Here is a 288,358-nt window from a genome sequence, read left to right as displayed (position 1 = left end):
GGAAAAATTTTATGTTAGTTTGAATTTTAAATTTTTACGAAATAGCGTAACGATAACGATTTATCCTCAAACCAGGTATATGTATATCATCTATGATATAATATAACTATATAAGGTATCTTGAATTATGATAACTACATGCAATGTTTTTGGAAAAATTGATTAACCATGCCTTATTGTCTTATACAAAATGCGTCCTAATTGAAAAATAAAATATTTGTTTCAAAATAGAATATATAATAATATTTTATATAATACCTATATCCTAGACTGACAAATCATCTCCGTTAAGAATCGTTTTTCGTATACAATGATATCTATCACCCTAGTCAGAGGTCCACCCCCCCCCCTTAATGTACAGCAGAGCGATACCCTTTTTATCCGCTTTTTTTTATTTATATAATTTTTCAAAACCGATGCACAACTAGTGCAAAAATGTAATTTACTAAATTAAATTAGTATTAGATTAAATAATAGGAATACAATTTAGCAACATTATATCGGTAGGTACTAGGTATAACAAAAGTATAAGGGTTAGATCATCTAAAATTATTTGAGCAACACCAATTTTTTTTTTGGATACACGCCACTGTTTACATAATAATACATTAAATTACGAACCATACGATATTGTGATCATAATATACATATATATGCTATATACAACTTAAAATATTAGGCTTGTACATAGGTACATTAGTAATTAGTATATATAAACTATATTCACAACACACATACTATAATTATATAAAAGTTATAACTATAATACAATATATGTCGTTAGTACATTTTTTTTTTGTACCTAACTTACTAGGTACGTCAAGATCTACGACTTATACTTTTTGAATAATAAAAAATATTTAAAATCGATTGAGCACAAATCGTAGCATCAAATCGCTCATAACATTTTTCCTATAATGACGATTCGAGTTTTCTCTATAGCTACTTGAAGGAAAACTAATGGAAAAAACTTAATGTTTTTTTATTTTTTATCCTTAGATATAGACACAAAAAAATTTATGATTTTTCAACTTCAAAATTACTATCAAATTTTGGCGATTTTGAAATATTTCGTAAAAATTTTAACTATTAACGCTTATAAAAAAAAATGTGACTAACGATTTTTGATTTTTTTTTAACTACAATAAGAACAACTCATAAGGAACCTTATATTAAATTTTCAAGTTATTTTGGCAATCCAAAATTTTCCTATTCACATTCCAAAAAAAAATTCTCAGAAAAATCAAAAATTTCAGTGGTCTATAAATAGCTCAAAAAAAATCGAGCTCAAATAAAAAAGATAATTATATGACACTTAAAGATTGCTTGGATGGGAAAAGTTTATCGATAAGACTGACAGTATACCTACGTACTTTATATGTTGGAAATTAGTATCATTAAAGTCTAAAAATAGTAATCTAGCATATATATTGCTATTTTTGGGGGACCTGTGCTAGTGCACCATAGACATAATAATATATTATTATGTCTATGTAGTGCACCGCCTGCACATGCGTAAATCAGAGCCTGGATACAATGTACATTATATTATTATAAATACATAGTTCGATAGTATTATATATAACAATATTGTATGGTTCGTAATTTAATGTATTATTATGTAAATATAATTAATATAGGTACAAAACTATGCTTTTACACGAATATTTAATAGTGCGCCCTAAATCAGTTAGGGAACGTAGTGAAGACGCGCACTACGGAGTCTAACCGGATTCGTGCACTAGTGCCCCCAGCTCAGTTAGGGTTCGGATATATGCTCCCGGGTATATTTGAAATGTACGTAAATTGCGGCCTGGGATATTCCGATTTCCTATTGAATACGAGTCAACAGCAGGCGATGCATTCAGCTAGTACCATGGTCTACATGTGTTTTTATTTTTGAAGACATAAAGTCTGTCCAGCCAATCTGCACAAATATATGTGATGTATATATTACTGACATTATAGGTATCCCATCATTATGTTTCAGCTATTTAGTAGGTACGAACTTCAATTAAACTATAAATCACAATAAAATATTTTGAACGCATGCAGTGTAACGTGCTTATTATGTTTCTACAACATATATAGGGGATCGTGAGGATCGATCCTCTGCATGGGCAGTTGGACAGTGTTTCTATGTACGAATATCATATGTACATATTCAATACACGTGTAACAAATTATACAACCGTAATGACCAATAAAATTAAAACGTTTATATTTTATTGATGTTCAATAAAATTCCACCCTCTTCTATGTAGTAAAATCGTAAATATGCCACTGCTATAGAAGCGTGTTATTATCATAATAATAGTATACAACCCTCGAAGAATATTAATTTCTGGTTATCGGTCCGAAAAGCAAACGTATATCCTGTTAAAGATGCTGCGATCGATCATCGACGAAACCATTTAATTATATACATTAGTTTGGTTTGATCATTGTATGTATGCTGGCCAGCCTGGTCCTACGGTAGAGTAAAGTATACCTAAGTAGAATATTATGGTTTATAATTAATATTTCATACTACTGCAGCTATGTAGGTACTTATAATAAACGACTGCATTTAAATAATATGCAATTATTGGCTCCCAAATAAGCGATAAGTGACATACCTACGAGTTGCGAATACAGGTTTTTCTATTCGACTATCCACAAATTGCGTCCCTATTATATCTAATTATAAAATTACATTTTCATAAATCCGTAATTGATATTACTGTACGAGTTTTAGACTAGGTATTATTTATCAAACAGGACTTTGAAACTTCTGAAATAAATTTATGTACTAAAAAACGTAAAAAGACACATATTAACAATACGAAGTCGAAGTCAAATAAATAGTAAAAAAATTTAAAATATGTGAAAATGAAGAATTTTTGAATACACAAATGATTAAATATAAAAATAATTAAAATTATGTTTCATAATTGTAAAGCAATTTTATTTAAATTTTTTCCAGTCCATAAATAATAATTTAATAGGTATAACAACCAAACCTTACCTATATTTATATAAGTTTTGTTGTTTAAACATGAAAATTTTGCATAGCGAACATTTATTTTGTTTCTGTTACCACTTATGAGCAATGAAACATGTTTTCAATAAATATATCCTAGTTTTTGATATGTCAAAAATCACTAAAAACATATTAAGAAAAATTAAATATACAAAAAGATTTGAAAAATAATAATTGTGTTAATAAAATTGTGTTGCTTGTGTGTGAATTATGACAAAATACCACATACAATATTTAGTTTTAACTGATTTTATATGAATTTATAATACATAAAAATGTTGTTAAGTATAATTTGTTTCAATTGTAATTTTATCCTCAAATCATTAATATTTTATTTTTGGTTTACTTACCGGGGGAGTTAAGTATTAAAACTATGCAAATGTAATAGTCAATTTTAAAATACTCTTATTTTTTTGATTGTTTGCAAAAAATGTGTTTAGTAAAAATGTAATGAATATAATGATACTGTAAATAAATCACAGTATTGTATAGATTAATTATTGATATCTAAAAACACAAATCATTACATTTAAAATTATTTTATAAGTATTCCATGATTAATTTATGAGAATATATGAGAATAGCCAATTATTAAATAGTAATATTTATTATTAAAATCAAAACAATATTATTGTATTGTTACATTTATTAAAATCTTAAAAATTATTTTTTGTTAAATTTATTAAAATCTAAATAATTGTTGTACTATACCATATACATAATACAATGCACAATGCTCTCATGCATACCTTCACTAATTCTTAGTTTAATAAACTTAGTTAAATTAAATAATAAAAACATATTATTAAATCATTAATAATATATTATTTAGGTAATGACTAGTAATTTAATACTAGAAAAAGTGGGTGTTTAGGATATCAGGTAAAATTGTATTTTTTCAGTATTTATCTTCAAAAACAATCATAATTAAAAATGTCTCAAATAACAATTCAATAAAAAAAAATAATTATATTCTACCCGCAATGCTTTTCACATGTTTAATAACATTATGTACAACATCAGTACTTTTGGCAGTACCATTTAAATCAGCTGTATGTACCATGTCTTCATTAAGAGTCTTAGATATGGCTGTTCTGATCATTTCACAATGTCTTTTGTGACCCAAGTGTTCTAACATATCAGCAGATGCACTTAACATTGCCACTGGATTTGCAGTGTTGGTTCCTGCAATAGATGAACCAGTGTTTCTGGTACCTGGCTCAAAAACTGCATAATGATCACCATAGTTTCTTCCCGATATTAGGCCAGCACCACCAACAAGACCGCATATTACATTTGACACAATTGAACCATACAAGTTAGGCATAACCATCACATCAAACTGATGAGGATTAGACACCAACTGCATGCAACAGTTGTCAATAATCATGTGTTCAAACTTAATATCTGGGTAATTTAATGACATATTTTTGCAAGTTTCCAAAAATAGTCCATCTGATAATTTCATAATATTGGCTTTGTGAATTGCTGTAACTTTACGGCGACCATTGTTTTTTGCTAATTCAAATGCGTAACGAGCCAACCTTGTAGAATTTTCTATAGTAATAACTTTCATGGATTCGACCACACCTTCGACACTTTCATGTTCTAACATTGCATATTCACCTTCAGTATTTTGACGTATAACAATAACATTAACATTTTTGTGGCGACTCGGTATGTTATTGTATGACTGAACATTTATGACATTCACAAATAAATCAAGTTCGTTACGTATGGCAACATTACGTGAAATGATTGCAGTATCGAGACTGCGTGTTTCAATGTTACCTTTAATACACACGCCGTTTCTACGGATAGACATAATGGCATATTGCAGATCATCATTATTATCACTTTGTGGATCAATTTGAATTGTTTCGAAATCGACAGGTACACCACCGTGTAAAAAGACTTCTTTTACATAACTCATCAGCTCTGGCCCAATGCCTCCACCTGGCAACATAGTGACTGCATTTCTTCCTCCATATCTATAATTAATAAATACTATAAAAACTGACTGAAAACAACAAAAACTCTAAGTATTGGATTTCAATTCAACAGTTTTAGGTTCCCCCAATCCAACAATGTCATACAATAATGATTACTGACAATAAAAGATTAAACCGAAGCATTCAGTTATCATACTACGATTGTTAATATATTGATCGTACACGACTTGAACTGGAAATTACCTGGCTCTGGGCAATCCAACTTGTCTTCGAGCCTGGGGATGCTTATGTTGGATATCGAAATTGACCGACGACAGCTGGCGAACGGTATGCGAACCTGCTTTTTTAGGCAAAGTACACTTTGAAAAAATAGCCAACATATTGGATAACCTTACACGGTCGACTTGAAAAAAAAAGTAATAGTCTACAGCTAGTATAAATTGTCTTTGAACACTCAAAAAAATAAAGTAAAATGAAACTTTTAGAGGTTTAAAAAATGTTCGCACTTCGTACGAGGATCCAGCTGTTTAGTCGTTTAATGTTTTTATAATTTTTTAATGATAACAGTAGTCAACAACCTGTAATAATCAATACTATAAGATAATACTATCACAGATAGTGAGTTATTATATTGCAACTTGCAAGTATATTATTATATAATTTATTTTCGGTATTTATTATCTTGTAGATACTCGGTAAAACAATTTAACTGTTGCATTAAGCATTTCTAAATAAATTTGAATTTCGATTATATTAATGAGATTCGAAATAAATTATGTGTATATTTAAATTGAATACCTATCATACTTATTAATTATAACCTACTTAATATCTTAAAATTCATTTGACACATAATTTAGATTTTAAAATTCAAATATGTTCGATTTTTGTTGAATAGCTTTTTATGTTATTTACACAAACATTATTTAGTATTTACCAATATAATTATCATGTTTATAAATGGAATTTATTTTATTTGTCTATATATTTTGTCTATCTCTCAGAAACTCGGTTAGTTTATTTTTCCTTAAACAATTGATAATTATATTAAGAGATCATACTGTTAGCCAAAATAATGTTGTTACAGAAACTTCGGAAATAGTTATTACAATTTTGAGTCAAAAAAACGACTACAACATAGAACAAGCACTCAGATTAAAAAATAATATTTTGAAGCAAACAAAATCAATTGAAGTCAGTACAATATGTATAATTTATTGCATAACTAATTAATTGTTTAAATTACCTGATTAAATATCTTAAATATTTTGAATTTGGTACGAAACCTTGATGAAATTGTTAACCATTTAGGAGCCACGGTTAGGTCGAGTATATATGCTTCATGAACAATTTCCAGGACCTGGAAGTTGGACTATTATCCCAATTATAAAAATGTAAGAAACTAAGAAATTTGTGCCAAATTATTTATATTTTTTGATTTGTATTTTTTGTTTTAATATTTAGATTATACAAAAATAATAAACATGCAAAGTGGTTTTTATTTTGTGAAGAAAACGCTTATGTGAATTATGACAATTTACAATTGTTTTTGAAAAACAAGAACTCTAATGAAGTAAGTATAAATAACTGTAGCATTCATTCTAATTAACTCAAAACCAATATAGCTAACTAATAATTGTTTTCCGTTATTTTATTCTTATTAAATTAATTTACTTCATATAAATATACTGTTTTAATATTAGTTAAAGATGACAATCCAGCTAGATTTCTCTTATCCAACTAATTGTCTTGATGTTAACATCAATCATTATTAAATTATGAATAGGTATTTACATAGTTTTTTGCAGTATATTATATAATTTATCTATTTTTATGACATTCTATAGTCTGTATGGATGGGATATGGTGTTAAAGATAAACATCCTACAATAATTCATCATTATGCATTTGAAGAAAATGAAGATAAAAGGGTTTCTTACCCGTTGTTTGCTGCAGGATTTGTAATGTCTGCTGAACTATTAAAAAAGTTTGTTTAAATTTGCTTTGTATAAATTTTTGATGTACAATTTACTTTTTATGAAATGTTTATAGTATTGCAAATTCAAATGTAGACACTTTGAGTTCAGATTTTTCAATTGATGCATCTTATGAGTTATCATTAGCAATTAATCAAAAAATGCAGCATCTACCTTTGAAGTTTTGTTTGAAACTTTCACCAGATTGCATTGTTCATCCTTTGTCTGATAGGAGTGAATGTGTAAGTATATATAATGTACATGTATTTGAATACCTATCATAAAAACAATTATTTTGATTGAAAGACACGTTATGGAAAAGTGACAAAAGATTCGATATATTTTGCTGTGAAAACTTGCAGTAAATTTCATTCAGACAGAGTTCCAGTGTTACAATCTACTTGGGGCCGAGATGCTGTGCACATTGAATATTTTAGTGATAAACTTGGTATTTAATAAGCTGTTAATTATGCATTTTTTTTTTTAATTTTTAATATTTCAGATGATACTATACCAACTACTGTATTAGATGTACCAAATACTGAAAGAGGACATTGTCTTAAGACCATCACAATTTTCAAATACTTATCTAAAAAGCTTTTGTCAAATAAAGCTGTGAAATGGATTGCATTAACAGACGATGATACGCTTTTAAGGTGGTACAATTGCACAATAAATTATACAAAAATTTATCCAACATTCCAATTTAAACATTTAGTGTTCCTCGGTTAGCATCAATACTGAGTTGCTGGAATGGTCAGCAAATTGCACTTGGTCAAAGATACGGTTATAATATTCGAGGAGATCAGTCTTTAGGATACAATTATCTAACAGGTGGAGGAGGTATTATATTTCATGTTGCATTAGTGCATAAATTGACCACTTGTCAATGTTATGCACTTGATGCACCCGATGATATGGTATTAGGCATGTGTTTGAAAGCTTTAAATGCTACAGTGGTCCATTCTCCAGTATTCCATCAAGTTCAGTAATTATGAACCATAGATATACTGTTGTTTCATACCTTTAACTTTTTTATAGGCTAGACCACAAGATTATGCTGACGAGTATTTGGAATCTTATCCAATGGTTTCTTTCCATAAACATTGGATGATAGATCCGATAGAAGTTTATCGTCATTGGCTTTATCAAGATTCTTCTTTTGGGCACAATGAGCTTTAGGGTAATACATTTATAAACACAAATAAATATAAAACCAGTTTTTTTTTAAACAAAAATACAGATAAAAATAATAATACTTAATAGTTATTTAAATGAAAAGAACCTTTGACATAAAATAAAAAAAAAAAAACTTAAACAAAACTAGGCAAATTCACAAGTCCAATAGTTTAATTCTGCATCCATATATCTTTAAAAAGTTATTATTTAAAATTTAAAATTTATAATTTTGATCGTACTGCTATCTCTGTCCACCAAGTAGGTCTTTCAAATGTAAATTTATCTTCAAATAATACATTTTTCAAATTATCATAAACCTAAATAGTACAATAATTTTTAATTTATGTTTTAAAAAATCGAAAATTAGTGAATAAATCAATCATATATTATAAACAATTTTAAGTTAATATTTGTGTTGCAACAAAAATAGGTCGCAATCCACAAGTTTAACCCTTAGCAAGGCCATATATGGGGTTCATCCCCCCCCCCCACCGAAATATTTTGCAACTTTTAAATTTACTCTAAAATAATTATAAAGCATTAACATAGTAAAATATGATATTTTTTTTTAAATAAGTGTTTTTTTAATTACTTAAAATGAAAATATTATTTGATTTAACCCCCCCCCCCCCCCCCCATCAGCACAGAAAATTTGTTCCAGCTACGGCCCTGACCCTTTGGAATCACTGATCTAAATTATAAAATCCATTAAAAGGTTGTATTAATAAACAATTAAAGCATAACAATATTAATACAATTTTAAATTACTATCAGTAATAAGTAATAACTAATAACAAAAATTTGTTCAACACTTATCACATTTCCTAATCCTCTCATTATTGCTAATATGTCATATCAAATCAAGAAATGTTATAGGAGGATACTTGAAGAGCACAGAACTGCATTTATGGAATGGAGTTTATTAAAATTATATATAAAGTATTATTTACTAGTAGGTGTTAAACTATTAACTTCAACATTGTATACATCTTAATATTGATATTAATTTTTAATTTGTAGTTTACCTGTCCATTTGAAGCGCCCAATACTGAATTAAGTATAAAATCTGGAGGCACTATAGCATCAGCAAGTGAAACTGCTTCATTCTTAAGACTTGAACATAAATCTATTATGGATCCTTTAACTATTACAGATGCTAATGGCCCATTAGCATAGCCACCTATTAATTAAAATAAGTAATAATCGTTAATATTTTAAATATTTAATGTTTTTAATCATAATATACCTTCATACATAATTGACAAATGTTTTTCAACTAGCCAAAATCCATAAAGTGAAGCAAGTTTATGTAATACTACTTTATGTGCATAATCTAAATTTGGAGATGATGTTGTTTCAATAAACTTTTTTAAAATTAAGTACTGAAAATAGATTTTAATATTTATAAGACACACAATTTAAGTAGTTTAAATATAACAAATTTACTTCTGCAAATACTATTGACAGATCCCTAGCAAAGAACATCTGGGAATCATTTTTTGCTGTAAATAAATCTTTTTTATTATCTTTTAATAGTTGCAATTGTGCATAAGTCTGTCGTAATAGATAGCATATCATCCATTGGAAACAGGATAGTAAATCTAAGTGGACCAGTAAAATCACTTATAATATTAAATAAAAAATTATTTAAAATAATAAACTCACGCATATGTGTGAATACTTCATCTACTCTAGATAGTTTGAATTTTTCATTAAGTATAGTTTTGGCATCTTTAAGAAACTCTATAGTACCCAATGGAGTATCACAACAACTTTTATTTCCATTCAGCAATTTTTTCCAGATATTTAATAGCCAATTACTTGTTTGTTGTATTAATACATTATTATCACCTTCGTAAGTGCAATTAGCATCATTTGCATTACGTAGTTCACTAAGCCCAGCAGCTAATAATACAATTTTATACAATTAAGGATTTATAAAAAATAAATTACATTGAATATTTCAAAAGACTGTATCATCTGCATGTGATGGTTTATCTTAGCGTGCATCATTCCATACTAAATATACCCCACGTTTCGCTTTGTTAGTCTTGATGTACTTTTAATCTATTACCTTTATTAAACTAAAAGGTTAGAATATTTTCTGTCTTCTGTTGTGGATGTTTTTCTTTTAAATATTTTAATTTTAAAGCTGTTTACAGTAAAAATTTAAATTTAAAAATGCTAATAAAATTAAAATATCAAGAAAAAACATCTTACTAAACAGAATGTTTAATTTAATCATAGGTTAATTTATATATTATAAAAACTAGCAAAGTTTAAGAAGATGCCACACCTGCATTTGTTATCTCAGTCTTACAAACACATAACAACAAATTTATGCTCATCAGTTCACGTCTCATTCAGTTAGCTTAAAAATTAGAGTGAATAAACCTATTATAACTTGATGGTAAGAACATTATCTGTGTTTTGTTGGAAGTTTTATTTACAATAATTCAGTTTTTAAGTGAATTATGCGTGTACAGTGGCGTAGTTACCGTGGGGGGGGGGGAGTGTAAGGGGTTTCCACCCACACCCCCCAACCACCCCAAAAAAACTTTTTATATTGGTATTTTATCTTCTGTGATACTTATATAATACTAATATGTTTAGTTTAACTTATAACTTGTAATTTGTGTCATAAATATATTTTAAACCCCCCCCCCCCCAGAAAAAAATCGTATCTACACCACTGTGCGTGTATAATAAATTGTAAAAATAAAAATGATCATAACTCACTTAAAAAATGAATTATTGTAAAAAACTTCCAACAAATCACAAATAATGTTTTTACCATCAAGTTTTATAAAAGCTCTAATTTTTAAGCTAACGAAATAAATTTGCTATGTCACGCGTTTGTAAGACTGAAATAATAAATGTGGGTATGGTGTCCTCTTAACATTAATTTTATTAATTACGCAATCGTAAGATGGAGACAACACATAAATGTGGGTTGTAATACCTTTTAAATAACCGTGACCACCGCATGCTTCTCTACATTCTTGTATTGCATCTCGACATGTCCACGCAGCAATAGGTTTAGTACAACTAGATATTGCATGTATTTCTATGCCAAGCAATCTCTAAACATAAATAACATATACATTAAAATATTTTAAATTGTTTGAATAATATATTTTTATTACAATTTTTTCTGAACCACTGTTAGTAAACATCTCAATTAGAAATGATTCATACACATTAGCCACATAATCGCCATAGATTTTTAAGGCATATGCAGCAGCCAAATTGGGGATCAATCTACATTGCTAAAATTAAACAGTTTAAATAATTTACAGATTTAAAAATAATTAATAAATTATAATTTACATCAGTACAGAGTATCAAAAGATAGTAAATATAAATTGTAATGTGAAAAAAAATTAAATAAGTTTATAATTTACACTTACTACTAATTGATACTCTAAGACTGGCAATTCATCACCATTAGGAGGTCCAAACTGTTTCCTAACCCCTGTATATCGTATAGCTATTGGAACAGCTTTTGTGATGTATGCTACACATATATTAACAATACTTAATCGTCCAACTGATAAGCTGCCTAAAGAAGCTCCTGTAAATATAATTAGATAACTTTAATAATGACATAGACATAATTCAGATTATATAATATTATATTGTTAAAAACAATTTCAAATATATACAAAGTTATAGAATGTTTTTTAAAAATTTCAAAAATAAATATTAGAATAAATTTATTATTAGAGGAAAATCATGTCATGCTTATGATTGGTGAATAACCCTGTATACCTCAATGTTTAATAATGATAGTTTATAAAACTATAGGCTATGATTGTTATAAATAAATTATTATTAAAGTGTATACTACATATAATACATATTACATTACCTAATCGTTTTGATTTATCCTTGAATGGTGAAACATATTTCCCATCTTCATTTATGTCTCCAGTTTTACTCAGTAAATTTTCTTTTGGTATACAAAACTTGTTAAACATTATAAACCTATCAAAACAATTTGTTATTATTACAATATATGTATTATAAAAACAGTATTAAGAGGATGTCAGTGCACTATTTGTTTTCTCTCTCTGGCCCACACACAACATAAACAAAACACTTTTAAGCAGAATCGTTTTTTCTGTGTTTTTAAGTATCAAAGAGTAAAATTAACCATTACAAAAAAGATAGAGAATAATATTTTTGAGGGCATGGCATATCAATATTATACTTAATTTTGTATTCAACTTTCGAAATAAACAAATGATGTTTAAATTGTTTTGAGACAATATTTAGACATATTGATGTCATTCCATCAAAAATATTTATATTTATTATATTTATATTCTCTAGGTATCTTTTTTGTTATAGGTGATTTTAATCTAAGATGACTTAAAAACATAGAAAAATGATTCAGCACAATGAGTTTGGTTATGTTGAGCATGGGTCAGAGAGATAAAAAAAAATAGTGTGCTGACATCCTCTTAACTTATTTAGTTAAATGCAGGGATTCTCAACCATATTATAACATTAAGAATTTCCCAACAAAAGTATACCATATAATTTTTTTCTTATTATGTCCCTACCCTAACCTGCATGTCTTGTCTCTGTCTTACAAGTACATAACATAACAAGTTTTACGCTCAGCAGATCACATTTAGCTCCCCACTAGTTTAAAATGTAGAGTGAGTTGACCTCATAAAAATTAAAGCTAATATTATTATGGAGGGCTTCTCATAGGCTTTATTATTTTAAAGCGAGCAATGAATATTTTAAAATTATAAATTTTTTATATATCTAAAATACTCAAAACTCACTTTAAGATTAAAATATAATAAAAAGCCTATGAGAAGCTCTCCGTAATAATATTACCTTTAATTTTTATAAGAGGTCAACTCATTCTAAATTTTAAACAACCGAGTTATGCGTGATCTGCTGAGCGTAAAATTTGTTATGTTACGCACTTATAAGACGGAGACAACACATGCGGGTATAGCGTCCTCTTAAATATATTTATCTTTATTGAAATTTACTATCAAGATTTTAATGCCCTAAAAAACCCAAAAAAATGTCAAGGAGAGTAATAAAACGGTGTTACGACGACAAAACTCATACTGAAAGTCGAACAATATCATAGTACGTTGATTTTACTGATTTAAGATTATTTAACAGGAAATGTAGGTAGTGGTTACTCAAACTTTGTCCAATAATATAACACGAATTATGAGTACCTACCTACTTATAATCTGTTATATTTATATAAAAACCATGTTGGTGTAAAAATTTCAAGATAAAATTTTAAATTCATACTTGGTTTCCAAAAACTCAAAAAATGCTACAAAAACTCTAAAATGCCATAAAAAATTAAGAAAATTGCCTTAAAACTAAAAAATCCAAAATAAACTTTCTTATTTTCAATCATAAGTACATAAAATAAATTTGTGACCAGACGATCATCGCACAGTCAGCTTTAGAAGACAATGCAAAGTACATCTGAACCCAGTCCTACTTATGAAATAAATCATATTAAATTTGTAGTTATTAAAATATATTATATTCTTTTTTATTTCGTATTTTGATTGTTTATTTTATTTAAATTATTCAGATAAACGTAACCTTTTAATAAATTAAATGGTCAAAAGACCAAGTATGCCATCAAGTAAAAATGATTGGGAATCCTTGTAATAATGTATGGTTATAAAATAAATCAAATTACCCATTATCAACACCATTTAAACTGGCTTTTTCTCCTAAGTCACCAACTATGATTCCAGAATATGGTAACATTGTTTTTGGATCTCGAATATTAACTACAAATGCATGTAATCCATGATCATCGCCATTACTCATGATTAATTTTGCCCATATTATTGCATGTGTACTTGATTTACCTAAATTACATTTTTTAATTTTCATTCATAGAAATTATTTTATTGTTTAAATTAAATTATTATGTTCTTTAATTTTTATTTTTTTTAAACTCATATGTGAGAAAGAAGTTTTCAAATATTTTATATAATTATAGATATAGTAAAGAACTAACAAGATAATGCAAATTTAATGATGTTTGTCTTTAAGTTCTATAGTTTGTCAATCATCAATGTACTTTTACATTAAATTTAATATAGCTGAATTGTTTTCAATACTTTAAATGTATTGAATGTCAAAACAAAACCATTTTTAAATTGGTAATAAAAAATAAATAAAATATATTTCTATTGAAAGCTTAGTAATATAGCATACCTAAACTACCAACCCAACATTTTGCTGCTTCAAAATCAGGAGTATGTAAAATAAATTGTTTTAATTTGTCGTCATAAAAAGCTGTAGTTCTCATTTCTTTAGTATTAGTACCATGTGAAATTTCTGTAAGTGCAAAACAACCAGGAATCTGAAACACCAAGTCAATTACTTTTGTAAAAATGTTACATAACACTATAATATTGTTTGGTTAAATCTTACTTTTCCTTCCTGAGCGTTTTCATACAGACTCGAATTTCTTCCATTGTCCATACTAAATATTACATTAGAAAACATGTCAAAAGTCAATCCAACTTTTATTGCAACAGACGGACAATACTGAAACATTGCAACTATTTTTGCCAATGCCTATAACATCATATTTTATTTTAAACAAAAAATATATAATATTATTTTTAGCTGTATTTACCAGTCTAGGACTAGACATTATTTCCTCAAATGGAAATACTTTTGATTCTACAATTTTATACATTCTTAATAATGCTAATCTTCGTTGTTCGTCTAATGGTAAAGTTTCATTAGAATGTTTAAATAATGGATCACATTCAAACGTTTTCCAAGCTCTCATCTAAAATGAGTACAACATTATAGCATCAAAAAATATATTTAAATTAAATTAATAAATTATATACTTTATATCGTAAAACCTCTTCAGATTCTATGAAAACCCGCATTTTTTTCCAGTTGATTGTAGCCTGTTTTCTATAAACATCTAGTGGTCCAGATTCAAAGTCTTTTAATATATCAGAGCACGTATTCATTGTGATCTATTATGATTTTGAATTATTAAAAAATACTTAGTGACAAGAAAAAAACTTATTTTAAATTTTAAATTAGTTTTTAATAGAAACATGTTAGTTTGTATCACTATTAATTAAGTAATAGGTATTAGATAATATAGTATCTAAATTCTAAAGTGAGTTATGTATATTTAGTCATGGACATGATGATTAACTTATGGATATAGACACATGAATCTAGGAAAAATATTCCAAATATAAATTTTTTTTAAATAACCTGTTTTGAATAAGAATATAAAAAATATATATATTTAATAAATCAGTTAAAATTAATTAAAACAATAAAATTAATCATAAAAATAATAAGCTAATTTCAAGATTTTTTTGGCACTACAGCCCATTTTGGAAAATTTTAAAAATTTTAGTAACATACAAAAGACATTTTTTTTTTTTTTGTTTTATTCATGATTGCTATATTTGAGGTAACAGGTAACTTAAAGTAAAAGTGTTGTAGTCATGTACAATCATAATTATTATCATGGATAATGATAAAACAATTCAATAATGACCTGAGAACTGTACTAAATTTTACATAAATACAAAAATACCAAAGTAATAATTGTACAATATAGTAGATAACACAAAATAAAATAAACTGTATCATATACTTCTGTTTTATAGAAATCTAATATTAAATATTATAAAATATAAATACAGTGTTCCATGAAGATATACCATTTAGCCATAGAGGGGGACTCACCGCTGGATAAAAACCAGTTTTATTGTAATTTTATCAATTAACTGAAAAAATTATTAAAAACCTTGTAATTAATAAAAATAAAATGTTGAAAGGTCAAAATTTTCAGCAAAATAAACTCTATAAAATAGGTATCTTTATTTTTTTCAAAAATTAAAAAATAGGCTAAGTTAGGTTATGCAGCATTAGTCTATGTAAGTCTAATAAAAAAAAACAGATGTATGATATATTTTTTTATCTCAATAGATGCAATGGTTAAATCTTCGCGAGACATCTTGTATATATTTCAAAATTTTCCAACATTTGGTAACTTCTGAACCAATATATTACAACTATTACGTTCACTACTGTATTTATTTGATAATATATTAAATGTATTTAAATGTATTAGGTATTAATTAATTTTTATTAATATTCTTTTTTTTAAACATATCATTCAAAACTATTTATTTATAAAATTTTTGTTCTAACACCTGGCTTTGTTTACTAAAAATGTAATCTGAACTCGATTGGCAGTAAATTTGAAAAGATTTTGGGTTTTAAACCCAAAACGATTAATTGAAACTAAAAGATCCGAGGTTTTGGGTGAAGTAAGCGGCTAGAGAAAAGTATCACTGAAAAACTAAAAATAATAAAATAGGTAGGTAAGATTCACTCATAAGAAAAAACACTACGTATATTTGTTGATATTAAAGGATAATCCTAGTCTAAATTTTTTTTTTATGTACCTTGCGATGCAGCAATAGGAACCTAAATATTCCTCCCTGGCTTTGATTCCAACAGGAAAAAAAATCCTAGACCCAGAACTAAATAGAATAAATATTAAGTTTGCTTTGAAGAAAAAAAATTTGTTGGGGAGTTAATTCTTATAAATATCTTGATGTTGTTGGTCAATAGGAAGATATTTAATCTCTGTAATCTAATTAAACTAAGTTTAGTTTATTGTACCTAATACTTTAATAATGTTTACTTTCTAAGCACTTATTCAAAAAATATTTGTTATTCATTGATCCAGAAACTAAAACAAAATATTTATTTCCTTGACTTTATCATGAGAATACAATTTATATTTATCTATACTGATTATACTTAAACAAAATATATAGTTTAATTGTATACTAAACAAGTGTCTACATTATGCAAAGTTCATTTGCATAATTTATGCAGAGGTTACTAGATTAGAATAGTTCAAATTGTCTGTAAAGCAAAATAAATGTTTTAATTGAAGATGGCCATATTTGTAATGGAGTTTATTTGAATAAGTATATAAAAGTGGTATATCTCCAGTATATTATGATCAGGGTTCATAAGTTCATGCATTTGAATATCAGCCTTGCTAAGTTGTATTCAGTGCTTATTTTGCATGTTTATGCCTATTTGGCATATTTCTATTTTATCGGGCATATTATACATAATTTTGATATCCCTATTTATATTTATTTAATATCAATATGTATTTTTATTATGGAAATACTATGAAAGAATTAACATTTGTTGAAAAAAAACATGATCGTCAATAATTTTTCAATTTAACTGCAAAAAAAAAAAATATATATATATATATATAATTATGAAAAATGAATGGATAATTCATGTCATTTCAAAAATAGTTCATGATCTTTTTTAATAAGCATTTTTTAAGTGCGTAATTTTAGATATTTAGTGCATATAAATGCATATTTTTCCAATTTTGAGTGCATAAATGCATGCTCATTTAGATATCTTTTAGGGCATGAACTTACGGCCCTGATTATGTTAAATGAGGTGACATAAAATATTTTTCAGATTAATATTTGATTTGACAAACTACTTTACTACCTAACAATTAGATAGATTGTTTTTCAACATTTAATACACCTACTACCTAGTGTCCTACTGCCCTAGTACTCACCAACAATTGCAAATGAGTTATAAGCTTAATCCATATGTCATTGTTCTATTAAATTGACAAATACAAATTTAACTACTAATATATAAAACCTAATACAAATAATTTGATGTTGTATTCCATGTAGCAAATTTTTTACATACTTATAATTAGGGATGAGCTGATACCGCTTTTTACCAATATCCGATACTCCAATATATGCTGCCAATATAAAATCAATACCCGATAATATATGGAAATATAAGAACAACATTTTTGGCAAAAAAAAGCATGAACGGATACCATTAACCAATACCTATATAATAAAACTGGTAACATAAATATTAGCTAGAAAAGTGAAAACATTGATTATTAATGGTAATAAATAATAGGGAAGAGGACTTGAAGTATTTGCATATTTGTTTTACATCACAGTCACAAAAATAGCAGAGTACGATACAAATACATTTCACGCTTTTACAAAGCTAGTTTTGAAATTTTATTGTGCATATAAATTATAAATGCATATTTTGCATTTTTTTTGGTTTAAAAGGCATATTTTACACTTTTATATGCTATTTTAACTTTTTGAGACATATTTAACTTAAATCGATTTTTCCACTGTGACATTTTTATTTCAAACAATACAGTCAAAATGTTTGGATAAAAATGTATTTATTTTAATTTTTTGTAGTATAATATGGTATTTGATTATTCACAGGCACACGCTTTTCGTAAAAGTGATAACGATCTAATGTTGTACACTATACATATGACATCACCATCACAGCTTTGTGCGAACCACACAGGCTTTTATTCGATTAGGATTTATATATAAAACGTTTCTAGACATGACAACAATCACTATTTTAGTATTTAGTCTCAGTCAGTTCTGCGGAATATACATTTGAGTAAAAAAATTTTAAGTGCATAAGTACTTGCAAAATTAGAGCTTTTTTAGAGCTACAAGTCCTCTGCCCTAGTAATAAATGATTATTTAATATTGGTAACTTAACCTGAGCATTTGTAAATTGTGATATACCATACAGTTCAATAACTATGTTTTGGGGTATCGGCTCATCTCTACTTATAATATATATAAATAAATAAACCTAAATATATTTTTTTCCTAACTATTATTTGGTTACCAGACAGGTTTTTAAATCCAACGATTAACCAATTATATAAGCTATTTCATACTTCAAACATTTAGTTGTTAGGTAGGTACTTCTTAATTAGTTGTAATAGGGTTAAAAATGTTTTTAATATTTCATGAAACAGAATTATATTAAATATTAATCTGCAATGATGATTGTTAAGTAGATATATGTAGAATGTTGTTTTGACAAATTACCTCATTATTATTCATAATTGAATACTTCAATTTTTGTTGATAATTTAGTCTTATTCTACGCTTCAATAAAAACATTTTGACACTAAAACAAATATTAAAGTAGGTATTTATACTTAATATTAAGTACTAACTGCAAATCTCTAAAACCTAAAAGATCAATATTTAAAAATAAAATAACTTTTTGTTTTGTTTAGATAGGTAATAGGTAGTACCTATACTATATATTTAACATTTGAAAAATAAAGATTTAACTAATAGATAGTATCGAGGATAGTATATTCATAATTGTAGAAAAACCAACAATTAACATTGACCTAAAAATTCTTAGTTTTACTCAAATGTAATCAATGATTACTGTAGTTAATACTAGGTATACCTACGTATTTCATTTTATACACAAATCATAAATACAAAAAATTAAAACTTAATTATTTAATTACAAAAATTAAAATAAGTAATACTGGGAGTATGAAACACTGTAACTAGTTTTAATAATTTAATTTCAATTCTTTTAGAATTTAACGGGAAATATGTAAACAGTCTTATAGATTTTGTAATAAATTTTATTTTGTACATACCTTGTTTAAGTAAATTTTTAGTTAAACTAAAATTTGTTTATTACAATAGATTATTTTTATTACGACCCCCCCCCCCCCCCCCAAATAATAAAACATAAATATATTTTGTATGAATTATTACAAAATTACCAAGATTTTTTGACGGGAACACAATAAGAATTAAGAACTTTCACGTAGGTTCGATTGACTCCGGTCGTTGCTCGTTCTCGTTGTCTAATTATCGTCTCATTTTAAAAAATGTCGATTACGAATTTACATAACACATCTGACAAATACCGCTGTACTGGTCATATTTAGCAATAAGGAATACGAATAAACATGCACCGTACTGTCTGTACTACAACTACTGCTTACTCTAAAGAGTAAAGACTCGATTATAGAATTGACTATTATATATTTATATAATCAATGCTTTTACTATTGATAAAATATATAGGACAAGGTATGTTCAAATCTCACAAGGATACAGGTAGACGTATAGCATAATATTATAAATGGTCACTATAATCTAGACTCTAGAGTATGTACAGAATACATACTTATAAGTCTGTCGTCTTAAATCTCAACTTCAACTCATTTCTGAACTTCCTTGGTACTTCAGACAATAGGCACAAGTACAATAATTGCATGACAATATATTTTGTAATGTAATAATCATAAATTATTTAATCTATTATTCTATTTAATAACTTGATTTTTCTGTTAATATAATTACATAATAATAATATTGGAAAGTTACTGATATATTGTTTTGCGTCGTTTTGTGCTGATACTACACTGATAGCAGTTTCACCTTTCACATAAATATTTTGTGCTTTTAAGTTCAATGATAATACAGAAATAATTGTGATAAGTAAAATCAACAAACAACAAACGTTGCAAATAATGATAATTGCAAATTGCTGTACGGTATGATGTCGGTATACCCTATTTTATAATATTCAATACTAAATACGTTAATTACGTTTATAATACTTAATACACGTTACAATTACACATATTTTCAGTGATCTGACTGTTTTAGTTTTGATATTATAGTCGATAAAGAATAGAAGAAATTATGCTATTTCTATAATTAGTGATAATTACTATTTCATGTTACGGTTGTGTCTTGTGTGTGATTCTACGAGGTTTAACAATACAAAGTTTATAAAAAAACTACCTTTTCAACCAAACTAAATACGGAAAAGGTAATTTTACTATTCTAAAATCTCAACAGTCTTCCTAAACGCCTTGAATATCTGAAAAAATCCAATATCATTGTTTAACCTTTCATGTAATACAGTTTATACGGACATTTGTATTTATGAGGACGTTCCATTTTCCAGCCATGTCCATATCACTGTGGTCAATATTGAATAGATTCAACAGCGAGTGAGTAAAATAAAATGTTACAATGTCAAAAATCATACTACATTTAATATCGTCAACATTTTGCATTTTACCCTCAGTAAAGCTGCAACATACAGCCGCCTTTCTACCGGCACTGGACACTTTCGTATCACTGTTTGGGATCCTGCATTGATTGTCGCTCAAATAGTATCTGTCCAATGTCTTTACTACTTCACCATGTGTGTTTGGATCACTATTATCAGCTATATAGTTGGCACTTCAAGATCGTTGGACATCATATTTGAATTCAAAGTACTTAATAACAACAATAAAATAATATTTAACACACTTAAAAATCAGTGACATACACAGGATTTTTCAATAGGGGAGCCAGGGCTCAGAAGTTATAGCACTATTATAGTAATTTTTTAGCGCTTTAATATGCACTTAAAAACACCACAATAAGCGCTATAAATAGCACTTAAAATTGGAAAATATACAAATTAAAATTTTGTTAACAAAAATTTTTTTATAAACTAATTTTTAGACTTTTTTAAATTATACAAGTTTTATATAAAATATCAATATGATATAGTAAATATTTGAGAAGTGTGCACTTTTACGGCTCTGGAACATTTTCTATCTAACCTTCGAACGAATTCACAATAACTGCAGTACATTTGATAAAATTTTAAAAATAACTAAATTATTGGAAACGAACGGAATAACCTGTGCGATCGGCAATAGTAACTAAAATGTACTGTTTTTTTTTTGTTAGCATAATATTCATTATTCAATACAATTTAGTTTATTTTCTTTTTATATAAAATATGCTTTTTAATAGCACTTAAAACTCAAAATTTGCAAAATATCACTAAAAATCACAAATATGCAAAAATTAGCAAAATAAAATTTTGTTTATGACATTAGATAAGTTTGAAACAATTTTGTATCTTACTCTGAATGTCCTAAGACCAACCAATAAAAATATGCATTTGCTAGAACTTCCAAGCCTTGCTCATAACATAGTTGTAAAACAAGTCTAGGTTTGAAAAATAAAGAAGGTGCTTTCTTAGTTCTTCCAGATACAAAACATAAAATACATTTTTAAGAAAACTGTTTATATTATCATAAAAATAATGGGCAATAAAAAATAATTTTTTTTTTTTCATCCAATCTCATAATCTCAAGTGGTTGTGTGGGTTGCAACTTCAATTTTTATCAATTCTTTTTTCTTTATGTTTGCTATACCTATATAATTGTTAATCCATCGAGAAGTATATGAATATAATATGCCCCAGTGTTTATTAGTGTTATATATGTAAATGAAACTTGATAAATATATAATTATTATTATTGTTATATGGACATAATTATTCTTTGCGAAAAGCTTAGCCCATCCCCCTACATACACCGCTTCTTACCTACTATTATCTGCCTATGACACTGCTTAATATAATCTGCCTATTATTACAGGAGTTGAACAAAGTGAACAGTGAAAAGTTTGTTATCGCCGTGTTTGCTTTGAATGCACTTAGTGGGTGAGTATGAAATTGAGAATAATCCAGCAAAACAATCTACCTTAAAATTGTCACTGTTTAGGGCTACATTCATTTGGCGCATTGTTGAACGATATCGATTGTGTTTAGATTTTTCTTGTACCATACACACCTTACACTTGGCAGCTTGTGTGTGGTATAACAGATCATTGCCTACTCCATTTTGGTGGTTATTAAATGCTTCATGTGCAGCAATTACATGTATATGCGCTGAATTTTTGTGTATGCGGACAGAGTTAAACTCTATACCTGTAAATAGTGGACAAACGCCAAAAGTTGATTTGTAAATGTACACAGTTTAAATATTGATTTTTATATTAAAACTAAGTATTAATTTTTAAAGTAATAACATGTTATTTGTTGTAAAGTCAGCCATAATTTGTTTTATTTTTAATCATATAATATATATTAACAGAAAATATAAAATTATATAACATTTATAAATGTATCTTTAATATTGGCTGTGAAAATACAATATATTATATTATAATTTCATTTAAATAATCATTTTGTATAAAAAGTAGTTTAATAATACAATTTAAGTTGTGAAAAATTAAAAATTATTATTAAAACTATTTATATAGTAACATTACATCCAATATAGTTATCATTTTTGATTGCTTGTAATAGTACAAACTTCCAATTGGAATTCATTTTCATTGTACATGGATCTCCAATTATAATGAGCAATGATTTTGCCCTGGACAATGCAACATTGGTTCGTTCATTGGCAACAAGAAAGCCGAGTCTAAATTTCTTATCTTTTTCGCGTCCTGCTGTGGATTTGCTTCGAACTATGGATATGATAATAACCATCCTCTCTTGTCCTTGGAACATTTCTACTGAGCCTACTTTTGGTAATTTAATATCTGGATGGTACATTTTCAATAACTCATTAATTTTAGAAACCTGTATCATATACAAAATAAAAAGATAAAATCATAAAAGTGTGTATGGAATATAATATTATTCTTTACTTGAGAAGAGTATGGGGTGATAATTCCAATGTCATCAGCAGATATACCAGATTTCATTAATCTTGTAAAGTACAATAAGACTTGAAAGGCTTCATGGGGATTAAACCATGAAGGACTATTGGGATCTTGGCTATCTTCACCAATGATACCATGCACAATAACTGGCCCTTTACAACCAATGTCCCAATGAGTATTTTCATTCAAGTTTTTTAATAATATTCTTTCCCGTGCATTATCATTCAATATCTATAATAATCGACATTTGAAATGTTTACACTCTATAAATATCATTTTGTTATACATAAAGTGTTATCATTACTTACAGTTGGCACTAATAATGATTTATAAAATAATTTATTGAAATTCAACATAATTTCTGGCAAAGATCGATAATTCTGTATTAAATGTGTAATAAGCTTTGGGTTATAACCATTATATTCAGGAAAACTATCAATATCTCTCAGATATGAAGGGTAATTAATAAAACGAGATAACATAGACAGTTCAAGACCACCATAATATTTTGCTAATAATGACATAACTACAGGCCCCAACTGCTTGGGATCTCCAGCCAATACAACTTGTCCATCTCGCTGTGGATCCAAAAATGCTAAAAAATCAGTTGTAACAATAAAAACATGTTTTTTTAAAAAACTTAAGTCACAAGACACCTACAAAGTGGTAATAATATATCCGGTTCTGTTGATTGTCCAGCTTCATCTATAAATATATGAGTAAAAGTTCCACTCTTTAAGCCCATCATATACATTAATCCAGCTGTACCTTCAGTGGCAAGAACTATTCGTAATTTAAGAATATCCTGTTTTTTAATTAACCTAGCATCTAAAAAAATATAAATTAATACATTATTCTTACAATTTAGACCAATTTAATTTCTGGAGTTATTAGTCTAATATAAATACAAGTGATTTCTTGTTACCTGATTCACCGGTATGATATGTACTATCAAGTTCAGGCAAAGCACAATATTCATCATAATCCATATCATAAGACAAACCGATAAAATGATTATAGCCAACTAAACGCTTCATAATAGTGTTGTTGAATAAACCAGAATTCACAAGTTTAGACAGTAATATATCAACGGCAGAATTGGTTGGAGCACAAATCAACAGTCTAAAAACAGTAAAATATCAAAAAATTAATGAAAATCATAAAAAATTTACTGACCAATATCCCAGAAGACAGGTGAGTTACAGAAATGTTTGTTCAGCAGTAGTAGGACAGCCAGAAAATTTCCAGATAACCCATAATGTATATTTTTATTTAGTATATATTATGAAATTGATATATTTTATTACTATAAATTACATCAATACTTGAACACAATTAGATATAAATACTAAAATATAGCTCTACAGGACAGAGATACTTCACCCCGATTGAGTCACTATTCAGCAGTATTTCATGTTTGTAATAAGTTGAGCAACAGAGAATTTAAAATACTAACCTGCTTTTGGGGAATTCTTTGTATACTTGAATGATGGTTTCCGTTAAAGTTATTGTTTTACCAGTTCCGGGTGGTCCATAAATAATATAAGGCATTGGTCTCCCTTCACCTTTTAGAATGTTAATGACAGCATTTCTTTGTTCTGAGTTCAATTTATTATTAAACCATCTGATCTTTTGCACAACCTTTGGTTGTAGTAACAGAGTATTGCTATCTTTTTTTAAATTTTCCTCTAAACTGTCGTTAGAGCTTATGTTATCATGGCTTAGAATCTTCAATTTTGATGGCTGGTATTCTAAAGAATCCCTATATGGAAACAAGAATGATTCACCTAATCTGTTCTTTTTCCACATTTCATTAACTACTTCGTGTAGTTTACGATACATCATTCTGGCGTTAAAAAAATTAACGCTATAATCCCAATGGCCACATATATTATGAAATTCTGGATCAAATTTTAACCATATTTCGTCCGCCAAGACTTTATGAATTATGCCTTCATAGAGTCCACATTCACCTATTTGCAATTTTTATCACCTTAAGTAATGCGTTTAAAACATGAAATTTTTAGTAAAATACAATCACTCCTACTGACTTCTAAATTCATAAGATAATGGTATAGTATAATAAAAATTGATTGATTTTAGAAGTTATTTTAAATAGTCAAGTCACTTAGTACATTAAATATAAAATTACATTATATTTAAGTATGTATTTTAATCAATAGTACTACTCTCAACTAATACTAGAAAACAAAGTTCATGATATTATGTTTATAATAGTTACAACAATGGTGTAATATATACAATTTTGAGTCAATAGTTATTAATTTGATTAAAAAAACATTTACCTAGTCTTTTAGTACAGTTTGGTGGATCTGTAACTGTAGCTCTATCACCAGTAATTAAAGAAGGCCGTTGCTCAGAAAGATCAGGTATTTTAAGAATTAGATATTCACCTGCATGCTCAAAATGTATTCTTTCTTGTGCATATTTTTGAAGACTTGCAGTTATCTAGAATTTATATAAAATTATATAATTTGAAGAATATAGTAAGTAGTAAGTATCATTACGATTACAATTTGAATAAATATAATGAAAATGGAAATGATTATATAATGCTTCATGAGCAATCCAGATTAAATGTAGAAGTAGATGTAAGAGGTTCAATATTAATCCCAAGTCTCTCATTAAATTATCAATACCTAATAATATGTTACTAATTTATATTTATTTTATGTAATAACTTATTAAATCATTTATTGTTTTTAATTTTTTTATGTTTGTATTAAGTAAATAATTTTTATATATGAATACAAATTACAATTGCAATTAATCAATTTTGGAGTATAGTAGAACAATCATAGGAGTGTCTAGACTAGTGATGGGCAGAAACGACTATTTGATACTACCGACTATTAGTCGGTTTTCATCACGTACTACCGACTATTATTCGACTAATAATTTGCACGACCAGCTGTATACAAATCATAGAAATTAGTCGAATAATTAGTCGACTACTTTTTTTCAACCAACTAATATGAATAAATGAAATTAGTCGACTAATTATTCGACTACTTTTTACCAACCAACTAATATGAATAAATGAAATTAGTCGACTAATTATTCGATTAAAATAACTGATAAATCGGTAATTCTAAGAAATTTAAATTTTAGTCGTAATTCTATTTAAAACTAGTCAAAACAAAAATACCGATAATGACACGCACGGCGCACGTCGCACACACTACAAAGGTTTACATAGGAGACCATAATATTGTGTTAGCCGCTAGGTTTTTACAAATGGGTAATTCTAAGAAATTGTAAGGTCTATTGTTCTGCATTGATTTTATTTAGATAAATATTTTTAATACCCAAAGTACCTTAGTAGTTAGTTATCATTCGACAGTCATACGCGGTATAGACTATAGAGATAGACTATAGGCTGTAACGTCTTCTCTTCAGCTATTAAGTTTAAACTGTTATACATAAACTCCTATAAAATGTTGAGTAAAAAAAATTCATCAAACGTGTGGTGCTATTTCACTAAAAATATTCAACTTAGCATTGAAGTATTTAGTGATCCCTGCTACCTCAGTACCTTCAGAGAGAATTTTTTCAAAAGCAGGTGAAATCATGTCAGCAAAAAGAAATAGAACACATCCAAAAAATTTAGATATGTTAATATTTTTAAACAAAAATTTAAAACAGTTGTAAATTTGTATTTATTTTTCCTGTAAGGTTTATGTTTTTTGTTATATTATTATTATTTTTGTTATATTGTTGAATTAAAGTAATTCATATTTCATGCTAGTTTGCAATCAGTCCAATAAAAATCAGTTGAATAATAAAAATAAGTCGAATTAAATAATGATAATAAGTTAAATAATAAAAATTAATCAAATAATAATAATTAGTCGAGTAATAAAAATAAGTCGAATAATAATAATTAGTCGAATAATAAAAATAAGTCGAATAATAATAATTAGTCGAATAATAAAAATAAGTCGAATAATAATAATTAGTCGAATAATAAAAATAAGTCGAATAATAATAATTAGTCGAATATTAAAAATGTTCGAGTAACTAAATTAGTCATATGGTACTACCGACTAAGTCGGTAGTAATTAGTCACTTTTGCCCATCACTAGTCTAGACCTTTGAAGCAGAGGGTGCAACCTGGTACCCAAGGGGCTAATGGGCACTAGGCCCCTTTTTTTAATAATTTTTCTTAATAATTCATGGTGCCACTTGATATTGCACAGGGTGCAGGTGCATACCCTGCACCCCCCGTGGACACGCCTATAAGAACAATGAGTTATAAACACCTAAAAAACTTATAAAGCCTTATAATACCTTAAATACATATAAAGTATACTTACTTCTATTTCTTCCATGAATAAAAGAGTATGATATTTTGCTTTATAATTTTGGTAGACAAGAGTTTCAAAAGCAGCTGGATATAATTTTTGAATATTACTTTTAACTTCATTCAAGTTTCTAAATTACAAATAAAAATAATAAATTGCAAATACTTCTTTGTTAAACTAATTTCAAATAATGGTTGATTTAAATTTAAATTTCAAGAATTTATAAGCTGAAAAATTACATGTATTTATGTTTGAGTATGTGCATTGTTCACAAATGTATGATTAATCAAAAATTTCATTGGTTAATTAAGTTATTACCATTAGATCTATGTGAAGAGAACTATATTTCAAGTGGACACATAGCATTTTAGTATCTTTTTTAGAAAAATAACTAGTCTGAAGAAAAATTATAATTATTTAGAAATATATACAATTTTGCAATCAAATATATTAGAAACATTACAATGTATCATTTGCTAGTTTTTCAAAATATGAGATAATTTCATATTATTACATTAAAAAAAAAATAATAAGTATTTTGACCTAGAGGCTAACTTTGAGACTACCAAACTTAAACTTGCTAGGTTAGGCTAACTCATTTCAACAATGAACATTTTTTAAATCAAATTAAGTAATTTTTTAATGGTCAATTGACACACGGTACGCAGCAGCAATTAGTACAAAGTACAGGTACCGTTGCGACCTATTTACATCTTAATTAACCACCTTCATTGATGATAACGAATATCCTTCCATGCCGAAAAAGCTAGGCGGGACGGGAAGACAAGACGTGTTGGATGACTGGATGAGTACCGTCTAGTATATTTATATATATATACACACATTTTTTTATCATTGAACTGTACTGCAATTGTGAAATATATATGTAAATAAAATTTATATTACTGATTAAATTTCCCATCTTCAGACCAATAACATTTTGTCAATTGATGTGGAATACTCCAATTTGATAAACGGACTGATGGAAACTGTGGTCCAGCATAATTACGAACACCGCGAACTATAGGATCATTTTGCAGTTCAAATAATCTCCTATGTAGTTAAATTATTATAGTGAATTACAAACTTGTGGTAAATAGATTTTTTTGGTAATATTAATACATACTGCATATCAATTTCTCGCTTAGAATAAAAACCTGGATTACTTGGAAGAATCATTCTTGAATCAGTGACATCAATGTTTATGCCTACTTTGTAAGTAATATTTTCAAAAATAAATTCAACTTTTTCAGTAGATTTTCCTAAATGCCTTGAAAAAGAAATTAACAGTTAATGCTTAACATGAGAACATATTTAGAAAGTTTTTTACGATTTTTGTTTGATGGTTATTAGTTATTATTTATCATAATAGTAACAAACACACAGATAATAACATACTTTCCTTTAAGATTAATGTCAAAAATATATTCTGACTGCACTCCAATTACTATAGGCAATTTATTTTTATTAACAATTGACAATTGTACATTATTTCCTTGCATAGTTTGATAATCGTTTAATTTTTTCTCCTCAACATAGCTGTTATTTCTAAATAATATCTAAAGCGTGAAGTGTAATATAAATGTTAACGATTTATCTTGGATAAAATAAACATTTTTTTTAACTTAAGGCCTGTTTCACATAGGCGCCCTATGTGAAATGGGCCTAAGAGGACACTACACAATCACTTGTTATCTCCATCCTACAAGTTCATAACATAATAAAAATTATGAAATTTACGCTTAGCAGATCTCGTTTAGCTCTGTTAGTTTAAAAATTAGAATGAATCAGCCTATTTCAAAACTTGATGTTAAAAAAATTATCTGAGTTTGTAGGTGGGTTTTTTTATGACAGTTCAATTTTGTAGCAAGTTAGGTGTATATAAAAAGGGTAAATTAAAACTGTTCATAATTCACTTAAAAATTAAGTTATCAAAAAAAACCCACATACAAACACATATAACGTTCTGAACATCAAGTTTCATAATAGGTCAATTTTCTCTAATTTTTTAATTAACAGAATTAAACATAAGTTGCTTAACGTAAATTTTCTATGTAACACATTTGAAAGACGAAGACAGCAAATTAGTGTGTAGCGTCCTCTTAAATATAAGAAAAATAATAAGATTTTTATTTAATAATAACCGGTTCATTAAATAGAAGTTAAATCTTAATACCTGTATATTTGTTTCCTCTTCAAAACCAATTACTCTAGGCATATCACCCAACACTTCAATAGTCATTTCATTTTCATCATCATCATTTTCAACAATATCTCCATCTTGGGGTGTTGGTTCAATGTCATCAAGGAGAACACGGACAGATTCATTAGATCTAATTCTAAAGAAATTAAATTTATGCATTATTAACAAAATACATTATATGTAATTGATTATTTATTTATCTATTAAAACGTGCTGTTACAGAACATACACATCAGGCTGATGACGAGGGCCGTTTTTGGATAGAAAACAACTTGCAACCTTCCATTCTGCATTGTCAGAGTTCTTTTCCCTGTAGACAGATATTCTGACGGGACTGTTTAATTCTATGAATGGGAAGTTCCGAATTTCTTTCTCAGTTTTTGGCTGATAGTGGTATTTGTTGTTAATAATACATTTGTCAGTGTCTAATATCTTTGTCACTATACCATTCACATATCTAACATCCAATGACGGGTTCAAAATGCAAGATATCTAAACATTAAGCATTAACGTATTGGCATGAGTGTGATTTAATACCAATAATAACTATTTAATAGAGCGAAGGATCTTACCCAAAAATCATTATCTGCCGTCACATCTTTTTCAAAAAAAATATTTTTGGGTACATCGGGCACATCGGGTTTCCCGACTATCCAACTCCAGACGTTATTCAACATAGACGTCATGATCACTATTTAAAACGCTGTTTTGAGCAACCAGAAGGTATGTATTTCTTTATATGAGCAACACGGTAAAATAAAAAAATGTAAAACGATATTCGCTGACTAGGAGAGTTGTAAGACGAAGCACAGACGCACAGTACACAGTGTACAACTAACTACACACTACACAATAACCATATTTGTTTCTAATCGGGCATACAACATTAGTTGACACAACTATAATCTATTGTTTGCGCGACGAGCCACAGGAAATCGGAAAAATTTATTGTGCACCTATATAAATATATAATAATATAGGTACCTAATAATATTATCAAGATCAACAGCACTGGAATAAAATGCAGCAATTATTAGATCGTTCACATCGCTGACTGCCGACATAAATAACCCCACATTCCAATATCCAATTGAAGTCGATGATCCTAAGGTGTTATAGAAATAGAACACCAAAACAAACTATGAAAATTACATATTATATACTAAAATAACAAATAATTATTAATTAACGATTATATAACAAGCAACAAGCCATGTGCGTCGCGCTGTCACCAAAATAAATCGCCATGTGCGATGTACTATCACAGAAATACAGAACATATGCTAAGATAGCGACCCAAATCTGAATGGTCTCATCACAAAAATTACATTTTTCTTACGGAAAACTGATAAGAAAGTCCACAATACATATTAAATGCATACGTTAGTGTTGCTCTAAACAAAATCTTAAATTTACCTTTTACAATATAGTTCAGCTAAACATTTCATTTATTTAGGTCGGTTCCTAATGTCCCTATATAGTATATATAGTGGTTCTTACAATGTCCAGTTAGTTAACGCCGTTAACGGACACTTTACCAGACATTGTGAGAACCATAATTTATATTTGTATTAAAGAATACTGTTTTTGTATAGTAAACCAAATGTAACAATTTATTTTAATAAATTAAAAAAATATATACTTTTCATATTTTTTTTTTTTATAAAGTTAAAGAATATAAATGACACTTTTACGATACAAATAAAACACACAATTGATCATTGAGTAATTCTTTATTTTATAAACGAGCAATACAAAGAGTAACTAACAAATTTTTATTTCAAAATTGGATATAGGTTATAAAGAAAATAATATATTTTAAAAATACAATTGTTTGTCTTCTTTACATATAAAATATATTATCATGCATTTATTGTTAAAAAAAAAAATTCACTATAAATATAGAATGATACAGTTATTATTATAGTGTCCACTGTCCACACTCATTACTCATTATTATTGAAAGTTCTTTAAAAGTTCCTAAATTCCTTTTTACAATTTTATATCATTCTAAGTATTTTACTCTTTTACAAGTCGACAAACCTTTTTAATACCCATCGGCCATCATATTCTGAAACATAAAATGTAGTATTTCGTCATTTCGATATAAAACATATTGAATTTTGTTACTATTTTATCGTCATTAGTTATAAACCATTAACTTTTTTGAATGATACCATATGTTTTTAAATCTATATTCTCCGAGTATATATATATATATATATTTAAATCCATATTCCATAAGTATTTCATTTTTGCGGAATAGAGTGTGGTACAGGGGTACTCCTGCATAATCTGTACAAACCTGACAAGTATGTTTTACAACTTCAAGAAGTCCCATCGCCGAATGGACTCTTCGCTCAAGTCATCAGTCCCTCTTATTTTATCTTTATTTTATTCTTATAATATTTCTATCCTTACAGCACTTATACTTATTGTAAAATATTATATAAATATAAAAATTTCATGCTTAACTTTGTCGACACCAAAATATTGTGGGCCAGCTTAAGCGATCGACCAGTTGCTAAATAAATTAAAGATAGATTGAAAATGAGTGAAAAATCTACAACACAATATCATCAGACACGAGTTACGTAAGACATCCACACAAGCGAGAAATCAAATATTATCAAATTTAAAAAGATTTGTCTGTCATTCCACGGAGTCGACGCCACCGATACTGACCGCTGAAAGTTGATGGAAATTAATGGAAGGAAACAAAGAAAACCTTACTGGTTTAGCATCAGTTAAACCAGCGAGGACGGATAAAAATTGTCTGAAGAAGATGAAAGGGTCAAAATAGAGCAAAACATTTAAAAATCATACAATGGGTGCATAGGCGCAACTATAGAGGCCAAACACTGGGGGTGCTAAAATTATGTAGATGAAACAGACCCGTGGGGGCTACGCCCCCACACTCCAAGTTCCTACTTCAATTTTATAATTACTATAACCAATCTTAAATGCATTATAAAAACATAAGCACACAAATATTTACCTCATAAATACATTAGGTATATTACCTATATTATTATTTAGGTGATTCAAATAATGACCTAGTATAAACAGATAAATAATATTATTTTATTTAATAACTGATATCAAAATAATTATACAATTTACATTTTTAGCAGTCACTTACATGAGGCACAATCATCTCAAAGATTAGGTAATAAATAATAATACTATGTTTACATAATATAGTATATTATACATAATATACTATACTATACATAATATATAATATACTATATTACACTAATACTATTTTTCTTTTATTAGTGGAATTGGAATATATTTCCAATATTTCTGAAGAAGTAATTTTATTAACAACATCTCTTTCAATATTTAAACAACCTTACGTAAAACAAAAGAAACTTTTTCATATAATTTTTCCGTTTTTGATCTGGGGGTGCTTCAGCTAATATAAACACCTAATATAACTTGTGATTTATTTAAGATACTTATTTTTTTTTTTGCTATAAATTGCTACGTCATTTAATTTTTTTTAACATAAATTCGTTTTTGTGTTGTATAGTGGATACATGATTTTTTTTATTTCCAACTGATTTTTTATAAAAAATTTTATAGAAATAAAATAAATAATATGCATTTAAGCATTATAAGAACAACAATTGTCAGTATTATTTTAATCTTTTATCATTTTGAGTTATTTTAATTAGATGGATATTCTGTATAGGTATGATATTATTTAATATATAAACCAAGTACATAAAACCTTTGATGAGTAAACGATACGAAAACGGTATTGTGATAAACATATAAACAGTTCCCACCTGTTTTTGGTTTTTGAACTTGAAAAAAAGTTACATAAAAATTATTAATCACAAAATATATTTAATAGTGAACATAAACCATAATAATACACATAATTCTCATTTATTAACATTATTTTATTTAATTTTTCCTAATTATAATGAAATTTATTGTTCTATTATTTTCTATATTTCATTAGTACATAAACAAAAACAATAAATATTTTATTTTATAGTTTTGAATTTGCCGCCATTTAAATATTGACCAATCATAACCACTCTAATAAGTGTAGAAATCATGCCGCCCATCCATTCGTAGTTCATACATTGATTATCTTGCATAACACAAGGTTATTACCAACTTTATGCTTAACCCAATCCACAGATATAATTTGATAAAAATTAATTTGGAAAAAATTTAGTTTTTATAAAAATTTGTTCTAGATTTATGTTGTAATTTGTATCCCGAACGGGCTTGAAATACCAAAATGAAATACGATACAATTCTAAAGCCTGAAAAATATGGAGCGGGAAGTAAGTATTGAAACTAAAAAAAAAAAACTGCCCAACATTAACTTAATTTTTTCTTGCAGTCAAGGGCATTTTCCGACAAGCTCTGCATGAAATGCCATTGATTACAATATGTTCTCCATTCTGCATTGTAGGCGTAGGGCTAATTATGTACCATACTTATAGATACCAAGAAAATGATGGAAACAATAAAAAATATAAATTGAAATATACCCGTAAGTATTATAAATACTTATCTGTATGCATGGTATAATTGTTTTTAATAAATTCAATATAAGATTATATAAATAATATTAACTATTATCCTTCTCAATAGTTCTCAATGCCTATTTACCTTGACTACATCTTTGTCCAGTATGTTCTAACCCCTAAGTAATATAACAATTATTTTTTTCCTCTAAGAGTTCTAAAGCCTTAAGCCCTTAACACTTCCTCTTTTGGTTACACCATTGATATGATATCCATACCCAGTTTCTAATTTAAATTCCACAAAACTAATTTATTATTAAGTAAGCTTCATATACTTTTTATTTGAATACAAACTTATTTATGATTTGTAATACAATTACGAATGTTTCCTAATTATACATCAGTGTTCTGTTACTGAACAATTTAGTGAAATATGAAAATATTAATAACATCAAAAATTAAAAAAAAAACCATTTCATTCTACCTTTATTAAGTGTATACTACTAGTTATTAATTTTTTTTTTTCAGTTTACCGACCAGATGACCCTAGAGTTCCACACATCAAGAATTGAAAATTTATAATTGAATTCTTAAGATTGTATGTTGTTGAATTAATAGTTGTTAGAAATAATAACAAATAAAATAAAAAACAAATCCTTCTAATATTTATGAAAAAAAAAACTATGTATAATTATAAATACAAGACATATTAATTATTAACTACTTTGTTGATTTTTGAAAAAACTCGGACTGTATGATGCAACTTTTGTTATATCTGATTGAGCAACATTATCTCGTCCACCTCTTATTTTTAATTGCAATTTAATATTAGAATCTTTATTGTCTCGTTCTAATATCAACTAAAAAACAAAATTTACAATGTTATTGATTAAATTAATGCCAGACATAGGTAGTAAAGAATTTAAACTAACTTTCATAAGAGGCGGTAGCTCAATAGATCCAGGCACAATCTTCTCTCGTGGTTTGCAATTGGCCAATCGATCCCACCACAACTGTTCTTCGTCTTTGGGTATTAGTCGATAATCAGGTTTGTATGATACACTGTATATTTCAACAGGTTCTTTGTAAACTTTACCTCTAAATATTTTCTCTGCGTGAACAATTATTTTCCTTGCTTTATCTTCCTATAAAAAAGTGCTTGTCAAGTAATTTTCAACTAAAAGTTGTTATGATCACTTACTATTTGTGCAGTGGGTTCGACTGACAAGATTTTGAAAAAGCAAGGTTCTTCGTATCGATCATAGGAGTTCCTAGTTACTAGACGACCAACTCCAGTGGTTCTCAGATTGCCTAAAATTTCCCAGAGTGTCTTACCATACAAATTTGTAGCTCTACCAATTAATTTGACAGACATCTTGGCACAATTCTTTTTTTAAAAATGAGGTGTATACGAATGTTGTATACCCGTGTTCTTAAGAAGTTTTGATATAGTATTAGTTGATGTCTTAGCTGTAAAATAGCAAGAATTACTCAGTCCACAGATAAGTCTTTAGATCATGCTTTATGGTACTCTACGCACTACACTCAAGAGTTTTAAAAGAATCACAGAATTAGTTCAGAGATCAGCAGAATATAAAGTTAAGTACCACAAAACAGAATAATATTAGTAATATTACTGATAATACATGTAAGCCGAACGATATTGATAACTAGCGGGAGTTTAACATATTCTCCTGTAGCCGCACTGTTGGGCCGTCTGTTATCATTCCTACCCGTATTAGTAATAAGTAGTTACTGTCTAGCCACAGCGTTTTACTTAATTACGTGTTTTTATTTCCTTCCTCAAGTTGATTTCGTCGCTAAGTACCTAAAGCTTGCTGCCTACTGCCTAGTAAGTAGCAGTAGCTACCCATCTCTATTGATATTGTCTCATTTGAGTGATATTTCATATTGATACATCTTTTTTTTCGCCCTGAAGTGGGCTAGTAATGCAATTGTGCAACAGGTGTATTTGAACCTTCAAGCTGTTTTAAACGGCCCATGAGTTCATCATCGCGGAGATGGTGATATAATGACACCGTCATTTAGCAGTTGACACTTAGATGGAACTAGATCGTCCAATGATGACAAAGTTGGAAATAAAAAGCAAAGTATGTGGTATAAATAACAATCAGTTTATTTACAATAACTACACAGTTTCATGTTTTCAACAGTTTGACGCCGAGTTCCGTCGTATCTCGTTACCCAAAACAGACGTTGGCACTTATGAACAATTCAGAATTCTTATTGAACGTTTACATAAGTTAATTGAAGTGCCATTTGTATTGTCATATACGGATCCAAAGGATGGAGATCTATTACCAATCAACAATGATGATAATCTCGGACGAGCAGTTTTAACTGCCAAACCATTGTTAAGGATAATTGTACAGCGTAAAGGTAAGATTTCATGGATTAAGTTAAAAATGTTATCATTTGCTTATTTCAGCTTAATATTTTTTAGTATGAAACTAATGTTTAGTAGGTTAGGCTATAGATTTAAGGCCTCCAATAAAATTGTATCCAGGAGCTTATTAAAACTTAATTTACGCTACTGTAATCTTATGTACCTATTATCATTTCCAACGGCATAATATACATACTAAAAAATATTAAGTCTTAGTATGTATCATGGAAAATAATTATGTGAGATTACAATGGCTTAGCTAAGTTTTATAAAGCCCTTAGATACAGTTTTATTGGAGGGCCTATATCTATTTTAACTTTTTAAACATTTTTGAATATGGATTTGTGTTCTTTGTCCTTATTACACTCATTAATTGTAATATTATTTAACATTTTCATAAACTGGCTCATTCCACAACAACAATTATCAATATTAATATCATTATTTTTAAATTCTTAAATTGTCTATTTTTCCATTACTTCTCCCGTATTTTTTCCGCTGTATAAAATCCAGTAAAATATTTTATTTTAATATTTATAGGAATTCCAAGTTGGTTAACCTTGCCTTACATCTTGTATTGAATCTATAGTTATGGAAAAAATAGTGCGGAAGTAATAATTGTAATAAAATCTTATTTTTCATATTTTCTCATTCTACCAATACAATTATATGATTTTTAACTGAGTAGCTAACACCTCTTATGCTTTATTTGGGTTTCTCTAGTAATGTTGGAAACATTGAATCATAATTGGCTTAAAAGCTTGATTATAGATATTTCCGGGTTTAAGTTTACGTCTTCTGTATGGTGCTTGATGAAAAAATGTTGCTCACATTGTGTGATAGACTAAAGACACATTTATTATGCTTTATAATTGACATCCAATATTCAACTTCAGAATTGTTATGCTTATTTATTTGACTATAATATATTATACTACTAATATTATACTACTATTTTTAAAACTCATATTATGCGCTTTAAATGGCACAATATAAAATTCAGACTTAATACTGCATTTTATAAAAAATGAATGAAGTTTTTTGTAATGTTAAACATTATTAAATCCAATTGCGATATCATTAATTAGTATTAATTAATTTGTTATAATAAAAATAAATGTGCACTACCTGTGCCTACTGTAATCCTGTATAATTATGAAAATTGAAGTGCTGAGTTAATATTCACTCTAGTTGAAAATTTTTGAGTAATTGTTAGAGTTAAGGAAATTGTATTAAAATGTTTATTAATTTTTTCAATAGTCTTAAAAAACATTATCGCTAAGTTTATAGGTAGTAGTTTTCAATAGATTTGGTATATGTAATTAATTTACTTGAAAAATTTCACTAATCTTTTTCTAAGTTTAAATTTATTGATAAATATTAATTGGTAATTATTTTTATTACTTAATTTTAATATAAGAACCTTATATCATTTAAAAATTAACATTATAATACACGCTTAAAAAAAAAAATTTGACCGTCTTTTATAATCTATAGATCTACATACTCAGGGGTATTCTATTTCAATAACCACAACACTTCATCTAAAGGTACCCCTATAATATACGCTCTTTAATCTCCATTGTCTTAGGATAAACAATCATTTTTAAACAAGTGACTCCATTGTTCTGAGAATCATTGAAACTAGTTGGCAGTTGTTGGGGGGAGTTTCTGTGAGTTTCCAGTAAAAAAATCTAAACATAATATTTTTAATTTAGTCTAAAATACAATATATTAAGTAGGTAGAATGTATTATGGTTTTTATTTTTTATTAATCTTATATGGTTACCCATATAGATTGTGAATTTGTTACATAAATTTATTGGTAACAACCTTCAGTCCTGTTGGAACTATTTTCATCTTTAAATTTAAACCAAATTTTATTAACAACATTTTATTGATTTTTGAAGTTTTCAATTATATTATATAATATTTTTTAATAAATATATACTATTTAATAATATGGTTCTTTAGATCTAAATTATCTGTGTCTTCTATAAAAATTATGTCTACTTCATTGTTTTTGGAATTTCTCTCAAAATATTTAACATGCTAATCAAAAGTTTATAAATTATAATACTTAAAATGATAATATTTCTAGTAATAGTCGAGATTATAGTGGAAATTTTCCAATTTCTAATGTAAGTATTTTTTATAATTAGATCCAACTCCCTATTTAAGCATTTTATTTTTAAATTTTTATAAAATTTCAAAGTAACTTAATTCTTAACTTTATTTTTAATTCCAGTGAGAAAAACTTAATAGAAATTATAGAAATTACGTTTTCAGGGGGCTATTTTCTAGTTAATTTATTTGTACACCAGACTTCCTTATACTTCCTTTGAATTCCAGGTTTAAACTAATGTCTGAATTCTCTATATTTGTTTTAACTTTCCTATGTTTTTCCTCAGTTTATGCATACTTTCATGTACTTTTATTTTTAATTTTTTTCCCTGTTTTCTCTTATATTTTGTAATACTATTTGCTTATGCCAATATTCTCAATTCAATAGTCACGACCATCAATTATATAATATTTATTTTGCTTAACGAGTTGACATAAATAATGTTAAAATAATCAAAGTATTTACTATACTAATAATTTGATAATACAATTTTTATTTGTAATCTAAAGTATAACATAAATTAAAATATAGGAATTGAAATTATTTACTTAACTTTCAAATATTATAATATATTTAAGTTAAGATAAATGATTTTTGCAAATTATATATTAGTATATATAATAATAAACATTGCATTCTTAATTTAATTGTTGACTAATGAGATTTAAATTATTAAAAACTGAAATAAAATTTTGTGAATTAAGATATGTAATATTTTATTCATGAAAATAGATCTAAATAGTTTTTACTTTATTGTTTTTGCAAGTAAAATACCCAGTTATCAACAGATAAACATTTAATTTAATGTATATTTTTATATAGGTATACTTAATATCATCTTAGTGTTAGACTCTAATTTATGTTCAATTAAGCTGTTTTTAAATTTGTATTTTTGGTTGTATTGTATTTGATACTAAAAACATTTTTAAAGTTGCAATTTTAACAAGCCTCAATCAAATATTTAGATTTAATTTTATATTAAATTCAAAATTTGAACAATTTCAGAACTAGGAATTTCCCTCTTTTATCCATCTAGTTAACTTAAGACTCAATTTTTTACCACCAACGATTCTCAACATTGAATCATTTTTTATATTCTAAAAAGTAATGATAGGAAAAAAATACTTCTCTGGAGAGCTCAGAATCTAATATAACTTTTTTGTAGAATTAAAATCTACCTTCTTCCCTCAAAATTATAATAAAACTAGTTATCAATATTATGAATTAACCTATGTAATTATTTTGTTAGAACATACAAATAATGCAATTTTAGGTGTGTTAAGTATTTAATTTGAAGATATGAGAATTAATAAAATATTTTATCATTATTTAAATGAAACTTAATTTCATTGAAGATTACTTTCAAAATTTTTAATTGTGTTATGTTATTTTATTTGGAACCGGTATATTGTAATATTTCTTTTATGGTTTAAAGCTCTTCAAGAAAAGTTAAGTGAAAATAATGTGTCTTTTATATTATTATCAGTCTATTTTATCTGAGGTGAATATTGAATAGTATAATTATGAACCTTTCATATATTACATTATATACAAGTTTGTTCCTAGTAAGCGTTTTCTTCAGAGTTCAAACAAATGTGTGGGTTTGGCATCTGAATAAAAAAAGGGTGTTTTTTTATTTTTTATGATTAATACAAACAATTATTTTGATTGTATTCATAATCTCTGTATATGTATTGTTTATTCATTTATTGTATAATATTATAATTATGTAAACATTATAATAAATACTAAAACAAAAATTTGTATTTTGTTTATTATTATTTTGAGTTAAAACTTAAATTTAGTTATCACTTATCAGTAGGGCTTGCATCTTTTCCTGGAATGATCAATACTATGCTTTCCAAAATATAAATATGTTTCATAGACCATAGTACACAATAAACTAACTATTTTCTATTTATCTATTTTGGAGTATTTTTTGACGTTTTTTTTTTAAATTTAAATTTTGTAGATAAATGTATTTTTTGAAAGGGCGTTTTTCGATATTTTAGCACTGGTTATCAGCTATGTACAATATACTTTTTGATTATTTCCATATAGTTTATTTAATAACTAGATAATCTATATTACTATATTAGTTATTAGTATAATTATATTTCTTTTAAAAAACGTTATTCGACATTCGTAGTCATTGGTAATATATGCCTACAAAACACGAGTAGCTTATTTTATTTCTCTCTTTCATGACTCTTCAAGGAGCTAACGACAGTACTTGTGTATGGCAGTGGCCAGTAATGTGTAATTATTTAGTTGTTGGTAAAGAATTTTAATTGATGCGGAACTACGGATCGTAGGTAGGAAGAAGGGAAACTAACATTTGACAGTTCAAATCCAAGGGAATTTCTCACGTAAACGAGTTTTGTTTTCTAAATATTATAGTCATTATTCGATGGTTTTTTCTCTTATACGCGCGTCGTCAGAAAATATTGACCGTTGAAAAATGCAACGGAACTTGCCATTACGATAAATTTTATATTCGGCGACGGAAAATGTCTGGGTGTTTGGTCTTAATGAACTGTGATGATCACTGATTATTGATTAGTGAGTCATGTCTCAAAATATACCGATTGGCGATTGCCGAGTACCTTCACTATGAACAGCCTATATTAGTTATTGCGTTATTGCTTATTAGTTATTACTACCTATTTTATTTGATACCTATTATATTGCTTTACAAATTACACCTTATTTCTCACCATTTAAACAAGGACGCGAGGATAGGATGTTTTTTTAATTTCAAGTAAAAAATCACTGGTTTTCTATTATTTTTATTATATTGTCGATTGTTTTTATACAACACTTCGAAATACAGTCGAAAGTCTCTTGCAGTCCGGATATATAAGACTCGCAACCTTTTTAGTATTTTCGATTAGTTAAACGTTGACGATTGTCGATTGACTACTGTCTTGTAAACGGCTATCGTATGATAATAATATATTAGATAAATGCAAAACGTGTATATACATGCCCATAAAAATATATAATTAATATTATTTTGCGGCGCAATAAAAAAAACTTGTTTGTCTTATATTTATATCTATCAGTATGTACACAACTTAACACCGGCTATTTTAAAGTACTTATTGGATGCTCTGGAGCGCTATAATTTTTATAATTTTCAAGCATTATGTGGAAAAACATTTTAAAACAGTAATATATAAACAAGAATACAATATATTACTTAAACTCTTATATTATATGTCATTATATTTTTTAATATGTGGAATTCATCTTTGCAGCCATGGCCTTCATAGGAATTTTATTTTCTCGTAGAACTATAGCATAGTTAATACGATCTTAGCCGTTGGGTATATCAATATTTTTCGTATTTTCCTCATTTTGTATATTGCATTTGATAATTTATTATGGAAGGTTCGTAAACTCTCCAAGAATTCTTTCGCATAGGAACCTGATGAGTTTCTTGCTTGACTATTTTAATAAACCGTTAATATATAACAAAGGTTGATATCGGTATTTTATTATTTTTGGTAGTTATCAGTCATTACGATTATAGTAATAAACATATTTTCTACCATCTCTCTCTGTCACTATCTAAAATTTACCAATTTTTTCCAATGTACGATCATTATTTGATTTTCCTACCTCAGCTGGGGAGTCCAAACGGTATTTTACCAGTTGCAGGAGTGTTGAATTTTTGCATAGCCCGGTAGTTTTTTTTTTATTTCACTAGTAGGAAGTGTTCTTTATAATCTCCTTATTGTTTCTAATTCCCCACTCTCTAGTATTACTGTCTATAGGTATGGACCATTTATTTTTCCTATTTTTTTCTTTCGTAGATTAGTGGTTATATTTTGTATTTTATCTAGCGGCCATGTTTCACACCCGTACACTAAATATAGGCCGCATAATAAGGATACGGTAGAGCACTTGAATCTTTTGACTTTTTGAAGTCATTCTTGAATTAACACTTAAATATAGTTTAAACTATAATACTACCATATTATATTTCCCGCTTCTATCCATGGTCGTTTTCAGTTTAAATCTTCAATTTACACTCGCTCTCTAGTGTCTTCTATAGATGAATGTGCAGAATGATAAATCATCATATAATAACAATACATATATTGTTTGTTCTATGAGTTCTTTCCGTTTTATAATTACGATCCAAGTATGAAATTACTCATTTTGACATATATATATATAATATATATACATTGTTGATGCTGCTCAGATATGTGGTACATATAATTTATATATTATATATTTATATGTAATATATATGTATATACTATATACCACACAGTAAAATACGTTTATTATAATACGGCATGTTTCATAATTTACGAACACATATAAATAAGATTCAAAAATATTTAAAAAAAGCTCCAGAATAAATTTTCAGTGCAGTTTTTCATAGAGAACTCTGTCCCATCAGTAGCATTTGATTCGCTCTTGACGTTGTCGACTCAATTCGTATTCTCGTCAACTTTTCCGCTTCAATTACAGAATGCTTCGGAGTCAATATTAATCTATTTTGGGTCTCACCAAATGGCGCTAAGTTAATTCATATCTAATACCTACTTCTGATAACTTCTATTTAATATTAAGTATACCCATGTCTCTAATTTTGATTAGTCCTTTCGGCTTTCAGTTTTCTTCTTAATTGTTTTTACGTTGAATTCTTCGGTCACATTGATTCTTTAGTTTCGTTTCATATTCACAGCTTCTTAATCTCCTCGCACCTTTATTATCGCTCCTCCATTTTTCAATTGTCTCATACTTGTGATCCTATCGTCTATGACGATCTGTTCAGCTCTGGGTTTTATTCTTTTTACCAGTTCTGAGAATGGCTGAGCCTAGGTTAATGCGCTCAACACACCAGTGTGGTTCAATTTGCGTGGTTTTTGGATTCCTTCACTTGAATCTCCTTGTCATCTTGTTGTAACAAGACTATGTGTTACAGAGCGTTTTCTTACCCGTAACCTGGGTAAACGTCTCTTGCATGTTCATAAGCGCAACGGGGGGAGGGGAACTCGAGAGGGTTAGACCCCCAAAATCGTTAGGTATAACTTCCCCTCCCAAAAAAAATTAATTTAATACTTCAATCGTTACTTAAAATATTGTTAAGCCTTTTATAAATGAACTGTAATTCTTATAAGTTATTTTATTTTTATTTTTAAGTTTCATCTGTGAGGAGGACAAACACATATTGACACTTCACCGTAAACCAAGATCGGGTTTTTTTTGTATAAATTTTAATATTTTCAATAAAAGATGATGTGGGGGGGGGTAATGCCTCTATGGGTTACTTTTTGGATAATATCAAGAGGGACTTAAGTCCCCTCCCCAACATTTTAGCCCTAGTTGCGCTACTGTACATGATGCTCATACCGACGGGTAATCTATGGCAATGATTAAGAGACCTTCACAGATGTGAGGCAACTCACAATAAAAATTATTTTCATATTTGAAACTTGTGAAAAACAAATAATTAGCAAATTCTGATATTAAGAATCTATTACAAGATAATTTTTTGGTAAACATTTTCAGGTTTATTTTATAACCAATTATTTTTTTTCTGATATAGAGCTAGAGAAGAATAATCTTTTATATATGTCTAAATATTGTATTTCTGGATAAAACTACAAAACACATAACCGACCACACAATTTTTAGTGTGCTATAATTCAGAAAATCAGATCCTGCCAACATATAATTTGTTAAATAACTTAACTGGATATTTGTACACCCTTTAAATTAATGATTTGTGTTCATATTTCACAATAGATTTCATATTAATTTGAAATTTCTTTATCTTATTCAAGAATTATATTTGATAGTTTTCTATGTTATTTTTTGGCTTATGTTTAGTAAAACTACAAAATATTATACATTTGCCATTTTATTTTCATCTATTGTTATTGAGCATATTAAGATAGGTAGATATAATAAGTTTGTTTGTCAATTGTAAAAAACGGAGAAATTGTTCTGCTATTTGATGGAATAGGTATCGAGAGTACCTCTTAACTGAGTAGGTCGCTGTAATTGTTGTTAAATTTGTAATCAATGATAAATCATTTTACCTATACAATGAAAAACAAATGAGCAGAGTAGGTCTGTTAGCATTATATATTTTTTCTAAAAGTGGTTTATTATTTATGTCTATTTATTTTGCTTTTCATTTTTCTATGAAGTATGTTGAACTAATTTTTGCTTGAAAATAATTACATACATTACATAATTATAATTATTATATTATTAGCCATTATTCACTAATAGGTTAATAGTAATATGTTGTATGACAATGTGAATAAGTTCTTGATATAAATAACTTAAAATTCTATTGTGAATAATAAATAAACATACGTATTTGCAAAAAAATTCAACACATATCATTGTAGAACTAATTCAATCACTCCGCTAGGAAACTAATATAAAAATTACATATCTGTATTTTACTTTAAAGAAATGTATCTAAAATTTATAAATAGCAATTCAAATAATATCTAAGTGTCTAGCAGCAATTATGTCATATAATTTTATTTGTGTTGATATTAAATTTATTTATGTATAATAATAATATGTTTAAAACATATTTTACATTTATTTGCAATTACCTACCTAACTCTTAATTATTATAGATTACCTATATTATTATTATTATTATTATTATTTTTTTTTTTTTGAGAAAAGTTAATTATTTGGCTAATAGCAATAAATAGTAATAATAAATAATTTAAACTCATTAGTAAAATTACAAATGAATTTGTCATGACACTAATAAATGTATTAATAATTATGACACATAAAAATGTTATTGTATCTGTTACTATAATTATAAAGCTTAAAATATTTTGTATTTAGGTATATGATAATAACTATATAATAGATGTAGTATAATAATTAAGTAAATAAATAAATAGTATTCCTTATACTGTGATAAGTATAGAATATTTTTAATATGCTCTTTTTATATACCATTGATTATAAATTAAAACTTCATAATGAACCATTGTATTATATCTTAAATGATAATATTATGAAAACAATGTTCTAAATTAAGCTTGGTTTAAGATTGTGTCTTAAAAAAAATATTGTATATAAAATTAATTATTATGTGTACAGTGAAGGTATCTCTTTTTTTAATTTATCCTATCCTAAATCTTAATACAATGTAATTGTCTCAATAGAATATTTATGTATTAATAAATAAAGTTTTATCAGGAGATATAATTATAGATTTATATAAAAATTTAAATCATTTTATATAGAAAAAAAATAGGTATATTAAAAGTCTATTGAATATTTTTGTCCAAAAATTGTACAGTTACCTGATCTATCGTGACATAGGATTTTAGACTTGTTTTTTGTTAAATTTACTGGTTGAACAAATTAAGCAATAAGAATTTAAAAAAAATTAATTTGAATTTTTCTTCAAGACTAGTTGAGAAAAATGTTGATAACTTTTTGATATTATTTTCTAAATTCCTAAAAATGTTTTACTAAAAAATATCAACTAAAAAATAGTTATATATCATGTCATATAGAATGAAAATCAAAAATTCAAATCTTTTTTTCAAAATTCTTATCGCTTCACTATATTAATCAATGCATTTTACAAAGAACACATCTTAAATCCTATATGTATAGTACACATGTGTTAGAGAGATAGAAAATCACAGTATTAAATCTTCTTAAAGTAACTAAGTTTATTTAGTTTACATAATCATTTAAAAGTTGCTCAAAAGTCAACAATATGGTCATCATTGACTGACAAGATGGTATAGAAGAAAATAAGGTAGTGCCAGAAAAAAAAAAACAATAAAAAGAAAAGTGGAATCAACAAATCCAAATATAAGTTTTTTAAGAAATGTTATGCTAACTGTTAGTGCCGATCTGATGACAACTGCTCATACCATATTGATTTTTAAATACTTTAATTTATATTAAACTAATTGCACCTTAATCTTAAATCATTTTATTCTAATTTCAGGTGAAAGTCTTGAAGAATTGAATGGGTATGGTACATACAGGCCTCGCAATATCATATCATCAATTTTGGGTGGTACACCTAGCAAAGCAAAACATCTTTGGATATCAAACCCTCAGGATTTTCGACAGGTAAAATAAATTATTTGTCATGTTAAGAATTTTCAAATTTGTATGTAATAATTTTGATTTTAGGTGTCCGCAATTATAGATGTAGACGTAGTTCCAGATACATGTCGCCGAGTTCGACTACTTAAACATGGTTCAGAACGACCATTAGGTTTCTATATTAGAGATGGCACTAGTGTGCGAGTTAGTCCTTCTGGTGTGGAAAAGGTTCCTGGTATTTTTATTTCCAGATTAGTTCCAGGAGGCTTGGCAGAAAGTACTGGGCTTTTAGCTGTCAATGATGAGGTCTTAGAAGTTAATGGTATTGAAGTGGCCGGCAAAACTTTGGACCAGGTATATTCAAACATTTTAAACATCAATAAAGGAGATAAATTCAAAATAAAAATTATACTTAAAATCCATTCCAAAAATAGTTGCTAGCTTACATGTTTAGAATGTTCTTTGTTTTTTCCTTAAAAAATAATTAAAAGCTTAGAAACAATGTATTAAAACATTATTATTTGTGCCATATTATCAATGCCGCTTAAAACTTGCTAAGCTTTTTTACTGTGCCTAAAAGTGTTTTTTAGAGAGAAAAAATACTACCAATAAATCCTGATATATTCTATAGTATTATTAATATTCTTTGTTTATCATTAATCTAGGTAACAGATATGATGGTAGCTAATAGTCATAACTTGATTGTTACTGTAAAACCAGCTAATCAACGAACCACAATGTCAGCACCCCGGCGAGGTTCTTTATCAAGAACATCACAGTTATCTAGTGGATCACAACAATCAGCGCATAGTGCCGCTACCACAGTTAACACCTCTGAAGAAGATGACCAAGATGAAGTGGTAGATTTGACTGCAGGTTTAGCTTTACAAGTAGCAAATGAGTCTACTAGTACTGCAGACCCATAGGAATAAAAGGTACTTGTCACTTTTTCTCAAGAAATTAACCAAGTGTCTAAAAAATAAATGAGCTTATGATGAGCTTGTTAAATTAATAGGACAATAGCATTCCAAATAAATTAAATAATAAAGAGTTAGTTTTATTTATGATGTTAGATCATTTGTCTTCCACTTCATGTTTTAAAATGTTTAATAGTCATAGTGTAGTATATGTGTTTTATAAAATAGTTAAACTCAAACAATTAATACTAACAAATTATTACAGGGTGACATTCAATTTAATACTGCTCTAAGCTAGATAGATTCTATTAACTGAAATATTTCATAGCTCAAATTATACATTAAAAAAAATCTTTGTGGATGTTTGTTTTATGCTAACAATTTAAAATTAACATTTGAACCAATTTTTTTCTGGTAAAAACCATTTTATTAAATAAAGTTACTACATTTCTGTTGTTAATAATATAAAAATCCCCTAGTTCAACAATTTTTTCTTTTCCTTCTGATCTCAAAAACAAATTTCATAACACTCACTTTTATGAAATGATACGTATTCAAAAAAAAAAATCAGTTTATAACCTTATCATTCCAATATTTCATAATAAATATTACATAGACTGAAAATAGACAAATTTCCTCTTAGTAAATATTTTTTTTTATCTCCTAAATCTGAGCTAATATAATTATTTCTTCATTAAAAAAAATAGTCAATTTTTGTCAATATATGTACATTTAGTGACTGGTTTTGTGATATTATTACACACTATTTTATAACTTACATGTACTCAACATATTAGTATATTTAATATACTTGTAGTTTACCACTATAGGTCAAATACTGACTAAAAAAATTTAAATAATTTTTGATAAAATTGATTTGTATTATTTCTTACAATCTAAACTAATTAAAGTTTGCAAACAGATATCCGTCCATTATAGATAAATATTCAGTTCAACTTAATAAACATGTAAGGCGATGACCAATTTTTATCAGAGGTTGGTCAAGCCATAAGGGTTTGTACTCATACTGATACAACCATTTGTGGAGCTATCGTGTAAGTTTTGATGTTGGTGAGCACAATTGGCTGCCGAGCATGTTTCTTAAGTTGAACAGAGTATAGATATATTTTTTTTAAATGTTAAATGTACTTCCTGTATACGTCATTTTGTGTTGATCATCATTATTACATAGTATTATTATTGTCATTATCATTATTATTGTCATTATTATTATTATTATTATTATTATTATTATTACTTTTATTATTATTATTATTATTATTATTATTATTATTATTATTGGAATTATAAATATTACATGTTAGGGCCAGTTGTACCATCTCCGATTAAACCGGAGCTTAATTAGCTGAATTTGCCCGGTTAAATATCTGCTATCAGCTGATTAAGCATAATTGAAGTTTAACCGTAGATGGTACAACTGGCCCTTAGTGTCCAAAAAAACTGATAAACTATCACACACATAAAAACTACCAAATAATTTTATATTTTTAATCATTGTTAATGTTTTATTCTTTGTAATAAATATTAATAATATAGTTTAATATTTTTATATTAACTAAAAATCTAAACAAATGAACATAAATATTTGTTTAGTAAAACATTTTTGAAAAATAAATATACTGTATTGATAAAATATATTTTGAATGTGAACATACCAAATTTACAAATATATTATGTTTGTATAAAAATAACTATTCTATTAATAATGTCCATTAAAAATAAATAGTTGTGCAGAATTAAATATAATACAATTTGTTTATAAATCATAAACCTGTTTTAAATAATTTATTTTAATTATTATATTAATTTCAATTAGTATCATAGATAAGCAAAACATTTAATTCATTAGTAATGACTAAGTAAAATCAATATTGTTAAATTATTATTTCTTGATAGACTATTAACAAATTTTGTAAATAGTTGTTGATAAGGTTTTTATAATTAAAGTTCCTTAAAACAGTATAACAAAAATTATTTCAATATTAATCACATATTATTTTTATTAATTTTACTGATTTAATAAGATTAGTAGCAAATGCATTTAAAACATTTTGTTTAAAACTAAATTAATAATATTATAGATTAGTTAAATAAAAACTCATAATAGACATTTTATTATTATTACATTTTGTAGCTTAACAATTTCATTTTGTTACTGTATGTACTAATGAAAATTATGTTTCTTAATTCACATATTGAAGTGCAAATTAATTTTATTATCCCTACAACTATGTAACAAATAAAATAATATTAATATATCATACATCATTATTATTGTATAATATTGTTTGTTATACCTAGTCTGTATTTAAATTATAATAGAAAGTAAAAAATTATTTTATCATACACATTTAAACAATATAAAATTTAAGAAAAATATTAGGTTTGTAATATTTGTCTTAAATATTTTATTTATAATAATTAATAGTTATATTGTGTGCAATAGTTATATTTTTCCATCTTAACTTTTATTAAAATTACATAAGGAATATCATTATGTATTTAATTGGTATCAATAAATCTGTATAAAACATTATTTTATATTTAAGGTATACAAAAATCTATTTTTCTAAGTGTAATAAGTAATTCATTTTTATTACCGATTTTATGTATTATGTGTATTATTGTTTATTTTTATTAATTAATTAATAATTGAATATTTTCAATGTTCTTATTATTGTATTTGATTTTTGATTTATTATTATTTTTGGAGCGTTTATTGCCCAATATTCTTATATTTGTATTTTGTATTCAATTATTTAAAAATAAATCCACTTAGACTGCAACTTATATGAGCTTCTCACAACTGAAACAAAAAATTCTCCCTAAACAATGGATTTATTTTAACTTTAATTCCTTATTACAAACTTTTCTCAAGACATCTAAATCTTAATTACAATATATTAAGGTAACCGTATTAATTAAGACGTTTCTCAAACCCATATAACCCTACATAATCCAGCTCTGAAGTTCAGTCAAATCATCCAACATGAACTGTATCCAAATCTTCCAGACCAACGGTTTTCATTAAATTCCCATATGTTATATATCTAACCATGCATTTCTATTCTTTTTGTCCAAAAAATGGCCAACCTTCTTTAATAAAATATTTAATTTCTGTCAACAAAACCTACACAATTTACTTGTGTACTGGACTATTAACTCCCTACATTCCTGATGACCCTGTAAGGCACTTAAACATATATGGTGCTTTGATTACTAGTTGAATAAATCAACTGGATTTCAATCTCTGTTACATTAATACAACAAAAATTTACAAGGAAAGTTTAAAATTTGTAAGTCATTATTTTCTTAGGTAGAGAGAAAAAATAGTAGACCAACCTTAAGTAACCCACCTCTTCATACCCATATGTTCAGAAATGATATTTGTTTGCTCATAATTGGCAAGTAATTTATTGCTAGACCATTAAAAAAATATCATCTATCAGGTGGATAGCACTTTATAAATTATAACTAATAATCAATGTACACCTATATTATATTGTAAGTATTTACAAATAAGTAAGTAGAACTGTATTTTATATTTATATATGATGATGTTGTTTGGCTGACACAGCTGTTTTTCATATTTAATGATTTTGTCTCATTAGATTACAGTGATCTTCATTTTTTTTTCATTTATAACAACCACATCTATCTTTGCAATTTAATCCACGGCTACCAAAAGTTGTTTTTCTTGAAACTCACGAAGAGGATTATCCAGACTCATAATCATGCTAAAATGTATCCGTAAACATTAATTAATTAACTTTATAATATTGTAAAAGCATTGTAAAAATACTTTGTTGTATTGAAACAATTATATTAATAAATTTTAAAAAAATCTTTGCTATTTTCAAATAGTAAATACCTAACTTGCAAATTGTTGATTAAGGTTAACTCAAGTTATTAAATTATAAATGATCCATCAAGCTTAAAAAACTCACACTGGTTGACTTGCAGGTATTTAATGGACTTTCAGTACCCATTGCCAACTATAACTTGCAATAAGAATTTCTTATAGTATGGTAACTTGCATAGGCGGAACTAGAACATTTTATTAGGATAGGGCAAATGATAAAATATTTGAAAAAAAAATTGAATCATAAAATATGCGTTTGATTTAAATTGTATTAAGTCAGTATGTTATCCAGTGAGTCTTAGCCTTTTAAGGCCTAGCCCTGACCCTGACTGACCTAACCTGTAGTAACGATTTTAAATTGTACCTAGTCTCTTAAATCGTGCCCATAGTTTCAACAATGGTAACTACTAACTTTTAAGGATTAAGGAATCGATATCGAATGACGACAGTAACCAATCTTTATGATAGATTTTGATAAGCAGAACGGTAATTTTAGATATATATAAAATCTCAATGCAAACTATGCAGATGTCTTAAAAAATACGAACCAAAATGACACCCCCAAATATAATAATTATACTGCTACTAACATCAATGATTTAATAAAACATTATTCACTCTTCATATCAGATCTTAAATCAGTTATCAACCCCCTAATATCACTACTAACTACAGTTATTAACAAAATCATCCTAAAAAATTACTAACAATCAACCAAATGAATCTTCTCCGCTAAAAATCTTACTATGGAATGCAAATGGTCTTCCAAAACACAAAAATGAACTTCAAACCGTATTTAATGATTTAAAAATAGATATTGCACTAATAACAGAAACCCATTTCACTGAAACAACCAAATTTAGTATCTTCAATTACACCCTTTATAAAACAAATCATCCCGATGGAACAGCACATGCAGGTTCCTGTATTTTAGTATCCAACTCCATCCAACATAATATATTAACTTCTTTCCAAGAGTCCTCTATTCAAGCAACTAGTATTTTAATAAAAATAAATAGTATTCCAATAACCGTATCTTCTATATATTGCACACCTCGTCATGCCATCCAACGCGACACATTCCTCCGTCTCTTCAATACTCAAGGCCATCATTTCATAGCAAGGGGTGACTTCAATGCTAAGCACTCCCAATGGGGCTATATCTCCGATAACCAAAGAGGAAAAACACTCCTCTCTGTCTTTAATAATTGTAATCTGTCGTTTTTGTTCCCACTTGGATCCACCTACTGGCCCTCACATTCAAATTGTAACCCAGATATACTCGACTTCTTCATTACAAATATCCCAAACCATCTTAATACAGATATCAGTAATATCTGCCATATCTCCAATGACCCACCCCCGTAATTCTTTCAATTGGTGGATCACCTAAACAAAATGATCGGCCCTCACTCACCAAAGGACCCATCGCCTGAGATTTATTCAAAACAAATCTTGACAATTTAATAGATCTTAGAGTTTCACTTAAAACACAAGATCAAGTCGAAAATGCAAAACAAAACTTGGTTGAAATTATAAAAAAACAGCTATTTCATCAAATAAACCTACCCCGTTAATTCACAACCCAAAAACACTCTCCCATTCAACTTACGACTCCTTTTAAACAAAAAAAGAAATGCGAGACCTACATGACAAAATTCTTGTCTCCCCAGCGACAAAAAAATATTCAATCACCTATCAAATCTTCTAAAAAAAGAACTTATCAAGCACAAAGCCATACAGTACGAGAGTTATATCAACTCTTTAGAACCCACTCCCAAATCTTTATGGAGAGCCACAAAAAAATTAACTAAAATCCGAGAAATCATTCCACTTCTCCTCACAAGTAATAATTTGCTAGTGACAACAGACGAAGAAAAATCCTTTATTTTTTCCGAACATCTAGCTAATACATTCAAGCCCCACCAAGACATTTTTCCGAATCCTGAACACTTGAGCCAAGTTAATCAGTTTATCTCTTCCCCCCTACCAATGTCTCCTCCTACAAAACCAATTTCACCCAATGAAATTTTTTGTCTTATCAAGAAATTACCTGCACGTAAAGCACCTGGGCATGATCTAATCACAAACGAAGTTTTAAAAAATCTGTCAAAAAAATGTATCCTCTCATTAACACATATTTACAACTCAATGCTGCGGCTTTCCTATTTTCCCACCATCTGGAAACATGCGGTCGTAATCGTTATACCAAAAGCAGGGAAACCAAAAAACTTAGCCTCACCATATAGACCTATCAGTCTCTTACCAACGCTTGGCAAATTGTTCGAAAAATTGATTCTTCTCCGAATCCGACCTATCCTACACGAGCATCAAATCATACCTACCACCCAGTTTGGTTTTCGGCCAGGACATTCCACTATACACCAAGTCCATCGGCTTACTGACTCAATTGCCTCTGCCTCAGAAAGAAGGCAATATTGTGCTGGACTCCTGGATGTTTCCCAGGCCTTTGATAAGGTCTTGCACGACGGGCTACTATTTAAATTGAAAAAATGCATGCCAACTCAATTATTCTTAGTTATAAAATCTTTTCTAGAAAATCGAAGTTTCACTGTTAGACAAGGAAACTTCTTTTCGCCCCGATTCAACATCACTGCAGGAGTGCCCCAAGGTAGCAATCTAGCGCCTGACCTTTATAATATTTACACTGCCGATATTCCACAAACTCCCAACACACTATTAGCCACCTTTGCCGACGACACAGCCTTATTGTCCACAAGCTATGATATTTCTATAGCTGCACACAATCTACAACATCATACTAGCCTAATTGAAGCCTGGTGTAAAAGCTGGTTGATTAAAATAAATGAAAGCAAGTCAACTTTTACCCTTCGCCGTTGCAACTGTCCCTTAATTAAATTAAACAACGTGAATATTCCTGTCAGTAATGAAACCAAATATCTCGGCATAATACTTGACAAACGCCTAACTTGGGGCCCTCAACTAAAAAATAAAATAAAAATAGCGAATAGCAGACTCCACCTTTTTCGGCCTCTCCTAAAATCCAAACTAAAACTTATAATACTATTATACAAAACCGTTATCAGACCACTATGGTCCTATGGTATTCAAGTTTGGGGGCCAGCCAAACCTTCAAACATCCGCCCTATCCAGTCATTTCAAAATATAACCCTTCGAATCATCACTGGTGCTCCCTGGTACGTAACGAATGAATCTATTCATAATGACTTACAAATCGAAACTGTAAGTAAACTTTCAAAACGTCACTATATATCTTTTTACATAAAACGATAAAACTGCCATCGAACATTAGTCACCTAATTCGAAAAATGTCCTCAAAATCTTATCCCTGACCAACCTCCACGTAGACTGAAAAGAAAATGGAATCGTGACCTACTACTCAGAAAAAAAAAAACAACATCAACGATATAATCATCCTTGTTACACCTAGATAATATATAATATAATATAATAAAACCTAAATATTTGTGTGAGAGGTATTACCAGTGGGTGACTTCCCCTATCATGTGAATCATGTTATGTTCATTTCTAATTGTTATCATTATAGGCGCAATTTCAATAAAAAAAAAACTAAGGGTGCTTATGCTATGCATTTTCATATTAGTTTTTTTGAAAGAAGTTTTTGATACATAAGCACGATCATTATTTGAGGGTGCTAATTTTAAAATTGGGGATGCTAATACCTTCTAAGCCCCCCCTATTTGCGCCTATGGTTATCATGACTTATTGAACAGATTATATTGTGTATAGATTGTCTTTTTAAAAAATAAAAAGCAAAAAAAATATATATATATATAAAGGCGCAACTAAAGGGAGGGGGTGCTCTGGGTCTTTACTGTCGCCTTAGTTGAAATTAACACCTAAAACTTGTTTAAAAAATTAGGTCCTATAAAGCCACAAGAAATCCGGAGGTTAAGCAACCCCTCCACCATAATTGAAATGTCTAGTTGCCCCGATGGATATGGGTAAAATAGGTTTATCGTGGTTGGAGATGAACAATAATAAATTGGTTGTGGGATTAAAATTTCTCAGAACAAATGTAGGTATATTTTGAATAATAATCCAATTTGGAAAAATTGATTAACGCATGCCAACTATAGTCAGCAATGCTACTTACTACTTTAGTAGTTACCTTACTAGTTACTAGTTAGTAGCAAATACAATAGATTAATCTATAGTATTTGTTAGTAGTTACTATAGCCATTAATTATAGGATATTCTTTAATCAATGCTTTAGCTCGTGTCAGCAGTCAGCCTCAGCACCTATCTATTTTGCATTTTTATGGCATAAAATTGTATTAAATTCTAATTGGCCAATGGCCACTATCAGCTGAGTGATATCTTATCTATAAACTTTGTGCTTAAAATTGGACTACTGGAGCATTAATTGGAATTCGTGAAATACTGAACCGTGAGTTACGACCGTTATGTCTACTGTCTAGGCAATTTTAAGTCTTTATAGAATATTTACTTATTACTCGGCAGGTACTGACTACTGAGTAATCGTTTATTGATCAATTGTGATTTGTGACGAATCACGAGTTTTATGCATTTCAGTGGTTGTAAATACCGTAGTCTAATATCGATTAAACGAATATTTTGTCGTTTCTTTAAAATGCCAATTTACGCTGTAATTTTCAAGACTTCGAAAACCGGTGCAATAGCCGAAAACTGGTAAATTAAACTTAATACTTGAATATGCACATTTCATTGAAGAAATGCGTTTGTCTAAAAATATATGATAGATTGTATTTGTCATAACGAATTGCTTACCTTTTCAATTTACATTTTGTTTTGTTACAGTTCAATATTAATTAGTAATTATTGTAATATTGATTTTTAGGGAGAGGGCTCGTGGTTTGAGAGATGCTACTCCTAATTCATATGCCAAAAAATTTGATATTAAAATAGAGGCTGAAAAATATATTAAAGATTTAAAATTCCAGATTGTGCAAAAAACACATAACACTAATGATCATTTCAAAGGTGTGAAAAGAAAAAGATCCGAGAATTCATATACTCCTATGAATTTAGTGAAAGATCACATAAGAAAAGTATTTTCCGCATTTTACTTAAATACCTATATTAATAAAAAATAGTTGCTAAGTTTTGGCTTTTTCTTTAGATTAAGATGGCATTTAATGATTTGCAAGTTGCTGTATCATCAATTTCAGGATTTTCTGTGACCTGTATTGACCAATTGAAGATTTTAGACGGTGAAGTTATTGGTAAACTTCATGAGATATTGCATGTGAATAAAACTGAATTCGAAGAAGATTTTTCCTTAAATGGAACAAAAAGGTATGTTTTCTGTTTGGTATCTTATAGAAGAAAAAATTTATATTTTATAAGAATGATTTATATTCTGAGCAGAGCAATGAATGTATTGATTGTACAATGATGTAGTTTTTTTTGTATATGCGTGTACACGATAAGTAGTAAATAATACTTCAGTAGCTTTTTCAATATTTTCAAGTGCCATGAAAAGCAAAAAAAAAAAAAAAAATAAGAAAAACTGGGAACTTTTACACTAAATCAGTTTTGAATTTAGGTGTAATTGTAATTTTCAAACAAACAACCGTAAATACATGAAATTTTCAAAATATTATAAGCTGTTAAAGGACACTCAGTTTTCATTTTTTTAGTTTTTTTTTCTATAAATGTCAAAAAAAAAATATATTTGTTTTTTCTTCATAATTTATATATTGTCTTATACACTAACTGAAGTACTATTCTCTTTCCTAAATTGTTAAAATTCATAAAATTTTTGTATTTTTTTAATATTTCCTTAGTATGTTGTTAAATAGCAACCTGACATTTTCTGATGAAAAAGAACTGTGTTCTTCAAATATTGATTCTATTGATGATACCGACCTACTCCTATCCGATCTAGAATCAGCAAGTAATTATGACTGTTTTTAATAAATGCAACATAATATAAATAAATAGTTGTTCGCTTATTTTAAAACATGTATGTTAAATTTTATTACAGTAAATAAATAAATAATTATCAAAACTTAATAAATTATTTTATGTATAGGTGGTTTAAAAGACTACATATAAATACTATTTATATTTTAGAAAAATCTTTCACATTTAATGAAAAAAATGAAGTTGTTGTTTATACGGATGGCGCTTGTTCAAACAATGGCTATAAAGGAGCATCTGCTGGGGCTGGAGTATGGTTTGGAAATCATCATCCTCTGTTAGTATTTTTTTATGATAAATCATCTTTTAGTTTGGAATTGATATTTATACTTATATTAGGAATTTATCAATAAAAGTACCTGGAACACAAACTAACAACAACGCAGAGATATTTTCTACTATTAAAGCAATTGAACGTGTTAATTCTACTGGTAATTTCTGTGTATGTTGTTTAATTTAAACATTATTTTTGCAAATTTCTCAACAGTATTAATGCATGTTTAGGTCTCACTAGAATAAGTATACATACAGATTCAGATTTTGTCATTAAAAGTGTAAATGAATGGATGCCACGTTGGCTGGCTAAAGGATGGAAAACCAGTGCAGGGGCCGATGTAAAAAACAAAGAAATGTTTATGTTATTAAATAAAAGAATCCAATCAATGGATTCTGTTAGCTGGGTAATATAATTTCAATTTTCTTTAAATTTTGTTTTAAGTTAATTAAAGTTTTTTTTTAGATATATGTTCCTGGCCATAAAGGCATTACTGGTAATGAAGAAGCCGATAAGTTAGCCAGGATAGGGGCCAAGATGTAAGGGGGATATTTTTAAAACTTCACGTTTGTTATTTACTGATTAAATTTATATGCGTTTCTTATTTCAAATTAACGAGGAAAAAATGTGATATTATATCTTATGTAAATTTTTTAATCCATTTATTCATTTAACAGCAATTACGTCAGAAACGCAAGATTTAGTTGATGTATGTATATTTTAAACAATAAAGCCAACATTTTATACTTAAAAGAATGAGAATGTATCATTTCTAATATCAGAACAAAATACATTTCTATACCCAAACATTTTTTAATACGTAATTTGAATTGGTATTATTAATTTGAGTTTTGTGTGAATAAATCAATAAAATAAATCTAAATGATACATTTTTAAATGTATGTATAAATATTAAAATTAAGTTACCAATGTTATAAAATTTAATAGTTAACATTTATTTTTATAATGTAATTTTAATGATTAAATTATAACGTCACAAAAGTCTATAAAGTACCCATCTCTATTGAAGTCCATAAGCATTTGTATTTTTAAATACTTAGACTTTGCAAGATTCAAATAAACTTGGAAACAATTTCTAAGTATATTTCATGACTAAGGCCTAGACTTATATACACTAAAAATGTACAAAATATGCATGCATATATGCATTGATTTTCCTTAAAATATGCATTAACACTTTCAAGGCAGACCGTCATAATCTAAAAGTTATGTTTTCACTATTATTATCATTTAACAATCTATCGATAGGAGATGTTGTATTGATTATTTACATTAAATAATTAAATAATTTGCATCATGAGGAGCGTAACTGGAATTTGATTCTACTGCCTATTGGCTGTTAATAATAGATAGATTTAAAAACTGCTCGTCTCCAAGGGGAAAAATAAGCGGAAATGTTCCTTCTTAATTGTACATAGTTGTACAACGTGTCTCGCTCATGGTTCGTCTCCAATGTGTGAACAAAAATTTATTTTAATTAAATTTATTTAGTTTAAAAATGTATATAATTCATTTAATAATTAATATGAAACAAAAAAAATGTATTAAATGCCTATTTGATATAATTTAATTGTATTTTGTATGATGTGTTCAATTGAATGTTGCATTTTGAACAATCACTCATCTAAATTAAAATTCATGAGCAAAAATCAATTTAAAAAAAATTAGTTTATTATTATAGTACAATATTTCAAAGTTATCTGGAGAGTTACAGTTAATTATTAAAGACTTGGATACATTTTTAAATAAAAATGCACGTGATTTTTAGCAAATCTAGGTTTTCAGGTTCACAGGTTTTACATAGGACATATCATTAAGCATTAGTATTAATAACAATACTTCTTTTTTATAAATATAGATTTTATTGAGAAAATGCTAAAATATACATAAAAATTAAAAATGTTCCAAATATGCAACAATTAATTTTGCACATTATGTTAAGATCCAAATTTGTGTCTTATCTAGCTACTTTTTAATTTAATAAATAGGTATGATCAAAACTTTGTGTTATGCTTACCACTCTAACATCATCTATCATGAGGCTCTCTCCGTTTCTATTAACATTGATATATGTGCAAACTGGACGAAAACTGCTTTTTTGTTATCTATTATTTAGTCATGGTATATTTTATATCCTTCTTTTAAGATGTGGAAGTTGACACTTTCAGGCTTAGGTGCCAGTGTTGATACACTATTGTGGTTTTTAGTATATTCACAGTTTATGAACTAACATCATATGTTTTAAATTCTGAACAGCAGAGTGGTATGAATGTATTATTTACAATGGCATTTGTTTTGCAAATTATTTTTTTGTTAGACAGTCATCACTTTTTGAGACAATAAAAATGCTTTGTTTCAACACATTTTCTGACAGTAAAGTAAATCGAGTTGGTACTTAGGGGTACATAAATTAAAATTTCTTAGTAGTTTTCAAAAGTAACTAGTTGAGCTATTTATAGGCATAAGAAAATTTTGATTTTAAACAGTTTCCAATTTCTTGAACGGATTTTAAACTGTTCAAGTTAAATTTAATCATGATATAAACAACACGGACACACGGTATGATCACAACTTATTGACAGTCAGAGCATTCGGTAGGGGCATAGTAGCATATAGTAATAATTTAATAACTATGACAATATGGGTAAGCAAGTGACGTGCACTTGAACTGAATAATTATGAATTTTGCGATCATACTAAATTGTTTATATCACGATTCAAGAGTTACCAATATAATACTCGTATTAATTAATACATAATGACATCATATTTTTATTTATTAATTAAATTGTATTTATTATCACAAGTGTTCAAAATAGAGGGAGAGCTTAATTAATTTTTTATTCTTTGTGATCAAACCTACTAGTTAATTTTTTTTAAAACAAGAGGATTCATACTTTCTATTTAGCATAAATTGTTTTTATAATACATTTTTACTACACAAAATTGTATCAAATACCATTGTGATTAAATCTGATAAGTGATAATTGTACAAAATTATTTTTATTGATTTAGTTGTGTAAAAAAATATCAATAACTAGCACTAACAAATAAGTGACAACCAAAGTTTTGAAATATATTTGAATTGAATTTAAAATAAATGAATAATGTTTTTATACTTGACATTCATTTTTTCATCAGCAGAAAATATAATATTACATGCTATTAACAGACTATTTTAAATGTAAGAATCATCAGTACAAACATTTATCTACCCAACATAAATCTTAGTATTATTGAGTACTATTTTAAACAAGATTTATTGAACAATTTAATTTTAAAGTTGTATCAAAATAATAAATAATAAAAATTTAGGTATATATATAATATATATATATAATATAAATTCATAATTTAATTTATCAATAATTTACTAAAGGTAATATTACACAGGTATAATTTTTTTATTATTCTTTAATTTTTCTAAACACACCATTGTTATCTAATTAAATTGGGTTTGGAAATAAAGTGCTTAATAATTATTACATAAATAAAAGAAAAAATCAAAGTCATAAATTAAAAACCTCCTCTAAAGTTACTATTAGGTTGAGGCGCTTGGAATCCGTAACTACCCGCATAACCAGGAGGTGGATTGCTCATATTAGGTATTTGAACAGGCGGTTGAGACACAAATGCTGGTTGATGCTGACTAGTTGGCTGGTGCTGCGTTACTTGACTATTATTGCTATCTCCCCATCTACTTGCTCTTTCACGACCCGGAGCAGTTCCATTGTTATTATTACTCATAATGCTATTAACAGGGTTAGCTCCTGTATACCCACTACGACCTCCCTGATTTCCACTTGAATAGTTATCGCGACTAGAACTATGACTTCCTCCAACATAACTACCTCGACTACCACCTCTATATGAACCTCGACCACCACTACCATAGTTTCCACGACTACCACGGTCATGATAACCACGGCCTCGATTATTTTGTCCACCACGGTCACGGCTACGATTTGAACGGTCCACTAAAACAATTAGAACATATTATTTAATGAATCAAAGACTTCTAACTATTTAAAAGAACATACTTTTTCCAAACACTCCAGCAGCAGCCATTTCTGCAAGTTCAAAAAGCTTTGGATTGACAACTTGTTTAGCTTCTTGTAAGACAGATATGAGATCTTTGGCTTGGCGAGCATTGCTTGGGGTAACAAATGTGAATGCTGTTCCAGTACGACTAGAACGACCAGTTCTACCGATACGATGCACATAATCCTCAGATGAATTTGGGTAATCGAAATTTATCACATATTTGACATCATCCACATCTAATTAAAATTAAATATTCAACAATTAATACTTAACAAATCAAAATTATACAACAAAAGTTGTGTAATTCATTAATATAAATAGTAAATCGAAATAAATTAAATAAGCAATAATAATAAATCTAAATAAATTAAATTCTAAGAAAATTTAAAGTTTATAAAATCATTCACTATTCACATACATTTTAATGAACATTTAGATCAATAAAATTGAGTATTAAGAGATAATATATTAAGATAGAGTATGCATTAGTATTCATATGCTTCACATAATTAATAAGTAAGTATTTAAAACTAATTATATCATTATGCATATTAAATGCTTTAAACTTTAAAAGTAATTTGTGTAGATAAATTATTAAAAGGAAAACTCAAGTCTAAATAATCAATGCAGTTAATGAATTCAAAACGATAAATTTAGAATCAATATAGATAACCTATGGAAATATACATACATGTTAAGTTTAACATTTTCACAAACAATTAATTAAATAAATAAATAAACAAATAATTACACTTTAAATTTGTTTAAAAATAAAAATATACTAGTGTCCTTAACCTACCCTTTGACAAGTACATTAAAATTCTACTATAAGTGACTTTAATGCCAAAAAAAAAAAATTAACTCATTAGAAACAATTTTTTTTGATTTGAGATTTCCTTTCTGTGTGCTGTTATTAAGAAGTGTATACAATTTAAATGACAGAAGGATGGTCAGTGGTGTTTGGGGCACACTTCTGAATAAACAGCAGTAATCAAAAGTAGAACAGTACTCATAAGAATCATTAATTATATACTATACAAATAAAAAAGAAAAACATATATTGCAACCCTAATTTTATATTGAAAGCTTGTATTAAAAATTGTAATATTTATAGTATACATTTTTTAATTAATCACATCAATAAAAGAAACATCATCTTTCTAGTGAGTGATGGACTTGATTTGACTTTTATATATACTCTTGTTTTTAAGTAGAATACAATAAATAAATTTGTTCTGTGCACTTTTTTCTCCTTTCATAGATTCTAACCTAATTTCCATTATGTGGGAGATATATGCCACCAAACAAAAACAGGTTGTCTCCCATGTATTCTATTGTAAGAAAGCAGGTAAGTGAATGTCGCTCTGCTGTACATTAGGTGGTGGGGTGGACCTCTGACTAGGGTAGGTTAGATTTGAATGCAATGTAGGTATCATTGTATAAGAAAAACGATTCTGAACGGAGATGATTTGTCAGTCTATGATATATATTATAGATAATTAAAAATTCTTAAATCTTTGATTTAAAAAGAAAATTTTGTATAAATTTATAGCTTAAAATAATTTGCGAATTTTCGTAATTATTACGTATTTAATCAATATTTGAACTTCAAATGCTAATAAAAAAAAATGTTGACTACGTATTTTTATAATTTTTTAATCACTATATGAATAACTTATGAGGAACTTTGTATTAAATTTTCAAGTATTTTGATAGGGCCAAAAAAATTTTATCAACACTTCAAAAAAAAATTTTCAGAAAAATTGAAAATTTCAGTAGTCTATAAATACCTCAAAAAAAGTCAAAATATTTTTAAAATTAAATCATGTAAAGAAAATGCCAATCTAAATAACTGGTAAAATTTTCAAGTATCTACGACTTATACTTTTTGAATAATAACAAATGTTTAAAATCGTTTGAGGATATATCGTTATCGTTACGCTATTTCGAAAAAATTTAAAATTCAAACGCACTTAAAATTTTTCCTATAACGACGCTTCGAGTTTTCTCTATAGCTATCTGAAGGAAAACTTAGTGTTATATATTTTTTAATCCTTAGTTATAAACAGAAAAAATTTTATGATTTTTAAACTTCAAAATTACTTGCAAATATTCGCGTTTTTGACATATTTCGTAAAAATTTGAACTATAAACGCTTATAAAAAAAAATTGTGACTAACGATTTTTAATGTTTTTAGCTACAATAAGAACAACTTATAAGGAACCTTGTATTAAATTTTCATGTTTTTTTTGGTCGTCCAACATTTTTTTACAGACACTTCAAAAAAAAATCGAAAATTTCAGTGGTCTATAAATAACTCAAAAAAAGTCAAAACTTTTTGAAAATTAAACTGTATATATAATACTAACATAAACATTTGGTGAAAATTTCAAGTATTTACTGTGATTAGTTTTTGAATTACAACCATATAAAAAAATAAATTTGGTCGAAAACTGGTTTTGCGTAAAAATTCCAGTTTTTCTGTCATTTTTTATTTGTTTTTCTCGATTTTTTTGAAAACTGTTGGAAAATGTTTACTTTTGACCACTATAATGCATCAAGGAACTTCAATTTTACATCGGAAACCACCCCCAAAGTTTGAAATCGAAGCATTATTTCGTCTAGTTATGCTGTACACAGACACACAAAAAAAAAAAACACATCATTGTAAAATCAATACATTCATAACTTCGTTCAGAATCTAAAAGAGTATAGTTTTAAATGATAATAAAAAGAATTTATAAGTAAAATAATTAAATTGTACTAATTATAGTCAATTTATTAAAACTCAGTTGCTTGTTTCAGACAAATACTCAAGACTTGAAGCAACATGATGGAACAAGTCTCAAGAATACAATGTTTTGTTTTAATCTAATACATGGAGCATTTCAGAAGTTTAGTTTTATTTTATTTTCAAAAAATTTGTTTAAGTGATTAATTATTAATTGGTTGAACAAAAAAATTATTAAACCAAGAACTAAAAGAATTAAAATACCTAAAATGAATACAAATTGAAAATTTATACTTCTATAAATGTTTCAAATTTTAAGTTGTATAAATTTAAATTCCTGAATTATTGTATGAATATCCAAAATTTAAATCCAACAACTAAAATTTCATCCATTGCTCATCTCAGAATCTAAAATATGTCATCAATTAAGAAGCATTATTTTTATAAACATAAATAATGTTCTATGTAAAAGTTAAAAATTCTTCATTGTAATTTTTTTAACTTAACCTTAAAATAAGATTCATTATAAATGTGCTTAAACAATATACTTACAAAAAAAGTATACATAAATAGGATACACAATTAAAATATATAATCTACTGCTTAAAAATGAAATAATATGCTTAAATATTATTCAACTGTGGAAGTATAAACAATAATTGTTAAAAGTATATTAGAACAAAATCACATCATTTAATAAGCATAATATTTTCCTGTAATACATTTGTAAATAATATAATAAAATTACCAGACTGATTGACATAATATTAAATATTTCAGATGCCTTTATTTAACATGAAGGAGCATTAATATTATGCTGCATAATATTATACAACATCAAAACATAAACTTGTATAATCATTATTAATAAGTGTTATGTCATGTTTTATCTTCTAACTTCTTATGATGAGTCTTAACCGTTTCTGAAGGCCAAAATATACTTTCTTTTATAATTAAATAATATTATTAAGGAATATTAGCACATAACATTGCATAAACATATCTTTAATACTTAAAAAAATAATACTGTAAATATTTAAATTTTGTTCACTAAATTTAATTTAATTTATTCAGAAATACATAGTGGATATTGAACTCTACTAGTTATACAAAAAAACATAACATGATGCACTTTACTAATGTAATTTACTTTAATAATATCTACATATTTTTAAAACTATCTCTAACTATCATATTATTATTTGTTGTTGCCATAACAAATAGTCAATTTGTACATAATATGTACAATTGGTAAATAAAGAACAACTTTAGTAAATTGTATTAAAATAATAAATAATACATAAATAATGTAGTATTGAAGAGATTTTAATTATTAAAAAAAAATATATATAACAATATATTAATAACAGTTTTCATCAGATATAACAATGTTAACTATGTAATATGTTTATTTATTTGAAATGATATACTATTAATTTACATATTATTTCCTATGGGTTAAACGTTGGAACTCTCTCTCTCCAAACTTGGCCATCTAGTACAGAAATATTTCCCTAACCATCTCAATACTGATCTGGTTTCATAACTTCAATTTCTTCAGAAAAAACATGGTATAGTTTATCTATCTTCTTTATATATATATAAATATATTATATCATAATTAGTATATAATCTTTTTGAATAAAACGAGTGTTGTGGTTTTTTGTTTCATTCTGCTCTGGAGGACCAGAACCAAATATTGAAATCAACTGTTTGTACTTGACAACCATAGTCAGGTTCAGTACCAGCTTATATCACTCAACCACATCGTTCCACTAAATGTTGATTTTTAATTTAAATGTTTCTACAATTATTAGTATCCCATAACTATAAAACATTATAATGATATATATATATATATATTTTTTGAACATACACTAACATAACTAATACAAATATTGTTATACATTTGTCCAAGAATTGATTAAGCTCATCAATATTAAAAGCTAAGAATAAAACTTTAAAAAAATTCCTAAAAAATAAATATACATAATATAAAAAATATATTGCTCCTTCACATTTATAATTGAATTACTCCTCTATGCCTATCGAGAATGTCTCTTTCAACAGATAAATATTTGCAGTAGACTTTAGGTATTCGATTAGTGAGTGATCTACTTAATCGGGCAATTTAGTGTTTAGTGTGTTAACTACCGGGAATATATATGGTTCAAGTAGGTAACAAAAAAATTGATACTCCCGTACTATGCTACCTAGTTACTAAAAAACTTCAAAAATGTTCCCACTTTTCCATATTTTACAAGCTGATTATTGATTAATAAAGATTTATTTAATTAAAATTTACTTAAGAGGACACCACATTAGCATTTGTTTTCTCCATTTTACAAACATACAAAGCAATTTTATGTTCACAATAATACGTTTCCTCTAGAATTTCTAAAATTAAAATGAATTGTTCTCTTGTAAAATGTAGAGGCAAGAATATTATCTAAGGTTTATTGGAAGAATTTATTGATATTATTTTTAAGTAAGTTATGACTGTTTTTTTTTTTTTTTTAACATTTTAAAATGATCATCAACAAAATCCTCTGAGATGCCCTAGATAATATTATAATCTATAAATTTTATTAGATGTTATTTCAATCTAATTTTTAAAATTACAGAGTAAAATGTATTGCTGTAAACATAAAATTGGCCATATTGTAAATTTATAAAATGGAGAAAACAAATACCCGTGCGACATCCTCTTAATGTATTGATGATTGATCAAGTATTTTAATACATTATAAATGTTATATTGTTTAATTATCCCATAAAACTTCAAATTAATTGAGATGTTGTGTTTAAAATTGAATATGAACTATCATCACTTCTATTTTAGTTGACAATCTAACTAAATCTGTTGCTTAACATAGCAAGATGGAAGAACACAACATAGACTAAAATAATATAATATATAAAAGTAAGTTATGGTGGGACTTAGTGGATATTTACAAGTTATCAATATAGTTATTATGTTATTAAAGAAATGTATCAGAAACACTGTTATTATAATAACTCAACTCACAGGTAGATACATTACAGTAATAAAATGAAATAAAAATATAACGTAACATATAAGAGTTAGTCTAAGTGGTAGATAGCATAGTACATGAGTGCCCTAAAATGTAATCCAAATGAATAATATTAAAAAAAGAAATTATTATTAAAAATTAAAATATATATATTTAATATTTAATTATAGTAATTGTTAAGGAATCTTTTGAAGTGCTGTAATATATCTTAAATAATTTAGTACAATTTTACTAAAATACTGAATTTTAACATTAACCATAAACATTAATTTAGTTTTGTATTAGCTTCATTATAATGAATTAAATAAATTTCCCAAATGATTATCAGTTAAAACTTAAAAAAGTTAATAGCTAAATTAATTTAAATAGAAAAAAATGGCCAATATTCTCCCCACTGGGCTATGGGTTTTATTCACAAATTTTATACTAAAATAGTCCCTCAAAACTTTTTAATAAAATAATTGGAATTAATAAATTTTCATCTCAATTTCACCCAAATATCATAGTAGATTATTTTTAACAAGTAGATTACACACTTAACGATTACCCAAACTTAATTATCTGAAAAAATGTTTAGCTAGGTATCTTATGTTTAATATATGATTTACCAATAATTATAAAAATGTAATTCACTTTTAAAGGTAGACAATAAACATTAAAATCCATTAAGTTTCAGACAATTAAGATTCTACTGCACTAATATTAGCCTAATTAAGGTCAATTGGTATAACATAGCCTCCTTATTAAGTTTTGGGCTGATGTATTTACTGATCAAATGATTGAGAATTTAAGCGGATCAGAATTTATCAATTTTCAAAGTTTTAAATTATTATAGAATAACCTGAATCCGCTTACATACTCACATTTCATTTTTTACCAGAATTATATAACCACACACAAAGCATGATTAAAACACCAGCCCTACACATTATATGTGTATAGTTTTTTCTTGATTCAATTATCAAGAAATAAAAAAAAAGACAAATAGGCTATATTATATTACGTGCCTTGAAAATCATCCGACGTGCTCTGTTTTCTTTGACATTAACCCGACCGGCTGAGCGAGTAGATACAAGACCATCGAAGGCATCGATACAATAACAACCAGTCTGGAATCTGGGTTCCACGATCTGATTTGCTTTCTTTACCGCAACTTACCCAAACCACGAGCAGCTACATCAGTTGCCACCAGAATATTTGCTTGGCCAGAACGAAATTGATTCAATGTGTGATCACGTTCATTTTGAGACTTATTACCATGTATTCCAATGGATCTCCATCTTGAGATTTTAAAATGATAAACATAAGTAATATAATATTTTTAATTAAAAATAATATAATTTATCCAAGATTATTTAAAACATAACACACTCATTATTAAATTTGATCGTTATTATTTTTGTCAAAATTATCAAATATTTTAATTAGTAATAACAATAAATTTATCTTTTTAAAATAACAAAAATCTATTGTTGAATATTCATACATTTTCAATTAAAATGCAAAGTAAAATACACCAGTTGTAATAAAAGTACTATTTCTTATAATACTGACAGTGAAAAATGAGCCTCAATTCTAGTTACAGCCTCATTACCACATTCATAGGATTTATATTTAATAATAGATAATATTATGCTACATATTAGGATTTGCTAGTGTGTTAGATATGAGTCGATTGTGCTTCCTGGCAAAGAAATGCACGCACTACAGATCAATGGCAACAAGTGGAATAAATCTTTCTAAAGAGCTTGGATGAAAAGATATGTCATCTTCAAAACATCAAAAAATTATAGCAATCTTTCAACATTAGCATCCATCTGTTACAGGTGTTACCTAGAAACTGGTGCTTCCAGCACCATCTTCATCCAATGGGAAAGCCTAGGAACCAACGCAGTTAAAACCCTACAAGCATTAATTACTAAAATAAAAAATGATGAATGTAATTTGTCCGTTTGTATGGCTTAAATGAAGATCTCATTGAAGACATTAGCGAAGCAACTATTTAGCAGAGTTCAAATTCAGGTATTGAGATAGCCTTCATCAACAATGCATATATTGAAAAGAGAATCAAACAAGTAATCAAAAGTGGATATGAATGCCAGCTTTAAAAATAGGACAGTAGATGCCAATACAAATATTTTCAACTAACCCTTTTTAGGGGATATAAAAATAAAAATAATTAATAATTTTATATTAGTGGATCTTATAGAAATGGATATATATTTAATATATTATTGTCTAATAAATGTACGGAACATTAAAAATCTTGGTTTAACACAGTTTGAAAAAAGGAGTATTCATGCAATTAGTGCAGATATTATTTAATAATTATTCAACAAATGTTGAGAATATATTTTTATTTTTTAATTATGATATTACCTTCCCCGTCATATATAGGGAAATTAGAATAATACTGGTTGCAGTGGTGCCGAACTCAATTTAAAATAGGGTGACCAACTAGTAAAAAATTAACAAGTACCCACCCACCCAGAACCGTTAAATTAAACCTATGCGGCTATTCCTCAATGTTATCATCAAACAGCGGTCACGTATAATATTTTAGTATTTGTACAATTATTATCAAATTTTTTCTGTTAGATATTTACTCATCAGCATAACAAGACCTACCACCCACCCATTTAAAAGGGATGGCGACCACTACTATATAGATTTGGCGCCACTGACTGATTTTCTCATTTTTGGTTGGCTGTATTCAAGCGCTAGGAATCATCATTATGGTATTTACATTTTTAGAATTAGTTACAACTATCAATTTTTGAGTGTAATAAGTTAGCAAAATTACCGAGTAGATATATTAGAAAGTAAAAATATTTTACCCATTCCTGTTAACTAATTTCACAATATTATCAACTGAACGTTTAGTTTCTACAAAAATGATAGTTTTGTTATCTGGTTGTGAAAAGATGTCTGTTAGCAAAGCATATAATCTGAAAAAAAAAAACAATAAAATCATTTTAAAAAAACTATTTAAAAACTCTTATAAAACTGAACTTACTTTTGTTCTTTTTCATAATCATCACACACGTCAACTACTTGGGAAATATTATGATTAGCTGACAAATTTAAAGATCCTACGTTCACTTGTATGTAATCATCCAAAAACTCTTCAGCTAAATTTTTTACTTCAGGGGGCCATGTTGCTGACCACATCAAAACTTGACGATCCGGCTGTAAAAAATATATTGGATTAAAACTTTATGTAATTGTATTATAAGATGTAAATACAAATTAAAATTAAATTTTATTTACCCGGATCTGTTCAATAATTTTACGTATTTGAGGCTCAAAACCCATATCCAACATACGATCAGCTTCATCTAGTACTAAATATGTGCATCGTTTTAAATTAGTTGTATTCCTTTCCAAGAAGTCAATAAGTCTCCCAGGAGTTGCAATTACAATTTCTACACCCCTTTCTAAATCATCAACTTGAGGACCTTTGGGAGCACCACCAAATACACAAGTGTTTCTAACAAATGTCGAGGTGCCAAATGAAACAGCTACTTGTTGAATTTGCTGAGCAAGTTCACGAGTAGGTGCCAATACTAAAACAATGGGACCATCATAACGTAGGAGACGAGGCTGATGATTGATGTGTAATATTGCCGGCAACATATACTAAATACATAAATATAAAAAATAATTACAATATATTAATTTAAACTATCTTTTAACTTTATTATTTTTTTTAATTAATGTCACTATTTTAAATGTTTAATATAAGAAGAGAATAAATAGTTTGATATCATTACTAACAGTAATCAATGGTTATTAACCAACTTTGCTTATTTTAAATTGTAATTCATTCAATTAAATCAATATGTTTTAGAGAAGTTTAAAATAAAATAACTAATTTTTTTCTAAAGAATAAACACAAAACTATAAAAATATTTTATTTAATAAAGAAATATTTAAAAAAATATTTCTCAACTTACGGCAAGAGTTTTTCCAGAACCTGTTTGAGCTATTCCAACCATGTTTCTTCCACTCAATGCAATTGGCCAACTAACTGCTTGAATGGGAGTTGGATTGTTAAATCCTTGTTTTCTAATAGTTTTATAAATATATATAATTCACAATAATCTTAATAGCTTAATACCTAAGTACTTACTTAACTTCGTTGAAAACATAGTCTGGAAGAATGACTTCGTTGAAATTCATTATAGGATCTGGGATATTACTACCAACATATGAAATTTCTTTTTCTTTAACATAATTTTCCACTTCTAACCTTGGACTAAATATAAATAAATTATAGAAATAGATTAAACTATTTATTTTTGAATTTGAAATAATGAATACATACCGGTTTAAAACTAATGAATGAGGTGTATAAAAATTTTTCTGGAAAGGTTGAAGAGTTTCATTTTCCCATTTAGGTTTACGAAGAGCCTCGCCGGGTTGCTTGCTCTTTAAACTATTAAAACTATTTCCTCCACCACCTCCTGGCCCACCTCGTCTGTATCCATCACTATCTCCACCGCCACGGCTACCAAAACTTGAGCCACGGCTGCTATAACTTTCACTTCTGCCACCTCTTGGTGCTCCTCGACTACCACCACCATAACTTGCTCGTCTCATTGAACTGTAAATAAATTACGTATCTGCTATATGTGACGATATTTCTTGATCTTGGATACCACAATTTTCTATGCCTATAACATAAAATTAATATTTATATATTTAAGGAAACATTTTATAAACAAATTTGGTAGAACTTATTACAGTTACAATTATCACATCATGAATTAGAACTAAATACTAGAACATCCATATAAAATAGTATTTACAGTTATAAACTATAGACTTTAAAGTATGTAAAATAAAAACTAAAATATCAATAAAACAATTAAGTTTAATTAATTCAGTAATCAAATAAGTATCATCTATTATAATTTATCATTTTTGAAAAATATTAAATGCAAATATTTGCCTTTTGCTGTACATTAGTCACTGGATAATTTTAATTTAAGGGGCCTGAACGAAAAATTTTATTTATAGAGGTTTTTGATTTACAGTGTTTGAATAATTAAGAGAAAAGAAATTAATTTAAATCAAAAAAAGGTAAAATATTGTATGTTATTTTTCACCAGCTTCAACTGCAGCAATCACTTTTATTTGTCAGCGATCGATAAATAGTGTTTATTAAACACTTTTACTTTAAGGAACCCATATTCCAACTGACTACATTTTAATCAATTTAAAAAACTCTTTACCCATTGTAGAGGTTTATTTTGGTGAAATGATACGATTAAAGTCTAGATTAGGTAGGTAAGGTACGATAATATTTAATTGCCGTCATTATTAATTTCATTACGAGTATGTCGAACAGATTATACATAATCTTTATACATAATATAAACATACATAACATATAATCACGTTTAAAGAAATTCAAATTGTAGTGTGTCTCACCGACAAACATTTTGAATTATCAAGAGAAATACATGTATTTTCTTCAAATTAAAGAGGTTTTCTCAGGGGACTAAGCATTTAATTTGATTTATGAAGTTTCTCGAATTATCAAATGATTACTATATCATATATTTTATTTACTATACTATGTTTTAAATTGTCAACTAATCATTAAAAAATTTATATTTTATTAACATATTATTATTAACAAAAAACTAGATAAATATTTTTACTTGAAAAATGAACATTGTATGCAATTTTAATATGTGTAATAACGTCTAAAATATTGGCTCATATGGAAGTAGTAACTATAATACCTTCCTAAATATTTGGGCGTTTTATACTAAATGTAAGTACAGTAAACTCTTGATTAAATTAGTGTAAATTGATCCATGACAGTGTAAGGTACTATAAACAGCACTAAAACTAGTGTTTACACATAATATATGTTTTTGTGAAAAACTAAATGTAAATATTATAAGAATTTTATGAATTTTTAAACAAAAATACAGCATATACTTATATAATTGTCTTTAAATACTATTTATTACTACATAATACATTTATAATAGGTACAACGGATAATCTAAAGTTGACACTAAACATGATCATATGTCCTCGGATATGAGATAACCTAAACAACACAAAAATGTTCCACTTTGAAAAAATACACAGTGGCATTATTTCCTATCAAAAAAAATGTTGACTATAAATCTCCATTGGTAAAAATCATATAATAATAATTAAAGATGTTAACGCAGATGCTGCATTGATCAATATTATATATATATATATATATAATACACTATTTAAGTCAGAGGTTCCCAACTAGAGTGCCGCGAACTTTATTTAGGATTCCGTGAAATTATTTGAAATATATTTTTAATAAAAATAATAAAATAATTTATATTCAAGTTAATGTTCAATGTAATAATTTGTTTTATAAAATATAATATGTGTATATTATATATTATATCCTATATGCCTACTTCTTACTAATTTCTTTATACTTATGGCAATGGCACTTATAACTTCTAAATAAAACCGAAGTAGGCTATAGGATACCTCCGGGTTTTTAGAAAATGAGTAAGGGCCGTAAGTCAAAAAATGGTGGGAACCTCTGATTTAGGTCTACAATCACCAAGAATATAGTACTAACAATTGCTAGGTTTTACAAATCATAATGCTAAGGAGCATATTCGAGCTATTTTATGTATAATTGCAGAGTAGGTACAAGTCGGCCTGTTACCTGATATTCTAAAGCAGTTTAATATTACAAAACATATGGAAAACCAAATGACTAAACTTTGTTCTAGTTTTTTATAAATAAACATTAATAATAATGAACTCATCTTGAATAATTTGTTTTATCAAGTACATTATTTTTGCTATTATAACTGTTCACTTTTACACAAAAAACAAAAAAAAATCAATCTTTTTCAGATTGAAATTTACAGACATCATGCTCCAAGATAAAAAAAAATTATGGTCTCATAATGTATACATCATACAATTTTTGGACGCCATTATCTTCACGAGGAATGAATAAAAATTAAAATTAAAAATATATAATAAGCAGAAAATAATAAATACAGAGTTTATTAATTAATGGATGAGCAAGAAATGCCAAATTGCAAATTTATATTTAAATCAAAATAAATTTATTTGTACATTATCTTCACATAAAAATAGGTATGTTAGTTTTCTTAATGAATTCACATGTTTTGCTGTTAAAAAAGCAACATTTTATAGAATTATAAATGATAATATATAAAATATATTATGCTGAAGAATGAAGATATTATAGTTGCTAATTAAATATCTATTAACTTTGATTTTGGCCCCACCCTAAATAGTGGTAGGTATATCATTTATAAATAATATTTTTAAAATAATTATAAAACAATTGAATCAAAGATCCAATTTTATTTTAAAAAGTATTAAAATGCTTATATTTAATTAAAAATGATTGTTAGATTTTGTTAATTACAAATAGTAAAATGTCCATTTGTACTCAATTTGTTCACTATGTTAGCCTTAACACTAGGTATTTATATATTCATACAGTCTTTAAATATTTCTATACACACAAATACCGTAGGCAATTACTTATTTAACTAGATACATTAACAGAAGAATCCGATCATGACATCAACCACAGACATTAATTAAATGGTGGACTGACGAATCACGGATAAAAACGTAAATTTATACTTACGTGCAGAAACTTTAAGTGCAAAACTATTTTAACGAATATGTAATAAATAACTACGCGTAGATAAATTAAATATTTTATATGATACACTTTAAAATTGTCAAAAGCACAACGATAATGGATGCCACTTCAAGCTTCTAAACTTGAAACAGTTGAAACACAACAAAAACTGTAGATTTTTTACGTTCGGCGTTCGTTGCTGTGTTGCTGTTGCACTAAAAAAAAAAAATTATCAATTATTTCGACGAATGGAAAAACAAATTTTCGAACAACGCCAACTACAGAATATATTACATGTATATATTATTTGGTTACACTGTTGACGTAAATATTGTCTAGAAACTCCCTGGAGTATAAGACGCGTGACCAACATAAACGTAACATTCTGGTGACCAATTGTTACATTCCCGCTATTTTTGCCTTAAACTTGCGACCACGAACTTACTATTACTATATGATCTACCTTAGACCTTAGTAAGTTGGCTATAACAAAATATATTTTGTCATGAGTTGGCTAAGTTCGTGGCTTCGTGCTTAGGTCGCTTAAGGGCTAGGGCTATTTTCTGTATCACACACAACAGAGTTCGAACTAACATAATAATGGATATGATTTTTAATTCATGCTACCTACTGAACAAATAAACTGTATAATAAAGAATTGTACATACTCGGTGGCGAATTTAATTATTTAAAGGAACAAATGTGGACATTCACAGGCTGTGGGGGAGAGGGCAAAAAGTACAGATTACAGGTAATTGAGATAATACACCATATACGTGTGAATGTGTGATTGTGTTTTGTGAAGGAAAAAGAACATAATAATATAATATTGTGGTACGTACGAAGGTACGATGTTATGTACAGAACTACAACAACAATAATTAATATCATAATCCAATAAAGTTATATTTCTAAAATATAAAATTAATACAAATTCTAAAAACAGTAATCGATTGTTACTCTTATTTATCACCGATTTTAGACTTCAAATAGTTAAATAATTTATTAGTTAGATTTCAGTCAACTTTGTGACAGTCGTGTACTCATGTACAATTTTTATTACCTATTGTGTTGAATTTAGTTTAGCATATTTAAACTTAATTTTTATGGCGTTTTTCCATAAAATTTGTAATACGGACAATATTGTCTTTAAAAAACAGGTGATGCAACCAATAACAGATATACCAAAATAATTATAAGTTATTGAAAATCGCTCAAGAATCGCAAATAATATCATTCATATAATAATCATATCTAATATGTTTAAAAAATTAACAAAACTTAAACCAAACCAATAAACAAGCAATAAAAAAACATTTTATTATAAATAAGTTTAACAGTTTTAATTTCTATGCACAATTGTTATTTGTTTTTTAAAAATATCTGTATCCTTATACTTGCAAATGATGTTACCTAATCAATAAAGAGGATTGCAACGAGTTAAAATATTTTAATTATAAAATATGTAGGTTGGGAATGGTAATTTGATAAAAAATGTAAGTACATATTATTTGCTAAAAAGGAGGGGTAAATCACGATTGAGTATATTATACTTTTTAAACAAAAATTTTGAGCATAGATTATTTTTTGCAACGGTGTCACATTCATTCACATTGCCGAAATTTTGTAATTTATTATTTTTTTTTCACTTATTATTACACTAATTATTATGATACCAAACTTTAACACTCCGCGAGGAGTTATCCAAGCCCAGCTTCATCAACAATGTTACTAATTAGTAAATTATAGGTAGGTGTATATTTTTGATCATTATTGTCACTATAAACAACAAAATTTGTTATTAAATTAATAAAATATAATAATAATTAATAAGTAATGTTTAAAACAGTTATTATTATAATACAAAATGTCTAGCATTTAGATCTTAGGTATATCTATATATCTGTATTTGTCATTATAAAAATTAATATTTAAAAAAAATTAAGGGACCTATTCATTTAGTAAATACTAAATAATATAATAATTAATAATAATTTTATTGGGGACTTTTAACTCTTACTAGTTCAAAATTGAAAATTACAATCCAGCAGAATTTTTATACTTAATCGTTTAGGTTTTCTTTGTATTTCTACATCCTTTGATAACCCGACAAATTGGCTCAATTATTGTGACGTAAAAAAGTGTTTTATGCTCAATATTGTTATAGGCGAGAAGCGATCTGTTTTTAATCTAAGCTATAGCAATTCTTATTTAGGCGGGTCAAAACTTTTGTCCCCTTTTGAAAATGGAAATTACGCCACTGGACTGGGTTCTTACTATAACGTGAATACGTGATGCGCCCTTTTACATTTTTTTTTTAACTTTCTAAAACAGAACGATAATCGGAAAAAATCCCCAAAACTATACGTGACTTGTATACAAGCTAATACAGCTGCCAAAAATAATAATGAATAATAATAAAATATATAAAATTTGAATGATAATTATTATAATATTATCTTGATCAGACCTTAATTCTGCTTAAAATAAAAATAACTATGCAGATAATGTTTTTACCTAAAAGTTTTAATGGGTCAATTCACTCTAATCTAATATAAAAACTAACAGCTGCACACTATTGAAACTAGTGAACGAAAATCTGCTATGTAGTACCTACGTTTGTTCTTTGGTAGTACGTATGTAAGACAGAGACAACACATGCAGGTGCAACGTCCTCCTAAGATATAAGTAAACTTTGCAAACTTGACAAAGCAAACTTTGGTGATTCTTTTCTGGCGGTTGTTTTTCCTAGATTCGACAGAAGGAAATTTATTCAATCAAATTGATCTCAGAAATGATAATGCATTATATTATGTACAATGTACATCGATTGTGAATTATCACAAACAAAACAAAAAAAAACAACTTACATATATCTAAACTTATTCGAGTAGAGTATACCTATTTAATTTATACTAGCTGTATTACCAGACTTCGACAGTGTACAGTTTTGAAAGAAATTGTATCAAATATTTTATTAAATTAATTATATTTATGTGTTAAATAATTATAAATGTATATGTTTTAATTAGGTCCATATGAGTTCAGTTCGTAGTTTGCGTATCATTTTTTATTTTATTCGAAATAAAAATCGTATTTTTAGAACGATGCTTAAATTCAATATACGTAATTTACTACAAAACATAAATTTTTGTCTTATATATATTTTTTTTTATACGCCATATTTTTCTGATGGTTTATTTTAATAGCAGTGATATTCCTAGGTAATATAATGTGTTAGCAAAGACATTAAAGTTTAAACCAATACACATTTAGAATTAGAACTCTGTAGGTAGGTACCTACCCAAATGGCAAATATTTCACACAAAACATAACTGTTCGATAACTTTAACTAAGTTATTATACATTAAACGTTATTTAACTAAAATCAACTTCTTTAATTTTTAATCAAGAAACTTTATTCGAATTAAATTCAGACCATTTACCAGTTCAAATTTCACAATGGATCAATGGGGGCATCATTATAACAGCCAACAAATTTATAAACGAAAAATCAGTCTGGTATAATTTTCAGAAACATGTTGCAGAAAATATTAAAATTCCTAAAAATATTTCCAATAAATTAATGACCGGTGAAGGTATATCTCAACTTTGTGAATCAATCTGCAAAGTTGTAAAACTGTAACCAATGTTCCCAAAATGCTCACCTGACCCTATAATTACAAATTTAACATCACTCCATATTTAAAAAAATTAATTAGGAATTAACTTCACATAAGAAAACAATGATAATATTTAACAAAAGATTCAAAGATCACCAGAAGCTAAATTTTCTTAGCAAAAAGTTAAAAAACTACTTGAAAAACTTAGAATAGACTCGTACTAAAAATACTTATCTTCGATACGCCATGCAGATTTTCATCTTTCTGGCAACCAAAACATTAATCAAACCAAATAACAACAAAATTCCCACTCTAAAGTCTGCAAATAATTTTATTAAGAAACTTTTTAGAAAAATGTAATTTATTGTTGTCTATCTCCTTCGAAAACACCTCCACACTTACCACTCTAAAAGATAATGCAACCAACAATTTGGTGTTCCAGAAACTTTTGCACACTTGGTGAATTAGAAATTCTACCTCAAAATATTTTTATTCATACACAAGCCCAAATTTCAGAAAAAAAAATAAAACAAAAAATTATTGAACATTAAATTGAAGCTGTTACAGGATCAGAGCCGTAGCAAGAATTGGGATAAGTAAATTGAGTCCGAGATAAGATTGGTATATTTTGAAAACGGTAAATTGAGTCCCGGGAAAAACGGGTAGTAGGTAAGTTGAATCCCGGGAAAAAATTAGTAGTAAGTAAATATTTTGACTTATGTTAAGCTATTTATATAAGGATATAATATTTAGATTTATATTGATTAAAAATATTAAAAATATAAATTAATAAAAAAAATAAATGTCATTATTATTATATACATTACATTATATTATTATACACTCCATTTATTTAAAAATTAATCAAAAAAAATTGTTATTATCATATTATATATTATATATACCTATATTATGCACTTGGTACAAACTTCATTGATATTGATTTAATAAACTCAAATCGGATAATAACGTTACTGGTGTATTTGGTCATTTGGTCCCTTAGGTTTTGTTCCTTATCGAGCGTGCTTTTCTTTTTTCGATTACAGCTTTTTAATTTTATTTGTGTCCCTGACTGAACTTCAAGTAATTCACCAATAAAGTTAAAAATATTCGGATGTGGACTGTAAAAGAGTCTGTTTAATCGCGAATGATACGATTCACAACTATTGGTTGTACTCACGGTTGTAGCAGCAAATTCCGACCAAATATTCGGGCGAAATGTAGCATTTCAATTATATAATTAATAAAAAATTTATGCAATAAAAATACATGTTGCTATTTTCAAAATCATATACATGCAGTCAATGAATGCCCACAAATCATAAATAAAAATTGTATAGTGCATATTTTTAAATGCATATAAATCGTTTTTCCCTGGGACTCAAATTACCTACTACCTTATTTTTTCCGGGACTCAACTTACCTACTACCTATTTTTCCTCGGGACTCAGTTTACCGAGTTAGGTAGGGTCATTTGGGACTCAAATTACCAACCCCGGCAAGAATCAGGCCTCAACAAAGAAATAGAAGCATTAATGCAACACTCTTTTATAAAAAACATCATAAATGATAATTCTTGCACAGGTGATTAATTAATTTTATTTTGACATTTTGAAAATTTACCTATATTGTAACATAATATTGAATTACATTAGATATTATAAATAATTAATAAAAAATCATTGAGGTATAACCTATCTACCTTTATTAAATGTTTTAAATATTATTAGCTCTTCAACAATAAGATGACTTACAAGTTCAATCTGGAGAAAATTTAACAGTTTTAAATACTTTAGGTAAGAATGATAATAGATACCATAATAAATATGAATATAAATTGGTTGTGTAATATTTTTTAATAATCATTAATTTATTAGATGTTGAAGAAAGAACAAATGATGAAACAAGTTTCTTTGGCATGATGTTTCATGGGTCATAATGGTCATAATGTTCATCAGTTCATCTATTATACGTAACATTTTGTATAAAACAAGTCTTAGTGAATATTAACCGTTTCAAACATTAAATTTTTAGGAGAAGGGGAAGTGGAACAAGAAATTTGAAATTTTTATTAGAACAAGCATATTATGAGCCAAAAACCAATATTAAAAGAAAAGAAAAAAGACTTAATAGATCTTCTTCCCCTAATACTTGATAATGATCATGATTTCTATAAAAATTTAAAAAGCAACCAAAATGAAGACTCGACATATTATGACCCAGATCTCAGCGAATGTGATAAAATGTAATTTTTTTCTTTTGTGAAACAAAACTAAAAATAACTAATTATTAATTTTATTTTTGTGTTACAAAAGTTATAATCTATTTTAAATTATATTATTATTAATTATGTTGTATGACTTATAATTTATAAGACTAATTTTTTATAAACTTTAATTCTTCTATCAAAATAATATTATATTATGTAAGTACTATTAAGTAAATTAATCTACAGTAAACATTAATTTGTTATTAATTATTAAACTCCTATTAGATTTAGATATTATAATGAGTTAATTTTTAAGAAAGGTAAAATAATATCAGAGTTTTGATCAAAATCACATAACTCATAATTTATTTGGTTAAAAAGGTTTATGTCATAAAAAAAAAAGACTAGTCAGAAAATGTGAAATCCAAATGGAATAACTACAGTTAAATTTGTACATAATGATAAATTCAAAAATTTTTAAATCATAAATGTAATAAGAACATAGGCGTGCACAGACCTCATTCGCAGGTCATGTACTACAGTGGCATATCTAGGGGATGAGGAAACTGCCAATCCTCCCCCTCAAAAAAAAAATAAAAATTTCCGTTAGGGTTTGGGGATATGACGTTGAATTATACACATGATGAAAAACAAAAAATTTAGTATGAAAATAGAAATTGAGAAAAAAAGGTTCATATTATGCATCAAAATGTACTATGTAAGTTTGATCAAATTTCATGACAGGCATGACTCGCGGACACGTCTATGAATAAGAATATGATTTATACATAATGGTTTCTATAATATTCGTGGTTGTAAATTGTAAGTTGTAACACTAAAATGTGTAGGCATTTTCAAACTTTCAAACGACTGCCTTGAAAAGTCGATTAAATTGACATAAGCCCTTTCTACCTGGGACCGAAGAAATAATGGTCGGAATAATGGCACTCCTGGAAAATGCCCTTTAGCTACGGCCTACGGCCTTCACAGGATTACTGCAGTTATATTATATTTATTGAATAAACTCAAAAATAAGATAAGTATTAGATAGTAAATGTCAAAAGACAATAGCTGGTAGTGAGGTAGGTAATAAAACATTAAATTGATTAGTGTCCGATATCAGTAAGTTATTAATATATATTATATTTTGCCATTTTGGTATTGGAATTGGAAATGACAAAATCTGTTTTCATCATATTATTTTGTTTGTGTATGAATCTATTTTAACTGTGTATACGATTAAAGGTTGTTTTTTAAATATCCGTTGAATGTGAAATGTGTAAAAAGGATTATTCTTCAATGTCTAATTTAAATATACATAAGAAGAAAAAACATTGATTTGTATTTTTGTGTACCAACAATATTTATTTATTATTAGCAAAATACAAACGTCGAAAATTGAATCATCTTGTGTGATTATGTATTATTTACATTTATTATTTATTAATTATTAGTTAGAATGATATTATGAAATCATGTTGTCAAAAGCAAAAATTAGCACATGCGTAATAAGGACTTGGAACGTTAGAAATTGTACCGACGGCCGGCGTAGATCCAAACGTGTGTTGTGCGGAACACTATAAAAAAATAGTTAAAAAGATAGGTACTCCATTAATGATTAACGTGATAATTCTTATCAGTATATTTGTATTTTGTTTATAACTTTATATTATATTTCAATCGAAAATACTGTAGTTAATTTAATGTTATTTTAATTAATATATCTTAATCCTAAGTTCTATAATCGTCCATTACAAATTTCAATCATGGGGAGGCGTTCGATAAACACCACTAAAAGTGGTAAATATATGAATCCTACGGATCAAGCGAGTAAGTATTGTGTATTCTCTTAAACATGATTAATTGTAAAGTATATAAAATATATTAAAATATATTGTGAATAATTTAACAGGAAAAGAAGCCAGGAAAAAAGAATTGAAAAAGAATAAAAAACAGCGTATGATTGTTAGAACTGCTGTACTGAAAGGAAAAGATCCATTACAAATACTTGCTGAAATGGAAAAAATTGATCAAATGGGTAATGTAAAATTTAGATATATTAATACATATATAAATGGGAATAAATACATAATACAACCAAACTATTATTGAAATAATGTATAATATTATTATAGTATTAAGTTATACAATTTTTATTCGATTTTGATTAATGTTTCATTTTTCATTCATAAAAATATTATTGAATAAGCAAACATTTTTCTGGAAAAGTTAAATTTTTAATTGATAATCGCCAATAAAAGAGTATTCAGATTTATTTGATTACAACATATTTTGAATAAATGTTATTCTTTTGAGTTATTTTACCAAGTGTTTTAGTTTACAGGCCAAACTGATAATTAACTTATAAAGTTATAAATATAAAATCTTTCAAATTATTTGATGTATATATTACAGAATAATTCATAAAAAAATGCTAATTGTTTCTGAAATAATAAATATGATATATATTATGTTATATATTATTAATTTTTTTTCTATTGATTATTTTAATTACTTTGTATTAACCTTAAGAAAAATTGTTTAATTAAGTTAGCCATTAAAGAAAACAAATTTCTAAGAAAACATTTTATTTTGTATATAGAATACAATGTTGTTCAGCCATCTCCTCTTAATGAAAAAGTGTTAAGAGAAAAAAGAAGAAAACTTAAAGAAACATTTGATCGTGTTATGAAAATGTATGTAAGTACCATGCTCAATCTATCCTAATGGAATATTTTTGTTATTAAGGTTTTTAGTATTTTGATTTAAATTTATATTTATTAAATAATATTTTAAAATGCTAAATTTTAACTAAAAATTACTTTAGAAGATAAACTTAACTATTTGTAGGTAAAAGACGAGCTTGATAAATATCATGAAGTCAAGCGCGCAGAATCGGAGTATGAGAAACGTCGTTTTAAGCTAATATCATATTTTGATGCAGTAAAAACAGCTCAACAAGTATCAGTTGATGAAATTCCATTACCTGTTATGACATCAAATATTCCACTACCTGCATCTGATACAGGATATAATTCTAATGAGTTACCATTAGGAATATTGAAAAAGCCCCCATTATACACGTTAGTAATTATTTATATTGTTCTATTAAAATTTTATTTTTAATTGAATTTTACAAGAACATTATTGTTATTTTTAGAAGTCCACCAATGTCACCAATATCAGGTACTAAAAAACGACCACCGGGCGTACCTCCTGGTGTACCACCTACATTAACAGATGAAGAAAAGGATGATGATGATTATGAAAATGATTCAAGTGATGAAGAAACTGGTTAGTTAATGATTCAATCTAAAATATTTTTATTTTTAGTATCATATTTTCATAGTTTTTTTCTACTTAGCTCCAAAACGTTCTCGCACATTAAGATTTGCTGAACCAGAAGATTCTGGTAAAGAAAATAAAACCACCGATGATATAGAGATGTTCATGAGAGAGGTAATGAGTAGATAAATACTTAATCAATTTTATGTAACCTTTACTAGTTCAAAAAATTTAACTTATTTTTAGATTGATGAAGTTCAAAAGAAGAGTTCAACAGGTAAACCTGAAGATTCCAATGAAATTCCTTTACCATTACCAGCTCCATCTGGACATTTACCACCAGGATTACCACCAAGTATGATAATAATCTAATATTAAATTTTAATTATATAAATATATAATTAATTATTTTTAAAGGTTTACCAGTGGGTGTTCCTCCTCCTATGCCATATCGTGGACCTGCTGGTAGAATGCCTCCAGGTCCACCTCCTGGACGACCACCAATGTTACCTCCTGGACCTCCCCCTGGTTTACCACCACGTATGCATGTAAGATTACCCCCGGGACCCCCTCCTGGAATGCCACCTAGAATGATGAGGTATAACTCTGGTATGCATAACAATATGAATACAGCTGCAGCAGCTGCTGCCGCTGCTGCTGTAACACCAAATATTGTAAGTGCCGAACCACAACTTATTAATCGTGACGAAGCTCAACATAATACTGGGTCTACGATCGAAGCAAAACCAAAAATGAGGTATATTAAAAATTGTGCATTTATATTAGATAATGACGATAATGTATTTTCAACTATCTAATTTATTACATTTTTCATATTATTTGTAATAGAAATCTCGCAGCTGATATCACACGATTCTTGCCTACATCCATTCGAGTGAAAAGAGATGATGGTAGACCAAACAAGCGAGATAATGCATGGGAACAACATAAAGCTGCAGAATATAAATCTAATATTGCTGCCAGTAATCAACAAGCTGGGCAACAGACTAAAGATGACGCATACATGCAATTTATGCAAGAAATGGAAGGGCTTCTTTGAAATTGTTCATATTATGTATTTTTTTTCTCATTATTCACAGAATTATAAAACTAGTACATTTTTATACACAGAAATTCATTTATTCCAATACAATACTTTTCCGATTAATCTCTTTAAAATAAAAATATATATTACTGTTACTTAGAAGATGACCAAGTATATGAATCCATAATTAACTCTTTGCTATTCTAAGCATAACTAGTCTTCTATTTTTTATACGAAATAAATTTACATAGTCATCATAATAAAATTGAATAATTAACTATACTACTATATTATGAAGATGTAGGGGCACTATTTGTTTTTTCACTCTGGCCCTCGCTCAACATAGCCAAAACGCAATTATGCATAATCATTTTTTCTATGTTTTTAAGTAGTCTTAGAGTATTAAAAAAAATATAGAGATTAATATTTTTGAGGGAATGAAATATTGATATTATATTTTATTATTATTTGATTTTGTATTTGACAAAATAAACAAAAAAATGTAAATTTAAATGATTTTTGAACTATTTTGAGACAATATTTAGACAAACCGAAATGTCTTTCCCTTCAAAAATATAATTCTTTATCTATTTTGTAATGGATGGTTTTATTATTTTTACTCTAAGATTACTTAAAAACATAGAAAAAATAATTTTGCGTAAATGCATTTTGTCTATGTTGAGTGTGGGCCAAAGAGTGTTCTGACACTTAATGATATTTATCTTATTATTTACTTTAATGAAATGTATAATAAGGTTAGTCTTTCATAGTTTTGTGTTTTCACTATTTATAAAATAAGTCACATTTAAAAAAAAAAAAATTAATGAAATGTGTTTAAAAAAATATTATTTAATTGCGTCAGTATGTATAATCTGTAATTTTTCAAATTAATACGGGTAACATAATATTATGATAAATATTTAATAAACTTTTAAGATCTCAAAAGGACAAATGAAAAAATTGTATTTAAAAAACAATTTTTGCTATTTAATATTTGTAAAAATATTCAAAAGCAAATATTATTTTAGTGATTTTTTAAATTGTAATTAGAATAATATATGCAATATATGCATATAATTAACTATTTAAACTATTTCAAATTATAGAAATAATAAAATTGTCAAATTTTTAAATAAAACAATGTACTTTCCTCATAAACGATTTAACAATTTTCATAACCATACAATTTAAAAAGAATAAATTGTTATGTTTAAACTCAATTTTTATATAAAAGCAAAATTAAATAATTCCAGCCTTAAATAATGTATTAAAAAATGATTTCTTTTAAAAAATACTGAGGAGGAAAATTTTAATGAATTGATAAGATCAAGTCATTAATAGCAAATTTGACCAATTTGAAAAAATTAGACCAATCCAAACGTCCCAAACTAACAGCAAAATAAATACACTGAGTAGCCTTGAATTTAGTATTATAATAGTTCATTAAAAGTAGGATACAATCTTTTAATTTTTTTTTTTTTTTTAATTGGCTATGGCATCATTATTTAAACGACTAAAAGTCTTTATAAATATAATACAGATCTTTTAATTGAATACTTAAGTAAATATTGTTTATTTCATACTAAAATAATATAACAAACAATATTATACAGGAGTGAATTACCAAGCATGATTGCTTAATTTTTTCGTTTAATAAGAATTTATTAAATAACTCATAATTTTCATTTGAACAACAAAAGTTGTTACACAGGATACTTTTAAAGTTCTAAAAATTAAATTTTGAATAACTGTATTATTGAAGAAAAAAAGGAAGAGAGCATGCTAGGTGAATCATCATAAGTATAGTATGTAATAATATAATAGTATACAATTTCTTAAAAATGGACATATTTTTATAGAAAATTTCCATTGGAAATGGCGATTGTAAGGATTTAAAGTCTGCTTTTCTTTATCATATTTTGATAGTTGGAAATTTATCAATTTCTAAAAAAATAAAAAATAAAAATATTTGGTTAATTTAAAGTTTTAAGAGAACGCTACACTCACATGTGTTTTCTTCATCTTACACACGAACAACATAGAGTACAATGTAACATGTGTCTATGCAGCTTTAATTAAACTTGCTTAATTTTGGTTATAGAGTAAAATTACCTATTACAAATTGAACTGTAATAATATTTTTGCAAGACGGAGCGTTTTTTATATAAAATATAAAATTAAAAGTTAATTCATTTAAAAATGTTTAAATTTTTGCTATTTCTAAACAATATAATGAATGATATATTGGCAATCATGAAAAAAAGCACTGCCTTGCCCTCGGAAACATTAACATAATTCAATTTTGTGATAGGTATTTTTCCTATAAAATCAAAATTAAACGAGTCCTACACAAACTGTATAAACGTATTAAGTCAATATCGTACATGTGTAAAATGGAGAAAATACATGCGGATATAGCACCCTCTTAATACATAACATAGACTATTGATAAACTATTTACCTGCTTTTAACACTAACTGGAAAAATGTATCAGTTGCATACTCATTTAATTAGAATTTTCAAAAACTTCCTTACAATGTTTCTACATTGATCAAATATAAAAATCTCCAACACCAATATCTGTAAAAAATTTAAATAAACAAATTAATACAAAATCGCCTATGTCTTACATAAAATAAATATTAATTGTAAAATTAATTTTCATGCATTATGAAGTTTTTAAGTCTTTTCAAAGATGACCTCGGATTTGTGTATCCAAACTCTTAACTAAGAATGTAAAAGTAAAATTTATAATTATCATATTGATCTATATAAATAGGATATGATAAGTAATATTTACTATTACTTGAATCCATAAATTATAATTTTTTTTTTTTTGATAGAGATATTTTGGATCTCGTTAACATATATTATCAATATTTTAAATCTTTAAATTAAATTCTAATACTAATACGATTGTCTTATAAATATTATTAGAACTTAAAATACTAACTTTAAACCAACAACTAATAACCCATGCAACTTAGTGCTTTTTGAAATTTTATAACAATAAAAAAGCGGTTAAGTCGTGGATGTCGCTTTGAGTTACAGTAGGTAACAAGTGGGTAACTGGTTACTTGTAATGGATGAAATTAAATTTGAATCCAATGATATTATATCATTGCATACGAAAAACGATTCTGAGCGGAGACGGTTTATCTATTTAGGACATATTATAAATTATTAAAAATTTACAAATTTTAGATTTAAAAAGAACATTTTTATGAATTTCTAGCATAAAATAATTTACGGACTTTTCTACCCAACAATTTTGTTGCAAACTAATGATGCTTAAAATTTACCGTTTTTCCCTTAATTTTTAGTTTGTTTATCCCAACAATTTTTTACTTTTGACCCCCCAAGTACCAACCAGATTCACTTTCTAATCGAACGAGGTACTGAAGTCGAAAATCGAAGCACTTTTACTGCCCCAAAATGTGATGACAGACACAAAAAAAACACACACATGGTAAAATCAATAAAATATTGATTTTAAAATTCTAAAACATTGAGTTTAATTTAGTTTACTTTAACAGTTATAAAAAAGTATGGCTTTATGTAATTGTCTGATATTATAATATTAGCATCACGTTTAGTCACTAACTGACACATATATTTATTATTCTTTAAGTCTACAAAAACTATGTAGATCTTAATATTTCAAATCAAAAAAGTTAAATATATATATTTCAGTTTCTTAGTAGCTAGTAATTACTATACAATATACTATAATATTATACTTTGTCCAGTCTAAGTTAGCCCCCCTTTTGTGTATCATGTCTAATGTTTGCATACTGAGAAACTGAAACAGTCAGACCCCCTCAGTAAATTACAGATTCTTGGTGATTGACCAATCTATTGCATTCTATGTAATTCCTTGGTTACAAAGGGTAACACAGTTTATTGAGAGTTAAAGGGGAAGCCTTCTTCACTTTGAACCATATTAGTTTGGTCGACTGGATAAACTTAAACTGAACTGAGATGAAAGCAATAAAATATTGAATAGCTTCTAATGGACTAAGTAGCATTAAATTGTAAAATAAATATTAAATCAATTGAAATTTACCTTAATAGTCCTCACTTAATACGATGAATGTATATTGGTTCCATAATTATTCATAACATCAAATTCATTATTTTTACTTGGTGCGCCTAAAGGTGTTATATTTGGTTCCTAAAGATGAAATTATATTAATTATAAGCATATAACATAATAAGCATTAGCGTGCAAGAATACAAATACTCATGTTTAAATTTAAATTCTGATTCAACAGTTATTCAAAATTTCAGAAGTCAAAGGAGAACATTAACTATTATTTATAAATTTAAACTTATAAATTGTGATACTACATAATACTAGTAACTAGTAGTATTACTGTAATCACTAGTTATACTCCTGTACCTAAGAATAAGGATATTATACAAGATAAACTAAAATTTATAACTGTTACACATATAGCACTTTTATTGATATTATACTATGTATTAACACCTGATATATTTACTATCCATATTAATGATAATTGTTTGCATAACAAGAAAAAATCACTGCTGCAGACTGCAGAGAAGTCAAGAGAACCTATTTAACTACCTTATACACACGCTTATGCTTTTAAATAATAACATTAATAACTAATAACTAAAATTTACCTTATCAATCATTTCTGGAAATATAGTACTTAAATTGAAGTTTGTTAAAGTATTCACATTACTACTGCTGTTATAATAGTTATTTGTGTTCTGGGTAAAATGTTGAAGTGGCTTATCGTAACTTGAACTAGTCATGCTAAATGTTGTAGGTAGAGGTATATAACTTGAAATATTATGCTTTGTAGTTGTCGGAGGAGTATAGAAATTAGTTGGTATTTGATATGAAGATGGTTGTTTGTCTAAATCATTTCTATTCTCATAAAGATAATTACTATTGGGTTGATTATAATGAATGTCAAAATTTTCATTGTTATTATAACTTGGTTTTTGGCTTGTTCTATAACAAGAAGTTTGTTTATTATTTAAATTTTGGTTCTTTGAACTTGTTTTTATCATAGAACCATGCTTTTGTTGATGCCTAATTAGAGATTCAGCACTGTGATTTGTTGATCTACTAGAATCGTGTGAATATTTTGATCGTACCCAAGATTGATCTTGTTCAAATGTATTAATCTCGGGATAATATTGTTTGGTTTGATTTTGATAGTAATCTTTATCTGTTTTCTGATTTTGGTACACACAGCAATAATCCTTAGCACAACTTCTTCCTTTTCGTTTATCATTTGACTTGGGTTGTTCTACTAACTGACTGACAGATAAGAAATTTGAATTAACAGAACGAGATTTATAATTGAGCATATTTTGCTCACTACTTGTAACAGGGATTATATTGTCACTTTTTTTGTTGCATTCATAAACTCTTTGATCAAACGGAGTATTAGAGCCTGTATTAATATTCAAAGCTAAATCTCCTACTAGAGTTGGTAATGTTGAAGGCATATTAGTATCCAAATGAGGTAATAAAGGGATAGTTTTTGATGGTGACCATGAATATGGCTGTTTAGGTTCAGACTGTAAATCAAAAGACATATCAAAGTTGTTTTTCTTTTGATAGCTATAGTCATCCTTTTTTGCATATGAGTTTTGACAGCCTTTATCTGTCATCCAGTTAACTGGAACACTTTTTTCATTTTGCTTCTTTTTCTGCTTTGGTTTGTGTGGCCATATTTCTTGATAATTTTCAGTATCAATATATGTAGTTGTATTAGTTGAACTTACTGTATTTAAGTCATATGGTACTACATAAGGAACATTGTTTGCAAATGCTGTAGATGTAGATTTATCAGTCTTTTTAATATTTCTATTGATATTTTTATCAAATGAATTATAACTAGTATACCTCCAAAGATCAGAATTTGATTGAGTAGTTTTATAATAAGAAGAAATATCATTATATGATGTCTTATGATAAGTGGAAGCAGTTGGTTGAGGTGGAGGTATTGCCTTTAATTTTTTAACTTCTTTATAACCATAATGTTGATTATTCTTTTTATTGATGTCTATATATCCATCATTATAGTATGGCTTGTCATTAAAACCAAATTGATCTTTCATTTTATCTTTATTTTGATCCTTTTCACAATCATCGTCATTTTTTTGGAATAATTCTGTAGCTGGAGATTCTAAGTTACCAATTTGCAATATTGTTGTGGGTGTAGCTGAATTTATCTCAGTTTGTTCAGATTCATTTATCATATTAGTGTTTTTTGAAGTTGAAACAAGAGGAAATGAAAGAAGAAAAGCTTCTGTGGGAGACATGGAATCTGCGTGATGTCCTCCAACTGGCCCCTGAAGAGAACTAAACAAATCTGTAGAAAAATCTGTATTTGGTATTGGTAAACGTATGTCATCAAAACAAGAGATAATGTTTTTGGCTGTTTCTATTGATTTTCTTTGATTTTCTTCCGTTAATATACTTAATGGATTAACTACAGTTGATGTAGTCTGAGCTGTTGGTAAACACTCTGGAGAATTAGTGGTTATTTTATTATTATCTGTTTCAATGCATTTCAATGTGTTTTTATTTCCATCACAAATTGTCATACTTGTTACAATTTCTTCTGTTTCAATAGATTTTTTGTTTTTATCTTGATTGATATCCTTAACTATGGCTTCAATTGTGTGACTTTTAGTACCTCTATTGTCATTTGATTTTACTGGTTCTGTACAACTAAGTTTATCACTTTCTTCTATTTTATTTTTATTTATGTTTTTTTCAACTTTTTGGATATTATTTGATTCATTTTTATTTTCCGATTTACTATTTAGTTTTTTATTGTTAGCTAGTTCAACTTTACTATCCTTTAAAAAATTAGTTTCTTTTAATAACCTGTTGTATGTTACTAATGATGGTATAGGCCTCTTGTTCATAGATGTAGTAACAGTTGCATCATTTTTTTTTGGAGCAATTAATATTTCTGAATTTTTATAATCAGGTAACAAAAGTATTTTGGGTATATCAAAAATTATTTGTGACTGAGGTATAATAGGTGCAGTATCAATTTTGATCAAATGCCCATTGGGTAAAATAAATGTAGGTTTAGTTGAAGTTAAAACCGGTATATTAACAGGTTTAGAAGCTAAAGTAATAGGCCTTACTTTTTGAGGTAATTTTGGTTTGCTCTTAAACTTTTTTATACTACTATTTCTGACACCAGAGTCTTTTTTATGTTTGGTCTTTGATCTATTTTGTACAAACGTTTTTTTAACAGACCTATCTTTTGGTATTTTAATTTTTGATTCTTTTAAAATGGATATTAGGTGTTTGATTCTTGAGCATAAATGGGATACTTTATTTTGTAAGCGAATTAATTCCTTTCCTAAGATAAGAAAATATAATTAGATTTAAAATTAATTAAAGATTCACAAGTATAATTTCAGAGAAAATCTTACTTACTGTGTATACTTGATGTCTTCAGTTTTTCATTTTGTAAGACTCGAATTAAATCAATTGCATGGTTAATAATGTCAGCTTTACCTAATGAAGCATTAGAGTCTGATGGTGGAAGAACAGTTCGTAATTCTTCAAAACTAACATTTAAACGATCTCTGCGTTCTTTTTCATAAATTCGATTTTTTCTATAAAGAAAAAAACACTAAATAATTATTCTAATAAAAGATGAATAGTAAATACATACGATGGTGCTTTTTTGCCACCCATTATAAAAAATTCCTTGAAACTGAAATTAAATTAATTTAACAAATAGATAATAACATTAAATAACAATTAATACTCAAACACTTAAGACTTGACAGGGTATGCATAAAACGAAAATAAACAATTTTGTAACTTCGATAAATAACTAGCATTTATAATTATTTAAAACTTAAAAATTAATAAAACTTAAAACATAAACATACTAACTACTAAGATTGCTGAATAGTACAGAGTAATAACTACCTACAACCCTACAACTACTAATAATTATTGAATGACGAAAGTGATAAGTACAATCTACAATATTGTAAAGTTGTAGGATAGTTCTTATCACTCCTGTTTATGATTAAATTATGCCACTTTTTACGAAATCTTATCATCTCATTTTCTCAACATTGTTAAAATATAGAAGCAACTTTAGATGTTAGATCACTTATTCATTATTCATATACAAATATGATCTAATGAAGCAATGCTCACTCCTCCATTTTAATTTTCTTAAATTTGTGGAGAAATGATTGAATCCTATATAAAATACATTTGTGTTGATTACGAGCATCACTGCATCAGGCCTTTTTCTAAAATGTCATGAAAGAATACCACGGTGTTTAACGTGAACCCATAGTATAGTAAATTCGCTAGGCTAAACTGTAGCAATTTTTTTTTTACAAGCTAGTAGTATATAAATACACACTTTCAGAAAAATTTTAAATTTTTAACCCTCTCGGTACGCGTATGCGCAATGCAACTTATTATTTTTAAATAGTAACCGGTATTTTTGATACCAAATTCGAATAGACTGAATTTTTTTAATTTATTTTTACAAATCAATTAACCATGGCTCTAAAACCAAAATTGACTGAATGAGAGCCATTCAAATTTTAATAAATAATTCATTTTTACAATCTATTATAGAATGCATAAAACTATTTATAATTATTTACTATTGGTTACTTTTTGATTATTTTTACGTTTTTTTTTTTCATACGTGTTATAAATAAGATTAACATAATATGGACATAAAATTATTTAATTTAAATTGATTACAACTGTATACGTAAAAATATTCAAAAAGTTACCAATAATAAATAATTATAAATAGTTTTATGCATTTTATAATGAATCGTAAAACTCTATTATTTATTAAAATTTGAATGGCTCTCATTCAGTCAATTTTGGTATAATATAATAGTTATATATTATATTAATCATATTTTTGGTGATTAGATATATATTTCACAGATTAGTGATATTTTTATTGAATTTTATCTAAATTATGATATTATTATATCATTTTAGAGAAAATATGATATTTTTAGTTATTTTTATTAAAATAATACACTACCGTTTCTTGATATATTCATATTTCCTAGCTTATTAGGGTTATATATTATAAGTGATTTCAAAATTATTTTACAAAGTATAGTACAGAATAATGATATTATTTTACTAATTTATATGAAAAATATCAGTTATACATATTATCAAGTATAAAACTGAATAAGTAATAAATTCATACTATTTTGTATCAAAATAATGTTAAGTGATACGTATGAGAAATTGACTGCGAGTGATTGTACTATAAATAGTTTCCTATAGGAGATCAATAAGTTAAAGATCACTTCCTCACGTATATTAATTTTTTACTATGAAGAATTAACTCATCTATAATATTTAAATTAAAGATTTATATATAATTATAATGATTATCTCTTAAATTATATCAGGAGTGGTATGTTAACGAGTTGAACTATTAGAGATTAACATGTCATTATGGTTGAGGATGTTGTGGTATATTTTATCTACTATGAATACAATGTTAAATAAATGATTAAGAATTTAGGTATTTAATCAATTAATTCTAATAAATTATATACTAGAAATATTTACTGAAAATTATTATTTGAAAGAATCAACCTAGTCTAATTGTATGTAAGTATATATTTTAGTACCTATAATACAATTACGTCTATATGTGGGTGTGTAACTATGTTTGTTGGTATATACGTATATATATATATATATGTATGTAATATCTGTATAAGTGTGGGTGTAATAATATATATTTCTGAAATAAATAATGAAAAATTGAATAATTGAAATAATCAATCAGGTCCAGAGTTTCTAGAGGAAATGTGTGATAGAAATGTTGAAAATATGTTTTTAAAATGTAATAAACATTTATTTAATAAATTAATTAAGTAAAAATGATAATAAACCTACTTTAAAAAACCAAAAGTATTTGAAAAGTATTCCAAATACTTTAGGTAAAAAATAAAAACTTAAGGTATACATTTTAAACTACATAATAAATTACATATTTTGATGAATTTCATGAAAATTTGAACTGCTTGAAATGCTTATAAAAAATTATTTGGACTATGCACTTTTAATATATTTTAATTGACATAACTTATGAAAATTTTTACTGAATTTTAAAGCATTTTTACATCAAAAACAAAAATTGTATCTAACATAAAAAAGTTAAAAATTTAAAATGCCTATTAGGAAAATTATTTCATATCTATTAAATGCTCACTTAGTATATTCGATGAAAATTAAAGTTTTTAAGAGGACGTGTACCCGCATGTGTTGTCTCCGTCTTACAAATGCGTAACATGGTACATTTTTCACTCAGCAGAACACGTGTAGCTTCGTTAATTTAAAAATTAAAGTGAACTGACCTCTTATAAAATTTAAAGGCAAGACTATTATCTAGACAACCTCATATGCTTTTTATTTTATATCAAATTTAAAGCGAGTTATGAGTATTTTAAAATTGTACATTTTTTGTCCATCTTAAAATACTCATAACTTCCTTTAAAATTTAAATATAATAAAAAGCATATGAGGTTGAATAGATCACAATCATACCTTTAAATTTTATGAGAGGTCAATTCACTCTAATTTTTAAGCAAACGGAGCTACATGTTTTCTGCTGAACGTACAATTTACTATATAATGCACTTGTAAGACAGAGACAACACATGCGGGTATCACGTCCTCTTAATATTATTTATTTTTAGGTTATGACAAAATAGGCTTTGCTGAAATTGGTTAGAGTATAAAATCTCGTTTTACCTTCATTTTTTTTCCAGGTTATTTTGGATTTTGACTATTTTATTATTTTCACTTTTAACCCTTTAATATATCATTTAGATTCAATTTTCTACTAGCAACCATCCTCAAATCTAAACATTTTTAATACTCCTAAAGGTGGAGACACACTAAAAAAAAACATACATTATTTTAATATCATAACATTCATGGCTTCAATAAAAATCTAAATTCTAAATTAACCGTGAAAATTTGTTATTTAAGTAATACCTAACAAAATGTTTCAAGGTTTTACATAGAGGTTTTCTTCTACCTCTTCCTCAGATATATGAAGATTCTGACAATTTAAAAAAAGAATAATATATTGTTTTTAAATGAATAAAAATATATTAAAATTTTAATGTTATATAATCTACTCAATTATTTTTATTTAATTGTATATACCATTTTTTGGTAAGGTTCTTCAACTTTATTAGACTCAATTGACTCTATTCTTAACTTTTGTTTTATACCACCACGGTCTAGGACAACACGAACCCTCAAAGATGCTGGTGTTAATTCTTCCTTACATTTTTCACTAATATTAAATGCAATTTGTCTCCAGACATCAGTTTGAATACCTAATATCTCTAATTTAATCATTCAAAATAATTAACATTCAAAATTTGAATGAAAAAATTACTATGCTTATAATAATAAAAATACTTCTAAAATAATATGGAATACAATAAAGGTTATAATATAATAAAATCTAACAACATAATCAAATCTAATAAGGTGTAAAGAAGAAATATAAACTATTTATGGAAAACATTGTATTCAATTTTCAAGGTTTTTGACTGAGAGAAACATTGTTTATCGACAATAATTTATTAGAACAATTAAATGAGTTACATTTATTGAATATTCTTTTTATATTTTGAAACGTTTATTGAAAATGTATTTTTTAAATTGTATTTTAGAACAATTAAGTGATTCAATATACAATCTACTGTACTGATATTTAATGTTTACAATTTTTGTATTTCATAGTTGAAAATGTAATAAATACTAATGGATAGGCTGCAGTCTTGTTAAGTATTTGAATACTTACCTACTTGTATTAAAATACTTTTTGAAGTATTCTGAATACTTTTTAAAAGAATTTTTGACATAATATAAATACTAGTACTTAAATACCACAATATTAGATTTATTAATTATTTTTTACAACAATTTGACATATATAAAAATAATATTGTATTCGTTGAAATAATATTAAATTGGCTTAATATGTAAGTCTTAACTCCAAAACTATAATTTCATATTTATTAATATCATGAGTATAGGAATTAAAGATTAATTTTTATCTTATTGTCAAGGCTATATAATTACATAAAAATAAAACAATATATTAATGAGATTGAATTTATAAAAACAGAAAACATTTTGTATAGAAAAAGTAGGTAATTTAAAGGTTTAAAGTTTAAACAATGCTGCATCTAATTTTATATGGATTTTGTATTTGTATTTTTTTTTAAATAATTTCATATTAATAGTTAATACCACTTTTTATTTTTTGTAATCTAATTGTATCAATATGAATGAAATATCTGAACATGTATTTACTTCTAAATAGTTGGATAGTTATATATTTTTTTTAATTTTTAAAATCTATGGTAAGTAGTAACACAATATAGGTACTTATACTGATTACTGATATAAAATAAATATACACATAATTATTATAAATAAGTTCCAAAGAACGTGAATACAAGGAAAACAGAAAAATATATTTTATTATCTACAACAAGACAAGTGAATACTTGAGATATTCACATATATACTGCAGTATACCTAATTAATTTAAATGATATAGTTTACAATCATTTTTATATTAAACGCAAGCGTTATTGTATTGCAAGTTTTATTCAATTTAGTTTTAAATTTATAATTTATAAAAGATATTGTAAAAAGCATGCTCCAAAAGTTGATCATATACCTACATTGAGTAGATTGGAATGCAAACTAACCAACCTATACCTATTGATTATTATAGAAGGCATTTTTAATATTATCTATTAAAATAATATAAATATCATCAATTATCATACTACAATGTTGACAATGCTTAAATTCATAATAGGTATGTTGATCATTATTAAATAAAGTTTAATAATTATTTGAATAAATATTTAAATTAGAAATACCTATCATAACCTGCTACCTATGATACCTAGCTATCATATACCTGCATCCTGCATTATATATTATTTTTGTATGAAAAATATAAAAATTAAAATAAATATTTGTAATTTTATAATTTTTAGTTTGAATATTTGTTATTAAATATTTTAAGCATGATTCATTAGATATCACATAATTTGATTTTCGCATGTTTAATATTTTCTTATTATATTTTTTTTTCATTTTTAACCAATTTATTTTAAATAATGTTACATTTTGTTCAGTTCAATAAAATCTCAAACGCCAGTCGGTAACGCGCCATATTTTTATCTATAAGAGTTTTAAATAATAATACTATTTTTAAATATATGTTTTTAGATTTTTTTGTCGTGAATATTAATAAATAATCAGGTCTATGTTTATGATTATGGTTATATATATAGTTATATATATATATATATATATATATATATATATATATATATATATCCTATGTATATAATTCAATACACACTCGATATGAGTAGATAGAATAATAATGTAAAAACTTTGATTATTAACTTTAGGATTGTGATCGAGACTGAAGAAGTGTTTCCAGTATCGGCAGTATCTAGGTACTTTAGCATATTGTTTAATATTAAATGATTAAATTAGGTATTACTATAATATAATATAAATATAATCCATTTTTAATGATAAATTAAGAACATTGAAAATATTGATTATAAAACTTTATATGACATATTGATAACAGTTTGAGACTGTTTGTAATAATATGATCATCACGTACATTTTTAATAAATGAAGTCATTTCTCCACTCATTCTTGGTGGTGATTTCACTTTGATAAGTTCTCTATCAAGATATTCAGTAAATGTTTCAAATTGATTTAAGATAATTGGTTGCATGATAGTAGATTTTCTAGTAATTGCCTCGACAATATACCACTCTAAATATTGAAGTCCTAAGAGTTCTGTATGATTTAAAAGAATTCGACATCCATCACGCGTATCTTAGATTCTACTACTAAGGCGTTTTTACCGCTATACATCATGCTAGATAATTTAAATTTCTATAATAAGTATTGATGTACAGTTGGACATGCTTGGGCATGCACTTGAAAGAAGTAGTGAATAGAGGGGGGGGGGCTTCAGTCTACAATTAACATATTAGAAAACTTGGTCTATCATGTTAATATAAAAATAATTGTGTAATTGTTCTAACGAGTTTGGTTTGAATGTTAAATTTTTAAGGTAATAAAAAAATACTAGTCATTTATATAGTTGTTGTTGATAATGTTATATAAACATCACTCTACATATTTATCATTAAAACTATAGTATGATTTAATGACTTTGTTTATTAAAAAAAAAACTATTAAAACTATACATTTACACTCTCTCATTAGTTAATACTTTTATTTACTATATGAAGATCATTAAACAGTAAACCTACTTATTAATTTACAGTTTAATTTAAAATAATTAGGTTTGGTATATACCTATTATGTACGTATTCACATATTATCTATAAAATATTGAAAAATACCTATTTATATTTAAAAGTATGTATCCTTAGCTATTTATATAGAGGTATAGTAGTTCAGAATATAATTGTATGGTATGGTAGGGGGAAGGTCTGGTATGTGCGGTAACTATGGTAAGGGTGGGCTGGTGATAGATGAAGATGGGAGTGCGGTAAGACTGGTGACGTTCGTGAAATGAATGGTTGGGAGGGGGATATGTGATAGGTATAGATGGGGGGAGGGCCAGCCAGGTAAGTGATAGACATGGATGGGAGGGGAGAGGGCACGGTATAGCATAGTCATGATAGCATAGAGCTATAGACCGGGCGGGGAAATGGAATTTATGGGATTTACGGGGGGTACAGAACATACCAAAACATACTACTGATGCGAATAAAAAAAATTTTCAATGAATTTTTATTATATTTAACTGCAATAAGAAACACTGATGAGTAATCTTGCATTAAATTTCCATGAACTAAATTCTACGTGAAGCAATGAATGTATTTTTATTTACAATGATGTGGTTTTTTTTTTGGCTATCAATCTATCATGGCATTTAAAGAAATTTCAATATAAATGTATTTTGAAAAATTCAAGTCTCTACAGTAAGGCTATAGATTTTTGAATTACAAAAAAAAATTAATTTCATCAGCGTGAAAATTTCAGTTTTTGCATAATATATTTTTGTTTTTACCAATAATTTTTATGAGTCCTAGAATTTTTAACTAACTCTCTCCAGCCTTTAACCAGATCCAATTTAATACCATAAACTACCCCTAAAGTTGAATATCAAAAAGTTTTTTCTATAAAAGAGTTTACAGACACATACAAATGAGCTGAACAATTAAAAAGTCTAGAAAACCTTCACTAATTTAGAGGTGTGGCTCTAAAAGTTTATTATCTATATTTGAAGACCTGCCGTTGTTAGTTATTAGTTTATTACCATGAAAATAAGGTATTATAATATTATAATGAATTAATGACGCCATATTGCCTACACAATACGCCGTCTGTAAACATTAAACCCTAAGATTTGACGTAGAACAGTTTTTTATTGTATATCTAAAATCTATTGGTACATACAGTGGCATGGTGAACTAAAAATATTCCAGAGACAACCCCCATATAGATGACCCACCCCACATGTATTTGCATGTAAATAAGTACAATCCTTGATACCCACCCCCCAATATTTGAAAAATCCCAGAGGCAATTGCCTCTGAAATTACTCTTTGCCACGCCACTGGGTACATATACAATATTATACAATCATCTGTAAAAAACAGATTTAAAAAACTTATTCTAACGTGGCAACAGCTTATTTAGAAGTACACGAACTGCAACCTTCTATAGTGATTTAATAGAAAATTTGTGTGTACATAAATCCGTACGTCCTACACTGCCATCCGTAGAATATAGGTATAGATTATATTTCAAATTAAAATGTGTATCTGTGTATTTTATGGACAGTACGTTTAATTTATATATATTGTTATATTGATTTAAGTAATATTCAAACATTTTATATATTATTATTTACTGTAATATTAGATGGTATATACATAATTGATAACTATTATATTTATTTTTATTACCAACTATAGTTATATTACCCAACGCTGGCAACGCTGCCCGGAGATGATTGAATTTAAGACGGGCAATCCACCAGCGGCGAATAGTAATAACTAATAAGTAACTGTTCTCTCTAACTAACCAATAATTGCAAGCAAATATACATTTAAATAAATAAATTAAAATAATCAATATAAATAAAATATAAATAATCAATTATATTGATGTACAGTTATGATTTTAATATTATTAACAGTGGGTAAAATAACTTGTTTAATCTATCATTTAAACTTTTCTTGAGTCGTCACAATTGCAGGCTGATTACTTATTGATTCTGTAAACTTCGTCCTTTGCCCCATATATACTTTGACTTTATTATTAAACAGTCATTATGCGTAGCTTCTATTCTAGGTAATACTTTTCCCAAATAATAATATGTGTGAATAATTTGGCACCAATTAGTTCAAAAATATGGTTTTGGATATGCGCCATTTGAATATTGGTATCCCTACTAATAATGTCTGTATTATATAACCGACTATTTATTAAAAACTAAATGTGTGCATTTATCGTTTACGTTAATTTAGCTAAAATATTCTCAATGGTTTATATATAATATTATATATATTATATATAAACCTCAACCATACACTTCATCTCAATTACATATATTAATTATGGTTGGTGAATCACCCTCTATTCACCAACCATGCTTAACTTCTTTTTTCTTCAATAATTAAGTTCCCTGTGTGCAAAAATCATTCTCAGAGATGTTATATAGCAGTTATTTTGTGTCACGTGAAGTTTTAATGCCTATGGTTATCGCGGAGATGTCTTAGGCACCGTTAATATCCCTACCTGTGAAGTTACTGAATGAGATGTCGCAAAACAATGTTCTATGTTTCATCACAATGTTACTTCCATAAGAAATCAGATTGAGAGACATGAGATTTCCCAATACCAGCACAGTGACTTCGCATAGACTTCACAAAGTGTCCAGAAAAAATGCAAAAAAATTTTTCACACGCATTAACTCGGAGGGAGATCTGGACGGATTTGAATCCTCTACCCCTAACCTATTTGACCTACGCCTAACCTACTGGGACACACTAATGAGATAGTCTTGTGACAATAACATAGTGTATTTAGACTTGTATAATAGTCGGTCGTTATTGGTACGTAATATACTGTATAGTCCCTGAGTCATTTGCCACCCTTGGCTTTTCGGAAAAATCAAATTACAATTTTAAAATTCTCATAACTTGCTAAAAAATTTAAATATCTATAAAATGCTAATATGGTGCTATACTGATCACTTTAATATTAAACAACATTCTTTAGAACATAATAATTAATAATTACAACCTAACAACTATAATATTACAATTAATTATATATATATATATATATAAAGTTTTTAATGCATATTTGGACATTTTTTGGTTTAAGGGGCATATTTTTGATTATAAGAGCATATTTTAAGCTTTTAGTGCATATTTTGATGGTTTATCAAAAATCAAGCTCTTTGGTGAACATTTTTCATGAACTAAGGTCAACAATTTTTATAAACTCGTAAAGACGATAAATGATAAATAATTATTTAAAATTAGATTTTTTGAATTTTTAAATACATTTAAAGACCAAATTCTCAAATTCTTGTGTTTTCTTACTATACTTAAGTACTGTCCCGTGGAGTAACAAAGTCTATTTTTTGAATAAGACCCCTCTTTAACTGTATATTTATCGTTGAATAATTTTTCTGAAAATTTTACGATTAAGAATCAAAATTCGTTCCTAAGAGTAGTTTTTGAATATATTTAACTTCGTAATTTGTATTTTATGGCTATGATGATTTGAACATTTTAGACATTAATATAATGAATCCATCTACAACAATAATTTGTAAAAATGGCCTAAGTATAATAAACACTAGTTCAAATATTACATCTATTTTATATTTTTGTAAAACAATTTTCAAGGACTAAAAAATCTTTATACAATCATTTTAATAACTGATAAACTAACTAACATTTAAATGTTGAATGAAGTACATCATAACTTTCAAAAAAAATTACCTACACTAAATAATTTGTAGTAAAAAAGAGGTTCTCATTTTAAAAACAGAAGATCGTATCACCACAAGACACTCATTGAGTCATACAAAATAATTCAAGAAATTGAAATAGTTGTCTGAGTATATGTTTAAAAACTCCAAAAGTCAGAATTTAATTAAATTCATTAATAAAGAAAATAATGTGGATGAGCATATATGATGAATCATACTATATATTTTGTACTTAGTTTTACGTGTATAATGTATATGTCGTAGGCATATAGTCAAATCAGGCATTTTATTAAATGCCTAGGCATATAGTCAAAGAATTTAATGTTTATGCAATTTCACTATCCGCCTAGACATTTAGTAAAATGCCTAGTCATTTAATTAAGTGACTAGGCATTTGACTAAATGCCTATTTCATGCCAGGCAAATAATAAAAGAACATTTTGTATTATTTTAAAAATTTAAATATATTTTCTATCAGTTATTTATTGCTATTTTATACATAAAAAAAGCTGTGTATTATTTATTAATATGAAAAACACGTATAGATACTCGTATATGAAATAATATGTTTAATTTTGTGTCATTATGTCAACTATTACTATTGTTTTAAAAATGAAATAATAAAAAATAAATATATTCAGGTAATAACTAATTAGGTGTGATAGACATAAATGATGGTACGAGTATATTGTATAGCATATATGTATAGTCAGTAAAGTCTATAGTACGAGTAGTGAGTACTATATATTCTTATTAAATAAAAATAAAAGTTCCATTGGTTTTTACCTTGGAAAATTAACGTTGGTACTAGGTTGTATGAGAACCTTATCTATAGATATTGAGTACTGTGGGACAAATTATAATCTTATCGATTATAACGATAAAAATATGACGTTACGGAAAAAGATACAGAACATGCGATTGAATTGTACAATAATTTAGTTTAGTACGTCTATTACGTTTACGTAAATCGTATGTAGTGTGATCGCGATTGCATGTAATATTGTAACATAGGTATACCTATTGACATTTTTTGTATATTTAAAATTTTGATTGTTTTTATTTGTATTTTAAAATATAATATAATGTCACACAGTGTATTGTTTTATGAAAAATTAAAATCAATTTACGACAACCAAGATAAAAAAAAGGCATGGAGTCAGGAAGACTACGACAAAGCACTAAATGAAATCAATGATGCGAAATTGAATCCAGGTAAAACTAAAACTCAAAACCAATATTATTTATGTCGTAAATATGATCTGATTGAAGTAGGAAATGTTAAACATATTATTTTAAAACCAAAAACTAAAACCGAAAATATTATTTATGTTGTACCATATGAAAACTATTTTGAAAAAATCGAAGAAAGTCATAAAGCGACTGGTCATGGTGGAAGGGATAAAGTTGAGCAGAGTTTAAAAAATAAATACAATATTCCTCGAATAGCAATCCAAATATTTATAAATTTGTGTACAACTTGTAACAAAAAAAAATCAAAACCTTGTAAAGGCGTCGTTATAAAACCAATATTATCGGCAGATTTTAATTCAAGAGGGCAAATTGACCTTATTGATTTCCAATCAACACCCGATGGAAATTTTAAATGGGTTATGAACTATCAGGATCACGCAACCAAATATTTATATCTTCGACCACTTACTTCAAAACGAGCCACCGAAGTTGCACACGAACTTTTAAAAATTTTTTTGGAACAAGGAGCACCTCAAATACTTCAATCTGATAATGGGCGAGAATTTACAGCGAAAATAATTGAAGAATTAGCAGAATTGTGGCCTGAGTGTAAAATAGTACACGGGCGGCCGCGGCACCCTCAGAGTCAGGGATCTGTAGAAAGATCAAATCAAGATGTTGAAAACATGTTACGAGCTTGGGTCGTAGACAATAAAAGTACCAAGTGGTCAATCGGAGTTTATTTTGTACAATGGCAAAAAAACATTTCACATCATCGAATTTTAGGTCGTTCGCCATATCGAGCCTTGTTTGGCACTGAACCGAAGGTAGGTCTTAGTTCTACAAACTTACCTGCCGAAATTATTCAAAAATTATCAAGTGAAGAAGATTTTGAAAATATTTTACAATATTGTGACATAAATAATATCTGCAGTGTTTGTGAAAAATCAGGTAGTGAACTCCAATGTACTATATGTAAAAGAAATATTCATTATGATAATTGCAGCTATTCTATAAATAATAGTAACGATATTGAAAATATTTGTCTGCTATGTAATAATGAAAAACAGATAAAAGTTAACCGCATTGAATCTTACAAACGACAAACTATAGCAGCTAAAAAAATGGCAGAAAATAGTGAAAAACTATTTAAAGAACTAGAGGTTGGTGATCAAATAGTATTAAGTGTTCCAAAAGTAGACCGAGGACCTCTCGATAGTCAAAATATAAATGGGTTAGTGATAGACATTCGGAACGGCGTTTACCAAATTGGCACAGAAGTTGGTATAATAAAAAATTGGTGTTCAAGAGAAGAACTTCAACTAGTGTCAAATAATGGTTTAGAAGACAGCAAAATACAAAAAGACAAATACGTGTCCATACGTGAAGCAGTAGCAAACTTATCAATTTTCAACGGTCAAGGTTTTGTTAAATGTCAATGTCAATCAGGAAAGCGGCAATGTCAAACCAATAGGTGCTTGTGTTTTAAGAAAAATCTTAAATGTTCCAGCAAATGCCACCAAATTACAACATGTGACAACAAGTAATAGGTAACAAAAACTTGTAATTATAATATAACTTTTTATTTATTTTTTATTATTTCATTTTTAAAACAATAGTAATAGTTGACATAATGACACAAAATTAAACATATTATTTCATATACGAGTATCTATACGTGTTTTTCATATTAATAAATAATACACAGCTTTTTTTATGTATAAAATAGCAATAAATAACTGATAGAAAATATATTTAAATTTTTAAAATAATACAAAATGTTCTTTTATTATTTGCCTGGCATGAAATAGGCATTTAGTCAAATGCCTAGTCACTTAATTAAATGACTAGGCATTTTACTAAATGTCTAGGCGGATAGTGAAATTGCATAAACATTAAATTCTTTGACTATATGCCTAGGCATTTAATAAAATGCCTGATTTGACTATATGCCTACGACATATATATAGAATATATTGATTATCCCAGATGACATATTTTAAATTATAAATATAAAATAAAATACTGATAATAGTATCGCGGATTGCTTCTTTTTTCACGCCTTTCATGTCAAAATTAATGTATATCAGCATACATGCTAATTGTGAATTAAAATTATAGATTTTTTGTTTAGAAATAATTTTAAAAAAATATAAAAACATATATAGGTATATATATATTATCATTCAGATTGCAATAGAATGATATTTTTAAAATTGTGATACAATTAGAGATATCTTATTCAAAAAATTCATGAGAAATAATATGTTATTGCTAATTTTATTAAAACATTTATTTAAGCTTAAAATGCTTAAAAAGTTACATTAACGATAAAATAACCCCCCGTTATTTAATGGCATTATAATTTTTAACATTTTGATAAAAGTACGTAATCCATTATTATTTTTCTACCATGGTTTTTTGTTCCTATATGTGGATATTTTTATTTGGGTCATTTTTGTGTCTCGAAAGTTTTTACCTTGGCTTTTCTTCTTTGTGTTCATTTTTTCATAGATTCATATACAGCGAAACCTCTAAATACCGGACACTCTCGGTCGCTTAAATGTCACCCGCTATTTGGAGGGGAAATACAGTGAGTACACATTTCACCATTCCCAAAATTCCGTCCGTTAAAGGAGGTTTCACTGTATATAGAATATGTTTTATATATTATAACATAATATTATTTACACATTTTAAAGCCTAAAAAGTAAAAATGTTATAACCCAATCTAAGTTTGTAAGAAAAGTAAGGTTTCGAGATTCATTGTAATTTATAACTATCTAATACAAATTCTCATGATTTACCTTGGAGGTCCCTATCTAGTAAATAAATTTAAGATAAAAATTATAACTTATACCTCATATTTATTTTAAATATGATTTTTGTTACTTATATAAGTAAATTGTAAATACATATAATAGGTACCTATAACGTATATTATTAAAGGCACAAGAGTGTTAAACTAGCTTATATTTAAAATGTTGAAATAAGTGTTTTGGGTTATTTTTAAATGTTTATATGTAATCAATTTTTTTTTTAATAGTATAATCTAATACTTGTTTTATTTCATGGCCATATTTTCATATTTAAAGTATAATAAATAGTAAACAAGAAAATTACTATTTATTATATTATGATTATTATTATACCTACGTTCTACATATATTTATCATTAATCGTGACTTTTTACTATCCAAAACTTTTGTTTTCTATAGAACGCCTGTGTTGCCTAAATAGGATATTGGTCTTTTTTGGAAAAAAATCTCCCAGATTAATGTATCTCAAACGGAAGCCAGTAGGATTAAGCAGTGCCGTTTAATAAAGTCAATATAATAGTTGTAGCCCGTATGGTTCCCCACCCTATTCGTATTTAGACAGCTTGTTCATTTATTATTATGTTTAAACGCATGTGTTCACCATAGCCTCCATGAGAGTTAGTTAGTATAAAAGTACTATCGCTGTATAGTATATGTACCTCGCTTTTCAACGTATTTTTTCTTATTTGGTTATTGTTTATTATTTGTCTACCAATTGAAGTCCTGAAATGCTGGTATTTTATTTAAATTGGCGATTAGTATAATATATAATAAAGTGATGTCTGCAGACAGCAGTGTTGTGAATATTTATATAAAAGGGTTGTTATTAATAATACAATAGGGATCATCAATTTAGTTTATCATGCAGTGTTCTTCAAAAATAATTTCTAATTAATCTATTAGATTTACGTATTGTATTATTTTAAACGTTATTTGGCTGGTTGGTACATTTGGACCAACCTACATTAGGAAACTAGTTTTTATCTGATTTAAAATTCAGTATATAACTTATACCTAGGTATATTATTATTTATCCAACTTTACACAGACAAGTGTTGCTGACGATTTACTAACTTCTTCTCCGCAATATTTCGATACACAAGTCAAAATGAATAGTCAAAAAAAAAAAAAATCCTTGTTATAAAATAAATATAGATTGTTTCAGCAAAAAAAAAAAAAATGATCCATAATTTTTAGTTTGCTATGACTGCTATGAGTGTTATGACATTAACATATTATTGTTTTTGTAACTAGCTTAATAGTTAATAACCTTAGCATTTGAAACTGCAACATAAATAGAAAAAAATTACATCAAAAATGTATTTATTATACTCATAAATAGTATAAGAATGGATAGACTATGGACTAAAGATAATAGATATAATAATTATCTTAGTCCGTGGGATAGGCTATACAACCTTAACAAACGGGTTTTATTTGAACAATTATTTAAGATTACAATACACCCATATATAATATACAACATGCCATAACAAACAACCTCCTAGGCCCTTGCGGAAGTTAGGACCGCCTTTCTCTCTTATACGTATAAGACCGCTACCCATCACTGCATTGCATATTATATTAACATTGCCTATCCATTCTTGAATGATTTATCATTATTTAACATAAAAGTAGCTGGTCAATATCATTTTTTTTTATTAAATCTATGTAGATCATATTTTTTCAAGTATCTAGAATATCGTACCATTTTATTTTCAATAATTAAAACAACTATAACGAATTTGTCACGTAGGTATGACATGTAAAATAATTTACATAAATGTTCATACGCTATTTAACAATAAAATATGAATAAAAATAATTTTTATTGTATTTACAATATGTACTAGTATATAATACGTAATTTTTTTAATATTAAATAAAATATAAAATATTGATAAATGTATTAATTAATTTAACTATTATTATGGTATTATTAGTATTAATTTAATTTTTACAATAGAATCTCAATAATTCGAAGCCCAAGAGATTTCACGTGGAATGATTTTCTCCGAGTTATCGAGAATTTCAACTTATCGAGATTCTACTATATATTATTTAAAATATAAGTAAACATATGGTGTTAGCCAATTTCAGCCTAATAATATTTAATGAATTTGTGTACTTTTGAAAAAAAAAAAAAAATATTACCTTCTATGAATAGCCATGCATTTAAACTGCAGAAGTGCAAAAAAGTAAAAAAAAAAAAATAATAATAATAATGCAGTAACAATAGAATAAAATGTTTCTTTTCATAAACTCGCAGATTTTCAAAATTGTAATCAATTACCTATATTAGCTGATTACATAACTGCAGTTATTAATAAATTATATAATATTGAATATTGAATAGTTACAAAAAATCATTAGGTACATTTTAAATAAAACACTTTAGAGTTTAAACTCAAAGAAATCATCATAATATAATATATATTTATAATAATTTTGATAGTAATTAGTAGTTAAAACAACTACTTAATAAATTGGATAAAGCATATTTAAAATTTGAGAAGGTACATGAGGCTAATTAATTTGAATTCTGACTAAATTATATATATTAACGATAAGCTAATATGAATTATTTCATCAAATGACATATAGATTTATCACTAGCTAATATCATATATATATAACAGTCTTACAAACTATACAGTATTCGATTTATTTTTGTTATATTTATGTTAATTTTTATATTCAAATTGTAAATCATAAAACTATACCGTACCTAATAGTGATGCACCGATAAGAAATACATATACAACGGTAACGTATAATATTTAATATTTGTATATTTATAAGCACTATACATGTTATGCGTAACGTCTGTATTATTATTATAAATTATAATTCATATTATTCTACTAAGTTTAACAAGCCGTTGACATTTTACTGGTTGATCAGTTGATAATATTGTGTAAGCTATATAATTTGTACAATATAACTACCGACATTATAAATAATGTTCAGTAGATTTGTTTTTAATATGCAATTTAAGTTTAGGAATTATATCATATATTACGTAAGTAGCTAGGTACATGTTTTAAATTCGATATAATATGTAATATTGTACAAAATATTTTCATACATAATTTTATTTTATTTAACTAAGTATAAATTTAACATATTAATAAGTTAAATTATTATTTTAATTAATTCATTAATTCGTAAAAACTGTTTATAGATTATTGCTAGAGTGAAAACATTTGGAAAATGAAAACTTAACAAACAATGTTAATAGGATAGTTTAAATATTTTGTCCATAAGTCATTAATTTCATTAAATAAACAATAACCTGCACATTTTACTACAATCGAACTATTTAATCTAAGATCTAGGTACATATTATGGTGGTTAGGCTATTTATTAAATATTATATTTATTAATTTGTTACATTATGCTTAGTTACTTATATTTGATGATGTTTCAAATTTGTCTGGCCAGGAGGTAGGTATATTTCGAAGTCATTCATAAATCTTTCGATGACACTAAATATCTGGCTCGCACATGTTTCCATCAGCCGCCTCTTGATTTTAGCCTACTAAACAAAACATTCCTAAACATAATTTTGTGTCAGACGTTTCACCAACACTGATGTCTGCATAGTGCATACCATAAGCATTTGAAAAAAAATATAAAATATGATACATAACATGTTAATACTAAAAAAGGTATAAATATATAATAATATACAATTGGCTTTATAATGAATAATTATAAAAAAAAGAAAAGTTAGTTAGGTATATAACATCTAAATAAAAATGTATAATTATTTATGAAATCGTAAAATTATTCCTAGTATGACTGTTAATTAATTTTACTAACATCTGTAAATCCTAAATAAAATAAAATTTGTTGTAAATTAATAAGAAAACTGTATACAGTGTGGACAGAGGACCGGCCGGATTATTTGATGACTCAAAATACTCCATTTTATAACAAACGTACAAGTACAACGAACAAATTTACGTTTAGAAGAACCAATTGTGTGTTCTTAATTTTAATATTATAATTAATTATCCAACTTAAAGGACGGTAAAAATGACGGTAAATACTATATTTTAATTTTTAATTGAGCTATGAAAATTAAAAAAATTAAGCAAAATTTCGTAAAAAACGAAATTGAAAATTTATATTCTTACCTTCAAGTTTGATGATACTCTCTCAATTCACTCTAATATTAAAACAATTAGAACACAAAATTGGTTTGGCTAAACTCAAATCTCATAAATTGTATGACTGTAAAACGGATTCAATAATACACGTGGACGCGGGTGTGACGTGTTCTCTTAAAAATAATATAGTTATTAGACATGTATTAAAAATATATTTTATAAACATATTATGTAATATTCTAAAGAAAAAAAAATGTTTTTAAGATATAAGTACATAGTTCAATCCCTTATAAGTTTATTATTATAAATATAAAATAAACGCTGGATCGTCATGTTATAATGTTATACACATAATAATTCAAGTTTGAGTACATTTTTCTATTAGATATTGTATAATAACTTTAAAAACTAAATTATTTAACAGATTACATGTATAAATCTAAACTTTTTCATTAATATCTAGCTAATATATACTGCTATGCCTTAATTAATATTTACAACATACATTTTATGAAATAGATTTACTTAAAAGATTTTCTTCATAAATTACTTTTATGTTTAATAGGTATTGGATTCTGCGTTAGGTTAGGTTTCGATGATTTGTGGGTAACTGAGGACATCATTACCTGACAGTATTAGACATATAAATTGTCACTCTAATCCTGCCCAAGTAAGACGTTAACAGATCCAAAGTAAATTCTGCAGGAAATACGGTAACTAAGCATAATATTAAAGTTATTAATATAAACAATCAAATATTAATTTATAACATCAAACTACAAAAATGAATAAACTATTACAAATTAAAATTACTTATAAAAAATAATTAAAAACAATTACAATGTTAAGTATGCATAAGTATGGGAATCGTCATTTAAAAATAAATTAAAAAAACATCAAAAAATAATTTTCAATACATTATAAAATATAGTTTTATACCTGTTAGAAGTTTGTTTAAAATAATTTATGATACCATTCTAAAAACACTTTAAAATCAATCTGTAGTAATAAAATATAAAAACTGATGAGAACAGCGAATAAGGAATTAAAATTAAACAGACTACATTAGCAATATGGTTTAAAATATTTTAATTTAAAATAAATAAAAATGTAGGTATATAACTTACAAATATAATAATTTATTTCAATAATTTATACGAGGATTGGATAAATTATATAACTATATTGAAAAATAAAAATTAAAAATTAATGTACCTAACATCACATAAGTAATTATTTATTATACTTCAAATAATATGATTTTTTACGGTGTATAATAAACCAACTAACCTGTGATGAATTGTAGTTGTAAAATATAAATCGTATAATATTCTGAGCAATTGTCGTCGTATTTTGTGTTCACCGAGGGATGCCTCCTACGAGTAAAAATGTATATTAAAATACGTAGTAATAATATTAACAAAAGTCATAAACCATCTAGCTACTTTACAGATATAATTTAAAATAAAAATTGTACACGAATAAAAATTATTACAGAAAGCAAAATAATGGTGAGCACAGTCTGCCCTAGATCGTCCGGCTATCTGTCCGACGTAGAACTGGCGCGCTGAGTACGTCGGCTCTTACATAAATATATTGGTTGCGCGCGCAAAGGTCGACGAGCGCTAACGGATGACCTAAGCTGTACCGAGATAACGCGCAAACATGATCTTTGGCCTTTTAGTTAGGGCAAACATTCTTATCTAATATGATAAAAACAATGTGAGGTTTCATCGACGTTTAAGTCAATATAACGAGAAACACATAATATGTGTGCATATTTTCGTTGGTAATAATATTTCAAATCATCTTTAATGTATGAGATTAAAAACGTACGACATGGGTCCAAACATTTTGTTACTTCATTTATAGGCGCTCTTTGTACATCGATTACCAGTTGATTTGTATAAACAAAATTGATGGAAAATATTTAAATAAAATTAATTTTAAAATCATTAAGTACATAGTATTAAAGTACACGTTTGTTTAGTAAAAATATATTGTTATTAATACAAATCAACATAATTTATTTTAATAACTAACCGTAGCTATATAATCATTTTTATTTCTTAAAATATATCTGAATCTTACATAAAAAATGTATATATTGCAATGCAATGAAATTTTTCTGGATACAAATAACTATAAATTATTTTATTTTTACTGATAATTCTTTATAAAAAAATATCTAAAACGTTTCAATTATGTCATAAAGTTAATAAAAAAATTCTGGTGCAAAGATGGATTAATGTAATATATTAAATGTTGAGAAATTAATTTGATATGAATTTACTGAGAATTTAATAACTAAACATAAATCTTCTGAGAAATATTTATCGAGTGCTTCAAATGTATAATTGAACAAGACACAAATATGGTACAATAATATATAATTTATGGTGAAATAAAAAGTTGAAATTAATTGTATTGATTTAAAAAAAGTAACTTAACTATATTAGTATAAAATCTGTTTTATTGGTATTATTTATATACTTATTCTAGAGCGCTACCTTATTGTTCAGCAGAATAATGAAAAACGTTTATAAGTATTTCAACATTTTAATGAATTGTTCTGTAAACTAGGTATATACATACAAGCACGGAATAAAATTAATTAATACATGCACGTGGAAAATACAGAATATTATAGTGTTGTAACAAATATTTAAAATCGAACTTGGATCCCGAGCAACTCATTAGTAACGTTGCCACTTGATGATATCCTTTGACCTTTAAGTTGAATATTTACGCAACAGGAAACACCATGGTGCGGGGCCGATACTGCCATGTATGAAACCGTTTCGACTCGTGAACCATTTAAATAACATTATAATTTTTATAAACGAAAACTGCATTATTATTTTTCGTCATGAATATTATAATAATGAAAAAACAAAAATCGTTTGATATACAATAGCAACAAACATGTATATTAGGTATACCTATAGGTATAAGTGTAATATTATAAACCATATACGAAATGATTAATTGTAAATAAATTCGGATTGAGTAAACGATACAATCATATACGTTGTATACGCTAGAAAAAAATTACAACAACGTGTAGTATATGTATATATATATATATATTATGAATTACATATATATATATATATATATATTACATTTTTTTACAACAATAAATTATTGTGCGGCAAACTCGTAATAATAACGTACACTTAAAAAAAAAACCGAATAAACGCACGTCGATAATATTTGACACAGAAAACCAAAACCAGAACGTGCGGTTGACAGACGCGAACTGAAAAAGGCGTGGCCGTCGTCAAAAGTGCCTTTGCATCGCGCAAACGGTTCAAATTTAATACGCATACATACATATAGCGTTGCGTATATCTACAAAAGCTTTACCCGTAATACTATATTATACACCACGCTCCCCGCCACAATATATTATATTATTATTATTATTATGTATTTTACTCATCGCATTTTCGTTACACACGTCTGGGAATGCGGTTTCAGCGTTATTTATTATTAATATTGTAATTTTTTTTAGCGGGCCTTCTAATCTTATCAACTGCTAACGGAGATAAGATGTGAGCTCTATATTATATTACTCTACACGACCACGATAGTATACAATATTCTGTTTTATACGGTTGACATTATTTTATTATTATAAATTATAATATAAATATATATAATATATACTTACGACCGATTTGCGGAAGTAATTGATAAAATGAGGAATCGTTATTATTATTATGATAGCCGTTTTATTTTATTTATTTGTTTTTAGCGTATAATATTATAAGGCAACTGGTTAATTTTTTTGTTACATTAATGTATGTATAGTTTCAGTATAATGAAGTATCAGAAATTTATTTTTCTTGTACGAAAAATATTTTATTTAAACAAACAATAAAAAAATGGAATTCATTAAAAGATTACCTATATTATTATGTACCAACTCACCAATAGTATCTACAATTCGACTTTTAGTTATAGTATATTAAAAAATATAATATTAGAAACTTTTTATTTATTTCAAAACACGTCAGTAGTCGCATGGATATTATTGAAAAAAATTGTTTGCATATAATCAATGTGTATATAAGGTCAAAGACCAAAGAAAAAATCCATCAAATCGCGTGTTAAATGAATTACGTGTGCTCATGGTTTTTACTTAAGGTTTTAGTGTTATATTATTTAAATAGGATTTAATTTTGTTCACTCACGAGCACTTTAACCTATATAGAAAAGTATTTTATAAGCTTGAGTACGATAATTATTAGTTTTTAAATAACTAATTAATCGTATAGGTATAAAAATATAAGAACTATATTATTATTATATTATTTAAAACTAGCAAATTTAAGTTAAAAGTTGGAATATTATGGTGAAAAAATATTCAGTTATTGAATTAAGTAACTATGATTTTACTTTATAAAATATAAATATATATGTGTGTATAATAGAATGTACGTCTTACACTCCGATTTAATGTATATTTAATAGATATTAATTGATTCATAAAATATGCCATTGGAAATTGACAACAACGTTAGAACTGAACAAACATTTGTAAATAAAGTAAAACAAGGTTATAGTTTTTTTTTTAATTTTTTAAAATAAACTATAATTTATTTCTTAAAAAAATATTTCTTTCGGTTAAAATCACATTTTACACAAATATTTAAAGCACCACTCTGTATACAATGTACATACTTTAATATTCGTTTTAATAATCTAAGAGTTAAAGCAATAATACATATTACTAGTTCAATTTGATTTGTAATTAGGCGCGTCCTTATCGTTTTGCATACTTCTTTCTAGTGTTATCTACGTCAATTATATACTGTATAAAGTGTCTCTCGAAGAGAAATTTCGATTACTACCATTTTTTCTTCAAATTTTAGAAAGTTTCATTACTTAATTTTGTTTGTTACTTAAGTATATTTAAAGATTATATATATATATATAATGTTTATATTTAGCATATAAAATTCGTACTTAAAGAAAATAACTGCCTACTAAGTACTTCAACAATTCTTGAAATTCCTATATATAGTAGGTACCTATTATAGTTTGTGTTATATACAATGCATAATAGGTTTTTGGCCTTTTTGGCCTTGTCAATATTATAATTGTTTTTAAATATGCACACAGCACAGCCTGTACCTAGGCGATTTGCCCTATACTTAAACATTCAATACTAAACACCAAATGTTAGAATATAACAGGTAGCTATAATATATACACAAAAATAATTATTAAATAGTGATATATAGTTGGTTGATAATTTATAATTATAATTTATAAAGTGGTTAAAACTGAATATTATATTATATACATAAACAAATTGAAATGTATTTATTTGTAATATTCAGTATTTTAGTTAAGTGTCGAACATTATTCATAGAAAATACATATAATAGGTGACAACCTATATCAAATATATCTACAAACGTGTTAAAATTTTGAAAGTACAAATTACATTTAATCAGCTTATAAGTATCAGCTGGTATGCCACATATACCTACAGTATATAATAATATGTATAGTGCAATCTTTATTTATTTCGTAGGTAATTAATTCCACTTGGTTAAGTAATCAGGTTTGGCTACGTTAAAATGCTATATCTATACTAATTTTTTTTTTTGTTATTCGTATAATATTTTCCATTTTAAGTTTGGCATTTTACGAATTCTTTCTCAGGCTTCTCATGTGCTTATACAGTTACAGCACATAATATTTTATAGTCAAGTATAAAAACTTTTGAACTACATGTCCTTTACCAGTTATAACGAATCTTATATTCGTAAAACGTTACAATTCAATTCACGAATATTTGTTGTTGAGTGCACAAATAATAATCTAAAATATATCAATTTTTTTAGGAGCATAGAAATGATAAATCAATGCTATAAAATTAATAATTGGAATTAAAAAAAATAATAATTAAATGTTAGTTTTGATAATTATGGATTATTATTATAATTAAAGCATATATATATATTCGTTGGTAAAAACTGAGAATGAAAGTACGTAATGTTTTTCGTATGTACCAGAGTTCACGCTTGTGTTTAATGTACCTATTTGTATTTCTATTGGATCATCGTTTTTTTTTAACTGATAAAATATTTTTCAACTAATGTAAAATCATCCAACGATGACGGCATATGATAAAGAAAAAAACCTGATAAATTGTGATCCAAATTAATGATTCTTTGTCAGGAAAAAAATAAATTCATATCGAAAATAGTTCACAATCGGTTGAAAACTATTACATAATAATATAATATAATATACTTTTATGATATTTAATATTATCATAGTGCTTTAAAACAATGTCGCTACGTATGCATTTATGCTTAATAACAGCTGTGAATAATCTAAACACAACCGATATATGTATAATGACTAATGACACGTGATGAACAATCTGAATTAACTAACATCTGACAGATATTTATTTTAAATTTTAATTGATATACAACCATATACTCGTAAAAAGGCAATAGCATTCTAGTCTACGGTGAACGCTGCCTGGCGCGTTACATTGGCGTGGGTCGTTCAGTCGTCAAGTCACAGAAGACTGTAAAATGAAACTAAGGGCTCACGTTCGTCCTTGCCCGATGCATCGTGCATATGCCTGAATGTATGTCTGATATTATACAAAATGTGTTTTAATAAAGTCCACATTGGGTGGGGTTGTATATGTTAGTCCGTTATGTAATAATAATATCTTCATTCTATGTGCAATGTATTATAAACGAATAGGTAACGTGTTTATCGTATTTTTCGTAGTTATATATCTAATTAAATCGTCAGACGTTCGCCACATTACGAATTTATATCGTCGGTATAAAAAAAATAATTTTATTCGTTTATAATTATTTTTAAATGTTCTATTAATATTTATGTTTAAAAAATAATCAAATATTAAAAAAGTAATTAGATACTGCTATATAAAAAAAATTACATTAATAACAATAATTACATCAAATACTGAAATATCTACGTGGCTATGTGTGATATAATATTTAAATTATCAGTTTTATAAACAATAATATATCATAAGTTAACTTTAAGTTTGAAAATGCACAAAAATCATACATGATAGGTGCCCAATCTTAAACCATAATGACGGATGGCCAACGAGTACAATTTATAAAATTGTTGTAAATTTTTTCAACGGTTTTTGGTTCTAGTGTCCAATACTTCTACGTATATAAATTATAAGTTATGTGTATATATTTATATTTATGTAGTAGATAGTACTTTAGTAGGTATACCTACTCAGATACCTACTGTCAGATAAATAAAATATTGTTTCTAACAGTGAAATAAACCCTTACTAAAATTACAATTTATTGTTTAGTAGTTGTTATTTAAAAATATACACAAAAACGATCGTAAAAAACTACTAGGTACATCAATTGTAAATTGAAGATAACTAAATTGCCTTCAATATTGCTGTAGTATCTACATGCAGTCCCTGTTATATGTTGTCAACCATTTTAATAGGACCGTTTATTCCAACTATGAATGTTGATGACCCTGATTTCGACCCCTATAAATATACTTGTCGAAACTAATTTGATATTTTTATATGGGCAATCTGCAGTGACTTCCTTTAAACAGACAATTGTTGGAATGGAATATCAAGAAGAAATATAAAAATTAAAAACCTTTATTCGAGCTTATTATGTTTCTAAAAATCTTAACGTCGATTAATTAAAGCAGTTTGAGTAGTAGCACATCATGTATAATAAATATATATACAGATACTGATAATAATACGCGTATTATGAAGTCGCATACAACAATGTTAAAAAAAAATAAGTGGTATCGTATTTAAGACTTGGTATTTATTAATTCAATTAATTTTGTAGCCATTTATCCAAGAATTAATTCAGTAATAAAATATTAAGTAAAACAGTAAATATATTCCTAATAATTGTGCACTACTATACAAAAAAAAAATCTAGCTGATAATACTCAGTATATATAATTATATAATATAGGTACTATATTAAAGTGATTCTCGGCATTGGTTTATAATATGAAAATAATATCGATGGCTATTTAGATTATGTTATACAAACAATAACGTATATTTTAATAAATAGTTTACGGTTTTTTTTTTCATTTGACACAGTAATTTTATACAAATTTATTCTCGGAAAAAATTGAAATTACCCGTTTATATCCAAATTATATGCGATCAAAAACGATCGAAAAATTTCCAGTCGCACGGGAAAATAATATACAGAATACCTTTATAAATTCCAGATGGTCGTATTTTCAAATAACGTCGATAACTATATACAAAGCGGATTAATTTCACCCGATTCGTGTCAACCGTTCAGCACCGTGATGATTCGGTTCGATTTTTTAGCGAATATTTACCTGCGAAATCGGACCGATTTTTACTTGCAGAGAAAGCGACGAACAACAACAAATACATGCGACATTCGGGAATGTTGAATAATATTTTCGCTATTAATACGATGCCAAGACAAACCTTCGCCCCCGCCTATGTCACAATAATAGATGACGGCACTCGGTGGCAATTATAGTATTCTATTAATACACAGCGTTTGAACGCTGTGCGCCCGCAATCCAAATGTTTTTCGAATTGAAATTAAATGTGATGAAAAAAAAAATCGAATTACTAAAATAAATCGCTCTTGTAGTGTTAGGGGTGTTCGTGGTTGAACTTTCACCTTTTATTGCATATAATTTAAGCGTACTTATTGTTGCAATTTTTAAACCACCTGATAGCTCATACATCATTGTTGAATCATGGGTTAAAAAAATAAAATAGGAACTCAAATACAATAGTATCTATCTCATATTACACTTGTCGTTAATGAAATTCTGTCCATGGCGGGAAAATGCTAAACCGACAACGATATAATACTGTATTGTTGTTTTTTTCTGACAAAACAGGTCAAAGATCGCAAACGGTCGATATTCTCTGTGAACACCGATGGTTGTAAGGAAAATTACTACCATTTAGATTGTTTTTTTTTACCTATGCACTATATCTATATGACTATATACATAAAATTGTATACCTATATTCAAAGTAGACACGTATATATGATAGGAATATAGAATAAATATCATAAAAATATATACTTGTACAAATGTACATAATAATATAATATACATATATTACATGGTGACCGATCGGTGACATTGTGTCATTTCCGTCGTCCCTGCAGGTCGCCGTGAAATGTGTATACCTACTGTATAGTGTGTGTGATAAAACCATGAAGAATAAAGATATCTTTATTCTTCATGGATAAAACATGGAAAATATTTGAACATTTTTCGAGTACACTGCCCGATGTCGAATCAGTGTTGAATCCAGGTATACTTCAGGGGGGGGGGGGCAAATGCCCCCCTGAAATTTCTTTCGCCCTCCCTGACATATACAACTTTCTGACTTTCAACAAAATGTAGGTACCTATTTATTAAATGCACAATACTAATTTAAAAATAAATAATTAATAGGTTTCTAATTTATTTTGTAATTTTTTCAATATTTATAATTTCTGAATTGTAATAAATTATAATGATACAATTTATAATATGTGACGACCTTAGATTGATTTAAAAATTTAAAAATTAATAATATGTTTTATAACTTTTTAAATGTTTATAATTTCTGAATTGCAATAAATAATAATAATAGGTAATACGATTAATAATGTGTGACAACCTTAGATTGATTTAAAAATTAAAAATTCGTTTTGTAGTTTTATAGAAATTTGAAATGTCTAAATTATAAATTGTAATAAGAATAACTACCTATTAATACCAATGGTATATAATTCATAATACTAAAATTACATATCACCATTCACCAATGAAACAAAAAGTGAGCCCCCCCCCAGAAAAATTTTCTGGATTCAACACTGTGTCGAATACAGTAATATACAGTACTACAGTCGGATACGCGATTAATACAATTTTACAATACAATAATACATTCAGCAAACAGTGTGTGTGGTGAGAGACGGTGGGTGACATTTTCCCAAGGCGGAGTCTGAAATCGTGGACCTGGTTCGAAGGGTTGCGAATGGCTTTCGTTCGAGATTGCGCGTTCGAGAAAAATATTCTACTGTAGAATAATATACCACCAATGGGAAATCTGATCATGCGCCGGAAAACGGCGTGGAGTGACGTTTGTGCGATATTTGTTGCATTCATATCGCACATTGCATATATTATAATATAACACTATAATAGTCTTATGTAGATCGTAGTAACAAACCTGATTTAATCATACAGTCTCATATAAATACATATAAATGAACATGCATACACAGTACACGTATACATGGGGACTTAATTAAAAATTAATAATCTTCATTTTCCTGTTATCTGCTAATGTGAAAAAAACATTAACCAAACACTTTTTATACTTGTAATTTATTTCCATACCTAATAAACAAATTATACCAGTAAAATGTATACATATATATAATATGATCATATGATTATCTATAAGTTATCATTTGTATTTAATGAAATATTGAAATAATTATTTTTAATGGTCCTCGTCATAGAATAAATAATATATATATAATCTATGTGAGTAGGTGCATAGTACGCGTATCAAACTACCTTTACACAAAGAGAAACAGACGAATTGAATCTGACCATCTTGGTTACCTAAAATAAACGTTTGTAATTGTTAGGATTGCATACGGTATTTCAGTTATCACTGGCATTAAGCCAAATGGCAGTTTTATACAATGTCTAAATTACACCAAATGTAATAAAATATACTGATATTTTTAGTATACGTCAGTTTATTACGTATAGTTATTGAGTAAAATGCAATACAATATTTAGGGATTTATGTTTTCCTGTTAATCCAATAGAAGAATAAAATAAACTTTACATAGACGTTTCAACTGTAATGAATAATAATTTCAAAAATATATAGATTAACATATAAAACCAAGAAATGCTGTAATTTATTGATTTTGCCGTTAACATTAAAAGAATGTCGTCGTTTGAAATTTGCTATTTGCAAATTAGTATCTGTCTTTTACAAATGTCCATCATATAGCAAATTTGCGTATAGCCGAATTGATTTTGTCTTTTGTGTTGTCAACTTTTATATCAGATTGAATTGACTTATTATCAAACTCAAAAGAAAGAATATAATCATTATAATCTGTATTTATATTTCAGTATTTAATGATTTTTAATTTTTGACTGAGTTTAAGCATTTTGAACTTTAATATCGTATAATATAATATCCAAAAAATTCTTAAAATAACGATATAGAGATTTTAAAGCTTAACAAAAGTTTAAACTAGATAATGCTCTTACCTTTAGTTTTATAATGGCTAAATTCGCTATAATATTAAAACATATAAAAATAATAACACAAGTTGATGCTACCCCAGATAAGCCTAACGAGTTACCGCGTACAATTTGGGTCGGCTTAGTAATGTAAGGCTAAACAATTTTGAATACCCCGAACTCTGAATAGTGTGAACAATGAAACATGAATAAAAATAAATAATAAATATTATGTCTTAATTAAAAATAGGACGTTAATTTTTTTTAGGGCTGGTTAAAATCCTAAAACACGGTGTACCGATACTTTTGCCTATCCGGTGCTATTTAACGTAGGAATTACGGCCTCTTAGTACACTAAACACTATATACCTATTTAATAATGATCGGTTGAATAGTTTTATCGCTCGTTCATTATTACTACTTGTACAAGAATTTCGTTCTTTGGGCTTCATAATAATTAATAATATTTTATACCTATTATTATTATATAAATATAAAAAAAAATGTAATTGTTTAATATATAATATAATGATTGTCAAATGGACAAAATATATGTGTCCATTTGACTATAAAATAGTGAATATATCCAATAATTCCAAAAAAAATCCTAGATAAGTATAAATAATTTTTCATACTAACAATTTTCTTCAAATATTAATATTTATTATTTAAATTTAAAAATTATTAGATGGTTAATTTGTTACATAAATATTTTATATTATATAAATGACATATAATAATATATTAAATAATATATTCTATGTACAATAGTAAAGTATAGTAGACATAATATAACATTAATATCTACACATTAAAATTCAAATAAAAGTAAATTCAAATGTATTTTATGTGAATACATATTATATTAATACATAAATATTTACATATTATTTTATATCTATACGCACATTATACCTACTACTCAATACTAGTCGTATTATTATTTATCTTATATTTTTTATTTATTGTTTCATTATTTGAATATTCTGTTAAAATCAAAGTCCTTCTTTACTCTTAACGCTTAAAAATTAAACATAAGTACATTACATGAATCTAACTTAATTTTAAACCAAATGTTCTGGAATTGATAATGAATCATATTACCATCGCTAATGATATATCTAAAATATATATCGACTGAAATATCAAACACATTTAGCCATTACGACATAGATAAGGTACATTTTAAATATATTTATAATAGACAACAGAGGATTAGTTTTGAAAATATCAGTAAAATGAAACGAAGAAGATAATTTTAATTAATACTAAATTGATAGTGAAAATTTAATAACTTTTTATGATTTTAATAATTTATTTTGTAATTATTAGTTTTAACGATAGGTACCTATATATTTTTGTACCAGTATTTTGATTTACATTCCAACTAAAATTACTATCAATAAATTTAAAACGCTAAATGATGTAGACACCTTAACAATATTTTTTGAACTCAGTTACGTTCGATTTTTTTTTACATGGAAAATAGATAAATGATAAATATTCCATTTTTTTTTTAAATCTATATTTTATGCATAATACACCAATTATAATATTTAATATGATATAATTATTATAAAAAATATTATACCAACGTATTTAATTTTTTTCATTCTTATTTCAAAACCAACTAAATTTATTAGAAATAATTCCTTACGAAAAGTTTAGTTGTTTAAAAGTAGCATAATATATTATATTAGATACCTATAATTTGTACTAAAACTTTAATTTTTTAAATTACTTTAAATTATATTTATATCTACTTTACCATAAATTTGGTTTTTATTTTGAAATATAGGTACTAGTATAACGGCATGAACCTTACATATTTTTATGTTACTGAGATAAAGCGTCGTATATTGATGTTAAAAGTGATAAATCACTTGCAATGGTATGTTATACATCTACACACACGGTGTATAACAAGAAATATGTCGTTTACTTTGTAATGATATTAAAATGAATTATGAATTCGTCAATAATGTTTTCAAAATGTACCTACTGAATTAATATTTGATTACTCTTATGACCGTTTATATAAATGAATTCATTTAGATTCAGTGTAACCGTCAGACTATTTTACACATATTTGCATAAATGTGTACATAGTGTTTTTAAATTTCAAAAACAATACTATCCATTATGAGAGCCGAGAGGTCAACATTTTCGTCAATTCGAATCATTATTATACATCAGGGGTCTCCAAACTACATTTTGAGGTCTACATGCGGCCGGCGAACAAGTTTTCACTGATCCCCTATGGGACAGTAATTAATTTAAAAATATGTGTAATATTCAAAATCATTATCGCTCAAACATGACAATATTATCACCTGTATCATAATTATAAAAATAAATATATTTAGTATATTATAAGAACTATTTTTTTAAATATTCATAAATATATAAATATTTCTATAAAATCAAAAATTGTATGTGTTTATGTACTTTTGGCACACTGAAAGATTTTGATATTTTATATGGCTCTTGAATAAAAAAATTTGGAGACCCCTGTTATATATAATCGATGAAATAAAAATATATATTATACGTACAGACCACCATACTTACAAACTTTTTGCGATAACACTATTATTGGTTCAGGTCAAAAAATTCGACCCCAAATGATAAAAATGGTACAAACTCCGAATTTCTCTTAGAATTTTATCTATATTAAACGTACAATAACAGATATCCCGTGGAGGGCAGATGAAAAAAAAATTAATTGATGGATAAAGTATATTATATTATATACGTTATAACGAGGAAAATAAAATATGGACCATATCGTCTATCGGATAACGATTGTACCTATATGGCTATAATATACTTAATAGTATTTTTATTTTAAATGGTTTGTATATTGTACGCATATAATATTATAATATGACCATGGGTTATGGGTTGTATAAAATTACTTTAAAAAAAAACACACACATTTATTATAAAGCCGTATTCATATTTCTTAAAGACTAATTTATTTTAATATATTATAGTAACAGTTTTAGTTTCAAATATATAGTTTTATAATCATAAGCATGTAAAAAAATTAAAAATAAATACTTTTAAATATTTCAAAATGATTACATTTTGTTCATTTGTCCATTACAAGTTATTTTATTAAATAAATTATTAAACATAAATGTAAAAAAAATTATTATATTTTCAAGCGTTTTTAAAAAAAATTGTAATTTAAAGGAAAAAAAATCAAATGATCTAAAGGTTATTGCTTTTGATATTTAAGCTATACGCATATTTCATAATATTATGGAAATTTCAAAGTGTATAGAAAATGATAATTTAAGTATTATTGGAATTCTTTTCTTATACTGTTTTCACAGTTAATATTTTTGAACTTCAAAACGACATAAGTGTAATAGCTTAATCGAAAATTGTTACCTAACTATTATCTTCATATATTATACATGAGTAGGCAATAGGCAAGTAGGCAGTACCTACAATACCTACATATTAATTTGTATTGAAACGTTCATTTATATTTAATGTAGTTTTATGGCGAACTTATAACTTACCTATTTTTAATTTCAGTCTTAAAAACTTGTGAGCAACTTTTTGAAATTTAAAAGTCTAGATAAATGTTTTTGAAAATTAAAGTTTGTATGGTTATTAATTTTTTAATTGAATGTTACAAGTAAAAACATAAAGTTAATTTTTTTAAAACCGGGTGTTCATAAATATTTCTATTTTTCATAATAGTATTAGCTCTTCCCAATTATTTTTAAAAGTATTGAAGTTTTTTTATGTTTAAGCCTTCTAAATTATACAAACTAGATTCAATTCAATTTTATAGGGTGGTCATTGAGGGTCAATAGTTTACTGTCAAAAAATACGATTGTAGACTCACAAAATGAAAATAATAAAAGCACACATTATTATTTTAAAACCAATACATTCATCATCGCTTCACTTCCCTCCGAATCAAAAAATATTTTAGCGATATTACATATAAATACCTGTATAGCATATTACTATTTGTCTATTTAAACTTCGTACAAATACAAAAAATAATTTCATAAATAGGCATTTATATTATTATTTTTCACACTTACACAAAAATTAAATGATAAATGTCCTTTTAAAATTAAACAAGTAAGAGCACCTACCTACCCTTATATTGAGACATTTTGTAAAACACTACATAAATAAATAAATATAATTTTTAAGTTCAAAATACATTTTAACAAAAAATAAATTTTTTACCTTTTATTTACATTATTACTCAATGGCATTTCGAAAATACTACCTAGATTTTTAAATCAATAATTATCGTATTACTTAGCACTAACTTTATGTTACATTAAAAAAGAACAAAATGTTCAATTCAATTATTGCTGTACAATGTTACATTATGTACATAATATGTACGTGGGGGGGGGGCGAACACTGGAGGGGGGGGTCAGGGGTGTCGACTGACACCCCTCAGAGAATTGGTGGGTGACTGGGTGAGTATGACTGGTTCTGGGTGATTTCGGATGTTATTTTGATAAATATTTGTTTAATTTATTATTAATTGTATAAAAAGTATAAACTCAGATTTTACTTGTGGGGTGGGTGGGTACCGCGAGATATATATTTTCGACACCCTTGTGAAAAATCTACTGTGCGCCACTGGCACTACATATACAAAAACAACAGCTTTGAATAAAATTAGATATTGTTTTTTTTTCATTTTAATATTTATACTGATATTTGAAAATTTTCATTTAATTTCGTATAATTCATAAATGTATGATACGACACATGTTTGTGTTATCCCTCAAACGAATAGAAAGGAAGTTGTAAGTAGGTATGAATAGTAGGTATCAGGTATGTATGATGTGCATTTATTTTGTGTTTGTATTTTTATTTATACTAAACATATGTGAGTTAAGCAAACAGTACAAGTAGGTAAATCAGGTACAGGGAAAAACCTCAAAAATAATGTTCATCAGACGTTCAAACCACGCCCAGACGAGGGTGTGACACAGAGTAGCTTGGTCGATACAATTATTATAACAATTTGACATGCAATACGCAACTCTCCAAAATTATTAAAAATCATTATTTCACTTTATCATAGTATCATACTATAATACTATTATCGTAAAATATTTCGTATACGCATCCCTGAAATACAATATACAATACATTTCTGGAAAAAAAAATTACTAGCTATTTAAATAATAGTATATGTATATTAAGTAGTGTCGTAGGGAATGTTCAAAAACAAATATCTACTCGTGTTTTTCTAATATATTTCACAAAAATATTAAACATTCCAGAGTACCTAACACGTTTTGATTTGGTAGGTATACGTAAATTTAAAATTTTAACATTAATACTTATTAATTACTATAAAATTATAGGTAACGAACCTCGGTATTCACGCACAAAATAACGATTTCTACACAAATAATATTTATTATTTTGTTATAATCAATTAAAAATATATTAAATTTAGACATTTAAAACATTCTACTATATAACTTAAAATATTATTTTCTTCTAGAATATAAATTTAATTCTTTACATGCATATTAATCAATGTACCGTGTATTATCTTGACTAAAATACAAAAAGATTGAACGCCATAATTGAGTTAAAACATTTATGCTAGATTAATTAACCACGTGGAATGTGGAAATGTTAAATTAAATTTACATTCATTAAAAAATTTAACAATACTGTAGGTATACTGAAAAATGGATACATATTATATTATATACGATGATGAACAAATTTAATAGGTACCTAATTAACACCAATTACGTAATCGTCACATAATTCATAATAATAATAATATATATCATCGGCCTATGAAGGAAAAACCAATACTATCCAACAAATATTGTTCGGAGATAATGATATTATGACGTATATACCTGATGTAAATAGTCACACATGAAACACGTATCCAATAAAGTTTAAAAAACTATTCTTTTGTATATAGCACGGTATATCGTTGACTACTCATGATCATGAATGTATATTGTATATAAATTGTAAATATCAATAGTAAGTACGTATCTATGATTTTTTTCTCTAGTTGCGGAATCTAAATTCTATTACACTATCAGAATTTTTTTAAATACTCCTATGTTAAAAACCTACCAATTTTATAATAATTCGATAATGTTTTCTGTTCTCATAAAAGTGGCTGCAGACTGCAGTATAGGTAAATACCCGAGTGTTATTTCAATCATTTTTATATTATTTCGGTATACTCTGCAACAGTGCAAAACAACGGCCTATTGGCTATTTTTAAAACAGCCAAGGAAAATTATAAAACTATACTACAGATTTACAGTGTAGTGCATAATTATATAATATTATCGTTTGTCACGTCATGCTGAAAACAAATCTTGAGATTATAATTCATAATAATTCCGTACTTTGGGTGGTAAACGCGCGCGAGCGATCTCGTTATCTATAAAGGTATACATATTAAAATATATTTACCGCTAAATTAATGTAATATGTTAGTTGAAGTACATTTGTTTTTTTTCTTTTGAACTTGGACCTCGGCGTACAGTTTCACGAGAAGCTTATCTACGGGACCACGTGCGCATTCCCGCAAGTCATGGTAGGTAATTAATAGGAATATATAAATAATATAATTGCTAAAAACCAGTACCGGTACACCCTAACCGAATATTATACTATTTTTTCGTAAATTTTATACCAGGTAGCATAAAAAATTGATGGCCTAATATTGTGATTCACTAAAATGTAATCAAATAATCATGGGCAACTAAACCATGTTTATGGACCTATTAGCTCATTGTTGATTCATTGATGCTAAGTGATTGTTTGTGCAGCACGACATTATACGTGTGTAAAGGTATGAAAAAAAACAACAAAAATTTGGTATAAGTGAGTATGTTTTGTATTTTATTTTTGTCTCCTGTCCATATATTTTATAGTGCCGATGCCCTGTCGGCTAAGGTTTGATCATTGCCTATGATCATAAATATAACACACGAGCACACAAATATAAATTGCCTTACACTCTTCATCAAAGATGTGTTACACACACTACTGTATTGTAATAATAATACTACTAATAATAATAATATTAACTATGTATAATAAATAACATTTTACACTTTGACGAAACATTATTGCTTACCTGCAGCACCGGCCGTCGACGAAGCTGCTGCACCTCGGCCTCCACGATTCGAAATAATGCATCGTTTGGGTCTCGGGTTGCGCTGCGCCGCCTCTGTCTCTGTGCCCGTTATCTTCGCGGCGGTGTCGAAACATGCTTCGCCGTCGTCATGTATAAGAATATGTAAAATGGATATATAATAATATACTAATTTATTATTATTTCCGAATTTCGTCGTATTGCATCGATGCATCATCGTACACTTCGTACGACATTGTACCGTCGAGCGCACGTAAAATATAAGTTTTAACGCCGTGCTCAATATAATATTATAGTGTATATTATAATGGTTGTATAGGGGTTATCAAAACGGCGTCGCACGCACGTCAGCTACTTTAGCGTGTGTTGCGCGCAAAGCACAGATGTTTGTTCCCCCTCGTCGAGCAGCCAACGCCGCCGCCGATGTAAGGTCGTAGGTAGTAGGTACGGTACGCCGCGGTTGTCACAGCATATGAATAATAATAATAATAATAATAATATTACGCATGTGTTTATCGAATGTCGGTTGAAATGGTTTCGGTTGGAGGCAAAGACCGCAACAAGCACGCCTGATGCACATATAATAGTTGTACAACCATACGAATACATTGTATATATGAATTTATACGACGTTATTATACTTTACACACGTTTTGGAAATTCGAAGTCTGGAGTTGGTAGGTGCATAACTACCGTACACTCACGGAACCAGATTTTTTTCTGCTTTGGTGAGAGGGGAAGGCAACATTTTACAACTATCTGAATCAAATTCTTAAATTATATACCCTCAACAAATATGGGTACATCAGAAAAATTGTATTATTATAATATTGACTTACTTTAACAAAGGTATTATTGCTTATGTATATATTATATAGATGAGCTGCTCAGCTAATTAATTTTGTTTTTAAATTATTATAATTAATTGTTTTAAATCTTGTATAATAATTGGTAAATAAAAAAGTCGGTTGATAATTCTTCGGAGACTTATAATCTAAAACATTAAATGTCATTAAATCATCATTACATACATTCCCCTTCCCCCCTAAAATCTAGATAACTGGATCCTAGATATAGTGTACCTACATTATTCCACGTAGTAAAAACAAAACAGGATACCTTTTAAACTGAATTCAAGATACTAAAAATATATTTAAAAGTTTTAACGAGTCGTCAAAATGATGGACCTTTATTAAAATGCAGATTTTTTCAAATACATCACGTTTAGGTATATGTTCACAACAGCGCACACTATCAAACATTCAAACATTTCAAATATCACTAAATCGATACATTATAATAGATAATTTTTGATAATCCTGTTTCGTTCGACTTATTCAACTTTCGCAAATCGCAATACACTTATATTACTTTAATTTAATATTTATGATAACCAACGGCAAACGTATTCGCTGTTTTTCTTATTACGTAAATAGTTTATGCATTAACATTACATATTTTTATTTTAAAGGTAAAACCATGCTTGTACATGTCATTTTTAAATTTAGAATTTAACCGTCGGTTCTCTTCATAACTGAAATTATTAGACACCTCGCGCTGTAATGTATAACGTCTAATACAAATTTAAAGCAAAAATCAATAGAAGTCACTCTGACGTTTTATAGGTAGTAATGTAGTTTAGGTGTTGAGTGTATCTTACTACTTTGCCATAAATATTTTAGGTACCCTACCATTAATGTTTTTTAAATAAAAATAATAAATAACAACATCATTAATTTAGTATATTTGAAATGTTTGAATATACTATACCTTTAAAAACTTCTAAAACTCAAAATTTAAGTTTCAACTGTTTCAAGTGTTAATAAAAAAATCATGTCATTATATTTTTGATTCCCGAAGTGGTAGCTTCAATTCTAAGCTTTTTTTGACCGAGAATAATTTTTATCATCATATATAAAATTAAAATAAATAAACTATAACATTTCAAATATTTATATCTAAATACCTATCTTAAAATTTATAAATATATTAAAGTTGACAGTTAATTGAACATTTCAAAACGAAAAAATCATGATAAATCACTCCGTACTGATTTAAAGAAACACACATTAAAAATCAAACGTTGTGAAAGCGATGATTAAGTAAAATAATTTAGATAATCAATATAATTTAGATTTATTTAAAATAAAACAGTCAGAGAAAACGCAAAACATTTAGTTATTTAAAATAACGTTATATATTTATATGAAAAAAAAAATTATATAATTTATGCACCAAACTGTTTTTAATGTTTTTATCATTTTAATTTATAAAGTTGAGATAAAGAAATTAATTTAATAGAAGTTGAAGATGTTTAGTTAAATAGTTAAATCATCATAATTCCTATTCCGTCATATTTAATTTGATCATTTTTTGTAATCTAATTATAAAATGTTTTTATAGTTTTATGGTTATCAATACTAATTGCAAAAACCATTAACTATCGATATGACTTGATTTAAAATACGTTAGAGTAATTTTTTCAATAAGAGGGTTTTCAATGGATATTAATTGATGATTTGTTTTTTTCTAATTATTTTAAAAGATAAATTTTATATTTAATGTGTGTAGGCAAATTATTTTATTGCAATGTATGTTGTGTTGATTAATATTAATCATACTTAAATTCTTATTATAAATTTATATAACATATTAGTATTTTACATACATACTGCAACAGTGCAACATACATAATATAATAAATACCATAATATGACTATGATAATAATAAAATTAACAATGATACAATATAATTGTGTATTTGTGTGATACTAATTGATAACTAAATATTAATTGTTTTCAAACAATTATTTTATCATTATTAGTTTTTTTAAATTAATATCCATAGAAATTTATTTGTTGGGCAGAAAAGCTTGAAAATTTAATACAAGGCTCTTAACATATTGTTACAATAGCAGTTAAAAAATAAAATAAATTCATAGTCACAATTTTTTTTTATAAGCATTCAAAGATTGAATTTTGACAAAATACGTAAAAATCACGAAAATTCACATTATTTTAAGCTAGAAATTCATAAAAAATTTTCCTTTTATATCTAAGATTTGAAAATTTAATACAAGATTCCTTACAAGTTTTTCAATCTTTATCACAAATAAAAAGTCTACCGGAAATTCAATTAAAATTTTTATGAGCATTTGAAATTTAAATTTTTACAACATTGGATTTTCACTTTTAGCGACATCCTTATTTTGGTGTAACTCTAAAACAAATGACCGCAGATAATTGAAAATTTCACTGAATGTTTATATAGGCATTTTATATATTTGATAACATTTTCAAAATATTTAGATTTGTTTTGAGCTGTTTACTGACATTTTAATTTTTCAACTTTTTTAGTTTTTTTTTCTATAAATATCGATAAAAATTTATTTGTTCGGTAGAAAAGCTTGAAAATTTAATACAAGGCTTCTAACACATTGTAACAATATCAGTTAAAAAATATTAAAAATTCGTAGGTACGATTTTTTTTTATAAGCATTTAAAGTTGAAATTTTGACTAAATACGTAAAAATTACGGCAATGTTCAAATTATCTTAGATAGAAATTCATAAAAGTTTTTCTTTTTAATTCTAAGATTTGAAAATTTAATACAAGGGTCCCAACATATTTTTACAATAGCAGTTGCAAAATGAAAGGAATACATATTTACAATTTTTTTTTAAAAGCATTCAAAGTTTGAGTTTTGACAACATATTAATGTAAAAATCACCAAAATTCACAAATTATTTTAAGCTAGAAATTCATAAAAAATTTTCTTTTTAAATCTAAGATTTGAAAATTTAATACAAGATTCCTTACAAGTTTGTCAATCTTTATCACAAATAAAAAGTCCACCGGAAATTCAAATTAAATTTTTATGAGCATTTGAAATTTAAATTTTTACAACATTGGATTTCCATTGGATTTCACATTTAGTGATTTTCTTATTTTGGTGTAACTCTAAAAGTCTAAAACAAATGACCGCAGATACTTGAAATTTTCTCTGAATGTTTATATAGGCATTTTCAAAATATTTAGATTTGTTTTGAGCTGTTTACTGACATTTTAATTTTTCAACTTTTTTAGTTTTTTTTTCTATAAATATCGATAAAAATGTATTTGTTCGGTAAAAAAACTTTAAAATTTAGTACAAGTCTTCTAACACATTTTAACAATAGCAGTTGAAAAATAAAATAAATTCAGTCACAATTTTTTTTTACAAGTATTCAAAGTTTGAGTTTTGACAACATACGTAAAAATCACGAAAATCCATAAATTATTTTATGCTAGAAATTCATAAAAAATGTTCCTTTTATATCTAAGATTTGAAAATTTAATACATAGCTCCTATCATATTTTTACAATAGCAATTGAAAAATAAAAGAAATGCGTAGTCACAATTTTTTTTACAAGCATTCAAAGTTTGAATTTTGACAACATATGTAAAAATCACGAAAATTCGCAAATTATTTCAAACTAGAAATTCATAAAAAATCTTCTTTTTAAATCTAAGATTTGAAAATTTTTAATAATCTATAATATATCCTAGACAGATAAACCGTCTTCGCTCAGAATCGTTTTTCGTATACAATGATATAATATCATTGGATTCAAATTTAATTCCATCCATTACAGTAACCCACTTGTAACCTACTGTACAGTCTGTACAGCAGAGCGACATCCACGACTTACCCGCCTTTTTTTTAGGTTTTGGTTTGTTGCTTTTTTTCTTACACTTCAAGAAACTTGAGGAAAATTGAGAATAACTTCCTTAAGTAATAATTTAAACTTGAAAAGTGCTTGGCAAATAATATTTATAAGAACACCCTAAAAAACGGACAAATTACATATAAATCATTTTAAAATATCATATTGAAAAATTGCAATGTATAATTGGAACTTTCTATAGAATATGAATATTAGCTATATTATTACAAAGTATGATACATTTTTAAGTAGTTCAATATAGGCAATATAATGAATATGATCTTTGAGCCGAGCTATTGTGTGTGAGTAAATTATGATTATATAAGTTTATTATTTACTCAATGGTATATACATCTATCATAACTTCCACATACACATGCGCATCACACACATCACTATACTTTCCGATCCTTTACTACGCGAGTTTCTTTTCGTTATTTTTTGTCCAATAACTATTTATAAAACTTCTGGATAACAGATTTTAATTCGATATAAGGTCTTTAATTTTACCTTAGAATGACTTTCGATTTTTTCATTTATTTATTTTAATTATATCTAAATATATATGTATGTCTGAAAATTTAATTTATCCGAATGAAAACGAGTAAAAGCTGGTAGGTAGGGTAACCTAACCACTCTGCTGTATGGTAAATGTCGAGTGAGTGTAAGCGATAACCATCTGTTATTTACGTATAGGTATATACATATGAAAACAAATCGTTGTAAAATCAGCACATTCATTGCTCTGCTCAGAATTTTAAAAAATGTATACTATTATAATATAAATACAACTTAAATAATTACACAACTAATGCACGTACGTTCGTTTTATTTATAAATCATTCAATATCTTCTCGCATGATATAAATTATAAATAGTTATATCTTACTCAGTTCAGGTCCAAGCATCACGTTATAATATTACATCTTATAAAATTGCCTAAACATTACGTTTCATATAATATTCACATCGAAAAATATTAGCAAATATGTATAATAATAAATTAAAATATATAAAAATATTTGGTTATTTATAATTGTGTCCAAATTCATTAGCATGGGTTGGTACCGTACTTGTTGGTTTTCGCGATGGCCGAGCACGAGCCGTTGGACAAGTGATCTTTGACGGCGTTGGCGAAAGCGGTGGCCACTATTGGCAGATGTCCCGTGTCGTCTTGAGTGTCACGTGGCTGCGAGGTGATCTTGTACACCTTCACGATGGCTGAACAAAGGCAGTTGGGCCTAAGTACGTCGTACGTGATGCTTAGTCTGACCCTGTCCATGAAAAAATCGATTACGCGGCTGGGCTGCTGCAATTCCGACAGCCGTGAGACGACGTGCAGATTAAACGTACCGTTGATGTTGTGCAACGTGTGCTCGACGGTGACCATCAGGGCCCCCGTGTTCGGTTCGGTCCACACCGAGTTGACCTTTTGCAACGCTTTATCCAGGCCGTCGACAAACGGGACAATGATGGCGAAGAACCGTCCGTCGTCCAGCCAACCGGCAGTGGGTGGGAAGTGTGAGTCTGACCGATTCCTATACTGCACGTACGGCTGGATGGCCGCTCTGATAGCTGACGTCACGTTCTTCCGTGTCACTTCCAGAGCATAGTCCGCGATGTGTCCGAACGCCACTTCTTCCAAGAAATACCTACAACGTGCATTGGAGACAGTAATTTTAATCATGCTTTTAAGGATATAGACTATAGCCTATAATGAAGTTATTAAACAATACTACACATATAGATCAAAGTGAGACTATACTTTATAAGAACAGCTTTAGGTAGGACTTAGGGATCATGGGGCACTTTACAAATTATCGAAATCAAAAAACATGAGTCTCTATTCTTTACTCTCAGTCTCAATACGACTATACTAAAATATAATAATATTTATAAATGTATAATATTATGATAGGTAGTTTACAACATGCTCACCCTTATTTTTCTTTGTTTAACATTTTCAAATAGGTATATATGAATATGAGTATATACTCAAAGACATATTTTAAAAGTCTTAAAATTGTTCATACTGATTGAAGCATTCAGTAGTGGTTATAAATACTATAGTTTTCAAATGAGGACCTCCTACCCTTTTCTACTGTAAATTATTTAGCTAATGATTTCTTAAAATGATGATTATCAGCATTCATTATTTTTAAAATAATACAAGTATAATAAATACTAAATCCAATATAACAGCTGTTTTTTATTTTTTTAAAACCTTTTTTGAGAACTATTAGATATCCTTGTTCTTTTATATTTACATTTTGATAACTGAGAAACTATTCGATCGAATTTTGAATTAGGTACCTACATCGACATTTTCAAAAAGCTTTTATTAGAAAAAAAGAAAAGTTTGTATCACCACAGAAGACTAGACTTATAAGTAATCCAAACTATTTCTTTATAAGTGAGTATTCTCAGTGTATCATCCTACATAATACGATCGCTAATAGACTATAATAATAATGAATAATATATTTATTTTTATTGTTAATGATTCGAGTGTAATAAATAATAATTAATTTTAAACGAGGTCTTTATAGATATTAAAATTAGTTGTTTCTAAAATTACCGTGTAGCCAAAAATCCGTCTGGAATTGAAAAATTGTGTCCAGTAAAGGTAGTCTTAAATTTACTATAAGATATGGCTGAATTTGGCGCTGAAGAAGGATACAACTCTATGTTTTTGGATAACGGCGTGTCGTTCTGGTACATAACGTTTTCCACGGTAATTTTATATTTTCCAGTTACGTATCTCCACTCGTCTACAAATGTATATCTGCCTACAATGTGTAGTTCTTTCCAAGTTATATCTGTTGTTACCTGCATCATGTTATATCAACCAAACACGGTGAATTATTTTTGTCAATAACTGCAGAGAGAGGATATTTATATGTTAATTTTTTACCCATTATAATATTCTAATTTGTTTTAGTCAATTAATTAATAATCTATTGAAGTATTGACTATTAGTTAGTAAGAATATGTTAATATATAAGTAAGTAAGTTTTTATATCTTATAATACGAGTAATCCCGTCTATATGATAATTTATAAAATTGTACAAACACTTCCATTGAAGACTATTACTGAGACTATATTATATAATGCTGACTACTCATTCTGGGGGTTATATGAAATCGCTTTTCACATATTATGTATCTAACTAAAACATATCAGTAGGTATATCACATAATATAAGACCTGAGTCCTCTTAACTGTTATTGCGATTCACACTGTTTTAGCTTATATCAGCGGTTCCCAAACTTTTTTGTCTCGTGGCGCCCTTTTTTGAAATAAGAGATCTATATGGTACCCCTCTTAAAAATAATAAAAACCAGAACAATTTCAAGACCCTTTCCTTAAATTATGCATTTGTACATAATATAATATTTAAATATTAACTTAAAATAAAAATAATTTTAATCTAATATTATTATACCAGTATACCTATAACCGTGTTTATTGGTCAGTTATTGTTTGATGAATGTTGTTTTTATTTTGAACAGGGATGTAGTGGAGGGTATGCGTGAGTATGCGGCGCATACCCACTTTTCAAATTTTTAAAAGAGAGCATACTAAAGAAAAAAACTTGAGACCGGAAGTATGCGCTGAAAAACATGCGTATACCCACTTCACAAAACTTGTTTTAAACTAGCTGACAGAAGTATTATTATATATTATGTATTAGGTAAATAAATATACTTTATAATAATATTAATTACATTGTTAAAGTTATTATAATTTAAAATCAACTTAATAAAATAATAACTAATTATATGTTATTAATTTATATAAATGAAATGAGGTGGAGGTGGAGGGGTTGGTGCAGTTCGTAGCCAGACCAAATTTTCTGGTGGGGCAAAGCAAACTTTAGGGAGGGGGGTGTTATATATAAAACAATGTCTGTCTAATATTTTTAAGGGGGCAACGCCCTTTCCCACCGTGGCTACGGGCCTGGGTTGATGACAAAAGCTGCCACATATGTAGCATACTCACAAATAACTTTAGGACTACATGCCTGATTTTGAATAATATGATAAGGGAATGAGGCTGAAGCTTACTGTAATTTTAGAACTATAATATATTATAATTGAGCTACTACCCACTAATATTTATATATGATATTATGATCATATTATGCATCTAAAATAAATTTCATTGTAATAATTTAAATTTGAAATTATAGCTTACCCGATCTTGCGACCATCGTATGATAACATTATTGCTTTTTAAACTCATTAGACCACTGACGGTATTATTTTCGAATACGAAGTTGGAATTTATTAATGATGTTCTGGTTTTAGGTAAAATCAATACATCGTTGAAATATTCTAATGGTGATTCTGCATCGTATACGCGACCGATATGTTCTGAAATGACATCGTACTGAATTTTATACGCCCAAAACAGCGCGTTTTGAATTTCTTCATTTCTATAATTATTGACACGCATCAAATCTGGTAAGGATTCTGGTAGTGTGTTATCATCCACGGTCCAGTTTACAGCGGAGTCTAAAAATAATTGACACAATAATTAATTATTATTAATAATAATGGTGTTAATTTCCATCATTTAAAATTGCCTGTACCTGCCGACGACAACACAAAGCACACGGTGATTAAAATCAATAACGATCTCATCTTGAAAGGAATCAAACGACTGAACGAGTATCAAATATCATTGAATATCGCATTCTGTACAAACCTATATATAGCCATATAGGTACCGGGTTTCGCTATATGCTTCAATGTTTGTCCTCGTACACAATATCCGCCTCTATAAACTTTATAGTTATAGGTTAAATTCCCCTCCATAAGTCTGCTTAAATGTTCATAAGACTTATACCTATAATGTAAAAATTAAATACAAAATTAAATAATTAATTAATTTAGCTCTAAAAAATATTTTATAAACTAGCTCTAAATCTCTAATATAGGTATTGAACACCTCAAAATTTTAAATTACTAATACTATATTTCTAGTGTCTACATAACAAAAAATATATTAATGTACTAAAAGTTTTTTAGATTCTGAATGGAATGATGAAAGTAATGATTTTACAATGATGAGTGCTATTTTTATATATTCATATATAACTAGACATTTTATAGTAGAAAAAATTCTTAAATATTTCATTATGATTATGAAGATTTTTATACTTGAAATTTTCACCAAATATTAGCATTTTCAATACTAATTTGATTTAAATATTTTTTCATTCCGAGATATCTATTCTAATCAACGATGTTTTAGTTTGTTTTCTATAATTGTAGATTAAAAATATTAAGTGTCAAAATTATTTAAAATGTAATACACCAATAACTAATAAGTTAGTGGAATTAAAAAAAAAAAACATTTGATATTAAATTCACAGCAATTTTCAATGATCATTTGAAGTTTTTAAGTTAAAATTTAGATGAAATTGGATAATATTTTCGTTTAAAAATTTAAAATAATGATTTCTAATCAAACGTTTTTAGATTTGTGTTATAATATTCAAAAAGTGTGAATTTTAGAAACTTGAAGCATTTTATTAATTCATAATTTATTATTTGACGGAAGTAAATAATTAAGTTTCTGATGAAGTATATGTACCTAGACTACTTATTTAGATACATTTATTATACATTATATCCATATATACCTATTAAATACCAAGTGAACAGAATATAATAAATTCTATATACCATAATGTGATGACTATAATAATTATGCCTATTATATGCCAAATGTGGAATTCTTCTTGGTTTTCAAACCGGAAACAGCTAATGGACTTTATTGAAAATGTAATAATAGGTACTAAACTGTAGCAGTGGGTTTTTCATGGTCACTATATTATAAGGTTGCCAGGTATACTAATATGTAATGTATACCTAACCTATTAAAAAATATTATTGATTTCTGTAAGAAAAAATTAAATAACAGTACAAATATAATGAATTATTCTAATATATTATAACCATGGGCGCCCTTAGGAAAAATTTTAAGGAGGGTCAAAATAAAAAAAAATAAAAAATGTAAGATAGTAAAGATTTAATGTTATTATTTTCACATATGAATGTAAATATGCATGTTATATTTGTATTGTCATATATACCTATATAGTTACAGTTGTTTCATATTATTTTTTGTCCAGGGGGGGAGGGGGCACATGGATGCCCATGATTATAACCCATAGATACTTTTGTGAAGATCTAAATGACTATTTTTACTATTTTTATCGTTTCTCGACATTACGAAAAAAATATAAAAAAATTACTTTATTATTAATTTATTACAGTGCATATTTTTGCGTATTTAGTAATTTTGTAAATTTTTAGGGAATATTTTTCAATTTTACAATCCGGTATCCGGTATCCCTGTTCCACTCCGTTCTGCTCATATATACGGACCAAACCAAAGACCTGACGAAAAAAAAAAACATTTATGCTAATTAAACGTATATGACAAAAATAATTAATATTATATTAAGAAATAAACTCACGTCAGAAAATTCTCAGAAATCATATTTTTTTTAAAGTTAACATCTTCCAAATTAATTCAACCAAAAAAATATTGAATTTTAAAAGAAACTACTTGACTAAGATAAATCCTTTCCACATAAAAATTGTTCATATAATCAGATTCACAAATATAGACTAGGTATTTTGAATTTATCTAAACATTTTTTTAATAAACATTTTTTTAATTTTCAGTACTAAAAATAAACATAAAAAAATTATTATATATATGTATAGCGTTGAGTCACTTAATGAACAAAAAAAAAAAATTAATAAATAAATAAAAAAATTATTTTGAACAAAAGTTTGTTCTATCACTTATATCTTATTTACACCTTGTATTATATAAGCTTGAAATGCCTATAAGTAATAAACTACAACTAATGAACTATTTTTTCGAATACCTATTGATCTTTAAAGATTGAAATACTCCGAATAATATTCTAGTTATTATTATAATTATTATTGTTTTAAAACGACATAAAATCATGTAAAACTAAATATTTTTTTAAAGTTGACATTTTTCGAAATATTGAGTGTGAAAAGACTAAAAACTTAAATATATCACCGAGCATCATCCTGTATGTCAGGTAAAAAAAATGATAAAAAAAATTAAAAATATCTAAAAAAAAAACAAAATGAAATGCTTGTAAAATAAAAATGCATATTTTATAGACTTGCCAGACTTAGTCTGGGTGGAACGATAAATGTTCCTATTGATTTTACAATTGTGTATGTGTGTGACGTCGCTATTATTAATAAGCAGCAAAGGTAAAGACGTTAAGTTTTAACCACAGAATAAAATATCTCAAGATATACCTACACTATACTTCGTCCAGATTTTCAACTTTGAGGATAGTTCTTAAATTATTTAATAAGCAATTGCAAATTAAATCAAGTTGGTAACTTGATGGACTAAAATTAAAAAATCCTAGGTAGATACTTTTTAAAATAAAATAAACCTCAGTAGTGTACCTCAGGAGGGTAATATGGGCTATGGGCATTTCCTCCCTCCACCCCTGAAATTTAACTTTGCCATAATTTATATTCAATTTTGATTTCGGAATTTTAATGGTTTTATTCGTATAATCATAAACTATAGAATTATAGAATAAATAATTTTAAAGATTTATGTTATTATTGTTATTCATACTTTATGCCACTATAATTAGATTATTGTCAGAGGTTAAAGTGGGAAAAAATTCCAGAGGGGACTAATGTTTCCAAAAAGTTTTAAGCGTTCCATATATAATTTTATGTATAATGTCTAATGTATAAAATCCTAATTTGTTAAAGGGGACGCTTTTTAACCGCCGTCAGAGGTAAGGGGACTGAGTCCTCCTGCGTCCCCCCCACTTTAACCCCTGATTATTGTGGATTTGTGTGCTAGATAATTTTTAGTTAGTAAATTGTAGCCCTGTGGTCGGCAGACATTGTGCACTGTGGTATTCGTGTTCAGTGATAAGCACAACTTTTAATCGATCGGCATTTTTCGAATGATAAGCTGAACCATTATCAGCTATTACTTATCATTCAATATTGGTCTCTGCGTTGGCTTGAGTATGACATGAATGCATGATATTTTACCGGTGGCGGTGGTGGTGGTGGTGGTGGTATTAGTGTTAGTGGAAAAAAAACGGTAAGCGTTAAGCACTTAGCAATACAAAGTTCAAGGATCGAGTGTTAGTTTTAATTTTTTTAGCGTTTCAACAAAACAATTGAACATTATCAAATATGCGCCGTGTTTCTTTTTAATTTAGATCTGTATTTATGATCCTCTATAGTTTAATTTTCTTTGTACGAATAAATAAAAATGTATTTAATATTTTTTTCCGCAAATGAAACAGACCTATGTATAATCACAAGCCCTACACAGCAATAATCTCATCTCATTACTCAATTCTAATTACAATAATTATTGTATTGATTCACTAACAACAAACTGGCTTAAACCTAAGAGATTATTTGTAAATCAGGTATGAAATAGCTTCCATGAAAACCAGTTACAACTTTACAAGTGTTTCCTAATTGGTTTTTATTTTCTATAATTTATTAAACTATTGATTGCTTGGTTACAGAATTTTAAATAATTGATATAAGTATACACAATGGTGTTTGATAACCTCTATCTTAATAAGGACCATCTTGATGGGTTTGACAATTATAAAGTAAGTGCTTGTTGACACATTTTTAATTATAATACTTGCATAGTGCATACCTGCTAAAGTTATGCCCGTTTAGTTGTTAAGTAATTATTAGTATTAGTCATATCATGTTCAATATTTAAATATTGTTTTCATACGGTGTAATTCATCTTATTTAGAAATAATTATAATTCTTAATCTTAATCTCCTTAGTAATAAAGATTTTTTTATAAATCAAAATTCAAATTTAATTGTTTAATACTTAATCCAGTTATGGTTAACAATAGTTGTTTTAATTAAAAGATATTGTGTTGCAGGAATTCTATTTTAATATTTTTATCATACCTTAAATATGGATTAAAATTGTATTTAATCTTTAGCTCATTTTAATAAATATTTTATGCCTTATGTTTTGTATTAACCTTGGCCCTAATATTATTATTCAATTTTAGGAAGTAATCACCTTTATTAATATTATTATAAACAATGTATTATAAAGACAAGAAAAGATTTTTTTTTATTTAATAAATCCTACAAAATTTATTTTTGATATGTTTGATTACCTTTTTTATGGATACTAGCCTAACCTAACCTATTAGGTATAATACTTTAAAGTAGGTATCAAATTAAATTTAGTAAAAATATTGGTATAATAATTCTATTCTAAACTTGAATTATGTGTTAGGTAGTTAAAATATCTCGTTGACAGCACTTCACATCCCTGTTTACAAAATATATTAACATAATATTTGTTTTTTTATAATTACACCTTATATAATTTATTAGTATCAATTTATTTAAATAAATTTTAATGGAAAATATAAATGTATTAATAACATTCAATTATTGCTTATGAAATTAGATTTTTCTAAGCAAACTATCAGAATATTTGTTAGTAAATAACTAAATAGGTACCAATTTTAGTAGTTCTTTGAATATATGTTATAATATTATATATTATAATATCTAAACAGCTTTTTGTATTTTTTATAATTTCATTTATATATATTTAAAATAACTAACAAAATAAATTGTTTTTTTTAGTATAATGCAATTGATACAAATCCTTTGGGTACATACATTATGCATCCATTTTGGAACGCATTAATTAAAGTAAGTGTTATGATTATTAATAAAGTAATGTGTTATACAATTTAAACTGTTATAGGTACTTAACAAAACAAATTAGTGTTAATGATTTAAAATATTGGTTATTTAACATTTTTTTTTAAAATTATAGGTTACTCCAAGATGGATTGCACCAAACTTACTAACATTTGTTGGTTTTCTGTTTACTGTTGGAGCTTCACTTCTCCTTGCTTATTATGACTATGGTTTTTATGTGTCTGGAATAAATTATAAAGGTGATCCAATACCAAGATGGGTTTTTGGCGTTGTGTCTTTATTTATTTTCATTTCATACTCTCTTGGTATTTATATTTAATATTTTTAAGAATTATGATCAAAACTATAATTATTTAAAAAAAAAATTAGATGGTCTTGATGGTAAACAGGCTAGACGTACAGGCACAAGTGGTCCACTAGGTGAACTGTTTGACCACGGTTTGGATTCCTGGACAACTGTTTTTATTCCAACTGCACTTTATTCAATATTTGGACGTGATGATCCGAATACTATTCAACCAATAAGGATGTATTACATTTGTATAATGGTTTTCATTAATTTTTATCTTGCTCATTGGGAAAAGTATAATACTGGAGTATTATATTTGCCATGGAGTTATGACTTTTCAATGGTTGTAAGTTGAATTTAAATTAAATTGTTGTACCTTTATTGTTTTATAAATCTTACTGTTTTCTTATTCATATTATGTTATTTTAATAATGAGTATATTTTTTTATCTTTTATAGTAAAATACAGTAGAAACCTGTATTGAGTTTTATTTTTAGCTGTCTGTTCCTAGAAATTTTGTTTCATTAATATGATTAATTATTAATACAATTATCCATGTTCTTTATGAGCGGCTTCTACTGTATATCAAATTTCTAAATCTCAAAATTTTGATTTTTCATAAAATGTTATTTCATTTTAGATTTTGTGTGAGTCAAAATATAATTTTTTTTTCTGACCGTCATCGCTTTATGGAAAAGTAAAAATACATTGATTTTTAACTTTGAAGGTAGTTTATGCTAGCAAATTCATTCTAGTTATATAAACAATATCTCATTAAAAAATCACTGTATTTATTCAAAAATTAATAACTGTATAAAACACTTGAAATGTTCACAAAATATTTATATTAGAGTTTTATGAACATGATGATATTTTAATTTTGGGCTATGTATTGAAATTTTCTATAACAGGCAGTAAAAAGTTTTGCTCAGTCAAGAACCTTGGAAATTGAATATAAGGTTCCTGATAAGTTTTTTTTTATTGCCATTTACATATATTAAAAATACATAAGCACAATATATTTTCACAAGCATTTAAAGTTAAATTTTGTTAGAAATTAAATAATTAAACAAAGAATAAAGATTTCAGTTGTTTAGTTAGTGTAATTTAATATTATTATTTGTGGATATTATATTTATTATTATATACAATACATATGAAGGCATTTAAATTCAATGTTTATCACACAAATTAATTCAATCTACCATATTGTTACTAATAAAAAAAAAATTACTTTAATAACAATATAATTGTAGTATTATATTAAGACTTACTTAAGATGCTTTCCTGCATAAGACTGTTTACTATGATACTAGTTAGTGCCTGCAGAAGGCACTCATTTGAACTTGTTCTGTGAAGAGCGTCAAAAGTGATTTTTACTGTTTTTATGTTTAGTGAATAAGGATAATTTTTGTTTGAAATGATTTATTATTGAACTAAAATTTCATACACATATTATAGTGACTTACTCAAATATACCTACTATACATATGAGCAGTTACCTATTTTCCTCTTTTTTAAATCATAAATGTATTATATTTTTTTTTTAGGGATTAGTGTTCTTCTTCGGACTTACTGCTATTTTTGGTCCAGAAAAATGGAAAATGTCATTGATAAATAATTATTCCTTTGGACATGTCACGGAAATAACATTTTACTTTACCACTTTCATTACAAATATTCCAGTCTCAATTTATAATATTTATATGTAAGTAGTAAAAATTAATTTCTTTGAATTTGTTGATAGTTCATTTGTGATTAATATTTAATTTTTTTTTATAGAAGTTACAGGGATAAAACAGGCAAAAATTTAAGTATCCTAGAAGGTAGTCGACCATTAGTCCCTTTAACTGTATTTGTGTCTTTATGCTTAATATGGGTAAAAATGTCACCAACAAATATTCTTGAAAGGGATCCAAGAATATTTTTTATGATGAGTGGAGCAATATTTTCAAATATTTGTGTAAGTAAAACATAAGCTGTTTTAAATTAGTTATTTATTATGCCATATATTAAGCTAATTACACTTGACGGGATTTTTTTGTCAGTGAACCATGTTTGTTGAAGCAAATTATTTTGTTTGTATATACACAATGTTTTTTTTATCTTTATTTGATGATTATTTAAATTATCTTAAATTATCTACCAAGGGTCATTTGACTCATGGCTAAATACACTGGTATATTCTCAACTTGTTTCTACGAATCTGTGCTACATCATGCTGTTTGCTTATGAGTATTGTCCACTGAAAAACAATGACAAGCTTACATTATAAATTAACTGAGTTATAATACAAACACACCCTTGCAGACTATACAATATTTTGCTCAAGTTTCGATCATACTAGTGTATTAATCCATAATTTGACGTATATTTTACCTATTTTAGATACTGAACATGGTACAAAAATTAAACTTCTTAGTTTTCGTTTCATTTTGGTATATGATATACATTTTTCATTTAAAACTGGAGTACAGTATACAATATCTATGTACATTGTTGGAACTACACCGAACAATGTTCATTAATGAATCAAATTATAGTCTTTTACCAGTTTTTAACTTAGTTGATTGTACAGTACAGTTTTATTGATAATTATTTTTAATAATTACAGTGTCGTTTGATTGTGGCTCAAATGAGCAAGACCCGATGTGAAGCACATAACAATTTGTTGTCGTTTATGATTGTAGCTATATTATTTAGTGTGTTTTTACCTCCCATTGAGTTAATTTGTATGTACATTATGGCATTGATAAGCATTGTGACACACATATACTATGGAGGCTGTGTTGTAAGTATTCTTGCATAATTTTCACTAATAATTTATCTGATTATTACTGAATAAATTAAATCATGTAGGGTCACAATTTTTAACTTATGTTACATATGTATTTTAGGTGAAACAAATGGCTGATCATTTTAAAATCAAGTGTTTCAAAATACCATATAAGAAACATTAAATATAATATATTATGAAAATAATACTTATTTATTATATATTAATTTTTATTAATTACTTAAATCAACATTAATATTCATGAAATAGTTGTTACTAACTGTTATTAGTTTTTAAAATCTCATTACGGATTTGCCATTCAGATGAAGTACTATTATTTTTTTATATTTTTAGAATTGTTTTATAAATGTTTTGTACACAAGTTATTAATATTAATAACACTTGTTGAAAATTGGTGTTGTACATTATATCTTACTAGTTGTACTAATTCAATTTTTTTTTCTATATCATAGCTTTAAAGTGTATAAACTAATTTACCTTTGAATTAAATTAATTCGGGGTATTGAACAGTAAATACTACTCAATAAGATATTGGCAGTTATCTAATTACCTTTTTATTGTTATATTATTCTACTTTAAACGTTTAATATTAAATAACCTTAATGGGTACTTATTTTTTTTAAATGGGTTGTATTCTATAATTAGGTATAGCATTTATGTAATAATAATTACAAATAAATTAAGGTTATTAAGGTATCCATAATATAGTTATTATAATATAATTAAAATATATGTTAGAATAATTTGTTATTTTGTAATTAATTGAATTATTTGACCTAATTATACACTATGAGTAATATATTAGACAATAATTTAATTAATATCATGAATAACTTGACAGCCTGAGTTTATATTTATATTATTTTTTTGTTTTTTATTTTTTAACTTGTGTGTGATAAAAAAGATCAATTAGTAAATTTATGATTACATATGTTATTACAATATTGAATATATTATAAATACCTATAATATATGATTCTATGAAATATTATTAATATTGTTTGTACTTTGTGCCAAATCTAAAAATTATGTTGAAGTGGTATAATAAAATATAAGCGCCAGCCACCTCTAAAAGTTACCAAAAATTCACGGTTCAATAATAATTGCACTTTAAAGACATAATATTCATACAAAGAGTTATTAATTTTAAATCAATTATGAAATAAAGACGTCATGGAATTACACATAAAATGTATTATTTTTATAAAATAAAAACTGTAGTTTGCTCATTAAATAGACAATAATTAGTTACAGCTGCTAAAGACGCTTAGATTTTCAACTTCATAGTGTAGTGTATGTGCCAAATTTAAATTCAATGACAAATCATAACATAATAATATGAATAATTATTCTAAGACTGTCGGTTAGCCTATGTTGCTAAGTACCTGAATTTATTGATGTATTTATGTTGATATTAAAGTAATTTGTTTTAGTATTATTAAGATAAAAATATATACAATGTCATCAAGTGATAAATAAGAAACAGTTTATTTAAAATTTGGTTTGTTTCAGGGAAATAATATAAAAATTTAATTTACCAACCCAGTGGCGGACAGAATGACCGGGATACCGGGAAATTTCCTGGTGGGCCGTTGCTGGTATAAAATATATGTTTATTAATATTATAATGGTATGATTATAAATTAAAATATTATCTATTAAGTAATAATTATTTAATATAAAATATTTTTATTTTTTTTTATTAAACGAAATATACCCTCGGCGACATAGGCCATTGGGTTAAAAAATTTTAGTTACATTGGGTTGATATTACATTGACAACTATATTATTTTACAATGTTCATATTTTATTTTGTAGTTCTGTGATGAACTTGATGGTAGCTGAAAGTAAAGAACTGTTTTGACCAAGTGATTAACATAGAATATTATTAAACATAAAAACCTAGATTTCTGATTAGGTATTTTAAAATGTGGAACCGGCTTGTGTTCGGCCAAACCAAGCTTGTTCACAACTTATTGTTACAAGTTTAAAAAGTGAATGTCATTCTGCTGTACAGTAGGTTACAAGTAGGTCATTTTAATGGATGGTATTCAATTTGAATTCAATGAAATAATATTATTGTATACAAAAAACGATTCTGAGAGGGTATATCTATTATATTACTATAGGTAGGCATATTTTTAAATTACAACAAAATAACCAAAATCGATATTATTGGATTTAATATGAAGTTTTGTCAAAATTTGAATTTAAAATGTCTATGAAATAACTGTGTTTATATATTTTTTAGATTTGTTGGTTATAATATATGAAATATTTATGAGAATCTTTGTTTTAAATTTTCAATCCTTAGTTATAAAAACTGAACATTTCATAATTTTTTAATTCCAATGATTGATAATTTTCAAGATTTTGATACATTTTGTCCTTACTTTAAAATCTTATAAAAAAAATATATGCCTATGCATTTTTAATATCTTTCAACCACTACTGTAACAATATATGAGGAGACTTTCATTACCTTTTCACGCTTTTAGGGTTAGCAAATACAATTTTATTGACATTTATGGAAAAAACATGAAATTTTAAATTGTCTGTAAACAAGTCAAAACAGTCATTTGTTTTAGAGTTACATCAAATATAAAAATAATTTTTCTTTTGTTTTTCACGGCACTTTTGAAAACTACCAATTAGATTCACTTTCCTATCAGAAAAGATACTGTTGAAAAAAATCTAAGCATTTTTACTGTGCTAAAAGGTGACGACAGACACACACACAAAAAAAAAACACATCATCGTAAAAACAATACATTCATCGCTCCGCTCAGAATCTAAAATAATTATTGGGTACATTGACCTTTAAAGCATCTACAAGATACACAAAAAGTCAAAAAATATATTATATATTTAAAAGGCTGTTAGTATATTGAGGGCCTCTACAATTATGATTTTCTCGTTTTTCTCAGTCCACCACTGTGCCAACCTGTATAAGATTTTTAACTATATGTACCTTACCTATGTTGGTATATTATGTGCAATATTTATATTAAATATGACAATAGTTATCAACACATTGATAGTATGATCCAAGACTTAAATAACTGTATTTAGTTTATATCTACTTATATTTCAATATTTAATTTATTTGTTTAAAAATTAAGAAATAAACTAAGTTTACTTTTTATTGTTAAAAAGTAGGTAGGTATTACTTTTTAATTTTCAATAACTAAACTAAAATTAATTTTAATGAAATCTTATTTAGGTGTTATGTATCAAATTATTTTAGTCCTTATTTTAGACGTAACCTAACCTTGGAGTGAACTAAATTTAATTGAAAAGTCAAAAGGTTTGTGATTCGTCACTTGAAGCATGGAACACTCATCGGGTCTCATCCAAAAAATATTTTCCATTTTCAATTAAATTTAGTTCAAAATATTAAAATGATAAAATTAAAAACTAAAAAATTATTTTAATAAAAGTTATTATAGTTTCGTGATAAGCGAACTGCAACTGCTGTGATAGCGTAAGACTGATAAAAGGCGCTGTCTCTAGACGCTTGTTTCTCAATTCTCAAATCAAGAATTCAAGATCCTCGAAAAGAGATTAGTCATTAGATTATCTACAGTAAATAGTTCTGATGATTAAATATTAATTTTCTACTATAATCTTATTGTAATTATTAATTTGTGATATTGTTTAGGATAACGAATGGCGAATTTCAAAAAATAATTTTCGTCTGCTATTGTATATTAACAAATAACAGTGTTAAATATTTTCGATTCAACTGGTAAACGTGAAGTAGGTTTAGTATTGACCTTTAGTCCGTTTTTTTAGTTGACCGCTAGTCAACACGATGGCTAGCACCACCGTAAAGTTTTCGGCCTCTTTAAGTAAAACCGATCCGATTAGTGTACCAGTGCTAATTGTAGGTCAAGAGAAACACTTGTCTAGTTTATCTTACTCTGCAGTCAAGTGTAAGTTAGAACCGCGGGTTAACGAACAGGTGAGAATAAAGTTTGAGAGATGTTTTAAAATATATTACATTCTAAAGTAAGTTTTATATGTTTTTAGACTTTCAAATCTGCTTTGTCTGTATTGAATCCTTGTCCAACAGACACTTGTCCACTTTTTCTCAACACTGCCACTTTAGCAGCCATTTCCAACAATCATAGTCGTCATAATTCATCAGCACAACCCCATATGCTTACAAAACTGATCAATTTGAATTCAGCTGGATATAATGAATGCATTGTGGTTAGTGAACAATAGTACAAATTTCATTTGTTTTATTGAAAATTATCGATTTTAAAGTACTTAATGTAAAAAATTATTGTTAGATTGTTTGCGAGCGAAAAGACATGTTTGCCTCAGGTTGTGCTGCAGCTCGAGCGTTCTATGACTATTGTCGCAAAACTAAAATATATGTTGGTAAACTTAAAGAACAGAAAAAAGCTACTGTAACGGTTACAATAGAGTTTATAATAATTCCTGACAGTAATGGTGATCATAAGGTGGAAAAAGAAGAAATAGCTACATTGGAAAGAATAGCTAATGCTATTAAAATGACAGCACGTATTGTTGATACTCCATGTAATGACATGAATGTCAATCATTTCTTAGATGCAAGTCAAACATAATGGTTGAATACATGGGATATTTTTAATTTTGTATACAATTTTTAGGAGATAAGACATGTAGGAGCTGACTTGAATATTAACCCTACAATAATAAGTGGCGAAGAGTTGAAAAAAAAAGGACTTGGAGGAATATATGGTGTCGGTAGAGCATCTTCTGTTGGTCCAGCTCTAGCTATATTATCTTACACCCCACATGGAGCTACAGAAACAATTGCTTGGGTTGGCAAAGGCATTGTCTATGATACTGGTGGTCTTAGCATCAAAGGAAAGGTATTATATATTTTTTAATACACATAAAAGAAAAAAGTAATTTTTTAACTAAACATTTTCAGTCAGCTATGCCAGGCATGAAACGAGATTGTGCTGGAGCAGCTGCTATTTTAGGAGCATTCCAAGCTATAGTGAAGTCTAGTTTTAAACAAAATCTGCATGCTGTTTTTTGTTTGGCTGAAAATTCTGTTGGACCAAATTCTACACGTCCAGATGACATACATACACTTTATTCAGGAAGGTTAGCTTTGTATTATTATCTTTCATTTATATAATAACAATAGTAATTATGAATTAATTATATATATTTATATTTAACAATAAATATTTTATTTTAGAACTGTTGAAATCAATAATACTGATGCTGAAGGACGTCTGGTTTTATCAGATGGGGTAGTGTATGCATCTCGAGATTTAAATGCTAAAGTGATATTAGACATGGCTACACTAACTGGTGCACAGGTATATTTAAACATAATTTTCAATTGAGTGTTGAATTATTAAATATTTTTGTTTTAGGCAATTAGCACGGGAAAGTATCATGCTGCAGTAATGTCTAACTCGGAACAATGGGAAAAAAATGTAGTATCTGCTGGTCTAATATCAGGAGATTTAACATTTCCAATTGTCTACTGTCCAGAACTTCATTTCTGTGAATTTTCATCATCTGTAGCTGATATGAAAAATTCTGTCGCTGTAAAATTAAATCTATTATTATTAATTAAATACTAAATTAATATTTTCTTATTTTTTAGGATCGATCGAATGCTACTTCATCATGTGCCGGACTGTTTATAGCTGCTCATCTTGGCTTTGATACGACTAATCAATGGATTCATGTGGACATTGCTGGGCCTTCTCATTATGTAAATATGATTATAGTGATAATCACAGTTGAATGACTTATTTGATTAATGACCTCAACAGACTTGACAGAGGCTGTTCCCAATTTAAATCTACAAACATATTTAAAAAAAAGTCTATTTGACTTACTACAACACTGAATAAGTATTGAGTCAACAAGTATTTTCATATCAAATTTTCAAATTTGTTAGTACATTTTCCTGATTTTATCTCTTACTATATTTTTACGACCAACATTTACTCGGATCATAACATCAAAGAGTATAAACATTTTTGAAGATAATTTTTTACTTAATTTGTCATTGCCAATTTATGAAATGTTTAAAAAAAAAATTTATCATTTCAAATGTTTTACTTATATGAAATTCAAAATATATAATATAAAAATACACAGAGGCATAAACTAATTTGAATTATGGGAGAGGGGGAGCAAAACAAAAGTATTCAATACCAACTTATTAAAAAAATTTTGCTGCGCTTACACAATATATACAATATACATAATAATTACAACTTTACTCTAAAAATAAAAACATAGATTGGAATAATAAACGTCAATTTTAATTATTAATAATAAACATTATCAAATAAAAATATAATATATAATTTACTTTGTGATATAAATAGTATCCTCCAAATTTTTTTTAAAGAATTACCATTAAAATGAGAATGCATTTTCAAAAAAGGAGTAGTTATAAATTAAACTGATACCTCATTTTTCTGTCAAATTTATGTTTATATATTATATTGTTGGATTTTAATTTAATCATAAAAAATGTATTAAATATTTTTATACCAAATGTTCAATGTTGATGAAAAGAGGGTATCCCTGCCTGCTCCCCTAGATTTGCACCTCTGGAAATACATAATATTTATAAGTACATAGCCAAGTTACATTTCATATGAAAATTCATAAGTAACTTTATTATTAGACCTCTTGTTTCATTGACTCATTCAGTTAAAGGAATCAAATGCTTTGGTTCCAAAGTGAGTCCAATAAGTAGTGTCTATTGTATTTATTATTTTTAAAGAATATATTAATTGAACTTAAATTAACTTGATGTTTAATTACATATTTAGATATTGGTATTGTATACCAGTAACTCAATTATTTTCCATACACTCGATTGTTAAAATTGAAAGACGGGTATTTACTTCCTCATGTTCCTTCAAAATAATGGGTTTAGTAGAAATTGAAGTGTAAGAGTGCTATAAAATTAAGATAATGAGAAAATATTTATTTTTATAATGTCCATTTAATATGTCAGATATTGATTTAAATTCAATATATTCTATCTAAAATAATTTGTTTTTATTTTAAAGAAATCTTTATCTTATTGTACATTTTTACACATCTCTGCTTATTTGCCAGTTAAAAATACTTCCCATCTTCAAATTTAATTTTAAGTTCAGAAAACCATAATTTTATGATTCTTTTTTTAAATATTGATTTCTACTTTCAATTGTAAAATCAGATGGTTAGATTTGTATTACCTATTTGTTTAACTTTTCCATTCATTCTGTAACTGAAGTATTAGGTAAAATAATAAATACTGTAAAATATACAGTTCTATTTATATCCAAGAAAAACTGAATAAATTCAGAATTATAAATACTTAAAGACACCAAATTTTCTATTTTAATTTATGGTAGTCTGAAATGACCCATAGATTTTATTTACCTATTTTTTTATGTGTACTTTTTTTTATAGGGTGAAAGAGCAACTGGTTACGGAGTTGCACTTTTGACGGCACTTTTTGCCAAGTATACAAACGATCTTCTATTGCAAAATGTTTCCAAACATATTGAATACTCTTAAGTCATATTATAAATGTCTACCTACTTCAAGGAAATTCATGTTAATCAAATTTTAAAAATTGATATTTTTGTAATCTTTCTGTATTTTTTGTGCATGTGCCATAACTTTTTAACAACATTTTCTTTAAATTAATAAAATAAAAAATGAAATCTGTTCAAAATGTATTTTTGTTTATTTTATTAAAATTGAAACTGTATAAAATATTTTAATGGTAATATATATATTTACTATTATAATTAATAATTCGTGTATAACAATAATAAAATTATTGATAGATTAAAAATATCACATTAAAACAGTATTATAAAACCAAAGTGTCAGAAGAAGGAACAGACAAACTAATCATATAATTTAAATATTACATTTTATATTATATTTCAGCATAAATTATTGATTATGCTGATCGCCTCTCGAGACAAAAAAAAAAATAATAATAATACTAATAATGGCTTAATTTAAATTTTCAAGCCAAATACCATGTTTAAAAATTGTTCATAATGAATAGTGATATATCCATCTTGATCAGTATCAAATTGACGGAATGCAGCAGTTAAGGTCTGTGGATACAAATTTAAGGTATAAAAATAATTATTAATATAACGATGAAGATAAAATACACTGAAATAGTTAATAGGATAGAAGTGAATGTATCTAAAAAAATAATAATACATACATGTAATACAACACAGCATTGTATGAAGTCATCAAAAAGTATAGTGCCACGACCAAAGCGGTCAAATCTCTTGAGCATAACTGATACAATCTGTTCACCGAGTCTATAACCAAATGATGATAGGGCGTCTTTTAGTTCTGTCACATTTATATTGCCAGAGCCATCACGGTCAAATGATCGAAAGCACGATTGCCAATCAGTTACGTACTTCCATAAGGCGCCAAAGTCATCAAAAGATACAGTACCTCGATTATGCTTGTCAAACATGCCTATCATAAGACGTACTGTTTCTGGATTAAATGGGGTCCACGTTCCATTGGAAAGCGCCATTTGCAGTTCATCAGACGAGATGAATCCACTCCTGTCTTTGTCAACCCTAAGTCACAATATCGTTATAACTTGACAAATATTATTAATATAATTATTTTGACTTACCTCTGAAACACGTCCCACAAGAACTCTCTGGATGGCATCGGTGACGAGAAATTCGCCATTTTAGACTGAAAAAACACTGGGCATTAGAAAAATACTACAAATAGTCCAGGTGAAACTTTTAGCTTAAATATTATATGTTTTCATGATTCATGACTCACCAATAACGCCTTAACCTTTGTTAAATATTAATGGCTCAATAATCAATATTATAAAGTGTTGAGTGTTTATTGTAGTCGATAAATTTTATGCTACCGATCTCAAATTCTGAACGATAAGAATGAGTAATATTATATTATTTATTATTCTTTGATAATACCTTACGTGCACGGCAATCGCATTATAAGAATAATAATATTATTATGTCGGTTAACCATAATATCATAATTTGTGATGAATTGATAACGATAGAATGTCGCTGACTGCAACTAGACTCAAGTAACTACCTGCTACAATTCATGATATTACAACTACAGTATCACCGGTGACCACAGAATAATTATAATTGGTAATTAATTATCTTAAGTTCGTCATTATTATATAATACACGTGGAGTACGTACGTACATTCTTCATTTCGATAATAAAGTACGTTTTATATTTATGACAAAGATACCATAGACGATAGACCTTATAGTATTTGACTACAGTGGCGTACTTAGAGTTTTCGAATTTGAAATTTTTCTGAGGGGGGAGGTCCACAGTTTACACATAATTAATAAAAACTACGATATCTTGTAATAGTTGCGTTTCTTTACAGTTTTTGGAGATGGTTCAATTAAAAATAATATGCTCATATAGACATATTATAGTCGTAGGTAGTTGTGTAATATTATATCAGAATAACATTGCTATAAATGTATAATATTTCTATACTTGTTTGTTGTTACTTAACTATGCTGCAGGAAATGTAGGTAAGATACCTATCTGTTTTTTTTTTTGCTCTGGAGTGGAGATCCAGTATCTCAGCCACCCTTCAATACACCACTGTTGATTACAAGGAGTACAAACCATCGTCTTTATTCTATTTCAAAACTATTACTCTAACTGATTAAAAGATTAACTATTGGTGATGATCGTCTTAAGACGGAGATTATACACTTATACTAACAGCATTATTTATTGTCTCCGCCTAGGTGTAACATAGCACATTTTACGCTTAGCAGATTCCGTTTAGCTTCGATAGTTTAAAAACTAGAGTGAATTGACTTCTTATAACATTTAAAGGTAAGATTATTAATTCGAAAACCTCGATTTTTAAGTTTATTTGATTTACATATTTTAAATTGCGTTTAAAAATAGTCAATGGCAGTCAATCATATATAATAACAATATAAATAATTAATGTCTTTAGCTGCTATATTGCTATAAGCTATAATATTATAGTAAAAATACAATAAAAAATAAAATTTCAAAAAATCCAATATACATACAAGTTTCTTTTAAAAATAGTCAATACCTAATAATAATAATAATCATGACATAAGTTACAAATACAAAATATACGTAAAAATGTTAAAATTATTGTATTTGATAATAAGAACATATACAGATTTTAAAAAAGTTAGGGAATCTATTTTTTTTTCTAAAAAAAATTTATTAACATTTATAACAACTTACATACTTCCTACAGGTAACTATAAAGTTAACCCGGGAGAGCTTACACATTTACTTTAGGTAAACATAATACTAACCCGGGAGAGTTTACCATCGAGAGAGTTTAAATTAAATTTTAATTTTAACTATTTTTAAAAATCGGGAGAGTTTACCACCGCCTGGTTGTTGGTGCAGTTCCTATGTCCATATTGTCGGGTGGTGCGAAAAACATACTTAAGTATTAATAATCGTAACCCTTAATATACGTAGTCATTTCGATATCACTAGTATCATAATGATTAACGGTTACGTTTGGTTTTTACACCTATAAATGTATAAAAGTGTTTAAAACGGGTGAGTTCAAGGTCACTTAAATTAGATACTATGGGCGCATTTTAATAGATAAAAATATTTATACCTGAAAACACCGGGTGCAATTTACTATACCCGTAAACCCATTTTACAAATCAAAAAATTCCGAGCGCAATTTACTATGCTATTTTCACTACCTGCTCAACATGGGCACAATAATTTACAATCTCCCAATATTAAAAAGCGTCACCTTTTTTTGTCTGCCTCGTGCTTACGTAGCATATTGCCATATTGTATTGGATTTAATGTTAAATACTCATTATTTACTCAGATGTTAAAAAATAAATAAATATGGCGTCCATATATGTATTTCCATAATCATCAAATGAATAATAATATTGTTCCCTCGTAACTTGTAAGATGTATAAATAAACTACTTACCTATTGTAATCATTATTTTTTATTTGCAGAGGGGTATGAATTGGAAGCAGTAAGCAGATCGCTTATAAAAAAATCGAGAAATAATATTTAACTTTATTCATTTTTAAAAGTTCACATTATTTTTTATAAATTAATATTACATAAAAATGTTTTTTTTAAAGCGTAGTTTAATAATAGATTAATTACAATCGCAATAATTGTGATTTGGGTTATGCCAGCTACTTCAACCAATGATGAAACTTTAATTGGTACGGATTAATATACTATTATGGTATAAATAATTAATTAACTATATATAATTACCTATATTTGTCTTGTATTTTTTTTTTGTGTTGATATTAGTTAGTCAGCAGTGCATTGTTTTAGAATTAATTAAAAAACTGAAATCTATTATTATAATGTTATTATTATCTTATAGAAAAACAAAATATATATACGCCATCTATTCGATTTTACTCATATGCACAATATTGTGATGTAGATAGGTATAAATAAAAAGATTATACTAAATAATATGAAAATAAGTAATTGAATATTATTTTATTATGCTCTTTAGGTACGATTACTTTACTACGTATACCTATTACTATAACCGTATTATTGATATATTCTTACATTATATATTATATTATATTGTATTTGAGCCTTCACGGGCGTTTAAATAAATAAATAATGGTGAAAAATTATACACCATATATAGCAGGGATGACGAACCTATGTCACGCGTGTCACGGAGTGACACTCGCGCATTATTTCGGTGACACGCCAATTTAAATATTATTCATAATTTTTACTTCACTTTCCAAAAAAATTATTGATAATTTCAAACTATTTTTAACTTATTATTGGAATATATCGTAAGATATTGTAATCTGTAGGTACTTCCCATTCCCTAAGCTCGAAAACGAAACGATTTGATTATCAATAAATTCGTTTATCCCGTTTACGTAACAAACGTAGGTACCTACAACAGAACAGTCCACAGTCGTCAACAGATAGTTTCGGATGTCTTACACGACGACTATTTTAACCAACCAATTCAATGTTGCTTCAGGCTTACTCACTATAATAAAATTCACGTTCAACCGTTGGCAGTTTAATGCCGTTTCTAAATTTATAGAATAAAGATGTTCAAAAAATGTAAACTGAATCCAGAAAAAAGTGGTAGTGGGAGATTATTCCACGACAGTGGACAGTGGATTTTGGTGTAATTCAAAACAATAATAAGGTACTATGTTGCTTGTGTAACGAAATTGTTGTAAGCCGTAGTTTCAATTTTAAAAGACATTTCGAGACAGTTCATAATAACATATATTCTCTATCGGCTGAAGAAAAATTAGAATTGATTTCTCAAAAAGTAAAATTGTTTAGAAGTCAATCAAACAAATTTAAAGTGGCGCGTTCAAACAAAATAATAATTTATTAGCCGCTAGTTTTTCTGTGTCGCATTGCATTACGCAGCATGGTAAGCCACTTTCTGACGGAGAAAACTTAAAAGAAGTTTTTGTAAAGGCGTCTAACATTTTGTTTCACAATTTTACTAATAAAAATTAAATAATAAAACGTAGGTAAATGTTTAATTAATTATTTTTTAATAAAAAAAAGAAGGTCTGCAAAGTTTCTGACACGTAAAACAAATAAAATCAAACCAAACATTTTGATTTGACACGCAGTTATCAAAAGGTTCGCCATCCCTGATATATAGGTTATTATTGAGTTTTAAAAAAAGTGTATTTTGGAGAAAAAAACCGCTTTATATTATACTTTGTAATAAATAAAAATAGGTTTTAATATTTATTTAAATCTTGTTGCTATGGGTAACTAAAGTGTTCGAAATAAATATTGACCAGTAATATACATTTTACAAATGTAATTTGCCTCATCAAGCAGTTGTTATAAGTTTGAAAAAGACTATTATATATTATTGCTATCGTAGTTCATACATATATTTAAAATATATTTTAAGTTTTTGTATCAGTATGAATAATATTAATGAAGAAATGAGTGGTTTAGCGGAAACTCCTAACTTATTGACACCACAATCAGATTCCCGGTGCAAAGTAATAGGCCCGAACAACACGTTGCCTGTGAAAGTTACGTCGTGGAAAAAAACCAAGCGTTTTATCCGGCGGTTATTTTGTTTCGCCGGACCCACGACTAAGAGTTCCGGTTCCGAGGACTTAAGCGTTCAGATTGCAGCAGAACCAGTGGTTACTGAAATCGATGCAGTTTCCTGCAGTATGGATGACGCACACCAACCGATGGTAATGGCAATTCAACTCGTTGAAGGCCCGGCTGCCCCCGAGACACCGATGGATTCTAAATTGGACATTATACACGTGAGGTTTTTTATTAATTTTATCTATCTAAATCGAATTCATACGGAATGTACACACATTGACGCTTTACGCGGAAGCGATCATCACAAACCAAAAACAGCATAATATTGTATATAGTTATCTTTATTACAGCCAGAACAGCGCTACATTAACTCCACCACCGCCACCACCTTGCAACAAGCGGCCGAAGTGTTGGAATGCGACCAACAAACGATCAGTAGGGCAACCAACACGGACGCCGCCACCCACATGACATTGCAGGCGGAAATGGTGGAGCAGATGACGCCGACGCAATTACAGTCAGATCCAGCGCTGTGGGCCGCTTATAAACGGGGTTGGGTTGACCGGATGTCCTACAATACAGTGATAAGTGGCGACCCAACGACATCTGTGCGGGATAACTATAGGTCCCGTATCCCCAGATTCGTGAAGCGGCAGGCCGAAACACCGCGGACATCGCCGATACGGCCGTCATCGCGTGCATCATCGGAGCGACCGCCATCCCGTTCGTCGATAATAACTCGACCAATTTCAGTGACGGCCGTCAACCCGCTGGTCAACACGGTAACCACCCCAACTCCGGTCTTCAAGAACTCCCGCCAACGCCGGAACCTAAAGCGGTTGCTGGAATACAGAGAAAAAGTTAGGTTACAAAATTCACAACAATATCGGCTAGAGAAACCACCCACATCCGAAACAACTACCTCCCCAGCCAACACCAGATCTACATTAGCAGGAGGCGACGGACCCAACCCTCTCAGATTCCGTGGTACCGGAGGTAATATTACATCCTCGGACCTCGAGCAACCGGAACCACGGGCCGACCGACAACCGACCACCACCACCCATTCGTCGTACCGGTCGATATTGAGATATCACCGGAAGAGGATTACGGAGTGATGCTTTTTTAAACTGTATTCATAGGTTTTGGTTATAATATGCATATTTTTGATTTAATTGTTTATAGATACAATTTTCTATGTTACGCGTGGCCGCGTGGGTCAGAAATAGGAAAAAAAATACGTCAACATTGATCATATTATAATTTATACAATTTTTATAATTTTTCTATGATTTTTCATTAGCTATAAACAAAATATTAATTCCATTATATTCTTACATTGTATTTTATCTCAAAAATATTATATAATAATAAAATGGGATTAATATTTTGTTTATAGCTAATGAAAAAGCATAGAAAATTATAAAAATTGTATAAATTATAATATGATCAATGTTAACGTATTTTTTTTCCTATTTCTGACCCACACGTAACATAGAAAACTGTATCTATAATCGATTTAATCAAAAAGTTACATATTATAACACCGGATTATAGATGCATATAGGATTTGGCCATACAATCCTCATTTTCGTGCAACACTGTAAGCTTTTTTGCCATCCGTCTATTATCCGGTGTTATAGTATAAAACTTTTCGATTTAAGAAGACGCGACGACCGCTGTGTTGTCTCAGTCTTACAAGTGCATAACATAGCAAATTGTACGCTCAGCAAATCACGTTTAGCTCCGTTAGTTTAACATTTAGAGTTGGTTGACCACTCATAAAAATTAAAGGTAACATTATTATGAAGGGCTTCTCATAGGCTTTTTATTATATTTTAATTTTAAAGCTAGTTATGTGTATTTTAAAATTTAAAATTTTACATATCTATATAATTTCTATATCTTAAAATACACATAACTCGCTTTAAAATTAAAATATAATAAAAAACCCTCCATAATAATGTTACCTTTAATTTTTATGAGTGGTCAACCAACTCTAAATGTTAAATTAACGGAGCTATTAGCTAAACGTGATTTGTTGAGCGTACAATTTGCTATGTTATACACTTGTAAGGCGGAGATAACACATGCGGGTGTCGCGTCCTCTTAAATCGAAAAGTTTTATACTATAACACCGGATTATAGTCGGTTGGCAAAAAGGGCATCGCCCATTTGTGCCAAAAAATCATTAATTCGTTTTGGGTACAGCTCATTCGTGCCAAAATAAAAAAAGTATATTTTTTCTGACAGTCATTTGCGCCATATTTACCTGCGTAAACATTTTAAATTAACGACTTGGTTATGGGCATGGACCAGTTGCGCCTAAAACAATATTTGTATTTTAGGTCAGTATACCAATTACGCTACTTATATTTTAGGTTCCTTATTTTTACATGGACATATGTAAGTTACTACACAGCGGAAAAAGGTACATATGTATATTCACAATTAAATATATTAATATATAGCTCACTAATATTCATTCAAATATACTTAATTTAAAGCAAATCGTATACGAAATTACGGGAAAATTCTATCCCGACTCGACGTAGGGTGAATTATAAAATATTTTATTTATTATTATTAAAAAACATAATATTATAATGTATGAATTTGAGAGATGGAGTACTAGTATAACAAGTTTTCATCATCATTAATGATCTTTATCCACCTATTATTTATCAGCTCCGTTACCCCAGCACTGCCATGTTTGAAATTGAAATTCAAACTTATTTAGTATTATGTACTTTATTTTGTACAATTTTGTACAACCAAAATTAAATTTTGTACACCTCCCCGAACCCGAGAAAACGCGATTTTACCATGTCCGTGCTACGATAAAGTAAGTAGGTATTGCTGTAGGTAAAATAATTATTCACTGCAATAACCAATACTGACATTTAGTTTACAAAATGTATACAATGGTAATTAATGTTATTAAATATATTTTACACTTTTAGAAAATAAATGTTTATTATTTGTTTTCGTTGCTTTTCAATAATATGGTTTATTTATAAGTATAAAAATAAATTGTATTATTGATATTTTTAAAGTGTATATTATTTTAAAACATTTTGTATTAGTCTTGGCTGAGTGATACTGTGTTCTGGGTCGTCGTAAACTTCCCAATAGTTATTTGTTCTCCGAGGAAATTGGTGATTTTTGATAGGTACCTTGTACCAGTTATACCTACTTAAGAGGATGTTTCACCCGCATGTGTTGTTTACGTCTTACAAGTGCGTAACATTGCAAAAACCGTTTCGCGCGAGAAAGAACCGAGAAAGATATAGTTATAACTAAGAAACGAAATTTTTATCACATAAAAAGGAGAATTTTGTCTGTGCAATATCGTTTTTATTTTTTCGATATCAGAACTACAAAAAAAGTTATTCATGCTTAAAAAACGCAAAATTAATGTATTATAAAACAATAAGATTTTTTTGTATAAGTGATATCGAAAAAATAAAAACGATATTGCACACACAAAATTCTCCTTTTTATGTGGTGAAAATTTCGTTTCTTAGTTATACAAATAATATCTTAGTTCAGTTTTCTAGTTATGAGTTACCTACCCGCAGTCTTGTAAAATATACTTTTGATAAATTATTAAAATATTAATACTAGTATTCAAATAAAATAGTATTAAAAATGCTATTATAAAAATGTATTTTATGAATATTCACTAAGTTTTTGAATACAAAAACAAATATTTTTTTTTCAATTTTATGCTATTATATGTCGTACATGTTATATGTATATTTATTTTATATCAGTAATCAGTATAAGTACCTATATTGTGTTACTACTTACCATAGATTTTAAAAATTAAAAAAAATATATAACTATCCAACTATTTAGAAGTAAATACATGTTCAGATATTTCATTCATATTGATACAATTAGATTACAAAAAATAAAAAGTGGTATTAACTATTAATATGAAATTATTTAAAAAAAAATACAAATACGAAATCCATATAAAATTAGATGCAGCATTGTTTAAACTTTAAACCTTTAAATTACCTACTTTTTCTATACAAAATGTTTTCTGTTTTTATAAATTCAATCTCATTAATATATTGTTTTATTTTTATGTAATTATATAGCCTTGACAATAAGATAAAAATTAATCTTTAATTCCTATACTCATGATATTAATAAATATGAAATTATAGTTTTGGAGTTAAGACTTACATATTAAGCCAATTTAATATTATTTCAACGAATACAATATTATTTTTATATATGTCAAATTGTTGTAAAAAATAATTAATAAATCTAATATTGTGGTATTTAAGTACTAGTATTTATATTATGTCAAAAATTATTTTAAAAAGTATTCAGAATACTTCAAAAAGTATTTTAATACAAGTAGGTAAGTATTCAAATACTTAACAAGACTGCAGCCTATCCATTAGTATTTATTACATTTTCAACTATGAAATACAAAAATTGTAAACATTAAATATCAGTACAGTAGATTGTATATTGAATCACTTCATTGTTCTAAAATACAATTAAAAAAATACATTTTCAATAAACGTTTCAAAATATAACAAAAGTTAAGAATAGAGTCAATTGAGTCTAATAAAGTTGTAGAACCTTACCAAAAAATGGTATATACAATTAAATAAAAATAATTGAGTGGATTATATAACATTAAAATTTTAATATATTTTTATTCATTTAAAAACAATATATTATTCTTTTTTTAAATTGTCAGAATCTTCATATATCTGAGGAAGAGGTAGAAGAAAACCTCTATGTAAAACCTTGAAACATTTTGTTAGGTATTACTTAAATAACAAATTTTCACGGTTAATTTAGAATTTAGATTTTTATTGAAGCCATGAATGTTATGATATTAAAATAATGTATGTTTTTTTTTAGTGTGTCTCCACCTTTAGGAGTATTAAAAATGTTTAGATTTGAGGATGGTTGCTAGTAGAAAATTGAATCTAAATGATATATTAAAGGGTTAAAAGTGAAAATAATAAAATAGTCAAAATCCAAAATAACCAGGAAAAAAAATGAAGGTAAAACGAGATTTTATACTCTAACCAATTTCAGCAAAGCCTATTTTGTCATAACCTAAAAATAAATAATATTAAGAGGACGTGATACCCGCATGTGTTGTCTCTGTCTTACAAGTGCATTATATAGTAAATTGTACGTTCAGCAGAACACATGTAGCTCCGTTTGCTTAAAAATTAGAGTGAATTGACCTCTCATAAAATTTAAAGGTATGATTGTGATCTATTCAACCTCATATGCTTTTTATTATATTTAAATTTTAAAGGAAGTTATGAGTATTTTAAGATGGACAAAAAATGAACAATTTTAAAATACTCATAACTCGCTTTAAATTTGATATAAAATAAAAAGCATATGAGGTTGTCTAGATAATAGTCTTGCCTTTAAATTTTATAAGAGGTCAGTTCACTTTAATTTTTAAATTAACGAAGCTACACGTGTTCTGCTGAGTGAAAAATGTACCATGTTACGCATTTGTAAGACGGAGACAACACATGCGGGTATCACGTCCTCTTAAAAACTTTAATTTTCATCGAATATACTAAGTGAGCATTTAATAGATATGAAATAATTTTCCTAATAGGCATTTTAAATTTTTAACTTTTTTATGTTAGATACAATTTTTGTTTTTGATGTAAAAATGCTTTAAAATTCAGTAAAAATTTTCATAAGTTATGTCAATTAAAATATATTAAAAGTGCATAGTCCAAATAATTTTTTATAAGCATTTCAAGCAGTTCAAATTTTCATGAAATTCATCAAAATATGTAATTTATTATGTAGTTTAAAATGTATACCTTAAGTTTTTATTTTTTACCTAAAGTATTTGGAATACTTTTCAAATACTTTTGGTTTTTTAAAGTAGGTTTATTATCATTTTTACTTAATTAATTTATTAAATAAATGTTTATTACATTTTAAAAACATATTTTCAACATTTCTATCACTCATTTCCTCTAGAAACTCTGGACCTGATTGATTATTTCAATTATTCAATTTTTCATTATTCATTTCAGAAATATATATTATTACACCCACACTTATACAGATATTACATACATATATATATATATATACGTATATACCAACAAACATAGTTACACACCCACATATAGACGTAATTGTATTATAGGTACTAAAATATATACTTACATACAATTAGACTAGGTTGATTCTTTCAAATAATAATTTTCAGTAAATATTTCTAGTATATAATTTATTAGAATTAATTGATTAAATACCTAAATTCTTAATCATTTATTTAACATTGTATTCATAGTAGATAAAATATACCACAACATCCTCAACCATAATGACATGTTAATCTCTAATAGTTCAACTCGTTAACATACCACTCCTGATATAATTTAAGAGATAATCATTATAATTATATATAAATCTTTAATTTAAATATTATAGATGAGTTAATTCTTCATAGTAAAAAATTAATATACGTGAGGAAGTGATCTTTAACTTATTGATCTCCTATAGGAAACTATTTATAGTACAATCACTCGCAGTCAATTTCTCATACGTATCACTTAACATTATTTTTATACAAAATAGTATGAATTTATTACTTATTCAGTTTTATACTTGATAATATGTATAACTGATATTTTTCATATAAATTAGTAAAATAATATCATTATTCTGTACTATACTTTGTAAAATAATTTTGAAATCACTTATAATATATAACCCTAATAAGCTAGGAAATATGAATATATCAAGAAACGGTAGTGTATTATTTTAATAAAAATAACTAAAAATATCATATTTTCTCTAAAATGATATAATAATATCATAATTTAGATAAAATTCAATAAAAATATCACTAATCTGTGAAATATATATCTAATCACCAAAAATATGATTAATATAATATATAACTATTATATTATACCAAAATTGACTGAATGAGAGCCATTCAAATTTTAATAAATAATAGAGTTTTACGATTCATTATAAAATGCATATAACTATTTATAATTATTTATTATTGGTAACTTTTTGAATATTTTTACGTATACAGTTGTAATCAATTTAAATTAAATAATTTTATGTCCATATTATGTTAATCTTATTTATAACACGTATGAAAAAAAAAAACGTAAAAATAATCAAAAAGTAACCAATAGTAAAAAATTATAAATAGTTTTATGCATTCTATAATAGATTGTAAAAATGAATTATTTATTAAAATTTGAATGGCTCTCATTCAGTCAATTTTGGTTTTAGAGCCATGGTTAATTGATTTGTAAAAATAACTTAAAAAAATTCAGTCTATTCGAATTTGGTATCAAAAATACCGGTTACTATTTAAAAATAATAAGTTGCATTGCGCATACGCGTACCGAGAGGGTTAAAAATTTAAAATTTTTCTAAAAGTGTGTATTTATAATATACTACTAGCTTGTAAAAAAAAATTGATTTATTCCAACCCGGCCGAGAAATTCAGTTTTCCCTAAATTGGTGAACACACTACGGTATAATCAATTTACAGAATAACATGGAAGATTTGATCTTTATACAAATATTGAAATATACCTATTTATTTGGTATGTGTGGTATAGACATGTATGGTAAGGGTGAGCTGGTGATGGATGAAGATGGGAGGGGAGGTAAGGCTGGTGACGTTCGTGAAATTAATGGGTGTGAGGGGGGTATGTGATAGGTATAGATGGGGGGAGGGCCAGCCAGGTAAGTGATAGACATGGATGGGAGGGGAGAGGGCACGGTATAGCATAGTCATGATAGCATAGAGCTATAGACCGGGCGGGGAAATGGAATTTATGGGATTTACGGGGGGTACAGAACATACCAAAACATACTACTGATGCGAATAAAAAAAATTTTCAATGAATTTTTATTATATTAACTGCAATAAGAAACACTGGAGTAATCTTGCATTAAATTTCCATGAACTAAATTCTACGTGAAGCAATGAATGTATTTTTATTTACAATGATGTGGTTTTTTTTTTGGCTATCAATCTATCATGGCATTTAAAGAAATTTCAATATAAATGTATTTTGAAAAATTCAAGTCCTTGAAAATTGTTTTACAAAAATATAAATTAGATGTAATATTTGAACTAGGTAGTGTTTATTATACTTAGGCCATTTTTACAAATTATTGTTGTAGATGGATTCATTATATTAATGTCTAAAATGTTCAAATCATCATAGCCATAAAATACAAATTACGAAGTTAAATATATTCAAAAACTACTCTTAAGAACGAATTTTGATTCTTAATCGTAACATTTTCAGAAAAATTATTCAACGATAAATATACAGTTAAAGAGGGGTCTTATTCAAAAAATAGACTTTGTTACTCCACGGGACAGTACTTAAGTATAGTAAGAAAACACAAGAATTTGAGAATTTGGTCTTTAAATGTATTTAAAAATTCAAAAAAATCTAATTTTAAATAATTATTTATCATTTATCGTCTTTACGAGTTTTTAAAAATTGTTGACCTTAGTTCATGAAAAATGTTCACCAAAGAGCTTGATTTTTGATAAACCATCAAAATATGCACTAAAAGCTTAAAATATGCTTTTATAATCAAAAATATGCCCCTTAAACCAAAAAATGTCCAAATATGCATTAAAAACTTTATATACATAAGCGTGCGCACGGGGGAGGCGGGGACGGCGGTTGCCTCCCCTGCGAGATTTTCCTCTACACCAAAATATTATATTATATCTACCAATTGGTGAAAATCGGGTGGGGGATTGGAGTCTGGACCTCCTTAGCTAAAGTATTGCCTCCCCTGCCAAGAATACCTACGCACGCTTATGTTTATATATATATATATACCTATATTGTTTGAATGTATGAGTGGTCTAATTGTTTTAAGGATAATTTTCTCAAAAATTTTGGTAAAACTGGAAGTAGATTTATAGGTCTACAGGATGACGGTAAGGATTTGGGTTTATCAGGTTTATGTACAAGTAATTATAGTATTACCATTGATTATAATTGTATTTATAATCAATGGTAATACTGTAGAACATTTCCAGATTTGAGGGAAGCGAGAGCCTTAACATGTAAATAAATGTGGGAAGTAATAAAGTCTTTTAATATTTTGTTTGTAATTAATTCATATCCAGGTGATTTCCCTGGTTTTAGTTTGCTAATTATGTGTTTAATTTAATTTGGGGTCTTGTGTTTTGCTTCTTAAGAAGATTAGGAGTGTAATATTAATTAATAATTATTATACTGAGTCTAGTGAGTTTAAATAAAAAAATTTTTAATATAATATTTTATTGGCATGAAGTTAGTAACGGTAATTATATTCACAAATTACAACAATAGATATTATATTAAGTAACCATTAGTTTCTTCGGAACTATAAAGGTAGGTTTACACGAGACGTGAGCCACGATCGTAGTCTTTATATAGAAGCGTGAGCCACGGCCCACGGTTTGTGTAAACAGACAATTCGTACTTCACGATCGTGGTATTATCGTCCACGAACCTGTCACGACTGGATCGTGCAACATCAAACCATGTTATTAGATATTTCAGTCGTGAAACCACGCTCGTGAGCCACAACTACACGATCGTGAAATACGCTCGTGGCTCACGTCTCGTGTAAACCTACCTTATATTGTTCCATGATATTATCAACGATTCTTATCACTGACTGCCCATAACGAATTGTTAATTTAAGTATTTGATAAAACTACACGTGATACGTGAAGTCATGAAGTGTGAATTGTGAATAACAAATAAAACTAGGTATTATAAATTAAATTTATAACAACGTAACAACCGACTTGATTTGCAATTTGCACCCTACATCTCGTGTTTGCCGATTGCTTATGTTTTATTTTTTTTTTTTTAATGATTGAAATTATACATTATTTTTAACGGTGATATTAGTTTTACATTCTATCAATTATGGATTCACAATCATCTGGAGGATCTTTTAAGCGTAAAAAAAAACGGATTTCGACTTACCAACGAGCCATGAAATTCTCCAAACGTGGAAAATTCGGACACGGTTTCCAGATTCAAGATGAAGACTTTCAATATTTCCTTAATATTCTAAAAGTATCAAAAGAAACGTTTGAAAGCGATGACGATAAAAGTAATTGTTGTTAGCTTCTTGCTACTATACAATAGTTACTTCAAGAAAATATTTAACACTATAAGTACAGTTAAAATATCAAATTTAATGTCACAAACATATTTTTAGGTATTTTTGTGGATAATGTATTCAAACAATTGCATGGCAATGAAGTGAATTATTGTAGTAATCAGGTAGTGTCTCGTGTAGTAGATGACCTACTACCTGCGGCTAGTGATCAGACTGTATTAAATTTGATAAAACACTTTGAAAGCGATTTGCGTCCTATATGTTGTGATCAGTTTGCTAGCCATGTACTACAGCAACTATTACATGTTGCAATTTATAGAGCATATAAGGTATTTTTATAGTTATATAGCAATACATTTAGTATATAATTTTTATATATTTGTACTGTTATTTTTTAAAGGTTACCAAAGACATATCAGAAACTACCAGAGAAAATTATTTCAATTTTATAATCAAACTTTGCAAATTTATAATGAATAATTTGGAGGAATTCATATGGGATACATATGCTAATCATATAGTGCGAAGTTGCATTGCTTGTTTGTGTGGTCAACCATATTTGTGTTCAAAGAATTCACAGCAAAAAGGCGAAAATATAGACACAAATAAAGATCATAAAGATTTGCTAAAAAAATATGCTGACTGTATCATAAATATTCAGCAGTTCTCTGGTAAAATATAACTACAACTTAAAACTAAACAAGTATGGTTCTCATTAAATGATTTTCCAGAAATGCCTACAAATGATATCACTTCCGGACTCTTACAAGTATTACTTAAATCAATTGCACCTGTATCTAAAAAAAGATTTAAAGCCTTAGTTGAAAAAATAATGAGTGGATGTTTTCCAATAAATGAAAGTAACTCTTTTGATGTTTCTCAGATTCTTGAAAACAATTCATTTTCTAGGTACTGATAAATTTATTTTCAAACATTTTGTTAGTTACTAATTGGACAAATTAAATTACAAATTTCCATTTCAGACTCCTTGATGTTATAATTTCTGAATCGCCAGAAAAATTGAATCAATTATTATATGATAAATATTTCAATGATAAGCTTGCTGATTTAACTATTCATCACAATGGGAACTTCACCATACAAAAGATATTATCAACAACTGCAGATACTACTAAAGTAATAAATAATATAGTTGATGAAAGAATTTAATGGATTGATTATCTACTACTCTCTCTTTGTACACCTTAACTTTCCACAAAAGAACTATAACATAATTGTTTTAGCTTCTTCACTTGTATCAAATGATCAAAATTTAAAATAAATGATTTATATTTTTAGTTTGAAACAATTTTTGATCAATTAAAGGAAAATATACCTCAAATTATCAATCTTGGTTATACTGGAGTGTTATTAGAATTGTCTAATGCTTGTTTACGTTTGAAGTGTAAACAAGCTTTATTCTTTAAAGTATATATAATAAGTAAATAAATCAAACTTCACTAGTCCAATTATATTTATACCATACTTAATTTTTAATAGACATTATGTGAATCATTAAAATGTAAAGAAGAAACTGAAGATGGAGTTACTGTTTTATTACTTCTTGGGTTAAAAGTTGCTGACAATTTTGATAACTCGTCTAAAGAACCATCAATTCATATTCATGGATCCATGATAGTACAAAATATATTGAAGTTTAATAAACCAATCAAAGTAAGATATTCCAGGGGTTGTGTGATTGAAAATAACTTAATTATTTATTTTGCAGATGGTAAATAACTTGAACAATTTAGATACTGAACGTCTTGTTTACTTACTTTGTGATGTGAAAGGCAGTTATATTGGAAATGCATATTTTGAAAGTGCATTTATTGGAGAAAGAAGTCGTGAAAAAATGATATGGAAATTAAAAGTAATTAAATATTTGTTATAAATACTAAGTATTTTTTTTAACATTATTTTTAATTAGGACTATTATACAACACTAGCAAAATCTAAAAGTGGTTCTCGTGCTTTTGATTGCATATGGAAAGTAGCAGACACAAAACAACGTACTATGATAATGACAGAGTTTTTAAAACATGAATCTGAACTTATTAGCACACAATTTGGTTCTATAATTGCATCCAAATTAAATTTAGGCCTGTTCAGGCATAAAAGAGATGAATGGATGAAAGCTGATCAAGATAAACTTCAGACTATGAAAGTTTTTGAAGTCAATAAATATTGTTGAAGCTTTTGTACAATTAGTAGTTCTTTTATTTTATGAAGTTAAAAAAATAAACGTTTTTTTAAATTAAACATAAATATTCCAATTACTGCCATCTTCTGGCAAAAGTTGATTTGTGACTAACAATATGACATCCAATATCCACCAGACTCCACCACCTCCAAGTGTCAACAGTTTTCCAACAGCTGTTCCAGTTTGTCCCAGACAAAATCTGTCCATACCAAGGAATCCCAGTAAAATTGAATATAACAGAGTTGTTAGGAAATAATAGCCACCATATCTGTAATAACAATAATAATGATAATGGTGTAAGGCCTTATACAATATATTTTATTAAAAAGAACCGCATAATGTGGTGCCTCCGTCAAATAAACGTACAGCATATTAAATTTTACACTCAGGTTTTTTACCATTGAACTCTGTTCTAACCCTAAAGTGAATATTAACTGTACTTAAGCGTTGGTCTTTCTCTTTTTAGTATTTAAATTTTTAAGCTAGATAAGAATATTACTAACTTGTGATATTTGAAATACTATTACTCATAATATGTTGTTTAAAAATAATGAAAAAACCCAACAGCTAAGTACAGTTTATGTCTTTTAACTTTGATAATAGAAAGGTCAATTCACTATAATATTAATATTAACATATGATCAATTCTAATAAATGCACATTTGATGTGCAATATGTTTGAAAGACAGTGACACACCTTATGTGTCCTCTTAGTAGTAAATCAAATACAAATATAATATTCATTTATACTTCACACATGGAAATCCTTTCTTGTTGAATTTTCTGTTACCATGACATTCTATACCAGGTAAAACCATGCATTGAACTGTTGTTTTTTCTACGTCTTCATATCTGTAACTACCTCCGTACTAAAATGTAAAATCACAATACAGAATAGATAGATTAAGTCAATAAGTCTACAATATTGTACCTTGGAACATCCCCCCGTAATGGTATCATCTCTTGTCTTGTTTCCTTTTAAGTCAACTAGGTCTTCACATTCAATGAACTCCATTGGCCTAAATATTATTATTAAAAATTGTTGTAAATTTTATTTTTTATTTATTTGACATATTGTAGGGTTTAATACATATCAATGATTATATGAAAAATTACTTACAAGAAAGAGCACATGACCAGCGGCCCAGAAGGAACATAGTTCAGTTCTGGGTCGTTTTCCAACAAAGAATCGTTTTTTAACTCTCCGCCGTCGTTTCTTGACATATTAGCATTCGTTGCCGCATGACAATAAACGCTTGATACCAAAATATATCCAAATAATGACCTAAAATATTTGTCAGTCATTGTCCGTGATCATGACGTATAACACTACAACGTATTAGCAAAAATCGCTGGATTTCACGTCTTCCTAATAATATTTCACAAATATATTATTTAAAACTGTAATGCATGAGTTATTAATAAATAGTTTTTACTTTTTTGAATTGCTACAATGCTACGATGTCTCATACTCTCATGTCGATGTCTATCGTCTATCACATACCGACATACCTATTACCTATCGCCTATCATATTTGTCACGACATTTTAAATATATAATTGATAATAACTGATAACCATTGATAACACTATCATAAACTAAAATCTTTCTGTAATTAATTATAAATTATAATTTATAATATATCTATTATCTAATAAGTAATAATATTATTAAACAACTTGCTATTTCGCATAGAAATTATATTATTCTCTTTATGTTATGTCTATGATATTCGGTATGTGCTAGGTATGTGATCTTGACGATTTGAATAAATCAAACTGTTATCCGGGCTTATTCTTATTCCAATCATAGGCGTGTGCTGACTTTTGCACAGGGTATGCCGGTGTTTTTAAATATACCTACCGAACCCAATTCAAGGAAATAACCCCCAAAACTCTTAAATAATTCGTCTCAATGAAAATACGATTTTAAATAAAAATATAATGTTATGAAATCTAAATGATATATTTTGATTTCGTCTCGACATCCAATATTTTCATAATAAAAAATAAAAAATATCAAAATATTTAAGTTCTAATCATAAAGTATAAATACCATTGGTAACTACGAAATAAATATTATAATAAATACATTCAAAGTACAAATGGTTAGACTATAATGGTAATAATTCTTATACTTTTAACATAATATATACTATATAGGTACCTGACATATTAAATAAATTAGATAAATTTTAACTTTATTAATATTAATACTATACTATATATTTACATAAACTAAAATTATATAATTAACTAAGTCGGTTTGTGTCATTGGTTGCTAAAATGGTTCGGCGCAATTGATATACGATATACCTATCTTTTTTGATTTGAATATATATATATTTTTATAACGACTGAGTAGCAGTAATTGAAAGCTGCATAAAATGGAAAAAAATGGTGAAATCCTGCGGTGACCAATCAATTCCACCGACAATAAAATACAAAGAGAACGAAACAGTATATGTTCGGAAGAATCTGATTGGAATGTCGATTATTCATCAATGACTTCGTCAGATAATGAAATACTGGAAGTGTCGGGAGATTCATCCTCTGACACGGCGACGGACAAAACGGGCGAAAACTTATATCAGCTGTACGACAAACATCACAACGGTATAGAAGAAATTTCAAAGAAAGTCGTCCTTGAAGAAGTCATCGAGTTGTCTTCGATTATCAGTGATTATGTAGCGTATAAACTATAAATAATTCGCGGCCGTTCAAGTGGACGCGGTGGTTCAGGTGGACGCGACCGATCGAAAAGCTGAAACAGGTACGCATAGAGATGAAATTTTATTCGGATAGACTTAATTTTTGTAATTTTACTAAGAGTATAATATTTACCGTCGCTAAAACCGAGCACTGAGTGACCGTTTTCGTTTTAACTGCACGTTGACCGCCATGAGATCTCACCAAACTTTGTCCTCACCACCACGGGTTTTTTCATAGGTTTACTCAGGAGAGCATACCTGCCCTGCGGGCAGACGGATGACCTAACAAGTAATTTTAGCCTTGTTAGTTAAAGTAGGTAACATAAGTATGGTGGGCTCCCTTCGCCTATCGGCTCCGGTCGCCAAACTCAAGGGACCTCCCGTCGCCAGACTCGATGGCCGTTAGCGTGGTCACTCGCTCAAAAGTTATGTCAATTAAAAGTTGCAGTGATTACGCGTGTATACGCTACGCTCCACGGCTCATTATAAAGCAGTGTTGCGCGCATGCGTGTTAACGTAAAATCGCAAACTTTGGATGGCTATAACTTCCAAAATAATGGCGTCCGCGCAGTTTTTTTTGTACCATCGTTCTTAACTCGCTGAAATGTGTATATTTCGAAAAAAAAAATTCAAAAAATGTGCTGGGTAGCTAAAGTGAATTTATGCCACTTTTTCTTTTAAATAATAAAATAATGTTCAAAAACCACTAATGCAAATTCTTGTTTAAATCATGTAAAAAATCCCTATAATATGTAACCTAATAAATTGTAAGCTAGTAACCACGATGTTGATGCTGTACCAATATATAAAAAAAAAAATTCTTGTTTATTATTTACCAAAATTTGGATCATCATTTTCATCACTGTAAGCAATTGCATCTACTCCAGATAATTCAATTTCAAAAGTGTATTTTATTATTAATTATAAATAGTAAATAGACAATTTCAAGCAAAATATGTTACGTATAGACATGTTAACATGTCTGACTCTGACATCATCATTGATATTTTGTTTACTAGAAGTACTACTCATTCAGAACATTTAAAAATCATATGTAAGTGAGATCAAAGTACATTAAACTGCAGGTGAAATAACTTACTTGTAGACATGTTTTAAACATTATGATCCCAATTTGGGTCATTGTCACTATCGTCTAAAATTTAGAACTAGATACGAACTTTGAGGTATGTTATGCACATGACTGGTGGTATAGGTGTATAATATATTTATTATAAGAAATTATATGACTGTTTTTGGAAAAATTAATTTTTTAAATTTTTTTTCTTTTCTTGTTAAAATTCTGCGTCACCCCTAAGCTAGGTCCATGTCACCCTTAGGTGACATGTCACCCCGGTTGAGGACTACTGGTCTAAATTGTAGTCAAATGAAGATTCTAACATTTCAGTTATATTCTCGTCATTAATTTTGTTTATTTGTCACAAACTACATAAAAAAAACTTAATAAATCCGTTAACTTTACGGCAAAAACACATTAAACATTCAATTTTGGTAATCAGATAAATAAAGTAAAAAATTTATACGTTTATAGTTACCAATAACAACAGTATCAAATGTTCCTTTATCAATAATTTCAAAATATTGATATAAAAAAAAATAACTAAATATGGTATTTTCAAGATACAAACACCAACTGAAAATGGCAACACAATAGAATTAGAATCCGATGAGAAAATACCAATTATTGAGACCTAACACGAGATCTCATTGATAGAAAATTTGTATAAGTGAGATTCAATATAAGATCTCGCAATAAACTTTTAGCAATTTTTTGAGATTTAGAATTTGAGTAACAAACTACAAAGTGAAAACCCCCGTGGCGATCAACGCGTTTTAAACGTTTTTTCAAGTGTAGTATGTAACTATAATTTTAGATATTCTATTGTACACTGTTCTACTCTGCAGCAATATAATATATTTATCTGTATAATATTATAACTGTCAGCCGCCGACTACGTTTCTCAAGTTAAACTGCAGAGCATCATATTATTATTATTTTAATGTTTTTGCTCGAAAATTGATTTTTTGGAATTTAACTTTACCCGGCCAACTATAATAGTGGCGTTATGTTTTTAAATTATTTTTGGGATTTCCGTGGCAGTGGTATCTAGTTTTTGCTGATTTCCAGAGACGTATATAATAGCTGCTTTTAGGATGCTAATAACGACGTAGTTCCCTGCAGATGTAAAGACAATTTGAGTATTTTTTTTTAAGATTATAGTGCAAAATTCTTGATCGGATTAATGTCGTGGAGTTGTTTGAAAATAGCTGTAGAGACTAAGCGTAGTCTCGTTCTTAACGTGAGTTGGGGGTGCCGAGTGTATTACTCGTATATTCACGCCAATTTTTTGGACCGACTTAAGAGTTAAGACTGTTTGTGGGTATCTATAAAGGCATTCCGCATTTAGACTTCTATAACATTTTGAACAGTTAGGTAAACGTTACGTAGTGGTAAATACATATTGTGATCAATAATATCGTCAATTATTTATGCGGTTTTAATTTCATAGAGTGTATTTTGTAAATTATATTCATTAATTTTTTTAAAACCATGGTTAGGTATCTCGTTCTTCTGTAATGATAAATCATTATTATCAGTTATGCTAATAATTATAAACTATGATCATCAATTAATTTCCGCATACTGGACAATATTTCAGCGACAGTTGTCAGTTATAGGCACGATTAAAGTTAAAGATATAAAGATATCTTTAATCGTGGTTATAGGTACAGACAGATGAAACATCATCGATTAAAGGTGGTTTCACACGAAGCGAATGTTCGCGGAGCGAACGCGATTTTAAATCGCAGCGGTTTTTATTCGTTCATTAATTTCGGATTCACACTAGACGATTAATCGCTCGATGTGAATGAACTACGAACATCATTTCCCGCCAATTTTTGAATCAAACAATTGATCGTTTATTTTACATCAATTAGTTGTTCAGACATCGTGGTTGTGTTTAGTTGTGTTCAGTGTTCATTTGCAGTCGTTCTGTACGTATTTTTACAAAATATATTATTATATTAGTTGTCATTAATTGTTTTTTATTAAAATGGATAAATTTAACACTATTGAAAGCGTTAGTATAATTTATGCATTATATAAAAGAAATCAATTACAAAAGAAAAAAAATAATAGAAAGAGAGTGCATTGGGTACACCCATTGAATATGAAAAGAATTGAAGAAGGACAATTTCAAGTTACATTTTTGACACTTCGGCAATATCCTGAAGAATTTTTTAAGTACTTTCGTATGTCAATAACGTCATTTGATACACTAGTAAAATAATACAAAAAACTAAATGTTGTCATTCAAAAAAGTAAGAAACTTAAAAATTATTGGGATAAAAAATGTTAAAAATATAATTTTTGAATAAAAACGTTGTTTTGTAAATGACTTGAAGCTATGTAAAATTATATTTTCAAAAACATTTACACTTTTTGAAATAATGAGTGTTTTACGCTTCATAAATCACCCTGTATAACTATTTATGTACATATTTATAATATAAGTTACATGGATTATTTAAATATAAATTAGTAGTTACTACTTTACTAGGTAGTTAATGAAAATAATTAGGAACTAACCTTCTATTATCCATTGTTGGTTTCAGAAATTCCAAAATATCGGAATAAATATACTTTTTAATTTTATTAGCAGCTTGCCCTGATTTTGTGATACATTTCCTCCGATAGGTATCTTTTAAATTTTTCCACTTTTTCTGGAGTACAATTATTGTAGGTAAATAATAGGTAGGTATCATAGATATAATTTGTGGTTTATTATTCTTAAAGTGTGTAATTCATAAGTATAATAGCATTAATTACTTTGTTTCTGCTTCTCTGTCTCTTCAAGAGTTTCATAATTCTTCAAAACAGTTTTTGCAACTTTCACCCAACTTACGTGCTTTGCGACCTTATCATGATATTCTTTGGCTTCTATAAAAACAATATAAATAATAGAATAGTTTCTTACCTATATAAAATTAAAAATTGAAATTTTCAATCTTTTTAGATTTTATTTTAAATGACAATAAAATTGTATTCGTTTGGTAAAAAAGCTTCAAAATGTAATACAATGCTCTTTATAAATTGCTACGATAGTAGTTAAAAAATATTAAAAATACATGAATTGTTCAATGCAAAAAGTCCATAATTTTCATAAAATTACATACAGTCACAATTTGTTTTTAAAAAGTATTTCAAATTCGAATTTTGACAACATACGTAAAAATAACGAAAATTTGCAATATTTTTCGAGTTAGAAATTCATAAAGATTTATATTTTTAAAATATCAATACATGATTTTTCATGAGTTTGTCTACTATTTTCAAATAAAAAATTGTCCACCGGAAAGTCAAATTAAATTTTTATGAGCATTTGAATTACAACATTGAATATTCACTCAATTTCCCTTGTACCGATATTCTTATTCTGCTGTCATTCAAAAACGAATAACTGTACAAACTTTAAATTTACACCAAATATTTTATCAATGAATTCTAGATCAAATTTTCAACCTATTTCAAAATTGCTTAAGTTATTTATAGATATTTGAAATCTCCCATTTTTTTAGTTGTTATTTTCTATATATGTCGATAAAGTTGTATTCATGGTTCAAAAAACTTGAAAATTCAATACAAGGTCCAAATAAGTTATATGATATAATATACTACTGGGAATTGTCAATCTCGACCACTCAAAGGTATTAACTAGATTTATTTTTCTATCAAAAAATTTAAATAATATTTATAACTTACTGATATTCCATATAGATTCTTCCACAGATACTTCCATAATAAGTTCTTCTACGTCGTAACTCATATTCATAATAAATTATGAATTAATTTTTATCAAAGTTAATATGATAATTACTAAAAAAAACCGGGTATACAATATAAACAATATTGTTACTTTGGTGATCAATGTTCGAATGATCGAAATTCGAAATATCGAACGGCGAACATTCGCGTCGGATATCGCGCAGTGTATATCAATCCAGTCAAAACAATATGTTTAATTTTAGCCGCTCGCGGCGAATATTCGCCTAAAATTAAACAAGACAGATTTTTCGCGATTGTTCGCAACTTGTATCCAGGCGATTATTTCTGTCTGAACACCGTAACTTAAATATAGATGTTTAATTTTGAGCGAATGTTCGCGGCGATTTAAAATCGCGTTCGCTCCGCGAACATTCGCTTCGTGTGAAACCACCTTAAAAAATAAAAAAACTTCTCAAAATAATATGTATATCCTGCAGTGTATGCAACATAAAATTCAATTTTTATTAAATTTAGAGTTCTGTATATTATCTAATAATTTAAGTTAAAATAATGCCATCCAGGGTTTTCTAAAATTGTACAGTTACCTATCCACACAGCTATTTGAAAAAATATATATTTTCACAATATTTTAATCAGGTTATACTACAAATATTTATCTAAAAATATTGTACAGTTATTTTGAAAACATTTATTCTCCAAATATAGTCACAACATTTTCACACTGTTACGTATCAAATGTATATCAATTGTATTTGTATATCAATTTTCCATCCTATATAATGAACATATACTAGAACATAATATTTAAGTTTTTGTTTAAACATATATTCACTTGCAGTATAGTTAATTATTTATTGTTATTATGTGAGACATTTTTTTATTTTAAACTGTAGTATGTATTTACTTGAACACATATTTGTTATTAGCATATAAGATTTTGTTAAAACATTATTTATATATACTGCAATTATGTTTTTATTATTTCATTATAATATGAGGTAATTTATTTTCAATAATTGTATTCAAAATTGTATATTTATCAGAATATATTAAAAATTTTGATTAAATTCACTTAAAGTATAGATTTTTAATTTTTATAATTATATCTCAATAGATGGTAAATTTAAAATGTTCAAGACCAAATTCATAAATTATAAACAATATAATGTTAAAAACAAATAAAATTCATATTACATAACCAGTTTATAATATTTTATTATTGGTTAATATATATTTAGTAGTAATATAAGTTATCTATTAATATTATCATCATAGTTAAATAACTATTGCGATATATTTGATACTAAGTATTTTGAATAAATTGCATGATCAAACATTGCAAAAATATGGAATTACAGTATTGTAAAAATATATAGTGACAATATAGTGATAATATACAACTACAATATTGTGATGACTTTTGATCTGCCAAAAAATATTTCTAAAATTTGTTGACAATATTTTTAAATATTATGACAGTTTAAATCAAATATTTCAATTTGTATTGACATTATTTCCTCAATATTTTAAAAATATAATTTTACAGTGTGGATACTGGCAATCAAATGATAATATTATAAAATACAGGAATTTAATGTCTAAACCAGTACTCTAATTAAAAATAACAATAATTTGGTAGGAAATAATAAAGAATCTAGTTTTAGGTAAGGAAAATACATTATAAATAATTAATTCAACATTTATTTTTTAAGTTATGTTTTCAGCAGTAAAATTGTAAAATTTATCATTTATTAATTTTTGATTGAATAGCAGGCATCTCAATTGATTGTTTTGTTACCAGTCTACCATGTTCATATTTATTATGAAATCTTTTTGAATGTTTCATCCAACTTGTGTCTTTTACTCTTTTACACATGTAATATTATTTACATATAAATATTGCATTGACTTACCTGACTTGTAGCAGTATTAGGTGACAAAAAGTACCTATTAATTAAAATACTCGAATCAAAATAATTAAACTTACTGATTATTGCTTGTCATAAGGAGACGTGTTGTAACTTGCAGGATTTGGTATAGGGAGATTATTGTTACTGTTGTAATTGGTGCTCATGTAGGTACATCCCTCATTGAAGGGACGACACAAGAGTACTGACCAGCGAGAGGTTGGCAGCCTGATCAAAAGGTTTCTTCCTGCATCCAGGAAGTAGATTCTCTTCTCTGGCGGCATAATAAGAGAGCCACACTTCCTACGCTTAATCATTGCAAGTAAGTATGTACCAATTACTTAATTCATGATTGTACAATATAGATCCTTTATTTCTATGACAAAGGTTTCATTGGGAATGTCCGATTTCTATGTGTGACAGTCTAGCCGTTTAATTCATTTGAATATCTTGAAACTTTAATTATATGTTTCATAAGTAACATTTATTTAAAGGATAGATAGGTTAAAGGAAATATATTAAAATGTATTGTAATAAAAATAAAATACATAAAAAGATAATTATTAATCAGTTCAACAAATAATAATAAAAGTACAGTGGTTTAAAAAAACTTATGGTTTTAATGACAACTAAAAGAGCTACAAGTCGAATAAAATCTTATAATTTGTTTATATTCATGCAAACGTATACACACTAAATATGATGGATATAATTTAATTTACTAATAATATGTAATTTACCATTCTAGAATTATTTAAAAGAATATAAGCAAATAATCAGTCAACAGAAGAAAACCCCTACTTATTACTCTTTAAGTATTTAAATTGAACATAACAATTTCTTAAACAAATACTGTTTATTGAATAAAACTATAAATCTAATTTGAAAGGAATTTAGTTATAAATTCCAAATATTTATAACCCAGTGATATATAAAATTAGTTGAAATATAAATTTCAAAATTATGTTTGTACATAAATAAAATATGTTTATTTTGTATTTTAAGTAGATATAATTTTAAAACCAATATAATATTACAAACAAATGTGCAGCAAAGAATATAATATGCATTTTTTTGACAGTGACATTAATTACATAAACCCAATTTTAAGAGATTTATGAAAAGACAATTTTATGACTTGAACAATTAATTGAAATACACACGACTTAATTAATTCAAAGATTTTAACAATTGATTGATTTTTTCTTGGCATTCGTCTTTTTTTCGTTTTAAACCGCTATCCAATTCAACAAACTGATTTCTTCCAACCTTACCCGTTATAAGCTTTTCAGTGTATAAGGATTGTGTTTGTCCAAAAAGTTCTTTTAAATTTTTTTCTGCCTTTTGTACTTCATTCAATTTGTCTGATAATTCTGTTGATTCGGTTTTTAACTTAGTAGCTAATTCATTGATGCTAGTAGTTTCATTTTTATAATCAGTCTGAATTTGTTTTGATGCTGTATTATATGTACCAATGTCTTTGGAATGTTTTAATTTATTCAAAGCTTCATCCCAAGAGCTATAAATAGAAGACCTACGATCAAAATGATGCATAATTGCACTTGTTATTCCAGATATACGTTGGCGTGTTTCACTATGTCCATCCTTGGCTATTGAGAAGTCCAATCGAACCCAAATAATTACAGTCAAAAACAAAATGTAAATAGCAAAAATTACAATCAATGGTTCATGGAACATAAAGGCTTTTGGGAATTTGTATTTTAATTCAAAATCACTAATGTGACTTTCTACAATATTCGACATTTGTAATTTTATTATTGGTCTGCCTATGGTATCCAAGTATGTGTAGTGTAAGCCATCTGGTAAACGCACAATTGGATGGGCTGTTTTTAGATCTAAGTCTACTGATCCTTCAGGAAGAATAATACATACTGTTACGTCTTCGATTATCATATTATCATATAAATGATCAATTAGACGCATCTTCAACAAGTAATCTTCACCGCTGTTGTATAAATATTCGTAAGCTGGAACATTATAACCAATTGTATAATGAGTTTTCCAACCACCAAATAGAGGGAATCTTGGACGAATATCCAACTCAACTGAGTCTAAAAGTGTTCTCTGATTTGATGTAGATATGTTACCAATAACATCTCTGTAATAAACACTATTTGCTGAAGCTGGAAGGTACATTTTGAATGATTTTACACTGGATATCCCACTATTAGTTTCACGTTGGTAATCATAACGAGAAAATGAACCTTTTAATTTAGCACCATGATGAATAAGGTCAATAACATCAGTAACAGCAACATTACCCCAATGGGATAATTCAATAGTTCTAGTTAATTTTGTAGCTTTCAAAAATGGAGTATTATTATCATAATGTAAGCTGATTTGGGAATATGAAAATGGTTCTAGTGAACCAAAGGGCCCATAAACAATATCTCCAGAGCTCAATGAAACCGGGCTGATATTGGTGTAATCTTCTATTCGTCTAGTTCCAGTTTGGAATTTAACAGAAGATTTAAGACTTTTGTATGGTGAATACAAATAAGCATTTCCATAAAACATCATCAACTGTCTATCTTTTTGAGTTATTTCTTCAGGATGAGGATACAAAGCGTTAGTCAAAACATATTCAACCACAAGTGATGCTCGACCTTTAGATCGCAATGGTCGAGATACATTAAAATCAATTTGATATAATTGCTTATCTTCATGTCCTGATAAAGTCACTGGTTTAACATTTAAACTCAAACGATTAGATTCAAATACTTGATGAGCAGAAATAAATGAAATGTGACTTTTAATTGAAGGTTCAAATGCATACAAAATAGAGTTCACAGGTTTATCATCATTATTTTCCAAAGATATGCGACATTCTCCTTTGACTAATTGGGTGCTTAAATCTACTAAGCATTCAGCATTGTTTATAAATATTTTAGGATTCACTTCAATTGAAAAAGAAGTAGAAATAGTAATTGCCACTAAGAATAAGTGGAGCAAAATCATTTTTTTTTACAAACCTGGGACCAAACGTTCTAGTTGCAAAAATCTTGTTTTTGTATTTTATTCCGATTTTAATACCTGAAACATCAAAACAAAGAAGCCATTTGATAAAACTGTTTAATTTTTTAATTTACATATTTTATATTACAATTCAATTTAATTTAAATTTTAGTTTTTTTGTGTTGCTTCATGTTTCTGTGTTTTGTCTTTAATTGTGTATTTGGCAAACGTCTTTAAAGGATCAAATGGTTCCCATCGACTAGCAGGAAAAATGTGTTTGTTTCTTTCATACCAATTTCTCAATAATACTTTTCCTGCATGTGAGTCTTCTTTCTCTAAACTAGCATCACTAACCATTCGAATATCATCATGAACACCAAATGTGAACAGTGGACCACTTTTACCTCTTGCTTTAGCAACAATAAAATCATAAAAAGAATAATGGTGTGGTAATATCAAATCTTCTTTTACATACATTAATTGGTCAGCCATTATGGTTTTAAGCTCTCCAAATTCTCGACGTAATTGTTCTAGTGCTTTCTGTAAAAATTGATAGATTGTATTACCCTTTTTCATAACAATTGTACGTCTATGACCTGAACCATCCCAGTAACTGAATGTAATACTGATTTCTTCTTCTTTTAAGCATTTTTGTTTATCAGTCCATTCTTGTCTTAATTTTTCTCGTAAACAATTCTCTTCAGATTCTCTAGCACGATCTGGTAAAAAGCTAGTATCTACATCTGGATTTTTTTTGATTTTTTTAGGTAAAGGTTGAAAGGTAGACTCTTCTTCTGCTTCTTCTTCAACTTCTTCTTCCACATCACTTTCTTCAGGCATATCCTCAATAAATGACAATGCTTTTATCTTCTGTTGTTGTCTTCGTTTTTCTTCTAGTTTTGCCTCTAATTGTCTTTGCTTTTCAAATTCCACTTCTTTTTCTTTTTGTACTAATCTCTTAGCTCTTTCTTGCACAACTGTCTCTTGTTTAGCTTTCATTTCATCTAAAGTTACTAAACCAATAGTCGAGCTTTTAAGTTGTGCCTCCAACGAATCATAATGTTTAGCGAACTTATTTTCAATATTTGACAGTTTCATTTCTTCTTCAATTTTTTTCTTGCGTAACTCTATTTCGGCTTGGGCAAGCTCTCGTTTTTTCATCAATTGCATAGCACGACCAGCTTCACTGGCAGCTCCTTTGTAATGTGCCATTTTGATGATTTTTTTTTTTTGCGTTTACAATGTTAACATGTAAAGCCGACAACTAACAACAACAAAACAACCTTAAACTTAAGACTGAAACTTTACAATTAGGGAATCTAAAAAAAAATGTACTACTTACATGTAAAGCGAGTAAAGTTTGAATCCAATTGTTATACCTCAAACCACTAAGTAAAAAACAATAAATAATTAAAATTGAACACGCATTAAATTAAATGATGTCTACACTCTACAATACTACGATTTGCAAGCTATGCCGCTACGGCAAATTCCCATTTGTGATTTGTTGAAATGCCGAATCTGAGAACGTCATAAAGTTTGAAGTTACTAACGAGTAACGTACGTTCTTGTTAGAACAAAACCGTGGATTAGTCGGTGCCTACTGTATAGTGCTGATGTTGGAAACACTGTAGCAACTGTTGTCACTTGTCAATAAATGAAAATAATCACACATTTTAAGAACCAATTATAACTTTTTAACATTCTGTTTTGGTTGGACAAAATTTGTTTAATGTTTATCTTATTTACCTACAATCTAGTATCTACCTATACCCTACAATAGTCTATACCATACATAATACATTACACCTGTTTTGATTTATAAATTGGATTTACTATTAACTAATTATTATTTATTACTGTAGTAGTAAAGTACCCTTTACCCATTAATACTTAGTTGTGTTTTATACTATTTACTTTACCTAAACGTATACGTACTACAAAAAAGATAATGGCTACGATATTTGGTGTATCGTTGAATCCTTTTTCAACGCCTGTAGGTGAAAAAATTGGTGAGTTTCTGTTTTCATCTACAGTGCTTTTGCACACCATATTGATAATTTCAATTGATTTTATTTAAAAATAATTTTTGTCGTCACATCTATGACAAATGTATACGTTAAATAATGTTAAATAATTATGTTTAAGATTAGTCTTAAAAACCTTTTCATACTTTTGATGATTCAAAATAATATTTAAAAGTGCATATAATTAATAACTAATAGTAGAAAGTGTAAAAATATTATTAGTAAAATTATTTATTTATTTATTTTGAGTGGGTGGTATTGTTTTTGCATCAGCAATATAAAATAAAATCTAACCATTTTGTATTCATATTTCATAGCATTTTCTTATTACATCTAAAATAAACAATAATACAAAAATGTCGTGATTTTTGAGTGCTTTTAAATTGTCCCATAATTAGTGAAATGTTGTGAATATGGAAAAATATATTTGATTAATATTTACCATAAACCATAACTAAATATCAATAATCTTCAATAGCTACATCTATATTCTTATCCAACTATGTACCTATTCAGTTAATATTATTATTATTATTAATGTATTATATAATAATGCTTAATAAATTGAGATTCCTGTTAACCAGATATTTAAGGTGATGTTTATTGCTTAACATGTAGAATTTTAAATGCTCATTGTTTGGTGAAAATTTAAATTAAAAAAATCATGAGATGTCCAAATTAATTTCTTTCCTTGAACTCTTATAATAGTCAATTCACTCTAATATAATATAAGATATCAAATTAGAACAAAATATCTTGTTCTATTGTTAATCTTGTTTGTAAGTTTTATTTTAGGTACATTAATTCAACTTTGTATTACAATTATTAAATATTTCTTTTTTAATAGTATCAAATAATTTATAATAAATTGTAATATTATGTTTGTTTTTATCAATAGAATTAGCAACTGATGGAGGCTTGGCTTCTGAAAATTGGTCACTTAATATGGAAATTTGTGATATGATTAATGACACAGAAGAAGGACCTAAAGATGCAATTAAAGCAATTCGTAAAAGATTGCTTCAAAATGCAGGAAAAAATCATAAAATTATCATGTATACCTTGACAGTAAGTAATAAGTATTATAACTAACTATAGATTTTAATTGTTTACATTATTTGACTAATTAGGTTTTGGAAACATGTGTGAAAAATTGTGGTAGACGATTCCACGTTTTAGTTTGTAACAAAGAATTTTCTCAAGATTTAATTAAGCTAATTGGTAAGCAAACTATTTAAACATTATTTGTTATAAATTATACACTATATATTAATTTAGGCCCAAAAAATGATCCACCTACCATTGTTCAAGAAAAAGTGTTAAGTCTTATTCAAAGTTGGGCAGATGCATTTCGTAATCAACCTGATCTACAAGGAGTTTATCTTGTATATAGAGAACTTCGTCAAAAAGGAATTGAATTTCCTATGACAAATCTTGATACTATGGCCCCAATACATACACCTCATAAAGTAAGTTTTGTACAAATATAAATTAAATTTTTATTAAATTCATATTATAATTTTCCATAGAGTTATTCTGAAGAGCTCAAACCAGCAATCTGTTCACATTCAAATGATCAAACAAACAGTAGGTCAAACAGACAAGATCAACTAAATAAACTGAATTCTGATTTGGAGTTAGTTCGTGGTAATATGACGGTGTTGAATGAAATGCTCTCAGAATTGGTACCAGGAAAAGAAGATGAATCAGATGTTCAACTTTTAACTGTAACTATTTCATCAACTAACATTCACAAAATTTTTAAACTATCAGCATTTAGAGAATTTCATGCTGGTCTTAAAAACAAATAACAGCAAATTTTCGTGCAGGTGTTCCAATTTTGTGTTGTTGGCTTTTATATTAAAGTGAAATATTCCATTATTAAATCATTATCTGTATTCTGTCATTAGTTTTTATAATGATTTAATTTATAAGCGAGTTATGAGAATTCTTAAATTTTACATATTCGTAACTTATGTATTGGTTAAAATATAAAAACCCAAAAAGAGAACACATATACTTACTTTATAATTTGATAATTGCTCAAATTGCTAACACGTAATTAGATCTTCTGTATTCAGATTGAATGTTCTACTTTTGTAAGGACTGACGACTGTGGATGATGCCAAACAACTTAATTTTTATCATTCACTATTTTAAATGCTCTAATTGATGCCAATTGGTACTCTAACTTTTTAATAAATGCACTACAATTTAGTTAGCATTACAATTAAAATCTTCGTTTTTGTTGGTGTCTTCTATAAGTATATTTTATCAATAACATGTTAAGTGTGCATTGATGTTTTAATTACATAATTTTTTTAAATCCCAATTTTTTTGCATCATATACTAAAATATGATACACGGTATATGTGTTAAGTGGATGAAGAATTTTCTATAATATTATGGATATATTTAATATGAATATTATTTAAAAATATGATATCTAAAATCTATTTACTTTAAAAACAATATAAACTAGATGTTTCCGAACAGAACTGATCAATTTTTGATATGATTACTAAACAATAAAAATATTTTTAGGATTTATATACTACGTGTAAAGCAATGCAAGAAAGAATTGTTGAACTCCTTGCTAAATTATCAGATGGTGAACTTACTGAACAGCTCTTACAAGTCAATGATGATTTAAACAATCTTTTTCTACGGTTAGCTTTTATACTACTCAATATTTCAAAAAACATTGCATTTATTTACAAGTTTGTATTGTGTAAAATAGTTATAGCAGATATGAAAAGAATAGAGAAGCGGAATGTAGCTCTGTGGATGGTCCATCTATAAAAACAACTGATTTACTCCAAGGTTTTATTGATGAGCCAATTGCTACAACTTCAAACCAATTTTCAAAACTGAGTAATTATAAAAAAATTTAATACAATATCATAAAGTTTAAATCCTAATTTACTACTCCTCTATCAATTATAATGAAAATGTACCTGATTTAGTAACAACACATAGAGGTGTAGATTCTAAAACATAATCTAATAGGCAAAAAACATATTTTATTCTTACTACATTACTTTTTTAAAGGAACGTTTTAGATTGAATATTTGGGTACCCACAACACAAATATCTAGTTATATCACTACAAATGATAGCGCAACAGTTCATTTTTATAACTCTTCCTGAAAAATTAAAATATACAAATAAAACTATTTATGAAATATTTACTTTTTAGGTGTTAATAATGAAAAGCCTAAACAGAATCTTCCTGCAGATTTGCTTACTAGTATTCATACAGATGACTTTGATATGTTTGCTCAATCTCGATCAGTATCATATGAAAATACAAAAGTTGGGTAATAATAATATTTGATTAATCATAAAAAGTTAATATTTTTTTACTGAACATAGAAATTAAAGTAATTTTATCAATTATTTAGTGGAAGTAGTTATGATGCCAATCTAAAGCCAGATCAAGTCAACAGCTTAGCTTCTTTGACTCAAGCTCGATCACAAAATGTGACAACAAAAGATGTAAGTATCCACCTCAAGTGTCATATTTTAATGATATAATCCATATTGTTTTTAAATGTATTAAATTAATAGATTATATTATTCATATATTATTATATCCTTTATAATTGAAATCACGTTTGTATAAAGCAATTGTTATTGTGTTAGTAATATTTGTGTGTGTATTGTGTGGGTTCTGACCTTAGGATTGTGCTCATGAAGATGTCATCAGGGTAAGAGTACATTATTTATAAGATGAAATTATGCCCTGATAATATGTTTTAACATTACTTGCTTGTCATAATATATGAGTAATTTTATTATATTATCATTTATATACAATGCAAAAATTAAAACCATTATTTATTATAATTATTTTATGATTATGCATCATCAATGTTTGTACCTTTACATGCAGTGTAAATTAAAATGCATGATATTTTTTTTTAGTTAAATTTTTGCGTTTCAGTTCTAATTAATAATCACCAAATACTACCAGTATAACATAATTAGAAGAATATGTATGTGATATATATTTTGATCAATAATAATTAAAGTTAACATAAAATAAGAAATTTCCCCTAAAATATTTTAATACAGTTAATTGCTATGTTGGTATGGTATGTTTAGTTACCTAATGCAATTAATTATACTTTTAGAAATAAACACAATACACAATATTGATGTCTTCTATAATCAAGTTTAAGCACACATCTAAAAAAATTGCTTCTAATTTGATTGACTTGTGCATCTACTAATTAATAGTTATTTATAATTAATTTTATTATTTAATACATTAATTTTATTGCAAATTGATGTACTTATTAAACGTTTTAAGTAATTAACTAAATTTTTCAAAGCTTTTTTCTTTTATTTTAAATATTTCTAACCATTTATTTCATAATTATTTTGTTTATTATTTAAAAATATATTTTTTCTTTTTAATATTTCAGATGCATAGTGAACAAGATTTTGATGAAATAGCAGCTTGGCTCAGTGAAAATGTAAGTATTATAATAAATAATATGCGTTAATATTATATTTGTTAGTAAATTTTATAGAATTATATTAATTGTATGAAAATTATAAGATTTTAATTAAAAGCAACTTGTTTAGCACTGATGAGTATATTTATTTTTGAATAATGAGTATAATGATATTTTTATAAAAAAAAAACATCATTATTCTATCTTAATGATTTTATTTTATCTTAAACATAACAGTCTTATTAACTAGGTATTACTTAGTCTTAAATTAAGTTTAATAAAACAAAATATTAATATTTTTTCTGTCCAATATTAATGTACTTATGTATTTATTTAAATAACTATATTTTTATTTAATTTTTAGCCGGGGAATTCTGCAGCACCAGGTGTTGAAATCGAAGAATCTCTATCAAGCAGTGAATTTGAGAGATTCTTAGCAGAAAGAGCAGCAGCTGCTGAACATTTAACCACAGGAAATAATGATAATGAATCAAGACGTAGCAAAGAAAAACAAGGTGATACCATGTTTGCTTTGTAAGGCATAACAATATAATTTTGAAATATTTAATTTATTAGTCAATAATTGAATATTAATCATAAAACTTGTCTAGGCATTAATCAATATTATTGAGTTTATTCTAAATTAAAAAAAATGTTTTAATTCATCATTTAAATTAGTGTCTAATTTTGAGTTTAAAAATAAGTCATTATTTTGAAGACTTTATAGATATTTATTTCTATAATATTGTTTGGAGCCTGGCGGTTGGCCTCGGTCATTATTGTTTGCTACGGTCAGGCATCGCCCAAGATAGTGTCGCTAGAACCCGTTTCTCATGAATTATTAAACATATTTTTACAGCTATAATTTCTTAATTGGAATTAATATATATAAATACAATGTTAAAAAATGGTTGTAATTGTGTTTTTTTCCAAATTCCTTGTGTAAATCAAAATGTTACGGAAAATATTAATTTTTTTTATAATGTACAATTATTTTTTATAAATGTTATCATTTCGTTAAATGTTAACTACAATAACAGGTATTCATACTTATTCCACTCTAGCATGTTGTCATTAGATTGATTATACTGTTTTAACATCTTACTATTCCAATAGATTTATTTTTAAATTTTATAATTTTCATAAGATTATAAATACTAATTTTTGTTTCTGTGTTATAAATGATATATTTTTAAGCTTAAATAAACCATAATAATTATCATTGTACTAAAATATTTCAACATTCTTAGATGTTCTGTTATTTGGTTGTATGTTGTTATTTTTTGAAAAATTTACATTTTCTTTACTAAAAACTTATCTTAATATGTATATGAATTATTCCAATCGTTGTTTATTTAAGAATGTATTTATTGTTAATTTAATTTTAGTTTTAATTATTTACAATTTAACCATGTACCACTTGTATGCACATTTTAATTAAATTTTTTTGTTTGTTTATGATGTATAAGTCATATTATATTATACCTATGGTACATTATGTATTGTGTTGCACTATACACTTTCTTACTATGGGAATTATTAACTTATTTTGGAACTAAATATAATTACTATTAAAATATCAATTTAATAAATATGTTAAAAATGTAATTAATTATTTTGTTGCGTTCACTGTGGGCCACTATTATGGTCATGTACATTTGTGCAAATGCTATGGTCCATTTGCTTTAATTTTTTAGAACTGAAGGTTAATAAAAATGTTTGCATTTAGAAGAGTTCAATACTATCTTTGGTATATAAGTAGCAATTTTTATTTGTTTTATTATTATACCCCATAATTTATTGTAATATTCCATGAATTTTTTGTTAAACCAATTACATTATAGCATTAAATATTTATATATTAATCCATTAGTCAATAGTACATAATTTAAAAAGTACTGTTTTTAAAATTGAAATGTAGAAACTTTTATAACTGTTTAAATGTCTAAAATGCTAAGTAATATTATCCCTGTAATTAAATTAAACCTCAACCAAAATAAAACTGAAAATATAATTTTTGATAAAACTGCATCTCTAATATTCTTTATCTAATGTTATTTACACAAAATACTAATGACTTTTTTTTTATTATTATTATTTTTGTTAATTAAGGCATTCCTAGCTAGAATAGCTATCTAAGCCTACTGATATATACAATTTTTTTACAGTTTTTTTTTTTTTACTAATGACTAATATAAGTGTCTTTTACTTATTTTATTTTTTAAAAGCTATATTTACAATTTACAAACTACATAAAGCACAATAAGTAAATTGGATAATAATAGTTATAAAAAGTGTGTCTTTATTAAAGTTATATACTTACATTTTTGCATTATAACTATATACTTCTCATTTACTGAAAGATTTATTTAATTTTTTAAGTTCTTGTGACCATGTGAGTTTAATCATTTATTTTTTTCACCTTCTATTGTCACATGGTATTTTTATTTTTTTTTTTTGAACAACAGTTTTTAATTATACAATGATTATATATAAAAATTAAAAAATATTTTTTATATTCTAATCACCAGTAAACACTATTCCAACTATCAAAAAAGTCATAATAAAATTAGAAAATTGGTCCGCTAATAATCCCCTCTGCAATAGCCTCAATGATATTTAAATATTTTCACCGATTATCAAGTACCTGTAGATATCATAGAGGTCGAGAGAATAGGAAGTGTATGATATATGGCAAAGATAAGAAAAGTGAGTAAGTATATGGGATATGAGAATGTTGAGTTCGGTGTGTAAGGGACAAATGAGGATAGAGTAAGAAATCAATTAATTAAGGGGAGTGTTAATTGAGCACTGCAGTCATGTACCTATATATTGCCTATACATTATGCCGGCCAACTACAAAACGCTTTACCTACGTTATTGATTGGACGTTTTTTGTCTCCGTCTTACAAGTGCATATACCATTCAAAGCAAATTAATTACGCTCAGCAGATCACATATTTAGCTCCATTAGTTTAAAAATTAAAGTGAATCGACCTATAGTGAAAATTGGTGTTAAGAACTTATCTGTTGTTTGTGTGTGGGGTTTTAACGATAGTTCAATTTTGTATAGCAAGTTATGCGTGTATAGAAAGAGTATACTCTTTAATCTATAGATTAAAAATTTCATGGATTGAAGTAGCAACTGATGCGACAGCTGAGCAATTGTTTTATCGATTTGCCTAATAAATAACCCCGGAAAAAACCCCCGAAAAAATAACTCCGTGAAAAAATAATCCTATAATAAAATTGATTTGTAAGGTGTTTAGGTGTACCTGCAGGCTGCAGGCACCTACCTTTTTGTAATACAATTCAATTTCAATAATATAATAATAATTTAAAACAAATTGTCAAATTTTTCAATTACGGTAAAAACGAATGGAAATGTCAATAATATATAAATAAAAAATATTCACCATAAATGTGTAATACAATGATGTTCATGATCAATTTTAATTAAACGTTTTTTATCCAGGGAAGTTTTTAAAATACATGGACATTTGTGACTATTTTTTTTTGCAGCATTTCCACCTTATAAAATTTAAACACTCTTTGTGTACAACATACATATACTTTTTAAATGCCAAATTTTCTTTGCCTTCTGGCTCTCAAAAATATCTAGTATTAGTAGTATTATATCCATATTATTATTCAAATAGAAATTAAAACAAAGCACAGAGAAATCTATAATATACGAAAACACACTGTAGTACCAAATACTGAGAAATGAACTCACAGGACTTGACAAATTTTATAAATTACCGCTTCTATCAGAGCATTAAAGATAAAGGTACTTTTCTAATATTATATAATCTATCCATTATATTATTATTTCACATTGTCGCTGTACCTTGTTATTATATATATGATCGATATGACAGACAGACTGGCATCGTGCTCTGAATCGTTTTTATCGTAGGTTAATCAATAATTTATCATTGAATCCAAAATTAACGTTATTTGTGGGAACATAAAAATAATACGTAGCTAATAGGTATATTAAACATTTTTTAATTTTTTTCACGCAATGACATATTAATACCAATATTTAGATTAATTTGCAAAATCTCATTTGGGGTTATTTTTTCTGTGGTTATTTTTTCACGGGGTTATTTGTTCGGGGTTCTTTTTTTCGGGGTCTAAATTTCCGGAGTTATTTTTTCGCGATACCGTTTTATCATATACACTTCTGAAAATGTCAAGAAAAGAGTACATTTTTATAGAAGAGTAGTTTTCACGTGTGCATGTTGCTGACGAAACGAGCGTCGGCGGTAGCCTCTGACACGACAACGACCAAGACCACGACGACGCCACCGCACGGGAAACGACGACAACAGCACAACATCGCTGTAGCCGTACAACAGCAGCATCAAAAACAACAGCACAACAATCATCAGCAACAAAACCTTCATCATCTCCATCAACATCATTCGGCAGTCGTTCAAAAGGGTCAAATGCAGCCGCAGCAGCAGTCCGTAGATGACGAAAAGAATAGCAGTAACAAGAGACGGTGGTTCCCTGACCCGGAACCCGGTACTTAAGAGGACGCCACACCCGCATGTGTTGTCTTCGTCTTTCAAGTGCGTAACATGGCAAATTTTATGCTCAGCAGTTCCAATTTAGCTGCTTTTGAAAATTAAACTGTATATAGAGAACACTAACATAAACATTTGGTGAATATTAAAAGTATATACAGTGATTAGTTTATGAATAACAATCATATAAAAAAATCGATTTGGTCGAAAACTGGTTTTGCGTAAAAATTCCCGTTTTTCTGTCACTTTTTTTTTTATTTTTCTCGATTTTTTTGAAAACTGTTGGAAAATGTTTACTTTTGACCTATAATGCACCAAGGATATTCACTTTTCCATCGGAAACCACCCTCATTGTTAGAAATTGAAGCATTATTCCGACTAGTTATGCTGTACATAGACACAAAAATAAAACACACATCATTGTAAAATCAATACATTCATCACTTCGTTCAGAATCTAAAACCATTTTTTTGTAAAAAAAAAATTATTTACATCAACAACGGTGTAGTTTTTTTTTTTTAATTTTGAGACTTTACAAATGTCAAATTTCTTTTCCAGTTTGTTTCAATTAATTTTAATCGCTTTTTACCACATAAGCAAGCAGCGTAAATAGAATCTGACATTATATTTTTATTATTGACAAAAATTATAAAATATAATAACTTTAATAGTACAATAATGTTTTATAATTTCTTTTTTAATCCTTAAAATTATTTGCCAGCGGGTGCCAATACCCCCTTTCTATTTTTATTTTCAAAACATAGATCTAGTTTATTTTTGTGGTCACAATTTTCAAACTTTTTTAACCACTAGCAACTAAAAAATATAATTTTATCATGATCTAATTATCATTTATTTTTCTTAAGAATACATAGTGCAGTCTTCGTTGTGTATTCTAAGAATATAATTGTTTCCAAATTACTTTTTTGATCCATTAAAACAATTTGCTTGCGGGCGACAATACCCTCTTTCCAATTTTATTTTCAAAATATAGCTCTTGTTTATTTTTGTAGTCACAATTTTCCAACATTTTTAAACATGTTCAACTAAAAAACATAATTATATCATGATTTAATTATCCTTCTTTTATTTTTATAGAGAATACATATTGCAGTCTCTTCATAGTGCATTAAAAGTAATTAAATCATGATAAAATTATGTTACTTAGTGGCAAGTGCCTTATTAAGATTAAAAATTGTGTCCACAAAAATAAAGTATAGATACATTTTGAAAATCAAAAATGGAAGGGGGGTATTGGCGCCCGTAGGCAAATGATTTTTAAGGATCAAAAAAGAAATTTGTCAAAAATTATAGTATTGGATTACACAATGAAGTCTGCACTATGATATCTCTAGAAAAACAAAAGAAGGATAATTAAATCATGATCAAATTATATTTTATAATGGGAAGTTGCTAATAAAGTTTAAAAGTTGTTTCCACAAAAATAAACAATAGCTATATTTTGAAAATCAAAAATGGAAGGGGGGTATTGGCGCCCGCAGGCAAATCATTTTTAAGAAACAAATAAGAAATTTGGCAAAAATTATAGTTTTGAAATACACAATGAAGACTGCACTATGATATCTCTAGAAAAACAAATGAATGATAATTAAATCATGATAAAATTATGTGTTTCGTGGGAAGTGGCTAATAAAATTTAAAAAGTGTGTTCACAAAAATAAACTATAGCTATATTTTGAAAATAAAAATGGAAAGGGGGTATTGGCGCCCGCAGGCAAATGATTTTTAAGGATCAAAAAAGAAAGTTGGCAAAAATTATAGTTTTAGGATACACAATGAAGACTGCACTAAGTATATTCAATAAAAACAAAAGAACGATCTTTAAATTATGATAAAATTATGTTTTTAGTGGGAAGTGGCTAATAAAATTTAAAAAGTGTGTTCACAAAAATAAAGTATAGTTACATTTTGAAAATCAAAAATGGATGGGGAGTGTTGGCGCCCACAGGCAAATGATTTTTAAGGATCAAAAAAGAAATTTGATAAAAATATGGTCTTTAAAAACACAATGAAGACTGCAGAATTTACTTTCAAGAAAAATGAAATGAATTCAAAAATGAAGGATAATTAAATCATGCTATAATTATATTTTATTATGGGAAGTTGCTTATAAAGTTTAAAAGTTGTTTCCACAAAAATAAATTATTGCTATATTTTGAAAATCAAAAATGGAAAGGGGGTATTGGCGCCCGCAGGCAAATGATTTTTAAGGATCAAAAAAAAAGTTGGCAAAAATTATAGTTTGAAATACACAATGAAGACTGCACTATGATATCTCTAGAAAAACAAAAGAAGGTTAATTAAATCATGAAAAAATTATATTTTATAACGGAAAGTAGCTAATAAAGTTTAAAAGTTGTTTCCACAAAAATAAACTATAACTATATTTTGAAAATAAAAATGGAAATGGGGTAATGGCGCCCGCAGGCAAATGATTTTTAAGGATCAAAAAAGAAATTTGGCATAAATTATAGTTTTGGAATATACAATGAAGACTGCATTATGTTTTGTCAAGAAATAGAAATGAATAAAAAATGAAAGATAATTAAATCATGATAAAATTATGTTTTTTAGTGGCAAGTGGCTTTTAATGTTTAAAAGTTGTTTCCACAAAAATAAACTATAGCTATATTTTGAAAATAAAAATGGAAAGGGGTATTGGCGCCCACAGGCAAATGATTTTTAAGGATCAAAAAAGAAAGTTGGCAAAAATTATAGTTTTGGAATACATAATTAAGACTGCACTATGTAATCTCAAGAAAAACAAAATAATGATAATTAAATCATGATAAAATTATGTTTTTAGTGGGAAGTGGCTCATAAAATTTAAAAAGTGTGTTCACAAAAATAAAGTATAACTATATTTTGAAAATAAAAATGGAAAGGGGTATTGGCGCCCGCAGGCAAATGATTTTTAAGGATCAAAAAAGAATGTTGGCAAAAATTATAGTTTTAGAATACACAATGAAGACTGCACTATGTATACTCAATAAAAACAAAAGAACGATTATTTAATTATGATTAAATTATATTTTATAATGGGAAGGTTCTAATAAAATTTAAAAATTGTGTCCACAAAAATAAACTATAGCTATATTTTGTAAATAAAAATGGAAAGGGGTATTGGCGCCCGCAGGCAAATGATTTTTAAGGATCAAAAAAGAAATTTGGCATAAATTATAGTTTTGGAATATACAATGAAGACTGCACTATGATATCTCTAGAAAAACAAATGAATGATAATTAAATCATGATAAAATTATGTGTTTCGTGGGAAGTGGCTAATAAAATTTAAAAAGTGTGTTCACAAAAATAAACTATAGCTATATTTTGAAAATAAAAATGGAAAGGGGGTATTGGCGCCCGCAGGCAAATGATTTTTAAGGATCAAAAAAGAAAGTTGGCAAAAATTATAGTTTTGGAATACATAATTAAGACTGCACTATGTAATCTCAAGAAAAACAAAATAATGATAATTAAATCATGATAAAATTATGTTTTTTGTGGGAAGTGGCTAATAAAATTTAAAAAGTGTGTTCACAAAAATAAAGTATAGGTACATTTTGAAAATCAAAAATGGAAGGGAGGTATTGGCGCCCGTAGGCAAATGGTTTTTAAGGATCAAAAAAGAAATTTGTCAAAAATTATAGTATTGAAATACACAATGAAGACTGCACAATGTTTTTTCAAGAAAAAGAAATGAAATGAAAAATGAAGGATAATTAAATCATGCTATAATTATATTTTAATATGGAAAGTTGCTTATAAAGTTTAAAAGTTGTTTCCACAAGAATAAATTATTGCTATATTCTGAAGATCAAAAATGGAAAGGGGTATTGGTGCCCACAGGCAAATGATTTTTAAGGATCAAAAAAGAAAGTTGGCAAAAATTATAGTTTTGGAATACATAATTAAGACTGCACTATGTAATCTCAAGAAAAACAAAATAATGATAATTAAATCATGATAAAATTATGTTTTTAGTGGGAAGTGGCTCATAAAATTTAAAAAGTGTGTTCACAAAAATAAAGTATAACTATATTTTGAAAATAAAAATGGAAAGGGGTATTGGCGCCCGCAGGCAAATGATTTTTAAGGATTAAAAAAGAATGTTGGCAAAAATTATAGTTTTAGAATACACAATGAAGACTGCACTATGTATACTCAATAAAAACAAAAGAACGATTATTTAATTATGATTAAATTATATTTTATAATGGGAAGGTTCTAATAAAATTTAAAAATTGTGTCCACAAAAATAAACTATAGCTATATTTTGTAAATAAAAATGGAAAGGGGTATTGGCGCCCGCAGGCAAATGATTTTTAAGGATCAAAAAAGAAATTTGGCATAAATTATAGTTTTGGAATATACAATGAAGACTGCATTATGTTTTGTCAAGAAATAGAAATGAATAAAAAATGAAAGATAATTAAATCATGATAAAATTATGTTTTTTAGTGGCAAGTGGCTTTTAATGTTTAAAAGTTGTTTCCACAAAAATAAACTATAGCTATATTTTGAAAATAAAAATGGAAAGGGGTATTGGCGCCCACAGGCAAATGATTTTTAAGGATCAAAAAAGAAAGTTGGCAAAAATTATAGTTTTGGAATACATAATGAAGACTGCACTATGTATACTCAATAAAAACAAAAGAAAGGTCATTAAATTATGATAAAATTATGTTTTTTAGGGGCAAGTGGCTAATAAAATTTAAACATTGTGTTCAAAAAAATAAAATAGCTATATTTTGAAAATTAAAATGGAAAGGGGGTATTGGCGCCCGCAGGCAAATGATTTTTAAGGAACAAAAAAGAAATTTGGCAAAAATTAAAGTTTGAAATACACAATGAAGACTGCACTATGATATCTCTAGAAAAACAAAAGAAGGATAATTAAATCATGAAATAATTATATTTTATAACGGAAAGTAGCTAATAATGTTTAAAAGTTGTTTCCACAAAAATAAACTATAACTATATTTTGAAAATAAAAATGGAAAGGGGGTATTGGTGCCCGCAGGCAAATGATTTTTAAGGATCAAAAAATAAATTTGAAAAAAATATGGTCTTTTAAAACACAAGACTGCAGAATGTACTTTCAAGAAAAATGAAATGAAATCAAAAATGAAGGATAATTAAATCATGCTATAATTATATTTTATTATGGGAAGTTGCTTATAAAGTTTAAAAGTTGTTTCTACAAAAATAAATTATTGCTATATTTTGAAAATCAAAAATGGAAAGGGGGTATTGGTGCCCGCAGGCAAATGATTTTTAAGGATCAAAAAAGAAAGTTGGCAAAAATTATAGTTTTGGAATACATAATTAAGACTGCACTATGTAATCTCAAGAAAAACAAAATAATGATAATTAAATCATGATAAAATTATGTTTTTAGTGGGAAGTGGCTCATAAAATTTAAAAAGTGTGTTCACAAAAATAAAGTATAACTATATTTTGAAAATAAAAATGGAAAGGGGTATTGGCGCCCGCAGGCAAATGATTTTTAAGGATCAAAAAAGAATGTTGGCAAAAATTATAGTTTTAGAATACACAATGAAGACTGCACTATGTATACTCAATAAAAACAAAAGAACGATTATTTAATTATGATTAAATTATATTTTATAATGGGAAGGTTCTAATAAAATTTAAAAATTGTGTCCACAAAAATAAACTATAGCTATATTTTGTAAATAAAAATGGAAAGGGGTATTGGCGCCCGCAGGCAAATGATTTTTAAGGATCAAAAAAGAAATTTGGCATAAATTATAGTTTTGGAATATACAATGAAGACTGCACTATGATATCTCTAGAAAAACAAATGAATGATAATTAAATCATGATAAAATTATGTGTTTCGTGGGAAGTGGCTAATAAAATTTAAAAAGTGTGTTCACAAAAATAAACTATAGCTATATTTTGAAAATAAAAATGGAAAGGGGGTATTGGCACCCGCAGGCAAATGATTTTTAAGGATCAAAAAAGAAAGTTGGCAAAAATTATAGTTTTGGAATACATAATTAAGACTGCACTATGTAATCTCAAGAAAAACAAAATAATGATAATTAAATCATGATAAAATTATGTTTTTTGTGGGAAGTGGCTAATAAAATTTAAAAAGTGTGTTCACAAAAATAAAGTATAGATACATTTTGAAAATCAAAAATGGAAGGGAGGTATTGGCGCCCGTAGGCAAATGGTTTTTAAGGATCAAAAAAGAAATTTGTCAAAAATTATAGTTTTGGAATACATAATTAAGACTGCACTATGTAATCTCAAGAAAAACAAAATAATGATAATTAAATCATGATAAAATTATGTTTTTTGTGGGAAGTGGCTAATAAAATTTAAAAAGTGTGTTCACAAAAATAAAGTATAGATACATTTTGAAAATCAAAAATGGAAGGGAGGTATTGGCGCCCGTAGGCAAATGGTTTTTAAGGATCAAAAAAGAAATTTGTCAAAAATTATAGTATTGAAATACACAATGAAGACTGCACAATGTTTTTTCAAGAAAAAGAAATGAAATGAAAAATGAAGGATAATTAAATCATGCTATAATTATATTTTAATATGGAAAGTTGCTTATAAAGTTTAAAAGTTGTTTCCACAAGAATAAATTATTGCTATATTCTGAAGATCAAAAATGGAAAGGGGTATTGGTGCCCACAGGCAAATGATTTTTAAGGATCAAAAAAGAAAGTTGGCAAAAATTATAGTTTTGGAATACATAATTAAGACTGCACTATGTAATCTCAAGAAAAACAAAATAATGATAATTAAATCATGATAAAATTATGTTTTTAGTGGGAAGTGGCTCATAAAATTTAAAAAGTGTGTTCACAAAAATAAAGTATAACTATATTTTGAAAATAAAAATGGAAAGGGGTATTGGCGCCCGCAGGCAAATGATTTTTAAGGATTAAAAAAGAATGTTGGCAAAAATTATAGTTTTAGAATACACAATGAAGACTGCACTATGTATACTCAATAAAAACAAAAGAACGATTATTTAATTATGATTAAATTATATTTTATAATGGGAAGGTTCTAATAAAATTTAAAAATTGTGTCCACAAAAATAAACTATAGCTATATTTTGTAAATAAAAATGGAAAGGGGTATTGGCGCCCGCAGGCAAATGATTTTTAAGGATCAAAAAAGAAAGTTGGCAAAAATTATAGTTTTGGAATACATAATTAAGACTGCACTATGTAATCTCAAGAAAAACAAAATAATGATAATTAAATCATGATAAAATTATGTTTTTTGTGGGAAGTGGCTAATAAAATTTAAAAAGTGTGTTCACAAAAATAAAGTATAGATACATTTTGAAAATCAAAAATGGAAGGGAGGTATTGGCGCCCGTAGGCAAATGGTTTTTAAGGATCAAAAAAGAAATCTGTTAAAAATTATAGTATTGAAATACACAATGAAGACTGCACAATGTTTTTTCAAGAAAAAGAAATGAAATGAAAAATGAAGGATAATTAAATCATGCTATAATTATATTTTAATATGGAAAGTTGCTTATAAAGTTTAAAAGTTGTTTCCACAAGAATAAATTATTGCTATATTTTGAAAATCAAAAATGGAAGGGAGGTATTGGCGCCCGCAGGCAAATGATTTTTAAGGATCAAAAAAGAAAGTTGGCAAAAATTATAGTTTTGGAATACATAATGAAGACTGCACTATGTATACTCAATAAAAACAAAAGAAGGATAATTAAATCATGATAAAATTATGTTTTTCGTGGGAAGTGGCTAATATAATTTAAAAAGTGTGTTCACAAAAATAAGCTATAGTTACATTTTGAAAATCAAATTTGGAAGGGGGGTATTGGCGCCCGCAGGCAAATGATTTTTAAGGATCAAAAAAGAAATTTGGAAAAAATTATCGTTTTGGAAATCACAATAAAGACTGCACTATGTATTTTTAATAAAAACAAAAGAAGGATAATTAAATCATGATAAAATTATGTTTTTTAGTGGCAAGTGGTTTATAAAATTTAAACATTGTGTTCAAAAAAATAAACTATAGCTATATTTTGAAAATTAAAATGGAAAGGGGGTATTGGCGCCCGCAGGCAAATGATTTTTAAGGAACAAAAAAGAAATTTGGCAAAAATTAAAGTTTGAAATACACAATGAAGACTGCACTATGATATTTCTAGAAAAACAAAAGAAGGATAATTAAATCATGAAATAATTATATTTTATAACGGAAAGTAGCTAATAATGTTTAAAAGTTGTTTCCACAAAAATAAACTATAACTATATTTTGAAAATAAAAATGGAAAGGGGGTATTGGTGCCCGCAGGCAAATGATTTTTAAGGATCAAAAAATAAATTTGAAAAAAATATGGTCTTTTAAAACACAAGACTGCAGAATGTACTTTCAAGAAAAATGAAATGAAATCAAAAATGAAGGATAATTAAATCATGCTATAATTATATTTTATTATGGGAAGTTGCTTATAAAGTTTAAAAGTTGTTTCTACAAAAATAAATTATTGCTATATTTTGAAAATCAAAAATGGAAAGGGGGTATTGGTGCCCGCAGGCAAATAATTTTTAAGGATCAAAAAAGAAAGTTGGCAAAAATTATAGTTTTGGAATACATAATTAAGACTGCACTATGTAATCTCAAGAAAAACAAAATAATGATAATTAAATCATGATAAAATTATGTTTTTAGTGGGAAGTGGCTCATAAAATTTAAAAAGTGTGTTCACAAAAATAAAGTATAACTATATTTTGAAAATAAAAATGGAAAGGGGTATTGGCGCCCGCAGGCAAATGATTTTTAAGGATCAAAAAAGAATGTTGGCAAAAATTATAGTTTTAGAATACACAATGAAGACTGCACTATGTATACTCAATAAAAACAAAAGAACGATTATTTAATTATGATTAAATTATATTTTATAATGGGAAGGTTCTAATAAAATTTAAAAATTGTGTCCACAAAAATAAACTATAGCTATATTTTGTAAATAAAAATGGAAAGGGGTATTGGCGCCCGCAGGCAAATGATTTTTAAGGATCAAAAAAGAAATTTGGCATAAATTATAGTTTTGGAATATACAATGAAGACTGCACTATGATATCTCTAGAAAAACAAATGAATGATAATTAAATCATGATAAAATTATGTGTTTCGTGGGAAGTGGCTAATAAAATTTAAAAAGTGTGTTCACAAAAATAAACTATAGCTATATTTTGAAAATAAAAATGGAAAGGGGGTATTGGCACCCGCAGGCAAATGATTTTTAAGGATCAAAAAAGAAAGTTGGCAAAAATTATAGTTTTGGAATACATAATTAAGACTGCACTATGTAATCTCAAGAAAAACAAAATAATGATAATTAAATCATGATAAAATTATGTTTTTTGTGGGAAGTGGCTAATAAAATTTAAAAAGTGTGTTCACAAAAATAAACTATAGCTATATTTTGTAAATAAAAATGGAAAGGGGTATTGGCGCCCGCAGGCAAATGATTTTTAAGGATCAAAAAAGAAAGTTGGCAAAAATTATAGTTTTGGAATACATAATTAAGACTGCACTATGTAATCTCAAGAAAAACAAAATAATGATAATTAAATCATGATAAAATTATGTTTTTTGTGGGAAGTGGCTAATAAAATTTAAAAAGTGTGTTCACAAAAATAAAGTATAGATACATTTTGAAAATCAAAAATGGAAGGGAGGTATTGGCGCCCGTAGGCAAATGGTTTTTAAGGATCAAAAAAGAAATCTGTCAAAAATTATAGTATTGAAATACACAATGAAGACTGCACAATGTTTTTTCAAGAAAAAGAAATGAAATGAAAAATGAAGGATAATTAAATCATGCTATAATTATATTTTAATATGGAAAGTTGCTTATAAAGTTTAAAAGTTGTTTCCACAAGAATAAATTATTGCTATATTCTGAAGATCAAAAATGGAAAGGGGTATTGGTGCCCACAGGCAAATGATTTTTAAGGATCAAAAAAGAAAGTTGGCAAAAATTATAGTTTTGGAATACATAATGAAGACTGCACTATGTATACTCTATAAAAACAAAAGAAAGGTCATTAAATTATGATAAAATTATGTTTTTTAGGGGCAAGTGGCTAATAAAATTATAGTTTGAAATACACACTGAAGACTGCACTATGATATATCTAGAAAAACAAAAGAAGGATAATTAAATCATGAATTAATTATATTTTATAACGGAAAGTAGCTAATAATGTTTAAAAGTTGTTTCCACAAAAATAAATTATTGCTATATTTTGAAAATCAAAAATGGAAGGGAGGTATTGGCGCCCGCAGGCAAATGATTTTTAAGGATCAAAAAAGAAAGTTGGCAAAAATTATAGTTTTGGAATACATAATGAAGACTGCACTATGTATACTCAATAAAAACAAAAGAAGGATAATTAAATCATGATAAAATTATGTTTTTCGTGGGAAGTGGCTAATATAATTTAAAAAGTGTGTTCACAAAAATAAGCTATAGTTACATTTTGAAAATCAAATTTGGAAGGGGGGTATTGGCGCCCGCAGGCAAATGATTTTTAAGGATCAAAAAAGAAATTTGGAAAAAATTATCGTTTTGGAAATCACAATAAAGACTGCACTATGTATTTTTAATAAAAACAAAAGAAGGATAATTAAATCATGATAAAATTATGTTTTTTAGTGGCAAGTGGTTTATAAAGTTTGAAAATTGTGAACACAAAAGTAAACTAGATTTTTATATAGTTTGTTGAACTAATTATGATCAGAGGACGCATTATTTAGTGTGATTGACATTAGTTCATATGAAATACTGGTATAACACTACTACTTGTATGGCTTTAAAACCGTGATCCAAATTATGTCAATATTAATCAGGTATATATAATATTTTAAGTTTTAAGTATTCATTATAAAAGCTAAAAAAAAAGTATGTATAATTAACTACTATATAAGTATAATATTATATGTTAGTATAAATGTATTATTAATATTTTCCTCGTTAATTTTTAAATATTTTTCATTGTTATGTTGACAATTTCGAATACCTTGTTAGTTAGTAAGAAAAGATCTATGCAAAGGTCACGACCAGTGATGATAGTCATCTATCATCACTTGAGCTCAACTTACCATTTTCGATAGGTACCTAACCTAAACTAACCTTCTGAAGACTTATGTAGGTAACCATCTACTTGTCCGCGGGGAAGGCAGTGCCGTAGCCAGGGTTAGGATTTGAGGAGGGAAGAAGTGTATACAGTACCTACTATACACCCAATACCCCTCGGGGAGGCTGACTACGACACTGGGTTTAATAAGTATCATTCTAAATGATCGTAGAACAATAAATGCTATTTGGGTAACGCGTGACAAACGGATGGTTAACTAGGACACTTTGAATAAAAAGATCCTTAGTTGATTTCCGATATAAGTGTTTATTTATCAAGTTGTTCTATTGATTGTTAACCTCTTAGAAATAGCTCTTATTATTAAGATGTAGAGCCTCTTGAAATATTTTTCTCCCTACTAGATTTTTAGGACTTCGGTGCAACTTAGATAATATATTACCTATGGATAGAGCCACGCCCATTTTTTTATGTATATAACTTTAAGCACATATTTATATGACGACGAGTGTCTGGCCGCGATGAGTGCATAAATGAGTATACACTAGTATACGTGAGGGGAACTGTTGTTAACACATCCATTATAGTACATTCTATCAAGTCTTAATCAAAAATTGTCATCTTAACTCGCAAATATGATTGGATGTAAATTGTACAAGTAATAACTAATAATTATTAAAGATATATGTGTTTGTATTGTCTCCGACTTACAAGAGTCCTGTTGAAGAGAATGAGAGTGCGACATCCTCATTAAAGCAAAACAACTTTTGTAATATTATTAGGTACATAATTGGCGTATATCTAAATTATTTTCCCTTCCAACACACTAAAATTATAGTTATCATGCTTTTTTGGGCCCAAAAACGTCGGGTGGCACCATAATGGTAATTTTATTTTTATTTTTATATGGTACCTAATAAAAAGGACCCTAGACACCAGAAATTGAATTATTACGATTTTGAATATTTTTTAAATGAAACGATCAAAAAAAATGTTTACACAATCTTTTCTACAATAAAATATTATTATTTATTATTTCAACATAACATTTTGCTGTGTGATTGGTAATCTTTACATCACAGTGTCTGTACATTTTTTGTGACAAAGATCAATTGTCCAGAAGAAAATTTAATCATCTAAAATATCTCAAATTACATACTTATTGTTAATTATTATTATTAAAAAGTTATAGTAAGAAGTATAATATCTCATATAGTCTTAAACAATGTACAATTGGTTTCTTATTACATAATATACGTTTTTTTTTTTTTAACAAATCCTTCCGCAATTATATATCCATATTGCGTGTGTTTGTTTAGAAACACGTGAGTATGTGGGGTAAGGATTCGTCACTAAGAACCCAGGTGGTCACCCATCCAGGAGCTAATGACGCCAGACGATGTTTGACCACGGCAAATCACCGCGCCACACCATACCCCAAAATACAGTATACGACTAGTGTGCAGTGCACATATCAGGCCAGAGGCAATTTTTTTGTTTTCAAGATATCAACTGCATAACCTGATTTTACTGTTTGGTTTTAAACACATGTAAACAAGACGAGGATTCGTCACTAAGAACCCAGGTGGTTGCCCATCCGGGAGCTAGCGAGTAGCCTAACCTTTAGGTCCAAAATTTACTTTTTTAACATATAGAAACCATATCTATTATATGAGATAATTATTACTTGTACGTCTATTTATCATCAAGTTCAAGAATGTTTTTTTATTTTTATAGCTAATAATAACAATAACACGTATGTCACTTAAAATATTGAATACCTAGGTAATAAATACATACGTGAACAACAATTTTTTTTTTTTTTAATTCTAAAATCTTAAATTTAAAAATTCCATTAAACTAGTCGAAAAAGTATACGATTAACACTAGTATAGATTCCAACACTCAAATAAAATAATACTTTAAAAATGATTGTATTTTTCAGAAAAATTACCTATCGCCAGATCTTATTTCTTCTTTCCAGCATTAGAGATTTGGATTAATTTTTAAAAAACTAGTAATATAACTATATAAGTTGCTTTCAATTTCATAATGAAATTCTTTTAACTCTTAATCACCTTCAAAAGTTGTTTTTCTTTTATCTGGACAAATTACTATTTCAAATTTTTATTTTAAAACATTATATGTTTTCTAAAGCAAAGACTTTTTATGCATTTTATATATTTTTTCTTTTTTGTAATCTTTATTGTATGCTTATTTCTAGGTTAGTAGTAGTACACAGCATATTAAAAAACTTATGTGATAAAATTCTAAATGTTTTAAGTGCATCTTTTGATAGTTTTCGAAAATCAAGCACTTAGGTAAATATTTTTATGGATCAAAGTATAATTATATTAAATATGAAAGAAAAATGAAATTTTTACTAGCACTTTTATTTTTTTATTTTAATATATACAATATATCATGTGTCTCAAATAACAGGGTACACATTATTGCTCATTAACATGTAAATATCTTTAATTCTGTTTGTTGGGCATTAAACTAGACAAATCAATCATAAAATCCTATATGACTTAAAATTCTTATAAGTCATGTATTTCTTCATTCTTTTTAAATGGAAATACCTATTTTAAATATCATTTTTGGATATCATGACATTCTCATACAAGGAAGGGCTCATCTGATCATACCAATCTAGTATGTCGGACTACAAAAGAAAAATATTCTCCCTACTAGATTTTTAGGACTTCGGTGCAACTTAGATAATATATTACCTATGGATAGAGCCACGCCCATTTTTTTATGTATATAACTTTAAGCACATATTTATATGACGACGAGTGTCTGGCCGCGATGAGTGCATAAATGAGTATACACTAGTATACGTGAGGGGAACTGTTGTTAACACATCCATTATAGTACATTCTATCAAGTCTTAATTATACAAGGAAGGGCTCATCTGATCATACCAATCTAGTATGTCGGACTACAAAAGAAAAATATTTAATTTTCAATAATTTACAAAATAAATAATGCCATTGTACACTATAAAAAAAACCAAATTTACTGGAAACCAAACCAAAAAAACTAAGAAGTATAAATAAAATATAAATAATCACACAGAGATGTTTAGATTTAAATAAAATAAAAATATGTTATAACTATAATATAGTCCAAATGATGACTAATAATAAATAAAATATAATCCATTAAATATCCCTACTATACCAAACTATTGATTCGAGTATCAAAATATTAGCATGACATTTTACTAATCTAACACAATGTCTCGTGAATAAACAACATAACAATATATTATAAAAATAAAAAATAAATACTCATGGGAAACAAAAAGTAGAAGTCTACGCCAATCACAAAAACAACAAAACCAAGTTGTATGGATACCACTAAAGTATATTATGAGTTAAAAGAATTTTAAGTCATATAGGAATTTATGATTGATTATAGGGTATATGTTCAAACTCGTCGGAATTTCGCGCCACTAGGCCGCAACTTGAAGTTGTGTGCGTGTACGTTGGAAACGTTTACTCGTGACGAACGACGACCCCACCATCGCGCGTCGACCGGACTTTTTTTTTCTTACCCCGGTACGTCCAAGTACCCGTCGGCCGTCTGTGTGTGACGTGATCGTCTCATGTTGTTGGACCTTCCTCTTTTTATGCTGTGATCAGTTTAATACAATTGAAGCTGTAAAATATGCAAATACCAACAGACATTACCGACCGCCGCATATCGCATCGTCGTTGTGATTAGTACGACCGTACGGTAGTGTGTTTTGTATTATTTTTCCGACGTGATCGTCGTTCGACACATAGAAGTTGTCCCACGTGCAGTGTTTTATGCGATCGGCTTTGTGCACGTGTTTTTTATTGCGCCGCAAAACCATAATATCGTCTATTATGCGTCTTGTTGTGTCGATTGTACTCGAATCTTCATCTTCACGAGTTACTGGTCCAGACGGCGGCCGCATATAATTTTCAAGATGTACCCGGAATCCAGCACGTGGTTTATAAAGAGATTGCTGCCGTGTTACGCGAGACGAAGCCACGAATGAATTCGGAACATCGGCAATGGTCAGTGTAGTTGCTTAATCAAATTGTATGCTAGATACGGGGTTGTATTATATTGTTCTTTATTCGTACATTTGTTGTTTTATTTTATACTTATATTATTATAATGTGTGTATCATTTTAGTGGGGCGCCCTGAACAATTGTTCTGTTATAATTAATAATTATTATCAATTTTATCATTCATTATATTATACATCGTTTGGGTGCTTGGGCACCAATTAAATAATACTTGTAGTTGCTTATACTTATACGGAACATAAACCGTTTGAAATTTGGTAACCGTTCGTCCTATCATCGATGCGAGTTCCGACTAACAATCTCGATTTATCGGAGATTTAGTCGGGGCGCATTAAACATTGGTAGCAGAGCGTGGTTACGGCCCCCGGGGGGTTCAGTAAGCGTCGGTAGTGGGACATCATAGTACGGTGCCAATTACATTTTTCTTAAAGTAATTTTTATTGTTGCCGTAGATTAATAATATTAATTGTAACGTATATTTAAACCAAAAAAAAAAAAATTGTGTCTTGTGGTTAGTGTGTTTGTAACCTGACATTATTGACCGGCGGTCGATATTTATAATGAGCGACGAGCAGGAGTTTGAGCGCGTTACTCGGTTGAGAACGCGCGCGGAGATAAAGCGTGCGGCTGCGGTAACTAGTATTCGGTCAGTGAACGCGCTTGCGTTGCGCGCCACGAGTAATCCCGACGTAATCCCCCAATTTTTGGTTGCTGTCACGGATTTGGATATGTTATGGAATCAATTTAGGTCTGAGGACGACGCCGCTCTCGATTATTTAATACAGCTAGACAAGTCGAGCGATTACGCTGCGGACCTGCCGGGTGAGGTACGAGCGCTCATCTCTGAGTCGAAAGCGATTGCGGAAAAGTTGATCCCAAGGGGTGCGGAGGCCGTAGACTTCTCTTTTATCAATTCGAATCCCACGTCAAAGGTTGGTCCGTTACAAACACCCATTGTTCAAAACAGTTCGACTTCGCGGCTACCAGAGATACCATTGCCAAAATTCGATGGGGACTTTAGGTATTGGCCTACGTTCCGCGATAGGTTCAAGGCGTCCGTTGACAATCATAGGCCCGAGTTGGCACCGATAGACAAAATGTACCATCTGATAGGTTGTCTGTATGGCCCCGCCGCTGACGCGGTGCGCGGCATACCCGTTGCATCTGATAATTATGAATTGGCATGGTTGACGTTATCGCGCAGATTTAACCGTCCACGTTTGGTGGCAGCGTCGTTAGTAGAAAAATTGTTGAGTGTCCCGTCGTCCACTCAGGAGTCACTCCAGGAGTTGACAAATTTTTCTAGTGTTTTTAGTGAATCTGTATCATTGTTGAAGACACTTAACATTCTGGACCTTGGGTCATTTTTATTATTTACGTTGGCTTTTCGACGGTTACCGTCGTCCACCCGTAAGGAGTTCGAGTCGAACGCAACCTCCGATTTTCCGTCACTATGTGAGTTGTTAACTTTCGTTGAGACACGTGTAGCTATTTTGGAGCTTGTCGGTGAACCACCACGCAAACACAACACAAGTTCCGTGCCGTATAAACCAGTTCAGGGCAGTCAACCGCGCAAAGGGGGAGATCGGTTTCAAAAACAATTGTCGTCTAATCCCGCGTCATTAGTCGTCACCAACCATAACAAGGCCTGTCCTTGCTGTAACGAGCCCCATACTTTAGAATTGTGCAAACGTTTTAAATCGTGGGATGTTAAGCAACGCGTCCGTTGCGTACGAGAAAATAAGTTATGTTTTGCGTGCCTTACCGCAGACCACTGGGCTAACAAATGTAAGTCCAAAATTCGATGCCACCTTTGCCAGCGCAGGCACCACCATCTCGTTCATAATTCGGGGGATATCCCTACTAGGAATGACGCTCAGTCGCCAGACCCGCTATTATGCGCGTCTACTGTGTTCCCACAATCAAACCACACGTCGGTCGTGTTAGGTACAGCGCTAGTACACGCGCGTAACCATGCCGGGTCTTGGCAAACCTTGCGCGCATTAATCGACTCGGCGTCACAAATTAGTGCCGTAACTGCGGCATGCGCTAAACGGCTAGGTCTTAAATGTGCTCGTTGGACGGCACCGGTCACTGGGTTAGGTGGAGTCCCTATTGCTGATATACAAGGTCGCGCTGAGGTTTCAGTTCAACCTCGTTTCGCAGTCGAGCCGGTGTTAGCCGTACACGCGTGGGTTCTACCGTCGATCACGGCTGACTTACCGCGTACTAATTTGCCGGATGGTATAAAAGATCGGTATTCGAACCTTGCATTGGCAGATCCCACATTTAACGTCGCTGCCCCCATCGATATATTGTTAGGTGGTGATATGTACCCGTCCATAATGAGTGGTAGGAAAATCGTTGTCGACGAGTGTCTTCCCGCCGCGTTTAATTCGATTTTCGGTTGGGTATTGATCGGCCCGGTCTCTGGTACTGAGATAGGCCCTTTTCATTCAATGCCCGTATCTCTCACTGTTTCGATCGAACAGCTAATGGACAAATTTTGGCGAGTGGAGGAGCCCGAGCCCGCTCCGGAGGCGTTTACCGATGACGGGCGTTGTGAACGTATATTTCGCGAACAATATGTGCGATTGCCTTCGGGACGATTTTCAGTACCCTTACCATTCCGATCATCGGTGTCCGACGCCATGTTCGCAGGTTCACGTGATATAGCCATTAAGCGATTCGAATCACTCGAGCGAAAATTGAAGGCCGACCCGAAACTTTGCAAATTATATATAGATTTTATGCGTGAGTATATTTCATTAGGACACATGTCGGTCACCACCTCGCCGGGCGTGTACTATATTCCCCATCACGCAGTGTACCGTCCCGACGATGGCGATAAGAAATTACGCGTTCAAGCCCGGATTAAGACATTTTGAGGCCCTGGGGCCAAAATTTTAAATGAGGCCCTGTATGAAAAAAAAAAATAATGTATGTTTTATGTAGGTACTTAGCTATTATAATAAATATATATAAGTTCATAGTAATAAATAATGAATAATGTATCAGTATCACTTTATTTATAATTTATAATTCACATGTTTTTTTCTTGCTTTTGTTTTACAAAATTCTTTAATAATTGCTTCATTATCAATAGTTTGAAGAATGTCGTTTTCTGATGACAATATCATAAGCGCAGTCAAATTTTCTTCTTTTAATGTTGACCTGTATTTGTTCTTTACTCTAGCTAGTTTTGAAAAAGCTCTTTCAGCCGAACAGTTTGAACTTGGTATAGTTAAATAAATTTTTAGTACAATGTATAAATTGGGAAAGACATCAATTAATTTATTTTTACTAAACCATTTCCAAAGATCAATTATATTAAAATGTTCTGTCTGTTCATAGTCTTCAATTGATGGTCTGCATATGGAAAAATACTCTTTAAACTGTTTGATTTCATTTTTTATATAAATATCTACATCTTCATTGTAGGTCAATATAAAGTTCTCAATGCTTTGTTCAATGTCATGTTCTTCATCAATTGTGTCAGCAATTGGAACACACAACTTTGTAACAAATAAAAAATTGTCTGAAACAAACTTGTAAGCTTCAATTCGTTTGTCTAGTTCAGAACAAAATTTATCGATGATTATGTTGTGAGTTTCAATTCTAAACTTATCACCACCTTGCAACACAGTATTATTTAAACTACAGAAATCTACATTTTTTTTTGATGTTCTTCTTCCTTCATCGTGGTAAAGACTATTTATTTCTGGACCAAGTTCAATAACTTTATTTTCATAAACTACACTACTGTTTCTTAGATTTAAAATGTAATTTTTCAACGATTTTAGTAAATTCAACGCGTTCAACGGGTCACAAGAACTGTCTTGCAGATGTATAGATGTCTTATTAGACCTATTCAATATATCATCCCACAAAAAAGATAGATACGCAGTTTCTTTTTTTTTTAATTTGTTTTAAAAGCATTTTAGCATCCCTTCTTGAGTCTCCATTTTCACTATTATTTTCACTAATACATTTTAAAGCTTTTATTATTTGTATGTAATTATGAGTAAGTGCTTGACAAGAATCTGAGTGACAGGACCATCTAGTTTGACTAAGCGATTTCAGTACAAGTAAACGGCCTTTTACATTTTTATCTAAAGTATTGGTCAAAATGTCCCATCTATGAGTAGATCCACTAAAAAAATTGAATAAACATTGTATAAATCCAAAAAAACTGACTGCTTCTATACAACAATCAACACTATGAACACCAACAAGATTCAGGGAGTGAGCCGTGCAGGGTATATAAACAGCCAAATTACATTTATTTTTTACATGAGCTTGTAATCCTTTATATTTCCCACTCATGTTGGAGGCATTGTCGTACGACTGCCCACGACAATTTGCTATATTAAGTCCAGCTTTTTCAAGAAATTCTTCTAAAAGAACAAATATTGATTCACCTGTATGACTTTTAATAGGACTTAATTGAATTAATCTTTCATGAACACTTGTCAATGTGCAATACCGAATCACAATAGCCATCTGATCTACTTTAGATTGGTCTGGAGTGGAATCCATGATAACAGAAAAATATTTTGCTTCTTTTATTTGGGCTAATATAAAATTAATAACATTATTTTGTAATAAAATTATTATTTCATTGCAAATGGTCTTAGAAAGATATGAAGGATGTCCTTTTCCTTTATTACCGTGCCTTTCTATGTGTGATTTCAAAAATGGATCGAATTCAGAAATAAGTTCCAATATACCAAGAAAATTGCCATTGTTAGTAACACCAAATACTTCATTATCACCTCTTAATGATAAACCTCTAGATGTAAGAAATTTAATTACAGAAATCACACGAATCACAACATCATTCCAGTATTTTGCCTCACTTGATATTTGTTCCAACATTTCTTTATTTATTGAATGATTAGAATTTGAACGTAACAACCATTTTGTAAATGCATTTCTATGATCAATACTGTTTTCATGTTCTGATAATTTTTCACATTTCTTCCATTTATCAAATCCTTTGCTAACAAAAGGACTATTGAAATTACATGAAAACAATTTACACATAAAACAATAAATGGATCCTTGTTTAATTGAGTACATTACCCACTTCCGATCACCAATTTCTCCATTGGGTAGAGTCCGTTTAAACATGGAAGCCGTAAAAAACCTTTTATGATCTAAGTATACAAAAATAAAATAATAATTAATTTCATTATTGATTAAATAAAACTATATAATATAAATAAATTACCATATATACGTGCAGACTGTTTGAAATCATCATTGTTATTTTGAAAAAACTCAGGTCCTTTCTGAATACAATATTCTCTGAAACTGTCATTAATTTTTTTAGGCCAGTAGTATGGATCACTTATTTTAAACTTGTTAAATTCAATGTCAGAAACATTTCTCATCTTAAGTTCTATATCTACAGTAAAATAAATCAACATATTTTATTAAAGTATAACAACTTATTGCCAAGTAATATCACCTTGAACATTTTCAATTAACGTTAAATTAAATTGGTTTGGTTGACTAGGATTATTAGTAATTTTACTTTGTTCATTTGAAACTGCAGTTTCACTGTGTACAGACACACCTTGAACTTGGTTGTCAATACCTAAAATAAACACAAACACATATAAAAATATAGTACAATTTTATTTAAAGCTGAATGTGGTATTTAAAATGTATTACTCTGAACATTTTCAATTAACGTTAAATTAAATTGGTTTGGTTGACTAGGATTATTAGTAATTTTACTTTGTTCATTTGAAACTGCAGTTTCACTGTGTACAGACACACCTTGAACTTGGTTGTCAATACCTAAAATAAACACAAACACATATAAAAATATAGTACAATTTTATTTACAGCTGAATGTGGTATTTAAAATGTATTACTCTGAACATTTTCAATTAACATTAAATTAAATTGGTTTGGTTGACTAGGATTATTAGTAATTTTACTTTGTTCATTTGAAACTGCAGTTTCACTGTGTACAGACACACCTTGAACTTGGTTGTCAGTACCTAAAATAAATACAAAACAATATACCTAAGTTAATCTAACATGTAAGACATCATCAATAATAATTCTTAAAACTAATATACAATTTAAGAATATGTTTTTAAGTTTAACAATATTTTTCTTTTTGACATGAAACATGAAATTGATATTTTCGTAGTATTATTATTAAATTATATTATGATTATTCACACAAATATACAAAAAATAAAAGTGTTTACCTGAATTTATAACGTAATTGCTCATTAATCCTCTGTACTTATTTACTTCAATTTGTTGTTTTTCTTTTCTTTTTCTTTTTGAAGAACCACTTTCAAAATGTCTTTTCATTTTTAAAATAATATGATGAAAGAATGAAGATCGAAAAATTAATAATTAAACAAGAGTCAAAACACTCAAAACGAATAAAGATAACAGAATACGACACATTTGTTTTTAACGTGTTGTGTTGTTGTGTACTGGTGTACAAAAATAGCTTTTGCTCGTTCGATAGATGGGTGATGGCCGACGGGTGACGGCAAGCGATTACTGAAAATGTGTGTAGCAATATGCGGGTAGGTGTTATACACATTATACACTTTGGTAGTAAACTGTATATTATTATTATTATAAATTATTATAAGAGGTTTACTTGACATAGGTAGTGGATTATGGTGTTGGGATATTTTGTTCCGCGGGATAATTTGTTCCCTTTTGAGACATTTTGTTCCGTTTTTGGATTTTTTGTTCCTCTATGGAGACATTTTGATCCTTTTAAATATTTTAACAAAAAAAAGTAGGATATTTTGTTCCTTTAATTAAAAATCAAAAGGGGAACAAAAAATCCTAGAACGGAACAAAATATCCTAGTGGGACATTTTGTTCCGCGGGGATATTTTGTTCCACTCGGTGGACTTTTTGTTCCGTTTTGTGAATAATTTGATCCATTAAAAAAAAAAATTATAACGGAACAAAAAATCCTAAAAGGGAACAAAATATCCTAGTGCGACATTTTGTTCCACTCGGTGGACTTTTTGTTCCGTTTTGTGAATAATTTGATCCATTTAAAAAAAAAATAATAACGGAACAAAAAATCCTAAAACGGGTATAGCATTTGAAGTTCAAGTATTGACTTAATACGTAAAAATTACGGCAATGTTCCAATTATCTTAGATAGAAATTCATAAAAGTTTTTCTTTTTAAATCTAAGATTTGAAAATTTAATACAAGGCGCCTATGATATTTCTGCAATAGCAGTTGAAAAATAAAAGAAATATATATGAACAATTTTTTTTTTAAAGCATTCAAAGTCTGAATTTTGACAAAATACATAAAAATCACGAAAATTCGCAAATTATTTTAAACTAGAAATTCATAAAGTATTTTCCTTTTATATCTAAGATTAGTAAGATTTGAAAATTTAATACAAGGCTCCTAACATATTTTTACAATAGTAGTTGAATAATAAAAGAAATATATAGCCACACATTTTTTTTTTTATAACCGTTTATAGTTCAAATGTTGACTAAATACATAAAAATTACGGCAATGTTCAAATTATCATAGATAGAAATTCATAAAAGTTTTTCTTTTTAATTCTAAGATTTGAGAATTTAATACAAGGCTCATAATATATTTTTACAATAGCAGTTGAAAAATAAAAGAAATATATAGGCACAAATTTTTTTTTACATGCATTCAAATTTTAATTTTGACAACATACGTAAAAATCACGAAAATTCGTAAATGATCGAAAATTCGATGATCCTTGATTTATAATATTATAAAAGTTGTATTTAAAATGAAATAAAATATTATTGTTATTTCATTATTTGTTTATATTATGTCTTAACAATTAACACAAAGCGTTGATTCTATAGGTACATCTCTTCTATAAAATCTTCTACATTCTCCTCCTTGCCTTAAATTAACAAATACATTTTTTAACAATTATCAAAATGAAGTAGATACCAACAATTTTGATAATTTATTACAATCGATCCCTAAAAATTGCTATAAAATAAATTGTCAATTAATTTATAACTAAAAAAACAATAAATAAAGATAAGTAATATAATAATGTTGTCTCAGTAACAATTGCAAATTATAAAGTTAATTAATTTATGATAATTTTTAGTGCAAAAAAATAATCATATTTTTAAGGGAATTATTATTTATTACTATTGTAGAGACCTTTTATAAGTAAATTGCCGGTGAGGCCCTTGGTACCCAGTCCGGGAGTTTACCAATTGCGCTTAAAATTACCTTTTCATATACCAATTGCGCTCTAAACATTTAAGGGTCGATATACCAATTGCGCTCTAAAAATTTTAGGGTCGATAGACCAATTGCGCTCTAAAAATGTTAGGGTCGATAGACCAATTATTGCGCTCTATACATTTTTTACATGTATTATACAGTTTTACAAGGTTTATGCAGTTTAGTCAATGAAATCTAAAATAAAATAATATTAATAATAATCAGAGAATAGGTGGTTAAATCATAAAGTAATAAGATTTTGAGTTTATATGATGTTTACATGATATTTGTATTTTGCATGCTTTAATAATAATAATATTTTTTTTTAATTATAATTTGAACATGGCATTACAATTTAGAATAATATAATTTGGTTAGTTTACAGAATAATATATTTGTTCAATAATACATTTTTTCACTACGAGGAAAGGAGAATATAATCATCATAAGTATAAAAGAACAATTGCCTACATTAAGATATTAAAATAATTCATTTAGTCACCACGAGGTATAATAATAATATGCTAATTTAAAAAAATATATAATACAATTTTCGTACATCACTCAAATGCATACTTCCGTGATCAAAATATGTGCGTGATAATAATAATGTTTCATAAAATTCCCGATACTGGTATAAAATATATTAAAACCAGTCACTTTAGCTAGTAATCAATTGATCAATAAATATCAGGCAAATTTTAATACAAGCGCAATTGGTATATTGACCGTAAAATATAAGAAGCGCAATTGGTACACTGACCCAAAAATATATGCAGCGCAATTGGTACACTGACCCAAAAATATATGCAGTGCAATTGGTATATTGACCCTTAAATACAAATTTTGTTTTAGGCGCAATTGGTCCATAGCCCCCAGTCCGACCCTGAATGATACCTACCTATCATTGCATTCAAATCTAACCTACCATAGTCAGAGGTCCACCGTCCACCCCACCGCCTAATGTACAACAGAGCGACATCCACTTACTCACTTTTTTTTTTATCATTTTGGTTTCTGTCTGTAAACATATTCAAAATATATTTCTGGTTAGGCACGCTCAATTGGTTTATATAATATACTATTGATAAATATAAAGTTTGAACTATATTAGGTAGGTACTATACCCTAAGTACCTATAGGACAATAAAAAGGGCTTGATTAATTTTGAATATTTTATATGAATTCACTATATGATATTTATATACAATAAAAAATTACTAACTATTATTTTCAAGTGTTTGATTGTAGTACCTACACTATAAATTTATCTGAAGAATATGTATTCGATGCACACTGCGTTTGGCAAGATTAGGGGGAGGCAAATATAAACCTTATATACCTATTATAATGTATATTTTAACAAAATAGGTAGGTATATTTTTTTGTATTGGAAACGCTCTCAATAGTAACTAGATAGTAAGATGTAACTGTGGAAGACCCTATAATTTAGGAGAAGGTTCTACACATGAAGCTCATTTTGAAGGAAGGAGGCTGTATAGAGGAATACTGGGTAAAACCGATGTTCAATATTGTTTTGTGAATGAAAATTATCGGTTTTAGATTTATTTCATTCCTTATCATGATTCATGAAATAGGTAAGTTAAATAAGTATCTGCAGCGTTTTGGTTTAAATTTTTATTTGACGACAAAAATGTTTATTTTAATTATTATTATATTATTAAATTATTTACATATTTTGAATGTAATGTTTAAAAATGGGAGAACTACCTATACTATAATAATTATCATGATAATATGATATACGTCTAGTATAAATTTACAGCTTATAAAGATTCTGTTGTACCTACTTAGGTAACCTATTTTTATTTAGTATTATGAAGTGTAAGTAATCTATAATTTCATAATAATTAATATATTATGATTTGGGGCAAAGCGATTGTTTATTATTTTTTTATAATGCCTAAGCATTGATAAGTATCAATTTATTGTAGGTTAAAATTAGGTGTACACATATCTAATAAATAATTATACAATTACAACTTTTAAATATTACCTGTATATTTTAGGCATCTTGCAGGTACCTACTCAAGGTAATACTCTTAATAATAATATGAGTAATTAAAGATGTTATTTAACAATAATTTAAATTAATCTAGAGCTGTTGAGGAATATAAAGTACCATAAACTACATTATATTATTTTGTCAGGAGAGTGAAGAAAAAATAAATACATTTATGTGATCTTACCACTAAAAAAAGCAATTATTACTTAAATAAAAACAATTAATTACCCAATTTTAAATGAAAATTAATTTACACAGCTTCAAAAAGCAATATTATTAATATTACTTGTTTAAATATTTATGTACACTAGTTGGTACACCCTGAATAGTATATTAAGTATAACTTATAAAATACGATCTTCACAAATGTCATATGCTTTTAACTTATATTAAAAATAAAAATCATTTAATAAATTTTATGTTTACATTCACATTTAAATGGATTGATTTTTTTATAATACCTAATAGTAACCTTGAATCTCAGTAAGTAGGTTTTTAATGTATATCTAATACTAATACCTATCTATAGTGCCTCTATGGGAGAGACTCCCCTCCCACACACATACATATATATTATATATATTTCAGAATTTTTCATAGTAACTTTGGGAATGATATGTCTGAAAATTCCAAAAATTGTAAACCTTTAGTTTAGTTTAGTTTTGTGATTAATTTAAATTAAAAGTAGATAGGTATAAAAAGAATTGACCATGTGCATAATATAAGTGTTGAATTATTCATATAATATATTAAAATTAATAACAATTTCAAACTTAAAACTCATTTATTAAATTTAACAATATAAATGTAATCATAACTTTATTAATTATGGTAAAAAATCCAAACGTGGAAAAAGTGACGAGTTGCGGGGCCACAGTTTCATGCTTAGAAGCAACTCATCAGCAAACAATTGACAATGCAATATACATTTAAAGGAAAAGGCAGGAGGCTAAATTTTCATGATACTCCATTTTACTATTTAACTAAACGTTGGTTATTGTAATGATACATTTTATAACTTTCAATGATATTATTTCTTCTTTATTATTTATTTACAAAAAATACATTAATATAAATATCAATATATTAAGATATTTATTTTTTCTTTCAGTTTTTCCCTACATAATTCAGTTTAATCATATATAGTGGGATATTCATTAAAAAATTTGACTGTAACATAATATTCATATGATCAGATCTGGAATTGAAGGTAATTAGGTACTTAATCAATTATGTTAGGTAAATACCTAACACTATATGAATATTAAATTTATTTCTTTGTTTATAAATAATACCTACTTATTATAATAACAATAAATTATGTAATGTATGCAAAAATAAAATTTATTTTAAACAATTAAATATAAATCACAATTTTCTCAATTGGAGATCTGCATAAGGGGCAGACATTTTGTTCTAAATGTTGCACACAATCCCCACATAAACATATATGCTCACAAGGAAATATTTTGGCATTAGCATATTCTTCATTGAGACATGCCACACATACTTGTCTTCCTAAAATCAATAACAATGATTGGAAAAAATAATTATTTTGTTAAATACTCATGGGAAAATATATATTAAATAATAAACTATACATACTTATAGCCATGTTTAATTCAATTTCGATACTCGGGGAATTAATTTGTCGTGGTAGACGCGGAAAAAGTGGAAATTGTGGAGGTGGTGTTACAACAGTAGGTGGTGATACCATAACTATTCTAGGAGACCAAGTACGTGACAATGATGAATTTCCCAATAAGTCAATTTCTTCTTGAAGATCATTGTTTTCTTCATCATTATGAAATTGAGACACATTTATAATCGGTAACGATATAGGACTATGCATTATTTGTACGTCTTCTTCTGCGTAGAAACTTATTTGAGGCATATTATGAACTGGTGTCGATGTAGCATTAGGAGTACCAACTTCTACATCAGACCCAAATGATGAATTAACTAACGGGAAAGTGTTCAGACTTTGTACGTCTTCTTCTGCGTAGAAACTTATTTGAGGCATATTATGAACTGGTGTCGATGTAGCATTAGGAGTACCAACTTCTACATCAGATCCAAATGATGAATTAACTAACGGGGAAGTGTTAAGACTTTGTACGTCTTCTTCTGCGTAGAAACTTATTTGAGGCATATGAACTGGTGTCGATGTAGCATTAGGAGTACCAACTTCTACATCAGATCCAAATGATGAATTAACTAACGGGGAAGTGTTAAGACTTTGTACGTCTTCTTCTGCGTAGAAACTTATTTGAGGCATATGAACTGGTGTCGATGTAGCATTAGGAGTACCAACTTCTACATCAGACCCAATTAACAAGGATGATGTAGACAGTGAAGTATTTGGGCGATAAATAGCACGAGTGGTAATGTTATGTTCTTCAGTTTCATCTATAAATAATTTATATATATATGTATAAATACAAACAATATTAAATTTATTAAAATATAAATAATTAACCTTACCAAAGCCATTGCTGGTTGGTCGATCCATGCCAAAATTCGGGGTAGTATGCTTTGTATATAGTAGAAATTCGAATTCACTGAACCTTTCATGGCACAGTTTTTTGGTAGCAACACGAATTTTTTTATCTTGTACCTTCCATTTTTTTGGTTGTTCATGTCTGATTTCTATACCATCTTGAACTAATAAAAAGTCATTTGTAATTCCTTTCATGAAGGTAATAAGTTTCTCTGTAAATATATATAAAAATAATTATTAATTCTTGTTTTTTAATTTAATAATATTATATGCAGATTTTTAGGTTCCAATTTATATCAAGACTACTTGGGTCTAGAATTTATTTGTAATTATAAATGCAAATTATTAAAATGGAAATACTATATGTTATGCTTATGTTAATCATAGGTAATTGTTAAGTATTCTATTTGTTTTGAAATAAATTTAAATTTGTCAGGTCTCATCTATTGTCCATTATAAACAAGTATGTACAATAAAGACATAGACTTAATTATGGTTATAAATTATAATTATAAAACTTAAAAATAAAATAAAGAAATATAATACACATTGATAATTATGCATAATATATAATATCAAAAATTATAATAATATAATAAAGTACCAAGAAAAATCCATGGAGATGGGTGAGGATGTTGAATGTGCTTCATTAAATGCATATGACTGACTTCGAGATGATTATTTGTTCTGTGAACTCGATTATTAACAGACATTATGCTGCTTAAATTACCTATATATTAAAAAAATATATGATTTTTTTTTTTAAGGTGTAAGAACACTATTTGTTATAAAAGTCCAACAAAAATTAATGAGAACGGTTTTTTGGGGAAAATCATGTATAATATTGATCTGAATGTAAGTAATCATAAAAATGTAAGGTTAGCATAACTTTTAAATTTAATCACACGTATGAAATTAAAATGACAAATACTTTGTTCTATAGTTATTAGGAATATATATAGTATTTTAGTATAGTTGTATGTAACATCTAGCATATACTAATGGAAAACCCTGTAAATTATGTTAGAATTTAATAATACAACCACACATTTAAACATAATGCCTATAAATTAGGTATCTCAATTGTAATACCTATATATCTCCTATAATCAACACTTTAAGACTGATTTAAAAAATTGTATTTTAACTAAACTTATTATTAAAAATATTCTAGTATATATTAAATTTGGAAATTTATCCTCGATACATCCTTCATTATACAAGTAGCAAATTATTATTTGGATAAATATACACATATAAACAGGAAAACAATAAAATTCAATAATTCCATAAATTGTACATTTGTATAGTTGTGCATTGGAAATTATAATAAAATTAAATATATGAAACTTACGTTGTCCATATACATTCCCATGATAACAAAAAGTTGACAACATTCACCTTGAAATTTTGGAGATGCTTTAAAAGTTCCATCGATGATAAATTCGGTTCCACTTCTCAAGAGCCTAGATTTAATATGAAAATGTATAAATAATAGTTTGAAAATTGAAATATATCATAACATAAAATACCTATTTAGCCAATAAATTGGAATAGATTCTATGTATATAATAATAGTAAATTCCAAAATATTTTGTAATTAATTATTTATTTTTAATTAAATTTATATTTATTAAGTACCAATAGTTATAATATACATAACTTATTAGTGTGATTTTATGATTCAATGAAGGATATTATGTGAAGTCCCCATCCCCAAATATTTAAATATAAAATTACACTATAAAATAACACCTCTCTTTCAAAAATGCTGACCTATGTACCTGCATTTATTTATATCATAGACTATACTAGTGGTCGTAGTATGAATGTAGTGCCAGCGGCAAGACTGCACTGTTCGGCCTTATATTCTCCGTATATTAGTACCTATAAGGTCTATGATTTATATGCTTAGTCTTAGTGTGTATGATAGACAAGAACCATCTATATTACCTACCTACCTACTCTAAAAATAAATAGATACTAAAGAAAACCAACCTCTTTAATTTTGGAACAATAAACACAAGTGAAATGCCATCTTCCAAATTTCCAGATTGTCCAAAAAAAATATTCTGTCCCTCAATTTGTACCTTTTCTGCAAAGTCATTCAACATTTGATTTTTGAACGATAACATAGAATTAGGTTCAGGAGGCAAATTTTCTTTTTTTGCTTTTGACATTTGTCTCTTAAACATTTTATATGGCACATGTACACTCCTAAACTCTGGTCTAGCACACACTTCATTGAAAATAACCCTATGATTTGTTTGTTCTCTTGTCGCTCTATCTATTAAAGTTTTTCTAAAAGTAGCCAATAGTGTTTTATTTTTATTACAATGTTTATGTGACTTGTACAACCACAACGTTTCCATATCAGGGAGCATGATTTTCCCTCTTGCCGGGCAGCTAAAAAAGAATAGATATAGATTAGTAAAATTAACATTAAAAATATTTTTCATTTCTATTCAAAAATTGTGACGAACATTATCAACCATTTTCTTGCATATTAGGTAGGTATTGGTATATTATAAATTGTTCAAGGTGTTAGCTTGTAAATGAATAAATATATAGGTACTATAGGTATATTAATGATCAATAGGACCCGGAAGTTTATACACTAAAAACTACAGAAATATGTATGCAGTTATATTATGCGCTTAGATAATATGCTTGAATATATTATATTAACCAATTGGAGAAAAACATTGTTTTTAATGTCAAATGGAAATTTGAAAAATACGATATAAGAATATCTTGTAAGTTTTCTCAATATAATTAATGTCTTAATTTTTTTATTCAAGAATTTTCATACTGGTTCTTCATAAAATATTTTAAAATATGCTCTAATAAATTGTAAAATTAAGAAACTTGCTCTAAAATTTAAAAACCACTAAATATGCACTAGATGCCTAGGTATAAACTTTTGATATGTTTTTTGTTGTGTCTTGAAATGCATTCCTAGCGCACTTGGCAATAAATCTAATGGTTAAAAAAAACTTTCTGGCCCTAATGATCAATCATAAGGCCATATTAATAATGTATTATAATATATTATATATTATTCAATTATTCCAACTACAAGATATTGAAGCACTCCTTACCAACCTATAGAGTATAGGTACAATTGTAGTATTATACCAAAAATATATAGGCCTTAATAATATCCATTCAGGCTAATGACCTCAGTTGTCGAAGCCTTAACCCAAAAAAAAAAAAAAATAATAATATCCATTATATATTAGGTAGGTATTACCTACCTAATAAAAATACCTATATAATGTTTTAAATTGTTGATCACTTACTTTTGATCAGATATTCGCCATTTACTGCATTTCAATATATAATAACTGGGATTTTTTTGTTTTATCCAATAAACATTGTCGTCAACGTCTTTGTACACAGCACAATTTGCACGAATGCCAGGAACTTCAAAAATTTGTACCATTTGCATTTTAACTTTATTATAATCGTAGTTAAATAAATAAAATAATATACCTATACATTTGAGCTATTAATGTTATAATTAATAACTTTTATATAATAATACCGACAGTCCGACAACACCAACAACAATGAACATTAAAGATGTTATCAAGAGTGCACAACAGTAGAAAATTGGAATTACACTATTTCTCGCGTACTAAACAATCAAGTATTCTGTATTATAAACAGTATAAACTATTATTACTTAAATAAATACCTACAAAGAAAAAAAGAATTTATATTTGTCAATTTTCATGTGTTCTAAATCGGTTCTCACTACCACACATTACACAATGCGCGCACAAGCAGCAGTACAACAACCATTGTCGAAACTGGTTATTTATCGCCGTGTCGAGGCGCACGGTTTATAAATATCTAATATTTTGATACGAAAATATTAAATAATAATGTTGTCAATGAATTTTGATAATAATCTGATTCTGATACTAAAATTAATTACTTTATTCACATTTTCACAATTACATCAATAAATATACTTAGTAAAATCGGCGCCTAAATTCTTATTAATATTGACTTATTATCTAGTTTCAAAATTGAGTATTAACTAATTAGAAAATTAGGGCGATAATTAGTATGACTTGAGACAATGTCGAGAGAGAAAAAAAACGTTATCCACCATTGCACAACCACAAATCGTTTTGGAGCGATTTCGCTAATGGTTTATGGACGGGGACGACCGCGCATAAAATACTAATAGTTTCCTCTACCCCTTTTTTTAGTTAAGTATTCTCGGTCGGGTATTAGCTAAGGGGGACCATTTCTTAACCAAACTTTTCGATTAAGCCCCTCTAAAATGTACTCCTGGAGTCGGGGGTCATCAAACCCCCCCTCTAGGTGAAATTTAAAAATGTTCAGTTTTTGTAAGACATTTCTGAAGGTCAAGATAAGGGTAGATTGGTGCCTGGTGGTCGGTGATCAAATTCGGCATCTTGTTTCATGACAGTAGGATCGGTTATTCCCCGTCTTTAATGGCTTCAAAAGTTCAAATTTTTTATTTTTCGGGTTTTTTGGCATGGATACTTATATTTTGGAGCCATTTTGGTAGTCGGATTTTATAGAGTACTTTTCCTCAGATCGATTGGTACTGATATCAAGGTTATCCAACTTTTGGTTCGGGAGTTATGATTTTTTATGTGTTCGTTGTACTTAGAAAATAACGTAGTTTCGTGTTTTTTGGAATTTGAGTTTTCGTTCGATCTCTACGAAACTTGAGATCCTGGTACTTTGGTGTTTGACCATTCAAAAAGGTCCATGGTCGAAGTACGTACGACCATTATTTCACCCGGAATCGGGTAGAAAAAAGTTGAAAAATGCATTAAGTGATTTTTCGAATACCCATACGTTTTTTACAGTTTACGTCCATTTAACGTCTTGGATAATTATTATTTTGAACTTTTTTTTGAAATTTACCTAGTAAATTAACGTTTTACCCTTAGATCTGTGCTATAAGTGGGATTAATTCTGTAATCCCAAGTCGTTTTTAAAGTGTGAACATTTTAAATACAGACGTATTGTTTATTTTTTTTTTACTATTATGTTTTTGTTTGTTATTAGGTTTTGGTCGACCAGACCAATGCTCAGCATCATTTTGAGGTCTGGTTTTTTCACCTATGGATAGGTACTTTAGTCAGTAGTCACCTTTTCATATAGACGCCAGAACAACAGTTATTAAATATAAATAAATGCAGGGCTAGATCTCCTATCAGCCTTAACTCTTAAGCCTTTAGAGCTGTCTATTTCTAGCGGTAATTATATACCTATACTACGTATTCTAACTCTTTTGTTTTGTATTATAGATACCCATCGTTTTTTTCTGTAAAATACTGTTATTAAGGTAATTTGTCCTTGATAATAAAATGTAATAACATATAGTTTTCACACAGAAACCACACAGGTCATTGCAACTGTTAGTACTTCCACTATTATTAATTGCGAGATTTTCACAAATTTTGTTGAAGTGTTTAACATTATGTTATGTAATTTTACACAATTTAATAAATTAATACATTAAAAAAAAAACAAAATTAATATGATAACTAACTGCAATAATCACTATATATTGTATATTCGGCTAAAATACCTTCGGCGGCTTCAGCTGTAATATTTGTCAGCTAATCTATTTTCGGTTAAACTATGGACTATGGTTCTGCTAATATATACCTATTTATCCAACAAATTATTTTTCGGCTAGAATACGGATCGGCTGATATATTATCGGCTAGAATACGCACTTCCTTGTGTAAGAACACTAGGAACCTATATCTAAATAATAAAATAAAATACATCTTCCATAAAATATAACAAAACTTTAGATTATTTGCTTGGTAGTTGGTTATGTATAATAAATATATAATTAAATACCTAACAAATATACAGCAATAATAATTATCAACTATTATTGAAGGACGCGGACGTCAATATAAGGGGGTAAAATATAAATATACATATATATATATATATATATATATATATATATGTATATATGTGTGTATTTATTTATTTATATTGAGAAAAGTTCTTTTATGACTAACTGGACTGTAAAATTTGTATAATCTTTCCCACTATCGTCTAGCATTGGTAACTTGCTACCCAACTCAGATATAGATAAGGTGCATTTTGCTTCCAATGATTTTCATCATTGCGTTAATGTACGTAATAGCCAATAGGTTTTCAGTAATTACACACCTTGTAGCCGTTGTAGTTGCCTAAAACAGATTTTATAATATATTACTAATTTTACATGATTACAATAATTATTAATGATGATAGTTGTCATTGTGGTATCATTGCTTTTGCTGGCCTAAATGATCAAAATTAAAATTCTAGTACTTGCCCTTACCTACCTAGCCCCTTGCTTATTGCTACTTGAATGTTATTTTTTAAAACGATACAATTGACCTTCCCTATTGACAACGTTTGTCAACAGAGAAAATAAACTATGATAAGCAAATTTCGAGTAGCATATTGTATTATAAAAATTATAATAATATTATTAATAAAATAATATATCTAATGCATTTGATAAAATCAATATGAATCATTGTACCTAAAAGGCTAATAGTAAAGAAGTAGATAATAATATAATTAGCCTAAGTTGTACACAATTTTATAGTTACCACTGTTAGCAGTATATTTGTATATATGTATACTGCAAAAAGAGTAATATTAATATAAACAGAAGAACCTAGAAATATAAATTTGATTAATTGGGTAATGTTAAAAAATTGTAAATTTGTTTCCAATCAATTTGTATCATTGTGTTCAATATAACGCATTATTATATTATAATTAAACGCCTGGAAAATGTTACTTATGGTTGATAAAAATTAGATTAATAGCAAGTCTCAATTCAATGTTCATAGTTAATTAAAATATATTTTTTTTTCAAATAAGCATAACAATATTCACAAAAATGTCATAAGTACTATGTAATTGCAAAATAAGAACTATAAAATTAGTATGAAGGGGTGCTTTGGTAAAGTAGGTATAACACGTAGTTTTTTAAGAATTTTGACACATTGGAGCACTAACTGAGCATACACGAATGAAACATTTTAAATCAGAAATGTGCACAGTGCCTCCTAGGGTTCGAAACTTGAATACATTTTTAAGGGATGGAGCACTATAACGAAGTGCTAAAATGCACTAACTTACACTAACGAGTCACAACAAATAGTCTAGGTACCCAAAATATAAAATGGATTTAATGCCACCAATAAATTTACTTATGGTCTAATTGTAACTTCATCGGTCTTATTATCACCTGTAGTCTTATTGACACGTATAGATGAATTACACAATAATATTAATTAAAAATACTAAATAGGTTAGTGGGTGCAAAACAATCTTTATAAGTTACCGAGACGTATATGATAATTAGAGTATACTTCTACCATTGTTTATAGTGTTTATACCTTAAATTCAAAACATGTAAATAAAATAACAATTAACTTCAACATTTTTATCATTGAATACTACCTACATTACCTACAAACAAAAATGTTGCTGTTGATGTTGCAGAATGAAATAAATCTAAAACTGATAATTTTCATCCATAGAATGCATGACAAACAGTACAGCCCCCCTTCTAAAGGAGCTTCGTATGTAGGCCCTTTTCCCTTATTTAAAGGGCCTTAAACAGTTACACCTTACTATCTAGTTACTATAAGAGCGTTTCCAATACATGCAAAACAATATATTTTGTTAAAATAAGTTTTATTGCCTTCCCCCTAATCTTGCCAAACTTAAACTTATACCCAGTGTGCACCAATACCTACGTAATTTTTCTTCAAATAAATTAATCTTATTTTATAGTGTACAACAGTCAAACACTTGAAAATAATAATTATAATATAATAAAGTAATAAAATATTTAATACCTATTCACCAAGCCGTTCTTATTGTCCAATAAATATATTTAGGTAGGATAGTTATTTTATTACATTTTATGAAAGGATCAAATTATTCACAAAACGGTCCGCCGCGCCGCGCGCCGAGGGGAACAAAATATCCCCCCGTTTTAGGATTTTTTGTTCCGTTATTAATTTTTTTGAACCTATCAAGTTATCCACAAAATGGAACAAAATGTCCACCGAGGGGAACAAAATATCCCTGCGGAACAAAATGTCCCACTAGGACATTTTGTTCCGTTTTAGGATTTTTTGTTCCGTTATTAATTTTTTTGAACCTATCAAGTTATCCACAAAATGGAACAAAATGTCCACCGAGGGGAACAAAATATCCCTGAGGAACAAAATGTCTCAGTAGGACATTTTGTTCCGTTTTAGGATTTTTTGTTCCGCAATTGATTATTTTGAAAAAGGAACAAAATGTCCCCAAAAAGGAACAAAATGTCCGCGGAACAAAATATCACCTTACCGTGGATTATACGTCAGCAGATATTATATTATCATCGATTTTTTTTTTATGTGATTTATGCATTAAAAAGCCTCCTATAACGAAAAAAGTAATGGACAAATATGAGGCCCCTAAATAAACTCCAACGATTGAAGCCCGGGGGCCATGGCCCTCCCTGCCCCCCCCTTAATCCGGGCTTGTACGCGTTGTGTTCGACGCGTCCGAAACGAGCTATCGCGGAACGTCATTAAATAATTGTTTATTACCGGGTCCGAAACTACAACAAGATATCGTTGACATTTTAACGCGTTTTAGAATTCATCGTTACGCATTCACCGCCGACGTGGTGAAAATGTACCGGCAAATTTTGATCTTACCTGAATACCGAAAGTACCAACACATGCTGTGGAGGGAGTCCCCACACGATCGTCTTCAAGATTATGTGCTTAACACGGTAACATATGGGGTAAATTGCGCGCCTTTCCTTGCGCTGCGTGTGTTACAATCAATAGCGTCCGATGACTGCAGTAATTACGAACTAGTACGTTATGCTTTGGAACGTCAAACGTATGTCGATGACATTTGTGTGGGCGCAGACTCGGAAGATCAGGCGCTTGAACTTCAGTCGAATTTAATGTCAGTTTTAAGCAAATCCGGGTTAGAATTAAAAAAGTGGGCGACAAACACAGCTTCGATTTTAAAGGTTGTCCCGGTCGAGTGCCGCGGGTCAGGTCCGTTACCATTTGATAAGGCCGATGCATTCAGTGTTAAGATATTAGGAATCGAGTGGCACCACGAGTCGGACGAATTTTGTTGTGCACTTCGATTAGACCCCGCGCCTGTATACACCAAACGAGGTATATTATCATTAGTCGCGCGGATATTCGACCCGTTGGGACTTTTCGCGCCGGCAACGTTCTTGGCAAAATCAATTATGCAGCAGACATGGCACGAGAAGTTGCCATGGGATGCACCTTTACCGGTTGATATTCATTCGAAGTGGGCCGCCTTCGTCGCTGACCTACCGTCCTTACTCACTGTCCGAGTTCCACGGTACATACAAGCACGTAATGGCGCGCGGTGTATGTTGTTAGGGTTCTGCGACGCGTCACAACGCGGTTACGCAGCTGTTGTCTACGCGCGGATCATGGACGCCCCGTCGGATAAATGTATATTTTTATTAGGTACAAAAACTAAATTAGCGCCATTAAAGGCATTGACAGTGCCACGTCTCGAGTTGAACGCGACGGTATTGTTAGCCCGTTGGCTAGGACGGCTGAGCCAAGCTCTCTCATCGCAGTTGAACATAATTGGCATTCACGCGTGGTCCGACTCGACGATAGTATTATCGTGGTTGACGGTTCCCCACGATTTATTTAAGACCTATGTCTCGAACCGTGTGCACCAAATCCAAACTTTGTTGCCGAATTGTCAGTGGTATCACGTGCAATCCTCTCTTAATCCTGCTGATTGCGCGTCGCGGGGCGTCACGCCATCCGAGTTAGCACAATTTTCGTTATATTGGCACGGGCCGTCTGTAATCTATACTGATCATTCTGATTGGAAAACAAGCTTCCCCCCTCCGAGTGATCTTTCTGAGTTACCCGAAGTTCGACCAATTGTATGTGCCGTTCGTGCTGACGATGCGCCCGTCGTCGAATGGTTCAGCGTTTTTTCATGTTTTGATCGAATGGTCCGAGTGACGGCTCGCGTTATCCGCTTTATTTCATTATGCCGTAACGGTAATTCAACGCCGCGTCCACCCGCGTTTCTAAATAAGTCAGAGCTTGACCACGCCACATGCATTCTCATTTTGGAATCACAACGGGTCCACCTTGCTAATCTGCGACGCGAATTGTCCAATAATGTCCGTGTGTCGTCGAGACCGTTATCACGATTGTCCCCCTTTGTGGCCCCCCCAATGAGTTGCGGTCACACAACCATTCTACCACCTCATCTTTCATATCGGCCATATCTTTGTACGGGACGTACCCGTACTGCAGTTCCCAGTAGCACAATTGGCGCCAGTGGGGATTGATGTACGGTCCCCCCATTTTCATCAGTCCCGTCATGATCTTAAGCATGGCCATAACCCCGTGCTGACAGGCGTTGGGCTTCTTGGCCCTCAGGTGACGATACTGTGACACCACGGTGCTGGTGACTGCGCCGGGCTGCACCCTGCCTAATAGGTGCAGGCCATCCTCAAGCAACCCCCTTGACAGCACACAACAGCTGCACCTGTGCCCCTTCCCCATGCGGTACCGTTTGAGGCTCCATATCATTTCGTTGCCTGGAGCCTCCCACCCCGGTGATGTACAGCCACAGTGCAGCGACGGGCCGTACTTCTGCTCCTCTGCCCTCAGCCTGCGGGCGAAGTGTGTGGCATACTTCCCCGGAGTCCACCCCGGTTCAGGGTGTGTCACGGTGGGTGAACCCCACTCCTTCACCCTGTACCGGCAGGGATTACATCTGCACCCTATTCCGCTTGTTGCTGCTCCCAGGCGCCGGTGGATGGCTTCACTGCCAATCTCTCCGTTAGTGCTCACGTCGCACCAACGCGGTTTGCTTGGCCAATGGCCCTCCTCCACCGACCAAAGCCTATGTTCTTTATCGACAGAGCGGCGCTTACCATCCGCTCTGCCCACCTCTTGGCTTTGCAGCCGTACCTATTGCCCACGTTCTCCACCAGTGGGCCCGGTGCGGATATGTCCCCCAGGATGTACCTGTCGTACACGGCCCTGGACATACGCGCCTTCAGTGCCGCCACGACTGTCCAGGCCGCTGGGTGCATGGACTTGAATTCGTTCCGCTCCCTAACGGCCTGCCGCTTTATGTGGTCCCTAAGTTGTACCGGTACGTGCCCCAGATCCCAAATATCATTGGGGTTGGGACATTGGGTAACTACCGGTACGGGCCTTGGTGCCACTGGCTCTACCTCCACGAAGTCGGCCTTCACCACCTTGGTGATGGCTGATTCGCGGTACCCCCAAGTCTGGGCCAGTGATGCGTCAAGTTTGGCTGCTGACACCGGGTCTGGTACCCACTCGGCATCCAGTATCCTCTTATCCCAACAGCCCCTCTTGACGGCCAGCACCCTATACCGTTTTTCCACGTACAGGGTGAGCCACCGCCTGCCCCCTTTTATCAGGTTGACCATGGCCGACCCCATCCTACTATGGGGATCCAAGCCCCCTCCACCCATTGCACTGGGGGTCAGGATGTAGTTGAGCGCATCATCACCGTTAACCCCCTGGTTGACCACGCTCTCAAGGAAGCACTCGGCTGCCTTAGGGGGGCTAGCCCCCCTTAGCGCCAGCAAATTCCACTGACAGAATTCGCTGTACACGCGCTCAGCCCTCGCAGTAGGCTCCTCCTGGGCCGGGTTCCTGAACCGTATGCCTACCGTCGACCTGGCGATGTACCCCGTCACCCCCGCCTTCTCATAGCTCCGCCGGAGAAATTCTGCCCTGTTGCGGGATATGAAGGTCTTTAGCGGATGGACCTCATATCCCAATTTCTCGTAGGTGTCCATGATCACCGTGGCTGCCTGGACGGTCTTAGTGCTAAGGATGACATCGTCGCCTTGGGCGTACAGGTTCCCGATTACTATGGGCCTGCCCACCCTTGCCTCGGATATCCGCCATATAACTTTGAAGCTAGCTATGTTGATGATGGTGTCCAGCACTGCCGTCCACCGCCATCCGGAGGGCAGCCCGTTATCCCACTCCCCCTCGAAACGCCCGGCGGACACCCGCGATCCATTATGGAATAGCGAGTCCCATAGCGCTGACCATACCCGTTGGATGTCAGGCTCTTGCTCCGTCAATGGGATTATGTAATCCCATACGGCCTTCATCACCACGGCAACCGAAGTGCGGGTCTGCCGCTTGTCGAAGTTGCCCTGGTCGAGGGGTACCTTCCACGAACTCTCATCCCTCACTGCCTTTATAAGGTCCATATCTATGGCCTCGTTACCCGTGGACCCTGCAAACAACGTGGATGCCATGCTGCCCCTGAAGCCTTCTTCCAGCACGTGGGACAGGTAGTTCATCTTCCGGTTTACCTTGTTACCGGTTTTGACCACTGGCCTGATCTTCCCACTCTCCACCTTTTGCATGACCTGCATCAGCTCGCGGTACGGAGTAACCAGTTCGAGCGCGACCTGATCATCCGTTGTGGTCGTCACAACGGGTCCACCTTGCTAATCTGCGACGCGAATTGTCCAATAATGTCCGTGTGTCGTCGAGACCGTTATCACGATTGTCCCCCTTTGTGGCCCCCCCAATGAGTTGCGGTCACACAACCATTCTACCACCTCATCTTTCATATCGGCCATATCTTTGTACGGGACGTACCCGTACTGCAGTTCCCAGTAGCACAATTGGCGCCAGTGGGGATTGATGTACGGTCCCCCCATTTTCATCAGTCCCGTCATGATCTTAAGCATGGCCATAACCCCGTGCTGACAGGCGTTGGGCTTCTTGGCCCTCAGGTGACGATACTGTGACACCACGGTGCTGGTGACTGCGCCGGGCTGCACCCTGCCTAATAGGTGCAGGCCATCCTCAAGCAACCCCCTTGACAGCACACAACAGCTGCACCTGTGCCCCTTCCCCATGCGGTACCGTTTGAGGCTCCATATCATTTCGTTGCCTGGAGCCTCCCACCCCGGTGATGTACAGCCACAGTGCAGCGACGGGCCGTACTTCTGCTCCTCTGCCCTCAGCCTGCGGGCGAAGTGTGTGGCATACTTCCCCGGAGTCCACCCCGGTTCAGGGTGTGTCACGGTGGGTGAACCCCACTCCTTCACCCTGTACCGGCAGGGATTACATCTGCACCCTATTCCGCTTGTTGCTGCTCCCAGGCGCCGGTGGATGGCTTCACTGCCAATCTCTCCGTTAGTGCTCACGTCGCACCAACGCGGTTTGCTTGGCCAATGGCCCTCCTCCACCGACCAAAGCCTATGTTCTTTATCGACAGAGCGGCGCTTACCATCCGCTCTGCCCACCTCTTGGCTTTGCAGCCGTACCTATTGCCCACGTTCTCCACCAGTGGGCCCGGTGCGGATATGTCCCCCAGGATGTACCTGTCGTACACGGCCCTGGACATACGCGCCTTCAGTGCCGCCACGACTGTCCAGGCCGCTGGGTGCATGGACTTGAATTCGTTCCGCTCCCTAACGGCCTGCCGCTTTATGTGGTCCCTAAGTTGTACCGGTACGTGCCCCAGATCCCAAATATCATTGGGGTTGGGACATTGGGTAACTACCGGTACGGGCCTTGGTGCCACTGGCTCTACCTCCACGAAGTCGGCCTTCACCACCTTGGTGATGGCTGATTCGCGGTACCCCCAAGTCTGGGCCAGTGATGCGTCAAGTTTGGCTGCTGACACCGGGTCTGGTACCCACTCGGCATCCAGTATCCTCTTATCCCAACAGCCCCTCTTGACGGCCAGCACCCTATACCGTTTTTCCACGTACAGGGTGAGCCACCGCCTGCCCCCTTTTATCAGGTTGACCATGGCCGACCCCATCCTACTATGGGGATCCAAGCCCCCTCCACCCATTGCACTGGGGGTCAGGATGTAGTTGAGCGCATCATCACCGTTAACCCCCTGGTTGACCACGCTCTCAAGGAAGCACTCGGCTGCCTTAGGGGGGCTAGCCCCCCTTAGCGCCAGCAAATTCCACTGACAGAATTCGCTGTACACGCGCTCAGCCCTCGCAGTAGGCTCCTCCTGGGCCGGGTTCCTGAACCGTATGCCTACCGTCGACCTGGCGATGTACCCCGTCACCCCCGCCTTCTCATAGCTCCGCCGGAGAAATTCTGCCCTGTTGCGGGATATGAAGGTCTTTAGCGGATGGACCTCATATCCCAATTTCTCGTAGGTGTCCATGATCACCGTGGCTGCCTGGACGGTCTTAGTGCTAAGGATGACATCGTCGCCTTGGGCGTACAGGTTCCCGATTACTATGGGCCTGCCCACCCTTGCCTCGGATATCCGCCATATAACTTTGAAGCTAGCTATGTTGATGATGGTGTCCAGCACTGCCGTCCACCGCCATCCGGAGGGCAGCCCGTTATCCCACTCCCCCTCGAAACGCCCGGCGGACACCCGCGATCCATTATGGAATAGCGAGTCCCATAGCGCTGACCATACCCGTTGGATGTCAGGCTCTTGCTCCGTCAATGGGATTATGTAATCCCATACGGCCTTCATCACCACGGCAACCGAAGTGCGGGTCTGCCGCTTGTCGAAGTTGCCCTGGTCGAGGGGTACCTTCCACGAACTCTCATCCCTCACTGCCTTTATAAGGTCCATATCTATGGCCTCGTTACCCGTGGACCCTGCAAACAACGTGGATGCCATGCTGCCCCTGAAGCCTTCTTCCAGCACGTGGGACAGGTAGTTCATCTTCCGGTTTACCTTGTTACCGGTTTTGACCACTGGCCTGATCTTCCCACTCTCCACCTTTTGCATGACCTGCATCAGCTCGCGGTACGGAGTAACCAGTTCGAGCGCGACCTGATCATCCGTTGTGGTCGTCACAACGGGTCCACCTTGCTAATCTGCGACGCGAATTGTCCAATAATGTCCGTGTGTCGTCGAGACCGTTATCACGATTGTCCCCCTTTGTGGCCCCCCCAATGAGTTGCGGTCACACAACCATTCTACCACCTCATCTTTCATATCGGCCATATCTTTGTACGGGACGTACCCGTACTGCAGTTCCCAGTAGCACAATTGGCGCCAGTGGGGATTGATGTACGGTCCCCCCATTTTCATCAGTCCCGTCATGATCTTAAGCATGGCCATAACCCCGTGCTGACAGGCGTTGGGCTTCTTGGCCCTCAGGTGACGATACTGTGACACCACGGTGCTGGTGACTGCGCCGGGCTGCACCCTGCCTAATAGGTGCAGGCCATCCTCAAGCAACCCCCTTGACAGCACACAACAGCTGCACCTGTGCCCCTTCCCCATGCGGTACCGTTTGAGGCTCCATATCATTTCGTTGCCTGGAGCCTCCCACCCCGGTGATGTACAGCCACAGTGCAGCGACGGGCCGTACTTCTGCTCCTCTGCCCTCAGCCTGCGGGCGAAGTGTGTGGCATACTTCCCCGGAGTCCACCCCGGTTCAGGGTGTGTCACGGTGGGTGAACCCCACTCCTTCACCCTGTACCGGCAGGGATTACATCTGCACCCTATTCCGCTTGTTGCTGCTCCCAGGCGCCGGTGGATGGCTTCACTGCCAATCTCTCCGTTAGTGCTCACGTCGCACCAACGCGGTTTGCTTGGCCAATGGCCCTCCTCCACCGACCAAAGCCTATGTTCTTTATCGACAGAGCGGCGCTTACCATCCGCTCTGCCCACCTCTTGGCTTTGCAGCCGTACCTATTGCCCACGTTCTCCACCAGTGGGCCCGGTGCGGATATGTCCCCCAGGATGTACCTGTCGTACACGGCCCTGGACATACGCGCCTTCAGTGCCGCCACGACTGTCCAGGCCGCTGGGTGCATGGACTTGAATTCGTTCCGCTCCCTAACGGCCTGCCGCTTTATGTGGTCCCTAAGTTGTACCGGTACGTGCCCCAGATCCCAAATATCATTGGGGTTGGGACATTGGGTAACTACCGGTACGGGCCTTGGTGCCACTGGCTCTACCTCCACGAAGTCGGCCTTCACCACCTTGGTGATGGCTGATTCGCGGTACCCCCAAGTCTGGGCCAGTGATGCGTCAAGTTTGGCTGCTGACACCGGGTCTGGTACCCACTCGGCATCCAGTATCCTCTTATCCCAACAGCCCCTCTTGACGGCCAGCACCCTATACCGTTTTTCCACGTACAGGGTGAGCCACCGCCTGCCCCCTTTTATCAGGTTGACCATGGCCGACCCCATCCTACTATGGGGATCCAAGCCCCCTCCACCCATTGCACTGGGGGTCAGGATGTAGTTGAGCGCATCATCACCGTTAACCCCCTGGTTGACCACGCTCTCAAGGAAGCACTCGGCTGCCTTAGGGGGGCTAGCCCCCCTTAGCGCCAGCAAATTCCACTGACAGAATTCGCTGTACACGCGCTCAGCCCTCGCAGTAGGCTCCTCCTGGGCCGGGTTCCTGAACCGTATGCCTACCGTCGACCTGGCGATGTACCCCGTCACCCCCGCCTTCTCATAGCTCCGCCGGAGAAATTCTGCCCTGTTGCGGGATATGAAGGTCTTTAGCGGATGGACCTCATATCCCAATTTCTCGTAGGTGTCCATGATCACCGTGGCTGCCTGGACGGTCTTAGTGCTAAGGATGACATCGTCGCCTTGGGCGTACAGGTTCCCGATTACTATGGGCCTGCCCACCCTTGCCTCGGATATCCGCCATATAACTTTGAAGCTAGCTATGTTGATGATGGTGTCCAGCACTGCCGTCCACCGCCATCCGGAGGGCAGCCCGTTATCCCACTCCCCCTCGAAACGCCCGGCGGACACCCGCGATCCATTATGGAATAGCGAGTCCCATAGCGCTGACCATACCCGTTGGATGTCAGGCTCTTGCTCCGTCAATGGGATTATGTAATCCCATACGGCCTTCATCACCACGGCAACCGAAGTGCGGGTCTGCCGCTTGTCGAAGTTGCCCTGGTCGAGGGGTACCTTCCACGAACTCTCATCCCTCACTGCCTTTATAAGGTCCATATCTATGGCCTCGTTACCCGTGGACCCTGCAAACAACGTGGATGCCATGCTGCCCCTGAAGCCTACTTCCAGCACGTGGGACAGGTAGTTCATCTTCCGGTTTACCTTGTTACCGGTTTTGACCACTGGCCTGATCTTCCCACTCTCCACCTTTTGCATGACCTGCATCAGCTCGCGGTACGGAGTAACCAGTTCGAGCGCGACCTGATCATCCGTTGTGGTCGTCACAACGGGTCCACCTTGCTAATCTGCGACGCGAATTGTCCAATAATGTCCGTGTGTCGTCGAGACCGTTATCACGATTGTCCCCCTTTGTGGCCCCCCCAATGAGTTGCGGTCACACAACCATTCTACCACCTCATCTTTCATATCGGCCATATCTTTGTACGGGACGTACCCGTACTGCAGTTCCCAGTAGCACAATTGGCGCCAGTGGGGATTGATGTACGGTCCCCCCATTTTCATCAGTCCCGTCATGATCTTAAGCATGGCCATAACCCCGTGCTGACAGGCGTTGGGCTTCTTGGCCCTCAGGTGACGATACTGTGACACCACGGTGCTGGTGACTGCGCCGGGCTGCACCCTGCCTAATAGGTGCAGGCCATCCTCAAGCAACCCCCTTGACAGCACACAACAGCTGCACCTGTGCCCCTTCCCCATGCGGTACCGTTTGAGGCTCCATATCATTTCGTTGCCTGGAGCCTCCCACCCCGGTGATGTACAGCCACAGTGCAGCGACGGGCCGTACTTCTGCTCCTCTGCCCTCAGCCTGCGGGCGAAGTGTGTGGCATACTTCCCCGGAGTCCACCCCGGTTCAGGGTGTGTCACGGTGGGTGAACCCCACTCCTTCACCCTGTACCGGCAGGGATTACATCTGCACCCTATTCCGCTTGTTGCTGCTCCCAGGCGCCGGTGGATGGCTTCACTGCCAATCTCTCCGTTAGTGCTCACGTCGCACCAACGCGGTTTGCTTGGCCAATGGCCCTCCTCCACCGACCAAAGCCTATGTTCTTTATCGACAGAGCGGCGCTTACCATCCGCTCTGCCCACCTCTTGGCTTTGCAGCCGTACCTATTGCCCACGTTCTCCACCAGTGGGCCCGGTGCGGATATGTCCCCCAGGATGTACCTGTCGTACACGGCCCTGGACATACGCGCCTTCAGTGCCGCCACGACTGTCCAGGCCGCTGGGTGCATGGACTTGAATTCGTTCCGCTCCCTAACGGCCTGCCGCTTTATGTGGTCCCTAAGTTGTACCGGTACGTGCCCCAGATCCCAAATATCATTGGGGTTGGGACATTGGGTAACTACCGGTACGGGCCTTGGTGCCACTGGCTCTACCTCCACGAAGTCGGCCTTCACCACCTTGGTGATGGCTGATTCGCGGTACCCCCAAGTCTGGGCCAGTGATGCGTCAAGTTTGGCTGCTGACACCGGGTCTGGTACCCACTCGGCATCCAGTATCCTCTTATCCCAACAGCCCCTCTTGACGGCCAGCACCCTATACCGTTTTTCCACGTACAGGGTGAGCCACCGCCTGCCCCCTTTTATCAGGTTGACCATGGCCGACCCCATCCTACTATGGGGATCCAAGCCCCCTCCACCCATTGCACTGGGGGTCAGGATGTAGTTGAGCGCATCATCACCGTTAACCCCCTGGTTGACCACGCTCTCAAGGAAGCACTCGGCTGCCTTAGGGGGGCTAGCCCCCCTTAGCGCCAGCAAATTCCACTGACAGAATTCGCTGTACACGCGCTCAGCCCTCGCAGTAGGCTCCTCCTGGGCCGGGTTCCTGAACCGTATGCCTACCGTCGACCTGGCGATGTACCCCGTCACCCCCGCCTTCTCATAGCTCCGCCGGAGAAATTCTGCCCTGTTGCGGGATATGAAGGTCTTTAGCGGATGGACCTCATATCCCAATTTCTCGTAGGTGTCCATGATCACCGTGGCTGCCTGGACGGTCTTAGTGCTAAGGATGACATCGTCGCCTTGGGCGTACAGGTTCCCGATTACTATGGGCCTGCCCACCCTTGCCTCGGATATCCGCCATATAACTTTGAAGCTAGCTATGTTGATGATGGTGTCCAGCACTGCCGTCCACCGCCATCCGGAGGGCAGCCCGTTATCCCACTCCCCCTCGAAACGCCCGGCGGACACCCGCGATCCATTATGGAATAGCGAGTCCCATAGCGCTGACCATACCCGTTGGATGTCAGGCTCTTGCTCCGTCAATGGGATTATGTAATCCCATACGGCCTTCATCACCACGGCAACCGAAGTGCGGGTCTGCCGCTTGTCGAAGTTGCCCTGGTCGAGGGGTACCTTCCACGAACTCTCATCCCTCACTGCCTTTATAAGGTCCATATCTATGGCCTCGTTACCCGTGGACCCTGCAAACAACGTGGATGCCATGCTGCCCCTGAAGCCTTCTTCCAGCACGTGGGACAGGTAGTTCATCTTCCGGTTTACCTTGTTACCGGTTTTGACCACTGGCCTGATCTTCCCACTCTCCACCTTTTGCATGACCTGCATCAGCTCGCGGTACGGAGTAACCAGTTCGAGCGCGACCTGATCATCCGTTGTGGTCGTCACAACGGGTCCACCTTACTAATCTGCGACTCGAATTGTCCAATAATGTCCGTGTGTCGTCGAGACCGTTATCACGATTGTCCCCCTTTGTGGCCCCCCCCAATGAGTTGCGGTCACACAACCATTCTACCACCTCATCTTTCATATCGGCCATATCTTTGTACGGGACGTACCCGTACTGCAGTTCCCAGTAGCACAATTGGCGCCAGTGGGGATTGATGTACGGTCCCCCCATTTTCATCAGTCCCGTCATGATCTTAAGCATGGCCATAACCCCGTGCTGACAGGCGTTGGGCTTCTTGGCCCTCAGGTGACGATACTGTGACACCACGGTGCTGGTGACTGCGCCGGGCTGCACCCTGCCTAATAGGTGCAGGCCATCCTCAAGCAACCCCCTTGACAGCACACAACAGCTGCACCTGTGCCCCTTCCCCATGCGGTACCGTTTGAGGCTCCATATCATTTCGTTGCCTGGAGCCTCCCACCCCGGTGATGTACAGCCACAGTGCAGCGACGGGCCGTACTTCTGCTCCTCTGCCCTCAGCCTGCGGGCGAAGTGTGTGGCATACTTCCCCGGAGTCCACCCCGGTTCAGGGTGTGTCACGGTGGGTGAACCCCACTCCTTCACCCTGTACCGGCAGGGATTACATCTGCACCCTATTCCGCTTGTTGCTGCTCCCAGGCGCCGGTGGATGGCTTCACTGCCAATCTCTCCGTTAGTGCTCACGTCGCACCAACGCGGTTTGCTTGGCCAATGGCCCTCCTCCACCGACCAAAGCCTATGTTCTTTATCGACAGAGCGGCGCTTACCATCCGCTCTGCCCACCTCTTGGCTTTGCAGCCGTACCTATTGCCCACGTTCTCCACCAGTGGGCCCGGTGCGGATATGTCCCCCAGGATGTACCTGTCGTACACGGCCCTGGACATACGCGCCTTCAGTGCCGCCACGACTGTCCAGGCCGCTGGGTGCATGGACTTGAATTCGTTCCGCTCCCTAACGGCCTGCCGCTTTATGTGGTCCCTAAGTTGTACCGGTACGTGCCCCAGATCCCAAATATCATTGGGGTTGGGACATTGGGTAACTACCGGTACGGGCCTTGGTGCCACTGGCTCTACCTCCACGAAGTCGGCCTTCACCACCTTGGTGATGGCTGATTCGCGGTACCCCCAAGTCTGGGCCAGTGATGCGTCAAGTTTGGCTGCTGACACCGGGTCTGGTACCCACTCGGCATCCAGTATCCTCTTATCCCAACAGCCCCTCTTGACGGCCAGCACCCTATACCGTTTTTCCACGTACAGGGTGAGCCACCGCCTGCCCCCTTTTATCAGGTTGACCATGGCCGACCCCATCCTACTATGGGGATCCAAGCCCCCTCCACCCATTGCACTGGGGGTCAGGATGTAGTTGAGCGCATCATCACCGTTAACCCCCTGGTTGACCACGCTCTCAAGGAAGCACTCGGCTGCCTTAGGGGGGCTAGCCCCCCTTAGCGCCAGCAAATTCCACTGACAGAATTCGCTGTACACGCGCTCAGCCCTCGCAGTAGGCTCCTCCTGGGCCGGGTTCCTGAACCGTATGCCTACCGTCGACCTGGCGATGTACCCCGTCACCCCCGCCTTCTCATAGCTCCGCCGGAGAAATTCTGCCCTGTTGCGGGATATGAAGGTCTTTAGCGGATGGACCTCATATCCCAATTTCTCGTAGGTGTCCATGATCACCGTGGCTGCCTGGACGGTCTTAGTGCTAAGGATGACATCGTCGCCTTGGGCGTACAGGTTCCCGATTACTATGGGCCTGCCCACCCTTGCCTCGGATATCCGCCATATAACTTTGAAGCTAGCTATGTTGATGATGGTGTCCAGCACTGCCGTCCACCGCCATCCGGAGGGCAGCCCGTTATCCCACTCCCCCTCGAAACGCCCGGCGGACACCCGCGATCCATTATGGAATAGCGAGTCCCATAGCGCTGACCATACCCGTTGGATGTCAGGCTCTTGCTCCGTCAATGGGATTATGTAATCCCATACGGCCTTCATCACCACGGCAACCGAAGTGCGGGTCTGCCGCTTGTCGAAGTTGCCCTGGTCGAGGGGTACCTTCCACGAACTCTCATCCCTCACTGCCTTTATAAGGTCCATATCTATGGCCTCGTTACCCGTGGACCCTGCAAACAACGTGGATGCCATGCTGCCCCTGAAGCCTACTTCCAGCACGTGGGACAGGTAGTTCATCTTCCGGTTTACCTTGTTACCGGTTTTGACCACTGGCCTGATCTTCCCACTCTCCACCTTTTGCATGACCTGCATCAGCTCGCGGTACGGAGTAACCAGTTCGAGCGCGACCTGATCATCCGTTGTGGTCGTCACAACGGGTCCACCTTGCTAATCTGCGACGCGAATTGTCCAATAATGTCCGTGTGTCGTCGAGACCGTTATCACGATTGTCCCCCTTTGTGGCCCCCCCAATGAGTTGCGGTCACACAACCATTCTACCACCTCATCTTTCATATCGGCCATATCTTTGTACGGGACGTACCCGTACTGCAGTTCCCAGTAGCACAATTGGCGCCAGTGGGGATTGATGTACGGTCCCCCCATTTTCATCAGTCCCGTCATGATCTTAAGCATGGCCATAACCCCGTGCTGACAGGCGTTGGGCTTCTTGGCCCTCAGGTGACGATACTGTGACACCACGGTGCTGGTGACTGCGCCGGGCTGCACCCTGCCTAATAGGTGCAGGCCATCCTCAAGCAACCCCCTTGACAGCACACAACAGCTGCACCTGTGCCCCTTCCCCATGCGGTACCGTTTGAGGCTCCATATCATTTCGTTGCCTGGAGCCTCCCACCCCGGTGATGTACAGCCACAGTGCAGCGACGGGCCGTACTTCTGCTCCTCTGCCCTCAGCCTGCGGGCGAAGTGTGTGGCATACTTCCCCGGAGTCCACCCCGGTTCAGGGTGTGTCACGGTGGGTGAACCCCACTCCTTCACCCTGTACCGGCAGGGATTACATCTGCACCCTATTCCGCTTGTTGCTGCTCCCAGGCGCCGGTGGATGGCTTCACTGCCAATCTCTCCGTTAGTGCTCACGTCGCACCAACGCGGTTTGCTTGGCCAATGGCCCTCCTCCACCGACCAAAGCCTATGTTCTTTATCGACAGAGCGGCGCTTACCATCCGCTCTGCCCACCTCTTGGCTTTGCAGCCGTACCTATTGCCCACGTTCTCCACCAGTGGGCCCGGTGCGGATATGTCCCCCAGGATGTACCTGTCGTACACGGCCCTGGACATACGCGCCTTCAGTGCCGCCACGACTGTCCAGGCCGCTGGGTGCATGGACTTGAATTCGTTCCGCTCCCTAACGGCCTGCCGCTTTATGTGGTCCCTAAGTTGTACCGGTACGTGCCCCAGATCCCAAATATCATTGGGGTTGGGACATTGGGTAACTACCGGTACGGGCCTTGGTGCCACTGGCTCTACCTCCACGAAGTCGGCCTTCACCACCTTGGTGATGGCTGATTCGCGGTACCCCCAAGTCTGGGCCAGTGATGCGTCAAGTTTGGCTGCTGACACCGGGTCTGGTACCCACTCGGCATCCAGTATCCTCTTATCCCAACAGCCCCTCTTGACGGCCAGCACCCTATACCGTTTTTCCACGTACAGGGTGAGCCACCGCCTGCCCCCTTTTATCAGGTTGACCATGGCCGACCCCATCCTACTATGGGGATCCAAGCCCCCTCCACCCATTGCACTGGGGGTCAGGATGTAGTTGAGCGCATCATCACCGTTAACCCCCTGGTTGACCACGCTCTCAAGGAAGCACTCGGCTGCCTTAGGGGGGCTAGCCCCCCTTAGCGCCAGCAAATTCCACTGACAGAATTCGCTGTACACGCGCTCAGCCCTCGCAGTAGGCTCCTCCTGGGCCGGGTTCCTGAACCGTATGCCTACCGTCGACCTGGCGATGTACCCCGTCACCCCCGCCTTCTCATAGCTCCGCCGGAGAAATTCTGCCCTGTTGCGGGATATGAAGGTCTTTAGCGGATGGACCTCATATCCCAATTTCTCGTAGGTGTCCATGATCACCGTGGCTGCCTGGACGGTCTTAGTGCTAAGGATGACATCGTCGCCTTGGGCGTACAGGTTCCCGATTACTATGGGCCTGCCCACCCTTGCCTCGGATATCCGCCATATAACTTTGAAGCTAGCTATGTTGATGATGGTGTCCAGCACTGCCGTCCACCGCCATCCGGAGGGCAGCCCGTTATCCCACTCCCCCTCGAAACGCCCGGCGGACACCCGCGATCCATTATGGAATAGCGAGTCCCATAGCGCTGACCATACCCGTTGGATGTCAGGCTCTTGCTCCGTCAATGGGATTATGTAATCCCATACGGCCTTCATCACCACGGCAACCGAAGTGCGGGTCTGCCGCTTGTCGAAGTTGCCCTGGTCGAGGGGTACCTTCCACGAACTCTCATCCCTCACTGCCTTTATAAGGTCCATATCTATGGCCTCGTTACCCGTGGACCCTGCAAACAACGTGGATGCCATGCTGCCCCTGAAGCCTTCTTCCAGCACGTGGGACAGGTAGTTCATCTTCCGGTTTACCTTGTTACCGGTTTTGACCACTGGCCTGATCTTCCCACTCTCCACCTTTTGCATGACCTGCATCAGCTCGCGGTACGGAGTAACCAGTTCGAGCGCGACCTGATCATCCGTTGTGGTCGTCACAACGGGTCCACCTTACTAATCTGCGACTCGAATTGTCCAATAATGTCCGTGTGTCGTCGAGACCGTTATCACGATTGTCCCCCTTTGTGGCCCCCCCCAATGAGTTGCGGTCACACAACCATTCTACCACCTCATCTTTCATATCGGCCATATCTTTGTACGGGACGTACCCGTACTGCAGTTCCCAGTAGCACAATTGGCGCCAGTGGGGATTGATGTACGGTCCCCCCATTTTCATCAGTCCCGTCATGATCTTAAGCATGGCCATAACCCCGTGCTGACAGGCGTTGGGCTTCTTGGCCCTCAGGTGACGATACTGTGACACCACGGTGCTGGTGACTGCGCCGGGCTGCACCCTGCCTAATAGGTGCAGGCCATCCTCAAGCAACCCCCTTGACAGCACACAACAGCTGCACCTGTGCCCCTTCCCCATGCGGTACCGTTTGAGGCTCCATATCATTTCGTTGCCTGGAGCCTCCCACCCCGGTGATGTACAGCCACAGTGCAGCGACGGGCCGTACTTCTGCTCCTCTGCCCTCAGCCTGCGGGCGAAGTGTGTGGCATACTTCCCCGGAGTCCACCCCGGTTCAGGGTGTGTCACGGTGGGTGAACCCCACTCCTTCACCCTGTACCGGCAGGGATTACATCTGCACCCTATTCCGCTTGTTGCTGCTCCCAGGCGCCGGTGGATGGCTTCACTGCCAATCTCTCCGTTAGTGCTCACGTCGCACCAACGCGGTTTGCTTGGCCAATGGCCCTCCTCCACCGACCAAAGCCTATGTTCTTTATCGACAGAGCGGCGCTTACCATCCGCTCTGCCCACCTCTTGGCTTTGCAGCCGTACCTATTGCCCACGTTCTCCACCAGTGGGCCCGGTGCGGATATGTCCCCCAGGATGTACCTGTCGTACACGGCCCTGGACATACGCGCCTTCAGTGCCGCCACGACTGTCCAGGCCGCTGGGTGCATGGACTTGAATTCGTTCCGCTCCCTAACGGCCTGCCGCTTTATGTGGTCCCTAAGTTGTACCGGTACGTGCCCCAGATCCCAAATATCATTGGGGTTGGGACATTGGGTAACTACCGGTACGGGCCTTGGTGCCACTGGCTCTACCTCCACGAAGTCGGCCTTCACCACCTTGGTGATGGCTGATTCGCGGTACCCCCAAGTCTGGGCCAGTGATGCGTCAAGTTTGGCTGCTGACACCGGGTCTGGTACCCACTCGGCATCCAGTATCCTCTTATCCCAACAGCCCCTCTTGACGGCCAGCACCCTATACCGTTTTTCCACGTACAGGGTGAGCCACCGCCTGCCCCCTTTTATCAGGTTGACCATGGCCGACCCCATCCTACTATGGGGATCCAAGCCCCCTCCACCCATTGCACTGGGGGTCAGGATGTAGTTGAGCGCATCATCACCGTTAACCCCCTGGTTGACCACGCTCTCAAGGAAGCACTCGGCTGCCTTAGGGGGGCTAGCCCCCCTTAGCGCCAGCAAATTCCACTGACAGAATTCGCTGTACACGCGCTCAGCCCTCGCAGTAGGCTCCTACTGGGCCGGGTTCCTGAACCGTATGCCTACCGTCGACCTGGCGATGTACCCCGTCACCCCCGCCTTCTCATAGCTCCGCCGGAGAAATTCTGCCCTGTTGCGGGATATGAAGGTCTTTAGCGGATGGACCTCATATCCCAATTTCTCGTAGGTGTCCATGATCACCGTGGCTGCCTGGACGGTCTTAGTGCTAAGGATGACATCGTCGCCTTGGGCGTACAGGTTCCCGATTACTATGGGCCTGCCCACCCTTGCCTCGGATATCCGCCATATAACTTTGAAGCTAGCTATGTTGATGATGGTGTCCAGCACTGCCGTCCACCGCCATCCGGAGGGCAGCCCGTTATCCCACTCCCCCTCGAAACGCCCGGCGGACACCCGCGATCCATTATGGAATAGCGAGTCCCATAGCGCTGACCATACCCGTTGGATGTCAGGCTCTTGCTCCGTCAATGGGATTATGTAATCCCATACGGCCTTCATCACCACGGCAACCGAAGTGCGGGTCTGCCGCTTGTCGAAGTTGCCCTGGTCGAGGTGTTCCTTCCACGAACTCTCATCCCTCACTGCCTTTATAAGGTCCATATCTATGGCCTCGTTACCCGTGGACCCTGCAAACAACGTGGATGCCATGCTGCCCCTGAAGCCTTCTTCCAGCACGTGGGACAGGTAGTTCATCTTCCGGTTTACCTTGTTACCGGTTTTGACCACTGGCCTGATCTTCCCACTCTCCACCTTTTGCATGACCTGCATCAGCTCGCGGTACGGAGTAACCAGTTCGAGCGCGACCTGATCATCCGTTGTGGTCGTCACAACGGGTCCACCTTGCTAATCTGCGACGCGAATTGTCCAATAATGTCCGTGTGTCGTCGAGACCGTTATCACGATTGTCCCCCTTTGTGGCCCCCCCAATGAGTTGCGGTCACACAACCATTCTACCACCTCATCTTTCATATCGGCCATATCTTTGTACGGGACGTACCCGTACTGCAGTTCCCAGTAGCACAATTGGCGCCAGTGGGGATTGATGTACGGTCCCCCCATTTTCATCAGTCCCGTCATGATCTTAAGCATGGCCATAACCCCGTGCTGACAGGCGTTGGGCTTCTTGGCCCTCAGGTGACGATACTGTGACACCACGGTGCTGGTGACTGCGCCGGGCTGCACCCTGCCTAATAGGTGCAGGCCATCCTCAAGCAACCCCCTTGACAGCACACAACAGCTGCACCTGTGCCCCTTCCCCATGCGGTACCGTTTGAGGCTCCATATCATTTCGTTGCCTGGAGCCTCCCACCCCGGTGATGTACAGCCACAGTGCAGCGACGGGCCGTACTTCTGCTCCTCTGCCCTCAGCCTGCGGGCGAAGTGTGTGGCATACTTCCCCGGAGTCCACCCCGGTTCAGGGTGTGTCACGGTGGGTGAACCCCACTCCTTCACCCTGTACCGGCAGGGATTACATCTGCACCCTATTCCGCTTGTTGCTGCTCCCAGGCGCCGGTGGATGGCTTCACTGCCAATCTCTCCGTTAGTGCTCACGTCGCACCAACGCGGTTTGCTTGGCCAATGGCCCTCCTCCACCGACCAAAGCCTATGTTCTTTATCGACAGAGCGGCGCTTACCATCCGCTCTGCCCACCTCTTGGCTTTGCAGCCGTACCTATTGCCCACGTTCTCCACCAGTGGGCCCGGTGCGGATATGTCCCCCAGGATGTACCTGTCGTACACGGCCCTGGACATACGCGCCTTCAGTGCCGCCACGACTGTCCAGGCCGCTGGGTGCATGGACTTGAATTCGTTCCGCTCCCTAACGGCCTGCCGCTTTATGTGGTCCCTAAGTTGTACCGGTACGTGCCCCAGATCCCAAATATCATTGGGGTTGGGACATTGGGTAACTACCGGTACGGGCCTTGGTGCCACTGGCTCTACCTCCACGAAGTCGGCCTTCACCACCTTGGTGATGGCTGATTCGCGGTACCCCCAAGTCTGGGCCAGTGATGCGTCAAGTTTGGCTGCTGACACCGGGTCTGGTACCCACTCGGCATCCAGTATCCTCTTATCCCAACAGCCCCTCTTGACGGCCAGCACCCTATACCGTTTTTCCACGTACAGGGTGAGCCACCGCCTGCCCCCTTTTATCAGGTTGACCATGGCCGACCCCATCCTACTATGGGGATCCAAGCCCCCTCCACCCATTGCACTGGGGGTCAGGATGTAGTTGAGCGCATCATCACCGTTAACCCCCTGGTTGACCACGCTCTCAAGGAAGCACTCGGCTGCCTTAGGGGGGCTAGCCCCCCTTAGCGCCAGCAAATTCCACTGACAGAATTCGCTGTACACGCGCTCAGCCCTCGCAGTAGGCTCCTACTGGGCCGGGTTCCTGAACCGTATGCCTACCGTCGACCTGGCGATGTACCCCGTCACCCCCGCCTTCTCATAGCTCCGCCGGAGAAATTCTGCCCTGTTGCGGGATATGAAGGTCTTTAGCGGATGGACCTCATATCCCAATTTCTCGTAGGTGTCCATGATCACCGTGGCTGCCTGGACGGTCTTAGTGCTAAGGATGACATCGTCGCCTTGGGCGTACAGGTTCCCGATTACTATGGGCCTGCCCACCCTTGCCTCGGATATCCGCCATATAACTTTGAAGCTAGCTATGTTGATGATGGTGTCCAGCACTGCCGTCCACCGCCATCCGGAGGGCAGCCCGTTATCCCACTCCCCCTCGAAACGCCCGGCGGACACCCGCGATCCATTATGGAATAGCGAGTCCCATAGCGCTGACCATACCCGTTGGATGTCAGGCTCTTGCTCCGTCAATGGGATTATGTAATCCCATACGGCCTTCATCACCACGGCAACCGAAGTGCGGGTCTGCCGCTTGTCGAAGTTGCCCTGGTCGAGGGGTACCTTCCACGAACTCTCATCCCTCACTGCCTTTATAAGGTCCATATCTATGGCCTCGTTACCCGTGGACCCTGCAAACAACGTGGATGCCATGCTGCCCCTGAAGCCTTCTTCCAGCACGTGGGACAGGTAGTTCATCTTCCGGTTTACCTTGTTACCGGTTTTGACCACTGGCCTGATCTTCCCACTCTCCACCTTTTGCATGACCTGCATCAGCTCGCGGTACGGAGTAACCAGTTCGAGCGCGACCTGATCATCCGTTGTGGTCGTCACAACGGGTCCACCTTACTAATCTGCGACTCGAATTGTCCAATAATGTCCGTGTGTCGTCGAGACCGTTATCACGATTGTCCCCCTTTGTGGCCCCCCCCAATGAGTTGCGGTCACACAACCATTCTACCACCTCATCTTTCATATCGGCCATATCTTTGTACGGGACGTACCCGTACTGCAGTTCCCAGTAGCACAATTGGCGCCAGTGGGGATTGATGTACGGTCCCCCCATTTTCATCAGTCCCGTCATGATCTTAAGCATGGCCATAACCCCGTGCTGACAGGCGTTGGGCTTCTTGGCCCTCAGGTGACGATACTGTGACACCACGGTGCTGGTGACTGCGCCGGGCTGCACCCTGCCTAATAGGTGCAGGCCATCCTCAAGCAACCCCCTTGACAGCACACAACAGCTGCACCTGTGCCCCTTCCCCATGCGGTACCGTTTGAGGCTCCATATCATTTCGTTGCCTGGAGCCTCCCACCCCGGTGATGTACAGCCACAGTGCAGCGACGGGCCGTACTTCTGCTCCTCTGCCCTCAGCCTGCGGGCGAAGTGTGTGGCATACTTCCCCGGAGTCCACCCCGGTTCAGGGTGTGTCACGGTGGGTGAACCCCACTCCTTCACCCTGTACCGGCAGGGATTACATCTGCACCCTATTCCGCTTGTTGCTGCTCCCAGGCGCCGGTGGATGGCTTCACTGCCAATCTCTCCGTTAGTGCTCACGTCGCACCAACGCGGTTTGCTTGGCCAATGGCCCTCCTCCACCGACCAAAGCCTATGTTCTTTATCGACAGAGCGGCGCTTACCATCCGCTCTGCCCACCTCTTGGCTTTGCAGCCGTACCTATTGCCCACGTTCTCCACCAGTGGGCCCGGTGCGGATATGTCCCCCAGGATGTACCTGTCGTACACGGCCCTGGACATACGCGCCTTCAGTGCCGCCACGACTGTCCAGGCCGCTGGGTGCATGGACTTGAATTCGTTCCGCTCCCTAACGGCCTGCCGCTTTATGTGGTCCCTAAGTTGTACCGGTACGTGCCCCAGATCCCAAATATCATTGGGGTTGGGACATTGGGTAACTACCGGTACGGGCCTTGGTGCCACTGGCTCTACCTCCACGAAGTCGGCCTTCACCACCTTGGTGATGGCTGATTCGCGGTACCCCCAAGTCTGGGCCAGTGATGCGTCAAGTTTGGCTGCTGACACCGGGTCTGGTACCCACTCGGCATCCAGTATCCTCTTATCCCAACAGCCCCTCTTGACGGCCAGCACCCTATACCGTTTTTCCACGTACAGGGTGAGCCACCGCCTGCCCCCTTTTATCAGGTTGACCATGGCCGACCCCATCCTACTATGGGGATCCAAGCCCCCTCCACCCATTGCACTGGGGGTCAGGATGTAGTTGAGCGCATCATCACCGTTAACCCCCTGGTTGACCACGCTCTCAAGGAAGCACTCGGCTGCCTTAGGGGGGCTAGCCCCCCTTAGCGCCAGCAAATTCCACTGACAGAATTCGCTGTACACGCGCTCAGCCCTCGCAGTAGGCTCCTACTGGGCCGGGTTCCTGAACCGTATGCCTACCGTCGACCTGGCGATGTACCCCGTCACCCCCGCCTTCTCATAGCTCCGCCGGAGAAATTCTGCCCTGTTGCGGGATATGAAGGTCTTTAGCGGATGGACCTCATATCCCAATTTCTCGTAGGTGTCCATGATCACCGTGGCTGCCTGGACGGTCTTAGTGCTAAGGATGACATCGTCGCCTTGGGCGTACAGGTTCCCGATTACTATGGGCCTGCCCACCCTTGCCTCGGATATCCGCCATATAACTTTGAAGCTAGCTATGTTGATGATGGTGTCCAGCACTGCCGTCCACCGCCATCCGGAGGGCAGCCCGTTATCCCACTCCCCCTCGAAACGCCCGGCGGACACCCGCGATCCATTATGGAATAGCGAGTCCCATAGCGCTGACCATACCCGTTGGATGTCAGGCTCTTGCTCCGTCAATGGGATTATGTAATCCCATACGGCCTTCATCACCACGGCAACCGAAGTGCGGGTCTGCCGCTTGTCGAAGTTGCCCTGGTCGAGGGGTACCTTCCACGAACTCTCATCCCTCACTGCCTTTATAAGGTCCATATCTATGGCCTCGTTACCCGTGGACCCTGCAAACAACGTGGATGCCATGCTGCCCCTGAAGCCTTCTTCCAGCACGTGGGACAGGTAGTTCATCTTCCGGTTTACCTTGTTACCGGTTTTGACCACTGGCCTGATCTTCCCACTCTCCACCTTTTGCATGACCTGCATCAGCTCGCGGTACGGAGTAACCAGTTCGAGCGCGACCTGATCATCCGTTGTGGTCGTCACAACGGGTCCACCTTGCTAATCTGCGACGCGAATTGTCCAATAATGTCCGTGTGTCGTCGAGACCGTTATCACGATTGTCCCCCTTTGTGGCCCCCCCAATGAGTTGCGGTCACACAACCATTCTACCACCTCATCTTTCATATCGGCCATATCTTTGTACGGGACGTACCCGTACTGCAGTTCCCAGTAGCACAATTGGCGCCAGTGGGGATTGATGTACGGTCCCCCCATTTTCATCAGTCCCGTCATGATCTTAAGCATGGCCATAACCCCGTGCTGACAGGCGTTGGGCTTCTTGGCCCTCAGGTGACGATACTGTGACACCACGGTGCTGGTGACTGCGCCGGGCTGCACCCTGCCTAATAGGTGCAGGCCATCCTCAAGCAACCCCCTTGACAGCACACAACAGCTGCACCTGTGCCCCTTCCCCATGCGGTACCGTTTGAGGCTCCATATCATTTCGTTGCCTGGAGCCTCCCACCCCGGTGATGTACAGCCACAGTGCAGCGACGGGCCGTACTTCTGCTCCTCTGCCCTCAGCCTGCGGGCGAAGTGTGTGGCATACTTCCCCGGAGTCCACCCCGGTTCAGGGTGTGTCACGGTGGGTGAACCCCACTCCTTCACCCTGTACCGGCAGGGATTACATCTGCACCCTATTCCGCTTGTTGCTGCTCCCAGGCGCCGGTGGATGGCTTCACTGCCAATCTCTCCGTTAGTGCTCACGTCGCACCAACGCGGTTTGCTTGGCCAATGGCCCTCCTCCACCGACCAAAGCCTATGTTCTTTATCGACAGAGCGGCGCTTACCATCCGCTCTGCCCACCTCTTGGCTTTGCAGCCGTACCTATTGCCCACGTTCTCCACCAGTGGGCCCGGTGCGGATATGTCCCCCAGGATGTACCTGTCGTACACGGCCCTGGACATACGCGCCTTCAGTGCCGCCACGACTGTCCAGGCCGCTGGGTGCATGGACTTGAATTCGTTCCGCTCCCTAACGGCCTGCCGCTTTATGTGGTCCCTAAGTTGTACCGGTACGTGCCCCAGATCCCAAATATCATTGGGGTTGGGACATTGGGTAACTACCGGTACGGGCCTTGGTGCCACTGGCTCTACCTCCACGAAGTCGGCCTTCACCACCTTGGTGATGGCTGATTCGCGGTACCCCCAAGTCTGGGCCAGTGATGCGTCAAGTTTGGCTGCTGACACCGGGTCTGGTACCCACTCGGCATCCAGTATCCTCTTATCCCAACAGCCCCTCTTGACGGCCAGCACCCTATACCGTTTTTCCACGTACAGGGTGAGCCACCGCCTGCCCCCTTTTATCAGGTTGACCATGGCCGACCCCATCCTACTATGGGGATCCAAGCCCCCTCCACCCATTGCACTGGGGGTCAGGATGTAGTTGAGCGCATCATCACCGTTAACCCCCTGGTTGACCACGCTCTCAAGGAAGCACTCGGCTGCCTTAGGGGGGCTAGCCCCCCTTAGCGCCAGCAAATTCCACTGACAGAATTCGCTGTACACGCGCTCAGCCCTCGCAGTAGGCTCCTACTGGGCCGGGTTCCTGAACCGTATGCCTACCGTCGACCTGGCGATGTACCCCGTCACCCCCGCCTTCTCATAGCTCCGCCGGAGAAATTCTGCCCTGTTGCGGGATATGAAGGTCTTTAGCGGATGGACCTCATATCCCAATTTCTCGTAGGTGTCCATGATCACCGTGGCTGCCTGGACGGTCTTAGTGCTAAGGATGACATCGTCGCCTTGGGCGTACAGGTTCCCGATTACTATGGGCCTGCCCACCCTTGCCTCGGATATCCGCCATATAACTTTGAAGCTAGCTATGTTGATGATGGTGTCCAGCACTGCCGTCCACCGCCATCCGGAGGGCAGCCCGTTATCCCACTCCCCCTCGAAACGCCCGGCGGACACCCGCGATCCATTATGGAATAGCGAGTCCCATAGCGCTGACCATACCCGTTGGATGTCAGGCTCTTGCTCCGTCAATGGGATTATGTAATCCCATACGGCCTTCATCACCACGGCAACCGAAGTGCGGGTCTGCCGCTTGTCGAAGTTGCCCTGGTCGAGGGGTACCTTCCACGAACTCTCATCCCTCACTGCCTTTATAAGGTCCATATCTATGGCCTCGTTACCCGTGGACCCTGCAAACAACGTGGATGCCATGCTGCCCCTGAAGCCTTCTTCCAGCACGTGGGACAGGTAGTTCATCTTCCGGTTTACCTTGTTACCGGTTTTGACCACTGGCCTGATCTTCCCACTCTCCACCTTTTGCATGACCTGCATCAGCTCGCGGTACGGAGTAACCAGTTCGAGCGCGACCTGATCATCCGTTGTGGTCGTCACAACGGGTCCACCTTGCTAATCTGCGACGCGAATTGTCCAATAATGTCCGTGTGTCGTCGAGACCGTTATCACGATTGTCCCCCTTTGTGGCCCCCCCAATGAGTTGCGGTCACACAACCATTCTACCACCTCATCTTTCATATCGGCCATATCTTTGTACGGGACGTACCCGTACTGCAGTTCCCAGTAGCACAATTGGCGCCAGTGGGGATTGATGTACGGTCCCCCCATTTTCATCAGTCCCGTCATGATCTTAAGCATGGCCATAACCCCGTGCTGACAGGCGTTGGGCTTCTTGGCCCTCAGGTGACGATACTGTGACACCACGGTGCTGGTGACTGCGCCGGGCTGCACCCTGCCTAATAGGTGCAGGCCATCCTCAAGCAACCCCCTTGACAGCACACAACAGCTGCACCTGTGCCCCTTCCCCATGCGGTACCGTTTGAGGCTCCATATCATTTCGTTGCCTGGAGCCTCCCACCCCGGTGATGTACAGCCACAGTGCAGCGACGGGCCGTACTTCTGCTCCTCTGCCCTCAGCCTGCGGGCGAAGTGTGTGGCATACTTCCCCGGAGTCCACCCCGGTTCAGGGTGTGTCACGGTGGGTGAACCCCACTCCTTCACCCTGTACCGGCAGGGATTACATCTGCACCCTATTCCGCTTGTTGCTGCTCCCAGGCGCCGGTGGATGGCTTCACTGCCAATCTCTCCGTTAGTGCTCACGTCGCACCAACGCGGTTTGCTTGGCCAATGGCCCTCCTCCACCGACCAAAGCCTATGTTCTTTATCGACAGAGCGGCGCTTACCATCCGCTCTGCCCACCTCTTGGCTTTGCAGCCGTACCTATTGCCCACGTTCTCCACCAGTGGGCCCGGTGCGGATATGTCCCCCAGGATGTACCTGTCGTACACGGCCCTGGACATACGCGCCTTCAGTGCCGCCACGACTGTCCAGGCCGCTGGGTGCATGGACTTGAATTCGTTCCGCTCCCTAACGGCCTGCCGCTTTATGTGGTCCCTAAGTTGTACCGGTACGTGCCCCAGATCCCAAATATCATTGGGGTTGGGACATTGGGTAACTACCGGTACGGGCCTTGGTGCCACTGGCTCTACCTCCACGAAGTCGGCCTTCACCACCTTGGTGATGGCTGATTCGCGGTACCCCCAAGTCTGGGCCAGTGATGCGTCAAGTTTGGCTGCTGACACCGGGTCTGGTACCCACTCGGCATCCAGTATCCTCTTATCCCAACAGCCCCTCTTGACGGCCAGCACCCTATACCGTTTTTCCACGTACAGGGTGAGCCACCGCCTGCCCCCTTTTATCAGGTTGACCATGGCCGACCCCATCCTACTATGGGGATCCAAGCCCCCTCCACCCATTGCACTGGGGGTCAGGATGTAGTTGAGCGCATCATCACCGTTAACCCCCTGGTTGACCACGCTCTCAAGGAAGCACTCGGCTGCCTTAGGGGGGCTAGCCCCCCTTAGCGCCAGCAAATTCCACTGACAGAATTCGCTGTACACGCGCTCAGCCCTCGCAGTAGGCTCCTACTGGGCCGGGTTCCTGAACCGTATGCCTACCGTCGACCTGGCGATGTACCCCGTCACCCCCGCCTTCTCATAGCTCCGCCGGAGAAATTCTGCCCTGTTGCGGGATATGAAGGTCTTTAGCGGATGGACCTCATATCCCAATTTCTCGTAGGTGTCCATGATCACCGTGGCTGCCTGGACGGTCTTAGTGCTAAGGATGACATCGTCGCCTTGGGCGTACAGGTTCCCGATTACTATGGGCCTGCCCACCCTTGCCTCGGATATCCGCCATATAACTTTGAAGCTAGCTATGTTGATGATGGTGTCCAGCACTGCCGTCCACCGCCATCCGGAGGGCAGCCCGTTATCCCACTCCCCCTCGAAACGCCCGGCGGACACCCGCGATCCATTATGGAATAGCGAGTCCCATAGCGCTGACCATACCCGTTGGATGTCAGGCTCTTGCTCCGTCAATGGGATTATGTAATCCCATACGGCCTTCATCACCACGGCAACCGAAGTGCGGGTCTGCCGCTTGTCGAAGTTGCCCTGGTCGAGGGGTACCTTCCACGAACTCTCATCCCTCACTGCCTTTATAAGGTCCATATCTATGGCCTCGTTACCCGTGGACCCTGCAAACAACGTGGATGCCATGCTGCCCCTGAAGCCTTCTTCCAGCACGTGGGACAGGTAGTTCATCTTCCGGTTTACCTTGTTACCGGTTTTGACCACTGGCCTGATCTTCCCACTCTCCACCTTTTGCATGACCTGCATCAGCTCGCGGTACGGAGTAACCAGTTCGAGCGCGACCTGATCATCCGTTGTGGTCGTCACAACGGGTCCACCTTACTAATCTGCGACTCGAATTGTCCAATAATGTCCGTGTGTCGTCGAGACCGTTATCACGATTGTCCCCCTTTGTGGCCCCCCCCAATGAGTTGCGGTCACACAACCATTCTACCACCTCATCTTTCATATCGGCCATATCTTTGTACGGGACGTACCCGTACTGCAGTTCCCAGTAGCACAATTGGCGCCAGTGGGGATTGATGTACGGTCCCCCCATTTTCATCAGTCCCGTCATGATCTTAAGCATGGCCATAACCCCGTGCTGACAGGCGTTGGGCTTCTTGGCCCTCAGGTGACGATACTGTGACACCACGGTGCTGGTGACTGCGCCGGGCTGCACCCTGCCTAATAGGTGCAGGCCATCCTCAAGCAACCCCCTTGACAGCACACAACAGCTGCACCTGTGCCCCTTCCCCATGCGGTACCGTTTGAGGCTCCATATCATTTCGTTGCCTGGAGCCTCCCACCCCGGTGATGTACAGCCACAGTGCAGCGACGGGCCGTACTTCTGCTCCTCTGCCCTCAGCCTGCGGGCGAAGTGTGTGGCATACTTCCCCGGAGTCCACCCCGGTTCAGGGTGTGTCACGGTGGGTGAACCCCACTCCTTCACCCTGTACCGGCAGGGATTACATCTGCACCCTATTCCGCTTGTTGCTGCTCCCAGGCGCCGGTGGATGGCTTCACTGCCAATCTCTCCGTTAGTGCTCACGTCGCACCAACGCGGTTTGCTTGGCCAATGGCCCTCCTCCACCGACCAAAGCCTATGTTCTTTATCGACAGAGCGGCGCTTACCATCCGCTCTGCCCACCTCTTGGCTTTGCAGCCGTACCTATTGCCCACGTTCTCCACCAGTGGGCCCGGTGCGGATATGTCCCCCAGGATGTACCTGTCGTACACGGCCCTGGACATACGCGCCTTCAGTGCCGCCACGACTGTCCAGGCCGCTGGGTGCATGGACTTGAATTCGTTCCGCTCCCTAACGGCCTGCCGCTTTATGTGGTCCCTAAGTTGTACCGGTACGTGCCCCAGATCCCAAATATCATTGGGGTTGGGACATTGGGTAACTACCGGTACGGGCCTTGGTGCCACTGGCTCTACCTCCACGAAGTCGGCCTTCACCACCTTGGTGATGGCTGATTCGCGGTACCCCCAAGTCTGGGCCAGTGATGCGTCAAGTTTGGCTGCTGACACCGGGTCTGGTACCCACTCGGCATCCAGTATCCTCTTATCCCAACAGCCCCTCTTGACGGCCAGCACCCTATACCGTTTTTCCACGTACAGGGTGAGCCACCGCCTGCCCCCTTTTATCAGGTTGACCATGGCCGACCCCATCCTACTATGGGGATCCAAGCCCCCTCCACCCATTGCACTGGGGGTCAGGATGTAGTTGAGCGCATCATCACCGTTAACCCCCTGGTTGACCACGCTCTCAAGGAAGCACTCGGCTGCCTTAGGGGGGCTAGCCCCCCTTAGCGCCAGCAAATTCCACTGACAGAATTCGCTGTACACGCGCTCAGCCCTCGCAGTAGGCTCCTACTGGGCCGGGTTCCTGAACCGTATGCCTACCGTCGACCTGGCGATGTACCCCGTCACCCCCGCCTTCTCATAGCTCCGCCGGAGAAATTCTGCCCTGTTGCGGGATATGAAGGTCTTTAGCGGATGGACCTCATATCCCAATTTCTCGTAGGTGTCCATGATCACCGTGGCTGCCTGGACGGTCTTAGTGCTAAGGATGACATCGTCGCCTTGGGCGTACAGGTTCCCGATTACTATGGGCCTGCCCACCCTTGCCTCGGATATCCGCCATATAACTTTGAAGCTAGCTATGTTGATGATGGTGTCCAGCACTGCCGTCCACCGCCATCCGGAGGGCAGCCCGTTATCCCACTCCCCCTCGAAACGCCCGGCGGACACCCGCGATCCATTATGGAATAGCGAGTCCCATAGCGCTGACCATACCCGTTGGATGTCAGGCTCTTGCTCCGTCAATGGGATTATGTAATCCCATACGGCCTTCATCACCACGGCAACCGAAGTGCGGGTCTGCCGCTTGTCGAAGTTGCCCTGGTCGAGGGGTACCTTCCACGAACTCTCATCCCTCACTGCCTTTATAAGGTCCATATCTATGGCCTCGTTACCCGTGGACCCTGCAAACAACGTGGATGCCATGCTGCCCCTGAAGCCTTCTTCCAGCACGTGGGACAGGTAGTTCATCTTCCGGTTTACCTTGTTACCGGTTTTGACCACTGGCCTGATCTTCCCACTCTCCACCTTTTGCATGACCTGCATCAGCTCGCGGTACGGAGTAACCAGTTCGAGCGCGACCTGATCATCCGTTGTGGTCGTCACAACGGGTCCACCTTGCTAATCTGCGACGCGAATTGTCCAATAATGTCCGTGTGTCGTCGAGACCGTTATCACGATTGTCCCCCTTTGTGGCCCCCCCAATGAGTTGCGGTCACACAACCATTCTACCACCTCATCTTTCATATCGGCCATATCTTTGTACGGGACGTACCCGTACTGCAGTTCCCAGTAGCACAATTGGCGCCAGTGGGGATTGATGTACGGTCCCCCCATTTTCATCAGTCCCGTCATGATCTTAAGCATGGCCATAACCCCGTGCTGACAGGCGTTGGGCTTCTTGGCCCTCAGGTGACGATACTGTGACACCACGGTGCTGGTGACTGCGCCGGGCTGCACCCTGCCTAATAGGTGCAGGCCATCCTCAAGCAACCCCCTTGACAGCACACAACAGCTGCACCTGTGCCCCTTCCCCATGCGGTACCGTTTGAGGCTCCATATCATTTCGTTGCCTGGAGCCTCCCACCCCGGTGATGTACAGCCACAGTGCAGCGACGGGCCGTACTTCTGCTCCTCTGCCCTCAGCCTGCGGGCGAAGTGTGTGGCATACTTCCCCGGAGTCCACCCCGGTTCAGGGTGTGTCACGGTGGGTGAACCCCACTCCTTCACCCTGTACCGGCAGGGATTACATCTGCACCCTATTCCGCTTGTTGCTGCTCCCAGGCGCCGGTGGATGGCTTCACTGCCAATCTCTCCGTTAGTGCTCACGTCGCACCAACGCGGTTTGCTTGGCCAATGGCCCTCCTCCACCGACCAAAGCCTATGTTCTTTATCGACAGAGCGGCGCTTACCATCCGCTCTGCCCACCTCTTGGCTTTGCAGCCGTACCTATTGCCCACGTTCTCCACCAGTGGGCCCGGTGCGGATATGTCCCCCAGGATGTACCTGTCGTACACGGCCCTGGACATACGCGCCTTCAGTGCCGCCACGACTGTCCAGGCCGCTGGGTGCATGGACTTGAATTCGTTCCGCTCCCTAACGGCCTGCCGCTTTATGTGGTCCCTAAGTTGTACCGGTACGTGCCCCAGATCCCAAATATCATTGGGGTTGGGACATTGGGTAACTACCGGTACGGGCCTTGGTGCCACTGGCTCTACCTCCACGAAGTCGGCCTTCACCACCTTGGTGATGGCTGATTCGCGGTACCCCCAAGTCTGGGCCAGTGATGCGTCAAGTTTGGCTGCTGACACCGGGTCTGGTACCCACTCGGCATCCAGTATCCTCTTATCCCAACAGCCCCTCTTGACGGCCAGCACCCTATACCGTTTTTCCACGTACAGGGTGAGCCACCGCCTGCCCCCTTTTATCAGGTTGACCATGGCCGACCCCATCCTACTATGGGGATCCAAGCCCCCTCCACCCATTGCACTGGGGGTCAGGATGTAGTTGAGCGCATCATCACCGTTAACCCCCTGGTTGACCACGCTCTCAAGGAAGCACTCGGCTGCCTTAGGGGGGCTAGCCCCCCTTAGCGCCAGCAAATTCCACTGACAGAATTCGCTGTACACGCGCTCAGCCCTCGCAGTAGGCTCCTACTGGGCCGGGTTCCTGAACCGTATGCCTACCGTCGACCTGGCGATGTACCCCGTCACCCCCGCCTTCTCATAGCTCCGCCGGAGAAATTCTGCCCTGTTGCGGGATATGAAGGTCTTTAGCGGATGGACCTCATATCCCAATTTCTCGTAGGTGTCCATGATCACCGTGGCTGCCTGGACGGTCTTAGTGCTAAGGATGACATCGTCGCCTTGGGCGTACAGGTTCCCGATTACTATGGGCCTGCCCACCCTTGCCTCGGATATCCGCCATATAACTTTGAAGCTAGCTATGTTGATGATGGTGTCCAGCACTGCCGTCCACCGCCATCCGGAGGGCAGCCCGTTATCCCACTCCCCCTCGAAACGCCCGGCGGACACCCGCGATCCATTATGGAATAGCGAGTCCCATAGCGCTGACCATACCCGTTGGATGTCAGGCTCTTGCTCCGTCAATGGGATTATGTAATCCCATACGGCCTTCATCACCACGGCAACCGAAGTGCGGGTCTGCCGCTTGTCGAAGTTGCCCTGGTCGAGGGGTACCTTCCACGAACTCTCATCCCTCACTGCCTTTATAAGGTCCATATCTATGGCCTCGTTACCCGTGGACCCTGCAAACAACGTGGATGCCATGCTGCCCCTGAAGCCTTCTTCCAGCACGTGGGACAGGTAGTTCATCTTCCGGTTTACCTTGTTACCGGTTTTGACCACTGGCCTGATCTTCCCACTCTCCACCTTTTGCATGACCTGCATCAGCTCGCGGTACGGAGTAACCAGTTCGAGCGCGACCTGATCATCCGTTGTGGTCGTCACAACGGGTCCACCTTGCTAATCTGCGACGCGAATTGTCCAATAATGTCCGTGTGTCGTCGAGACCGTTATCACGATTGTCCCCCTTTGTGGATGCGAACGCTGTAATCCGCGTCGGAGGCCGATTGAGACATTCTCCGCTGACGTACGAGTTTAAGCACCCGGTATTATTGGCAAAAAGGTCGCACTTTGCCCGGTTGTTATGTGAGAAATGGCATAAGTTGACAGGACATTCTGGTCCACGAGTAGTGGCGGCTCTCATTTCTCGTAAATATTGGGTCGTGTCGGTGCGATCAGTACTACACGAGGTATCGTCACGCTGCGTAGTATGTGTGCGATTGACCGCCAAACCGGTCCAGCCACTCATGGCAGACCTGCCCGCAGCGCGGGTACAACAGTGTCGTCCGTTTGCGCGAGTCGGTATCGACTATGCCGGGCCATTGATGATGCGTGAACTTCGTCTGCGCAAGTCCCGCACTTACAAAATTTACATTGCAGTTTTTGTATGTTTTGCAGTCAAAGCCGTACACCTTGAAGTCGTGTCAGATTTAACGACCGACGCATTCTTAGCTGCCTTTGACCGGTTCGTCGCCCGACGAGGTCTGCCAAGTGACATTTATTCTGACAACGGTACTAACTTCGTCGGTGCTGATAAAAAATTACAGGCGTTAATTAACAGTCCGGAAGGACAACTGGCTATTGCGAACTCCCGGCCCGATTGCGTATGGCATTTTAACCCACCGAGCGCTCCCCACTTTGGCGGGTTATGGGAAGCCGCCGTACGGTCAACGAAACGGTTGCTCGTCCGCATAATTGGTATCCATGTTCTTACGTTCGAGGAATTTACTACAATCTTGTCCTGCATCGAAGCCATACTGAACTCACGCCCTTTAACGCCCGCTTCGAATGATCCTCATGATTTAGAATGCCTAACCCCAGGCCATTTCTTGATAGGCCAACCGTTGTTGACAGTTCCCCCTAGATCAACTCCCGAATCCTTGCGTAATGTTCGCGACAGATGGAAGCTAGTCGATCAATGCCATCAAGCTTTCTGGAAACGTTGGTCGAATGAGTATTTGACCACCCTCCAAGAAAGATCGAAGTGGTCTGGTAGCGTCCCTAATCTGAAGGTCAATGATATGGTGGTGGTAGTGGACAGTCAAAGTCCCCCGTTGGGTTGGCGACTCGGCCGTATAACCGAAGTGATGCCGGGGGCCGACAGCAAAGTTCGTGTGGCGCGGGTCCTGATCAGCACTGGTCATATCACCCGCCCCGCAGTGAAGTTAGTTTTATTACCCGTCGATCAGCCGGTCAATTAAAATGCATCAATCTTAATACCATGTAATTATTTATTTGTTCTTTTGTTGGCACTATCCTATGTACCTACTGAATGCCTTGGCGGGTGTCCAAAAACGGAATGCGCCTTTATTTTATTTGTTACTAATGTATTATTTGTATTTTTTTTTTGTTTGTTTGTATAATTATTTGAATACTGTTTGTATATGCGCTTAACCACAACAACACGTATCTAGATTGTTTAGACAAAAAATATTGTAAACACTGCCTTTGTCGTTCCGTCTTCGGAGTGGTCTGACCAAACGTCGTTCCGGATTGTATCCACACACCCAACATTATTGTCACGTCGGCTATGTGAGGCTGAGCCTCCCAAGGGGGAGGATGTTCAAACTCGTCGGAATTTCGCGCCACTAGGCCGCAACTTGAAGTTGTGTGCGTGTACGTTGGAAACGTTTACTCGTGACGAACGACGACCCCACCATCGCGCGTCGACCGGACTTTTTTTTTCTTACCCCGGAAGTACCCGTCTGTGTGTGACGTGATCGTCTCATGTTGTTGGACCTTCCTTTTTTTATGCTGTGATCAGTTTAATACAATTGAAGCTGTAAAATATGCAAATACCAACAGACATTACCGACCGCCGCATATCGCATCGTCGTTGTGATTAGTACGACCGTACGGTAGTGTGTTTTGTATTATTTTTCCGACGTGATCGTCGTTCGACACATAGAAGTTGTCCCACGTGCAGTGTTTTATGCGATCGGCTTTGTGCACGTGTTTTTTATTGCGCCGCAAAACCATAATATCGTCTATTATGCGTCTTGTTGTGTCGATTGTACTCGAATCTTCATCTTCACGAGTTACTGGTCCAGACGGCGGCCGCATATAATTTTCAAGATGTACCCGGAATCCAGCACGTGGTTTATAAAGAGATTGCTGCCGTGTTACGCGAGACGAAGCCACGAATGAATTCGGAACATCGGCAATGGTCAGTGTAGTTGCTTAATCAAATTGTATGCTAGATACGGGGTTGTATTATATTGTTCTTTATTCGTACATTTGTTGTTTTATTTTATACTTATATTATTATAATGTGTGTATCATTTTAGTGGGGCGCCCTGAACAATTGTTCTGTTATAATTAATAATTATTATCAATTTTATCATTCATTATATTATACATCGTTTGGGTGCTTGGGCACCAATTAAATAATACTTGTAGTTGCTTATACTTATACGGAACATAAACCGTTTGAAATTTGGTAACCGTTCGTCCTATCATCGATGCGAGTTCCGACTAACAATCTCGATTTATCGGAGATTTAGTCGGGGCGCATTAAACAGTATAATTAAAGGGTAATGAGTGATAAAGTGTACCTACCCTGTTTTGTGGGACACACGGTATATATATATGTAAACATATGATAAAATGCATAAAATATTTAATTAAGTAATTTTTATAGTGTAATAAAAGAATGTAATTTTTTTTAAGGCATATCTAACTGTATACATTTGATGAATTATTAGTAAGTACATAAAAGTCCTATAGCTCAACAGTTATTAATTATAACTTTAACTTCCAATCATGCCTACTTTCAATTTTATTTTTTTAATCACAATCATAATACAATCTTGTAAAGTAATATTAAACAAAAGTATTCAAATATTTTATTTTGAAATTGAATATTTTGAGAATGAGAATTTATAATATTTAAATTTTTTTACTTATCAAGCCACAACTCTAGTACCTTTTTTTATTGAGCATTACAATACTTTTCATAATAAGACTATTAACTATAATATGTTTAATGAAATTGTAAATTTGTATATAAAAATAAAATTTGTTATTTTAAAAATAATATTCATTTGATTGATGTGATATTTTAACAAAATATGTAATGACAAAGTCATACTTTTTACAAGACTTATAATAATGTAAACAATCAACAATCAAGAGCTTTTTTGACTTGATAACACTTAAAAGGATGTCAGTGCATTTATTTTTTTTCTCTCTGACCCACGCACAACATAACAAATATTACGTACACTATAATCATAATAATTTCTAAAATTAGAGTGAAATGGCCTCTTTTAAAATTTTAACCTAACCTTATGATTAATACCTAGAGCATCTTATAGGCTATATTTGAAGTGAGTTATGAATACTTTAAAATACTCATAACTCACTTAATAATTAAAGTATAATAAGCTTATGATATGCCCTAGATAAAAATCTAACCATTCATTTTTCTCTAATTTTAGAAATTATTAAGATTATTGTGAACAAAAAATTTGATATATTGCGCATGAGTCGGACAAAAAAAATTCCACTGACATCCTCTTAATCGGCCTAACCAACCTTCTCTTTTTATTCTATCCCATAAGTCGAAGGTTGTAAACATTACCTAACCTGGTAGTATCACTCAAAGGGTCGAGTGACCTTTGCAATTAAGATCCTTTCCTACATATTCAGAATTGTTAACATAATTATTCTACCTAACTATCTCCCTTCCCCCCACCTAACCTAATCCTCTCTCACTGTCACTACCCCTCTTTCTTCCTATTCCTATCACGCCCTCCCCTTCTCCTATCTCACTGTCTCTCACAACCTCTCACAATTCTCTCTCGCTTTTTGTTCTGTTCCCCCACCTAACCTTATCATCTCCCTTTGACATTACCTCTCTCTCACCCTATCACTTTCTTACCATCCCCCTCACCTATCTCTCTCTCACTCGCCTGTCATTACCCCTCTACCCGTTGTTCTCACACTTGCACCCTCTCATTCACTTTATCTCCTTATCCTTCATCCTATCTACCTCTCTCACTCCCTCTCACACTATCCTTCTCTCACCCTCTTTTTACAAGACACTATAGTATCTACCTTACCTAACCTAACCTAATCTAACCTTATCTCACAGTATCTATCACTCTTACTATCCCTCCGTTTCTTTCTCACCCTTTTTCTCTCGATTTTTCTTCTGCTTCTCACTACCTCTCTCTCTCTCTCTCTCTCTCTCTCTCTCTCTCTCTCTCTCTCTCTCTCTCCACCCAATCTCTTTATCCTTCTCTGCCCCCACTCTCACACTCCCAGTCCCTATAGTACCTACAGGTCATCGTACCTGATAATTGGTGAAAATATTTAAATATCATTGAGGAAATTATTAAAAAAAAAAAATTTTAAATATTATACCTGACCAATTTCCTAATTTTTATCATGATTTTATTGATAACTTGAATAGTGTTATACCAGTGGTTACAAAACGAATAATTTAAAAATTGCAAGTAATCTATCCTCTGATCAATTAATAGATTAATAAAATAAAAATAGAACTACTGAAGAATAGAAAATCACTTACCCAATATCTGAATTTACTATATAAAACTTCATCTTCGAAACATTGTTAATAAATTTCACACAGGCTTCACAACGAATATGATATTTAGTTGGCAAATCTTCACTGACGAATACCATCTCTGAAATTTCAATAAAATATTCAACAATATTTTCTGACCTATTCATTTTAGATTCTGAACGAAGTAATGAATGTATTGATTTTACAATTATATATGTTTTTTTTTTTGTGTGTCTGTACAGCATAACTAGTCTAAATAATGCTTCAACTTCTAACGTAGGGGTGGTTTCCGATATAAAAGTGAATATCCTTGGTGCATTATAGAGGTCAAAAGTAAAAATTTTCCAACAGTTTTCAAAAAAATTGAGACAAAAAAAAAATGACAGAAAAACGGAATTTTTACGCAAAATCAGTTTTCGACCAAATCGATTTTTTTTTATGGTTGTAATTCAAAAACTAATCACTGTAAATACTTGAAATTTTCACCAAATGTTTTATGTTAGTGTAATCTATATACAGTTTAATTTTATAGTTATTTATAGACCACTGAAATATTAGATTTTTCTGAAAATTTTTTTTTGAAGTGTCGATAAAATTTTTTTGACCCTATAATAAAACTTGAAAATTGAATACAAATTTTCTCATAAGTTATTCTTATAGTGATTAAAAAATTATAAGAATACATAAGCACAATTTTTTATAAGCGTTTATAGTTCAAATTTTTACGAAATCTGTCGAAAACACGAAAATTTGCAAGCAATTTTGAAGTTGAAAAATCAAAAAATGTTTGTGTTTATAACTAAGGTTTAAAAATACTACACTATGTTTTCCATACGTATTCCCTCAAGTAGCTATAGAGAAAACTCGAAGCATCATTACAGGAAAAATTTTAAGTGCGTTTGAATTTTAAATTTTTACGAAATAGCTTAACGATAACGATTTATCCTCAAACGATTTTAAATATTTGTAATTATTCAAAAAGTATAAGTCGTAGATACTTGAAAATTTTACCAGTTATTTAAATTGGCATCAAAAAAATTTTTTTATTAGCATTTGAAGTTTAAATATCGACTTAATACGTAAAATTACGGCAATTTTTAAATTACCTTAGATAGAAATTCATAAAAGTTTTTCTTTTTAGATAAAAGATTTGAAAATTAAATACAAGGCTCCTAACACATTATAACAATAGCAGTTGAAAAATATTAAAAATACATAGGCACGATTTTTTTTTATAAGCATTTAAAATTCAAACTTTGACTAAATACGTAAAAATTACGGCAATGTTCAAATTATCTTAGATAGAAATTCATAAAAGTTTTCTGTTTAATTCTAAGATTTGAAAATTTAATACAAGATTCCATAAAATTTGCCAATCTTTATCACAAAAAAATGTCTCCCGGAAATTTAAATTAAATTCTTATTAGCATTTTAATTTCAAATATTGACAAAAATTCGTCAAAACCTTGAATATTTGCAAATTATTTTTTAGTTCAAAATTCATAATATTGTTTGTATTTATATCTAAGGTTATAAAATTTAACACTAAGTTTTCCGTAAATTTTGTTTCAAATAGCTATAGAGAAAATTTGATGCGTCATTATATGAAAAATGTTTTGAGCGTATGAGTTTTAAATGTTTATGAAATCGCGTAATGATAGCGATTTATCCTCAAACCGGGTATATGTATATCTATGATAATACAAGGTATTATGAATTATGATAACTACATCCAATGTTTTTGGAAAAATTGATTAACCATGCCTTATGCAAAATGCGTCTTAATTGAAAAATAAAATATTTGTTTCAAAATAGAATATATGATAATATTTAAATATGATATATCCTAGACTGACAAATCATCTCCGTTCAGAATCGTTTTTCGTATACAATGATACCTATCATTGCATTCAAATTTAACCTACCCTTGTCAGAGGTCCACCCCACCCCCTAACCTGTATAGCAGAGCGATATCCACTTACCCACTTTTTTTCATCATTACAGATAAAATATAGCTAAAAAATCCGTTTAATGTTATTATATGTTTTGATTATTTTATTCAAGAACTTATTAATTGTATATGGCTATAAAAACATTATACCTACTGTATGGCTACTACGCTACTAAAACTCTAGTACCGTCGGTACTGTACCGATTCATTTTTATTTTAATAATTTTTTATACAAACTTTAATTATTATTGCGTATTTTAGTTTGTTTATTTATTTTATTTCAAGATTCATGAATATTATAATTATTATTCTATAATAATTTTTGAAAGATTGAGTTTTATAAAATGAATAAAAATTCGATTGCAATAAATTAGAGTTTGTTTATTTACCCAACCTTACGTAACTTCATAATAAATAATGACTGTACAATTTTGAAGAAAATAATAACTCCTGTGTGTATGTATTAGGTAGATACACTATTTTAACAGATATTTATTATATGTATAAATGTATTATAATATATTTTTCATAACCGCTTAGTTCACCACTCAGTCAACATTCTTTTAGTCTTTAGGTCATAGGGCTTTATAGGTGTACCTACAATGTAATAACTTAATAAGTACCTATGATATTAGATATAAGATAAAGAATAAAGATTATACATAACTATAAATATCTATAATATACATAATTTATCGAAATAAAATATATTTTATTCTAAATTCCTGACTTCTAACATTGGATTTGGAACAATTACCATTTACGAATTAAAATTGATCCCTGTGAGTTTTGGATACTGAAATTACAGTTAAAACGGATATTACAATTAACTAACTAAACAAAAATTGAAAAATGTCGATTACAAACACATACCTAGGTTATAATTATGAAATTATAATTATTATACGTTTGGCAACCAGAAAAACGACGCAGCGCGTTTATATTATTCGATCTCGCGTATTTCTTAATTTCACGCTTAGAAATAAAAGATGCGTCAACGATACTTGGAACTTGGGAATATATTTTTCGTGACGTTAAATATTTATTTAAAGCCTAACATAAGATTCAAGCCTCAAAAGAATATGAAATTAAACTTACCTCAAACATCGACTCTTTTTCGGGGTTTTGGTGAAATCCGAGACGTGTATGGGTACACTCCGATACCGACGTAAGAACGCGTCAGATACTTAATTGAAGTCTGAAAATATTATTAATTTTGAAGTTAAAATTATATGGAATACAGAATATTTTTAGTTCATGTTTGCTCTAGTGCTCATTGAAATTATAATTTTAGAATCTTTAATCGACTGTCACTTCTGATTCTGAAAAGACAATTGCCACAGATTATATTATGTTACGCTAATGGGATGAATCCAAATATATGTAATATTTCAATAAAACTTCTATTACCAAGGAGGTTCACGTTTATGAATAATGTTCATTTAAATAATTAAATGTGATACAACAATAACCAAAAAATATTTGTAATTTTAAATTTAAATTATAATAATATAATATATATAAAAAATTATTTATATAAATAAAATATTTATATATACATTTTAATTAAATTGTGTTATTGTTCTATGAAAATATTAACAACTATTAAAAATGCAGAATTTAATATTACAAATAAAGTAATATTGGATGGTTAAATACTATACCTTCAGTGATATGTACATGAATATGAGAACAGTAAGTAGGTACTTAGCAGCTACACAGTTGCAATTTTTTACTAGCTATATTATTATAATATTTTTTTAAACGATTTACCATTGAAAACCATACATGACACATTCAAACAAATCAAATGAAAGTCCTCAAAATTTCATTGAGCTAGTAGGTGCCAATGGAAACTTAGTGTGATTAAATAACTGACTTTAATAATAAATAATAATTTTATGTTGATCTCAATGATCTCGTGTTTATATGAACTTTATGTTACAACACAGTTTGTATTCTGTTTACAGATTTAGATAATGAAGATTTTGATACTAGTATTAAAGACAAGGACTGGAAGGAAAATAAAAGCTCAGGAACATCATAAGAAAGGTCTAAAATCAGAATTTGATGACATTTTAACTAGAACAAGGTGTCATAGTAAAGATTTTTGTAACAACTTAAATAAAAATACTACGAGAGATATTAAATTAATTAAAGTTAAAAAAGAATTCCCTGATAAATTGTTTTTACAACAATTTAAACAACTTTTGGGCAAGCAAATTATCAAGAAATTATAGTTTTAAATAAAAATAAAATTATCAAACATACATTACCTACATATGAAATTTGCATTTATTGAAAAGCCTGGAATCTTACAAATAAAAAATATTTAATTTTATCGCACAAAGCAAAACTTATTCCAGATACTTATTATCATTTTTATAAAAACTTAAAAATATCTGAAATTGATAATACTTATAACAAATACTAATAAAATAATAATAATAAAAAACTATGTACATGGTGATTAATTTATATAATAAAATTAGACTTATTATTTATTTATTTTCAAAGCCATAGGTAGCATAATATTATTAAACATAAGGCCATGATAATTATAATGAGTAACTTTTTTTTTTACATTGTATTTCAAACAAGTATTACCTTTACCTATATTATTAAAATAATAATAAATTATTCAAATTCGTACATAATGTTATAGTCTTGTACTCTTGTCGTTCAAAAGCATTTGATAATTTTATAGTCAATATCAGTTTAGAATATATTTTTTTTTAATTTGTCATATTATTTGTTACTTTGATACATAAAAATAAGCTTATTGACTTAAAGACAAGTAGTATTTTATTTTTTATTTAGTGTTTTATAGTAAATTATTTTTAAAGATATTGATTACATTCCTACAACTATTAAATGATTCATTTTCATCCTTATATATATTACCTGTAAAATTATAAATTATAACACAACAATTTTAATCAAATTTCAAAAAAACTAACAGTTAATAATATTTTGTTATTCATTAATAATTTAAAGTTCAATACTGCCATAATTGGATATATGACACAAAAATAAACATAGCTTAAATTCAATACTGCCATATTTTGGTACGTCTGAAAATCAATTTCTGTATGCTATACAGCCACATATCAAAATATGACAGTCTTGCATTTACTTAAAAAAATTGTAAAAGGCCATAATAAGTCTGACTTTTTGGGTTCAAGGGAATATTTTATTATATTTGAAAAAGTCACAATATAAAGTATGTTTAAAGTGCCTATTGTAGTTTTTAGTTTCAAATGCATATAGGTGAAGAACTCTTTGCAAACATCACCAATTGAGTTATACAATACAATTAAGGTATAATTATTAATTTTTAATAAATAATCCTACTTAAGTTTAAATTATTTTATAAATTATTATTTTAATATTTTAGAACAGAAATGTCTTATACTTATTTTGTTTTTAATAGTTTAAATTTATAAAAATTGAAGCAAAATAAAGTAAACATTTTTAATGCATTAAGATCCGCCCTTCAGTAATAAATGTATGCCGATTGCTGTGTATAATAAATTGCGTTTTTTCCAATTGATTTACAAATAAGTTACTCTACATACCTTTTTTAAAAGATAAGTGATTAGTAATATTTATATATTTTATAATGTGAATAATAAATAATTAATATTTATTGGTAGGTACTAAAACCTTAATTCTTACCTTGTAATATAGAAGGTGTATGTGTATTTATAAAAGATAAAATACTAGTATTTCCTTTAACCATCTTTTCTTTTTCTTTTATTATTCTTCGAGCTCCACCAGATAGCCGTTTTTTTTCATGTCAGATTGAATGGGTTTCATAATTAAAATTTAAAAAAATTGCGAAAAAACACAGACAAAACAACAGAATTAACAACAATATACAACGATTTTATAAAATCAACGCTTATAATATGCTCAATGTAAATACGAAAATTTTATTAGCACCCATAGTTATTATTATTATTTATTATCACACAATATTGAATATTGTTAGTATCTGCTCACTGCTGAAAATCTATAAACTTGGACACTCTCGAGGAGTGTTGATGCACGACATGTAATGTAAATATAGGAATTCCCAATACATTGTGTTCGGTTATTTATTATTAGAGACGTTATCATTTCATAACAAAGCGTCTTATACGAAATACGAATTATCGATTACGGTGTGCCACTGTACCACAGTCCACAATATTACTTAAAATAATATTATAATTTATATTTATACTATAATTATGCACTACATAATATTATTTACGAGTCGTAAAGCATAATATTATGACATTAATCCAGGAGGAATTAGATTACCTACTAGGTTTGGGATTTTTAATTTTTGAGAGGCCAGTCGATTACTAATTCAAATGAGCGGAGGGTCAATTGACCTCCCAAACCTCCTACTAAACACGCCACTGACCTAAGTATATATTATAATAGGTACCTACTACTTTTGTATCAACGATGCCCTTGTAGGGCATCGGGCAATAATTAAATGAGATAACTATACCGAAATAATGCATAACTTTAAATTAAAATTATGTATAACAAAATAAAGTAGGTACCATGGTATTATTTTAATTATTTTTTTTTTAATTTATTTATTTGATTATCGATGAAGAATATTTAAGATGGTGTTTAAATGTTAGAAGCACATGCATATTTTTACTAAAATATATTTCTTTATGAACTATTAAATAAATGTGATTACTGCTTTTTAAAGTTAAAATTAAGTTATACAGTGTACACATTAATTTTCCATAACGACCATGTCGGGCGACAGCTAGTTTGTAAAATTCCAAGTCAAAAGGTTTCTCCGAATACGAAACAATAATTAATTACAAATTTGTTATTTATTATAATTAATTAATTATCTACAGCAAAAGCCACCAATATGCCAATCATGTGCCACCACAATCTCACTAAACACATCTTCGTAGCATAATAATATTGTTAATCATAAGGTCATGACAATTATAATAAGTAGTGATAGGGTTTTAAAGCAAATACTTATTTTTTCATATAGTTAGGAGACAGAAATTTAATTTTTATATATATAAATTATTAGACTCACGCTATTCTTATTCCAAATAAACCAATTTATTTTAGCTTTTTATTTGTTTCTTTCAGTTATTTTAGATGTCGAATTTGTATATTATGTTCATTATCAGGGTTCGGATTTTATAGCATCAAAAATCCTATAATATGCGCTATAATATGACCAAAAAAAACCATAAAATATGCTCTATAAATATTCCCTAAAAAAATCAAAAATAGCAACAAATAAAAATAAATACAAATCAAAATTGTATTCAATTTATCATATATCTTTATTAAATCATATATTTATAAAAAAAAAACTAAAATCTCCGTATGCAGTTTAAAAAAATTTGTATGTACTGATTAACTATTGATACCTTGAATTATGACATCGTTTGTACGCAACTATTCAAAATTATCTGAGTAAATAAGAATAAAATTTCAATTCTTATTGATTCGCATTAATGATTACCATTTGTCACGAGATTTATGAAAAACATAAAATAAAGCGTTGAATTAAGAATATTAGCAAAATATGGCACCAAAACTTTAAAAGTATCACTAAGATTCTAAAATTTTTCAAATATGCAAAAAATAGCAAAATAAAATTTCATATTTAGAGTCCGTGGTGCATTAAACAAATGTACAGCCCACTCTGCTATTTTTATCTCTATCCTATAATAAGTAGAAAATGCTATAAAATCCGAACCCTGCAGGTTATAACTTAAAAATTATAATATAGGTACCTACTATTGTTTTGAATATTTCCTATGTCGTACGTGTGTAAGACGGAGACAACACATGCGGGTTAGACGTCCTCTTAATAATAAAACTATAGGTATACTATAGGTACCTAAATAGCTATATATAAGTAGGTACTCACTATGACACTACTCACTACTCAAATACTATAATTATATTTATATTGTATTTTTCTATAAACACTTAATTAGTTTATTATTGTAATAATATTGTCCTTCTAGCAATACCCACTTAGTACCCACCCACCCACCCACCCATATTTAAGGTGTTGCTTGAGCAACACTTGGACCCTAGGTTACACGCCACTGAGAACACGGTTTACTATGAAGAAGACAACAATCCTGTGTGCCTAAATGTTTCATTTCCGCATCTCGGTCTTCCTCAAATCTTATGAAAGCGTTAACGATGTTCACGTCTTATATACATTTATGTAATAGTTTCGCGTTGATTTTTGTATAATATTTTTATTGATATAAAATATTTATACGCACAAGATTTTACGGGACAAAAACGGCGTCAAACAAATCTTCTAGTCCCCTACCGGCCCTACCCCATTCTCATTTTTTATTTCATAAACGATGCGATTTTTCATTTTATTTTTTGTACACTTTTATAGTTTTCTCCAACCCAAATCGAATGATTCTAATCTCTCGTGGCAATGTTTTGTTTGACATTTTTTAGACCATTTTATATGTCGTGTGAATGTGTTTGTAATTTGGTATGTAATAATTCCCAACTTTGCTGTTACTTTTTCTTCAATATAATATATTGTTATCTTTATAAGACTGAAAATTCTTGGTAGGTTTCGATAGATTGTTTTGGATATCTCATATAGTATTATAATGGTTCAAAAGTATGAAGTACATTAATATATACATTCGCTATTAAAATTTTATAAAATGTATTTTTTCGGAAAAACAATGTAAAAATCAATACCAATATAGTTGGTGTTTAATAATTATCGATAATAATATTATGTAAATCCACCTTTTAATACCTATTAATACGCTTAAAATTCAAATGCCATATAATATTTTGATGTATAAGTTATAAGTTTACAGTAGGTAATTCAAAAGCTCTAAATTTATTTCTACATAGAATGGTCTCATAGCGCATATAAATAACAATTTTTTTTCAAATATTTTAATTTCTCTCTCTTCTATTTTATAAACTGATACAACTATATAGTATATTTGGTTTTTATTATATTTATTTAACAGTTTAAAATGTTAATGGATATAATGTTTGTCATAAATCATAGCTAATAAAGTTGATATTTAATTGAAAATTCACAGTACCTATGTATTTGTAAATTTTTAATTTATATGAAAGCTTTTTTACTTTATAACCCATAATGTTTTTATAATAAAAATTTATTATATATTCACTAAACAAAATATCCCTGTTCTGTCAATAAAAGTTTGTTTTGATTTAACAATATTTTGATCAATATAGGTACAGTCAATGAAAAATTTTATTGATCAAGAAATAAAACTTTTGTTAGTTCAACAAATTGAAATTTTGTTAAATTAACAAAATGGTTTTCTTGATTCTACAATACAATTTTGTATTTTTAGTTTGATATTAATGAAATGTTTTTGTTTAATCGATTAAATTGTTTTCTTGAATTTACAATACCATTTTGTATTTTTAGTCTGATATCAATGAAATAATTTTTTTGAATTGACAAAATAATGATTTTAAATCTACCAAATATAATATTAAATACATATAACAGGTACATTTATAAGTTGTATAAAGTGGAGTTTAGGAACAATAGGTATTTAACAAATATGTTTTTTGTAAAAAACAAAACAAAACATTAAATTAGTTTAGTTTATTCATTAAAACCCAGTATTATAATACATCATGCATACAATTATGATTTTAATTCATTTATCACTTCTTTAATTAACACATTAGATTTATCATACTTTGTTGTTATCTTAAAAAAAAAAAATTGTATAAATAACCACACATCACTTGACTCTATTGGATATTCTACATTAAAAACGTGAAAAATATTAAAACAGATGTCAAAGGCTTTAATAGCTGAAAACATTTTATACTTAATGTTGTAAAAATAAACAAGTATTTGCTTTGGATCAAATAGCGTTCCAATAACTAATACACAAGGCTCGATTTCACCCATCTCAGACATTTTTTGAAGTGTAGATTCCATGTCCACAGAAGTTGGCGTCACAATGATAAATGATTTTTGTGAATCTCGTATACTATATTTAGTAAAACCTTTTCTACCATTTTCATCACGAGTAGATTTTTTCGAAGAAGGAATGAATACACAGTGTAATAAATACATTATGACCAATACTTTTGAATCTGAAAAATTTATATGAAAGCTTTTTTAATTTATAACCCATAATGTTTTTATAATAAAAATGTATCGTATATTTGTATGACAATATAAAATTAGGTATACAAATTCAGTATAACATTATAGTTTGCTAAATGAAAAATATTGTTAGTAAAATACAATATAATTAGTTTTTAGTTAATAGTCACCGGAAACATTTAAAAAAAAATAAATAAATTATAATGTAAAAATTATATGCATAAAATTTAAAAAAATATTAAAATTCCTATATAGTAGGATTAGAAAAATAATGAAGTCAATCATGGGCGGATAGGCCATTTTTGGCCTACCCGAAAATTTTAAAAAGGGCCCCACATGAAAAAGAATTTAATAATATATGATATTAAAGGGCCCCATTGCCGAAATACGAAGGGTGGCCCACCGGGAAATTCACGGTTGCCCGGTAGGCCTATCCGCCCATGAAGTCAATGTAGAAATAATATGGTCTACATAATATATATATTAATAATTATTGTCACATCACACTACCTATATGTTTTTTTTAATGTGAACCACACTCAATAATCTCTGTCAATTATTGCTGTATTTTCGTATAGGAAAAATGATTTAACGGTTATTTTCAAATAATAGTACCTAGACATTTTAAACAAGTAATGTTTTTCTAATTTTTATAGTTTTTAATTTCTTTTAATGATACCAAATTATATTTTATAATTTTATATTAATCATCATAATCTGAAACAGAAATAGTTTAATTATACTTTTTAATAATATGATAAATTAAATAAAAAACTATGTGTATAAACTTTTAAAGCTTATGTTTCCTATGTTTCCGAAGATATAATGATTAATAAAAAATAAAAACTTCTTAATATGAATCTTGATATTTTTTAACTGCTCTAAAAACTAATAATGAAGAACAATGTGTTAAATTTTTAAAATTTGTTTACCAAAAATAATATAACTATCAATACAAATCGTGAAAAATAGCAATATGAGAGTATCTTAAATGCTTATAAATAGCTTATCCCATCCAAAAAACATAACACATTGTTTTTTAGATTACATCATGTCTATAAAACGCATATCAATATAAATATTTAATGACATTTTCAGGGCTACGATAATTCTATTTCTAAATATTAATTACAATAAACCAAAGTATATAATATAATTTGTATAGTAATGTAATTATTCTAATTTATCAATCGCTTTTTGTTAGCTTATCCCAATCAATAAGAAATTGATGAGAAATCTTTCCTTCGACGAGTTCGACCCCCCGTATAGTATATACCACCTACAAATTAAATAAATAAGTTGCGTTCCAGAGACTGCACTCAATATTGAAGATCAAATTGTCATTTTTACATTAATACCTACCTGAAACCAGAATACTAAATACTTAGGAAGTTGTTCTAAAGTACTTACATAATACATTTCTATTAAGTGTTATAAATAAGTGGTAAATTTGAATTCAATGATAAAACCATCTCCGTTCTGAATCATTTCACTATATTTTATAACTGAATTCAAGTTTAATACATTCGCCGATTCACCATTGAATTTCGAGGTGAACTCAACATATCCAATATTCTATCTCTCGCACACCAAAACCAACTTACCCTCTTGTTTTTTGTTTTTTTGTGAAATGGGAATAAATAGGTAAACCAATATTGTACCTATATCAGCCCTGAAACTGCCCTCAAGTTGAAGATTGAAGTACTTTTAGACTTAAATTTTCGTTTTTTAAGCTCAGCATTACACTTTACACATAGCTCGGATAATTTTATATTTATACAAAAATATTTTATATTTAAGGTCTTACAATCCATCTATATTATATCTATCCTTTGAATAATTACCTACTGGCTAATAATCGAGATTCTCATTATCTCATTAAATTACCACACTATACTTATACATAAAAATCTAGTATAATACAACAGCACCCTCTGGACCCTCTCTCTTATTTATGAAACTACTAGCACTTATATCATATAAATATCTTTTATATTTTTAATATCAATGCAGATGGACAGCGATAAAAGTAATGGAAAAAGTCAAAAGATGATCTATTCGGTCCTTTGTGGTACATGCTTTGTATTAATACGATTGTAGTGTATTCTCCTTAGATTAGTAATCTGACAGACCAAATAGAAGATGATGGATCATAAAAACAAAAATACAGCACAGTTGACCTTGATAAGGTAGAACGATTTGGAAATACCTATTTGTATACAAGAGTTTAAATTATGAGTGATCAATGAACGCATCAGCAGGTACTAACTAATACCTATATTAAATATTTAAAAAAAAATAATGTTACAATTTGCAATAAGAGGTAGATTAAGATGAACTCTCAACTCGGTCAAAATCTACGCAGCTCGTCTATAAAGATAGCGTTAATTGATGGGCGATGGCTGAATATTGCGCATGACAATAGACTTGAAAAGTCGCCAAGTATAGAAACTATTTTATGGTTTAAAACATCAGTAATATTCTCTGACTCGAATATGGACAGAATACCTACAGGTTCCAGAAATAAAAAAACCTACAGGCGTAACTGCATTAGCCATTAAGTATTTACCCTAAAATATAATCATTATTTACCTAAACGCATGACACATTCTTTAAGCCAAACATGGAAACGCGTACTTACTAAATAAGAAGCCGTCGTAATTTATAATTTGCACACCCAACACAGATTTTGTTTTCGCCACAACCGCTCCTGCCATGAGGTTGGCGTCTGCGACTTGCACCTAAATTGGAAAGCTGCTAAGGGATAGTGAACATAATATATAGTATACGATTGAAAAATAGAACAACATCTTTTTATAAGACCTCTGAATATATATATATTAATTATGCTAATATGAAACATTTACCCACCAGTGATGGCCAATCTACTGGGAGATAATACATAAAAATATAGCAAATGCTGAGTTAATACAAATAATATAATAAAAAGGGGAAGACAACTGATCGTACAATAAATAATACATAAAAGGGGAAGGATAATCTCCGGACCGAACTGGACTGGATGCCGAGCTGCCACACATGCTGCGAGCTGCACTTGATGTAGTAACAGGAAGATTACCACGTACCGAACTGGATTAAATAACGAACTGCCAAACAAGAAGCGAGCGACCTTTGTCGTAATAAGAATAGAATCTTCTGATGGATAACAATATCACACGATATAAAAGGTGAATATAATATAATATTATATAATAAAAATGCTGAACTGCCATGCGCTTTTTACGAACGGTAAAACAAGAATAATACAAAACTCGACGCCATGTGTCCACACACACACACACACCAATACAGCGGGACCCGGCCGCTGTCCGAACTGGAACGGGGGAGAGTGGAAGTAGCGTTCTCACCCAGTATGACCAACTTCACATATGCTGAGCTAGCAGGGCGGTCTTACTTCGTGCACAAACATACTCCCCCTTGAGATACATAGGGGTGTATCTCAACATGATCTTCGAGCTGACTGGCATGAAGACGCAACGGCGATCTGCCGGAACTGGAGTTGTCTGCAGAGCAACGTTGCAACGACTTCGAGGACAGAGCTGGCCTGGTTGTCTTTGACCGAACTGGAGCATCAATGACGACGATTGAGATTATCTAGTCTTCGGGACGAATACATTTTTTTTTTTAAATAATAATAATAATGACCAGTTGCCAAAAAAAATAAAAATAAAAAATACAATTGATAAAGATATAACAAATAAAATAGTTATATGATTAAATTTCATACAACAACACAGAACAAAAAATTAAATAATGTATCATAATAATAAAAATAATATACTAACCTTTGCAAGCCACCCCGTTAGACGAAGTCACAGAGCCACACCCAACAGCAGCAGCGGCTCGGCGGTAGCACTTCGCAGATAACGCAATGGTCATACGAGCAAGCAAGGAATATGGAATATGGATGTTAGTTAAGGCGGATCTTGCCGTGGAGATAAAATTAATGAACAGTTAATATGTCAAGCATGAAAAAAAAATAATTATAATACTAACAAATAACTAACATAATATAAAATATATAATCTTATTAGTATATTATTGCGTAGGAAGAGGAACGATCTTCACAACTGGTCTTGTGATAAGACCTTGGTTGGTGAGCAGCCTAACTACTCGCACGACCCCATCTGGGCCTGGGAGGAGCTCCTGAATCCTGCCTAACTTCCACACTAGTGGAGAGGATAAATTATCTTTAATAACAACTAAGTCACCTAGCTTAACATTTTCTTGGTCCTTTACCCAACGAGCCTTAATTTGTAGGGTATTTAAATATTCATTGGACCACCTGCGCCAAAAAGACTGAGACAACTGCTGGAGGAGCTTCCAACGATTTTTGAAGCTTAACGAACTGTCAAAGACTTCTGCCTCAGGTACCGCACATAACGGTCTACCAATAAGAAAATGACCCGGGGTGAGACACTCCAAATCATTTGGGTCATTAGACGAAGCGGTAAGGGGTCTGGAATTTAGGACAGACTCTATCCTACAAAGAACAGACATAACCAACTTTGTGACGGGGAGAAACGAGGCTCTGACCCCGGTGGCTGTGTTTCAAGCCCTTATCCGTCTTGCACGGGCGAACTCTCTCCTCGCCTTCGTGACACGGTCTCATCCCTCCGGCGAGTTTTATGCGCGGGCGCCCGGACGCCAGTCACGCCTCCCGCCCGCCGGCGGCTCTCTTTCTAAGATCGATCGTTGGGTCTCGAGTCCCGTGTCGGCGACCGCCGGTATCTTACCTCCGGACAAGTTTCTCCCCTTCTACTAATACGTTACTCCCACAGTCTCCACGAGGCCGTCCACATAGGCGCGGGTGTGCGACGAGCCGGACGCGGGCGCGAGGCTTGGCCGGCGCACGCGTGCGGCCCGCCGGGCACGCGCTCCACTGCTAACCAGAACACCGCTTTCCTTCCGGGCCGTGAGGCATTGTCGGTCTTCGCGGCGGGGCGTATTTCTGGTTCCCGTGGAATGGGATTTCGGAAGCCATTCTTCCCGGTACCCACAACGACCGTTTTCCCGCTGGCATTATCGTCGGGGACGGAGTTTTAGTCCGCCGCGGCGCAACCCTTGTTGGAGCGGTACGGTTTTTGTCGCGGGTTTCCGTTCCCGCACCGATTTCTCGGCGGTGCTTACTAGCGGCGATGACCCCGAGCCGGTCTTCTCCTCCTACAAAGAACAGTGGAAAACTCCTCTAATGATAACACCTGATTGCCTAACACACGAACTAACAACGACTTGGTCGATCGGACCGCAGCCTCCCAGAGTCCGCCAAAGTGGGGTGCACTCGGAGGATTGAAATGCCATTTACAAACAAACTTGGAGCTGAGCTGCTCTTGAGTTTTAGGATTATTAACCAGATCAAACAATTTCTTGGAAGCTCCCACGAAATTGGTGCCACAATCCGAATACACAGATGAGGGCATCCCTCTCCGAGCAACAAAACGATTAAAAGCCGCTAAAAAAAAAAGGCTTCAGATGTCAAATCGGAGACAAGCTCAAGGTGAACGGCCTTTACACTCATGCAAACAAATACAGATATATAAACTTTATACTGTCTTGCCTTACGCAAACTTGTTTCTCTCATAAATAATGGTCCAGCATAATCGATCCCTACCCGAGAGAAAGGGGGACATGGCTGGACTCGACAATCGGGCAAATCCGACATGATCGGCTGTGGATTGTGAGCGGACAATCTCACACACCTAGTACATTCACTAATAGCCTTACGAATAACTTGGCGCTCACCTATAATCCAGAACTGCCTACAAATCAAGGCGGAAATAAGGCGAGGACCGGCGTGGCATGCATAAGAATGCCAATGCCTAGCTATCAGTAGCGGCAAAAACGACAATTTCGACAGTAATATTGGGAACTTGCGTCGATCTGACAGCAATGAATGACGCAACCGTCCTCCGACTCGTATAATACCCGAACTGTCAATAAATGGCGACAAACGAGCTAACAGTCTAGAAGAGACAGTCTTACCAGAAGATAATTCAGACATCAATGTTTTTAGAAATAAACCCTGAGAACACTTAACTACCACAATAAGAGCATCATTATATTCCTGGTAAGACAGGAATTCAAGATTTAGTGGTCTCTTAAGGCATGCTCTAACGAAGCGACGAAGACGTATTATAATTCTTAACATACGGTTGAATGAGGAAAACCTGGAAAACCATTCCGGATGCTCCCCCGTGGTTTCCACCACGCATGAAGTGAAAGCTTTCACTTCGGGCAATTGATCCGCGGGAATTAGACTGCTTTCCTGAGACCAACCTTCATCGAGCTGACGAAGGAAGGTAGGGCCCTGCCAATAGAGCTCAAACTGAGCTAGCTCGGATGGACGAAGACCCCTGGATGCACAGTCTGCAGGGTTCAAGTTTGACCTAACATGAAACCAACGACAGGAAGGTAATAGCTGATGAATATTATGAAGTCGATTCGACACAAACACCTTATATTCCACTTGTGGGTTATTCAGCCAAGATAACAATACAGAGGAATCAGACCAAGCATAGATATTCCGAATCCTAACTTGAGAAGACAGAATATCCGACATTCGATGGAGCCAACGGGCGAGCAGCCCCGCTGCGCACAACTCAAGTCTAGGGATTGACATCGACTTGGTTGGAGCTAACTTAGTTTTACAACCTAATAATCGCACTGAGACAACATCAGAGCTGTCTGTCACTCGAAGATATACAACAGCGGCATAACCCTTGACAGAAGCATCACAAAATCCACATAATTCATAACAACAATCCGGTGTTACGCCAATAAATCTTGGAACATGGATAGACGATAACTGAGGAAGTTCAGAGACGAAAGATGACCAACTTGTCTCAATGTCTAGGGGAAGACGCTCGTCCCACGAAATACCCGCCTGCCAAGCACATTGTAACTGATGCTTTGCATAAAAAATCACCGGAGACAAGAGGCCGAGCGGATCAAAAATCCGAGCGATCATTGACAACATCGCACGTTTGGAAGATATGAACTTGGTCGAACTAACATTGTAATTAAAGGTGTCTTCAGCTGGATTCCACTTCAAACCCAGAACTTGAATTTGAAGTGTCTTGTCATCATTGAAGGGAAGTGGTCCAATTGCCTGGTCTTCGAGCGGAATATTATCCAAAAGCTGAGGTATATTACTCGCCCACTTCTTCAATTCTAGTCCGAACTGACTGAGAACGTAAATAAGATCATACTGGAGGTCTTGTGCTTCCTCTGTTGTGTTCGCACCAGTACATATATCGTCCATGTAAGTCTGGGTCAAAAGAGCTGCTTGGACTCGAGGGTACTTTTTAGCATAGACCGTAGCTATCTCCCGAAGAACCCTTAACGCCAAGAAAGGTGCAGTGCTAACACCGTAGGTAACGGTATTCAACTCGTACTCTCGTATTTTCTCTTGCGACGAGTCTCTCCACAAGATGTGCTGGAACTGGCAGTACTTGGGATCTACAAGGATTTGCCTATACATCTTGCAAATATCAGCGGTGAACACAACTCGATGACATCGAAAACGAAGTAGTATATCTACAATATCTTGTTGGAGCTTGGGACCCACAAATAACGCTTCATTGAGAGAAGTTCCACACGAAGGTCGAGCTGACGCATCGAAAACTACTCTCAACTTTATTTCATCACCCACCATCTTATGTACTGCATGATGCGGAATGAAATAAGCACCTGGAGACTGAGCTAAAGACA

General features: G+C 31.3%; 29 protein-coding genes and 4 long non-coding RNA genes across 56 annotated transcripts; 16 read left to right on the top strand and 17 right to left on the bottom strand.

The window, feature by feature from the left end:
• Positions 1-3,610: 3,610 nt before the first annotated feature.
• Idh3g (Isocitrate dehydrogenase (NAD(+)) 3 non-catalytic subunit gamma) lies at positions 3,611-5,504 on the bottom strand. Its single transcript, XM_015518177.2, has 2 exons — positions 5,218-5,504; positions 3,611-5,013 (listed from the first exon to the last, which is right to left on the bottom strand). The coding sequence occupies exons 1-2, from the start codon at positions 5,352-5,354 to the stop codon at positions 3,990-3,992; spliced, it is 1,161 nt and encodes a 386-aa protein (XP_015373663.1). The 5' UTR covers positions 5,355-5,504; the 3' UTR covers positions 3,611-3,989.
• Positions 5,505-5,649: 145 nt separating this feature from the next.
• On the top strand, positions 5,650-9,508 carry LOC107168694 (beta-1,3-glucosyltransferase). Of its 3 annotated transcripts, none has more exons than XR_016191635.1 (12): positions 5,650-5,985; positions 6,062-6,168; positions 6,286-6,368; positions 6,439-6,547; positions 6,822-6,961; positions 7,027-7,192; positions 7,257-7,398; positions 7,453-7,606; positions 7,669-7,933; positions 7,992-8,133; positions 9,006-9,081; positions 9,150-9,508. XR_016191635.1 is itself a non-coding variant. In XM_015518193.2 (11 exons), exons 1-10 carry the CDS (start codon positions 5,925-5,927, stop codon positions 8,130-8,132), a joined length of 1,368 nt encoding a protein of 455 aa, XP_015373679.1. In that variant the 5' UTR covers positions 5,650-5,924; the 3' UTR covers position 8,133; positions 9,150-9,508. The 3 variants fall into 3 exon arrangements, 1 of the variants encoding a protein (XP_015373679.1); XR_016191636.1 differs by having other exon boundaries at positions 8,995-9,081; XM_015518193.2 differs by lacking the exon at positions 9,006-9,081.
• On the bottom strand, positions 8,156-20,412 carry LOC107168681 (peroxisomal acyl-coenzyme A oxidase 3-like). Of its 4 annotated transcripts, XM_089227263.1 has the most exons (17): positions 20,208-20,412; positions 19,798-20,023; positions 19,091-19,172; positions 15,005-15,139; positions 14,782-14,940; positions 14,574-14,720; positions 14,355-14,502; positions 13,828-14,002; positions 12,001-12,116; positions 11,540-11,703; positions 11,276-11,398; positions 11,092-11,212; positions 9,795-10,034; positions 9,576-9,730; positions 9,376-9,511; positions 9,155-9,309; positions 8,156-8,446 (listed from the first exon to the last, which is right to left on the bottom strand). In XM_089227263.1, the coding sequence occupies exons 3-17, from the start codon at positions 19,163-19,165 to the stop codon at positions 8,351-8,353; spliced, it is 2,145 nt and encodes a 714-aa protein (XP_089083389.1). In that variant the 5' UTR covers positions 19,166-19,172; positions 19,798-20,023; positions 20,208-20,412; the 3' UTR covers positions 8,156-8,350. The 4 variants fall into 4 exon arrangements, with proteins under 4 accessions (XP_089083389.1, XP_089083390.1, XP_089083392.1 ...); XM_089227264.1 differs by lacking the exon at positions 19,798-20,023; XM_089227266.1 differs by lacking the exons at positions 19,091-19,172; positions 19,798-20,023 and having other exon boundaries at positions 20,208-20,411.
• Positions 20,413-20,518: 106 nt separating this feature from the next.
• On the top strand, positions 20,519-22,930 carry Sys1 (Sys1 golgi trafficking protein). 2 transcript variants are annotated; one of them, XM_015518179.2, is made up of 5 exons: positions 20,519-20,858; positions 20,997-21,042; positions 21,120-21,312; positions 22,477-22,541; positions 22,603-22,930. In XM_015518179.2, the coding sequence occupies exons 2-5, from the start codon at positions 20,999-21,001 to the stop codon at positions 22,844-22,846; spliced, it is 546 nt and encodes a 181-aa protein (XP_015373665.1). In that variant the 5' UTR covers positions 20,519-20,858; positions 20,997-20,998; the 3' UTR covers positions 22,847-22,930. The 2 variants fall into 2 exon arrangements, with proteins under 2 accessions (XP_015373665.1, XP_015373664.1); XM_015518178.2 differs by having other exon boundaries at positions 20,524-20,858; positions 20,954-21,042.
• LOC107168698 (5'-3' RNA helicase armi-like) lies at positions 22,913-31,331 on the bottom strand. The gene is made up of 14 exons (XM_015518199.2): positions 30,652-31,331; positions 30,309-30,571; positions 30,053-30,215; positions 29,275-29,435; positions 29,003-29,146; positions 28,783-28,929; positions 27,889-28,006; positions 25,858-26,020; positions 25,008-25,524; positions 24,477-24,673; positions 24,212-24,379; positions 23,860-24,146; positions 23,537-23,782; positions 22,913-23,468 (listed from the first exon to the last, which is right to left on the bottom strand). The coding sequence occupies exons 1-14, from the start codon at positions 30,763-30,765 to the stop codon at positions 23,136-23,138; spliced, it is 3,021 nt and encodes a 1,006-aa protein (XP_015373685.2). The 5' UTR covers positions 30,766-31,331; the 3' UTR covers positions 22,913-23,135.
• Positions 31,332-34,226: 2,895 nt separating this feature from the next.
• NdufA3 (NADH:ubiquinone oxidoreductase subunit A3) lies at positions 34,227-35,295 on the top strand. Its single transcript, XM_015518182.2, has 3 exons — positions 34,227-34,389; positions 34,449-34,601; positions 35,104-35,295. The coding sequence occupies exons 1-3, from the start codon at positions 34,344-34,346 to the stop codon at positions 35,145-35,147; spliced, it is 243 nt and encodes an 80-aa protein (XP_015373668.1). The 5' UTR covers positions 34,227-34,343; the 3' UTR covers positions 35,148-35,295.
• mRpS34 (mitochondrial ribosomal protein S34) lies at positions 35,219-36,197 on the bottom strand. Its single transcript, XM_015518180.2, has 3 exons — positions 35,777-36,197; positions 35,508-35,720; positions 35,219-35,435 (listed from the first exon to the last, which is right to left on the bottom strand). The coding sequence occupies exons 1-3, from the start codon at positions 35,948-35,950 to the stop codon at positions 35,292-35,294; spliced, it is 531 nt and encodes a 176-aa protein (XP_015373666.1). The 5' UTR covers positions 35,951-36,197; the 3' UTR covers positions 35,219-35,291.
• A 100-nt stretch (positions 36,198-36,297) lies between these two features.
• par-6 (partitioning defective protein 6) lies at positions 36,298-50,914 on the top strand. Of its 2 annotated transcripts, XM_015518194.2 has the most exons (6): positions 36,298-36,427; positions 36,515-36,686; positions 36,750-36,975; positions 47,083-47,210; positions 47,274-47,540; positions 47,852-50,914. In XM_015518194.2, the coding sequence occupies exons 2-6, from the start codon at positions 36,639-36,641 to the stop codon at positions 48,110-48,112; spliced, it is 930 nt and encodes a 309-aa protein (XP_015373680.1). In that variant the 5' UTR covers positions 36,298-36,427; positions 36,515-36,638; the 3' UTR covers positions 48,113-50,914. The 2 variants fall into 2 exon arrangements, with proteins under 2 accessions (XP_015373680.1, XP_015373681.1); XM_015518195.2 differs by having other exon boundaries at positions 36,343-36,686.
• A 5,340-nt stretch (positions 50,915-56,254) lies between these two features.
• On the top strand, positions 56,255-58,947 carry LOC107168692 (ribonuclease H1). 3 transcript variants are annotated; one of them, XM_015518186.2, is made up of 9 exons: positions 56,255-56,400; positions 56,475-56,663; positions 56,833-57,043; positions 57,115-57,290; positions 57,782-57,891; positions 58,071-58,194; positions 58,257-58,348; positions 58,422-58,597; positions 58,657-58,947. In XM_015518186.2, the coding sequence occupies exons 2-9, from the start codon at positions 56,536-56,538 to the stop codon at positions 58,732-58,734; spliced, it is 1,095 nt and encodes a 364-aa protein (XP_015373672.2). In that variant the 5' UTR covers positions 56,255-56,400; positions 56,475-56,535; the 3' UTR covers positions 58,735-58,947. The 3 variants fall into 3 exon arrangements, with proteins under 3 accessions (XP_015373672.2, XP_015373674.2, XP_015373673.2); XM_015518188.2 differs by having other exon boundaries at positions 56,349-56,663; positions 57,797-57,891; XM_015518187.2 differs by having other exon boundaries at positions 56,350-56,663.
• Positions 58,948-61,597: 2,650 nt separating this feature from the next.
• Positions 61,598-75,918, bottom strand: LOC107168693 (uncharacterized). 2 transcript variants are annotated; one of them, XM_015518189.2, is made up of 10 exons: positions 75,678-75,918; positions 72,351-72,699; positions 72,156-72,281; positions 71,980-72,091; positions 71,294-71,662; positions 71,040-71,212; positions 70,861-70,971; positions 69,182-69,303; positions 62,253-62,492; positions 61,598-62,189 (listed from the first exon to the last, which is right to left on the bottom strand). In XM_015518189.2, the coding sequence occupies exons 2-10, from the start codon at positions 72,623-72,625 to the stop codon at positions 61,729-61,731; spliced, it is 1,989 nt and encodes a 662-aa protein (XP_015373675.2). In that variant the 5' UTR covers positions 72,626-72,699; positions 75,678-75,918; the 3' UTR covers positions 61,598-61,728. The 2 variants fall into 2 exon arrangements, with proteins under 2 accessions (XP_015373675.2, XP_015373676.2); XM_015518190.2 differs by having other exon boundaries at positions 72,351-72,629; positions 75,678-75,884.
• A 4,463-nt stretch (positions 75,919-80,381) lies between these two features.
• On the top strand, positions 80,382-81,534 carry LOC149056063 (uncharacterized). The gene is made up of 4 exons (XR_016191756.1): positions 80,382-80,881; positions 81,028-81,093; positions 81,175-81,269; positions 81,332-81,534. It is a non-coding gene; the product is annotated as an uncharacterized LOC149056063 (long non-coding RNA).
• Positions 81,535-83,150: 1,616 nt separating this feature from the next.
• On the top strand, positions 83,151-85,915 carry LOC107168680 (uncharacterized). Its single transcript, XM_089226230.1, has 9 exons — positions 83,151-83,336; positions 83,419-83,544; positions 84,109-84,206; positions 84,357-84,589; positions 84,667-84,800; positions 84,871-84,965; positions 85,038-85,146; positions 85,209-85,548; positions 85,641-85,915. The coding sequence occupies exons 1-9, from the start codon at positions 83,273-83,275 to the stop codon at positions 85,849-85,851; spliced, it is 1,410 nt and encodes a 469-aa protein (XP_089082356.1). The 5' UTR covers positions 83,151-83,272; the 3' UTR covers positions 85,852-85,915.
• Positions 85,916-87,477: 1,562 nt separating this feature from the next.
• LOC107168700 (uncharacterized) lies at positions 87,478-93,799 on the bottom strand. Of its 2 annotated transcripts, XM_089226229.1 has the most exons (7): positions 93,525-93,799; positions 93,284-93,465; positions 90,487-93,206; positions 89,903-90,010; positions 88,790-88,995; positions 88,298-88,416; positions 87,478-87,780 (listed from the first exon to the last, which is right to left on the bottom strand). In XM_089226229.1, the coding sequence occupies exons 1-4, from the start codon at positions 93,545-93,547 to the stop codon at positions 89,918-89,920; spliced, it is 3,018 nt and encodes a 1,005-aa protein (XP_089082355.1). In that variant the 5' UTR covers positions 93,548-93,799; the 3' UTR covers positions 87,478-87,780; positions 88,298-88,416; positions 88,790-88,995; positions 89,903-89,917. The 2 variants fall into 2 exon arrangements, with proteins under 2 accessions (XP_089082355.1, XP_089082354.1); XM_089226228.1 differs by lacking the exon at positions 88,790-88,995.
• Positions 93,800-105,544: 11,745 nt separating this feature from the next.
• LOC149056062 (KRAB domain-containing protein 2-like) lies at positions 105,545-106,672 on the top strand. Its single transcript, XM_089227001.1, has 2 exons — positions 105,545-105,952; positions 106,196-106,672. Exons 1-2 carry the CDS (start codon positions 105,545-105,547, stop codon positions 106,670-106,672), a joined length of 885 nt encoding a protein of 294 aa, XP_089083127.1.
• A 3,930-nt stretch (positions 106,673-110,602) lies between these two features.
• On the bottom strand, positions 110,603-130,878 carry LOC149056061 (uncharacterized). 10 transcript variants are annotated; one of them, XR_016191687.1, is made up of 4 exons: positions 130,484-130,878; positions 113,350-113,435; positions 112,087-112,232; positions 110,603-111,482 (listed from the first exon to the last, which is right to left on the bottom strand). It is a non-coding gene; the product is annotated as an uncharacterized LOC149056061 (long non-coding RNA). The 10 variants fall into 10 exon arrangements; XR_016191686.1 differs by having other exon boundaries at positions 110,603-111,485; positions 130,484-130,877; XR_016191690.1 differs by lacking the exon at positions 130,484-130,878 and adding an exon at positions 114,737-115,501.
• A 5,142-nt stretch (positions 130,879-136,020) lies between these two features.
• On the bottom strand, positions 136,021-139,915 carry LOC107168690 (uncharacterized). The gene is made up of 4 exons (XM_015518183.2): positions 139,805-139,915; positions 139,408-139,727; positions 137,787-138,037; positions 136,021-136,860 (listed from the first exon to the last, which is right to left on the bottom strand). The coding sequence occupies exons 1-4, from the start codon at positions 139,854-139,856 to the stop codon at positions 136,260-136,262; spliced, it is 1,224 nt and encodes a 407-aa protein (XP_015373669.1). The 5' UTR covers positions 139,857-139,915; the 3' UTR covers positions 136,021-136,259.
• Positions 139,916-143,328: 3,413 nt separating this feature from the next.
• LOC107168685 (ethanolaminephosphotransferase 1) lies at positions 143,329-149,062 on the top strand. Its single transcript, XM_015518175.2, has 9 exons — positions 143,329-143,692; positions 143,795-143,884; positions 144,905-144,973; positions 145,101-145,290; positions 145,355-145,620; positions 146,825-146,982; positions 147,057-147,237; positions 147,889-148,065; positions 148,172-149,062. The coding sequence occupies exons 2-9, from the start codon at positions 143,825-143,827 to the stop codon at positions 148,232-148,234; spliced, it is 1,164 nt and encodes a 387-aa protein (XP_015373661.1). The 5' UTR covers positions 143,329-143,692; positions 143,795-143,824; the 3' UTR covers positions 148,235-149,062.
• Positions 149,063-151,509: 2,447 nt separating this feature from the next.
• Positions 151,510-155,787, top strand: grsm (probable aminopeptidase NPEPL1 granny smith protein). The gene is made up of 10 exons (XM_015518173.2): positions 151,510-151,657; positions 151,734-152,036; positions 152,105-152,287; positions 152,371-152,655; positions 152,716-152,940; positions 153,003-153,181; positions 153,279-153,402; positions 153,460-153,636; positions 153,696-153,806; positions 155,516-155,787. Exons 2-10 carry the CDS (start codon positions 151,887-151,889, stop codon positions 155,621-155,623), a joined length of 1,542 nt encoding a protein of 513 aa, XP_015373659.1. The 5' UTR covers positions 151,510-151,657; positions 151,734-151,886; the 3' UTR covers positions 155,624-155,787.
• On the bottom strand, positions 155,773-157,112 carry Alg-2 (Apoptosis-linked gene-2). Its single transcript, XM_015518184.2, has 4 exons — positions 156,890-157,112; positions 156,732-156,796; positions 156,297-156,672; positions 155,773-156,180 (listed from the first exon to the last, which is right to left on the bottom strand). Exons 2-4 carry the CDS (start codon positions 156,788-156,790, stop codon positions 156,079-156,081), a joined length of 537 nt encoding a protein of 178 aa, XP_015373670.1. The 5' UTR covers positions 156,791-156,796; positions 156,890-157,112; the 3' UTR covers positions 155,773-156,078.
• Positions 157,113-159,622: 2,510 nt separating this feature from the next.
• Positions 159,623-162,433, top strand: LOC107168679 (uncharacterized). Its single transcript, XM_015518166.2, has 2 exons — positions 159,623-161,415; positions 161,548-162,433. Exons 1-2 carry the CDS (start codon positions 161,056-161,058, stop codon positions 162,313-162,315), a joined length of 1,128 nt encoding a protein of 375 aa, XP_015373652.2. The 5' UTR covers positions 159,623-161,055; the 3' UTR covers positions 162,316-162,433.
• LOC149056060 (uncharacterized) lies at positions 161,521-167,527 on the bottom strand. The gene is made up of 2 exons (XR_016191461.1): positions 167,387-167,527; positions 161,521-162,039 (listed from the first exon to the last, which is right to left on the bottom strand). It is a non-coding gene; the product is annotated as an uncharacterized LOC149056060 (long non-coding RNA).
• Positions 167,528-170,675: 3,148 nt separating this feature from the next.
• Positions 170,676-173,614, top strand: LOC107168682 (nucleolar protein 9). Its single transcript, XM_015518171.2, has 10 exons — positions 170,676-170,985; positions 171,130-171,337; positions 171,446-171,675; positions 171,747-172,017; positions 172,078-172,255; positions 172,330-172,483; positions 172,646-172,774; positions 172,847-173,020; positions 173,076-173,219; positions 173,277-173,614. Exons 2-10 carry the CDS (start codon positions 171,148-171,150, stop codon positions 173,538-173,540), a joined length of 1,734 nt encoding a protein of 577 aa, XP_015373657.2. The 5' UTR covers positions 170,676-170,985; positions 171,130-171,147; the 3' UTR covers positions 173,541-173,614.
• Positions 172,328-175,120, bottom strand: amrt (TM2 domain-containing protein 2 amaretto). Of its 2 annotated transcripts, XM_089226448.1 has the most exons (5): positions 174,986-175,120; positions 174,670-174,918; positions 174,481-174,568; positions 174,300-174,418; positions 172,328-173,817 (listed from the first exon to the last, which is right to left on the bottom strand). In XM_089226448.1, the coding sequence occupies exons 2-5, from the start codon at positions 174,852-174,854 to the stop codon at positions 173,604-173,606; spliced, it is 606 nt and encodes a 201-aa protein (XP_089082574.1). In that variant the 5' UTR covers positions 174,855-174,918; positions 174,986-175,120; the 3' UTR covers positions 172,328-173,603. The 2 variants fall into 2 exon arrangements, with proteins under 2 accessions (XP_089082574.1, XP_015373687.2); XM_015518201.2 differs by having other exon boundaries at positions 174,670-175,010.
• Positions 175,121-175,228: 108 nt separating this feature from the next.
• Positions 175,229-181,750, bottom strand: LOC149056059 (uncharacterized). Of its 3 annotated transcripts, XR_016191512.1 has the most exons (5): positions 181,044-181,747; positions 180,111-180,221; positions 179,871-180,004; positions 176,394-179,559; positions 175,229-176,313 (listed from the first exon to the last, which is right to left on the bottom strand). It is a non-coding gene; the product is annotated as an uncharacterized LOC149056059 (long non-coding RNA). The 3 variants fall into 3 exon arrangements; XR_016191513.1 differs by having other exon boundaries at positions 176,394-180,004; positions 181,044-181,748; XR_016191514.1 differs by lacking the exons at positions 175,229-176,313; positions 176,394-179,559; positions 179,871-180,004 and having other exon boundaries at positions 180,043-180,221; positions 181,044-181,750.
• Positions 181,751-183,519: 1,769 nt separating this feature from the next.
• LOC107168696 (dolichyl-diphosphooligosaccharide--protein glycosyltransferase subunit 1) lies at positions 183,520-185,953 on the bottom strand. Its single transcript, XM_089225717.1, has one exon. The coding sequence runs from the start codon at positions 185,951-185,953 to the stop codon at positions 184,145-184,147; it is 1,809 nt and encodes a 602-aa protein (XP_089081843.1). The 3' UTR covers positions 183,520-184,144.
• LOC107168697 (protein FAM50 homolog) lies at positions 185,868-187,435 on the bottom strand. Its single transcript, XM_015518198.2, has 3 exons — positions 187,293-187,435; positions 186,099-187,214; positions 185,868-186,028 (listed from the first exon to the last, which is right to left on the bottom strand). Exon 2 carries the CDS (start codon positions 187,160-187,162, stop codon positions 186,119-186,121), a length of 1,044 nt encoding a protein of 347 aa, XP_015373684.1. The 5' UTR covers positions 187,163-187,214; positions 187,293-187,435; the 3' UTR covers positions 185,868-186,028; positions 186,099-186,118.
• A 268-nt stretch (positions 187,436-187,703) lies between these two features.
• LOC107168684 (target of Myb1 membrane trafficking protein) lies at positions 187,704-194,466 on the top strand. Its single transcript, XM_015518174.2, has 12 exons — positions 187,704-187,962; positions 188,876-189,045; positions 189,108-189,198; positions 189,256-189,446; positions 189,507-189,704; positions 190,522-190,646; positions 190,718-190,851; positions 191,177-191,297; positions 191,382-191,475; positions 191,661-191,687; positions 192,408-192,458; positions 192,805-194,466. The coding sequence occupies exons 1-12, from the start codon at positions 187,902-187,904 to the stop codon at positions 192,976-192,978; spliced, it is 1,437 nt and encodes a 478-aa protein (XP_015373660.1). The 5' UTR covers positions 187,704-187,901; the 3' UTR covers positions 192,979-194,466.
• An 18,296-nt stretch (positions 194,467-212,762) lies between these two features.
• Positions 212,763-215,090, top strand: LOC107172810 (uncharacterized). Its single transcript, XM_015523107.2, has one exon. The coding sequence runs from the start codon at positions 212,763-212,765 to the stop codon at positions 215,088-215,090; it is 2,328 nt and encodes a 775-aa protein (XP_015378593.2).
• An 18-nt stretch (positions 215,091-215,108) lies between these two features.
• On the bottom strand, positions 215,109-218,695 carry LOC149056058 (uncharacterized). The gene is made up of 10 exons (XM_089227000.1): positions 218,433-218,695; positions 218,088-218,216; positions 217,882-218,010; positions 217,676-217,804; positions 217,436-217,612; positions 217,292-217,361; positions 216,873-217,216; positions 216,483-216,776; positions 215,295-216,040; positions 215,109-215,120 (listed from the first exon to the last, which is right to left on the bottom strand). Exons 1-10 carry the CDS (start codon positions 218,539-218,541, stop codon positions 215,109-215,111), a joined length of 2,139 nt encoding a protein of 712 aa, XP_089083126.1. The 5' UTR covers positions 218,542-218,695.
• A 5,106-nt stretch (positions 218,696-223,801) lies between these two features.
• On the bottom strand, positions 223,802-225,017 carry LOC149056057 (uncharacterized). The gene is made up of 3 exons (XM_089227107.1): positions 224,960-225,017; positions 224,081-224,884; positions 223,802-223,993 (listed from the first exon to the last, which is right to left on the bottom strand). The coding sequence occupies exons 1-3, from the start codon at positions 224,985-224,987 to the stop codon at positions 223,833-223,835; spliced, it is 993 nt and encodes a 330-aa protein (XP_089083233.1). The 5' UTR covers positions 224,988-225,017; the 3' UTR covers positions 223,802-223,832.
• Positions 225,018-225,941: 924 nt separating this feature from the next.
• LOC149056056 (uncharacterized) lies at positions 225,942-229,043 on the bottom strand. The gene is made up of 4 exons (XM_089226999.1): positions 228,278-229,043; positions 226,974-227,381; positions 226,330-226,441; positions 225,942-225,986 (listed from the first exon to the last, which is right to left on the bottom strand). The coding sequence occupies exons 1-4, from the start codon at positions 228,424-228,426 to the stop codon at positions 225,942-225,944; spliced, it is 714 nt and encodes a 237-aa protein (XP_089083125.1). The 5' UTR covers positions 228,427-229,043.
• Positions 229,044-233,688: 4,645 nt separating this feature from the next.
• On the top strand, positions 233,689-235,374 carry LOC149056055 (uncharacterized). Its single transcript, XM_089226998.1, has one exon. It carries the CDS (start codon positions 233,689-233,691, stop codon positions 235,372-235,374), a length of 1,686 nt encoding a protein of 561 aa, XP_089083124.1.
• Positions 235,375-266,244: 30,870 nt separating this feature from the next.
• On the top strand, positions 266,245-267,198 carry LOC149056054 (uncharacterized). The gene has a single exon (XM_089226997.1). It carries the CDS (start codon positions 266,245-266,247, stop codon positions 267,196-267,198), a length of 954 nt encoding a protein of 317 aa, XP_089083123.1.
• The last annotated feature ends 21,160 nt before the right edge of the window (positions 267,199-288,358 follow it).

This window comes from Diuraphis noxia, unplaced genomic scaffold (genome assembly GCF_037042655.1).
Source record: "Diuraphis noxia isolate RWA-SAM2 unplaced genomic scaffold, SU_Dnox_SAM2 contig0004, whole genome shotgun sequence".
NCBI classification, from domain to species: domain Eukaryota; kingdom Metazoa; phylum Arthropoda; class Insecta; order Hemiptera; family Aphididae; genus Diuraphis; species Diuraphis noxia.
Note: the sequence above shows the minus strand (reverse complement) of the source record. Positions and strands in the feature narration are given on the sequence as shown.

What these genes read in the sequence shown, in the direction of transcription:
- LOC149056054 (XM_089226997.1), top strand. Translation starts at nt 266,245, where the DNA reads ATGGCAGACCTGCCCGCAGCGCGGGTACAACAGTGTCGTCCGTTTGCG.
- LOC107168698 (XM_015518199.2), bottom strand. Translation starts at nt 30,765, where the DNA reads ATGACGTCTATGTTGAATAACGTCTGGAGTTGGATAGTCGGGAAACCC. An exon ending in GACATTAATCTTAAAGGAAA is followed by an intron (nt 29,147 to 29,274) that starts GTATGTTATTAT and finishes TTCTTTTTCAAG; the next exon opens with GCATTTAGGAAAATCTACTG. An exon ending in AATCATTATTAGTGCCAACT is followed by an intron (nt 23,783 to 23,859) that starts GTAAGTAATGAT and finishes CGATTATTATAG; the next exon opens with ATATTGAATGATAATGCACG.
- Alg-2 (XM_015518184.2), bottom strand. Translation starts at nt 156,790, where the DNA reads ATGGCGAATTTCTCGTCACCGATGCCATCCAGAGAGTTCTTGTGGGAC. An exon ending in TTGTGGGACGTGTTTCAGAG is followed by an intron (nt 156,673 to 156,731) that starts GTAAGTCAAAAT and finishes ATTGTGACTTAG; the next exon opens with GGTTGACAAAGACAGGAGTG. An exon ending in AATGCTGTGTTGTATTACAT is followed by an intron (nt 156,181 to 156,296) that starts GTATGTATTATT and finishes TTGTATCCACAG; the next exon opens with ACCTTAACTGCTGCATTCCG.
- NdufA3 (XM_015518182.2), top strand. Translation starts at nt 34,344, where the DNA reads ATGAAATACGATACAATTCTAAAGCCTGAAAAATATGGAGCGGGAA. An exon ending in TGAAAAATATGGAGCGGGAA is followed by an intron (nt 34,390 to 34,448) that starts GTAAGTATTGAA and finishes TTTTTCTTGCAG; the next exon opens with TCAAGGGCATTTTCCGACAA. An exon ending in ATATAAATTGAAATATACCC is followed by an intron (nt 34,602 to 35,103) that starts GTAAGTATTATA and finishes TTTTTTTTTCAG; the next exon opens with TTTACCGACCAGATGACCCT.
- grsm (XM_015518173.2), top strand. Translation starts at nt 151,887, where the DNA reads ATGGCTAGCACCACCGTAAAGTTTTCGGCCTCTTTAAGTAAAACCGAT. An exon ending in GTCTTAGCATCAAAGGAAAG is followed by an intron (nt 152,941 to 153,002) that starts GTATTATATATT and finishes AAACATTTTCAG; the next exon opens with TCAGCTATGCCAGGCATGAA. An exon ending in TTGCTGGGCCTTCTCATTAT is followed by an intron (nt 153,807 to 155,515) that starts GTAAATATGATT and finishes TTTTTTTTATAG; the next exon opens with GGTGAAAGAGCAACTGGTTA.
- LOC107172810 (XM_015523107.2), top strand. Translation starts at nt 212,763, where the DNA reads ATGAGCGACGAGCAGGAGTTTGAGCGCGTTACTCGGTTGAGAACGCGC.
- LOC107168685 (XM_015518175.2), top strand. Translation starts at nt 143,825, where the DNA reads ATGGTGTTTGATAACCTCTATCTTAATAAGGACCATCTTGATGGGTTT. An exon ending in TTTCATTTCATACTCTCTTG is followed by an intron (nt 145,291 to 145,354) that starts GTATTTATATTT and finishes AAAAAAAATTAG; the next exon opens with ATGGTCTTGATGGTAAACAG. An exon ending in GTTATGACTTTTCAATGGTT is followed by an intron (nt 145,621 to 146,824) that starts GTAAGTTGAATT and finishes TTTTTTTTTTAG; the next exon opens with GGATTAGTGTTCTTCTTCGG.
- LOC107168690 (XM_015518183.2), bottom strand. Translation starts at nt 139,856, where the DNA reads ATGAGATCGTTATTGATTTTAATCACCGTGTGCTTTGTGTTGTCGTCG. An exon ending in TACGATGGTCGCAAGATCGG is followed by an intron (nt 138,038 to 139,407) that starts GTAAGCTATAAT and finishes AACATGATGCAG; the next exon opens with GTAACAACAGATATAACTTG. An exon ending in GACGGATTTTTGGCTACACG is followed by an intron (nt 136,861 to 137,786) that starts GTAATTTTAGAA and finishes TGCACGTTGTAG; the next exon opens with GTATTTCTTGGAAGAAGTGG.
- LOC107168692 (XM_015518186.2), top strand. Translation starts at nt 56,536, where the DNA reads ATGCATTTCAGTGGTTGTAAATACCGTAGTCTAATATCGATTAAACGA. An exon ending in ATCCGATCTAGAATCAGCAA is followed by an intron (nt 57,892 to 58,070) that starts GTAATTATGACT and finishes TTTATATTTTAG; the next exon opens with AAAAATCTTTCACATTTAAT. An exon ending in TGAACGTGTTAATTCTACTG is followed by an intron (nt 58,349 to 58,421) that starts GTAATTTCTGTG and finishes ATGCATGTTTAG; the next exon opens with GTCTCACTAGAATAAGTATA.
- LOC149056058 (XM_089227000.1), bottom strand. Translation starts at nt 218,541, where the DNA reads ATGAAAAGACATTTTGAAAGTGGTTCTTCAAAAAGAAAAAGAAAAGAA. An exon ending in ATCACACATAGAAAGGCACG is followed by an intron (nt 216,777 to 216,872) that starts GTAATAAAGGAA and finishes ATTTTATATTAG; the next exon opens with CCCAAATAAAAGAAGCAAAA. An exon ending in AGCTCATGTAAAAAATAAAT is followed by an intron (nt 216,041 to 216,482) that starts GTAATTTGGCTG and finishes TACATCTGCAAG; the next exon opens with ACAGTTCTTGTGACCCGTTG.
- par-6 (XM_015518194.2), top strand. Translation starts at nt 36,639, where the DNA reads ATGGAACTAGATCGTCCAATGATGACAAAGTTGGAAATAAAAAGCAAA. An exon ending in GATAATTGTACAGCGTAAAG is followed by an intron (nt 36,976 to 47,082) that starts GTAAGATTTCAT and finishes TTCTAATTTCAG; the next exon opens with GTGAAAGTCTTGAAGAATTG. An exon ending in CCGGCAAAACTTTGGACCAG is followed by an intron (nt 47,541 to 47,851) that starts GTATATTCAAAC and finishes TCATTAATCTAG; the next exon opens with GTAACAGATATGATGGTAGC.
- LOC107168682 (XM_015518171.2), top strand. Translation starts at nt 171,148, where the DNA reads ATGGATTCACAATCATCTGGAGGATCTTTTAAGCGTAAAAAAAAACGG. An exon ending in TGAAAGCGATGACGATAAAA is followed by an intron (nt 171,338 to 171,445) that starts GTAATTGTTGTT and finishes ACATATTTTTAG; the next exon opens with GTATTTTTGTGGATAATGTA. An exon ending in GAAAACAATTCATTTTCTAG is followed by an intron (nt 172,256 to 172,329) that starts GTACTGATAAAT and finishes TTTCCATTTCAG; the next exon opens with ACTCCTTGATGTTATAATTT.
- LOC107168694 (XM_015518193.2), top strand. Translation starts at nt 5,925, where the DNA reads ATGTTTATAAATGGAATTTATTTTATTTGTCTATATATTTTGTCTATC. An exon ending in GACGATGATACGCTTTTAAG is followed by an intron (nt 7,607 to 7,668) that starts GTGGTACAATTG and finishes TTAAACATTTAG; the next exon opens with TGTTCCTCGGTTAGCATCAA. An exon ending in ATTCTCCAGTATTCCATCAA is followed by an intron (nt 7,934 to 7,991) that starts GTTCAGTAATTA and finishes ACTTTTTTATAG; the next exon opens with GCTAGACCACAAGATTATGC.
- mRpS34 (XM_015518180.2), bottom strand. Translation starts at nt 35,950, where the DNA reads ATGTCTGTCAAATTAATTGGTAGAGCTACAAATTTGTATGGTAAGACA. An exon ending in TCGAACCCACTGCACAAATA is followed by an intron (nt 35,721 to 35,776) that starts GTAAGTGATCAT and finishes ACTTTTTTATAG; the next exon opens with GAAGATAAAGCAAGGAAAAT. An exon ending in AGCTACCGCCTCTTATGAAA is followed by an intron (nt 35,436 to 35,507) that starts GTTAGTTTAAAT and finishes TTTGTTTTTTAG; the next exon opens with TTGATATTAGAACGAGACAA.
- LOC107168680 (XM_089226230.1), top strand. Translation starts at nt 83,273, where the DNA reads ATGGGGAGGCGTTCGATAAACACCACTAAAAGTGGTAAATATATGAAT. An exon ending in GGAAAAAATTGATCAAATGG is followed by an intron (nt 83,545 to 84,108) that starts GTAATGTAAAAT and finishes TTTTGTATATAG; the next exon opens with AATACAATGTTGTTCAGCCA. An exon ending in TAGAGATGTTCATGAGAGAG is followed by an intron (nt 84,966 to 85,037) that starts GTAATGAGTAGA and finishes ACTTATTTTTAG; the next exon opens with ATTGATGAAGTTCAAAAGAA.
- LOC107168679 (XM_015518166.2), top strand. Translation starts at nt 161,056, where the DNA reads ATGAATAATATTAATGAAGAAATGAGTGGTTTAGCGGAAACTCCTAAC. An exon ending in CTAAATTGGACATTATACAC is followed by an intron (nt 161,416 to 161,547) that starts GTGAGGTTTTTT and finishes TCTTTATTACAG; the next exon opens with CCAGAACAGCGCTACATTAA.
- LOC107168700 (XM_089226229.1), bottom strand. Translation starts at nt 93,547, where the DNA reads ATGGGTGGCAAAAAAGCACCATC. An exon ending in GGTGGCAAAAAAGCACCATC is followed by an intron (nt 93,466 to 93,524) that starts GTATGTATTTAC and finishes TTTTCTTTATAG; the next exon opens with AAAAAATCGAATTTATGAAA. An exon ending in TTCCAGAAATGATTGATAAG is followed by an intron (nt 90,011 to 90,486) that starts GTAAATTTTAGT and finishes TTTCATCTTTAG; the next exon opens with GAACCAAATATAACACCTTT.
- LOC149056062 (XM_089227001.1), top strand. Translation starts at nt 105,545, where the DNA reads ATGAACTATCAGGATCACGCAACCAAATATTTATATCTTCGACCACTT. An exon ending in TGTTTGGCACTGAACCGAAG is followed by an intron (nt 105,953 to 106,195) that starts GTAGGTCTTAGT and finishes AATGAAAAACAG; the next exon opens with ATAAAAGTTAACCGCATTGA.
- LOC107168684 (XM_015518174.2), top strand. Translation starts at nt 187,902, where the DNA reads ATGGCTACGATATTTGGTGTATCGTTGAATCCTTTTTCAACGCCTGTA. An exon ending in CAGATGTTCAACTTTTAACT is followed by an intron (nt 189,705 to 190,521) that starts GTAACTATTTCA and finishes AAATATTTTTAG; the next exon opens with GATTTATATACTACGTGTAA. An exon ending in CTCATGAAGATGTCATCAGG is followed by an intron (nt 191,688 to 192,407) that starts GTAAGAGTACAT and finishes TTAATATTTCAG; the next exon opens with ATGCATAGTGAACAAGATTT.
- LOC107168696 (XM_089225717.1), bottom strand. Translation starts at nt 185,953, where the DNA reads ATGATTTTGCTCCACTTATTCTTAGTGGCAATTACTATTTCTACTTCT.
- Sys1 (XM_015518178.2), top strand. Translation starts at nt 20,975, where the DNA reads ATGAGGACGTTCCATTTTCCAGCCATGTCCATATCACTGTGGTCAATA. An exon ending in TTGAATAGATTCAACAGCGA is followed by an intron (nt 21,043 to 21,119) that starts GTGAGTAAAATA and finishes TTTTACCCTCAG; the next exon opens with TAAAGCTGCAACATACAGCC. An exon ending in GCTTTGAATGCACTTAGTGG is followed by an intron (nt 22,542 to 22,602) that starts GTGAGTATGAAA and finishes GTCACTGTTTAG; the next exon opens with GGCTACATTCATTTGGCGCA.
- LOC149056056 (XM_089226999.1), bottom strand. Translation starts at nt 228,426, where the DNA reads ATGCAAATGGTACAAATTTTTGAAGTTCCTGGCATTCGTGCAAATTGT. An exon ending in TGGCGAATATCTGATCAAAA is followed by an intron (nt 227,382 to 228,277) that starts GTAAGTGATCAA and finishes ATTCTTTTTTAG; the next exon opens with CTGCCCGGCAAGAGGGAAAA. An exon ending in ATTGTTCCAAAATTAAAGAG is followed by an intron (nt 226,442 to 226,973) that starts GTTGGTTTTCTT and finishes TATTAAATCTAG; the next exon opens with GCTCTTGAGAAGTGGAACCG.
- LOC149056057 (XM_089227107.1), bottom strand. Translation starts at nt 224,987, where the DNA reads ATGGATCGACCAACCAGCAATGGCTTTG. An exon ending in ACCAACCAGCAATGGCTTTG is followed by an intron (nt 224,885 to 224,959) that starts GTAAGGTTAATT and finishes AATTATTTATAG; the next exon opens with ATGAAACTGAAGAACATAAC. An exon ending in TGAATTAAACATGGCTATAA is followed by an intron (nt 223,994 to 224,080) that starts GTATGTATAGTT and finishes TATTGATTTTAG; the next exon opens with GAAGACAAGTATGTGTGGCA.
- amrt (XM_089226448.1), bottom strand. Translation starts at nt 174,854, where the DNA reads ATGACTGACAAATATTTTAGGTCATTATTTGGATATATTTTGGTATCA. An exon ending in CTGGTCATGTGCTCTTTCTT is followed by an intron (nt 174,569 to 174,669) that starts GTAAGTAATTTT and finishes AATAATATTTAG; the next exon opens with GCCAATGGAGTTCATTGAAT. An exon ending in AAAGGATTTCCATGTGTGAA is followed by an intron (nt 173,818 to 174,299) that starts GTATAAATGAAT and finishes TTGTTATTACAG; the next exon opens with ATATGGTGGCTATTATTTCC.
- LOC107168681 (XM_089227263.1), bottom strand. Translation starts at nt 19,165, where the DNA reads ATGTTTTTATTGAAGCGTAGAATAAGACTAAATTATCAACAAAAATTG. An exon ending in TGGTCACGGTTATTTAAAAG is followed by an intron (nt 10,035 to 11,091) that starts GTATTACAACCC and finishes TTGTATTATTAG; the next exon opens with CTGCTGGGCTTAGTGAACTA. An exon ending in TGAAGTATTCACACATATGC is followed by an intron (nt 9,731 to 9,794) that starts GTGAGTTTATTA and finishes TGGTCCACTTAG; the next exon opens with ATTTACTATCCTGTTTCCAA.
- LOC107168693 (XM_015518189.2), bottom strand. Translation starts at nt 72,625, where the DNA reads ATGAGACGAGCAAGTTATGGTGGTGGTAGTCGAGGAGCACCAAGAGGT. An exon ending in CATTCATTAGTTTTAAACCG is followed by an intron (nt 72,282 to 72,350) that starts GTATGTATTCAT and finishes ATTTATATTTAG; the next exon opens with TCCAAGGTTAGAAGTGGAAA. An exon ending in AAATTATTGAACAGATCCGG is followed by an intron (nt 71,213 to 71,293) that starts GTAAATAAAATT and finishes TATTTTTTACAG; the next exon opens with CCGGATCGTCAAGTTTTGAT.
- LOC149056055 (XM_089226998.1), top strand. Translation starts at nt 233,689, where the DNA reads ATGTACCGGCAAATTTTGATCTTACCTGAATACCGAAAGTACCAACAC.
- LOC107168697 (XM_015518198.2), bottom strand. Translation starts at nt 187,162, where the DNA reads ATGGCACATTACAAAGGAGCTGCCAGTGAAGCTGGTCGTGCTATGCAA.
- Idh3g (XM_015518177.2), bottom strand. Translation starts at nt 5,354, where the DNA reads ATGTTGGCTATTTTTTCAAAGTGTACTTTGCCTAAAAAAGCAGGTTCG. An exon ending in GTTGGATTGCCCAGAGCCAG is followed by an intron (nt 5,014 to 5,217) that starts GTAATTTCCAGT and finishes TATTAATTATAG; the next exon opens with ATATGGAGGAAGAAATGCAG.